This window comes from Ursus arctos, unplaced genomic scaffold (assembly GCF_023065955.2).
Source record: "Ursus arctos isolate Adak ecotype North America unplaced genomic scaffold, UrsArc2.0 scaffold_4, whole genome shotgun sequence".
Taxonomy (NCBI): domain Eukaryota; kingdom Metazoa; phylum Chordata; class Mammalia; order Carnivora; family Ursidae; genus Ursus; species Ursus arctos.
In genome coordinates, this window is record NW_026623056.1 from 42,903,529 (window position 1) to 43,191,886 (window position 288,358).

A 288,358-nucleotide genomic window follows, 5' to 3' on the forward strand; every position below is an offset into this window, starting at 1 on the left:
CTCTCTCCTCTCCTTTCAACTTCAGGATCCTTTTGCATAATCTCTCCTGAGTTCAAACTCCCAAGAACAAACGTAGAAAAAAAAGTACTTCCTGAAAAGTGGCAGCGGGTTTCCACCTGGAAGAGCCCTGAGGCAATATTAAATAAATGGCTACAACTGGGGGGGGGGGGGGGTACTGATAAACTAATTTAAAAAAAGGTATTACTTGCCTTGAATAGAACTGCATATCTTGCATTGTAAGAATCCAGAAATCCCCAACTGTAACCTAAACAAATGAAAGAACAATTAGTAGGGCAGAAAGTTGGGGGAGATGTTAAATTGTCAATAAAATCATGTCTGCGTCAACATACTGTCAGCAAAAGGAGACAGGTGGAAGCCTTGAGAGTAAAATATTTACAGGTTTCCAGTTATCTAGCGCTTAGTCTTTCAGACATATTTTCTAGTGACTAACTCTCCTCCTACAGGAAAATAGAATATGAAATGAGGTATTCTCCAACCCAATTTATATACCCTAAAAAGGTCAGATTGTTGAATCTTCATATTAAAATTCACTTCCCAATTAGAGAAATCACATCTATGTAACAAGTATACATTCTTGTAGGAATTAGCTGGTGAATATAAATAGCAATACAGAAATCAAATCTCAGATCCTCACTAACCTTATTTCCTAAACCTGTAACACATTTCAACTTTCTCCTGAAAGGAAAATGTCAACCCAGTACCCTCAGCTCAGTTATGTGGATTAAATTAGTTTTACTTTTTTATAATGCACAACTAACACCCAGATCACTCAGGTGCTCAGTGAATTAATTCCTGATTAAACCATCTTGGAAGCACAAGAGAAATGAAGGGTTAAGGGAGAAGGCAGAGAAAGTGGGAAATAAGATACGCTATTTGGTACCAAGAAGAGAGGGGTAGGCAAAGGTGACCTTACGCCTGCTTGAGTTGAGGGAGACAGAGATAGAATCCTTATAAGGAGAAATTACAAGAAATTTGTCAAACAGATAAAAATGCCTGTGGGTCATCCTCAAAATGTCAAAACGAAAAGAGGAACAATCAAGTCTCTCAAATTACCCTAAGGAAGAAAATAAGAGCACAAGAGATAAGGACACCTGAAGTAATTGGGGGCAGGGGAAGGAGATACAGTAGACTTCAGCTTGTGGTGAGTAAAGAATATGGGGAAAGAATTTTTGAGGGAATAGGAGGTAACTTAAAAAAAAAAAAGACTACAAGAAGGTAACTGTAAGAGAGAGCAAATGCCTCAGAAAACAACGGAAGCATTTGGAATCTTCAGAAAAGGAAATGAATAAAAGTAGAAACTAGAGCAACCATATACTTGGAGTTCAACCATCTATTTCTGCTGTCACATCTCTGAAATTCACAGGCAAGACAAAAGGAGGGCAAAAGCCCTGCAAAGACAACTTGCAAAAACCATGTCAGAGCATGCAACACTAAGTGCACAAGAATGCATAAGATTTAGAAATGTAATCTGTGAAGCACACTTAGGGTATAAAGCTGTTTTGAATATAAAATAAAAAGCTAAATTCAATGGGGAAAGTTGGTTTGGAGGGCCTAGGTCTCTTCACTCTCAAATTTTAAAAAGACCGACTCCAAGACCAGAAGACAAAAATTAGAAGAGATATTTGTGGAAGATGAATCTCCTCTTTCCTTTATAATGGGAAAAGAAATTTTCTTTTGTTTAATTGTAATGCTATGAATTATTTCCTCTGAAGATAAACCCAAATATGTGATGTCATTATTCATTTTCAATTACTCTCAATCCCAAGATTAAAGCCCATTTAGATAAATATGATAGGAGTCTTAAAATACGGTATTTGAGATTTACAGCTCTGTTTCAAGCAATAACAACCACAAGGACAACAAAATTCCAGAACAAACTGGCTTAGACAACAAAGGACATTTTCTGAAAAACGTAACTGAAGATTCTAGGATCCTCAGCCAGTGTGATCCAGGAACCACCTTACCAGGTCCCAAGTCTCTGCTTTACCTTCTCTGGCTTTGCTCACTGTAATAAAGTGGCTGCAGAAGTCTCAGGCCTGACATCTATATAACACCCAATCCTGATGGAAAGAATAGGCGCTTCAGCCAGCACCTTTTAACGAGAAGTTTGTTTCCCAGAAGGCCAAGCAAACAATTTTTTGCACATCATTAGCTCACCTGGGCTGTGTTATCCCACCCATCTGTGGAGCCGGCATTTCCTACTCCCTAACTAGTTTCTCCTGGGAGCACTATTTTAATAAGTCATTTGCACCTAAATCTTAAGCTAAGCAGCTGCTTGTAGTAGAATCTTCCTTAAGACACAAACAATGCACTGAAACCCCCTGACAGGTTATCCTTGAAAGCCCTGAGCTGTTCCTTCCCACCTCCACATCTCTGCAAATGCTGGCATTTCACACTGTGAAGAGACACTCTCATCTTCTCACGCATGCCCTTCCCCAGGTTCTGTGCTGCTTCTCCCCTGACCCAGCCACCTACTTCTCCTGCAATTCTGAGATCTCTTTTCTGTGCCCTCTGAAAACATCATTCCATGATAAACTGCCCTTTGACCATACCTGCATAGATTCCTGCTGCCTTCTAGCTTCAGTTGAAACATGATTCGTTCCCAAAGGCACCATTTTCCTTTCTTCTTTTTCTTAATAAGGGGATGACTCATTTCCTATCTCCTTTCACATTGTAATCTGGAAATAAAGCTGTCAATCTCTGTGCACAATAATGCTCTCTACAAACTGTCACATCTGTATCATCAGGGTTTTAAGATTTCATTGTGAGAATCGTGGTTTCTTCTGAAGTAACCCTTACTCCTACATAGGAAGGTACCCAGGGAATGTCAACTGTATTTAAGCTAGATGGGACATATGTGATTGTGTTATAGTATTCTTTATATACTTTCTAGGTAAGAGATTTTTTAAAGATTTTTTTATTAAAGTATAATTAACATACAATTTTATGTTAGTTTAAGGTGTGCAACATAGTGATTCAACAATTCTATACATTACTCACTCCTCACCACAATAAGTGTAGTCACCATCTATCCCATACAACATTATTACAATATTATTGACTATATTCCCTATGCTGTACTTTTCATCAGGTATGAGGTATCGTTAAAAAATGACATCTGTAGCTTGGATCATTTGTCTTGGGTTTCTTATGCCTTCATGTTATCAAATTCTAATCAGGCCCATCGATTTTGAGAATTACACTAAAACTCAGTCTCCCTCTCCGTCCCCAGTGTTATCAACATTCTGGGTGAATTTGATGCCCATGTGACGACAAATACAAACTCTTGAGATAAAGGTTAAGAACTCCAAAACAAAGTCACTCATTTCTCCACTCAACCTACCACTTCCCTAGGTGGATTCAGCCAGCGAGAGAGAGAACACAAGCAGAGGGAGTGGGAGAGGAAGAAGCAGGCTCCCAGCAGAACAGGAAGCCCGATGCAGGGCTTGATCCCAGAACCCTGGGATCAGGCCCTGAGCCGAACGCAGACGCCTAACAACTGAGCCACCCAGGCGCCCCTTCCTTGAATAGATTCTTGCCCTTATCTCCCAAAATTGTTCTATCCCTGAAATATCAAACTTAGAATATCCTACCCTTTAAAAGTTCTCATAGTAAGAAAAATAAATTGCAACTATGTGTGGTGATGGATGTTAGCCAGATCTATTGTGGTGATCATTTCATAATATATACAAATATCATAACATTATATTGAACACCTGAAACTAAAATGATGTTGTATGTCAATTTATACAACAATTTTAAAAAATTAATTGAAAAAACACAGCATATGAATATCCTACCCTGACACAGTTTCTAACATTCTAATACCACCTTTCTCCCCTCCCACTAAATTAACAATCTTAAGACTTCTAAACTGTTACTCCATCAATTGCTCCCATTCTCACTTAGGCTATTGTATACTTCCTGGGTTAAATAGTTAGAAACTATTTAACATTTTGAACACTTTTTTTTTTTTAAGACTAAACAGAGTTCTTTACTTTGTTGCCAAGTTGATTTTGATAACTACAGAGCTGCTAGCTTAGCTTACATATAATTAGATTAGTAATATAATTGGCCAATTTGTAAATCTCTAAAAGCAAAATTTAGCTATTGATGTGGTTATTTTAGAAGAAATTCAGATTCTCACAGACCAGTCATGTGGACAAAAAAGGAAGACTAGGGACATAACTCCGAGATTTTAATAAGGCTTTTTTTCTTTTTCCCCCCAAAATAAAAATGTGGTAAAAAAAAAAAAGTCCACTGTTCCCAATTAGCACCTAATACAACCAATGATGAAATGAATGATAAACCAACATCTCTAAGGAATTTATCTTACAATTAACATTAGTGTTTATTATTTTAAATTCTACGAGCAGATTAAAAAGTCCTTTCAATTAAAAACATTAAGTGTTGTCCGTTTAAAAGGGTGGAAGAAGGGAAGTACCCCACATTCCCCCACACCCACTTATTCTCTACCATGTACATTTGGAATTGGAGATCAATGCAGTTGTCACTGGCATTTAAGTAACCCCTGAGTCACTGAAGCAAATGGCTCTTGTTGATATCATGTGGACAGCTCTTTCTCTAAGACATGCTAGGATGTTTTTGTTTTAATAAGTTACACAATCCTGACGTCAAAGAGAGAAGCCTGGTCTCATTTTCATAATCATTATTCCCAGACCACACAATATATCCATGGCTGAAAACCGGTTCTGGAAACAATTATCCATTACTTGCTAAACGGAAAGTACCCTTTCCAAGGCTGAAAAACTAGTCAAAGTTTGCAATGACTTTCCAGGACCCTGAAGATTTGCACACTAAATGTGAACCCATTATTCCTAGGGAAACTGAGGAAGACTGGAGGGAAGTATTGAGTGAGACATGGGTTCCTTCTGGGTAATCTTAAAGCAATCCACAGGAAGGCATTACTGTGTTCAAAAGGAAAGAAATAAGGATTCTCAGAACTACTTGGGTAGAGCTGGATGCTCTCAACAACTCCTTTGACATGATTGTGAGGAAGCAAGCCATTGATCTGTCCCCTCCCTTCAACAGTACCACAGGTCCTTCTTAAAAGATACACAGGGAAGAGATTATTCCCATGAACACTATACCATCTGTCCACGTACATCTTCAGAGACAGATTTCAGAGGCATAATTCTTATCTAGTCCTTCAGCAAAAGTTGCATATTTTTTCCACCAGGTCCCCAATCTAGTAAAGTGGATGATATTTTACATGATTTCATATACCATACGCCAGATTCACAGCTGCCCTCCATAGGTGCTGATGTTAAATTGGCTAAGTATAGAAGTATGTTTCTGATAGCCATCCTTCTAATCTGAAGAGGTTAGGTATAAAAAGTTAGATAAGAACAAGTTCAGAGGAACATGTATTTTTGGATTTTAAAAAATATTACCAACTCAGTTTGGGGAGGAAGGTGGAGGTTGAAGTATTTTATTATACTGACCAAAGGATAAAACAGTAAAAAGAGAAATAAGATTCTAAATTGGCAGAATTCAAAAATATGATTATAAAAACTCATTGATTACTGGTAATTTTCTCTCTTTTGGAAAATCTATGGAAAAGTAAGAGATGTTTCCCTCCCCAGAAATCTTTTTTTTTTCTAGTTGGCAGGGTTAATGCAGTATAAACTACAGAAAAGAAAAAAAAAATTTTCGATTAGAACACCTATAGAGAGAGCCTTGAAAAGATGAGGATTAAGAGAGTCTCCTCTATGGAGATATATCTTTGAAAAGATGTTAAAATCCTGGATAATTAGTTATGAGCTATAATAGCCTCTATTTAAGTCCCTATTTGATCTCTATTTAAATGAGAAAATGGAGGTACAGAAAGTAAGTAAATTGCTCAAAGTCACAAAGATACTTAAACAGCAGACCTGAGTGCCATTCCAAAGCTCATCCTCCTTCTATTCCACACTGTCTACATCATCAAGAGGCAGAGAAGCCAATTATCTTTTGGCCATGTCCAGGTGTGACAAGTCAGCCACACATCTTAGGTGACATGTGGTTTCTGGATGCTCTTGCCTTTTAAGTGGACACTCAGACCCAGATATATAAAGTAAATAAAGTCAACAAGAAAAAATTGATCTTAGAAAGCTCTCTCATTTTTTGATGCCTCTAAAGATGGCTTAAGCAATAAGAAAGATTCCCTTCACCCCTATACCCAAGAGGCCCTCTCCTGTGGTTCACTGTATAATAATAAAAGTCACTCAATAAGTGTTGGCGATGCATCAGGAAATTTGCTAAATATGTTATAAACATTCCTTATTTGATCCTAGCAATAACTCTGTAAAATACATACTAATGTGTCCATCTTATAGATGAGTAGATTGAGGGGTAAGGAACTGAATAATTTATTTCAAGTTCATAGCAAATGGCAAGGCCTAAGTATAAAGCACCTGCTATTTATCTCATATCACATGTCATAGAGGACAGAAAATATGGCCAAGGTACATGCTTTGACCAGTTTATTCTCCTCTTTAAATATTCAATAGACTTATGTTGCCCACAAAACAACAAACTCATCAAAATAAAATTTAGGACACCAAAATCTGGTCCCAGGCTAACTTCCTAAAATTTCTACCCTTCATCTCTAGTCATACACCCCACAATTCTGGTCATAGTCATTTATTTGTCTCTTGACTGTGCCCTGTGCTCAACCCACGCTGTTTCCTCCATGTGGGATGTCCTTTATGACAACATCCACCTGTCAAAGCCCTTCCCATTTTTCAAAGTCACACATAAACTCTATGTCTTCCACAAAGATTCCCGAGATCCTCCTCCAAATTACTTTCTTTTATACTCCCAGAGTAATGTCATCACTTTTATTGTGGCACTTATCATGCTTGATCTCCTCTTATGATTTATCAGATTAAGCCTATGGCTGACTGAGACTCCTATTTTACACACATATGTATATATGTATGTTCTACCTGGTAGGTGTGATAGGCAACCTCTAAGATGACCCCATTGATCTGCCTCCTAGAATTCACACCCTTATGTAATTCATCCCACTTGAATCGAAGCTATATCTGGTGATTCACATCTAATAAATAGAAAACAGCAGAAGTAATGAGATATCACTTCTACGATTCAGCTATAAAAAGATTGATTTCCATCTTGGGCCCTCACTTGCTCCCTTGTTCTGAGGAAGCCAGCTTCCATACTGCAAGCTGCCCTGTAGAGAGATCTACATGGCAGAGAACTGAGGGAGGCCTCTTGCCTACAACCAGCAAGGAACTAAGGCTCTCAAGTCCAACACCCCATAAGGAACTGAATCCTTCTAATGACTATGTGTGATCTTGGAAGTAAATCTTCTTTCTATCAAGCCTTCAGATGAGACCACAGCCCTGGCTGATACACTGACTGCAGCCCCTTGAGAAGCCTTAAGTCAGGGGCACTCAACTAAGTTGCACACACATTCCTAACCAAGAGAAAACATGTACTAATTCCTTGTTGTTTTAAGGTACTGGATTTTGGGTTAAGTTTCTACACAAGAGATAACTAATATAATAACTAATATAAGCATATGATGTGTCTGAATTATATTTTAGGATAGACAGATGTAATGAAAGGTATATATCCATCCCCAAAGAAGTACAAAAACTTTACTCATGCCGAAGCTATAAAGAAAAAGATACAAACACATTGGTTTATAATTCAAAAAAGGTGAGCTATCTTTTTATCAGGAATTTATAACCAGAGGGAAGTCTAGAAAAAACTCACTTTTGAATGTCCACTATTAAGAAGAGGCTATCCACTCCAGGCACCTAAAACAGTTCATTAAAAAGCAGTGTAAAGCATGTAGATACAAATTGTAAAAGCCTTACTCTACAAAAGCTCTACAAGCTCAGATATCAGGATCCTTGCTTGATAAGGTGCAAGACGAGTGTTCAAACTAGTACCTCACACAGTATACATGCTGCCTATTTTTAAATTAAGCACAATAGAATGTTACTCTCTTGAAAAGAAGAAGTACAAAATGGGCTGTTTATTGGAGAGACATAAGAAGGTAATCCTGGTATTTGCAAAAACCCAAACCAACAAAACAAAATAAAAACACTGAGCACAGATAGACGTTGCTGTAGACGTTAGAAAAACTAACTTCTAAACATTTCCAAGGATCTGGCTATATTCCATGGTGAAACTCCCTAAAACAAACAATGGCACAGTAGACGGAGTCTCTCAAATTTAATACACAGTATCACAAACAACCCTCCTTCCCCTGAAAAAGGGGTAGGAAAGACAAAGAAAACTTAGTGAGTCAAAAGGTTTCTCTAAATGCAGATTTTAAAAAGACAAAAACCAAAGTTAGAAAGGTATTATCAAGGATGAATTCAAAATTAGGATAGTCAGAGACTAGAATTAAAATATCAGAAAAGACAAATGCCAATTTGAGAAAGGGCAAATAAGAAGAGTTAAGAATGAGAGACTATTTTTTGAAGCCACATTTGGAACATGCACTGGAGGAAGAATGGTCTTTGCTGCTTAGCAGGTGTTTTAACAGTTAACAGAATTTTTATTTATTTGCACCTTCCTATTTAGAAAAAAAAAGTGGTTCTTTAAGCTAAAAGTGATAGAACAAAAAATGTCTAAGAGCGAATTGAAGGCCCAAGTAGAGTAAGGATCTCCAATTCCTGGGCTCACACTAAACAAAGCAAGACGTAGAAAGAACCTGTTTTGCAATTGTAATTTTGGAGTCCTTATCAAACTGCTCAAGGTTATTCACATAGGCTATCTTTTTTTTTTTAAGCTTTTATTTCGATCACCCAGTGCTCATAATGACAAGTGCATTCCTTAATCCCCATCACTTATTTAACCCATCCTCCCACCCACCTCCTCTCTCATATCCCATCAGTTTGTTCCCTGTAATTAAGAGTCTGTTTCTTGGTTTGTCTCTCTTTCTCTCTTTTTCCCCTTTGTTCATTTGTTTTGCTTCTTAAATTCCACATATGAATGAGATCATATGGTATTTGTCTTTCTCTAAGTTATTTCACTTAGTATTACACTCTCTAGCTCCATCCATGTTGTTGAAAATGGCAAGATTTCATTTTTTTTATGGCTAAACAATATTCCACGATGTATATATACCACTACCTCATTATCCATTCATCAATTGATGGAAACTTGGGTTGCTTCCATTGTTTGGCTATTGTAAATAATGCTACCATAAACATAAGGTGGGTGTATCTCTTTGAATTAATGTTTTTGTATTCTTTGGGTAAATACCCAGTAGTGTGATTGATGGATCATAGATTTGTTCTATTTTTAACTCTTTGAGGAACCTCCATACTGTTTCCCATAGTGGCTGCACCAGTTTGCATTCCTACCAACAATGCAAGAGGGTTCCTTTCTCTCCCCATCCTCACCAACACCTGTTGTTTCTTGTGTTTTTGTTTTTATCCATTCTAAGTGGTGTGAGGTGTTATTCCATTGTGGTTTTGATTTGTGTTTCCCTGATGATGAGTGATGATGAGCATCATTTCATTTGTCTGTTGGCCATATGAGTGTCTTCTTTGGAGAAAGGTCTGTTCATGTCATTTGCCCATTTCTTAATTGGATTATTTGTTTTGTAGATGTTGAGTTTTATAAATTCTTTATATATTTTGGATACTAACTCTATTGAATATGTCATTTGCAAATATCTTCTCTCATTCTGTAAGTTGCCTTTAGTTTTATTGATTGTTTCCTTCACTGTGCAGAAGCTTTTTCTCTTGATGAAGTCCCAATAGTTTATTTTTTATTTTGTTTACCTTGTCTCAGAGGACCTACCTAGAAAAAAGTTGCTATGGCCAATGTGAGATAAACTACTTCCTGTGCTCTCTTCAAGGATTTTTATGGTCTCAGGTCTCCCATTTAGGTCTTTAATCCACATTGAATTTATTCTTGTGTATGGTATAAGAAAGTGGTCCAGTTTCATTTTTTTTGCCTGTTGCTTTCCAGTTTTCCCAACACCATTTGTTGAAGAGACAGTCTTTTTCCCATTGGATATTCTTTCCTGCTTTGTCGAAGATTAATTGACCATATAATTGTGTGTTTATTTCCGGATTTTCTATTCTTTTCTATTAATCTATGTGTCTTATTTTGTGAAAGTACATTATTACAGCTTTGGAGTATGTCTTGAAGTCCAGAATTGTGATGCCTCCAGCTATGCTTTTCTTTTTCAAGATTTCTTTGGCTATTTGGGGTGTTTTGTGGTTTCACACAAATTTTAGAATTATTTGTCCCAGTTCTGTGAAAAATGCTGTTGGTATTTTGTTGGGGATTACAATAAGTGTGTAGATTGCTTTGCTTAGTATAGACATTTTAACAATATTTGTTATTCTAATCCATGAGCAATGGAATGTCTTTCCATTTTTTTTTGTGTCATCTTTAATTTCTTTCATCAGTGTTTTATAGTTAGTATCAGGGTAATGCTGTCCTCATAAAAGGAATTCAGAAGTTTTCCTTCCTTTTCTATTTTTGGAATAGTTTGAGAAGAATGCATTAGATATTAACTCTTCTTTATTTTTTTTTAAAGATTTTATTCATTTATTTATTTGAGAGAGACAGAGAGAGTGATTGGGGGGAAGGGGGAGAGGGACAAGCAGACTCCACGCTGAGCATGGAGCCTGATGCAGGCATCGATCTCACCACACTGAGATCATAACCTGAACTGAAATCAAGAGTCGGACACTTAACTGACTGAGCCACCCTGGCGCCCCTAACTCTTCTTTAAATGTTTGGTAGAGGGGCGCCTGGGTGGCTCAGTCGTTAAGCGTTTGCCTTCAGCTCAGGGCATGATCCCAGAGTCCTGGGATCGAGCCCCACATCAGGCTCCTTTGCTGGAAGCCTGCTTCTTCCTCTCCCACTTCCCCTGCTTGTGTTCCCTCTCTCACTGGCTATCTCTCTCTGTGTCAAATAAATAAATAAAATCTTTATAAATAAATAAATAAATAAATAAATAAATAAATAAATAAATAAATGTTTGGTAGAATTCACCTGTGAAGCCATCTGGTCCTGGACTTTTGGTTGTTGGGAGTTTTTTTTTTTTTTATTAGTAATTCAGTTTCTTTGCTGGTAATTGGTCTGTTTCAGTTTTGGTAGTTTAGTTTCTAGAAATTTATATATTTCCTCTAGGTTGTCTAATATGTTGGCATATATTTTTTCATAATATTCTCATAATTGCTTGTATTTCTGTGGTATTTGTTGTTGTTTCTTCTCTCTTGTTTGTGATTTTAATTATTTGGGTCCTTTGTCTTTTTCCTCTTCATAAGCCTAGCTAGAGGTTCATCAATTTTATTGATTTTTTTCAAAAAACCATCTCCCGTTTTCATCGATCTGTTACATTGGTTGTGGTGGGTTTTTTTGTGTTTTGTTTTTGTTTTTGTTTTGTTTTGTTTTAGTTTCCATATCACTTATTTCTGCTCTAATCTTTGTTATTTCCCTCCTGCTGGTTTTAGGTTTTATTTTTTGTTCTTTTTCTAGCTCCTTTAGGTGTAAGATTGGATTGTTTATTTAAAATTGTTCTTGCTTCTTAAGGTAGGCCTGTATTACTATGAACTTCCCTCTTTGAACAAGTTTTGCTGTTTGGAACCATTGTGTTTTGGAGCCATTGTGTTTTCATTTTCATTTGTTTCTATGTACTTTTTCATTTCTTCTTTTATTTCCTGGTTGACCCATTCATTGTTCAGCAGCATATTATTTAATCTCCTTCCAGATTTTTTCTTGTGGTTGACTTCTATTTTCATAACAGTGTGGTCAGGAAAGATGCATGGTATGACTCTGATCTTCTTTAATTTGTTGAGGCTTGTTTTGTGGCCTAATATGTGATAATCTGGAGACTGTTGCATGTGCACTTAAAAAGAATGCATACTCTGCTGTTTTAGAATGGAATGTTCTGAATGCATCTGTTAAATCCATCCAGTCCAGTGTGTCATTCAAAGATATTGTTTTCTTGTTGACTTTCTGTTTAATCTGTCCATCAATGTAAGAGGGGTGTTAAAGTGCCCTACTATTATTGTATTATTATCAATTAATTCCCTTATGTTTGTTATTAGCTGCTATATGTATTTGAGTGCTCCCATGTTGGGCACGTAAATATTTACAATTGTTATATCTTCTTGTTGGAGTGTCCCCTTTATTATTATGTAGTGTCCTTGTCTCTTGTTACAGTCTTTATTTTAAAGTCTATTTTGTCCAATATAAGTATTGCTGCTCCAGCTTTCTTTGGCTATCTATTGCATGACAAATGTTTCTCCATCCCCATTTCCTTACTTTTTTTTTTTTTTTTTTGAGAGAGAGAGAGAGAGCATGTGAGTGAGTGGGGAGGGACAGAAGGAGAGAAAAAGTCTTAAGCAGGCTCCGCACCCAGGGTGGAACCCAAAGTGGGGTTCAATCTCATGACCCTGAGTTCATGACCTGAGCCAAAATCAAGAGTTGGACACTTAACCAACTGAGCAACCCAGGCACCCTTCCATCCCCTCACTTTCTATCTGCAGGTGTCATAGGTGTAAGATGAGTCTCCTGTAGGCTGGATATAGATGGATCTTGTTTTGTTTTGTTTTATTTTTAATCATTCTGTCACTCTATGTCTTTTGATTGGAGCATTTAGTCCACTTACATTCAAAGTAATTATTGATAGAAATGTATTTATTTCCATTTTATTACTTGTTTTGTGGTTGTTTCTGAAGATATTCTGATTCTTGTCTTTCTCTTTCATGGTTTGCTTTCTTTAGTGATATATTTGGATTTTTTTCTCTTTACTCTTTGCATCTTTATTAGTAATTATGATCTGTGGTTACCATTATGTTTGTATATAAGATCGTCTGCATAAAGTCATTTAAGTTTGAACCCATTCTTTACTGCTCTCCTCCCCACGTTTTAGGTGTATGGTGTCATATTTTACATCCCTTTATTTTGTGAGTTCCTTCACTGATTTTTACAGAGATATTCATTTTTACTCCTTTTGTGTTTCCTACCTTCATATGGTCATTTTTGGTCTCTCCACTCAAAGAGTCCCCTTTAGTATTTCTTGCAGGGCTGGTTTAGTGGTCATGAACTCCTTCAATTTTTGTTTGTCTGGGAAACAGTTGATCTCTCCTTATATTCTGAATGATAGCCTTGCTGGATAGAGTATTCTTGCCTACAGGATATTACCATTCAGCACTTTGAATATATCATGCCACTCCTTTCTGGCTTGGGAAGTTTTCACTGAAAAATCCACTGAGAGGCTTATGGGATTTCCTTTGTATGTAACTAGCTTTTTTTGTCTTGCTGCTTTTAATATTTTTTCTTTGTCACTATCTTTAGTCATTTTAATTACAATATGACTTGGTGTGGATCTGCTTTTGTTGATTTTTTCAGGGGTCCTCAGATGTCTCCTGGAACTGGATATCTGTTTCCTTCTCCCAGATTAGGGAAGTTTTCAGTTATTATTTCTTCAAATGAATTCTCTGCCCCCTTTTTTCTGTTCTTCTTCTGGGACTCCTATAATATGAATGTTATTATGTTTGATGGAGTCACTGAGCTCCCTAAGTCTATTTTCATTTTGCATAATTCTTTTTTCTTTTTTCAGCTTGATTACTTTCCATAATGCTGTCTTCCAGGTCATTAATTCATTCCATCAAGTGTGTTTCTCATTTCATTCATTAAGCCCTTTTTCTCTGCTATGTTATTCCTTATCTCTGTGTTAATGGCCTCACTGATGTCCTCCACTCTTTTCTCAAGCCTAGAGAGTATCTTTATAATCATTGCTTTAAATTCTCCATCAGGAATGTTACTTATATCTGTTTCTCTTAGATTTCCAGCCATGGCCTTGTCCTATTCTTTCATTTGGGACAAATTCCTCTGTCTTCTCATTTTGTCTAAATTTCTTTGCCTGTTTCCATGTGTTAGGGAAGTCAGCTATGTCTCCTGTGTTTGAGGGTAATGGCCTTATGAAGAAGAGGTCCTACAGTGCCCTGCCATGTAGTGTCCCCTGTTCCCCAGGGACTGGCACTCCTGGGAGTGTCTGCATATTCTCTGTTATTTTGTCCTAGCTGTTTTTTTTTTTTTTTTTTAAAGATTTTATTTATTTATTTGACAGAGATAGAGACAGCCAGCGAGAGAGGGAACACAAGCAGAGGGAGTGGGAGAGGAAGAAGCAGGCTCATAGCGGAGGAGCCTGATGTGGGGCTCGATCCCACAACGCTGGGATCACGCCCTGAGCCGAAGGCAGACGCTTAACCGCTGTGCCACCCAGGCGCCCCTTGTCCTAGCTGTTTTATCCTTCAGGCCAGTTGTCTGCAGAGGTTCTCTTTGCCTATTGTGGGTGGTGTTTGGTCCCTGGCCTGAATCTGGCACATTTTAACTAACTGTGCTCTCGTCTGCTTGTGAAGTAAGACCTGTCACCACTGCCACTGGAACCAAGGCCTTGCAAAACTCCTGGGTTGGGAAACACAGTGTTGGCTGGGGCGTGGGCTGGTCTTCTGGGGTAGGGGGACTAAGATAAGCATAACTGGGTAGTATGGTTCCACCAGAGCTTGGGGGTGCTGGGCTTGATGTAAGCAAGTTAGGTAGCAAGTGTCAGCTCTGTGCTGGTTCCACAGGTGGCCCTATAATTATACTGAGGGGAAGGGGAGGGCAAAGGCATCTATCAGTTCCTTTGTTCCTGGAAGGCTCTCTCCATGAACACTGCCTCTTCAGGACACACTCCAAGATGAGCAAATAACCTTCCCACTGTGTGCCCCAGGCACACTTCAGATCACTGTTTCCACACACTATGTCCATGGGATATTTGCCTTGTCTTTCCTCCAAGAGTAGCTCCAATGTCCTCTGAGGTGTCTCAGAGCCAAGCATGCTGACCTTTAAAACTCTAGGCTTTAAGCCCCACTGGTTGTAAGAACTCATGAAATTTAGGTCCTCTTACTTTCCAAGCCAATTTCTATGTGGATTCCATTTTTCCGTGTACTCCTCTGTGTGCTAGTCTCTCTCACCCTTCTCCATGACTGTGGCTCCCTCCCTACCATAGTGGCCACAATAGATTTCTCTCCCAAGCCACATTTCTGCACTTCCTACCTTCATAAATGTGACCTCTTCTCCACCTTTAGTTGTGGAGTTTATTCTGCCAGTCTTTAGGTCTATTTCTGGGCTATTTAGGATGATTTGATAGTTATCTAGTTGTATTCACGGGACAAGCCAAGCCTAGAGTCCTACTCTACCACCATCTTCCAATCCCCATAGACTATCTTAAACAATGTACATCGTTAATGATAAGCTTAGCTGCTAATTTTCTTGAGACATACAGACATTCCTGGATGAGTTAGTCATGGAGGGGATTTATACTCAGTCACTTCACATCCATATGATCTTACTGGTTGTTTATGGTGCATTCTAATTAGGTGGTGTCTCCACGGACCGGTTAGTGCCACTGCCTTAAAGGTTGATAAATATTTTGACTATATGCTTACACATGGATAAATATTAAAAGCTAATCCTGGAATTTAACTCTCCAGATATTATGGCAACTGATAATATAACATAGACCAGAGCTATCTACATCCAACAACATCTGGGTGGAAGGGATATAAGCATATGATAAGTGATCTTGTTGAGAAAGACCACTAAGGAATAAGATTGTTGGGATATAGACTTGGCTCTTATTCTCACATCTGTGGCATTGAACAAAAATGAGAATAAACCCTTGGGTGGTTTGGAGGATTAAACAAATTAATGTGTATAAAAGTTTTTAAAACAATGTCTGGGCATGCCTGGGTGGCTCAGTTGGTTAAGCATCTGCCTTCAGCTCAGGTAATGCTCTCAGGGTTCTGGGATTGAGCCCCAATTTGGACTCTGCTTAGTGGGGAGTCTGCTTCTCTCTCTTCCTCTATGCTCTCACACTCTCTCAAGTAAATAAATAAAATCTTAAAAAACAAAACAAAGTCTGGCATATAGTACATACACAGTAAGTTTTAGGATAAAGCCTTGGAACTCAGAAATAAGGCCCCTTTACCAATAATTACCTGATGGAATTTCAGAAGTTGCCAAAGGTTTTTGCCTTACAGTCAAAAGAGATATAAATCTTGGGAATAAAAAATATTTATTTTTTTATTGTCTACAGGTCCCACAGGCAAATAATGTATAGAAGATGAAAAAGGTTTTAACAACCAATACAATCTTAGCCCTTAGAACTCTATTCCAATCTACCCACAGGGGATGATCTTTCCAATAATTCACGAGGACTGAAATCGGGTGCTTTGTATATTGGGTCTTAGCATTTTATGAATTTTGTATTACTATAGGTTTATATATGCTCTATATTTACTGAGATCCTGCTTTCAAAAAAGGGTTTGTAATATATACTGCCACTAGTCATGTTTGCAAGTGTTTATCATACATCAACATTATCAGCATTAGCGATTTTAAATATGTTGCTAATAAAAAGGGGCATCTTTGCCTTGTATCAATTCACATTATAATGTTTTTAACAAATGAGATAGCTTTGCTAAATATTTTAGCTTGTTGCCTGTGTTAGAAACATGGAGTGAGGGCATTTTTGAGGTTATATCAAAAGTTATTGTAAAAAGTGCTTACATAGTTATAGGTAAATGATCATTAAAAGTTTTAGGCTTTTAAAAATATATAGCATAGCTTTAAAAAAGGTATAACAAATTTTTTAGGGTTCAGATGATTAGATGAATTAGTTCAAAGAATATATAAATTAAAGAAGTTTATTTATGGGAAAATGTTTTAAAAAATATTTCAAATGCATAATGAATCATCGAGCCTTACATCGGAAACCGGGGATGTACTGTATGGTGACTAACATAATATAATAAAAAATCATTTAAAAAAAATATTTCAAATGCAAACTTTGGTGGGGATGGTGTGGCCTGGGATAGCATGCAGGGGAGGACCCAATTTAATCATAACAGGTTTAAAGAAAAAAATATGCCTAAGGTAGTCGTAAAACAATAAGTAAAATTTTAAATATATAACTGGGAATAGAATGTTCAATAAAGTACTGAACTTTGTATAAGACAGTGGTATTTTCCAAGAGAAGAAATGATGTTAAGCTATAATTTGAAATGACATTAAGCCTTAATATCCTATAGAGAGAAATATTACCAAAATCAGGCTTAGTAACATTGACTTGCTATAATTGTTAAGACATTCTAGAGCTTACAGTTAAGGCAAATAAAGGATGGGACAGAAAGGTAAGGCAAGAAGGTTTTTCTCTTCGGAAGGTGTTCTCTGCAATGCTTCTTAGAAATCTAAGTTAAATTAGATTAAAAGGACCCTATTTGTCAAAGATGATGTGTAGGACGGAACTTGGCTAGCCATGGAGAAGACATGCCAAGTGAAACTGAAAGTGTTAAAGCAATAAAGTTGTAAATGTACATTTGCTTACCTATCTCCAGTTTAAAACTTGATATCCTGTGGGTTGGGGAATAGGAGTTTGGACTCAAAATGATTGCTAAGGAGTGGTGTACAATTTAAGACTATGAGACTCCAAGAGTGAAGACAGAGCAAGCCCCATTACCCAGAATGTAAGGGTAAGTCTCTGCAGAGTCATTTAACAGGCTTTACAGAAAAAAAAATTCCAAAATTGAAGAGATGAGAAGCTTCCCCTGCTAGCCACACCTTATTCTTTAACAGAGAGGGATGGAATCAAGTGCCTTCTCACAGAGACTTGCTAGAAATGAACACCCAGAGAAAGGAAAGCCTCCAAGGGTGAGGTTTATCTCAAAATAAAGAAACACGCATATTTTTAAAGATCATGGAATAAAAGAGGCCCTAAAACATGTATTGGGAACTTTAGTTTGACCCAAATTAGAGGCATTTTTAATACATAAATACCCCAAAGGAATACCAGTGAAAGGTGCACATATTTTAAAAAAAGATAGTGTTGTGTTGGAAAGAAGAGCCCAAAGTTAAAGAAAACCAGGATAGCAGGATTTTTAGAGTGACATATGTTTTTAGATACAATTACATGGAACAAACTTGGATCTCAGGTTTCTTTTGTAGGGGAGTCAGGACAGACCTCTAGAGAGCGTGTACCCAAGGGCCAGTGTCACCTGGAGAAGTTGAGAAATGAGCTTTGCTGGAGTAGGCAGTTTGGTCTTCCCACAACTTAAAATAAGTCAGAAACCAATAGGGCTCTTTGGTGGCCCTGAGGGGGGTGTTGGGGGGCCTCCTAGAGAAGAGATACTCATTCCCACCAGGTGGGTTAGAACATTTGTATGTTTGAGGTTGGAAGTAAGTTATGGAGATTCTTTCAAAGTCTCAAAGAAGAAGGTACTGTCATATAACAGTTTAGAACAAAGTTTCCATTCCTAGACAAGTCTCTGGGAATTTCCAGTTGGCTGGCAGTCCCAGGAAGAAAAACACTTTTAATGCCTTAGTGTACAATGTATGCCTGGTCGCTGACTACCGCAGTCAGGAGTCACCCAGGATCCCTGGTTATTGATCAAAATAGTAATACGTCTATGGTCTCCTCAAAGCATCTGGAGGGGAAACTAAATCCAGGAATCTGTCCCTTCTCCAGTTCAGGCCAACTGGTAGAACATGCTGTTGGGCTGCACACTGAAACCAGGTGGAGTCTTCAACTATGGACATTAATTTACTTTCAGACCCATTCAACTTTCAGGACACAAGTATTACAAGGTATCATAATATCATATTATGAAAAGACTAGGAAATTATTTGTCTTTCATATCTGTATTCTTAAGTAATAATAATAAATATTTATTGAACACTTTCTATGTACCAGGCACCTTGCCAAGCACTTTACTACATTGCATTTAATCTTCTCAATAAACCTTGGAGGTTCTATCTATCCTATTTATAGATTAGGAAATTAAGACTCAGAGTAAAATACACAACTGCTAATGGTAAAGCTGGTATTCACATCAAGGATTATTTGACTGTGGAGACTATGATTTTGGGCACTACAGCTTATCACATTCTTTAATTAAAATATGCTTATAAATGTGTGAGATGACACCAGTTTACTGTTCTTAACCGAAATGATTTTTTCCAAATTCTGGGAAATGAGGAAACTCAAGTTTGCTTCATCAGGTACTGGTGACACAGAAAATCCAAGGTATCTTTCAGTATTCTTTTTTCTATTGTCCAAAGTCCCAAATAATAGGAACGTATTGATAATTAAATCTTAACTTGTATCCTTTCTTAGGCATTAAAAATGAAATAACTTAGTGACTCTCTCTTGAGACACTGTAAATATCTAGCAGATTTCAGTTTCTTATTTTAGAATTCAAAGGTCACTTGATTCTGCTAGAAAACCATTACCATAGTCCTTTTTACCCCCACAGAGGGGGGAAAAGTGTATTCTCTGGGCAGCTAACAAGCCTCCTTAGTATAACTAGATAAACAGAGTGTAAATAAGAATATACCCTCAGACACAAATTCCCCCAAATATTTTCAAAACAGACATTTCTCATCCCTTCTTCACTATCTTATCAGAACATTAGGACCTTCAACTTTTGCATTTTATCATTTTTGGTAAACTCTTTTATTTGAAATATCTTAGTTTGATTCTTTAAGACAACCTTTTATTAAGCATTAATTTTGCACATATGTACTATAGATATTTGCATGAAATTAATCTGAATAACCAGTCAAAACTTTTTCCTAACAGAAAAATAAAGCATTAGGTAAAACCATATATTTTTTATTCACTTATGCCCAATTTTAAGATCTAAGTATAAACATCTTAGAAATAAATTTTTACCTTACTTAGAGATCTGTGCCTTTCAGTTGAATGCTGAGTAGTCCATAAGAATAAAGGTTGAATTCAGGTACGTAGGAGAGGGAAGGATTAGGAATGCAGTATGAGGCAGAGAGTAAAGTCTATGATATGTTTGGTTAATTATCTATAATAAGTTAAAGAAACCAATGATGTTATGCAAGACTCCACTCCTTCTTTCAAATTAAACCCCACCCAAATAAGGATCAGTGTATTTTAGAAGTCCAGAAATCACAATGCCCCATTACAGATAATATAATGGAGTGGCAGAACACTGACCTATGGAAATGGTACACTGCTCTGATCTCCATGCTATGCACACCAGTGGTCACATCGGCAAGAATCATGATCCATGGAGTCTTATGGGGCGAGGCTGCTCTATGACCTCCACATCCAGAGCAAACCTAATCCGGTTTGCTGCAGAGTAATAAGGAAAAGTGTACTTCGGCACCCCTGGATGGCTCTATGACCTCCACATCCAGAGCAAACCTAATCCGGTTTGCTGCAGAGTAATAAGGAAAAGTGTACTTCGGCACCCCTGGATGGCTCACTCCCGTATCCCCAGCAACTAGCACCGTATCTACTACATCATCTGCCTTCGGCTCAGGTCATGATCCCAGGATCCCAGGGTCCTGGGATCGAGCCCTGCATCGCATCAGTCTCCCTGCTAAGCAGGGGAGTCTGCTTCTCCCTCTGCCCCTGCTCGTGTGCTCTCTCTCTCTCTCTCTCTCAAATAAACAAATAAAACCTTTAAAAAAAAGTGTGCTTCTGGTTGCAGTGGGTGTTGACAGTTCTATGAAAAAGAACCATAACCCTACACAAAGTCATAACTTACCTGCATCTACAATTCACACTGGCAGTTCTGGTTGCTAGAACACCCAAGCTCAACAAAGTTGGCTTCAGAGAAAAGCCTTCTTTGTAAAGACTTACCTGAACTCTTGGGGGACAGCTTAACAGTGTTTCTCCTTTACATTATCATATCATATTATGAAAATTATTGGGTATTTCCTTCTCTCTCTGTTTCTCTCTCTCTCTCTCTCTCTCTCTCTCTCTCACACACACACACACACACACACACACACACACAACTTGCGGTAGATACCAGGATCCATGCTTTACTCACTCCCGTATTCCCAGCAACTAGCACCGTATCTACTACATACCTGCACATTGACCACTAACTGGTCAGTATTTGCTTGTTGAATGCATGGCACAAAAGTTACAAAGTAAACAAAAAGATACTTTACCAAGACAATAGCTTTTGCGCATTACTCCCCACATCTACTTTGTCCTCCTGCCACATGGAGACTGTCGGAGCAGAGGACAGGGTCCATTTGGAGAGCTCCTTTCCCCTTCTTTCCCAACTGTTTCTTGCTCTTCTTCTACTCAGGAGCTGTCTTGCGTGAGACTTGTACTACCCACTGCAAGTTGAGTCAGAGGTCCCTGCCCCACTCCCCGAATCTCGAGTCACCCAAGCCAATTTTTATCATTATTTAGTAAGATCAACTGTGACAGAAGATCAAACCAGGACTTCTTTAAAGATGCGGGCAGTCCCAGCTTTTACTTCTCAGCCCCCAGGGCTGTGTAGTTCCCTGTACATTACAGCCACGCTAATGTTAGGTTAAGAAATAGCTAAGATCCCAAAGCATACACATGGGGAGGACAGGCTTTCACAGAATCTCAAAATAGAAGAACTAGATATTCTTTGAACATTTTTGAAGTTTTAGGATGAAACACCATTTACACAAAAAGATATTTATTATGCAGAGATTGTTCAAGCTGAAGCAAAAACAGAATTAAGGTTTTTAAAAATATCAACGGCTGAGGGTTGCTCTGAGGTTTGTGTCACAGGGAAGGTTACTACAACATTTATACCACAATTGAAGACTAAATGGGTGGTTTTAGGTCACGTACCTCTCCCATGTGATGTATTTGTCACTACCTCTCCAGGGAGGGGTAACTGAAAGGAAGCAGGGTGAGCCATTAGGGTCCTAGGTAGGGAAGCCCAGAGGACCACTGCTCCGAGAGGTTTAGCTATTAGGCTCTGAGATCTGTTTCCATTCCAGGTACCTGTTTGGGCTCTCCCCTGCAAAGTTCTTCCATGATGTCTTCAAGTTTCTGGAAGGAGAGCTGGCGTATGGAACACTGTTAGCCTTGATTATATCTGCATGTGCACCTCCACTAAGGCTCAGAGAAAATTTAAAGTAATGTTGGCATTTAACACTCATTAAATTTGCAAAAGTTCTGAAGAAATAAAAGTATAACTGTCATGTAATTTGAGGATGGGAGAGTAGCTGCTGGCTGAATCCTCAGAGATCAAATAGGGCTGAAATTAATAACCCAACTGGAGACTTTCAATTGTCAAAACACTGCAGAAGAAAGTGAATTTGATCTCTAAAGCTGAAGGGTAGACAGACATGACTGCAATGTAAAAGATGTTAAATTGGTCTGAGAGGCAGACTAGGCATTACGGTCTTCATATATTAGGCGTTTGCTAAATCAGTTCAATCAATATTTATTCCTAACAAGAAACAATCTCCTAATATCCCAGCTGGTAGATCATTTGATCTGTTAAATTCACACATTTATCTTCCAAGATGCTGAATGTGCTATTTGTCATCATTTGTGCATGTCGTCCTTTCCTGGTCCACGGTTGCTACAGAGCTGCCACATCATACTCGGGGGCTTCTGATGGCCTGCTTGATGCTTTCTGTGACCTCCTCTTTGTTTTCTCTGTATTTCTACATGTCTCAGGTCTAGAACAGCCTCAACTACCTCAGTTTTGTCGTGTCTTATTCTTTAAATTGCTTCCAAGTGCTTTTACAAATCCTAAAGGATCACTCAGGGAAATAGGCAGGATAGGTTACCTCCTGCCTCTTTTAGGATGAGGAAACAGGTGCTGAGAGTGGACAAGTGATGCACCTAATGAATAAGTGTCAAAATGAGCCTCACACTAGATATCCGCCAGTCCCCTGACATATCAACCCACCTTTTGACTCGGGCCATGGCTGAGTCAACTGCTGGCTGAGCACAGGTGCTCTTGACGGCGCTGCATCTCAGCTATAGCGTGTGTATCTCTTGTTTGTTTCAGGGACTCTCTGCTTCCTGGTGAGAATCCTGAAGGAGAGAAAATTAACACTGTCCAGTGTTTATCGTAACCTGTAGAGGTTGGATTGTTCCTCTCTCCTGTGTCTACGATTGACAGTTCTGAAGGGTCTCCCCACCAGAACTAAGCCCCAGTTGCCCACAGGGATAGCCAACTCAAGCACACAGCCTTGGGTCAGCTCTCCTTCCTCCCTTGTTTCACTCTTCTCAGGGGCCCCTCCCCTATTCCCTGGGCTCACTTTCCAAAGTCAACCACTTGCATAAAAAACTTATCCCAGGTTCTGCTTCCCGGTAGAACCTAAGTTACAACAGGCTGCAAACACATTGTTTTGATTTTCTAGTTCATTCTTCTTATTATCCTATTAATCACCAGACCTAAAGTTCAATACTCATCTTTTTTTCTATTTACAAACAATGGCTATAGATCTATATACGTATAACCCCTTTAAGCTCTGTAGAGACTTGCACACATTAGGTGCTTAGTAATAGGATACTGTGGTTACCTTGATGGTAGTGATTGTTTAAGAAGAATGATGCATATGTAAATATGAAGAGATACATAAATTGCTCTTCTACAGATGACTTAAAAGAGCTGGAAGTAGCTATCTTTACTCAGTGACATTTCTAGGGTCAGTTTACAAGAGTTCCATGTCTGTAAATCTTCCTGGCTGGCTTCTTTTTATCTCACGTTTTCTAATAAGTAAAATTTTAAGGTTATGGCTTCTTCTTTTAGATATATTGATGGCTTATTTTAAATAGTCTCACTGAATGGAAAAAATAGAATGATGTCTTCATAAATTTGAGCTATAAAGCAATAATATCAATGTTTACCAGTTTTAATTATATATCCATACATGTGTTAATGGAGGTTTGCCTCATGAATTTTATAAAGATGGAACATTATTATACATATTTGTTTGTTTCTGGTACACAAAAAAGCATCACATACCAACATAGGATCACGAAAAACCAACTGCTGAATGTCAGACTATTCTCGATTTGGAAAGGACAAATTTAAGCATAAATAACAGTATAAGAGGAACAATTCTATTCAGCTTGTGCAGACTATCAGGTCACAGTGCTTTTTATAAAAGCCAACAAGGTCATTTTATAATATTTGGCAGATGCCAGAAATCAAGCAGCCTGAATGAGAACATTGCTCTGATCTCTGGTACTAAAGACGGAGATGCAGTGTGTTAAGGTATAAATATGAAGAAAAGAAGCCAAAACACAGCTTCTGGAACTTAGAGCTATTGATTGAAATATCTGTCACTGTGGAACGACCGATGGAGGTTTTGTTATGCGCTTCCTAAAGCACATATATACAGTCTACATACAGTGGCCAAGGAATCCATTTCTTTCAAGCCGTAAAATAGAATTACATGTAACAATTATCAGTCACTATTCTATGGGCTAAATACCAGAGTTATCCATATGATGAATAACTTCATGTAAGTATTAAAGAACTTTTAAATTGTAGTTTGTTTGAACACAAAAAGTAACAATAAGTCGTATCAGTTGAAAAATAATGACATGAAATCTGTTTCCATAATTGCTTTTAATGTTTCAGGGGAAAATATGTATATTCAATTTTTAATAATTCTTCTCAAAGCTCTGAGCAATTTACTTTTTAGTCAGAAAGTAAAATATCTTTGTTTCCATAAGCCCATCCTTTGACTTCCTATTTCACTAGAATATAAGTTCTCCTAAGTACATTATCATGGCTTTCCCCAATATTATTATCAAAATTAAATTCATATTTACATGACTATCTTGGTAAAAAAAAAATTTACTAAAGTACTTTAAGTAATTTTGCTTAAAATTCTAGATGTTGACTTGGCAATAACCACTAATAGCATATAGTCAGAAAAGAGCTAGGAAGTTATTAGAGAGCCACAATGAGTGAAAAATAGAAGACCTTACAAATGGCCACTACAGGTGGCCACATTTTAATGGTGCAGAGGGCCAATGAGACTCAATAGGATCCAATAGGATCCATGACAGAAAAAAATCTTTCAAGCCCGTGGTAAGACTAAGGCATCACTACCAGCAGACAGGATGGACTTTATTGGATATGCATCACGAAGTCTTCACTCTGCAGGAAATTATATACTTGCTTTGGAAATGGGGCAATTATGCGAAATGTTAATGAATGCTTTCAGACAAAAGAAGTGTCAAAATAGCAAAGTAGGATTGGATTTTTTGAGGAGGTTAATTTCTAAAGACAGCATATAAAGCAAAACACTCACAAAGTCAGAATTACCTCTGAAATTTCCTTATGAAAATCCCTTACCACATAAGAAACAGAGACAATCTCGAGTTCAAAATTTTTACCTTTTGGATTTTTATTGTTAAAATACAGAAATGGACTATTATTTCTTTAGTTTAGATGAGTATTTTTCAGTTGAGGATCCAACATAGCTGGCTTACATTTAGGGTCTATGTGGTATGAAAAATATCTATTTAAAAGCAAATTTTTCCTAATTGCTATGAAATAGTTGCACTCAAAATTATGCAGTATGACAATTTTGGAAAGTCACAGAACACTGGATGGAATCAATTACCTTTAAGGTTTGGCAAGGTATTTTTACTCACATATGAAAGCAGTAGTACTTGAGGTTACTCCCTACTCTAAGCTCTGGGTCTATGAGATATGGTCATTTCTATAAGGAAGAAAGTAGTCAGGAATATTGCTCCACAATAAAGAAAATCAGAAAAACCCATGGCAAAGTGCTACATATTGACTTATTGCTATTAAGACTCTAGGTCAGCACCTATGCCAATCACCTAACTTTGAATTCATAGTTTGAATTTTTAACTCGGCCTCAGAATTGATGGTCCTCTGACATAGGACTGAGTCAAAAGTTTGGGTCAGTTTTGAGTATAAATTTTAGCAATGGAGAGATCTACATTTGAACCTCAGAACCACATTTTTTAAAAAATTTTTACTTTGAGATAATCATAAATTAGCATGCAGTTGTAAGAAATAATACAGAAAGATCTCATGTACCCTTTACCCAGTTTCCCTGGAACATCTTGCAAAACTAAAGCACAATATCATAACCAGTATATTAGTTTGCTAGGGTAGCTAAAACACAGTACCACAGGTTTGGTGGTTTTAAACAACAGAAATTTATTTCCTCACAGTTTCAGAAGCTAGAAGTCTGAGAACAGGTTATCCACAGGGCTGGTTTCTTCTAAGCCTCTTAGCCTCAGAAGCTGATGTTCAGGTGAGCGGAACACCTCAAGGTGTTGTCAGAGATGGCTTCTCTTTGCTCGTAGATGGCTGTCCTCTCCCTGCATCTCCATAGTGTCTTCCTTCTGTATGTGTCTGTGTTCAAAATTCCTTTTTTTTTTTTTAAGAATTAAACTAGTCATATTGGATTAGGACCCACCCTAATGACCTCATATCAACTTTAGTACCTTCTTAAATGCTCGATCTCCAAATATGGTTACATTCTGAGATACTGGGGTAAGAACTTCAACATATGAATTTGGGGGGTTGGTGGCGGGGGAAGGAAGGGGCACACACCAGTTCAGTCCTAGTACAGCTAGGATACTGACATTCATACAGTCAGGAAACAGAACACGGCCGTCACCACAAGGATCTCTCATATTGACTTTTTGTAGCCACATGCACCTTCCCTCTCTCACCCTCCCTAACCCCTGGCATTCACTAATCTGTTCTCCATCTGTATAATTTATAAGACTCTGGATCTTATTTTTATATTGTATTTTAGTTGGCCTTTTCTGACATAGATCCAACAAGGGAAGGCAGGGGATGCCATTTCATTATTGCCGAGTAGAGGTGGAAGTCCAGGCTCCCACCTGGTCACCACTGTCCTGGGTGGGGGCAAGTTTCTCCGTATTGCCTAGAAAGGATGCAAGTCTGTTTCTGTTCAGCTTTCCCTGACACAACCCCAGTGGCAGGGTGTGGCATTTTCTTACAGCCTCTAGAAGGTGGAAGTCTAGCCTTTCCACCACAGTGTTTCTGTCATGTTTGGCATGAATAGAGAGATTATTGTCTAAATCTGTCTATCTTGCCAGGTTTCTTCTTTCCTGGTCTTTTTAGTAGAGAGAAAAGGCTTTTGTTTGGGCCTTTTTGGTCTATGCCTGTTGGCATTTCTGGGTTGCCAGCCTCTTCAGCTTCAAGTGTAGGATAGATGAGGCTAAAAGAAAACCCAGGGAATTCTCCACATTGTTGTTCCTTGAGTCCTAGGGTTCCTTGTCTGTTGTCTTTCTTCTTTCTATTTTTCAGAGCCTTGTATTTGTTTTATATGAAGTGTTCAGGGGTTTTCTTGTGCTTCGTGGAAGGAAAAGAGATAAGTACTTCCACTTGATCTTCCTGGAAGCAAAGTCCTTCACTGTAGCTCTAGCTATTTGATCTTTTTACCAGTTTCCTTATCTCTGAGACCTAGAAAACATCTACCTGGTAGGGTGGTGCAGGTGAGCAAACAAGACCATTTGTAAGGTGCCTGACTCATTACCAACACTGCCGTCTCTTTGAAATGAAACTGCGCTACCAGTCACCTGATCTTTCAAGTGCATATTACAAGACTTCCTCTGAATCTTCTAGTTCCAGGGAGACTCAGTATCTGCCAGACCCCTATATTCTCTTAATATCATTTCTGACTCTGCCCCTGGAGTTGGCAATTTTGCCCTGTAAAGACAATTGATCTTGTTAGCAAAGCTCCTAGCACATAAGCATCTCAAATGTCAACTCAAATTCAAGTTCCTCTTATATTTTTGTGATTTTACAGTGTGTCTTTGGGCCAATCCTCAGCAACAGGGCCATTTCCTCAGTCACAGAATAGGGATAACACTTGATATCTTCCTCATAGGAACAGAGTGGTTACACAAACAAACACTCTCTTCTAAATAATAACCTCACCGGTAGCAAAAAATTGGGGAGCACACTACTGCAATACAATAACAACACTGTCATTATCACCAGTGTTACCGTGTCTTTACTCGCATTTCCCCTATCGTGCCACAGCAGAGTGAACGAGAATTATAGTGAGGCCGGCAGAACAGATGTGGCGACAGCTACCAGCAGAGCCAAGGACTATAGCAAGGGGAAACTCAGGACCCCAGTGGTCACAGATCGCGTTTTCCTTGACTGTAAGATAACAATAGAGGTACATAGCTAGGGTAATGTATAGACACAGTCTTATTTCTCCTACATTAAATTCTTGGATGAGAGCTATCCATAAGCAAATCTATAACATTCCGAAAGCATATAATTTATTGGGTGAAGACCTCTAACTTTTCATTAATTTTAGAACTTTATAACAATGGAGTACACAATGATAGTTTCATTAAGTTATTAAACAATTTACAGTTTTAGAGCTGGAGACAATTGCAAGTTACACGGTCAAAACCCTGAGGTTGACTGGTTCAGCTTTGAGGTCCTAACAAGTCAAAGTCATCTGAAGGTAAAGATTTTTCTCATACATTTTGAGGAACTTCAGGTATAGTGATTTGATTGCCGCCCCAGTGATCTGTTTAAAATATTTACATTTCCTTAAACACAGTAAACGAGCCAATCTAACTTTCACATACCTATTTTTCTGGAAGATATAATTTTGTCAGAATCTCCTTCCCCTCTCTGGAAGGGACGTGAAGGATAAAATTCCTTAAGAGCAGTCTATTTTATATGAAGATCAGATGTCTTCCTCACTGGAAATGTGTTTTGTTTCTGCGTGTTGTAGAAGGAACTTTCATGGGCAGAAATAAAGGTTTACCATCTCCAGATGAATCAGATGCACCCTCATTTATTCTTGTCTCCTATCATTTGTAGAGCTCAAGTTTACTCAAACTAGGATTATATTATTTCGGCTGCTAGGGAATGTGAAGAATGTCTCAAAACACATAGGAACTATTTACTTCTCTATTAAACACAAAACAAAATAAAATAAAACAAAAATTTCCTTGAGGACAGAAGTCCTATTTATTACCTTGTCACCCTAGCACCAAGGATACTCATTGCCTAGTAACTAATAAACATTTACTGAACAAAAGGGATGTGAAAGGAGGAAAACAAACAAAAGGAATAACTCAAGCAATTACTTTAAAAGTTACAATGTAATCAGTGCTCAAGTTGAATGTTCTAGGGGAGCAAAACATGTAAAGATTGTATAGACTATATTAAGGAAGATCAGATTTCATTGTTCAACCCTTGAAAAATATGGGAAACTGAGGCTGTGTTAGTCACAGGACAAGATGCAGGGACAACAAGATTGGGGTTGTGGTTTAGCAGCCATTGGTGGGACTATCAGGAGAGGGGGAGAGTTGGGGCTAAAGTCTTGCAAGTGTCAGTAGAAAATTTTTTTGTCCTTCAGCATTTTTCACAAGAAAAATAACGTAAACGGGAACCTTAGAAATGCATGTTTCTATTTTCCAGTGGATTGAATGCTGCCCTACTACGAGAGCATTAAAGACAGAGCTTGGAATTTTGACTCTGGGGGGTGGAAAGGAGCAGATCAGAAAAGATCAATAGAAAGAAACACAGAGCTGTAGAAGAACAGGATATGGGTAAACCAGAAAGAGATAAGCATTTTGTTAACATCAAGATTGTTTGAGGTAACAAAGGCAAGGAGAAAGTTGGCTTAAAAACAAATACACAAAAAAACCCCTTTCATGACAAACAGATTCTTCTTCTTGGCATATGTTACTTTCTTTCCTTCTCCTCAACAGGAAGCTTTCTTCCCAAGAATATTTTTGGGTAAGTTAGAGTTTTATTAAAATTGGTTTTATTTTAAGTATCCAGTTACCAAAATATTTTATCTTACTTTTCGGTGAGAAACAGTTGGAAAAAAAATTGGGATTCCATGAAAAACATAATAGATAAAGAGTTATCAGTATTTATATTCCAGAAGTATGGTGGATTAAATATTCTAAACAATCCTTCCCTAAGGAGGGGATATTTAATTTAATAGAATAAATAAAAATATAAAAATATCTTTTATAAAATGTCAATAGATTGATACAAAATAAAGGAATATGAAAAATTCCCCAAATTATTTAAAACCAGGAACGCTGGATAAGCAGGCACCAAATGAATCTTTTGACTTGTCAGTTTCTCTGGAACACTGGAGATTCTTCAGCTGCTTCTGTGTGAGCTAAATATGAGGAAGAAATAAATGCATGGCCCATTCATTTAGGGAATCTAATAGTATATCCCCGCACAAAATTTTGACTTCTTTAGGTTATAAGAAACAAAACAAACAAAACAAAACTTTGCCAGGAAGGTTGACATCAAGGAAACATGCCTCCTCAAGCTTGTGCTAAATGAAGAGGAAAGAAGATAAATTCTTCCCTGAGAATACATAACCATAAACTAGTCTATCCTCAGTTTACTGTCTGCATTCAAGTCACTTGTGTGGTCCAAGGAAACCCCAAGCACGGCAGAATTTAATCTGCCATTGGGGTTAATCATACTTCCAGGATACGAGAGAAGAAAACATCAATCCTCTCAAAGGAACTTAACAACCCAGAATTCTAAGAACCACAGGAAATTGAGTATCTCCATACACACTTCAAAATATAAACCACAAAATCATGATGAACACAGAATTGGCAGAAGTAGACCCACAAACATTTCAGATATCAGAATTATCAATCAGATTAAAAAGCAAATATGTTTAAAGAAATGAGACCTTTGAAAATGTGCTAGAAATAATAGATTTTACAGAGCAACCGAGAGATTAAAACATAACCCAATAGGATGTGTAGAAAAGAATACAGTACATAAAATGTAAAATTCAGAATATGAGTTAAAAATCTGATTAATTTTATTTTTGCTCCTTCTGCCCTGGAAGTATAATTTGAAGAAAATTTCCAAAATGCATCCCAGAAGGATTGATACATAAATATAATAGAGAGGAGCCATGGAGAATAGAATGAAAAGTCTAAAATTTGTCTGATTGAAGTTCTAGAAGGACTTGAGAGCATGAGGAAGAAATAAAGAATAGCTGATAATTTTTTGTAATTATTAAAAAGCCAAGACTCCCAAGAAGTCCAAAGCAATAAAAATAAAAATAAAACTAAAACCATACCTGGACACGTCATAAATGTTGAAGAAAGACAGATTGTAAAAGTACTTAGAAATGAAAGACAGTCTACAAAGTAAAGGCAATTAGAATGATGGTTGGACTCTTAAGAGTGTCATAGCAGGTAGAAGACAGTGAAATAATATATTTAAAGTGAGGAGAAAAGATAACTTATCATTCAAAACCTAGAGACATGTTCAAGAAAAAGAGCATTAAAAACGTTTTACAATCAGAATAACGTCACTAAGTAAATTTTAATAAACGTTATTCAAACAGAAGGGAAATGATTCCAGATAAAGAATCTAAAATGTAAAAAGTAATACCTAGCCTTTAGTCCATACCTAAGGAAAGTATAAAAGCACATTGCTCAGATCTCCCTTTAAGAGATAACCTGTAATGAGAGGTACAGGTTACTGACAACCTGTACTTGAAGCATCTTCAGGATCTGTTGCTATTTGAGCCAAAGACAGCCCTTCCCAGACAACTCCCAGCCAATGACACAGAGAAACAGGGATAGGGGGGTGTCGTTATTTTGTCCAGTGCAAGCCTCCTGTGATGGTCCGTCTTTGCCCTGGAGCTCTCTGGCAGGCTCCTGGAGACTCTCAAAGCTGCACCTCAGTTGCACGCTATTCCTATCCAATCCCCACAGCCTTATTTCATTAAGGGTCAGACCTGAGTTACAGTCTGAAGGCTTTCCCTATTCCTGCTTACTTTCTCCTTTATGTCTCATAGCCATTACCAGCACAAAATTAATGTATTTTTGTCTGTCTTGGTGAGGTTACTGGACACAGAACTATTTCCAAACTTATATTTGGCTGCTTGCCACTCAAAAATCTATACTTGGGAGACAAGTGAGGTGGGAAAGGAAAGGTTGCTTTATTCGGAAAGGCAGCAACTGGGAAGATGGTAGACTAATATCTCAGAGACCATCTTCCCCATCCTGGCAAATCCAGAGGGTTTTAAAGGGGAAGGCATGGGAAAAGGGATGGGGCTGCGTGCAGGGCAGCAGGTACGCAGGCAGTTAGACCTATGTCCATGACCCTGAGCAGCGTTTCAAGCATCTGTGGCAGCTGTTTTCAAGTGTAATCAGCCCTTATCGTCTGGGAAAGTGGTCCTTTATTCCTTGAGACCAGTAGTCTGCAAGTCTCAAGGAAAGTAGGTCAGTTCTGCTACAGATGAAAGGACTTACTTTGGTCAAGTAAGCAAGAAGTTCATAAGCTTGGAGCAAGTTAACCCTTAAGACCGGCTGGAGTACTGTGAGTGACTGCTTCCTAGAAGACATAGCCTGACACAATTGGTATCCGGAGTGGCCCAAGAAAGCAGGTGGTGAAATGGGGTTCAGGAATTGGTTCACTGACCAGCTGGGTGGTAAGGAATTCATTCTAAGTGGTATGTGAGGCAAGGGAAAAGGAAGCCCAGCTGCTAAAATGTCACTAGTTAGGACAAGAAAAACATCTCAATGGATGGATTCTCTTGCCAGTGGGACTGTTCAGCATTTATTAGATAATTAGACTAACAGTACATACAAGGAAAGTAGAATTGGCTGTTATTGCTGTTTCATTGATGAACTACAGAGGGAAACTGATACACTGGAGGGCAGTTAAAAAGTTAAAAACTAAGTGTGAGAACCAGAGGGGCTGTTTAGTAGTTTACAAAGAGGCCCTTATATTCTTCAGAAGGAGAGCAGATACAATGGAGGAACAAACACCTAATCTGACAGTTAAGGTTAGGAGGGTTCAAAGGCCATTGAAATCTCATCCCACATAAAGTCTGCTACGTTAAGGATGAGGCCATATTTGGAAAACATGAGTGCTGGGGTGGGTGCATGTCCCTAAGGAAAGTGTCTCTGCAGATACCCTGAAGCAGAGCCTGGAAAGGTGCCCCCCACCCTCCCTTTTGAAGTCTAACATTGACTTCATACAGCAAGACACTGAGGTTTCTTCCTCACAATGCATCCAGTGCCCACCTCAAGAAATGCTTCCATTTTGTCTTGTTGGAAGGAAGAATTGTCTATACTCTTCGAGGTCCTTCTAGGTGGAGTAAGAATCAAATTGACATGAGACAGATTAACAGGAAAAAATTGAATTTAGTAGCATACATATGGGGAATCCACACAGATCTGGAAATTCCAAGGATAGTGAAGCAACAGGACAGCAGGAGCTAAGAGAGGGGTAGAGTCTGAGGATACAAAGGGGAGGAAGACCATTAGCAGGAAGGTGAAAGGAGATGTTTAGAAAACAAAGATCCTGTTATGCAGATAAGTTTCTTAGTAAAGAGGAATCGCTGTTAATAGTTCTCTTCCTGTTATAGGCAGGCAGTTGGGGGTGTAGGTAAAGAGCTTTTCCAGAATCTGCTGGGTTTTCATTGCTTTCAACTCAAAGTAATGTTCATGCCAAAATAGCCCATCTTCGGGCTACCTGCCTTTGGCCCCTACAGCTCTGCTTTTAAGGCTGATAACTAGGGTTAAATGCCAGCATACGCCTTCTGGGGTTATGTCAGGTTTGTTAAGACAGGGTAAAGATTATATCCCAAAGGAACTGCAAGAATTATCTAGCTTTGTATTAACAAGAACAAGGGGTGTATATCCATTGTAATAGATTTTGAGAGTTTGATCAAGGGTGCCAGACTGGATAAATGAGAGTTTATTTACTTTGGGGCTCTTAATGGGGTATGGCAAGGACCCTAAGGTTGCAGTGAACATGCTGCTGGATGGTTCTTAGAAACCTAGGGAAGTGCTGGTCCACATGGTGCCAAGTAAAAAGACCTAAATTGCTGAGACAGACAGTGGAAAAAGGGATTAAAAGGCTCAGGGAAGTAAGCTTACTGGCCAGAATATGAGGCCAGAATACTCACCACAGGATTATGTTCCACAGGAGGGCCCAGAATGCACCACCATTCAATAACGGCATTAGGAGTGTGCTAGAGAGAGGTACGCCAGCTTCTCTAAAAAGTGTTTGCTTTCCTCTCAAGTCAGGGCTATGAATAAGAAACCTGGTCTCAGGGTTTGGCTCATTAATAACAATGTAAGGGTTAATGGGGGATAATAGGAGAGAGGTGGAGGTGCTTAAATACTACAAACCAGGGGGCCAAAGTTACCTTAACAATCAGCAAGTTTGAAGGGACAGCTAAGGGGCTTAGCCTGTAAGGAATCACAGTGTTTCTACAGACAAAATAGACTAGTAATTAGTGAGGATGCTACTTACTACATGCACACAAAAGCAGTCAAGAATAAAAGCAGGAGGCTGAAGGTGGTCATCTCATTTTAAAGTCAAATTATTTTGCTTAGTTCCTGGTCCTGAATTGTTTTAATATCTGGAACTCATTGACTGAAGAGGTGACTGGGTCCTCAGGAAGAAGGACTTCGCAAAACCATGGCTGGTATCTACTAATGGTTCCACTAGTCCTTTCCCAAGAAGATTGATAGCCATTTACTTGAATATATGGGAAAGGGGAACACCCAGACATTTCAAGGACTTTTGACATGGGTTCTTCATTGGTATTGATACCCACAGAACAGAATAAAGGCTCCACTGCTAAGGTGGGGTATGCAAAGCCCAGGTAATAAATAGCTTCCTGAGACTTACAGTACATCCATGCAATTTGTTCTACATCTGTTCTGCATGCGGTCATCATTTCCCTAGGCCTCAAATATGTAGTTGAGATTGACATACTTGCCAGTTGGCATAACCTTTACATTGGGTCCTTGTTCTATTGATAAGAGCTATCTTAGAGGGGAAGGCCAAGTGGAAGTCTCTGAAATACCCCCACCCCAAGTATGATGGTAAATATAAAACAATATCACATTCCAAAAAGGAATATAAGACTGGTGGTCCCTTCCCTAGAGAAACTGTGTGGACCCTAGTGAATGACTATAGACCATAGACTATAAACCACTACTGCAAACTCAACCAATTAGTGTCACAGTCACTGTGCTGGATATGGTAGCATTGCTAGCAGATTAATAAGGCCTCAGGTACACGGTACGCAACCATAGATTTAACAATGCTTTCTTTTTTGTCCCAATCAGAAATGAGAATCAGAAAACTTGCATTCACATTTGCATTTTGTAAAGACAAAATTCCTTCACAATTTTTCCTCAGGGACAGTTAACAATCTGGTCCTCTGTCAACTAGTACCCATCATGTCAGTTATTCCCCCAAGACCAACTCCTATGGCAAAGCTGTATTTATTCCAACCGACCTCCCACCTGAGTTCCTACTCAGTAAGAGAGGTGTAAAGGAACCCTGCAGAAGCTGTTTCCATTGTGGTCGGTGGATCTGCAGAGAGCAAGTATGGACTATGACAGCAGTATAATGTTTCACTAGGACCTCCTCTAAAGAGAAAACCCACCACAAGGACTGCAGTTAGCTGACAGCCTCCAAGGACTGTGCTTTTGGGATTTACCACAGTATTCAAGTCAATAACACAATCTCCCCAGGCAGACTTCAGTCACCCTGGTATAAGGTCTTGGTCATTTGTCCCAACATGGGATTTCCTTAAAGGGCAATCTTTGCTCTGGAGCTTCCCCTTGGGCTGAGCAAATGACTTTCTCTGACATTTACCTCAGTTTGAGGTGCTTCATTCTCAATTCTCCTTCCTTCTCTTCTTTCACAAGTGTTGGCCCTGCTTCAGAGACTAAAGACTTTACCTGACTACTCTCCCCCATCCCTCTCACTTTTATATTTCACAGGATCATTGCCTCCAATAAAGCTCTTGCACTTCTAATTTCTTCTTGACATCTGTTTTCCCAGATATCCTGAACTAACAACATGACCATCTACAAATCTGAAGTACCACACGCAGTTAGCACAGTCCCTATTGCTAACTGAAAACATCCAGCATTTTTTGTTGAGGCTGAACTAATTATCAAATATGGTTATTTTCTCCTCTTCATATTCCTATCTACTGATTTAACATTCTTAATCCAGCAACATGATTAACCTGACCTAATGAAAGAGAAAGAATCTCATGGTTATTTTTCTGTACTTTAAGAAGTGTCGATCCTAGAAAAAATCTTTTGGACATGTCCATTCCAGATTCTGACTTTTTCGTTATTGATGGATTTTATCTTAAAAGTGAAAAAGAGTAATACTGGGATGGACATGCAATAACTACTCTAGATTCTGTTGTAGAACCCTATCCCTTAACAGAAGCCAAATCAGTTCAAGTGGTTGAACTTGTGGTCATACAAAAGGCATGGTAAGTTGCAAATAAATAAAATATGAACACACACTGATCACTGATATGCTTTTGAAATAGTTCATTAGTTTAGTAGTTCACGATTTTGAAATGCTATAGAAACACAAAGGTTTTCTTTTTTCTTTCTTTTCTTTTTTTTTAAAGATTTTATTTATTCGACAGAGATAGAGACAGCCAGCGAGAGAGGGAACACAAGCAGGGGGAGTGGGAGAGGAAGAAGCAGGCTCATAGCGGAAGAGCCTGATGTGGGGCTCGATCCCATAACACCGGGATCACTCCCTGAGCCGAAGGCAGACGCTTAACTGCTGTGCCACCCAGGTGCCCCAACACAAAGGTTTTCTACCCAAGAAAGTTGCTGTCATCAAGATAGAGGCCTACAGTAAAAGAGATTGCAATAGTAGATCACCTTACTAAACAGACTGTTCTAATAAAAACACCCCTTTACAAAACAGAAAGGAAGAATCCATGAAGAAGTTCAAAGAGTCCATAACAGGAGCATAAAATTGACAGAAAATTCTGGGGAAAAAATGGAAATCACCAAGTTTTAAAATTCATGAGGATAAGATCCATCAAATCCAGGAAGGAAGTATAGTGTTACCAGACGCCGAATGGGCCTTGCTAGAACCCTCCATGATACACTGCATTCCATTTGGGACAAATTGCCTTTGATATTAAATAGTAATAGGAAAACTTTTCTAGAATAAGAGAGGATATGTCCAGTTCAAACTTCACTATAATTAACATGATACTGAAAAGCCTATGAATGTGATACACACCAAAATATTAATGACAGGATTAGTTGAGTATCTCTAAACAAATTTTATAGAATTGGCTTCCTAGACAATGAATATATGGTAGTAATAGAATATTTATTTTCTGGAAGGGTTGAAGCCATAGCAATAACAATGGCATAATTTAAAAAGAGAGGCTCTAAGACTTCATGATTTCTACCTAGGCAATCCTAACATATCTATTCTACTCACTGATAAAGAAAGACATTTTGCAGGGACAATTATTCATGGTTTATGAAAGGCTTTATCCTTTACTCAGAAACTTCACTGTCCTTATTAATCCCCAAGCCTCTGGAAAAGTGAAAAAATTCTTAACAGAATTAGGAAGTTACAACCATTAGAGACCTTAAAATAACATGCAATTGTAGGTCAATCGCTGATTCAAGATCCTCAGAGAAAGCAGACAATGGAATGAAGCAGACATTTCAGCCCCAAATCATCTGAACAAGATATCCAGAGCTATTAATTGCCATACTCTCCATTGCCCAAGGATTGGGCAAACAAAGGGTAACTGGATAGACTGGGGATATACCAGGACAAAATTGTTCCCAGATGTACCTTCAATAGACGGAGATCCTGCTAAGACTAATTCACCTCTGAGAAATGGTTGACTCAAATCTTTTTGAAGACTCCCACGTCATTCCAGGAATACAGTCTTGCTGGACATTAAACTAAGAGATAAAATGCAAGTCCAATCTCCTTAAATCTCTTTATGTCCAGTTTTTAAGGTACTACAAAGGTAGGATAGAACAGGGCAAGGGGACCTGAGTTGTGTCAGAATTAAAGACAACAAAAGCATCGAGTCATCAAGAAGTTGCTGTAAACACACTCTCCTGATAGTCATACATCAGCCTTGGAGTTCCTGTCTGTCTTGGACCTGGGGATCCCATGAGACCTAACCTGGTTTATACCACCATACACCAGCTTGACTCAAACCCCGTACAACTCTATTCTGACATGTGCCTTCCAGTACAATGAAAGAACTTCAAAAGGAGAGATGTAAAGACCAAAGGCACATGGACTAGATTTTCTCAAAACTGTAAAAGGCCTTTTCCCAGGATTACAGTGCAAATGACGAAGAGTTTAACTGCCCCAAAGGTGAGCATGATTGCTGCTGCTTCTTTGATTAAAATATCCAAGGCATTAAGAGAGCCAAATAACCCTTTCTAGATATCAGCTCAAGATCTGAGGACTTCCTTGTTTGTCCTGTAGATCTTCCAATTAGGAATCACAAAGAACAACTGTGGGGCTCATTTTGAAATTTACTTTTATAATTGAACTTTTGATACATTTAAAAACCTAAATGTCTCCAATAATTAGAATAATATTCTCAATTTTTTCTTGTAGCCTAGACAATGTTAATTTTTTTTCCTAATCAAATGAACTTCAATCGTATATTCTGGTGGATTTGGTGTTGTCAGAGTTGGTTTGAAAAGTACCCAATTTTCAAAGTCTAGAAAATTTCTCAAAGAAATAAGCTACTTAAAAATTACACCCTAGGGGCGCCTGGGTGGCTCAGTTGTTAAGCGTCTGCCTTCGGCTCAGGGCGTGATCCCAGAGTCCTGGGGTAGAGCCCCACATCAGGCTCCTCCACTGGGAGCCTGCTTCTTCCTCTCCCACTCCCCCTGCCTGTGTTCCCTCTCTCGCTAGCTGTCCCTCTCTCTGTCAAATAAATAAATAAAATCTTAAAAAAAAAAATTACACCCTACCTCCTTTGTATAAAGTGGTTAAAAACTATTGGGGATTCCAAGATAAATAACTTTATCTTTTATCAGAGGTTGGATGTACATAGAGAGAAAGGAGGACAAAAGCTGTATTCACAGACTAAAAGAGGTCTGGAATATGCAGTATACAAACTCGACCACTCAACATGAGAATGGCAGACAGACATACTCAATTGTCTCTAATTCACTGGTGATTGTTCAAACATCTTTGTAAACCAGGTATAGATTTGAAAGTCAAAACGGAAAGAACATAATTGAAACTCTATAACCATTTCACCTTAGCTCTGAAGCCCCACTTCTGCTCAGCAGTAGAAAAAGTGGTCCAATTCAATGATTATTTCCAGCCAAGTTCAAAATCATTTAATTACATTTCTATTTAAAGATTCTTTTTCAGGCTTCCTTCTTATCCTTGCTCAGAAATTGTGTCCACTCAGTTGTGGGGGGAAAAAAAGGGTATATCCACATCTTTCTATGCATAACTGCTGGTGCCTCGGGATTTGATATTTTAGCACAGACATTGACCAATAGGGACACCATCACATGGCATCAGTTGTTCCTGCAGATGCCCCCTCACCTCGCCTGTAGCTTCCCGGTATCCACGATCCTACAGAGATTTTGCCTAATTCCTCTACACCAGAGATTGGCAAATGGCAGCCCTTGGGCCAAATACAGTCTTTATCCTGATTTTGTGTGATTCAGGAACGAAGAATGATTCTTATATTTTTAAAGAGTTGTAAAAGAAAAGGGGGAAGAAAAGAAGTAGGAAAAGAAAAAGAAGGAGGAAAAGGGGAAGGAAGTGGAAGGGTAGGAAGAGGTAAAAAAAAGGGTAGGAAGAGGAAAAAGAACATGGGACAGAGATCACATATGGTTTGCAAAGCCTAAAATGTTTACCATCTGGCACTTTAGAGGAAAAATTTGCCTAGGCCTGCTCTATACATAGATCTCATGAGTTTCTCTGATGCTGTCACTTTCCTCTGATCACTCTGGTACCCAGCGATCAAGTATTGACCACCTGGTTCATGGAGTCTTGTTGATGCCAAGCCCAGTGCCGTGGTTAGTTCAGGGTCATCTTGGCTCTCTCTAGCCCATCCAGATGTCTGCCGTCCCCACCCACCTCTTAATGCCCTGGTCGTGCTGGATGAATCTGAGACCTATTAGTGAAACTCAAAGTATGAAGTTGGCATCAGTTCCCTCAGCCTTATGCAAGAGTCTGTTATCCCAGCCCCCATAGGAGAGGAGCATCATTCATTTCTCCATCTCCCAAAAATCTGTACTCCAATATTTCAGCATCTGAAATTACCAAACGGTCCTTGAAAGGACAAATCCATGAAGCTGGAGACTGAGTAGCCTCAATACTTTTCAGTTCCTTGAAAATTTCCAATTATGCAAGCTTTTTGACAAAAGACAGGTATTACCAAGTTACTCATTTATTCTTTATACCTGTGTGGGTCAGGCAAAGAGGCAAACCATATGAGGAATATCCTCAAGATTGCTATCATTGTATCAAGGGGGAAAGAAAGATTTGATATATTAGTTTTAGATACTAATGATTTAGATTTTTAATGATTTAGATTTAGTGTTACTTTAACATGTTGTCTTTGGTAACTGACTCGGAAATATTGGACCTTAATAGCAAATGGATCAATTGTCTTCTCCTTCTAACTCAGTAACACAGAGGAAGATATCCCAGTAAGCAGCAGGACCTCATGGTTACCTGCTACATTAATCACGCAACCTAGAGAGAAGAACACCTGGATCATTATGCAAACAAATATTTAGAAAAGGGGGTGTCACTACAACAAAAATCTCAAATTATATGGCATTGACCTAGGGGCTAGGTAGCAAGAAGATAAATTTCGGAGGCTAGAAAAGTAACAGTCCATGTTATACGGTGGTGAAACATTTGGTAAAATTGTCCTCTGGGACACTTTGGAAGGTATGTGGTATATATGCTTGATAAGCTTGCATCTCTGAAGAAAGAGGATGGAAAAAAGAACTTTAATTACCATTGGCTATATTTGTCAACAAACAAAAAATAGATTAACTCAGGAAAGAGTTGGCTGGCTTGCCAACTTCAAGAACGAAAGGAAACAGAGAGGATCCAGAAAGTCCAGGACTTGCAGGATTGGGAAAGGCACGGCTTCTCATACCCAACTGGTAAAAGATAAAAATAAGAATTTGAGTAAAAAAGGCTTGGTAGAATTCAGCCTAACAGAAAGAACCAAATCAAAGGCATGCCTGACGGTTTAAACTTCTAAATGGTTCCAGCTATCTTGGAACATAGATCTAGTGAAGGTTATAGCATCCACAACATCATCTTAAGAGGACAACATGACTTGATGAGAAGAGACAAAGGCTATGATTCTTCCACCAAATCCTTATAGGCTCAAGCTGTGCACTTGATTGAACTAAGCCCAGTCCTGAAAATAATTGTGGATGTGTCTGTTGGCGCGTGGTGCTGATTGGAATCAAACAGATGAGAATCCAAATTACATTTGTATTTGTAGTAGTTGTAGTTACATTTGTAGTTGTAGTTCAAAGACTCATAAGACTAAAGAAAAATTTGAAACTCAAGCTGACTATTTGAAATTTAATTTAGTCCCTAAAGCGCCAGCTAAGAAAGGTTTTCCAACCTGTAAGTACGATATATTCTCCAATTCCCTCCTCAAAGGTAACCAAGGAAGATAACAGGGAAGGGAGAAACTCCCTGAGGCTAAAGCTAAGGGCCTTGGAAAAGAATGGATTCCAGGAAACAGAATTGAGCCCTGATTAGAAATATCCCTCACCCACAGCATAAAGGACCCTCACAACACATTCCCAGGGTGATTTTAAAATTGCCAGTGACTCCCGAGTGTCTTTTCCCATTCTTTTCCCAGTCTGAAAAGGATTGTTTGTTTGAGTTATTCTTTTCTTATTACACCAATGTATATCAGTGTGTGAAAAACTAATAACTTGTCATCTTATTTCATAGGTTTCCAGATAATGGAGAACCACACCTGGACTTGATGTAACGAATTCTATTTATCACTCGGAGATGCGGGGCTTTGAATTTGACACACTGACTGGAAGTGACTTTTGGGTTCTATCTCTCAAGAAAGGTCAAATGTGTTTTGGCTGCACGAAAGAAAGTGGTGACCATATTTGGTGGCCATATTGTCAAAAACCGACCTGTGCTCCAGAGCCAAAATAGAACACCAACACAGAGTTTGGGGATAAAGAGGAATGATAGTTTTGATGAGGGAACAGAAGGCAAGCTGAGGACAAAGCAGAAACGGACACCCTGCAAACCCCCCCCCCCCCCCCAGCAATAGGCTGTATGTGACATTCCTCAGGCACTCCTGGCTGCCCTAAAGGAAAAAGAAATAGTTAACCTATAGAGACCACAATCCTGCAAAACTTGAGTCTCCCTCAGTTTATAAATGGCTTAGCAGTTTACAAGAACAAAGCTATCAGTAACCGAGCTTCCAGAAGGGAATGTTAAATACAATTAGGTGTCGTTATAAACTGCAGGCCTTAGACAGATACTTCCAGGAATCCAGGAATTTCCCAACTATCTTCATGTTAATGCCTTACTAGAGGGAAAAACCACCTTAACTTGATAATAGCAAGGCCTACGGTATCCTGGGAGTCTTCTTTAACATATGAAAATCCTTCTGAAACCTCCCCTTTTCCTTACCTCCCCCAACCCCATAGTATATAATCAGCCACCCCTCACAACCTGGGGCAGCAGCTCTTTCTTCCCAAGGGTCCTGTCCCCCGTGCTTCAGTAAACTACCATTTTGCACCAAAGACATCTCAAGAATTCTTTCTTGGTTGTCAGCTCCAGACTGCACCCCACGGAACCTCACCTATATCCCAAAACCACATCAGTTTTATTACTTTGCCAGGCAATGGAGGCTGCAGCAGGCTCATGGCTTCAAAACTGCACTCCCACCTGGGGTAAAAGGCTGAGGAGCCTTATAGGAAAATACAGGATCTGGGTGGTTTCAAGAGGAATCTGGTCCATGCTGCTGGCAACCATCGTCATGTCTTCAAGGTGCTCTCAGGATGGTCAAACACTGATGCGAAGTCTCATGACTAAGTATACACTGAGGTCAGCGGGATGTCAATATTAATACTGAGTTCCTGGAACAAAGGAATCTGCAGAAAAAGTGAAGGGGCAGGGGCTTCAAGAATGAGGAAGAGAAAAATCCGTTCACTTTAAAGTCACACCTCCCTTAAGCGCTACTGTGTCCATCTTAGTTTCCAACCATCTTTACGTTTCCGTAGTGGTTTCAGCCAGAAGGGCAGATATTAGTGATTTTTGCTGACGATTTGCATCTCTCTTTTTTCTAGTAAAATGGCAGGATTTTGGCCATTTGGCCCTCTTGGGGGGCCCTCTTCGAAATGGATAAGGGCATATGACCACTCTGGCCAATGAGTTGTGAACAATGGTGTCACTTCCAAACCAAGCATACAATTGCTGATGCTAGACCCTCCGAAATTCTTTTGTCTTAGCAACCAGCAATGCTTGAGGTGGTGGCTGATCTATCAGTCCCTGAGCGACTGTGACAAGCAGAACCACTCTGCTGATCCACAGATGACATGTTCATATCTCACTCAGGCATGCTGCCTCTTCTAAGCCACAAAGATATGGAGAATGTTTGGTACTGCAACATAAGATAATCTATTTTAACTGATAAAAGGACCAAGGGAGATGGAGGAGGGCAAGGTGATGGGCACAGTTTTCTCCTGGTGCACTATCACCAAACAAGATAAAATTATGGGCTTCTAGTTTTGGGGCCTAGACATTAGGGGTAATTAAATTTTTTCCTCCAAAGACACTTGCCTGAAACTGACAAGAAATTAATATCTAGAATGTACAATAAAGAGGCAGGAACTCCATGGGAAAAAAGTTGCAAAGTACATATCCATAGGCTATTTACATAAACGAAAACCCAAAAGGCTAGCAAGTATATATACAAGATGCTTAACTCAGTAGTAATCAAAGAAATGTAAATGAAGAGATGATATCACTTTATACCTATTAGCCTGGAAATAGAAAGCTACGTAGTTGTAAAGTGTTGGCAAGAATGTGGGAATCCTCAAGAATGGTTGACGGGAAAGTGCCTAGTGGAGCCTTTCCAGGGAACAACTGGTCACAACACAGTCCAATTAAGAATCCTTAATGCTAGTTCTGCATGTAAAAATATGAAACAGAATAAAATAGAATGAGAAAAATCATTCCTGTAAGTTAATATATGTATGCAGAACAGTACACATTTTATAAGAACATACACAAAAGTATAAACATTATATTGATTAGAATGTTTGCCAGTGACAGCAGAGAGTAACAGGAGTAAAGAATAAGGATGAATGGAAATAATAAAAGCCTTAATGATAATGAGCCACAAACTGATTAACAGGACCATCTGCACTAGAGAACTCCCCCAAAATAAATAACTTAGTTACTTTTCTCATCCCAACCGAAAGTGGGTTAACACAAAGGAACAAATAATTTTTTTCAGTATTTGTCTTATGACCAATGATTTTAAGCCATAGAAAGATACCCTGAGAAAACCAAGATCCTTTGAGCACAAGTCAATGCCAATGACCATAGCGGAAGCACTCTAACTTTGAAACGGTTGTATGCTGATAAATGTTTAACAGTTTCAGAGGGGGGAAGTAGGGGCTTGATTTGTAGGGTTTGCTGATTTCTGTGATGTAAATATTCCCATCAGAGCTAATTTCAAACTATCAATGATTTAACAAACAAGACGGCAAAACTCCTGAAAATGTACCAGTTGGCCCCCATGAGCTGGTCAGAGCATGTTCTGGCACACTGCCTTTAAGATTCCAGAACTGAAGCACGAAGCTGACTGATAGAAATGTAGATCTTGCCAAAGATGACAGAAAATAAACACGTAGACCTTTTCTGTCCATCATCTCTCAGAAAGCAACTCATTTCACCTGCAATGAATCTTTAATTTGAGCTAAGGAGAACTTCTTCCATCTTTCCATTTGTTACATTTAATTATTGCAGAAACACAGACCCCATTATTTAATGGGGGTCTAGCTGTAGCTAGACCTCAAAGAAAAACCTAAAGACTTGGGTGATGTATTTTGTTCCTACCTATAAGGGTATATGTTTATCACTTAGATAAAAGACCTTAGATCAGGTTAGGGGATACAGAGTTACCTACCATTATAAAAGGCTTTCTATTTCCCTCCAAGCATGTGTATCTCTCAACTAATGAGTCTGCTTGCCTACTCAAAAGCATTAATATTCCAATCTGTTCCATTTCCAGCATCCAATTTTCTTCTTGTTTCTCTTTTAGGAAGATTTTGTTTTTCAACAGGGATAGGAAAATTTATGCTGTTTCTCAAAATCCCAGTTTCCTCCACTGTTAAGGAAGGATTACGTGAGAACTGTGTAACCTCCTTAAACAGCTGTTATGAAGATTAGGTCTGGAAGTAGCAATAGAGCTCTTGGCATATGCTACATTAGTTTCCTTTTCTTCTTAGGTACCCCGTCCTAACCCAGTTTTGCAGATGGAGAAACAACAACAAAACAAGAGCAAAGGTCACTTCTGACCTAAGTTTCTAATTGCTAATAGCCAGTTTATTCCTCCAGAGCATTTTTGGCACCCACCTTTGCAAAATCTGATGTTTATCATCTGCTCTGAAACCCCCATGTCATCAAACACATGGTGGCCTCTCCACACCAGGAAATCATTTCAGAATCTGTTTATCCAGGCTTCACTCTACATGCTCAAATGATTGAAACTTATATATACCCTTCATGAAAGAGCAGGAGCCACAGATTGAGTTATGTTCTCAAACAGGCAAGTACTGTAGCTGAGGGTACAACTTGGAAACATGGGAACATTTTTGCTCATGTGAGGACTGGAGACAGAGACGTGGAGGTTCAGGCATTTAGTGGTTGGAGCCAGGGATGTAAGGTGTTCTAAAACACACGGGACAATCCCACACAGGAAGTTATCTTCCTGAACAATTTTTTACAATCCCAGGGTGTCAAACCCACTACAACTATAAACTAATGATACTTTATTAGTGAGATGCTGAAAAGATTTTACATAAATTCATGCAAAAAGTCAACATAATTTAAGGGAAGGATGTTATAGAGAGAAAAGCTTAAATTGGGTAAAGGCTATTTTAAAACTATTGAATAAGTAAGTTACTTTGTACTTTCTATCTACTCAACATTGTATAGAATTTTCAAACCCATATTAGTTTAAAAGGGTTTCATATTATAGAAGTGCAGTTACTGCAAAAATGACAAGGCAGATTGCAAATATATCATAGCTTTAGGATTCCTTTTAAGTCACTTGATGCCAAATATTATTAAATTAGCAGGACTCATTGTGATCTCACTACATTTCATAAAAATGTTCTTAAAATTTCACATTCTTAACGTCTTACATTACTTCTTGTGTACAAGGATAAAAAGTTATATTGTGAAAATAGCATTGAAATTGTTTTGGGGGTTGCCTGCTTTCAGCTCTTGCTACAGTTCTGTCCCTAATGGTTCATCACACAATTTCTCTATAGCCTCTTACTTTATGACTTCTTTCCAATTTATTCTATAGTCCCTACTGCTTATTAAAGAATATAGCCTCCCAGGCCTTTTTAGCTGAGACTGAACATATGCCCAACATATAATGGGATTTCAAAATAGGAGGAGATGTGGCACTTTGTCACTAGCGTACCTTATGTCATAATATAGGAAATTAACACCATGCTTGTAATGCTGAGCTCATTTGCAAGAATCATAAATCCCCATTGTTTCCATTTCAACAGTCTATAATTTATCTTGGCAGGTTATTCCTACTTCAACTGGGGTTGTTCCTTTCCATTATATACAAATGAGCTCTCTGTCTTTTATACACAAAAGTAATATCAGACTTTATTTTAGTGTCCACCCATATCACTGCTTCAATTTCCCTATATGTCTTGTACGGAATGACTTCTGATCTTCTCAATTTATTATTCAAGAAGGTACTAATACCTGGCTACTTCACTGTCTTTTAATATAGTTATAACTATATGATTACATTCTGAAATATATAACTTATATTTAAAAATTCTCCTTTATGTAACAGAACATATATATTGATTTTTTAATACGTATTTAGGTTCTATTACTGATTAATTTCACTTTGGCACAGAAAAGAAGAGATTACAAACATTTGGTGTAAGGTAGCATTGGGGTGATAGGACTGAGAATCGCTGATTTAACGGAACATTTACAAACATGAGTTCTCCTGGGTCTTGAAGCAGACTCCTTAGCAGTGAGGCCAATCCTCATTCTGTGAGGAGGAGGCAAAGTCAACGGTTGTCAGTGTTTTTGAACAGTATCATTGCTTCTTATTAATGGTCCTACATTGAAAAATAACCTGTCTTCCAGTTTTAAGAATAAATATAATTGATTACCACACCTCTATCATAATGACCAAAATGAAAACAAATAAACAAAAACATGATACTAATTGCTGGTGAAGATGCCAAGTCAAGCATCAAGAACTCTCATTCATTGCAGATGGGGATGGAAAAAGATACAGTCACTTTGGATGACAGTTTGGAAGTTTCTTATACAACTAAACACAGTTACCATACAATTGTGTTACCACATATACAATTGTATTACCACACAATCCATCAAGCATACTCCTGGCATACTTCTAGCTATTTACCCAACTGATTTGAAAATTTATGTCCACAAGAGAATCTGTACCTGAATGTTTATTGCAATTTTATTTATGGTTATAAGAAACTGAAAGCAACCAAGATGTTCTCTCAATAAATGAATAGATAACAAACTGTGGTACATCTATACAATGGAATATTAGGAATAAAAAAAAAAAAGGAATAAGCCAGCAAACCAGGAAAATACATGGACTAATCTTAAATACATATTATATACTCTATGATACTAATTATGTGACATTTTGGAAAAACTATAGAGACCATAAAAAGATCAGTGTTTGACAGAGAGGAGGGGGAAGAGGGAAGGTTGAATAGGTGAAGCAGAAGGGATATTTTTAAGGCATATATTCTGTAGGTAATTGTGAATTCATGAGATTATGCATTTGTCAAAATCCCATAGACCTTCATAGCACAGAGTAAGCTTTAATGTATGCAAATCTTAAAAAAATTATTTAGGAGGTCAGAGGATTCCAGGATGAAATGCAGACTATGGCCAAACAATCTAATTGTACTACAAGTGTAGGAAACAACCTTACTAAGGGGAGTCCAGGGAGAGGGGCTGAACTGAGTAATTCCAGAAATGAGTGGAGTTAACATGAAAGCAAAAGAAACTGTACATAAGCGCTATACTCTAGTTGATAGAGTTGTTTCCTACTCAGGTACAGGTTAATTATGGTACCATTATTAAAGTATACCGGAATTGAACAATTAAATAAATAGATGGCAGATGCTGGGACCCAAGTGTCTCACCATTGGGAATTTACAGACAAGCAAAGGGAGGAAGCTAGATAATCCACATGGTAATAGATTAGAGTCAGAGACATTGGTATAAACTCAAGTTTAACTTAATATAGATATAGATAGCTACATATAAAAATATGTTATATTGAGCCTGGGTGGCTCAGTTGGTTAAGCATCCGACTCTTGATTTTGGCTCAGGTTATGATTTCAGGACTGTGAGATAGAGCCCTGCATAGGTCTTTCTGCTGGGTGTGGAGCCTGCTTTAGATTCTCTATCTCCCTCTCCCTCTGCCTCTCCCCTGCCCCCTCTAAAAAAATTTTTTTAAATACTTATAGGTATGTATGCAAATTTTAGTGCATGAGATAGTGTAACACACATTTCCTTGCTTTGTAGGCTAAGAGGACTTAAAATCAAGAACATTCCAGGAACAAAAAATATACCTAGTGCCTAGATCTTGGTTTCTGATACCATTCTCCAATAAAAGGAACAAGGGCTCCTTGGAGAAATGGTTGGTTCTAGGACTGGGCAGGAAATATCCAAGATGAGCCTGGACTTAAAGAAAAAATGTAAAACTATGAAACTTTTGGAAGAAAAATAAGAGAAAATATTTGGAAACTAGGGCTAGGGAAAAAGTTCTGAGATTCAACACTAAAAGTATAATCCATAAAAGGAAAAACTTTATAAAATGGACCTCGTCAAAACTTAAAACTCTGTTTAATTAAAAAAAAACACTGGTAAGAGAATAAAAAGACAAACCACAGACTGAGAAAAAATATTTGTAAGCCACATATCTGGCAAAAGACTTGTATCTAGAATATTTGAAGCATTCTCAAAGCTCAAAGGTAAAAAAGCAAAGAATTCAATAAGAAGATGGGCAAAAGATATGAAAAAACATTGCATCCAAGAGGATATATAGATGGCAAAAAAGCCCATGAAAAGATGTTCAACATCATTAGAAATTGGGAAATTTAAATTAATACTGCAATGACACATGTATTGTAATAAAAAATTTAAAACAGAATTAATAAAATAATAAAATAAATAACGACAACTAAAAAAATAACGACAACATCAAACACTGATGGGGTTGTAGAGAAACTGAGTTACCCACACATTGCTGATGGGAATGTAAAAAGGGATAGCCAATCCGGAAAAACAGTTTGGCAGTTTCTTTTAAAATATACATGTGGGGCACCTGGGTGGCTCAGTTGGTTAAGTGTCTGCCTTCGGCTCAGGTCATGATCTCAGGGTTCTGGAATGGAGCCCCATGTCTGGCTCCCTGCTCAATGGAGAATTGGCTTCTCCCTCTCCCGCTGCTCCTCCTTGCCCCGCTTGTGTTCTCTCTCTCTCTAAAATAAACAAAATCTTTTTAAAAAATAATAAAAATACATAAAAATATACATGCAACTACCGTACAGCTCAGCAATTGTACCCCTGAACATTTATCCCAGAGAAATGAAAACTTACATTCACACAAAAACCTATACAGTAATGTTCACAGCAGCTTTATTTGTAATAGGCAAAAATTGGAAATGACCCAGATATCCTTTAATGGGTGAATGGAATGGTTAAACTGTGGTACATCCAGACCACAGACTACTACTCAGCAAACATTAAAAAATAAATAAATAAAAAATTAAAAAAGGAAAGAAAGAAAAAAAGAAAAAAGTAAAAAGTAAAGAAACTAACTAGTGATACATACAACAACCAGGCTAAATCTCCAGAGAATTATTCTGAGTTTAAAAAGCCAATTCTTAAAGGTTACATACTGTTTGATTCTATTTATATAACATTCTTGAAATGACAAATTATATAAACAGGGAACAGTATAGTAGTTGCCAGAGGTTAAATGGGGTGGGGAGAGACGCGGATGTGGCCATAAAAGGTCGACATGAGGGATTTTGGTGGTGATGTGTCTTGACTGTACCAATGTTAATATCGTGATGATGCTATTGTACCATAATTTTATAAGATGTTGCCAATGGAGTGTTCTAGGGACAGGGTACAAAGCATCTTTCTGCATTATTTCTTACAACTGCATGGGAATCCACAATTACCTCAAAATAAAGTTTAATTAATAAAAAGAAATCTAATCAAAAAGCAGGGCAAGGAGAACTTTCATTGTATATTCAAATAATTCTGTTAGGGGCTCCTATAGTACACCAGTACCATGGAGGAAGCAATGATAATGTTCACTTTGCAGTGAAAAGACTATGGGCTTTATCATTGAAGGCCTTGGATCAAATATAGCTTATTATATATTGGCTGTGTGACCTTGGACAGTCTGAGTTTGTGTGCTTTCACCTATAAAAGACCTTTTTTTTTTTTAAGGCTCCAGTGAGGTATTATCTAAATTAGATACATAAAACACCATGTACTTAACAGCCTTGGTACTGTGCCTTCCACAGAGTAAGTACTCGGATGCTAGTTACTGTGAAGTAGAAAGAATCAGAGCCATTATCTAGCAAGCAAGTGTTTCTTCTGTCCCCTGTATTAAACTTGATAAGGGATTATGAAACAGATCTAAAACAAGATGTAAAGGGGAGAACCCCAATAAGCAAATACCCCTGAACACAAAGTGTATATGTGATTTTAAAAAATGGTCTAGTAACTTTTCTTCATTTTTAAAGTAGGATACGATTACAGAGACTGCAAAATTTAAAAAGAAACACAGATAATACAATCATGATTACAGAATAACTTTGTTAACATGATGATTAATCTTATTTTTTACATGCATATATTTTTAGAATGCTGATATTATGCTGTTTATACACAGTTTTCAAACCTACTTTGTGATTGCATAACTATTTTTCTGTGCCATTAAATATCTTAAAACATCTTTTTCAGTGTTGCTTTAATTAGAGTCCATATATACAGTGGAATATTAACTATGTACCACTGGACATGTTAGTTAATTCCAATTTCTTTCTATTGTAGAAACTAATAGAAAAAGTTATTTACATAAAACTTTGTCTAAGTTGACTATTGATAGAGTCAATAGTATATAGAGGGGGGTATTGAGGAAAAGAATACACACTAAAATTCTTGATTTGTCTGTCAAATCCCTCAGAAAAGAATGAAGCAGGATTTTTAAGAAGTCGCTTTTCTGGAAGAAAGCATTTACTCTCCTTGAATTAATTTCACTCTGACCAACATAAATTAATGCTCTTCGAAGTAGAAGTAATGGAAACTTTGGGAGAAAGTAAAAACACCCCAGAATCTATTACAACCAAAGAAAAGCATGTCAAGCACATTGAAAAGTACGCCAGACATAGGAAGGTTTATTTCAAAGCAGTCAGAACATTCACACGCCACACCGTGTATTATTGTGAAAGATGGTTGGGGCTGATAGTAAGCTCGGACTGAACTCTGCCACCTGAATCATTTGGGAGGTAACAGAGGAAAGAAAAAGGGGAAACATGTACATAAATTCAACAACTCAGATTGTAGACTCAGGGAACAGGTGTATAACCAAAACCATTAAGGGATTACATCAGGAAGTCAGTCAAAATTAGGTTTGCAAAAGAAGAGAGCAAAAAGACTGGATAGACACCGCTGCTTGAAGAACATGATCTTTAAAAAAAAAAAATCATCCAGTGAAAGGAGGCAGAACTGCTTAATTCTGCTTTCATTTCTTCTTCATAAAGGAGAAAAATCTTTAAGGTAGAACACTATTCATAGGAAGTTGAATTCCAAGATGAATGCAGTGAAGTGATAACTAAGGGAGGGAAATTCACATTGCAAAATGTCACAGAATAGGGTAGTGAATCTGAGAAGCAGTATTTTGTGAAAAAGAAGGAAGGTAGCTCTGAATTTTTATGTATATCAAACATGATGCAAGATAGAAGCAGTAACTTTGCTGGGAAGATGATATAACTACTAGCTGCATTTTAGATTTATCTGTGGAGATTTTAAACACTTAGATGTACAGGCTCCATCCAAGCACAGTTAGAATGGCCTTATTAGTTGGGGGGTGGGCATCTGCATATCAGCAGCCCAAATGCTGTTCAGTGGACTCGTTTTTAATAGACCAGGATCATAAACCCCACACATTTAAGAAGACTCCCATCAAATGTTAGCTTTGGCATCTGGAAGGATAACTCTTCAGTTAATTACCTTGACTTTATTGCCAGAAACTGTCAATGACAAATGCGTTTCACAAAATACATGGATTACTGATGTATACTGCATGATTACGTTCTCTTAAGACTCAGATACGGTCAGTTACTTTCTCAAACTAGAAGAACCTTCTCATTAGCTTTGTGGTCTTCACTGATGTCAGACATTGGTGCTCTGCTCCTCCATGACTCTTACAGTTGATCTCTAATTAGAATATAGTTACTTAACCAGATCTTTCCAGATTCATGGTACTTCTTGCTATTATTTTAAGCTTTCAACCCCATAGAATTTATGCTAAAGCCAAGCTAAAGGGTTATCTCTCATTTTCACATACACATTCTTTCTCTGATCAGGCCTGCCAGAAGTGAGACACAGACACCATGGAGGAAGGAGTCCACTTTGTTCTATTCTAGCCTGACTGCGAAAACCAAGGGAGAATACGAGAAAGATAACAGTCTAGGGGCGCCTGGGTGGCTCAGTCATTAAGCATCTGCCTTTGGCTCAGGGCATGATCCCAGAGCCTGGGATCGAGCCCCACATCAGACTCCTCTGCTAGGAGCCTGCTTCTTCCTCTCCCACTCCCCCTGCCTGTGTTCCCTCTCTCGCTGGCTCTCTCTTTCTGTCAAATAAATAAATAAATAAATCTTAAAAAAAAAAAAAAAGATAACAGTCTAACCCTACTGATACTCAAGAAAGGAAGTCCCAAGACCAATAATTAGATTTTATACAATGATGAAAAGCATGGATTGGTAGGAAAGGTGTTTTTCTAATTTCAATGGATCTTTGCTCTTTTCTTTGAAACTCTATAAATTTCTTAAGTTACCAAGCTATGCAAATTGTTGCAGGCAAAATCAAAATTATAAGTAAATGATATCTATTGCTGCACAAGACTAAAGTAAGAATTCTGTATTTACTGATAGGTCAAAGGTAAGTTTCCAATAAGGATTTCATTTGTGATATAGCTTTGTACCAAGTTGTGCTGGTCCCCAAGCCAATTTATTTTAAGTGGTGGATTTTCTTATCTTCCCAACTCATTTTAGTTTGGAAAAACTGCCTTTACTCTGATACCTCTGAGTTCTCCAAACAATATCACAAATTAGCTAGCTCTTCATGTCTAAATCACAGAGATTAAACAAACTCCTGGGTAATTTGACAAACAGCCATAAAACGTATTTCGGTTTGGTCTCATTCATTTCCCTCTTATTTCTTCTGATACTCTGTATTTTAACTATTGTGTAGATACAGATTAACTATTTTAATCAATTTTATTATCTAATATTCTTCATTTACTTTTTGGTAATATTTTTAAAGGGAGATAGGAGTAAGGAAAGTTAGTGAATTGTTCTGAATGTCCTTCCGGACAAGTGCTGCCATTCTTCCCAATTCTCTTATATTTCTCTTACAGTGGTAAACACTGCACTTGAATACACCAAGGATGTCCTAAAGAAGTCATTAATTACTTATTAAGGCCATGTAATTGCTTTTGGATCGGAACTCATTCCCTAATTCCCAGTTTAGAAAGGCCATTTTCAGGAGGCAAGTTAGGATTTTACTATTTTGGAATTATATGTCAGGCCATAGTTGAAATGTTTATCAACTACCTCAGAAAAAAAAGAAGAATCCTGAAATAGCTCCCTACAGTTTATTTGAATAATTCCTGGTTTTCATCAACTTGGATTTCATTGAGACGAGCGAGCAAAGAAAACTTAACTCTTATAGTACAACTTGAACCATATGAACTTGTAATTTTATCGTCCTACATTGTACACTATTATATATGTTAGTTTTGGTCCCGAAGTAGATTTAAAGGAGGAACAGTTAATTGAGTGCCTATTAAGCACCTGTGTGCCAGGTGCAGGGGAACAAGGAAGACTGAAACGGAAGTAAACAGGCAGTTACAACACAAGCTGAGGAGCGTTATGATGAGCAGAAATCTAGGAAGCTAGAAATGGCAAGAAATTAAGCTGCAGGTTTTCTTTTCTTTCTTCCTTTTTTTTAAAGATTTTAGTTATTTATTTACTTATTTGACAGAAAGAGAGAGCACAAGCAGGGGGAGGGGAAGAGGGAGGAGGAGAAGCAGGCTCCCCGTTGAGCAGACACATCCCCTCACGTGGGGCTCAATCCCAGGACTCTGGGATCATGACCTGAGCCAAAGGCAAACACCAACTAACTGACCCACCCAGGCAGCCCTAAGCTGCAGGTTTTCTAAGTCTTCCTTATAGGAACCTGTTGACTGGCTGTGGTGCTTAAAAAAAAAAAAAAAAAAAAAAAAAAAAAAGCTACAAAATTATGTCATTGCTCCCATCAAAAGATGGCATGGTTTTGTCCCCTTCCCATGGCACTGGGTGGGCTTGTGACTACTTTGACCAATACAATACAGCTGAGGCTGGATCATACAGTGTTTTTTGTTCGCTAGTAACACTTACACTTGGAACCCTAAGCCACCTTATGAGAAGTCTGACTACCCTGAGGTCATCATGTCGTGAGGAAGCCAAGCCACATGGAGAACCCATGTGTAGACCCTCTAGGTGGCAGTCCTAATCTTCACACTCTCCCACCCCAGCTGCCCCTATGAGTGAACAAGCATTTAGAGGAATCCAGCTCCCAACTATGGAGTTACCCCAGCCTTGGAGTTATTACAGGATTTCTTTTCCTTTAGGGCCCACGGTTCTTGGTCATGCTGCTTAGAAGAATGAAGAGGCAGACCAGATGAAGAGTGATGGGCAGCAAAGCAAAGTTTATGGAGCTATAGTAAAGTTTATTGAGTGGTAGCACAAAGCTCCCAAAGAAGGAGGGGACCAAAGAGCGTTGCCACCAGAGTTTCTTGGTCTAGGGGTTTTATGTTGGCAGGCTGTTTTAATCTGATTAACCCTCTCTGTGTCTGTCATCCAATCAGGTTTTTGTCATCTATCTATCATGTGGGAAAAGGTGGAGGACTCCTTTCCTCTTAGGGCAGGGCCCTTGTCCCTCCCTTCCTTTTTTCCAACTATCTTCTGTCAGAGTCTTCCTAGCTGAGTCCCTAAACATTACAAAGACAAGCCGTGCTTGATACGTTGTATTAGAGTTCCTGGTTCATAGGATCTATTATCAAAAGAAAATTCAAAGAGTTTTTACTTGATTTCAATATTTTATTGAATGAGAAACAAACTGTTCGCAAACAGGGAGACTTTAAAACTGAAAGTGGTCTTGTTAGGTAGAAGCTACATTTGAGCAGTGGGAGGAACGCCCTAAGGAACTTCATTCTTTGACCTGAAAGATTAGAGAGCCCAAGTCCTTGAGGGAAGAATGATCAGAGTAGGCAGTTGGTTAAATGGGAGCTGGGGATAAGGATGGAGATAAACAGGTTACACATTAAAAGCCTGAGGGCACAACATCCTGACCTTACAGCTTCCCAGACCTTGGAGCTAACAGATCAAGAGCCGCAAGTGCAAAGCATGCACTCTCCACTTCCACCTCTGCCCCAGGGTAACCCCTAGACTCATTATGATACAGTCACTTTGTGGTTACAGCCCCTCTCCCACCCCATGGAAAATGGCTGCCATGACAGTTCTGGTACAAACCTTATAGGGTCAAAAACTACCCTCCCACCTGTGGGAAGAGTTCCCCAAATGATTGGAAGCAGCCTCCATTAGAGACCACTGTGTCCAGGATGCAAGACTGCACTCACATAAAAAAAAAAAGGATCCCTGTAGCCTCAAGACAGTTGCCACCTCTGAGCCTGCCGGCTCTCTCCTACCTTGAGAGGGTACTGCCGTTAATTAACTGCTTTGTGCTTGCTACTTTTCTTCTGGCTGTCTTTATTCAAATGTGGACCCTCATGTAAATCATTCTTGGCAAATCCAAGAACTGAGACCTCCATTCACACAAAGCAGACTCTCCCCACTAGTAACAGTATGAGAAAGTACATCGTTTTCTGTTGTGATTGGTTACTAGTAACTTACATTCCATTTAGGGTAGAAGCACTGTATAATCTTACTTATTTGTAGCTCATTGGAAGCTGAAGAAAGCTTAAGTTCTGTAAGAAAGCTTAAGGTCAGAGTCACTGTGGTGGGAAACAAAGGCAGAAGGAAATATAGTTAAATTAAATGTCCTTACAACCTGCAGCCCATTGACAAATACTTGAAATAGGCAGATTCTAACATTCCTCCAGGATCCTATGAGCCTTCTTTAGCATATGAAAGTCTTTTTGGAACTTCCCTTTAATAAAACCACCATTTTGTACCTCAGCAACACACTGACATTCAAAAACTACATCATTTGGTGCCATGTTGGGTGCCACTTTGGGCCACATTGAGCACCAAATGATGTAGTTTTTGAATGTCAGTGTGTTGGTGAGGTTAGTGGGGTCTGGAGCCAACGGCCAAGAAAAAGTTCTTGAGATGTCTTCCCTGCAAAATGGTGGTTTTATTAAAGCATGGGGGATAGGACCCGTGGGCAGAAAGAGCTGCTGCCTGCTGCTCCTTGTTGCCGTGGGATTGTGAGGCACAAGTGATTATACACCTTGGGGTTGGGAGAAGTAATGTTAAGGGCCACACCTGCTACCTTTCTTGTTTGTCAGAACAACAATTAGCATTAAATCTCAGCTTAATGCAGCTGGAGAGATGCTGAGTCTTACAAGGGAGGAAAGAGACTATACCCCTAATGAATTACATGAATGAACTGGTATATGATAGGAAAAATCAGGAAATTACTACTGAAGTAGATTTTGAAAGTTTTTTTTTAAAGATTTGAGAGAGAGTGAGAGAGCGGGAGTGCCAATGGGGGGAGGAGCAGAAAGGGGAAGGAGAGGAAGAGGGAAAGAATCCCAAGCAGACTCCACACTGAGTACAGAGCCCAACACATGGCTTGATCCCACAACCCATGAGATCAAGACCTGAGCAAATCAGGAGTTGGATGCTCAACTGATTGAACCACCCAGGTGCCCTGATTTTGAAAGTTCTTGATCAGTGGGGACAGAATGTACAACCGAAAAAGCCAGAATTCATTGACTTGGGGACACTTTATTAAGAATCAGGATTTAAAAGCCAAAAAAGGACCCAGAGGATAGGTAAATTCACAGCTGGGGTAGCTCCAAGAAGCTTGGGTAACTCTCAGTAAAGTGGAAATATCCAAATTTTCCTAGCAGAAAACAAATGAAGGAATTAAGTAGCTGAAAGAAGTGAACATGTGGTATGGATACATAAGGCCAGAAGACCCACCAAAAGATTATGCTCCACAGGAGGGCCCAGATAGCACATGGTTCACTAAGGCCATCAGGAAGGCACTGGTAAGAAGGGAACCAGCACCACTGAGAAATTCTGTGATGGCTTTCCTCTACAGGCCAGAAATGCTGGTACTAGAAACAGTTGCATAACTGGGCTGGTTAGTATCCCTGGAGATGATGAGGCCTTGAAGTAACAGAGGCCAGATGGCAGCACTTGTCCGTCAGGAGCTAGGAGGGTGTAATTACCATAATGACTGGCAAGACCGCGGGGCAGCCAAGGCTGCTTGACCCACAGGGAGTTGTAGAGATGGTTAATAGAGCATAGTGTCTCTCGGGGCAAAACAGATGGACAGCTAACAAGGGTGTTGCTTAACATTACAACCAAGTAAGAATAGAAGAGCAGGATGCTGAGTGCTTCTGCCCAAAAAAATCACAATCACTTGCTCAGTTCCCAGACTGGGACAAATTTTCACACTTATAACCTATTTGCTAAAGAAGGGACTAAGGTCCCAGGAGGAAGGACTCTGCCACACCACAGTGAGTAAGTACCATGATGATACAGTGCCTGTCTACATGATTTGAATTGATACATTTGGCAGTTGGAGTAATCCCCACATCATGACGCTGGCCTCTGGAATAAGAGTTATCATAGCAGGATAGTCAAATGGAAACCTCTGAAACCACCCCCCCACCATAGTAAATTTAAAATATAACAATATCCCATGAGTAGGTGTTGCAAACATAGGCACCAGGGTTATATATTTGAAGGATGCAGGAATGGTTGCTCTTATCATATCTCCATTTAATTTGGAGTTAGATGGATCCTGGAGAATAACTGTAGACCATCACAATGTCAACCAAGATCCTAACTTGTAGCTACTATGCCAAGCCTGGTACAGTTGATAGAAAAAATCAAGGTGGGGTCAGGGACACCACATATAGTCATTAATCTAGTGAATGTATGTATTTTATTCAATCCAAATCAGGAAAGAGGATCAGAAACATTTTGCATTCACATGGATGTCTGTCTCATGTTAGGAAGAACCATCCTGGCCACATGCAGCCAGCCTAGTTTTGAGTTCTAGTCAGAGATCTGTAGGCTGTAGGTGATCAGAATGACACACAAAAATATGCAACATTGGCATAAGGATTATTTTGAACTGAAGACAATTGAGAAATAGCAGATGCCAAAAAAAGCTCTCTGCCTTCCCCCACATTTGCCTAAAATCATACTGAGACTCTCACTCACTGAAGACTCTTATAAGCCAGAGAGAGCACTGAGAGAAGTCTATGACATTGCCTTACCAAAACAACCCTTATCTTCCATTATTTTCCCCCGTGTATTTACCTTGGAAGCTTAAAACCCTTTTCCTTTGTTTTGTCACTTCTCTACAAGTTTGTTGTCCTTTACTATGATGTTATGCAAGCCCAAGTTCTAATCACCTCTTTGAGTTACTCATTACTGAGTTTCTCTCACATGTATGCTCATGACACATGTTAATAAACTTTTTCTCTTGTTAATCTGCCTTATGTCAGTCTAATTTGTAGGGCCACAGCCAAAGAATCTAGAAGGGTAGAGGAAAAAGTTGTTTTCAACTTCAACTTGTTAGATGCTTTATTTTGGTCATTATTTATTGAGCCAGTAACCTCAATTTGAGATGATAAAACAATTCCCTTAATAGAGGCAGATATACCAGGAAATGAGTGAAATTTATGCTCAGGGAACCTCACTTGCATTGCCCCTTTTAAGGTCCCATAGCTGATTTTGAATTCAAAATTTCATATTTTTTAATTAAAAGGAACCCTCACTCCCCATGAATTGCATAAACTTCAGGTCCCACAAAGCCTGGATCTGTCCCAGGAGGCAAGTATAGCAGGCTGAGAAATTTGGATACTGTCACAAATGGGGATCCATATACGGATATTGGGTAAGACAGTGACATGTCCATATTTGCATTTTAGAAAGATTACTCTGAGAACAATATGACAAAAGTGTGAAAAAGGACCAGATCTTCAGGGAAAACTATAAGAAAGCCATCATTGTATTCCAAGCAAGAATAAAGACCTTTTTCTTTTTCTTTTATAAAAGGACTTGGTGTTTCCTTTGAAAGAACATGATCCTCTGGGGGCATTTCTAATTTTACTTATAAAAGCTTCTGCCTCCCATTTCAGAAGTATTATTCTTCCTCCAAGAAGCTGAGGAGATTCAAATCTTTTGCAGTGTAACAGTCTGTCCTTGCCTTCAGAAAGTAAAATATGGAATTTTCATACTCAACAGTGTTAAATTACTAGCATAAGGAAAATAGCAAGAATTTGTGTTTTAAAATTAGCTGTCAGTTTAAAAATTGAGAATAGAATGGTTTTCCAGAAACCTGTTTAATCTAATAAAAGATTCAAATAGAGCATATGCTATATCCCTGGATGGTAAACTCAATATTATAAAAAATATCCTAAGAGTACACATTTCAACATTAAACAAGTTTAGAGTTCATTCAGAAGAATAAATATATGATAATCAAGATTGAGAAAGGCAAGTTGTTCTATTAGAGAGTAAATCTTATTTTAAAGCCATGAAAACAAAAACAGTTTTAGAAACATGAGAATAAGCAAAGAGAAGTCTGTTCAAAGTTTGGAGTCTGGAAATGGACAAAATAAGTATAAACGTGTCACATTAATAAGGAAAAAAATGGGCTGGTGGGTGGTTAGTGTTTTTTCACAGCACTATGGAATGAAGGGGAAATCATCAACTCCACTTCATGGGGGAACTGTGGGAAAGATCTCCCCTTCTTCCTGGGTGCCAGACAACCACACAGTCTATGTACCATCAATTGTCTACTCTTCCTCAAAGACACAATGAAAAATCCTACTCTGCCTTGGAGTACTGGGGAGAAGGAAGAAAAGTTTTATGCTAATTTTGAGTATTCCTTTGAATTCTGCAGACACACACACACACTCACATATACACTGGGCATGTAGATCAAGCACAAAGACTTATTGAAAATTAAAAGCTGTTAAAAAGTCATAGAAATAGTTTTTAGTATATGCTCTTGATTCAGGACTATTTTGGGACGAGTTCTTTGGAATTTACTTAAACACATTCCAATTTGAATTCTTAGCAAATGGGCCACAGGTGCATATTCTTCTCCAGATTCTGAAAATATATGATTGTATATGACAGACCCCTTGCTAAAGTTCCTAGGCAAAGAGAGTTAGCTCATGCCCCTGCACGCATAAGCAAAAGGCTAAAAGGCATCAGCCCACACATTAGACACAAAGGAGAGGAACCATCACGTTTGCTCTGCAGTTTGGCTCCCCAGGCCAGAGATCTATCACAGTCATATTGTTTCTCCTACTAGTGTCCCCTTACTAATTCTTCCAACCCTTCAGATCCTAGGAGAAAAATGGTATTGGAAACAGAGAAAGTATCAGAGGCTATGGGGGTACAGAGGAGGCACACCCAATTCTGCAGGGACAGAATGAAAGAAGTCTGGAGAGCCTTTTTCAAAAGCACTCTTGTCTATATCGTAGGTTGCACTTGTCAATTGACATGTGTGTCCTGCAGTAGGGTATGAGATATTTCAGCACAGACACCAGGCTTGTAAGCCTGTGTATTGCAACACCCACACATAGTGCCTAACACATTATATGTACTCAAATATTTGCCGTGCAAAAAAATGGTAGAAAATATTCTCCATGGCTGTCAAAAGCAAAACACTGATCTTTGGATCTGTTTGGGCTTTCATGTTCACACCTTCAGAAAGAAAGAAAAAAAATGTCTCTCATTATCAAAATCTCACTAGATGCAAAGACAGAATGGATTACTTGTTATATTCATGAAGCAAAACATGTAGATACGGAGTAGAAATCATCTATACTAAATAGCTAGGAATAAAAATAAGGCAATTGGATTTAATGTTTATTATTACGTAATGGTTTAGGCACTGGGTTCCAAAAACCCACAACAAAGTGCCAATAACCATTTGAGAAACTGGTTGTCAGAAAGTCTGGTGTACTATGCATTGAAAGGCAGAGTTGTACCATGAAGGTGTAGCATCTAGCAGATTTTGCTTTTATTAGGCTTTAGAGAGCCCCATTAACAAGCTTGTTGTTAGGACATTTATTGTTTACTCTCTGCTTGAATTTAATTTTTCCTTGGGGGAAAATGCCATCTCAGCCTGTAAAATAAATTGAATTTTCTTAATCTAGCTCTTAAAGAATAAACATTTCTATTTAACCTTCAAAATTCTGAAAATCAGATCAATCCTTCTTGTTAGTACCCAGTATGTATCAAATCAAAGTGTTACTATCATATATGATGGAATAGAACTCTTATTAAAAAACTAGACTGTTTCAATATTTCCAGTTACTTATCTGCTATTTTCCTATCTGACAGTTTATACTAGAGCTGGTCAACAAAGTTATACCTTTAGCAGCCTTACTTTTTTGAAAACCTTAGCTTAAGATCATCTTCACTACTTCAGTTCATATTCCACACAAAGAAATTCTGAAGTGTTGCATTTTAATGTCAACTATTGTAGTAAAAGCTGCTGATGCCTGCCCAGATCCCTTTTTACCAGGCTGATGTTTTCATCCCCCAGTTGCTATAAATACTGGCCACTCAGTGTTCACAGCTGTATTCTTCTCCAGAAATTTACTCTTGGCCAATAGAAACTACCTCACCCAGAGATGTCTGGGAGAGCCCATAGCCAATGACCTAGTGAGACAGGGATATAAAGGCCAGTTTTCTTGCCTTAAAAAAGTGGGGCATCTTTGTGGTGCCATTCATGCCCTAGAGAACATCTCATGGTACCTGATACAAAGTTCTATTGAATTTCTTTTCTAATATCTAAGTATCATTTTTTCACTATTTCAATTGTCACTCATCTCAGTTCAGGACCATCTCTCACCTGACTATTCAAATTGCCTTCTGAATCAATATTCATCTTCCTATAGTCCCTTCTCTACAATATTGCTGAACATTCCAAGATACGAATCTAGGGGCGCCTGGGTGGCGCAGTCATTAAGCGTCTGCGTTCAGCTCAGGGCGTGATCCTGGCGTTATGGGATCGAGCCCCACATCAGACTCCTCTGCTATGAGCCTGCTTCTTCCTCTCCCACTCCCCCTGCTTGTGTTCTCTCTCTCGCTGGCTGTCTCTGTCAACTAACTAAATAAAATCTTTAAAAAAAAAAAAAAAGATACAAATCTAATCTTCTGCTCCCCCTCCCCAACACACACACCCCCTACTTATATCCTTCATTAACTATCCCCATCACCTACACAGAGGCAATAAACTGAACTCAGTTCACACATGCGCTATGTTTCTCTCCCAAAAAAATGAGGCCATGAAGCAAAGCAAAGCCTTGAAATATGTACAATATAATTATATGGCATTTATCTACCTTGAGAACCAAAGCAGTTAACTATAATCTTAATGCAGTTAGAAGACTTCCATTAGTAGAGAAGAACTAGAAAATGAAGTAAACCCAGGAGAATGGGTTACAAAACCACTTCCCTTTCTAAGTTAGGGAGTCTATTATAACAACTTAGGACTTAGTGTGTCCCACCGGTGTTTTGGACAAGAATCTCTTCTACCTCTAGCCCAGGAATCTCTTGGTACATTGCATGGAAAACTTCACAGGTTCCGGTTGGGATGATGATTGGTTCTCAGGTGGTATATTTTAATCATGGAAAATTGCAACACTAAATACACTAAGGATGAAAGTCAACCCCACAATAGTAATAATTATGCTAAAGAATAATTTGTACATATTTGATACTTAAGTATCTAATGTTTGAAAATTTGGCCCATCAGAGAAACAGACTGATTTGTGATCCCCATTTATAATATGCAATTATGTAACTAATTTAGACTTGGTTTTACACTGAATTCTGTTTACAAACAGTACTGGAATACTTAACAGAATATGTTTCCCTCCCGTCCCATCATTTTTTTTAAACTTTAAATTCAGGAGATTTTACAATATCTGGAATGGTTTGTCAGACAATGTTACAATAAATATCGTAAGTTTATGAACAGTTTAAAATCCTCTATAGAAATTTAAGTTGTAAATGCACTTGACTATAATAAATTTCCTACATTTACAAATTGAAGAAGATAGAAAATCAAAATAAAAGTTAAGAACTAGGCTTCTCAATTTTGAACTTTGATGCATTAATATCTTTAACAACTACTAAAGTAGCCCCTGAAATAATATTTTGTGTGTAGAGAGGTCATCCTCAAGAAGACCTCACACTGACATACAAATCAAGGTTTAAATCTTTGCAACATAATACGTGACAAAATTGGGTCAAATTCCTAAATGACAAAAATGTCCCCTCGAGATGGTACATGAGTTTTCTAGTTAACCACAGTCATCCCCACTGCTCCCCAACCCACCCCACCCCCCACATCACTTAGTCACTCATTTACCCTTACATTCCTGGTCCTTATAAAGGTATTTCCTATTTCAACCCATGCATCTAGAGAAGTGGTTCTCAACCAGGGGTAATATTGTCGTGCAAGGCCCAGCTGGAGACATTTTTAAAAAATATTCATGTATTTATTTATTGAGAGGGAGAGAGAGAAAGAGAGCATGCAAGCGAGGTGGGGGGGAAGGAGCAGAGGGAAAGAGAATGAGAGAATCCTCAAGGAGACTCCCCACTGAGCACAGAGTCCAACATGGGGCTCGATCCCAGGACCCTGACATCATGACCTGAGCCAAAACCAAGAGTTGGATTCTTAACCAACTGAGCCACCGAGGCACCCCTAGAGACATTTTTGCTACAACTATGGGTAGATGCTACTGGTATCTAATGGGTAGAGGCCAGGGATGCTGTGAAACATCCTACAATGTATAGAACAGTACCCAACGACAAAGAATTATCCAGCCTAAAATGTCAATAGTAGTAAAGGGCGAGAAATTCTGACCTAGAAGAAAATATCTATAATTCTTCAACATGGCCCAGAGGCTTTGTGATGACCTTTGTATGTTCTGGAGACTAATCCATTGACATTATATGGGTCACAAATATCTTTTTTTTTCATTGTTTATATAATTCTCTTTTTATCTAAGTTCTCAAATTTTAATGAGTTTCTCTTTCCTTTAAAATTTGCTTATTTCCTTCAAGGAATCGTTCCCTGTGTTGAAGTTAAAGATACTCTCTTGCTCCCTTTCTAAATATCCTGTATTTCACATTTATGTCTTCAATCCAACTGGAATTTATGTGTTGGAATTCAGAGATGTAATTTTGTTTCCATATGGATAACCCATAAATTCAAGAGCATTTACTGACTAGTTCATCTTTCTCCACTAATTGGTAACACCAATTTTTTCATATACTGAATTTCCAAATATACTCTCACCTGTTTCCAGACTTTCTATTTTCTATTTATTCCTGTGATGTCATTATCTTAAGCTACACTTTAAGAAACCACTATCTGATATCATGATTCCTTCCCCAGTCTTCTTTAAATTTACTTTTACGTATGATTTTCAGTATTAGCCCTCTCCTAATTTTATTCAAAATTGCATTGAGTTTAAAGATTGGGCAAAGATAACTAATTTTTCTCATTCATGAACATCATATCCTTACTTGGGGATTGTTCTATGACTTTCAGTAAAGTTTAACAATTTCTCCATAATGATAATGATAGACTTATTCCTGGATTTTATATATGGCTTATTTTTGAGGTTTTTGTTTTTCTAGTAACTTTTCTTTAGTTTGGATCTTGTTGTATAAGGCAAACTTGCTGAGCTGTCTTAATAGCTTGTCTGTAGATGCTCTTGGATTTTTTACTTTATCATATCACCTGCAACAGTTTCTTCTTCTGCAATACTTACTAATTTTTATCCAGCGTACTGGCTCTGATCTCTAGTACATTTTAGAAGAGTGAATGTCTTCATCTGGTCTTGACTTTAAAAGGCATTACCTCTGGAGCGCCTGGGTGGCTCAGTCCTTAAGCGTCTGCCTTTGGCTCAGGACGTGACCCCGGGGTCCTGGAATTGATCGAGCCCAGCATCGAGCTCCCTGCTCCGCTGGGAGCTTGCTTCTTCCTCTCCCATTGCCCCTGCTTGTGTTCCCTCTCTCGCTGGCTGTCTCTCTGTCAAATAAATAAATAAAATCTTTAAAAAAAAAAGCTAATGCTTCACATTTAAAGTTGACTTTTTTCTTCTTAGATTTTTGGCAGATACTTTCTATTAGGCTAAGAAAGTTTTATTTAACTAGTGGTTTTCTAAGTTTTTAACATCTTGAAGCCATTTATAAATAAAGCAGGTTTGTTCTTTAAGCATGCCCAGGCTTGAAGCGCTTGTTCTTATATTAGGAGATGCAGCTGGAAAGCCTTCCTCCATCTTTGAACCTGCCTCTTTTTCACTGCCAGCCTTGCTCAGCATCTTTCAGGGAAATCCATTTAGTTTAAATCCCCCTTTGATCAGAATACTGTTCAGTTTCCAGAGATTAGTCCATTCCCTCACAAAAAGATCGTAAGGGTCTTAAAAATTACCACCAATCATTTCACGGTTTGCAAGAAATAAAAATCCAAGTCAGAAGCCTGGCTATTAATTGTGGTCAACACAGAGCCAGGGATAAATCTCTCAAGATTCTTGAAAGGAAGAATGCACATGCCTCAACAATCTTTCCCTTCAAGGCCTTCTCTAACTCCCTGGTCAATATAGGAGTTAGTCTGGCAAAACTGCTAACAAAAATGTACTCCAAAGCTTCCAAGCGGCTGAAACAGCTGGAAGAGGATTTAAGTGGGCATTCCCACACATGTGAAGGAAGTACTTCCAGCAGGGAAAGAGAAGTGTCATCAACTGTGATGGGTAAACAAAGATTCAGCAAAACTCATCCAGGGCCTTATAAAAATGAAATGACATTTCTGTGTTGTTTCCCATCTTTTTCTTTATGGGAAAACACAAAATGTTGAGCAGTTGGTTTTTCCTTTGTTTCTTTCATTCTCTCCATGCCACAGTTACTGCGGCACACTTTATATTTTAGTCTTTTTTCTTCTTCACAACAATGAAGGGGAGAAATAATTCTTCATACTGCTTTCAAGCCAGGATGCATCAGCATTGTACCTAGGAAGAAAATGGCTAGGTTCTGGGACAGGTGGTTTCCCCCACCCCTAGTCAAAATACATGTGTTTTTGGAGGGTTTCTCAGCCAAAATACAATGCTTGGCTATTTCATCTTGAGTGCTATATATAACTTTCTGAAAATGTCAGAACATCTCATGCAGGCAGCATGGCTTGAGTGAACATCTATCTCCCTGGGTGGAACCAATTTACCTGTGAAGTCTGAAATCTTTTGGAGTGTCATTTAAACAGCCACAGGTTGCTTGCTGACTAACCAAGCATCTCAAAGCATGTATCTGAGCTTTCATTTTTCTTTTCCAATTGTAAAAAGCTATACATCTATCTTGTACTCTGAAAGTTAGACAGACATACCACAACATCCCTCACCCACAAATGTGGTCGCTGGGGTGGGGATGTGTGGGTGAGAAACACTCTTCTGAGGAAGCAAAGGACCCAATCTGCAGTAGGGTACAGTCAAATCCGATTTTCCAACCTATCTTTATTAAGAGCAGCTGGCTAATGATTTGCAGTGGGAAAGCAACATTTTTTATTTAAAAAGCAATCCTCTGTGGCCCTTCCCTTTGGGTTATTTTCTAAATTATTTTATGTATTTCCTTTCTCTGGTAAATGGAAAAAGATATTTGCCTCTCTGATTTTTCACTTTACTAACTTTATTAGTATCAGAAGTTAGGCCTAGATTGATAGTAAAATGAAAAGTGCTCCTCCACCCATTTTCTAACAAAAACAAAAATATATTAGATAAATTTCAAAACTTCAGTTATGTCAAAGAAAACGTGACTCTTCTGTTCTCTAGTAGTAGGTATAGTACATCAAAGGTCTCCCCCAAATCACATCATAAACACAAATACATTGTCAACCTCTTCCCACACATTCTCTTCTCCCACGAGACCTCCACACACCTACCACTTACCTCACATTTTATGCAGCTTTTTGGAAAACTGCTTGGTACACAAGCCAGTTTGGAGAACTGTAAAGCTGTGGTCAGTGATGTCACCTTTCTTGTTTTCCTCACAGCTGCTGAGTACAGTAGTACCTCGCTAGCCGCACTGCCAGCTGTGTCGTGCTGAGAAGTTCAAGATAATCCCCTTTATTTTGTTGATTTTAACAAGGAACCCCCAAATTTTATGCCACATGTAATGGGCTTGAAACAGATTAATCAGCGGGATGTGAATTTAGAATTCTTGTTTCGGAGGCAGAACAAATCCTTCCCAGTGAATTTTGGCTCATCCTCTGCCCTTCTCTTCCCCACCCCTTTCCTTTTCCAGCGCCGGAGTAACAGGGGGGAGTTAAAATACCTCAAGGTTTATAATATTGTTAAATCTAACACAGCAAATACAGAAACCTCTTGTTGGAAAGTTCATGATGTAAAGGGAACCTACGATAGCGACTATTTTTGCAACAGTGAAAACTTTCAGTTTTGAGAAGAAAAGTGAAAACATAGCAGTGGCCTAGCGCAGCCTTCAAGATTGCCCAACTTTCTTCCCCTTTAATTTTTTCAAGGCGACCCCGCTGACTCAGACGCCCGCGCGGCGGCCGCTTACTACCAGGCCCAAACCGCCCCCAGCCAGCTACCAGCCGCCGGGAGCGCTCGACGGAACCGCGCTCGGCCTCTCCTCCGCTAGGAGGCGTGCCCCGACGTGGAGGCAGAGCGCCACGCCCCCACGAGGGGGCGGGACTGCCTCCCAGCCACCTCCTCCCCAGAGGCGGGGAAGGAGTGCGGACCCGGCGTGACGTCGTCCGGAAAGCCCGACCTGGTTGGAGGGAATTTAGAAGAAACCAGGGCGGGAAGGAGGCGGAGTCTAGTTTCCCTGGTGACGGGTTTGCCCGGCGGTCGCCTGGTAACCGGTCGCGGCGGTCCTGGCTGCGGCAGCTCAGGCGGCAAAGGCCGCCGAGGTCTGTGGGCCGGAGCCCACGCCGGGCGCTTTCTTCCTGCTCTGTGATGGCGGCCGCGGCGGCAGTAGTCACGCCGTCAGGTTTAGAGGATGGAGTGTCTCGGTCCCGCGGCGAAGGGGCAGGGGAGGTGGTCGTGGAGCGGGGGCCCGGCGCGGCCTACCACATGTTCGTGGTGATGGAGGACCTGGTGGAGAAGCTGAAGCTGCTCCACTACGAGGAGGAACTCCTCCGGAAGAACAACCTGAAGCCCCCGTCCAGGTGGGTGCCCTCGTCCTCCAGCGCCTGGGTGCCGGCTGGACCCCGGGGAGATGCCTTCTCCGGCCTTCTGGGGAACCTTGAACGCGAGTTAGCGCTTGCCTCCATCTTCCTAGCCAGGAAAGGGCACTTCACCCCAAACTTGGCAACAGAGTCCGCGGAGCTCACAGAGTTTAGCTTTGGTATTTTTTAGAGAGAGTAAAGTTTCAGAATCGCTGAAAAGACCGGAAGTCGGCTTGTCTTGCTTAGTCTTTAAAGCACACACGCACTTCCACAAAACACAAACTGTTTTTTTTCTGATTATAAAAGTACCTGTTGTAGAAGACTCAGAAAAACACAAGAAAGTGTGTAGGAAATACTGGTATCATCCATAATCTCACCCCCAAAGATGAATACTGTTAACATTTTAGCTCTATTTCTAGTTTTTGTTTTCCTCTGCGAATAATTTGTCCCTACAACTGGTAACTAGGACCTTTCTTGACTTTATATGCAATTAGTAAACTTGTTGACTATTTCTCTGGTTTAAAAGATTTCTACCTTTGCAATAACAGTACTCCCAGAAACTAAGAAGTGGAAAAGACAAATGAAATGAAAACTATGGGAACTGTATCATTACAACCTAAAGTTCTGCCCTTGTGGTGAGGAAAGTCCATCGTATCCTGAAGTCAGTGCCATTAGTTGTTGAGGGTAATGCACAGCTAGCACTTTTTCTTGCAATCAGTGTAGCTTAATGACAGCTGGATAAATAAGTTAATACTGACATTTGTTTATTGTGTAAAACACAATTTAGATTAAAAATCTGTAATACTTTCTTTTAATGGCTATACCTTGGCTAAAATTATTTCCCTTGACAGTTTTGATTTCATTCCTTGCTCCCTTCCAATAACTTGAATTGTAAGATATGTAGGCTCTATGTAAATTGCCCATATAGCTAAGTCAGGCCATAATAGGAAAAAAGTTAGAGGAAAAAGTAGTGTTGCTTGATCTATGATAGAAATTTTGGGATTGGGAGTTATTACTTCAACGAGTCAATCAGCATAATATAAACAACCAACATCTTCTATGATAAAAATGCATTTTTGTCCCCAAGTATATCTTTCAAACTAAAAGAAAATGGCCTTAAGGTTCTAGTGGTATAACGTCTGTGCTGTTTCTTCAGGAGTTCAGCAGGATATTTTGAATCATGGATTTGCATGGCAATATCCTAATTTAATGGTTCCCAGCAGCAGCATCGCTTGGGAACTCAGGAGAAATGCAATGCCACAGGCCCTTTTCCAGGTATACTGCATCAGAAATTCTAGGGGTGGAGCCTAGATGTCTGTTTAACAGGCTTTTCCAGTGATTCTGATGCATGCTTAAGTTTTAGAACCATTGTCCTACATCTGGAGGATCTGTCAGTATCCAGTCCTCTGTTTTGGAGTTGGTATCAGCCTGTAAGGAAAAGATGAATTTTCAACAGTGGGTACTTTGAAAGCGTTGTGAATATATACCTGGAAGGACTCCTGACCCTTTTCTTCCCAGTTATCTGTTACCTTTCAGAACATTTGCACTACCCTGCAGGAAAAAGTTTGGGAAACATGAAAGATAGACTGCTGATTCTTACGAAAAATAGTTATAATAGCCATAAATAAAATTATAAACTGCACATAAAATTAATAACTGCACAGAAAACAAAGATCTTTGATCAAAATGACTTGAATATTGTTAGCAAGTTTTATTCTTAACCTATTTAAGTATAAATCATATTGATCTTCATAGGACTGTTTTTAGTAGGTTAGGAGATTTAGCAAAAGTCAGCAAGTGTTAGACTGTGGATGTGATACTCAGTGATTCTTAATCCTGACACCTTCAAACCACCTAGAAAGCTTTTGAAACGTACTTGTACTGGGGCTTTACTCTCAGAAGTTCTGATTTAATTCATAAGGGAAGAAGTAACGTTTGGTCCAGTAGTAATAGGTTGACGAGCTCCTCAGGTGCTTTAAATATGCAGCCAAGATGAGAACAACTGTTGAACATACCTGATAGGTTAGGAACAGTTGTAAAGATACCAGTGACATTGTAAAAATGCATAACAAATAATCATTAAAGTCTTTTTTTTAAACTCTGAAATTCTCTTAATTCCCAATTACCATTTTCAGGAGGTACTCTCTTATTCATGATTCCTGACATATGAATGATTTTGGCAAAAGTTGTACATGATCAGTTTTTTAACATGCCCTGCCTTTACTGGGTGTAAGATCTTTGATCTAATATCTTGTGTAAAATAGTAATTGCTCTAGTCCTGTTGGTTAAAAACTTTAATATGAGTGTTGTGGATTACCAGAAACTTCAGAGTGAATTATAAGTGCCTTTTGATTTTAAAGCCATTTTAAAAAGAAAAGTTCTTTAGCAACTTTGGACTTAGTCCCTTTAGTTACTATAGACTTGTTTGCAGTATTTCATATTCCATCCTCCCCACTTTGTTTTGAAACAGACACTACTTCGCACTGCCTACGAACCCTGGTGAACAGTTCTACATGTTTTGCACTCTTGCTGCTTGGTTGATTAACAAAGCAGGACGCCCCTTTGAGCAACCTCAAGAATATGATGACCCTAATGCAACTATATCTAACATATTATCTGAGCTTCGATCATTTGTAAGTGTAAACAACTCTCTCCTTGCAGAATGTTGTCAAGTTATGAATTTTAATATTGGTAATGCAATGTAGATGCTACCCATTTAGGTGAATTTTCTGTGAATAACTATGTCTATAACACATACATATATAAAATTCTATCTGGATTTTTTCAGATAAAACCTCAGAATGGTTCATATTATAGTATTAATGCTACTTCTAAAAATGTTTAATGTACCCTTTATAGCCCAAAGCAATAATATTTTTATTAATCTTGTTATGTCTTAGAGGTAAATTTATGGATACTTAACTTAGTTCTCCTTCTAAAAAATGCTGGTCGGAAGCTGGAACAGTGTATTTTGAAAGAGAGCTTTGATTTAATAGACCATGATAGCAGTTGTACTTTTCATTTCTGACTTTTCCTGGGGATAGGGAGTAAGAATTTTTGGCACACATGTTATTAACTTTTGACAAGTGGTTCTCTCTGTCCTTCCTATGGTTGTTTAACGGTAGGATACCAAGCTAATAGTTTTGCTGTTTTTCTTCGCCCTAACAGGATCAGTTACTTGTTCTGTCATGAGGTTATTGCCTTTCAATTTGATACCTTTGACAATAAAACATCTTCATTTTCCTTTGGTTTTTTTATGTATCAATGGATTGAAAAGATGGATTTCTAAGAAGCAATATAATTACAGTTATTTTATATCCTGTTTGAAATGTAGAGAAGTGATACATTTATTCAGCAGTACTTTGCTTAAAATATTTTGACATTTGGAATATAAATAACAAGTAATACCCTGTTTATCTTTTGTATTTCAGGGCAGAACCGCAGATTTTCCTCCTTCAAAATTAAAGTCAGGTTATGGAGAACATGTATGCTATGTTCTTGACTGTTTAGCAGAAGAAGCATTAAAATATATTGGTTTCACCTGGAAAAGGTAAAAATTACCCAACCTGGCAATAGTAATTTTATGTAAATAGCTTTTTCTCCATGGGTTCGGAGCTATGTAACTGAACTGACAAGAAGTATTTCCTCTTGACTATTCTAAACTGAAAATGCCACAGGTGATTGGAAATGTCTGCATAGACAAAATTGGAATAATCTGGTATATTCACAACCAGTTCTGATTTTATCATGCCCCGTCCCAGTGCAAATATATAATTATGAAAGGTTTAACTGTAACTGAATATCTTCAGTGTATGAAATTTTTTCAAGGTCTCTTTATTTATATACACAAAGGTACTATATACATAGGGGTAACTGATAGCTGTAGATTAAAGAAAAAAAATGGAAATTAATATAGTACTTTCAATGGGATTTTCTCTTTTGCTTATAGATACTGGGCCAGAATAATAGCCACCTGAAGAAGCCAGCTGACACTCTCTTAGGCATTGTTCATTGCTTCTTTCTCTGACCTGAGAGTGATTTGTTTATATTTCTATTATTGTATTTATCCATTGGTATTAAAAACATTTGTTTACAGGTCTGGCTTTCTTGCAAGAAACTATGAACTCTTAATATGTACTCTATGGCGGTTAGCATAGTACTCTGTATATCACAGATGCTCAGTAAATGTTGATCACATGGATAAGAGAATAAAATATTCAGAAGCTGTCAATTTATATAGGATATAGTTAGGAAATACATAAATTTGGTTCTTTGAAGATTAGAATTATTGACAGGTTAGGGATTATGGAAAGCATTATTTAGGTAAAACATGAGCAAGCAGTGGTTTGGGATGAGAAAAAATTTCTTTGGAAAGGTGTATATATTGTTCCCTGTTAATATCTTAACGTGTATTCAATTACATGCTCATGTAAATAATCAATTCCCTTATTAATAAGTATTGTAAAAAAATGTACTTGACTTAGGTCATCATCAGCATCAGCCTGAACCATATGAAATTACTGATACTCACCTATCATTGAACTAAAAAATGGCAATTTCATATGCTTCAACCTAAATATTACCAGGTAGTGCTATATATATGGAATAACTATTATGATTCACATTACTTCTTTGTTAGACTCCAAGAAAAGTTATGAGATGTGCTAAACCATCTGGCATTTTTAAGTATTACTAAATTTATTGCCTGATGTGTTTTGTATTCACCTGAAGCGATTAGTATCTCAACCAATATTCAGTTTTGTACTTCCTTTGTTTCTAGGAATATCTAATTCTTGACCATGTATTGTGATTTGGATAATTTATAAGGACCGTTAAAATATATGGGAAGAATAAGGGGGAAAATATTGGAAGTAGGTATCAGATAACATGTCAGCTATGTAATATGTAAATTACACAGAAATTACATATTTATAGATGATTATTTTACATATTAAATATGTCAAAGCAAATCCTAGAAGAACATTGCTTTTGAGATATTATCTAATTCTAATTAATTAAAATAGGAAATATATTCCTTAAGAATATTGATTTGGTTCTTAGTACTTTCTTTCCTTAATATTAAATGTTGATTTTTATATTTTGTTAATCTGTCTGAGGTATGGATTTTTAAATAAGTTTCTAGAAATAAACCTAAATACTTTCGGGTATTTTTAATATGGGAAATACATGTCATTAATCTTGTTGGAAAAATAGTTGTTCAATACTTAGTGTTAGGACCACTGATTAGACTTTGGAAGTAAGAAAGCTGGAACCCTTCTTATTCTATCAAAATAAATTTCAGACTGGTCAAAGATGTAAACGTGAAAAATGAAACTATAGGAGTACTAAAAGGTCAAAGGGGTGGGTCGTGTCATGTGAGGGAAAAGCCTTGTATATATGATGTTAAAGCTGCTAGGATCCATGCAAGGAAAGGTTGGCAAGTCTATGTAATAAGAATTGTAACAGTCCTGAATAGTCAAGATTATAAGTGATAAACTAGGAAAAATATTTTTAACACAAGTTAGGCAAAGCATTAATTTTCTTAATATACAAAAGGGCAAAGCCATAAATAGGCATTTCACTGAAAAAGAAACACCAATAACCAATTAAAACATGAAAAGTTTGGTTCACTTACTCTCTTGAAGAAATGCAATTAAAACAAGAGATTTTTCACTTATATGATTGGCAAAGATTAAAGTTTGTTTGCAGTTATTCGTGAACATACGGAAATGGAGTCACTGTTGATGGTGTAAATTAGGGTAGTCTTCTGGAAATTGGTTTTTGGTAACATACAGCAAAATAATAAAATGTACAAAGTTGTTGACCCAGCTATTGTATAAATTTTTTCTAAATGATGGACATAATGAATGTATAAGGATGATCTCTGTGTTACTGTTGAGTGAAAAAAGCTAGAAACCACCTCAATGTTTAGCCAGTTCTGGCACTGTTGTTCAATGGAGCACAGTGCAGGTGTCGGGGGGGGGGGGGGAGAAAGAGAAAAATGCATATGTACTTAAATGTGGTAAATTAGTAAGTGAAAAAGTATGTTATATAACAATATGAATTGTATCATCCCAATTGTGTGTATGTATTTTTTAAATTTGAAAATAAACATTTTTGCTTCTTTACATAGAAATTTTCAAAAAGAATACATCAAACATGTAATAGTGATTATGGAAGGGGGTTAAAAAAGGACAAGATCTGGTGTAGAGGGGATTCTTAAAATTCACATTATACCTTTTTGTCTTGCTAAGACTTTTTTTTAAATTCTCATCACGTACTAAGCCTTATTATTTTAGACCAACATACCCAGTGGAAGAATTAGAAGAAGAAACTGTCCCAGAAGATGATGCAGAATTAACATTAAATAAAGTGGATGAAGAATTTGTGGTATGTGTGCTGCTGAACTTTTTGTTTCTTTTTACCTTTGAATTCCTTTCCCTTCTCTTAATTTCCCCAGACTTCCATTTTCAGGAATATGTTTCATTTCATTGTGTCTAGAGAAGAAAGCTTTTAAGTAGAGTACCAAATAGTTGTTTAGACCTTTGGTTAAGTTAATGCTCGCGTTTTCTAATGATTGAAGTTTGAGTTATAGCAGAGGTTCTTAAACTGTAGACAGGAAATAGTGGACTGCTAGTTGTGTGAGTAAATACTTCATTAGCAACCATTCATGATTTGAAATAGGCCATAAATAATAAAGAACTTGGAAAAGAATAATAGGGCTTAGGATTAATATATTCTACTTCTTAAGAACACTGTTCATTTCTCAGGAACTCCTGTATGCTTCTAAAATTAGGGTAAGTACTACCCTTTAGGAATTTTAAAAAATACTTAAAAATACCAACGTTATTTAAATTGTTCGGCAGCATCTGGGCCTTTACCATATTTAACATTCTATTCATATTCTGAAACTAAATGATCAAGTCTCTATAACAGACTAAACTAGTAACATGGTAAAGAAAAAGAGCACTTTCTCAGAGCCAATGATCGATTGACCCTGTTGTTTTAGGAAGTATATCTATGATCTGAAATTGAAATAGCAGGGAAAAAACCCTTTTTTAAAGTGTATTTTATTGTCATAAACCAATTACATTTTCCAAGTGAATTTTTAAATCATTAGATAAGGGGCACCTGGGTGGCTCAGTCTGTTAAGCATCTGCCTTCGGCTCAGGTCATGACCTTGGGGTCCTGGGATCGAGTTCTGCATCGGGCTTTTTGCTCAACCGGGAGCCTGCTTCTCTCTCTCCCTCTGCTGCTCCCCCTGCTTATACTCTCTATCTCTCTCAAATAAATAAATAAAATCTTTAAAAAGTAAATAAATAAATCATTAGATAATAAGTATATTCTGTATTTCAGCTTAATTTATTAAGCTATTATATGCTACAAAGAATCACTTCTTGTTTTCCAGAAAATGCTGAAACTAACCATTAAATAAATTAGACTATCCAAATAGTAGAATATTATGTAGCTATTAAAATTGTTTACAAAGTAATGTTAGTGATATGGGGATGATAATTTCTGCTGTATGCATAAACCCAAGTATATAAAATATACAAAAAAGAAAAGATAATAATATGTTAACATTAGTTGTATATGGGTAGAAAGATTATGGGTGATTATTCCTTTTTTTTTTTTTTTTTTTAAGATTTTATTTATTTATTGGAGAGTGAGTGAGAGAGAGCACAAGCGGAAGAGGGAGCAACAGACTCCCCACTGAACAGGAAGCCTGACTCGGGGCTCGATCCCAGTACTCTGGGATTATGACCTGAGCCGAAGGCAGACACTCAACTGACTGAGCCACCCAGGTGCCCCGATTATTTCCTTTTCTATGCTTCTTTGTATTGTCAAAGTTTTTAACATGTATTTTGTCAGCAGTATGAATATTTTAAACCATAAATAGAAAAAAGCTGATTCTGTTATTTACAGAAGGAAAAAGACCATTGTAAAACTAACGACTTTAAAAGATATCTTTTAAAAAAATATGATACATTTTAAAAGTTAAAGTAAATATATATATTCATTCATTCTGCATGTGTTTTACTGAGTACCTGTTGGGCAGGACCCTGGTGGAACTGCATGACAAAAGCTCTGAGGCAGGAAGGAGCTTAATTTGATCAAGGAACAGAGAGAAGACCACTGGGGCCAGATTTCCTAAGTAAGGCGGGTGTATGCATGTGTGTAGTTTATGATTCACAGGAAAGATAGACCAGGTCCAGATCATTGTGGCCATTTTAAGGAGTATCGACTTTATTCTTTGTGTAATAGATCTTTCCATTCAGGCTCAAGAAATGTTAAGTTCTCACATATTTCCATTTGTTGACCTCATTTATTTTACTCAGGTATTTTCCTCATCTTCTCTTTTAAGTAACTATTTATTAGTTAATGGTTTATCGACAGAAACCTGGTCCTAGCGCATCAACGTTTAGCTTCAGAGACATAACTCAAAACTGCCAGTCAGCGGAAAAAAAGTACAAAAACCTACTAGTCAGAAAGAAGACTGTATAGGGATGGAAACCAATTTTGCACTTTTTTTGTATCTCCATGTTACTAGTGCAAAGTGGGTGTTCATTAAATATCAAAATCAGCTGTCAGCAAATTGCTGTGTAACTTTTAGAAATTATAGCTAATTTTTTTCTAAGAACCCTCTAAAGTTCAAAGCAGCAGCATTAGGTTTGTAAATTAGAGAAACAAACTAGAAAGCAGCCTCTTTGCACATTTCTTCCCAACTGTAAGGTAAAGACCTTCTATTATCATTAGACCAAACTGAAGGTCTTCCTCAGGGGGTTGTCACTAAGGCTGCTGGTTCCCTTATGTCGAGTCTCTTGAATTTTTTCCTTTTCTTTCTTTCTTGTTATCATCATGTTGTTCCAAGTAGCCCTCTGTTACCTCTCCCATCCCTCTTGCTAAGGAGATGGGTGCCAAAAAGCGTTTGAATGGTGACATGTTACATTATTTTGTTGCCAGAGTTTGTGTGGTGGCTCAAGGGTGGAAAAAATTATTTCTGACAGAGTAAAGTTCTGCTATAATCACCTAGAAATTAGAATCCTTCCGATTTAGACTTATCATAGGACACATTGATAACTGTTTAAAAGAAAAGATAAAAGAAGTATTGGTCACAAAACAATATTTTCACAGGCTGCATATAATCATATACTTAGTAATTGGCAGTTAGAGAATTAAGAGAGTGCCTAGTACCTGTTAGATGAAGAAATGGTAGGAAATTGTTGAGTGTCTTCTATATTACTGAAATCAGAATCCTCTTAGTTTATTTTAAAACTTTTTTCTAAGTCTGTTTATATTTGAATTCCTTTTGAATGCTGTGTTAGTAATATTTAGTAACTTAAATCCTTTTTTCCACTGCCTGCTATTAAAGCCTTTTACCTATTAGCATTTAACCCTGTACTAATTCAACAAGTATTTATTGATTCCCTATGTAAACAGACTGATTAGGTTATTGTAAAAGCATAATAAACCTGTCTCTTCTCCCATGGGCATTGAGTCATTGGCATTTCAATCATTTATTCTGGTTGTTAAGTAGGTCATCATCAGTGCAAACACAGAATAAACTGAGCTGAATCTCAAAGGTGTGCATCTGCATTTATGGTTAGGATTTAAGATGTAAACAGTCACATCAATTTTGTCTACACCTCTGTGCTCCACTGCCCCTCCTCCTTGAAAAAGTAATGTAAAAAAAATGTAAACATAAAAAAAGTAAATGTCACTTGAGTGTATTTATACTCTGCATTTATATTTCTTCATATTTTAATAAATCTTTCCAATTCCCCAAAGATTAACATAGTTCTCATAGCTTACCTTAGTGTCCCCACCCGCAGAGTTCCAGAGTAGTTGTGGGATGGGACCTTAGAGTCTGCATCCTGACAAGCTCCCAGCTGATGCTGATGCTACAGGTCTCAGAACCCCGTGTGGAGAACCACTGTTTGACATCCTTCTTAGTGCTTGAAGATAAGCACTAGCTTTGAAATCTCCCACTGCAGCTTTGTAGAACTGTACATGTGGAAGTGTCCACCAAATAACACACGCTTACTGGTTGTTGTTTTTTCTTTGAGGACCAAGTTCCATTCACGGTCTTACCATGTCCTTAAGTCTTTTGTTAAATTTGTTTCACCCACTATGTCGCTTGTCACCACGAACACCTTTGAAGAGAAAGGGGAACTATTTTTTTTTGTTCCACGTGCTTTAGAACCTGCTAAGACTCCATTTTTGCTGTATATTGCGAAAGGTATTGCCTCTCAAAGGGTCACTTCTGACACTACCCCCCCCGCATACCAGTTGGCCCAGGGATCAGGACCAGCTTGGAATCTACCCAAAATATCCCTTAAGATAGTTAATATCTAAGATACAAGGTTAGTATCTTAAATATATATTTCATATCTTTAAATAGATTTAATATTTTAATATCTTTAAATAGTTTTAGGGGCCATGGGCCAAGCAGTACTAATGACTCATCTTATTAATTTATTAAACTTGAGCATATAAGAGATGAGATGTCAAAAATATGCATTAATGGAATTGGTCCCTGGAGCAGGTGAAAATATTCTGTGTCTGTCAACCTCATTTTTGTCCATTTTAGTCATGTTCTCAAAATTGCAATTAACTCCTTCCATTATCTGTCTCTTTCAGATATGCCACTTTACAGTGTTTCTTATTTTATTCTTATGTTTATTTATCCCTAATTTTACAGCAGTGGCCCTTCCTTCTCCTGTTTTTTTGTTTTGTTTTGTTTTTTCAGTGACTATAAAAAGGCCGTATTTTAAAAGGTACCATCAAAACCTCAAAAAACAGATGAGCTGCTAATAACATTATGCCCTACTTTATGCACACCACTAGGCTTTTAAATCCCCTTTCCTGCATTAGTCTTTGTGTTGAGCTTAGTACATATTACATGTAAAAACTGGAAATACATTCTTTAAATTATAACTTTTTATAATTATTAACTTTTAAAACTCTTTCTTTCTAAGGAAGAGGAGACAGACAATGAAGAAAACTTTATTGATCTCAACGTCTTAAAGTCCCAGACATATCGCTTGGTAAGTTACATGGGATACACACAGGACCAACAAGCGATCAGTGCACTTGTTCTGCTGGAAATTGAAACAAGTAGAAACCATTGTTTGCCATTGTTTTGTGTGTCATGTGAAAAGTAGCTCTCAAAAAAGTGTTTCCTGTATATAAAATGTTGTAATTATAGCAAATAATAAAGATCCAGAGGGCCAAATGGGGCAGCCTCCGATCTGCACCGTGGAAAATCAACACAGTGTTTCTCATGTAAGCTGAAAATAATTTGTCGTTTTTTATTGTAGAAAGATATTATTTGGTTTCAAGTTATTTTCCGTTATAATTGGCTAGTATTGAATAGTCTTGATTACAGGAAAATATTTAATTGGTAATTCTTTGAAATAAATGGATTATTTTAAGACTGGTGTATGGATAGGTAGTCAGACATTGCTTTAAGTCAATGTTTTCTCTTTTTTTTTATATTTTAGTACCTTTATTTTTTTTAATTTTTTTAAAATAATTTTTATTTTGTTATATTAGTCACCATACAGTACATCCCCAGTTTTTGATGCAATGTTCCATGATTCATTATTTGCATATAACACCCAGTGCACCATGCAATATGTGCCCTCCTTAATACCCATCACCGGCCTATCCCAATCCCCCATCCCCCTCCCCTCTGAAGCCCTCAGTTTGTTTCCCAGAGTCCACAGTCTCTCATGGTTCATTCCCCCTTCTGTTTACCCCCCCTTCATTCTTCCCTTCCTTCTCCTACCAATCTTCCTATTTCTTATGTTCCATAAATGAGTGAAACCATATGATAATTGTCTTTCTCTGCTTGACTTATTTCACTTAGCATAATCTCCTCCAGTCCCGTCCATGTTGCTGCAAATGTTGTGTAATCGTTCTTTCTGATGGCTGAGTAATATTCCATTGTGTATATGGACCACATCTTCTTTATCCAGTCATCTGTTGAAGGGCATCTCGGCTCCTTCCACAATTTAGCTATTGTGGACAATGCTGCTATGAACATTGGGGTGCATATGGCCCTTCTCTTCACTAAGTCTGTATTTTTGGGGTAAATACTCAGTAGTGCAATTGCTGAATCATAGGGTAGCTTAATTTTTAACTTTTTAAGGGACCTCCACACTGTTTTCCAAAGTGACTGTACCAACTTGCATTCCCACCAACAGTGTAAGAGGGATCCCCTTTCTCCACATCCTCTCCAACATTTGTTGTTTCCTGCCTTGTCAATTTTTGCCATTCTAACTGGTGTAAGGTGGTATCTCAAGGTGGTTTTGATTTGAATTTCCTTGATGGCTAATGATTTTGAACATTTTTTCATGTGTCAGCCATTTGTATGTCTTCATTGAAAAACTGTCTGTTCATATTTTCTGTCCATTTTATATTTTGTTTATTTGTTTCTTGTGTATTGAGTTTGAGAAGTTCTTTGTAGATCTTGGATACTAGTCTTTTATCTGTAGTGTCATTTGCAAATATCTTCTCCCATTCCGTGGGCTGCCTCTTAGTTTTTTTGACTGTTTCCTTGGCTGTGCAGAAGCTTTTTATCTTGATGAAGTCCCACAAGTTCATTTTATCTTTTGTTTCTCTTGCCTTTGGAGATGTGTCATGAAAAAAGTTGCTGTGGCCGATGTCAAAGAGGTTGCAGCCTATGTTCTCCTCTAGGATTTTGATGGATTCCTGTCTCACATCGAGGTCTTTCAACCATTTGGAGTTTATCTTTGTGTGAGAGAGTGGTCAAGTTTCATTCTTTTGCATATAGCTGTCCAATTTTCCCAGCACCATTTATTGAAGAGACTGTCTTTTTTCCACTGGATGTTTTTTCCTGCTTTGTCAAAGATTAGTTGCCCAAAGAGCCTAGGGTCCATTTCTGGGTTCTCTATTCTGTTCCATTGGTCTATGTGTCTGTTTTTGTGCCAGTACCATGCTGTCTTGGTGATCACAGCTTTGTAGTATAGCTTGAAATCCGGCAATGTGATGCCCCCAGCTTTGTTTTTCCTTTTCAACAATTCCTTGGCAATTCGGGGCCTTTTCTGGTTCCACACAAATTTAAGGGCTGTTTGTTCCAGTTCTTTGAAAAATGTCATTGGTATTTTAATCGGGAGTTGTTTTCTCTGTTTTAATTAGGAAATAAATCTAGTCTATAAACGAGAACCCACTCAATGAGATACTTCAAAAATACATATGGGATTTTTGTATTTTCCTGTATGTATATTCCAATAAAGTGATACCTATTGCTTGCTCAAAACGGTATATATAGAATATAATATTCTCATTTGCCCTTTATTTTTCTTGTCTAAATTCTACAAACACGTTTGGATATAGCTTTGGGCACATATCATGAAGACTTCCGTGGCCATCCCATCCCAGGATAATCTCTTCATTTATCATTTACTACCTTAGTGATGTTAGTCAGCATTATTTGTTGTTGTTAATGGTACGTTTGTTGTTTTCTGCCCAATTTGAGGTGCAATAAAACATAACGAGTAACATTGTAGCTAACTTGCCTGAATGTGTGAGTTGACTTTAAAACATTTAATACTTACTAGATGTCTGATCTTGGGCAGGTTTCCAAAAATGCCTGTGCCTTATCTTCCTCATCTGTAAAATGAGGATAAAAATGTTACCTTTTTACAGGGTTTTTAAAGATTATAAGAGTTACTACATATAAAGCATTTATAATGATATCTGGCACATAGAAAGTGCTCAGTAAGTGTTGGCAAAAACCAAAATCACATCTTCCCACATTACCCTTCTCAAATCTGACTTGTATAAGCTCCTTGATTATAGGAGATAACTGTCATGTTTTACTTTCTCCATAGCGTAACACGGAAGATGCCCAATGAATGAATGTATTGTTATTGCTCAATTGAAAATTGAGAATATACTATAATCTGATACAGTATATCAGAATAATGTGTTAACATTTTAATCCAAACAAATAAACTCCAGTTGTAACAGTACATTTGCAAATCACTCTGTAGTTTTCAAAGTACAATTGACCCTTGAACAACATGGGTTTGAACTGCACAGGTGCACTTACACGTGGATTTTTTTCCCCCAATAAATACAGTACAATACTTGGAATGTATTTTCCTTTTGATTTTTTTCAGTAACATTTTCCTTTTGTCTTTATTGTAAGAATATAGTATATAATACATATAGCATGCAAAATATGTGTTAATTAGTAAGGCTTCCAGTTAACGGTAGGCTATTAGAAGTTAAGTTTTTGGACGGCACCTGGGTGTATCGGTTGAGCATCTGACTCGAGTTTGGCTCAGGTCATGATCTCGGGGTCATGAGATCAAGCTCTGCGTTGGGCTCTGTGCTTAGTGGGGAGTCTTCTTAAGATTCACTCTCTCCTTTCTCCTCTGTCCCCCCATGCGTGCGCGCGCGCACACACACACACTCTCAAAAAAATTTTTTTTTAGTTTAAAAAAATAAGTTAAATTTTGGGGGAGTCAAAATTTAATGATGGATTTCACCATTTGACTGATCCAGGTTTTTGGTTATTGGGGGTCTGCACCCCAAACTCCCGCATTGCTCAAGCGTCAATTGTACTTTAAAACACATCCTTTACTGACCTTGTGAAGTATTTGGGTAGATGTTGTTATTTCCCTTTTACAGATACAAAAACTGAAATTTATAACCTTGGGACAGTATACTCTTTTTAAAAATTTAGTAAAACTACAATAGCTGAATTCGAATTGTTTACTCTGAACTCCCAAGTCTATTGCTTTTTTAACCCTTTCCCTCATATAAGAGTTCAGCAGGGTAGGTATGGTTTGATTCCGACATTAAGCAAGGACACTCTGGTGTTCAGTGTTCCTGTATGTGTTGAAGATGACAGCAAAGTTCTCCTAAAGTGTAAGGGAAGAAAATAAAAGAGATGAATATACAGTTATTCTCAGAACAAAACTGTGATTTGTGTTATGTATTCTTCCATTGACGGTGTAAATAGATACCTCTGAAGGCCAGCTGGGATTCCCTCCAGACAATGTAGTTTGAGAATTGGGAAGGACTTAAAGTGATTTAATTTGCCTCTACCACTACTCTTAGGTTCCTGTAGGTCTGATTTCAATTTTTCACCTTAACTGAACTATGTAAGTTTTTCCCTACCTGTGCCTTTATAAATTATCTAGGTATTAGATCCTTTGGACAAAGATTATATAACATAAACCCCTTTGAGCTAAGACTATATATGGTTGCATTTTCACAAGAGGAAGAAGTCTGAACACCAGGTGTTTGTGGATGGTCAGCCATGAAGTACTAATGAGGCAGAAAACCCTTTCATATTTTAAAAAATCTGGCAGGCTTATGATGTTGCCCACTAAAGCCATCTGCCTGAGACAGCTGTATCTGACTCTAGCTTATGATGGCTTAGGCTGCTCTTTCCCCAAGACAGAACTGCTATATAGGTTAGTAACATAGATTTAAGATTTTATGTTTCATACAGCAGGTGGACTCACAATGCAGAGGAAATATTATTTTAGCAAAGTTGCATGCAATTTTTGCACTAGAACAAAAATGATACATACTATCTAGGAGATTGATATATGACATGTAGATGTGACTGTGCCACCCCAGCCATTTATGGATTACAGCCACCCGTCTCTACCTGTGGTTTTGAAACAACAGATGCTGCTCCAGTCATTCTCTATTCTCTCACCTGGCTTTATTTTTCTTCACAGACACTGGCAATGTATTAATTTCTATCTGTTGTCTATCTCAATCACTAGAATGCACTCTCCTCTAGAGAGGGAGCTTTCTTCAGTACTTTTTCACCTGTTTCTGGTGTGTAGAAAGTGCTCAGTATTGAATAATACTGAATGAATACATGCTTGAATGAATGCTATTTTATATCTGTAATTTTATAGGCAAGATATAGTTTAATCTTCATAGAGAAAAGAATTTCTCAACAATAATTATGACCTCTTCTATGTACCAAGTAGGATGATGCAGGGAGGAATCTACTTATATTCCTTTCTTTCATTAAATAAAGTGATGTCTAGATCCTAAAAAGTGTGCTTGCTCTTAAGTATCGTGATGATGCAAGAAGATGAGCACGCACAGCATTTTCTTGAGATTTGTGGTAAACAGAGCGAGAGAGAATGTGCATGGAAAAGGCACGCTGCAGATTACGTTCTCTGAAAGTGGACAGTGAGACCAGAGTTTGGGGTGCAAGATGTTCATTGTGAAAGGAAGGGGGAAGAAATTGGGCTGAGGGAGAAGTCCAGCTGTGATTCAGGCCTGACAAAGCTTTGAGCAACCTGCTGAAGAGCTCTGAAGAAGTGTTGACTGCTTGGCTCAGTCACTGGAGGCAGGCTGCCCTGGGGAGGACATACTGCCAGGTGGAGGTGGCCTCCGCAGGTAAGACGGCCTGAGGTAGCCAACAGCAGGAAGCTGTCTGCTGGCCACATTGCCTGCAGCGAGGCAGCAGGTCTTTCCCTGGAAGGACACCTGGTGGTCCATCTTCCTGACTACCACAATGTATTTGAATCCTATAACTGCTAATTTGAAGAATTTGTAAAGAGCTACCAGGTGGCCACTGACTAAACTTTGAAGTGTCTGCCTACTCGGATCATGACAGAGCAGTAGTGTTTCATGAACACTGAAAATGGCGTTCTAAGAAAATGGTTCTTCCAGTCAATGTTGAAAGCTTGCAGGGATGAAATCGGTTTGTTTTGGAAGTAGTTGTTTTTCAGAACATTTACTTACTCTGAGGTTTAAAAAGTATATTTTAATATCCTTTTATTGTGTGACTTCACCCTCTAATTCTCGTACTGCAATTATGGTTTTGCCAAATATTATATTTTCAAGAAAATAACTTTTGCAGTTAGTGAGGGATTGCTTTATCTTCTGAAATTTTATTTGTAGGTTAGTTATTTGAATTTTGATAGAGCTTTTCTTAGAAGGAAAAAAAATGGATATATATTAGTCTTCAAGGCTAGCCCACAAAATTCCACATTTTCTCTGTCCCTCTGATTCCTGAATATTCTCGAAATCCGAAATTTAGCCAAAGACTCCTTCAGAATGGTCATGGGGGAAGACACTGGTGCTGCATTAAAGCTCTCACAGTTGGGCAGAGCTCCTGATGGGTAGGGGCACAATAGAATTTCAGAGATGTTGAGGGGTGGGAGCAGGAAAGGAAGGCGCTGGTGGTGAGGTGTTATGCAGGTGTTCAGGCCATTTCTGGTTCTGTCTTGAGTCTGTTAATTGGAAACTGCCTGCATGGTTGTGGCAGCTACACTGTAATTACAAGTGGTCTTTGTAGCTCCCTCCATTCTGAAGCTCAGTAGAATCATAGTGGCAGTGTTGTGGCAGCATAACGCAGATGTGTCATTCTCCTCCCCCCGTGGAAAAAAGATGGGAGGGAAGCTATGCGCTGAGTTCTATTTTTAAATGTCCATCACTTCATTTCAAAACATTTTTTCAAACATGCCATAGATACCATTCTTCCTTGAGATGCTAAATTTGAGGTTTTAGAAACCAAATTCTGAGTTAGACAGCATAAAACCAACTATCTCAAAAGGTTTAAACACAATTGGTTTTTAATTACTTAGCAAAAAATTCATTGTACCAAGAATGAGAGAATTTTTAGCTTAAAAAGCAAAAGCTGTAAGGAAGCAAAAATCTGGGCTTAGAAAAAAAATGTCATCTCAGTTTTAGAGTGTCATTGTGGCAAGTCTGCAAGATTATAATCAAAGAAGGGAAGAAGACAGATTTATTTGGTTAATACCTTAAATACTTTAAATTTTCTTCATTTTACATTTGATTTACCTTTCACTTCTTGACAAAACGTCATTTCTGAGTAATACAAGGGGGGAAAAAAAGTACTGTTCTGCAATATAGCTTGCCCCCTAGGTTATCACTGGTTTGGATTCCTGCTTGAGGAAAATGGTTTTTCCTCTCCTTTCCTAAAACATTTGTTTGTCCTCCTGTGTTGTGACTGAGAAGTCTGCGGTTGGTATTTCACAGGAGAAACAATTAAAGCACCACATGTCTGAGCGTGATGGAACACATTATGACTGAGTAAATGCTTTTATTTCTGTGGTAACTAACCTGTACCACCCCATCAGTTTTACATCTGGAGGTGACTAGAAAATGTAGGTTAGAGAAAAAAGCTGTACTCTGTATTGCTCAGAAGCAGCTCAAATGGCAGTTCTCGCTGGGTGTAAAAGAGGGTTTTGCTTGATCTTTAGTGTAGCTTTTGAATCCGCACTTGGAATAGGAAAGATCCTTATTTCCATCCTGGTTTTATTGTTAGCCTAAAAAGAAGTAGGAAGCAAGGACTTCTCAAGGTCCTTTCCAGATCTGAGTCTGATACCTTCAACGTAGACACCATGGTGGAAAATAATCCTTGGATCACATTGGGACTGCATATCACTAGCACTTAGCCTTAGTAAATTAACCTGTGACTCTGCTTATTCTGTACAGTGGTGACACAATTCTTCACAGGGTTGTTTTGACATTAATATAGCCTAACTTGTGGACAGCACATAGCTTGATGCATTTTTTATTTCATATAATTTTTTACCTTTCCTAGAATTTGGAACTAAGAGATTGGAATGTTACCAACATTCTTATGTGCTGGAGGAGAGTAGAAAAAGCCCTAATATCCCTCTCTCTCTCTCTCTCTCTCTCTCTCTATATATATATATATACACACATATATATATAGAGTAAGAAGCTTGCATTTTTATATAAATTAGGAAGTCTTGGTGATGTCATGTCTTTATTTTCATAATATCTCACATGAATTCTTATTGAAGGCCCACTGGACTAAATCTGCTATCACAGAAGGTCTCCCCTAAAGAAATGACTAAGGGAATTTGATGAAAAGTAATATGATCTTTTTCAGGATTCATTTGAGAGCTGTCATTTTATAAATGGATAGATTATATTTCCTGAATCAATGCCAAGAGCAGATACTTATTACATAATTCTGTATATTAGATGGATTCCTGGCATGTGTGATTTCCTCAGTCCTATAGAAACCCATATTCTTTAAATCCACCCAACCCCACCCATCCACCTCTAGTACTGTTAGTGCTTTCAGTATTTGTCTGATTCATTTTAATCCAGGACATCTAGTTGTCACAAGACCTGCAGATGCTGCTTTTGAAATATCTCTCATATGTATCCCTTCAGCTATCTTTCAAGGTCATGTCTGCTTCATCTCCTGTCTGGATTATGTAACAATAATGGCCTGAATGGTCTCCGATCCTCCTCTTTCAATCCCACCCTCACCCTTTTGCAAAATATTTTTCACTACTCTTCCCTCTTGCTTACCAAACCACTTTTAAAAGGTCATTCTGAGTTCAGTAACTTTTGATGCTTTTCACTGCTTATGGGTCAGTTTATGTAGATTATAAAACAATAATATTTTGGTCTGAATTTCCAGACTCTTAGCAATTTGACAACTTGTCCATATAGCCAACCTTATTTTCTTCTGCCAGAATAACTTTATTCTAGATAAATGGATCCTCTCATAGGTTTTCAAACACCTTATGAGCATATCTCTTCTCATCTTTCCTCCTGTCTAAAATGTCTTCTCATCATCTCTCTGCTTGACTCTTAAGCCTTCAAAGTTCAGCTCAAATTCTGCCTTTTTAGTGACACCTTCCCAAATACCCCAGCCCCATTCAGTTCTATGACCCACAAATCTATAACCCATAAGTCTTCATAAAACATAATTAGAATGTTCTTTCATGAGGATTTTTATCATTTTATTAACTCTCCCTGGTATTGAATAGTACCTGGCAAATAGTAGGTGCTAAATAAAGATTTCTTGGATAAATAAAGTTATTTTACCTTGCTTGTAACTCTTCTTGACTTGCCTTCTGACTTAGAGGACAAAATTCATATTCGTTAGCTTAGCTTCTGAGGTCTTTCACAAAGTATTTAATTCTTTTTTTGCTCCTCGTTATTTGCCTTTCTAAGCCCCTAGTCACTCTTGATATGATCTTCACAAGCCATGTGCATTCCTATTTCAGTATCTTGGCTTACGGTGCTTTCCTGACTATAAACACTTGGCTTGTCTCTTTTCTGCCTGTTTGCATTCCATACATCCTTATAAGGTTAAACCTAGATCTCATCATCGCCATTAAAACACACTTGTCTCTCTCATTCAAATTCCTAAAGCATTTACACCCATACCAGCTAGTTTCTGGAAGTTAATCAAATTGATTATTTTTACCTGCTTTTATTGAACATACTTTATTCTTTTTTAAAGTGAAATATATTCCTTGTTTTTTATTAAACAAAGGCACAAAGAAGTACAAAGAAAAATTTGAAAACATCCCCAAATCTCAGCACTAAACTATAAACACTATATCTCTTTATGCATAATTGCCCTGAGGTTATGTAAGATGCTGACGTTTGGTGAATCTGGATGAGGGCATATGGGAATTCTTTGTACTATTTGTGTAATTTTTTTGTAAGTCTGAAAAAAAATTATACTGACACAGAAATAGATTGATGAAGTAGTGCAGAGTTCATAAAATAATACAAATATATAATGGTATTAATAATGTAGGAAGCGATGCAAGTAAGTGGGGAAAACTGGACTGTTCAATTAAAGGGTGATGGAATAACAGGCTGTCCATCTGGCAAAAAAAAGATAGGCTCTTGCCTCATACTGTACACCCAAATAAACCCCACATGGATCAACAAATTAGAAAATGATGAGGTACAAAAACAAAAACATGAGTGACAAGCGTTCTGCGCACGGGTTGAAATTGGCATGATAAAGCCTGGCAAGAAAACTAAAAACCACAAAAGAAAAGCACTGATAAATCTGAATGCATAAAAATTAAAGCCTATGTATGAAAGGATGGGATGGGGAACACCATAAAGTTAAAAAGACAAGTGATAAACTGGGGCAACATAGTTGTAACCTATATGATAAAGAATTGATAGGCATTTGGTAAGGTATATAAGAGCTGGTGCTCTTGAGTAACATTCCTTGGGCCCTGAACTCCACTAATGATCGACATAGGGAAAATGAGCTAACTGCTCTTTACCTCACTTTTCTCATTTGCAAAATGGGAATAAGGCTCCCTTGATTCATGGTGCTATTATGGTCATTTAACATAGGTGAAAGCATCTAGTACCATGCATGGCATATAATAATAGTAATAGTAACTGCTAAAATATATTGGGGCTTCCTACATGCCAGGTGCTGTGCAAGCCTTTTAAAATACATCACATAATTTAATCCTCACCACAGCCCTTCCAATGAGGAGGGTACCATTATCCCCATCTTACAGATGGGAACCTTGAGATTTAGAGAGGTTATGTAACTTGACCAGCAGCTGCTAGTAAGTGACACAGGTAAGATTTGAACAGAGATGGGATTCTGGACCCATCCTCTTGACATTTTGCACCATAACGTGGCAGTTCTCAAGACAATTTAGTTTCCTTTTCCTTGAGTCTTGGGACTATGTAATCTTGACAGTTAATTGGATTTTCATGTCCTCAGTAGATATATGAATTGAGCTCTTCAAATGTATTTGGGCATGGTATATCCATAAGGTTGCCATCTCAGAGAAAAGAAGCCTTCTAGAAATTCATTCCATAAAGAATTAAACTTACTTTGGCATACTCTGTAATAGCAACTATAGTGTCTATGGTAGTGTTGCTTTCTTTTGGTTTTTATCTTGAGAAAATTAAAAATCAGGGATGATTTTACCTTAGCACTTAATATACATTAAAATAGCTGAAATAGTAGCAAAGACAGGTGTTTGAGATATTAAACAGAAATAATTACTGGAAGTTGAATCCTCATTCAAAAATAATTTCAGATTTCTTATTAGAAAATTAAATTGATTTTGTGTTTAGGGAGCTTTTTAACTTTTTTGATTTGTGAGCATAATTTATTCAAGTCTTAGTCTACATTATAACAGAATAAAATTTCTTTTGATAGTCTTAAAATTGAATTGAAAACTTTTATGAACTTCATATATTTAAAGACAGAGGCTACCATCTATCTATTTCTTTTGATGGATTATAGCCAGGGTTTAATTTAGTTATTCAGACCAAATCTGAAAATACTTTTTGTATGGTATTAAACATTTTTCTTCGTAGTAATGTAGTGTTAAATCATTTAAAACCTAATTTGAAAAGAAAATAGTGAATCAGACTCATGATTTATGCTTCTTTAATCATGAAGAAGAATTGACTTGTAGGGACATGAAAGGTTTTAACTCTGTGCCTTCAATGTGATTTGTTAAAATCACTGGATTTCAAGGGAACACTTTTCTTGATTGAAATACCTTATTTATCCCTGTAGCTTTTTATAGATCAATGATAAAGAAAGAGGGACACTAGGTACCCTTAGGAGAAACCCTGTTTAATATATAGTAGTGCCAGGGGTACCTCGGTGGCTCAGTCAATTGAGCATCTGCTTCTTGATTTTGGCTCAGGTCATGATCTCAGGGCCCTGAGATTGAACCCTAAGTTGGGCTCCTTGCTCAGCACAGGGTCTGCTTGAAATTCTCTCCCTCTCTCTCCCTCTGCCTCTTCCCCCCTCCAATGCTTGTTCTCTCTCTCAAATAAATAAATAAATAAATAAATCTTTAAAAAATAATAGTAATGCCATATATATTTAGTACTTAGCTTGTTGGCCACCTATCCTATTTCCTGTGTGGAGCAAAGCATCAGATTAGGACGATTCCAAAAAGGCCCCTGAACAACCAAAATAAGTATAACCACTTCCATTAAAAAAATATCTATGAAGGGGCACCTGGGTGGCTCAGTCCATTGAGCATCAGGCTCTTGGTTTAGGGTCAGGTCTTGATCTCAGGGTGGTGAGCTGGAGCCCCAGTGTAGGGCTCCGCACTCCCTGTAGAGTCTGTTTGTCCCTCTCCCTCCTCCTCTGCCCCTCCCCCCACTCACATGTGCATATGCTCCCTCATGCTCTCTCTCAAATAAACAAATAAAATCTTAAAAAAAAGAAAAAAAATCTATGGAGAGTCCCAACCTCATCACCACCACCACCACTCTTACCAGCTCTGACATATTTCCCTTGTATTCTCACTTTGCCTAAATTCTAAGAAGCTTGGATATTAGGTTTCTAAGCCCACAGAAATTTAGGAGGAGGAAGAGGTGCTACAGCCAATCAAGCAGAAAACCAGGGTGATCACTGGCATTTGATACCAAGAGAGGCTACAGGAAAACTTTAAAAGCAGACATAAGAATGCAAAAATTATAGCTATCTGGGAACATTTAATGCAGGATTAGTCATACCCAGTTTTCTCAGTCCTGAGAGCATCATTGTATTACAGAATTAGTAGAATAAGAGATAACATAAAAAGATTAAATTATGGTTAGTAAATGTCAGTATATATCAGCTTCCAGTAACCAGTCTGACAGTGGTATCTCATTCTTACAAGAGGTAGGGATTTGAGCCTGGTAAAAAGAGCCTCTACTTGCTCTTGCTTCATTAGTTCAGTGTTAGGATCTTTTGGTCCTCCCTTCATCTCCCATTTTCACCAGAAAGTCTGTGAATCCAGTTTCTGCCCAGGCCCTCACTGTCTAGGTTTTCTTGGCCAGGCTCCCATCTGAACTTAAGATCTCTCTGTAACTTCTGATACAGGTCCCTGTTCCCAAGGAAACATCTTCTCATGGATGCCTGAGCCTTGAGCTTCACTCTTAGGTCTGCCCATGCAGCCATATATGTTCCCTTTACCACACAAGGTGTTTCTCCATCAATAAGGGGAAGTATTATAGGGTATCCATGATTAGTCAAATTTTAGAAACTCTACCTCTCCCTACTTCTAGCTTTCTTCCTCCTTCATCCCAATGGAATGTCTTAACCAGAGCTAAATGCCCAACCTGATTTGGACCCTTGGGATCAAAAGATCCTATAGCACTAGATTTTTGTTATTATAGCAGAACTGAAATGAATGGGTAACTGTTGCTGGTAGTAGGAAGTCATAGTCAACATTGCTTTGTCCGGTAATGTTTAGTCCCCTTTCCCTTGTGGAGTTTTCCAATAATGAGTATGTACTACATACTAGAAATAGTTTTGCTCCAAAGAGATTTTTTTTTAATTCTTTGCTTATGATGGTATAATTAATCAGATATACCAAAAATGTGATCAGTTCTTCTACTGTATCACTTATAACAGTTTTCTGTATTAATACTTGTTAATGGTAATTGTCCTTTTTTTGGACTGACTTATTTCACTTAACATAATACCCTCTAGTTCCTTCCACATCATTGCAAGCGGTAAGATTTCATATTTTTGATGGCTGAGTAATACTCTATTTTTAATATATACCACATCTTTATCCATTCAATTATCATATGATTTCACTTATATGTGGAATTTAAGAAACAAAACAGGATCATAGGGGAAGGGAGGGAAAAAAAAACAAGATGAAATCAGAGAGGGATACAAACCATAAGAGAAACTCTTAGTCATAGGAAACAGACTGTGGGTTGCTGGAGGGGAGGGAGGGGGTAACTGGGTGACGGACATTAAGGAGGGCACATGATGTAATGAGCATTGGGTGTTCTATAAGACTGATGAATCACCACTTCTGCCTCTGAAACTGATAATATTCTATATGTTAATTAATTGAATTTAAATTAAAAACAATATACTTATTAATGGGCCAGTCTCCCTCTGTTAATATCAGATCCATTACTTTCCCTGCTGGTAGTCATGGTCTACCTGGAGTCCCCAGTGTTAATTAAAAGGTGAAGATATTTTGAAGGTATATCAAATTTTGTACTGCATTTAACGTAGTGTGACAGAACAGCTTCTCAGCACTACATAAGCTACGCAACAGCTCAGAGGCTGCAGAGGGCTTTATTTACCCTCCCTTGTTGATACATGAGGCCTTCCCTTATTCTACCCCTGTAACCATAAGCCACATCAATTTTATATATATGCACACACATCCAGTTTTGTGTGTTTACGTATATAGATACACAGAATATAGTATTTCTTCAGATGCTTAACCATCCCATTAGTATTACCTGGAAAAGAGGAGATTACTTCCTGGAACAGGATTCTCAGCAGGCTTTTAAGATTGTATGTTTGATCCTTGAACTGACTTTGGTGGTATGCCCCACTATTTGAGCCCAGGTTTATGTTACAGGATGGTTTAGACTATCTTCAGTTCTTCCTTTGGCAGTCTTAGAGTCAGTTTTCATAATTTTTTTTCCTTGGGCCCATTTATTACCTCCATAAACTAGCCTGAGACTCTCCCTAATAGGCTATAAACTCTTTGCAGGCAGGGATTAAATACTTTTCTCTTCCCACACCAAACACAGTGCCTGGATTCTTACCTTGCATGTTGTAGAAGCTTTACAAGTGGCTTACTGGTAAATTGATTAATTATAAATGAGACTTCTGGATAGCCTGTGACTTATTGAGCTTCTAATTGTTTCTTCAGCAGCATTAGCTAGAAAACGCAATTTCCCAGGAGCTGTGCTTTATCTTAGTTAATGTTGCTTCAGAGAGGGACTGGGACTTCGTCATGCTGATATAAAATTTTGATTAAATGGAAACCAGTTTATTTCTCTTTTACTAATATCTCTACATAAAATACCATTTGTTAAATGGAGATACAATTGGAAAGGAAAGGCTTTCTCAGGTTATTGTAACCGAGACATGATATAGTTTTAAAGTGATTTCTACTTCATATGTAGGGCTCACTTAGTTAATGTATCCACTTATTAGGCTTTAGGAAATTTTTTTTTTTAAAGATTTTATTTATTTATTTGACAGAGAGAGAGAGAGAGCCAGTGAGAGAGGGAACACAAGCAGGGGGAGTGGGAGAGGAAGAAGCAGGCTCCTAGCAGAGGAGCCTGATGTGGGGCTCGATCCCATAACGCCGGGATCACGCCCTGAGCCGAAGGCAGACGCCCAACAACTGAGCCACCCAGGCGCCCCAGGAAATTTTGACTGAGGAACGAGGTTAGGAAGTAGATGTGCAAACATGGGAATAGAAAGAGACTGTATAGTTTGAATAAGTTAATGCCGCTCTACCAAGCCTAATGTTCTCTCTTTGTCCTTCCTCATTTAGTAACTAGGCCATCTTCCCCCAATATGTTAACTGTGGCCTAGGAGTGAGTGAAGACATTTGAGCTGCTATATTAAGTCACTTTAGGACATTGGGAGTAGGAATTTGCAAATCATTGCTTAAGGGAACCAAATAAGAACTTAAGAAGAGTTCTTACTTACTAAAGGGCCAATATAAACCAAATAGCAGCTTATGCACTGCAATGTCTTCATGCAGTGTTTGATCTTCGTGTGCCTTAGTAACTCTTAGATTCTGAGTCTGATTCAGATAGGGCCACTGCTGACCCATTTGCCTTTGGGAAAATTAGACAAATGTGCCCTTCCTTGAGGAAAATCTTTGAATGTGTTATGTACAACTTGAGCAATCCTACGAGTTGAGGCCTGAAGAAAGTGGGACTGTGGTTGAGTACCCTCTCCAGCCTTGTCTGGTGACTCTGGGCTCCACCCTCCTGCAGGGAAAAAGAAGGAGTACCCAACTTCAATTCACCCAAATGGTGGTTCCATAAACAAAACTTATTTGTAAATCAGAACATTTACATTCTATTAAGAATTATATCAAACTGCTGCTGAGAGGACATGCCCCTTTGTCTCAGTGGCATGACAGAAAACTTTCCCCATGGCTTTAGGTTTCAACTGGGAGACTCAGTCTTGCTTCTCCTGCTGTCATGTATGTCTCATAAAACTTCACACTTGTCTACTTTGTGAATACTGCCCCCCACCCCCGCTATCGTGCTCTTGTGCTACCCTGATTCAGTCTATATAGATGTATGTAGCCTTCTGTTAGTACTCAAAATAATGCAGTGTTTTTATATTAAAGTGAGCACCTTAATATTTAAAGCAGAATCTTGAACATTTTTCACTTAGAGTTTCCACATTTTACTTATATTAATGCTTATATTTTTTATACTTCTGGTTTTTTAGGTAGAACGTACCTGAATAAATTCAGACCATATATTGTAAAATAGGAAAGCATGTATTAGTTATCCAGCCTCAAATTGTGTGGTTAGAGCTATATTGCCCCCTGAATTTCTGAACAAAAAGCAACATATGCTCCTTTTAGTGCTCTGAGTCTGTTCAGGACTTGCTAATATGAGCTAGGAGGTAGGAGAGAGAGGCTTTCTTATGCCAGCAGTGCTCTCGAGACTCAGCCAGGAGTTTAAAGTCCCTAAAGACCTCAATCTCCCACCAAAATACAAATCCCGATATAAGGTTATTCTTATGCTTAGCATTAGACTGGATTGGAAAGACTAGTCTAATGAGCTTTCATTTAAGAAATGTCTTTTAGTGACATAAATTCACACTGAGAATGAAATTTCACCATGAGCTTATTTATATAATCTTTTATTTTTAAGTTTTGTATTATGGGAAATTTCAAACATAAACAGAAGTGGAGAGAACAAGGTAATGAACTCTTATGTAATATCACCCAGCTTCAGCAGTTAATAGTTTGTCAGCCATGTTTCCTGCAGAGGCCCCCTCTTTTCTTTTGCCTTGTGGCATCTTAAATTTCAGACATCATGTCCATTTACCTGCAAATATTTCAGCATTTGTCTCTAATTTGTAAGGCTTTGTTTTTAAACATAACCATTATGCCGTCATAATACCTATAACATTACCAATAATTCCTTATATCATCTAATTCTCTTCCACATTCAGATTTCCCTGATTGTCTCAAAAACGTCTTCTTACGGATTGTTTGTTCAAACTAGAATCCATGTACATTTGTATTTGTCTGTTTATTCTCTCAGGTCTCTTTTTTTCTATACTAATAAATTTGTATATGTTTTCTCTACATTTTCTTTTAATTTATCAAGGAAGCTTAAAGGAAAAATTGCTACCAAAATTAATGTGTTAGCCCTTATCTTTAAATCATTAATTTATGTATTCTTTACAGTTTCAGATCCATATATACTTAATGCCGAAATGTGAAAGGCTGGGAAAATGAAAACACAAAAACAAAACAAAACAAAAAGTTTTCCTTTTGTAATTGAAAAACAGGCATGAATTGATTTTATTACTCAACAGTAGAAACCAAGTGCAGAAATGTGGCCCCCACCCTACTTGAGTTCAAATAGGTCTGTATTTTTTAAAAGCTATGTTATAGTTTGACCTAACCAAAATATCACTTTAATTATGAATAAAAAATTTGTAAGTAGTGACCCCTTCGCTTCTGGGATCTTATCTCTTTTGTCTTTCAGATTTGGGGTTTGTATTTCAGTATAGAAAATTCAAACTGAGACAATATTTTCTTACCAAATGTGTGAATGTTTGTACTCCTTTACTGTTATCAATTAACGTAACTAAATGGCTTGTTCATTTGATAGTATTCCCATTGATTTTGCTCTGATACCTCAAAAGCATCGTTTTTTGTCAAAATGGTGAATCATATATTTGCTTGTTTTTAAAAATGCAAATTTTGCTATTCTACCAGGTTTGTGCTTTGTTTTCTTTCAACGTGGATAGAGGACAGATAAGAAATTCTGCCACTGTAATTTTGACACTACCAGGCTTGATATAAATTGTGCAGTCCTGCTAAAATGCCTCAAAATTTTACTGTTTCTTTTTATAAACTCTCAATCTTGTGATATCTTTCCTTTCTTAGGATATGAACGAGTCTGCCAAACAAGAAGATATTTTGGAATCCACAACAGATGCTGCAGAATGGAGTCTCGAAGTGGAACGTGTACTACCACAACTGAAAGTCACGATTAGGACTGACAATAAGGTACAGAGGACAGAATACATTTTGTTCAAATAGAGCTTCATAAGGCAATTTCAGGGTCAGGGGTACTCCCAATTATACGAATGACATAAGGTGGTAGGATTCAGTTTCCAGTATTCTGTCTTAGCAGAGATTTAGTAAATTGTTGTTGAATGATTCAATAGTGTAATATTAAAGAAGGGAAAAGAAAGCAATAGATCTTTAAAGTGGTTTGGAACACTTGCCATGTTTCCTTGGGATTGAGGGGCATTTTCTCAATACATTTTGATGTATTTTCTTAGAAATCATATTTTGTTTAGGTGAATAGTGAACAAAATTGGAATTTCATGACTGTATACCAAATGATTATAGTTAGAAAATGGTTTTGGAACCCTGCTGGAAGGCAGAACAGAAGACATCCTTGAAGTTGCCTTACATAATCTATTCAGTACGTATGATTAAAAGTCAAGTAGTAAGCAAATAATCAAAGCCTTTCCATTAAGATTGGGGGTTGGGCCAGATGAACTGACCCATTTAATCAAGTTTCTGCTTCCTTTTTACCTATAATTTACGAGAACTTTAGAACAAACTAATAGGTGACTAGATAATACCATTCTCATTAATACTATAATAATGTCTGCAGAAGGGACTAGAGAGACATCTAGGTAAAGAAACTAAACGGTTTTTATCCTTGGAGGCTGGAGAAAAGCACCAGCATTATGGAACAAGGTTCTAAGGAAGCTTGTTATTCTGAAAATATGGTCCTGGATCTACCCCCAAAGACTTCTGTTTTCTGAGTGACTTGGAGATGAATTCATTCCCAGAGTGTCTGGATGTGAGCTTGGAAAACTGTGTCCTAGAGAGGGTAAGAAGCAGCCTAGACTCCTAGGGCAGTCCTAGAATAGGATAAGGGCAGCAAAGGTCTTACTAGACTGAACAGCTGTGGAACAGACTTAAAGGTAAGTGGGCAAATCCTGCAGCCTGTTTACATGTATTTACGCAAACATTTTGGATAGCCATTGTTTGACTACATTAGGGGTAAATTCTTTGTTTGCGTATCTCTTATACGTGAATACATATGAATACAGATTTCTTCACTGATTTGATCTCTGCTGGAAGTCATAATTTGCAAGAATGTGATTTTTTTTGGTAAAAATATAATTTCTAATTCTTTAATTTTATAAGAAGAAATATAATAAAATTTAAAAATTTAAAAAAATTAAATTAAAATTAAAAATCACTATTATTATTATGATTATAGTTAGAATGACATGTTAAAATAACCATGTAGTGCGGAACTCTCAGATACTTCTTAATCCCACAAGGAAGCAAGTTTAATTTATTTACTTTCAAGCTAAGTAAACTCTTGAAATCCAACATCTCATTTAGAGCCTAATAGGATCACACAAGAGTGTTTTTTTAAAGCATGGTCATTGGGGCGCCCGGGTGGCGCAGTTGTTAAGCATCTGCCTTTGGCTCAAGGAGTGATCCCAGCGTTCTGGGATCCAGCCCCGCATTAGGCTCTTCTGCTGGGAGCCTGCTTCTTTCTCTCCCACTCCCCCTGCTTGTGTTCTCTCTCTCGCTGGCTGTCTCTCTCTCTGTCAAATAAATAAATAAAATCTTTAAAAAAATAAAAATAAAAATAAATACAGCATGGTCATTGATTTCTACATAATAGGAGTAACTGAATAAAGAAAGAATATAAATGTAACTTGTAACACATACAGTTTTACAAACTAAGTACAGGTCAAATTCTACTACAAACCAATATTACAGTAATCAGAATCCTGGGTACTTAGGGAGTCAATGATCTCCCAATTTGGGGAAGAATTAACTAGGTGAAAGTTGGCCTCTTGGTCTCGTGCCATGTATTACCAGCCTTGATTTTATGAGGATATACTGTGCCAAATTAATTATACAGTCAAATTTTACAAGTAACATTCTGAAATGTGAGGTAAAGTTTTGAGGGTTTTTTCTAGTATGAATAGCATTTTGAATTTAGATTTTTGTGGTAAAATATACTGACCTAAAGTAATATGTGAGTGCTTTTTCAGAATTCTTCTCTAGATCATTTGGCCTTTGTGTCTAGTATTTTACAAACTCTAAGTATTTCGGAGGTATCAACTGAGAAATGCAGGTTTTGGGTCAATTCTTTATTCAGCTTTACTTAAGAAAAATAAAATTATCCATTGATTTGAGAAAATAAAGGGGCTAATGAATAAAGAGATATTTTTCATGCCTCAGAAATAAAAATAATCTGGTCATAGATGAGGTTTCTCACAGGCTCACTATCCTCCAGCAGAGGAGGTTGAGTCCTGCATCGTGGTAGAGCCCATTCTTCCTCAACTCCTAACTCTACCAAAACCAAACTCTCTCCTTTATTTTTGGCCAAAACAATTATCTTTTCGCTCAACACAGGCGATTTAGGACATTTTGAGAATTCAACTTTGTGTTTGAGGGAAAATGAGTTTTTTTCAGATCAATGTGCTTTACTGATCACTGTTAAATTAATTTTTAAGTAGCACAGAGATGTGGGAAATAAGTAATAAAGGACCTCCATTATTTAAATCCATTATAAAGTTCTTGAAAATGACCTTGTGTTAGTAGCAAGTAAGTCCCATATTTATTTAGCACTGCATCAAATGTTTGTTTTATTTTCTTATAAATTCATTTATTCCTTGTATGCTTGTGGCAGGTAATTGCCAAAAAAAAAAAAAGAAAGTAAATCTCCTTTTCTGTTCTTTTTGCATATTATATAGTATGTATGCTTTGATGAAATCCTCTCATGTACTAATATTTTACTTCATATTCTCCATAATGTTGTAATTAGGTTTTTATGTCTGGGCTAGCTTATCCTTTTTTCTGGCACCACTTGTGGCTGTTGACAATTTTCAAAGAATGCAAACAAATTTTAATATTAGCTTAAACAAATTACAATTGGGAAAATATATATGTTGCCAAAAATACAAATAATATGTTCCACAGCTGAAGGTGAAAGATTTTTGTCATATGTTAGCTTCAATGGACCATATTAGTAGTTCCCTTTTTAGGGCTGGTTATAGAGAATGTTCCTATAAGTAATGGTAATTACTTCCAGAATGTTATATACCCAGCAACCAACTCAGATCTGCCCTAACTTGGAATAATGTATCTAAATACACAGTCAGAACTTAGAATAATGTGTCTAAATACACAGTCAGTCTGCTAAGTAAGTCAGTAAATTCAGCCAAATCCTGGGTCATTCCATTCTAGTTAATGCCTCAGTTATGACCAAGTGAGTAAGGCTCTGGAGTCAATTCCTTAGAAGGGCAATCTGAGGACAGCTAAATCAGAGTAGACATCCGTGCCACCTAATAAAATCATCTATGAGTATTATTAGTACACTGTGACTATATATCTTACACTTCTTGTTCTTTCCCTCATTTTTTTCTCTTTATATCTCTTTCCCTTTCTTCTTGTGTGTTTTCATGTCTTTTTTATTGTTTTTTGTTAGACCAGCAGTTGGTGCCCACAAGTGTTACATAAGTACTCTGGTGAAATTTAGAACTAAGATCAAACATCTGTGATTATAATCAGATTAGACTTAAATCTATAACTGGTCAAGAATTACCCTAATCTCTGAGTCTTTTTTTTTTTTTTTTTAAGATTTTATTTATTTATTTGACAGAGAGAGAGCACATGCTCGTAAGCAGGGGGAGCAGCAGGCAGAGGGAGAGGGAGAAGCAGGCTCCCCACAAAGCAGGGAGCCTGACCCGGGGCTTGATCCCAGGACCCTGGGATCTTGACCTGAGCCAAAGGCAGACGCTTAACTGACTGAGCCACCCAGTTGCCCCTCTCTAAGTCTTTTTAAAATACACTTCTGTTTTTAATTATAAAAATAATACGGAAGCAATTCAAGGGGAAGAGGGATGGGCAGTGTGCTATGAATTAGAAGCTAGTAATCCCACATTTAGTTTCACTATCAATTCCTGATTTATTGGGCCAGAGTTTCAAAAACTTAGTGGGACTGTGGTGGCCACAAAGATCAACAGAAGGTAGAACCTGTCTCACACATCTTACCTTGGCACCCTGAATTCGTATTTCTACCACTTATTAGATGTGTGACCCAGGGCAGGCTACCAAACCTCTCTGTCCCTCCTTCTCCTAATCTGTAAAGTGGGACTAATTATATACTTACCTTACGCAGTTGTTGTAAAGCACCAACAACAGTGTCTGAGACATAATTAATGCCTACTAAATAAATGTTAATTATTGTTAAATTATAGTATCGTTACAATATTCATGTGTTCTGTCATGGCCTTCTAGCATTCAGTGCCCGTATCCCTATTCAGGAAGAATTTACAAAATTTCTGTACTAATGCTTCCCTCATTTAAGGGAATATTTTAAAACATCAGCCTTATATTCTTACATGGGGATGTAATCAGGCTCATATAAGTAATCAGGCTCAAAGTATTCACTTTGGTAAATCTTTCCAGGTTTTTCCCCCTAGTAAAAGAATATATAATATGGTAATAATAACTGACATTTACTAAGTGTTTACTATGTGCCAAGTGCAGTTCTTAACACTTCACATATATTTAATTCACTTCATCTTTTCCACTGCCCTGTTAGATATAGGTACCTTTTACTGCAGGGGTGGAGACTGAAACACAGTGAAGTGAAGTAACTTGCTTTTGCCTAGTAAGTGACAGATATTCAAGCCTATAACCCAGGCTCTTACCTACTCCATTAGTGGCAATATCACATACTGGTTAAAAGCACAAATTCTGAATCCAGGTTGCTTGAGTACAAATGCTGGCTCTAATACTTACTAGCTGTGGGACCCTGTGGGCAAGTTTCAACCACTCTGTCTCAGATTCCTCATCTGTATAATGGCGTTCATTATAAAACCTACCTCAAGGAGTTATTAAAGGAATTAAATGAATTAACGTATCTTAAGCACTTAGAATGGTGCCAGAAGAATCACTTAATAAATGTTGACCACTATTTCTGTGTGCTTTTATGTGTATACAGTTGAGGTTACACCTCTATTTTTGAAAATATAGTCGTACATCATGAGCAGTTCACACGTCCTTAAAACCTGTAAGCCATAACTTTAGCTGAGTGGTAGGTAGCAGAGAGGGCTTGGCCAAGCTCGGCAGGTTAGGGGCAAACCAGGAGGTTGAAGATCTTGGTGGAGGAATGGCCGGCAGGACAGAGTCATGCAGCTGCTCGCTGATGGTTAGAATATGGGCAAGCATGAGGACCATACGATCTGAGAATGCAGACCAAAGCAAGGGGTGAAACCCCCAGTGAGGCATTTTAGAGAAACAAGTGGTTATTGAGGGTGGAAGTACTTGGTGACATTGAAAAATAATATTTTCCTTCATGATTGAAATATCTTTAATTCCATAATAGTAATTTTTTAAAAAACTTTTTAAGTGAATCAGTTGACAGTTGCTGACTGGAATAATGTATTTGAGACTGAGCTGCCAGAGAATTCTACACGTTCCATAATTTCTGAGGAAATAAAAGAGGCGGTTGCATATTCATATAGATTTCACTTTCTGTATTTTTTTATTAATTTTGAATCACTAAAGAATGCTGTTTCTTGAAGAAAACTATTCTATTTTTTTTTTTTAGTTTCCTTTTTATTATTACAAAACAAGCCTATATTTGACTTTGTGGAAATAAAGAAGATCACCTAAATGAGAACAAAGAGTATGTATTCAGAGTTCGCCGTAGCAAGGGAGTTCTCCACCATCACCTGCATTTGGCAGAGACTTAAAGGCAGGCAGGAGTATTTAAAAGATTTATAGTGGGAAAAAGGGAGGCCTTCAGCAATGTTCAGCTATGACTGGAGATTTGGAGGCAGGCTAACTAGAAGCAGGGCCTCCCACGTGACTGGTTCAGAGAGGATATGTGGCTTTGTCTGGTTGGTCCTGCACTGGAAGCAGTGGGGTGAGGAGAAAAACTGGGGAAGTCAGCAGTTACTACGTCCTGAACGCTTTTGGCCAATTTCACCCAGACGTTGTAGTTTGACTTCCTGGACTAGTTGTTGCAGATTGTGGGCCAGAATTCCTTTTTTTTTTTTTTTTTTTTTAAGATTTTATTTATTTATTTGTCAGAGAGAGAGAGAGCACACAAGCAGGGGGAGCAGCAGGCAGAGGGAGAAGCAGGCTCCCCGCTGAGCAGGGAGTCTGATGTAGGACTCGATCCCAGGACCCTGGGATCATGACCTGAGCCAAAGGCAGACACTTAACAGATTGAGCCACCCAGGTGTCTCAATAGGTCAGAATTCTATTTTATATAGTGGCCTGGACATTGTCTGTTCTCCATTCGTATATTCAGTCTCTCAGCTTCATCCACTGAACCGAGGGAAAGTGGCTTCTTACAATGATCAGTCTTATCTGCCTTTATCAGGAGAATGACTTTTTTTTCCGTAATAGAAACCAAGTAAACATTAATATTTATTCCTGTTTCCTAGAAATAAGGAAGAGCAGAAAGTGTGAAATCAGTTTTTAACTAAACCTTACATAGACCCTTTTCTTCAATTATACAGTATTTATTCCTAAACAATTGTATATTATAATGATTTAATATGAGGTGTTTAATGCAATGAACAAATGTTCTATCATGCTTTAATGCCCTGTGGATATTGTAATTAAAATTTTGATTAATGACTAAAATTGATTTTTTTCTAAATTATAATTAAATGTTTCCTGCTTTGTTGTTTTAAAAGATAGTTGGCTAAGTACCCCCTTCATTTCTCTAAAATGTCTCCTACTCATTATGTAAATCTTCAGGTTCATTACAGGAATTTAGATAAAGAGATTATATATTTTTTAAAGGCTTTGGAAGTGCTACAGCATGTGTTTCTAATTATTTCAAGCCTTTGATTCACTGAACTGCTTTTTTACATCCTTACCAATTTTTCAGTGTCTGACTTTCTCAGGATGCAGTTGTAAAAAGAACCTTAAACTTTAAATTTCAACTCCAAACAACTGGATTTTGTTTTAATGTAAATAAACCATATACAGGTGTTGCCTTGGGTTAATTCACAGCAAGAAACCTTTCTGGAAGAGTCATTGTGCTAAGGATGGAATCATTGCAATAGTCTTGAGCCCTTGGGCTCTCTAGTCACTGTGAGAGCTAAAACCTAAGAGGGAGGAGAGAGGCCTTTATTAATCAGCAGGTGGGATTCCATTTAAATGAACCTGGAGGGACCACAGAATTACTATATTAGATTTAAGTCTCTTCAAATTGGAAGCCAAATCCTGCAGAAAATGTACAACAGTAGGCTTTCTCTTTTTACTGTTATAGACAAATCTGTATCTGGAAGCAAGAGAAGGAGGGCATTTTTCTCATTCCAAAGCAGTGCAGAGAGTAACTTCCTTGACCTTCTGCCATCGCTGTGTTTGGATGCGGTGTAAGAAGAATGTTAATAAAATTTAGCTTTCTAAATATTTCTGACCTGCAAGGATTTATGAATTATTATACTTTGGAAATAAAGAGCATTTCTTAAGACTCGTACTCTGGTTGTTGGATAGGCTATATTGATAGGATTCTTGCATCCATGAGCAAAAAGGTATAATATATTCTGTGGGTTAGGATACAAGAATACAGTTTATGTATATGTTAGTCATTAAAATGTGATTCTGCCTGTTATTTGAATAATGGAGAAACCATATTTATAATTTTTAAAGATTTTCTGGTAGACCTTTTGTTGAGAAATATTCACATAAATAAAAAAAAAAATAAGGCACCAAATAAAAAAAAATCAGCTTTTACAATTACCAGTAACAAATGTAAATACAGGTGGCAATAAGTTGGTCTCCATGAGGCTCCGTGCAGGAGTAATAGCTCCAATTACTGTCACAAATGTTTGTAATTGTATCTATTGCTGCCAGACAATAAATGCTTTTTAATATAGTAAGGCCATAAATGTACATGCTGCTGTTGTTTAAACAAAATACAAATTTCAGCAAATTTATCCTTGAAACACCTGCTATAATCAAAAAGAGGTGAATGCTATCAAAATAAACTGCCTAAATTAACTAGACACACATACATTTTTAGAGCAGCCTGCATGATTACTCAACTGCCACGTTGTCTCAAAGAATGAGGGGAAATATTCACTGATGGACGTTCACAGGCAAGCTTTCTTTAAAGGAGACTACAAAAAACTGAGTATTGCTTTGGATTTTTGTGTTATTTTAAAAACATGGTGTTATTTTGTGGACCTAAAATTTTATTCGCTGTTTCTTTTATTTTTTTTTTTCTTAAGCTGGTCAACAATTTTTTTTGTTTGTTTTTCTTTTTAGCATATGGGTCATGGACAGATATCAGGATTGTGGAAAAGAGTACTGTGCTTAAAATTATATATGTAAAACTACTGCAGAGGGGTGGAGAAAAACCCAGCCATCCTTAGGCAACTGAAAACGATTTTTAGCTGCTTCTGTCACAGTCTTGTTGAACATTCAGGATATTCTGTTTAAAGATAGTTGATGATGCCTTCCTCCCTATTTACCCTGAGTGTGATAAATGTTTCAACGGGATCGGGGAAAGGTTTCATTTATTACAAGTCGAAATAGGAGAACAAGTGTTTTTGCTTTAGAGATTACCATCAGCTCTAACTAAAGAGAATCAACAGTGGTAGCAGATTTTAAGGAAATAGCCAATAAAGACTGCGTGTTATATAAACACTGAGGGGAAGTTACTAATGCCTCACAGCAGATATACTTCAAATAGACATTTGTGATTGAGAGCAGTGAATTAATATATATTGATTATAATTAAAATTTCTAGACTGTGTAAATATTTCATTATTGCAAAGTATGATTTAATGTTTCCTTTAAATTACTTAATGTAAAAATATGAATTGAAACAGAAACCATTTGTCATATGGACCTCCCTATGAAATGTACTTTTTAATTGGTTTGATTCATTTTTCCAATCAATGATATTAGAGTTCTCACTATCACTGTGTTTTATTATTAAATTTCTTCATATGGACAGATTTTACTCCCATAGCCTTTATCCCATTGTATTTGATTCTGTTTCCTTATGCCAAGTTAATGACTTATGTTTCTTGGTTCTTCAAATATGCAGATGGCTCTATTTATTTTTTCAGTTTTTTATTTTTTGAGTGTTGTATGAGATCAAGGTTTTGATTAGTAGGTTCTTGAAGTTGAGAGGAACCTACTAAAGGTTATCTCTTCCAGCTCTGCATTATGGTTATGCAGCAACCTGTGAAATAATTACGTTCTCATTTGGCCTGAGAGTGCCCCTGCATGCACAGAAGGGTGCCCCCCCACTTGCCGTCTGCCTTGCCAGATCTCTTCTCTGGGCTTGTACCACCTTCTAAAGTTTAGAAACCGTCACTCAGGAGATTTTTGTGGCCGTAGAAAAGGGGTGTGGATGGAGTAAGCATGAATAATAAGTCAGAGTCAACATATGAAAACACTCTAGGGGGCGCCTGGGTGGCACAGCGGTTAAGCGTCTGCCTTTGGCTCAGGGCGTGATCCCGGCGATGGGGGATCGAGCCCCACATCAGGCTCCTCTGCTGTGAGCCTGCTTCTTCCTCTCCCACTCCCCCTGCTTGTGTTCCCTCTCTCGCTGGCTGTCTCTCTGTCGAATAAATAAATAAAATCTTAAAAAAAAAAAAAGAAAACACTTTAGTAACAGATGGTAGTCAGTAAAGATCATCTCTGAGCACACATTAGAAATGTAATTGTTTAACTAACAAGGTATTTTATTTAGAGATTATGGATCTCCAGTTTCAGTTCAACTACAGGCAGGTGAGAGAATACTAGTGATTGTTAGGATAGCCTTGGCTTACCCTCTGTGCGCACTGTCTTCTTCTTCGCATTTCCAGCAGTAGTGGATTCCCGTTCTCCCTTCCACAAATATACACATACAACATATACCACACATGCATACTCAACTCTTCTTAAGTTGTATGCTTAGATCTTTGAACACTTACAAAGAAAAATCAAGTTTTTACACCACAAGTGTGTACCACAGAAGACTTTAAGCTGCTAGCAATAAAAGAAAAATGTCATATTAAAACATTCAGAAAGCCACATTCTGTAATTACCTCACAACCTGATGGGCATTTTTCATTAAGAACATAATTCAATCTCATGAAAAAAATATTTGATGGACAATCTCCCTCACTCTTCTCTTTCTCTCACACACACATACCCAAATACGTGCACAAATGTGAGCCATGGTGAAGCTGCAAATTAACAATTAGAACAAGAAGAAGAGATTGCAAAACCACTTGTGCGAAGTGGCAAAAAGAGAATATAGATAATGTTCTCTTATTGGGGAAAGGAGGGTTGTTGGTGGAGGAGGGAAAGCCGCTGCTCTTTTCCTTGCATTGAAAGCATGATGAATTATCGACCTGTCCCAGGAACATTTGCTGCAGTGAACTTAGACCTCTGCAGCCACTTCTATCAAGCTGTCTTCTCTGCTTTTTTCACTTAACCTGATTCCCTGCCATCAGATTTCCAAAGAATTTCATCATTGACCACGGATGGGGTATTAAACATGTCACAGGAACATCAGTATTCCACACTGAAATCTTGAGACTGATCACTTTTGGACTGCCACTCACACTTGGTCCTACCTCTCTACCACTGCAGCTACAGTTATAATTTTAATAACTAAGTCTCTCTCCCTGTGGCTGAAACAGAGATGAAATGCCCAGATCCCCTTACAAGCAAGGACATGCTGCCCAGCCACAGAGTGTGGTCAACAGACAGCCTCTAGCTGTCTGCTCCTTTGATGGCAGAGAGCTTCCCAGCCCAGATCTTGCCCTTCCAGAGTAGCCCACATCTGGGCTTATGTAAATTGTTTAAAGTATTGTAAATAATACTGCTCTGAAAATTCTTGTACATGCCTTTTGGTAAACATCTGAACACATTTCTACTGGAATTTCTACCAGGTGTGGAATTGCTAGGTCCTAGGCTATGTGTATGTTCAGCTTTAGCAGACCCTGCCAAATCGTGTTTGAAGGTGGTTATACAAATTTATACTCCTCCCAGCAGGGTATGAGAGTTCCAGTTGCTCCGCACCTTTATCAACATTAAGTATTGAGTCTTTTTAATTTTTGTCTTCATAATAGATATGCTATGGTCTCATTGCCATTTTAATTTGCATCTCCCTGATGACTGCTGAAGTTGAACCCCTTTCCATATGTTTATTTGACATTTGGATATCCTCTTGTCTTTTGCTATCAGGTTATTTGCTTTGTCTTTTGATTTATAGAAATTATTTTTATACTCTGAATGTGAGTCCTTTGTCAGATATAGGTATTGCAAATATGTACTCTTTACCTTTTCTTTTCACTCTTATTGGTATGATAAACAGTGGCCTAATTCTAATATATTCAAAATGATCTTTTTGGGGAGAAGGGAATATGGCTAATGTTTATGTTTTATTTAAGAAACTTTGCTTACCCTAATGCTATGAAGTTATTCTCCTATGTTTTCTTTTTGAAGCTTTATTGCTTTACTTTTTGCATTGAGTTCTGTGATTCATCTAGTATTGATTGTTATGTATGGTGTGAGGTAGAACTCAAGATTTATTTGATATATATATATATACCAAATATATATATGTATATATATCATATATATGTATATGGTATATATATATATACACATATATATGGTATATATATATGTGTATATATATATATATATATATATGCAGCTGACCCAGTTTATTGAAAAGGCTATCTTTTCACCAGTTCACTGCTTTGTCATAATACGTAAGCATGTATGTGTGGGTCTGTATTTGGGCACTCTGTTTTATTGCACTAGTCTATTTGTTGTTCTTTCATACTACTGAAAATGGTATCTTTTTAGATTTTCTTTTCTGTTTATTGACGGTATATAAAAATAATTATGGGGGCACCTGGGTGGCTTAGTCGGTTGAGCGTCCTACTCAGTTTCAGCTCAGGTCATGACCTCAGGGTCATAGGATTGAACCCCGCATTGGGTTCTGTGCTCAGTGTGGAGTCTGCAGGAGATTCTCTCTCTCTCTCTCTCTCTCCTGCTCCCCCTGCTTTCTCTCTCAAATAAATAAATAAATAAAATCTTAAAAAATATACATTTCTGTGTATATGCAAGCACACATCTCCAGCAAACGTGCTAAATTCACTTACTCATTCTAACAATAGGCTTATAGTTTGTTTTGCATTCTTGGTGTATATAGTTACATCATCTGCAAATAGCATCAATCTTATTTCTTTCTTTATAAGCCTTATCCCTTTTATTTCTTTTATGTTGCCTTATATAGTGGTTAAGAACTCTAATCTATGTTGGATATAAGTGATATTAGCAGGGAGAAAGCTTTCAGTATTTCAGTTTTACCATTAAGTATGATGTTAACTTTACGACTTATAAATAATCTTTACTAGGTTAAGGAGTTTCCCTTTTGTTCCTATTTTGCTAAGAGTTATTATGAATGGATGTTACATTTTTTCAAATGATATTTTTCTTCATCTGTTGAGAAGATCATATGATTTATTTCCTCTTTTTTCCCTCTCTTGCTATGGTAGATTGTATTGATTGATTTTTGAGTATTAAACTAACCTTGCATTTTAGAATAAATGCAACTTAATCGTGATATATTATCCTTTTTATATATTACTGGATTCGATTGGCTGGTATTTTGTTGAGAATTTTTGTATCTATGCTTACAAAAGATACTGATTTGTAATTTTTCTTGTTTTTTAGGTGTCTTTGTCAGGTTTTAGTGTAATGCTGTGTAGGCCTCATGAAACAAGTTGACAATTGCTCTCCTTTTTTTTTTTTTTTCTGTTCTCTGGTATTTATATAAAGTTGTTATTCCTTAAATATTTGAGAAAATTCACCGATGAAGCCATCTGCGTCTGGATATTTCTTTGTGAGAAAGTTTTTAATTGCATGTGTTTATCCTAAAACTGTTTTAAATTCATTGTTTTATTATACGATTGATATATAAATACATTCTTGGAAATATTCAAGTATTACAGATGAAACTAAAGTCTCCTTTAACCATTACCCCCTTAAATTTTTTAGTTATACCTCACTACATTTCATCAGGGAAATGATAAGTAATGATATCGTGGTCTCTGCAGGTTTGCGCTCTACTGCTGACTTGCCTGTAAGATTGGGCAGTCTACTTTAAAGTAGCTACTCCTCAATTTCCTCGTCTTAGATAGTTTTTAAAATAATTGTATGTGATGATGTATGGATAGTGCTTAACATAGTGCCTGACACATACTAGACATTCCTTGAATGTTAACATTGAAGCTCTCATTAGATGTAAAACGATCTCGGAATGGATGTGACTATTGGGGAACTACTCTATACCAAGGAAGGAAATAGAAAAGGTTTCTAAGTTGCCAAAATAGAAATCACAAAAAACTACGTACACTAAAGCCCATGCATTTTATTTATAGGCGAGTCTGATAAATCCTTCTTTGGAACTTACATATAGTTGTTTCAGAGATTATTCTAACAAGGTTGGTTAAACAGACTGCTCATCCACAGCAGATTAGAAGCAGCAAACCTTCTGTAGCATCTAAGCTTTAGCAAAACAACCAAGCTAAGAAACATTTATTGAATGTGCAAACTTGAATGGGAAGTTGTCAGTTTCTTGTGCTCCTTATTGAAATTGGGTGACAAAGCAAGGAAATGAAAGAAGCAGGTCAGTGTAATGGAAAATCTGTAAGTGAGAGAAAGGACATTTGGCTTCCTATTCATTTTGTAATTGACATGGTAAAAATCATACCACCTCAATTTGTTACCCAGTCGGTGAAACGGAGGTACAAGATTTCCTCCCCAGAGTGATCTTGAAAATCCACGGAGAAAGTAAATTCAGGGGTGAAACAGGCCTGATGAGAGAAATGCAGTGAGGCCTCTTAAATGCAGGGAGCCCATAAAAACCCTCGTAAATACTGTCATATTCACTAAAACACAACTGCAAAAACAGAACATTAAATTAAGATTCCATTAGTAAGTATTTATAACACAGTTGGGGGAGAACCAGTAAGAATAGAGGGAAAAGGGAGGGTAGATGGCAGGAGTAACATGTTTGTGGTGGAGAGCAATTCAAAATACATCCGAGCCTTGGGGCCCTGCTCCCGCCCTTGTGGGCTAGAGCGAAGGTGCCACGAGATCCATGGACTGTGAGACTCAGCTGTGCTCTGGCCTGGACTCTTCCTGAGCCCAGAGCAAACATCCCAGTATACACCAAGGTGCCTTCCTCGGCTTTGCTCTGCCAAGAGTCCTTTGGCTCTCCGCCTCTCCACACATAAGGAAGCTCAAACTTGGGGAAAAATCTGAGTTCGACATTTTACAAGCAGTAAATTAGTGAAACGTATACACAGATAAAAGTTCTAACTGCCCTCCCTAGCTCGTGTTTCGGTCTCTCTCCGAAGCAGTTTCAGAGAGGAGCTGAAGCACTGAGTTGGAGATCCAGACAAAGAAACCAGGTGTCTGTGCGTCATATGTAAAGTTAATCACTCAGGGGTTGTGCCGTTGAAGTAAAACCCAGAGATCCATGTAGTCTTGCTGGTCACCTTAATGGCTGCAGCTAGATCTCCTGCATTTCGATTTTATGGTATGCTGTGACTCACCATCTGCAGACATGGCCTCCGAATTCTCTGGTTTTTGAAAAAGGGAGAGAGATCATTTGGCACTAAAGAGTTTGGAGTGGGGAGTGGGTACTGGTTACAACGATACCTTTGCTGTCTACTTCAGAAGTGACAGAATTATACGAGATTTTGTATGAAAGGATTTTTAAAAATAGAAAGTCTAAAGAAATGGTATACTGCATCATTATTAGTCTTCTCGTTTCCTCGGAGAGAGGAAATGTGCTGGATTAGTGGAAAACTCAACTTCAATAGAGAGGAGAAATGAGCTTAATGAACACACTTAGAGCACTTTGGAACAGGTGACAAGTAAACTCCAGAGGCCCATGTGGTCTCACTTGCTATGTAACAAACAAATTATTGGTTTACCTTAAATACTCTGCGGTAGTTCATTTTATCATAAAGAAAAGCAGTCTCTGGTATGTGGAAAATGCACTGGTTTGGGAGTGCTTTCCATTTTCCAGATGTGAAACTTCAGAAAGGTCATTTAACGTACCTGATTCTTGGTTTTCCTCCTTTACAATATATATATATATATATATATGCCTAGTCAGTTTTTCTGTACTGAAAACAAGCCCAAATCACAGTGGTTTATAATCATAATAACAACACATTTACTCTCACTCAAGATACATGTCTGCTGATGTGTGACTCAGCTGCAGCCCTACTCTTGCTGTGTTCCGTGTTCCTTATTCCCAGACCTAGGCTGAAAGTGTAACCCCAGTGTGGGGCATGCCTATTATCATGGCTGAAAGAAAGGGAAAGAGGGCTGATGGATGCCTCTTACAGCGTCTGCACAGTCCTGGCATAGGCCGTAGCCACCACTATTCCACTGGCCAAAGAGAATAATCACATGGCCAGGGCGGCATCAATGGAGCAGGGAAGTATACTCCTCCCACAAACTGGCCTGCAAATCACATAACCCTCTACAGGGGAGGGTAGAAGTGAAAAAGAAGGGATGAGAAATCGACTCAGTGCTCCAAACCTTTGTGAGTCTCAAATAAGCAAAGGTATATAGAAGTGCACTGTAACCTAGTGGATTCTCTACCAGTATAAGGATTGCTAGCATTGTTGGATAGTTTCTTTTACTGTTTTATTTTGGGGATCAAGTCCTTACATACCATTAAAACCCATTACTTCTTCATTCTTACCACAAACCTTTGTAAACTTTTTAACCATCTCAGTTGTAGTTCTTTTAAAGCTATGTATTTTGCCTTTTTATATTCGTATTTTTTAAATGTTACAAGTATAATCACTTATATTTTCTGCTGTAACTGTATTAAACCCCTTTCAAGAAATACTTGGGTGTATGGTGACTAACATAATAAAAAATTATTATTAAAAAAAAAAAAAGAACTACTTGGGCATCCAGAAAGTTTTTGACTTTTTTTTCCCTGATGATAAAAATGATGATTAAAAATTCTCTTTAAGGAAATTTAGAAAATTTTGGAAGGATAAAGAAGAAATTTTAAACATCGGTATTCAAATTCCTGGCTTAATATAGACATAGACATACAAATACACACAAATATTAATTTTTACTAAATTGGACACCTAATAGTATATTCTTTGGGGAATGTTTTTCTACTTTACTATATGTTGTTTGCATGCATTTTTGCTGAGTAAATTTTTTTTGAAAACATGAATTTAACATTCCTATATGTAATACATATATATTTATGTAACCAATAATAAGACAAACACTCGTGGACACACTACTCAACTTGAGAACTAGATTGTCACATGCCCTTGAAATTATCCGTGTGCTCCTGTGCTGCTGCCCTTTGCCTCCCGTGGGGAACCACTGCCCTCAAGTTTGTTTATTATGTATTGTCATTAGCTGCTGCTGCTTCCTCTGCCTCCTCCTCTTCCTCCTCTTCCTCTTCCTCTTCCTCTTCTTCCTCTTCCTTTTTTTTAGTGTTTTCACATGTGTGTATATCTCCAAGCAATGTATCATTGAGCTTTGGTATAATTTATGCCAATTATAAAAATGGTATCATACGCATTATTTTTAGTGGTGAAATAGATATTACAAAATTAGTTTAGAGAGTTAAATATTTAGAGAGATGTTTTACAAAGAACTTGTACATTCATCTTTGTGTGTATCCCCAAATATTTCCTTGGGAATAATTTCCAGAGGTGAAATTCCTGGGTTAAAAGGTTAGAACGTTTTTAAGGCCTTTTTTTTTTTTTTAAATAGATAACTGTACATCAGAAATGTGTCTATCTAGATTTTAGTAAAACATTCGGATTTATGTGGCAGATAATTATATATCATTATTAGCTTTCCACTTTAAAAGGCAATAAGAACACATAAATATGTCCCAGCGGGTTATCACATTAAAAAGTCCCAAATAAATTCCTCAGTATTTCTGGCTCCCTGAAATCTATTCTGTTCTTCTCACAGTGTGATATTACTAATATCTTAGTTCCTAAGGTTAGAAACCTTACAGACACCTTCTCTCTACTACCCCACTTCCACTTCAGCCACCCCACACTTGCCCTTAGCCCTCAAGTCCTGCTAGTTCTGTTTCTCTACGATGTCCCATGAATCCATGCCTTCCCTTTCATTCCCACAGGCACTGCTCTACCCCAGGCCCTGCTAACGAATCATGTGGTTGCCTACCTGCCTTCAGTCTCTTGCCTTTCTAATTCTTCCTTACTTTCTAGTCCTTCCCTCTGTTACTTTCTCAAAACACAAACTTGTCCTAAACTGAAACCAAAAATCTTTACTGGCTTTCCATTGTCCACATGAGAAAATCCACATTCCTCAGTTCCAGCCCTCAGTCTAACTTAACCTACCTCTCCAGCTTTGCTTCTTCATGATTCATCCTCTCCACCCCACCCCCACCCCAAGACCTTTGTGTTTTATATTCTAGCCAGCCAGGGCTCTTGTTCCCTATATATTTTCCTGTTTTTTTCTTGTTCTTGTTACTCCCTCAGCCTAAAATACCCTTCCTCTCCCACTCCTTTCCAGCCTGTTGAAATGCTACTCATGCTTCAAGCTCGCACTGAAATGCCAGCTCCTCCATGGAGTTTAACATCAATGTAAGTTATCATAGTTACACACAGATGAGTCAGGCATGTTTAATTCTCTTGAAATACTTTATCAGAATGTGAAAAAAATACAGTCTTTATATTTGCTGGGTAAAAAATAATGCTGAGTAGAAAAGCAGAACACATCGATTACTATAAATAAAATGATATATACAAAGTATATGTATGTATATATGTATGTGCTTATACCTGTGTATATCTGCAGACACAGAGATTGTAAAAATACTTAACACTCTGTGTTTATTAAGCTTATGAATTTTTTTTTTTTGAAATCAGGCCGGATGAGTACTGTTTTAGAAAAATTACTGATAAAATGATACTTACTAGGTTCATTTTCTTTCATAAGCATGCTTGCTTGGGCTTAAACCGGTTTCCATTTTGAGGCTTCACCATATCTGGTCTGGTTGCAGCAGGCCAGCCAGTCACCTCTCCTCCCCACCCCAGTGCTGCCTGGCTGACTTGGAGAGGCCTCTTTCCTTGCCAAATCTGTCTAGTCATAGTCACGGGTGATGAACGGTCCCCTCAGCTGTAAAATGAAAACGTTGCGCCAGACGACTGTTAAATGGATGAGTAGAGGATCTTTAATTTAAGGTCCTTCCCAGCTCTCATATTCTGGATATTTTTTGCTCATGAGACAGAAAAATGCTTAAGGACAAAGGAAAGTGCTGATTTTCTGCTCCAGCACCTTCACTGGTGTCAAGTAGCCAACTGCTCCTTTTATTAACTCAGACCTGCCAAAATATATTCTGTGGCAGTTAATACATTGGGCTTCTGATCCAGGTGCGCCACTACCCGTGTGGCTCTGGGTGTGCCCCTTTCTGTCACTGGGCCTCTCTTTGCCTATCTGTGAAATGATAAAGGTGAGACTAGATGCTCTTTGAGGTTCTTTAATATATTGTCATTTTATCATTGGTATGTGTGAAGTACCCCAGGATTGTTTTTTCCCCTATAGTCACTAGCCCATGTTTCAAAGTTAAGAAATCGGTAGACTAGGACAATTCACAGTATATTTTTGTCTTCACAGAATAGTGTAGATAGCAAAGTGGAGCATCAGGGTGTTCGAACAGACATGTATAATCGAGGAATATCCTGGTTCCATTACTTCAACTTAACCATATTTTTTCTCATCATGGGTATTTCTCCCGTCTTAAAATTGTTTAAGATATATAATTTAGTAATGTAAACCAAAAGATTTCGAAGATACCTTGTAAGAAATTAAAATGTTGGCATGGATTTCAAATATGCACACTGATATGGATCAGCCTAGTAGTAACACGATGTATCTAAAATATATGAACTCTAATAATCATTATAGATTCCCTTTTTTAAGAAAGAGAAGTCTCCCTGAAGAAGAGGGCCCCATCTTAGTTTTCAGAGGACAAACCAATACTTGATACATGATACCTGATTCCAGATGTGCTTCTGGCAGTTGTTACCATTTAAACAAGTATTTCTTTTCTAGTAATTAGATTTTTTTTTCATTTCGATGGGTAGTCATAAATATTAGCCACCAGCAGTGCAGGAATAATTTATATTCAAATTGTCAGACATCACTCTGTGAACACATAAAATAATTCACATTTGTTTAGAACCTTTAATCCTAAAGTGCTCTACACATATTTCTTTATAATCTGATTGCAAGCTATATATAGGACTTCCCTACCTGAAATAGGGCAGCAACCAAAGTAATTAAAATAAAGGATACAACTTCAAAAAAGTAGAGGAAAGAAGGAAATATATATTTTACTTGTTCCTATATGCTTTTATGCCTATAGGATTGGAGAATCCATGTTGACCAAATGCATCAACACAAAAGTGGAATAGAATCTGCTCTAAAGGAGACCAAGGTATGTGAATTACTTCAGGTGAATCAATGTATATTTACCCATCTGTTGAACACCTGTTAAAGGAGAACATGAAAAGAAGAAGAAAAAAAGACACAATCCTTGCCTTTGATGAGCTTACAGATTGAATGTTCATGTATTTCAACAGCCCTAACACTTAAACTAACTAAAGAAAGGTAACTTTATATCAAAGCAGTATAATATATACCTAATATATAGATATGTATCTCTAATATATATACTGTACAACTATACAATATATATATACAAACAATACAATATACATAATGTATATACTTTGTATATCGTGTAATTTATATACAATTGTATATATTTTGTATATATATACAATTGTATATATATAAATTGTATACAATTTATATACAGTTGTATATATACAATATGTATATAATATACATTATGTATATAATGTATATATATAATGTATATAATATACATTATATATATAATATATATATACATTACATATACATTACATATATAATATACATTACATATATAATATACATTATATTCATGTATATAAAAATATTCATGTATATATATTTTATATATATTTATATATATATTTTATATATATATAAAAATATTCATGTATATATATTCATGTATATAAAAATAAATATATAATGTATATATATAATAATATATACATTACATATATAATATACATTATATACATGTATATAATATACATTATGTATATACAATATGTATATACAATATATAATATTGTATAATATATATACAACATATATATACAATTATACAATATATTTGGAAAGGAATGATGAAATGTTTCTCTAATATATATATAATCTATATATATATAGAGAGAGAATCTAATATGTATCTCTGTGTATGTTTCTCTAATATATAATATATATATGAAATTAGAGAATATATTATATATATATATATGTATGAAACATTTCATCATTCTTTCCTTTCTGAATCCCAAGGGATAACAGAGCACCTGGCCAGCAATGCTTAGAACCTACAGCTTCCCCAGGCGTGCTGCTCTGACAGAAATAAGGACTTTTTGGAGGATGCCACAAGGAAGCAAAGTTGAAATGAGAAGTAATGGGTCCCAGGCTAGAGTTATAAATTTAATGACTTACCTCCAACGGGAACATTCTAGTCATTTTTGAACTGTGCTGCAAGAAAGTCACGTTATTCCGTTACCTACTTTGATTGCGAACTTCATATAAAGCAAATTCTACTCACGTACAATTTAGAAATGCATAAGGGCTAATGAGTTGACTAACACTACCAGGTGCTTTTTTATTTTAACATTCTGCTAAGTGTGACTAAAATGTTTCTCATTACAGACTTCTTTTGCTATTGAAAATTTCAAGCTATCTTCTTTTTCACAAGTGGTTGAGAATTTGTGGGATGAATTGAAGGAGATTTAGCCTGTTTTTACTATTTTTGAAAAATATATTTGTGCATTCTTTTATCTACTAAAGTCCTATGGAATTTCTAGGGATTTTTGGATAAACTTCATAATGAAATTAGTAGGACTCTGGAAAAGATCGGCAGCCGAGAAAAGTACATCAACAATCAGCTTGAGCACTTGGTTCAAGAATATCGTGCAGCTCAAGCCCAACTGAGTGAGGTAACCTAGGGATGATAAATAAATAAATAAATCCAGGGATTTATTTCAGTTAATGACCCTAATTCCCGAACGTGCCATAGCACTTTGCATTTGGGAATCATGAAATGCTTTTCAGAACAGCAACACGTGGATTCTCTGCCCACTTTAGGAAGCCATGTGAGGCGGTAGAACTTGCCATCTCCATGTTACATGTAATAGAAATTATCTCCTAGAAGTCTTTAAATGCATTTCTTCTTTTGATTTAAATAAATGAAGGCATGTATTGTTGGGGAACATTGCTTAGAACAGGAACAGAGTGTCAGGACACCTGGTTTTGTTTCTAAGTCTGCTGTTAATTTACCCTATGAGTAGGAGGAAAAAGAATAGTATGCATTTACATGTGTCAGAGGGAAAAGACATCATTGCCTTAATGGCTTACAGCCACATAATAAAGAATATGAAAGCAAGACACGTTCAAAGACAAGCAGTTTAATTAATTTAATGAGCAAATTTTTTAATCCTTTCAAGGTTTTAGAATTTCAACCAAAAAAATAAAACCTTCAGCCTTTGAAAGCAGCAGTTCTTTGTACCCCAGTAGGGATCTAAAGGCTGTCCTTGGGAGTTATGCCCCCTCTTTCCTGATGCTGAGGAAGACTAGTAAGAACACTTGCAAATTTCAGTTAAAGCCTTTTTTTTCTTTTAGCAAAGAGGTTGGAAGAACGGAAAAAATGGAAATAAACTTGACATACCTCTGTACTTTCAGAGGTTCTCAAAGACCAAATGGAAGAGAACTTTCACTTTTTTATTATGTTATTTGTTTAACAAATTATTCCCTCATATACACATCTACTCATAGATGTTTTTACTTTCAAAATGCTGTAAAGGTCTCTGATTAAAGCCACTGTGTATCTGTCAAACACTGATATTAAATAATTGTTAGATTAGTTCCCAAGAACGTATTCCATACTGTCATACCATTTGTTAATCCTTATTAATTGCTCATCCCGATGCTCTATTATGATTGATTTTTTAGAACTGGTTTTCTCTGCATAGCATGCAAATTAGATCGACCAAGAGCTACTCTCCTGAACTGTGTAGGAATAGCTGAGGACAGTTTTTATTGTGAACCATGCCCGTGTGAGTTACACAGTCAGTATATGAAGGTTAAGGTAGTTTATCATTTTGTAGCGCCTTCGTTTAAATACATGGTGCCTATTAGGGACATAAAACAGCTACAGTTAAATGTCACTTTCACAAATGTATTCACACATGAGGAAGAGGGGTTGTCATAAAATGATACGCAGAAATTGCAAACACAAAGAGGTCACATTTAAGTAATCTGCTTCTGTTTTGAATTTGTCATTAAACAAAATGTTTTCTGCCTTAGGCGAGGGAGCGGTACCAGCAGGGCAGCGGCGGGGTAACGGAAAGGACCAGGCTCCTGTCTGAGGTACACACTGTGCTCCTGCCGTCTTCTCCCCGTGGGCTGAGCCCCGGCCGTGCGGAGCCATCGGCGGTTCAATACGGCTACAGCTGAGCTTGTTTATTTCAGTAACTGCTTCCCGTGGCTTTAAGTCCTTTTCTTAGGAGAAAGTCCCTAGTTTTCTCATCAATGAATCAATTATGTATTTATATACTGTTTGTTTCCATAAAATGCCCGAAGTTGTTTTATTAAATTCAACATAGAACCTGCTGATAATATTAGCACATTTATAACCTTCCTTCATCTTTTTAAAAACCTAATAATTAGGATTAATATAGAGAAGAGTAGGTAAAGCACTGGCTTAACTGTCTTGCACAAATTTGAATGTTGGTCTCTAGGATGTAAGATTTGTTTTTCTTGATCGCTGCTGATATATGTGATCGTGAGTATCTCTCTGTTCACAAACCGGACGTGGCTGGTAACCCTTTCCCTCTGAGAACTTCTGAAATATCTGCATATAGTGTTGCATTGATTGTCATCATGCAAGAGAGTAAGATCTAATATATATTCCAGTTTTTTACTGAGGAGCTGAGAGGAAAACAATCTTACAGCAAGGCCGATAGCCAATGTGCACGATTCGCTTTGGTTACAATCCGGTGTAACTGTCCCAGACTTTTTCTGTATAGTAGAATTAAGCTTCTTTTATAGAGATTATTTGAGACATAGTTACTTTAGAATACTAAAAGTATAACTTCAGAAATATTTAGACTCTAATCCTGTGGTGCTTCTAGGCAAATAGAACGTTACGTAGAAGTAAAGTGCTCACTTACGTTAGGTAAATTAACACTTGAAGGGAGTCCAGGGACCCATTTGGTTCTTTTGGAGGAGGTAGTTATCCCCAGTTGTAACATTGCAAGTGCCTAAAAAAAATTAATTTGCTTTACTTGGATGAGCACTTTATTCCCAAGGAACTTTTTACTCACCAGTATGATAAAAATAAAGCCTACTAAGTTACGATAATTATGGCTTAGTTCTAGGTCATGTAAAATTTTTTTGATTTTTTAAAGATAATATGCTAGGTTGGAATTTTGCTAATAGAGGCTATAGTAGTATAATTTTGAGTATGACGTAGAGTACAGATAGGAGCCAATATGACAGCACAATATGCCTCTTGAGTTCATGGTTTGGATAGAACAGTTGGAATATTTTTATATACAGCCATATGGTATCAACTTTATTTTTAGCGTCCTATAGAGGAAAAGACAGCATCTTCTCTTATAAAACTATAATATTAAGAAAGATACCTAGTAAGCCCTAGAAATCCAAAATCTTCTCAGGATGTGTGTATGGTTTTAATGACTCATTCTTTAAAGACTGGCATTGAGTGTCCTACTCTTGATTTCGGCTCAGGTCACGATCTCAGGATTGTGAAATGGAGCCTCATGTCAGGCGTGGAGTCTACTTAAGATTTTCTCTCCTTCTCCCTCTGCCCGCCCCCCCTCCCCCGCTTGCTGTCTCTCTCTAAAAAAAAAAAAGAAGGATTCGCATGGTAGATGCTAGGAGATAACTGCCAGGTTTGCATGTCTGATGCCGAAAACAACAACTCAGATCATTTTTTTATTGTCATGTGACAACCTGAGAACATCATTTGAAGTTTAATGTTAGGTGCACTCTGAGAAGATAAAAAGCTTTGTGTGTCTGCCTACTTTATCTTATTCAGATTATGTCTAGAACATTCCTAATATTTTTATGTCCCTTTACAGATGTATTATCTCTAAAGTTTCTTAATACATCTTTCAATAATTTTGAAAGTTTATTAAAATCCAGAGCTCATGAAAACTTTTTTTTTCAATTAAAGGTGACAGAAGAACTAGAAAAGGTAAAGCAAGAAATGGAAGAAAAAGGCAGCAGCATGACTGACGGCGGTGAGTACACACTCATCCTATGGGGAAAATGAGCAAGAGGAGAGTATTTCTCAAGAAATCTATTTAACAAAATGCTGTTAATAAATAGGGAGTCTACTTTTTAAAATGAATTTGAGGAGAGGGAGGTACGTGGTGCAAAAATTATGTCTGATAATCCATGTACTGTTTTCCTTGTCAATCAGTTGAGGAGAGTCATACTTTTTTTTACCCTTATTTAGGATTTTTTGATTCAAACTATGTTGATTCAGAGATAGAGTGGGGAATACTTAAATACACACTTTGTTGTTCCAATTTTTAAAAAAATAATATTTTCTGTTTTCATTAAATGAGCTTCATTATTCCATTTTATGTGCAAAAGAGCACTAAGTGTGTGCCCAGATGGCACACAGGCAGCAATGGGATGACCTTTGTTTTTCTTCCTCTCCCCCCTGTGGACCTGACTGGGCAGAGGGGTCAAATAAAGAATTAATAATCCTCTAGTAATCATATTCTGTCGTGAGCTAGTTACTTTGACATGGCCCTGGTTCATTGCCTGAGGCCCTTCTGTGTTCTAGAAAGATTTTCCAGAGTTCTGATTGTATATACTGAGTGATGAGCGTTCAAAAGGGGATGTATAGAGGCTTTGCAGTATGTTTGAATGAGCCCATTATCTGTGACTCTTCAGGTATTTCTTTCTTCCTTTTTTCTCCCATCGTAACCCCTTTCCTTCAAACAAATATTCTAGCCCGTAAAATTTATTGAGAACCTCCTTAAATACGCTTTTAGCGACTCTTCCCCAAGAAAAGGAAGGAAATTCAACCTCAGGACATCGAATGCTGCATCATCTCCCATCCTAAAAATCTCAGGTGTTTAAAATACCACAGTCAAACTGTGTGAATGTCAGTATGTTGTTGGCTGTGTTTTTAACCCTATTTTTGGCTTAAGACAAAGTGAGGAAAATGTCATACAATTCTGTAATACACTGATACTCCAAACGAACATTTTTATTGCATGTTACTTTCATTCTACAGCTCCCTTGGTAAAGATTAAACAGAGCTTAACAAAGCTGAAGCAAGAAACCGTTCAGATGGACATCAGGATCGGTGTTGTGGAACACACATTACTCCAGTCAAAACTGAAAGAGAAGTCCAACATGACTAGGGACATGCATGCAACAATCATTCCAGAATCTGCAATAGGCTCTTATTAAAACATACTGTTTTTCGTGCTTCTGATTAGTTATTTTTTTTTATGTCAGAGTGTATTTCATGTTGCATAGATTTCAAAACACAGTTATACCTCTTAAAGCATGTTCAGTGGGTATTTTTTTACATATATACACATACATATTGTATCATGGTGATTATGGGTGGTTAAAGCCTTTAAACTGAATATAATATTTAATAAAGTAATTAAAAATTCTCACTTTCAAAGAAGATTTCACAAATCATTACAGATGTTAAAACCCCCACCTGGTGGCATATTTTTCTTATTGTTCCTGTGTAAGGCAGTGTGTATGACCCAGGCTTTCTGCAGGGGCTGCTGCTGCTGTCACCACATGGCCTTTGACACACGCCTGGCCCCTTCAGTTGGGTCCACATCTGCAGTGATCACAAGTGCCTCTGCGCCCAGCGCCAGCGAATGAAGGCTGGCGATTCTTTTTAAAAACTCAAACTACCCTTGCCTCAGCTTTATTTGAGACTAGGGAGAAAGTCTTTTTCATTTCCATATTTCTAGCCAAGTAGGTAGCACTCCAAGCATGAGTTTCTAAGAGGATGGGTGGATGACTGGTATCGCGCAGTTCCAGAATGTCTCATAGTTCCTATTGTACAGCATGGCAAATATAATGACTTCAAGTCTAGGAGTTTTGACGAAGTTTCGAGACAGTAATTGTAAATGATGTTTTGGGTTTTTTTCTCCTGTGGTATTGGATTGGAATTGGAAGCGTCAGGATGGACACATGGCTTCTTAATACATACAGTTTAACAGAAATAAGTAAGTATATAGAAGTCCACGTACACCAACATGCATGTATTTACTCTTTCTGTCCTCGAAGCAGGGACAGCGCAGTAACAGTGAGAATGCCTCACATTCAGATCCTGGTTAAATTTTCTACTGAAAACAAAAACAAAAACAGGCTTCTTAGAAGAATGACTGATTCCTGGGCTGGAGCAGGAAAAGCACAATACGAGCGGGAATATCCCGTTCTGCCAGAAAGCAAAGAAGCGCTCAAAGAATGAGGGGAAAATGGCTAAAGGACACAGACTGAGGGGCGTCCCACCAGCCAATCTGGGACAACTGAACATTAAAATAAATAATGATAGTAATGAATTATAATCCACAGAATAAAACAGTGAGTCCATACAGATAGAAACTGAAAATTAATGAAGGAAACCTCATGTAAAATAATGGAGTCCGACAGCCTGAGGGGGAGCGCTGGCGCACAGACCACTTGTTGTGGCCTGCGTAACCAGCAAAGAGAAGGAAGATAAGAATTATCTTGACAAGGAAAGACATTTTCACATAGGAATTTCATTTTCTGCTTTTCAGGAAAAAAAGGAAGATCCCGCCCTGTCACAGCAACAAAGCACTAACCGTTGCTTGCAGCCAATGAAAAACTGCCACAACCTTAAACTCTTGCTCTTCTCCCATGAACTTCTGTTCAAAACAACCCTCCCCAATTTCCTCCTCAAACCTAAGAAGAGCTGACTTTCCCTTTGTCTCTTCAGATTTGCCTAAGGTTCACCATAGCTTGCGTGTCCCATATTGCAATTCCTCTGCTATTTCTGAATAAACTAATTTTGCTAGTAAAATAACTGGGTATTTTATTTTTAATGTTGGCAAAATAAGTGAATCAATGGAAGAAGACAGAGGTCTTCCTTACAAGAGAATGACAGCTAATGTAAAAAGAATATTGCATTTAGAAATTGCCATCTGGCAATTACTTTGGTAGTAATTGTTTCGGGCAAGAATCGTCAAAGGATATGTGAAAGGATTTCAGTCTAAAATGGAACGAGAGGATATGAAATGGGGACTCTCATCCATGAGCCCTCAGAACAGAATTTAAGAACTGAGAGACTGATTTCTCATAAATGCCTGATTTATAGGAGACCCAGATTTATCTCCTGACCAATGAACATAGGTCAAGAATGTCTCCCTATCCTCAGCCAATGAACTTACTGCCTGGACTCAGCTGGTCTTCCTGTCTTTGCACTCCTTGTTCAAAATTACAGCCTGTCCTGAACTCTCAACAGATTCACCTAAAGCTTGCATGTGTTTCCTGAATTGTAGTTCCTCTGCTATTTCTGAATAAACTCAATTTCCAGTAATTCGAGTTTGCCTCAGTTTACTTCTTTATTTAGGTTGACAAATGCTAAAACTACTAGGTGAAAATTTAATGAAAATCTGAATATTTACATAGTCTCAAACTAGGTAAAATATTCCACGAGGAGAAAAAATGGTAACTTTACAGAAGAAAAACCTGGCAGATACCACTTTAAGTTATCTAGAGTTAACATCACTAGTGGTGGGACAAATGGACATTATGTGTCTCCTGAAAAGGACAAACATTTATGGGGTTCCTTCGGAAAATGCATAACTTAAATCTAGTCATGAGGAAACATCAAACAAATCCAATGGAGGAACATTGTACAAAATGGCCTATAGTCTTCAAAAATGATAAGGTCATGAAAAACAAGAAAGAGCGAGGAACTGCTCCAATTTAAAGACTAAAGAGACATAATTAAATGCAACACATAATTCCAGTTTGGATCCTGGACCAGGAAAGACATTTTTTTTGTTGTTAGAAAAGGACATTATTGAGACAGCTAAATTTGAATAAACTCTGTAGATTGCATAATAGTATTATATAGTTAATATAGTATTAAATAGTTAATATAGTTAATAATTAATAGTATTAAATAGTTAATATAGTATTAAATAGTTAATTTTGGGGGGCACCTGGGTGGCTCAGTTAAGCATCTGCCTTTGGTTCAGGTCACAGGGTCCTGGGAACGAGCCCCCTGTCAGGCTCCCTGCTCAGCTGGGAGCCTGCTTCTCCCTCTCCCACTCCCCCTACTTGTGTGTGCTCTCCGTCTCCCTCTCTCTCTCAAATCTTTTAAAAAATAAAATGTTATTAATTTTTTATATTTATACTATGGTTATGTAAGGGAATATCCTTGTTTTTACCAAAACACACAAATATTTGAAGGTAAAGGAGTATCATGTCAACACTTGCTCTCAAATGATTCTCAAAAAAAAACCGTGGTGGGTCGCCTGGGTGGCTCACTCCTTAAGCGTCTGCCTTTGACCCAGGGCATGATCCCAGGGTCCTGGGATCGAGCCCCTCATCAGGCTCCCTGCTCAGTGGGAAGCCTGCTTCTTCCTCTCCCACTCCCCCTGCTTGTGTTCCCTCTCTTGCTGATAAATAAGTAAAATCTTAAAAAAAAAAAAAAAGTGGATGTATGCATGTGTCTTTGTGTATCCATGTATATATAAAGAGAAGGAGGAGGGTGAAGAAAATGTGAATTGTTAACATTTTGAAAATCAGAGGCAAGGGTATATAGAAATCCATTGTATTTTTTAAGGAGGTACAACTTTTTTTATTGCAGTGTAGTTAACATACGGTGTTATATTAGTTGCAGGTGTACAACGTAATGATTCAACAGTTCTATACACTGCTCAGTGCTCATCAAGATAAATGTGCTCTTAATCCCATTTATGTATTTCACCCATCCCTTCCCCCCACCTCCCCCCTGGCAACCACCAGTTTGTTCTCTGTATTTGAGAGTATGTTTTTAAGTCTGTCCCTTCTTTGTTCTTTTTGTTGTTGTTTTTTAAATTCCACCTATGCGTGAAATCCTAGGTATTTGTTTTTCTCTGACTTATTTAGCATGATACCCTCCAGGTCCATCCATGCTGGGGCAAATGGCAACATCTCATTCATGTTTATGGCTGAGTGATATTCCATTGTATACGTGTATACACCACATCTTCGTTATCCACTCATTTATCTACGGATACTTGGATTGCTTCTATATCTTGCCTATTGTAAATACTGCTGCAATAAACATAAGGGTGCATGTATCTTTCCAAATTAGTGATTTCGTATTCTTTGGGTAAATACCCAGTAGTGGAATTACTAGATCATATGGTAATTGTATTTTTGATTTTTTGAGGAAACTCTGTGCTGTTTCCCACAGTGGCTGCACAAATTTGCATTCCCACCAACAGTGCACGCCGGTTCCTTTTTATCCATTTCCTCACTTGTTATTCCATCTATTTTTTTATTTTAGCCATTCTGACAGGTGGTGGTATCTCATGTTAAGTTTTTTGGTGATTAGTGATGTTGAGCATCTTTTCATATGTCCGTTGGCCATCTGTAGGTCTTCTCTGGAAAAATGTCTATTCGGGTCCTCTGCCCATTTAATCAGATTACTTGTGGGTTTTTGGCGTTAAGTTCTTTATATATTTTGGATATTAACCCCTTTCCATTGTATTTTTTACTAATTTTCTATAACCCTGAAATTATTTCAAAATATAAAGCTTAAGAAATGATGGTTCTTGGAAATTATATGCTCTATATAGAAGTTAGCCTCCCTCTGAATCAAATAGAAAATCAACTTGTTAAAATAATATGACCTCCCCAATAAAATTATATGGACTACTGAACACATCTTATATTTTTATAATCATTGATTCATTGACCAAATAGGAACAAGTTTTTGACAATTCTAAGGGAGTTTTTTTTTTTTTTCCTACTCCCCTCTAGCTTAGCTAGGTCAGCATTTCCCCTGAGTTTTACCCAAAAATAAACTTCTGTGACCACTAAATTTGAAAATATTAAACTTCATTTTCTTTAGGATTTTTCATCTGCATTGTGAGTCTGCAAATAGTGAATATAGTCCCTTTTTTTTTTTTTTTTTTTTTACAAATATGTAATCACGGATCCTTTTCATCCAAGAACACACTTCGAGAATGCAGATTTAGGTAAATGAGCATGTGAAAATCAGTGCATAAATTTGAGATTATTCTCAACCTTTTATCAGAACCAGGGATCTTCCAGGGATCTGTGTAGGAAGATGAGGAGACACATGTCACTGGTTCATAACTCTCCTATGTGGATGATTAACATGCAAGCAATGCTCTTTGAATGTCAGTAGACGCTGAAGATTTGGGAGACTTTGTGGAGAACCTAGGATGACATGGCCAAATGCTTTTCTTCTTAAAACTCTTCTATGCCTGCCAAAAAGGCGTTTTGTTTTTCCTTTAAAGCAGTCTTTAATATAAACGTAATTATAATAGTTAGAATGTACTGTCCTATTTTGTGGTCAAATAACAACCACTGTCATAGCTTTACCTTTTCAAAACTTAATGTGCCTAACAACCAAGTCATAAGTCCTAAAACTTTATATTTTAAAAGGAGAAATGGCATTTTGAAAAGCGAAAACAAGTTTAGATTCACTAGTCTATTTGGTTTTTTTGACAAGGTTTTTTAAAATACAGGAGAGGAGGACAGGGACCATGCTCATCTAAATGTGTCCTAAATAACATGTCCCAAGTGTTAGATTTACATAATTGTGTGCATTTGATACAGACATGCCAAGTTCAGACTTAGGATTTGCTGATTCACCATCAATGCCTTATTTCAGGACTGTGTCAGACCCCTTCACACTTCATCCTCATTCTGCCAAGTACTACAAGGACACGTTCCAGCTGACCATCAGACAATACCCTATAACCCATCACCTGCTCCTTCCTATCCCCCACTTGAGATGCTATCGCATAGGCTTAAAGCTTCTTCCCGTAGCCCCTTCTCTGTGGTTCAGTAGTTAGCAACGAGTTACCACTTTCTTACCCTGCAAAACATTTTCTAGGCTAGCAATGTCTGAACTTCTTAACTCTGCTTGGACATCAAAATCAAATAGGCAACTTCAACAACAACAACAAAATAATTTCCCAGCCCTCTAACCCCTCAATTCTTTCTTGATAGTTCTTGGGTGGGGCTGAGAGGCCAGAAATAAAAAGCTGCTCAGATGCCTCTGATACAGCTAATCGAAGAACTACTTCGGGGAGTTACCACTTTAGAAACTGTCCTTGCCTACCAGTAAACAGGTAAAGCACCTCGGATCTGAAGAGCTCTTTAAAAAGGATCTAAACTAGTGTTTCTTAAAGTTTGGCCTGTGGACTGTCTTAACACTAGCCCTACCTGGAGTGATTTTTACTAGGTACCCTAGATTATTTAATACATGTTAAGGTTTGAGGCATACTCATATTAAAAATTGTCACTTAAAAAAAATCATAAAGCCAATACCCAAAAAGGGCAAGCGGCCTGCCCATTTTCAAACCAGGATTACAAACCTCAGTTTTGTACTGAGAACCTAAATTGTTGTCTACGCAGCTTGGAGCAGCTCTATGGGAACTTCATGTTCACAGCTCCTGTCACCCATCCTTCCGAATCCCAAAGCAACATTATACAGTCACATTTCCATTCATGCCCAATGACTGTTTTTCTCTACTCCCCATATAAAGGCTTTTGCATAGATTACCGAATGGGGAATCCAGACACCCTGATTCCAACCGCAAGTCTGCTGGTAAGTTTAGTGTCAATATTTTTTTTCTGGAAAGTTAGGAGTAGGACTAGATTATTCTGAATGCTTCTCATCCTAAAATCACATGATTTTAAATCTTTAGCAGGCTCTCCTACACTATTTAAATAATTTGCAATGGTGTACCAGTTCCTAAGAGCCAATTGTCAGATATTTAGAAACTTTGAGAGCAGTTGTTAAACTGTTGGTAGCTTAAAGCCAGTGCATAATGGGAGTATTTACCCCATCGAAATAGGAAAACACTAAAAATGAGGGTTTTAAGAAAACAAAAGCAAAACAAAAAGCCAGTTTACCAGCATACCACTGATAAGAAGTAGTATAATGTTCCGTAGACCAGAACCAAATGCAGTAAATATATAACAGAATGTTCCACCATATTTTAAGGTAGATTATTATAGTACTAATTGAATTAGATCAGATTTGCAAATTGTTCTAAAAAATCATTAAGTCTCCATAAAGCCACTCAGTGTGTCAAATGTGCATCCCCTGTACCATTTTATTGATGTAACTTTACTGCCTTTCTAACTAAACCCAGTTCCTTTTACTGCCTCTCAAATCAATAGGCTAAAGCAGCCCAAGCGTCTTCCCTCATGACAAATTCAAAGATCATGCTTGTACAACTGAAAAATGTAGAATGCACAACTAGTCCAATTACTTGCTATAAAAAAACAACTAATTCAGTTCACTGCATCATTGATCCATTTAATTGTATAGCAGCTTCCTATTGATAACAGGAAATGTCCCTGACTCAACCATGCTGAAACTGAAACTGGCCAGTTTTCCACAACCATAAATTTCAATAATGATTCTACATAATACACAGGGACTAAAAACTGTAGCCAGAGTTTATTATGTTTTTCTTAGTTTTACTGACATATTTCCCTGGCATATGACCTGATTTCTCTTATGCTTCCTGGGCCTCATTAGTTATTAAATGTTAGCCTATACTAATGTTCATGACTGGATATTTTATTTCAGACAGAGACTGTGACAGATTTCAAACTCCCTGTTCATTTGACTCTTGGAAACTATTCAGCAATCCATGAGCTTTACAGAAGGTACTGCTGATCTAGAAGTGCTAACTTCAGTCATATTTCCGACCTCTTCCTTTAGGCAGATGCTGCTTAGTACACTTACGTAGTACAAATACAGCAGAAATGTGATGGATAACTACTGTATTTTGCGCACAGTAGTAGGTGCTGGAGGAAACAAATAATCAGACATAATCTCTCCCTTCAAGAGCTCACAGTCTAATGGGGATGATATGGGCATTAATTAAAACATTATAATGGTAACTTCCATAATAGAGAAATAAACTGAATGGTACTGAGTTGGGTGAAGAAGTAATTCTAACTTGCAGGAAATAGAGAAGAATTCCTAGAGTCGGTCCTTGACAGATGAGTAAGATTCTGGTAACAAAGAAAAACAGGAATGGCCATTGCAGGCAGAGGGAAAGACACAAAGTCATGGGGGTGCAGAAGGGCACTAAGGGATCGGATGGTGGAGAGGAAGGACTCGAGGCACACCGGCAGGAAGGAAAGGAAGATGAAATGGAAGACTCTGAATGCCAAGATAAGGAGTGCTGATCAAATAGACACGATACAATGAAATATGATAGCAGACCTGGATACAGTAGAACAGAGCTGAAGAGACATGAATCCACTGGGAGGAAAGGATCCAAGTCTTTCAGAATTTTGCAAAATGGAAAAGAGGAGAAGCAGCATTCCAGAAAGAGGAACTAATGTGAGCAAAGGCACAAAGACAGTGATAATGATCATTGTTATCACTATGTATGCCAAGCACTGTGCTAAGCATTTTATCTATAATATCACATTTTATTTTGCACCTCAGTGAGGGAGGTATTATTTCCATTTTACAGATATGAAACTGAGGTCCAGAGAAGCAAAGTAACAGGCCCAAAGCCATATAATAGTGGACTCAGGGTTTGAACTCATTATACCATAAACCTTCAATCTAAGAAATATAAAGATATATGATATGACATTGAAGGGCAACACTAAATCAAGTTGGTTATAGTATAATAATTTTTAAATCAAAAATACCATTTATTGAGCAGCTACTATGTTGCAAGACATTTAATATACATATTAAATCATCACAACACCTTGAAGAGAAAACTGACCCCAATCACCCAGTTGGTGGCAAACTTAGAAATTCTTGCCACACAAAAAGTGCAGAGGGAGCTGAGGAGAGGAGGGAGAGAGGATGCCAGTCATGACTTTCCAGAGAGCTATCAGTGAAGAAAAACAAGGAAGTTTGGCAGCTGTGGTTGACAACTACACTATTCTATGTCTGCTCCCTTTGGCCTTCTTACACAATACACATGAAGAAGGAACCAGATTCAGGGTCAGAAGAGAGACCCTTGTTGATCTGAACCTTGTTGTATTTGAAGCATGTTGAAACCATCATTGGTTACACTCAAATAGCTGCAAATACTGTCAGTCAAGAGTTGGTATGGGATATCTTGTAATGGAGGATGGTGGAGGAAACTGCCTAGAGACTAATACGGAATATGAGAAAAGGACCAAGCTTTCATTTCCTTGGAGGGGGCCGGGATGTCAAAGACCAAGTCTGCTTGGGGATGTCAATTTTTAATCCAGTTTGGAATTAGTAAGTGGCAGTTTGGGAGTTTCAGGGATCGGGCCAGAGATCAGAGAGTTGGTATGGTACCAAATGCTAACCTATGTAATGGCAGGTCAGGGAGAGTCAGATCTGGTCTTCCCAGGCCTGGAGCTGGTGGGGAAATTAGAAGGAGGTAGGGATATTGCGTGGGATCCCTCCTGCAGTGACCACACCTTGGAGGGGAATCCCCAAAGTCCAGGACACCGGAAAACTACATGGCCCTTAGAAACCTTTTGGCAGCCTCCAAGCATCATTTCCAGAAGATGCTGCTGATTCAAAACTGCTCCCTTCAGTCAAATTTCTGATCTCTTGATTTGGAGAGAGGCTATTTAGTCCTAATCTCACTGGGATTCTGAAAGAGGCTGGAATGACTGGCCCAGTATACACCAGTTGGCCATGAGCAGGTCAACCCCAACTCATATACGTGTACAGGTGGCTAGCTGAGAGTGAGCAAGCCTGGCATGGCTTTGGAACATAGGACAGAATCAGGACCAGAGATGGGATTCATCTACCAGGAGGCTGTACCTCAAGCCTGGACTGGGTAAGAGCTTGCAGAAACAGATTGGGGAAAGGACCAAGGATGGGAAATTCTTACCCATAAGGACTGGCCAGAGGAAGGAAACTAAGAAGGATTAATCAGATAAATTAAAGGCAAGTGAGAAGAATGTAGCTTCTAACGTTTGCCTTTTTCTCTTCCTCCTTCATTTCCTATGTCTGACATTTATTTTACACACTTATTTGTAATTGGAACAAACCTTCAAAAAGAAAACTTGCTTCATTGTAAAATGATGGTAACGAGGCCTCCCTCTGGGGAGGTTGCTAGTATTAAATAGGATAATGTATGTGATTGTACCTATTAGGTGCTCAATGTGTGCTCATACTCACCACCTCTGGCCTGCCTCCTTCTTTCCCTGGGCTTATATTCCATAGCTTATAAATCCTTTGATCTTATCATCAAAATAGAAGCAGGTGTGATTAAATTAGATGTGGTTGATTTCTACATACAGGCTTAACAGCGAGAGAAAAGAATTAAGCCTTTGGTTTCCAAATCGGCTTTTGCAGAGTATTGAAAAAGTATTCTTTGGCCATATGCTTTTATGGGTGAGAAAATTGAAATAATCAGCTGAACAGAAGTGCTCTCTCCAAATTCATAGTTGTAGCCTGTGCCCTGGCAGACACTTTCTTGCCAGTTGCTTAGCATTTGGGAAATTCCAGGGGGTCCAAAGAAGCAAGACAATGAATCATTTGGTATTATTTATCCTTATCCTTCCAAGTCTGGGGCAAACCAGTTCCTCAGAATCACCTTACAGGAAGTCTGCTGCTTAGCTATTAGACGTCAGCACTGCCATTTTACACGTGGGAAGACGGCAATCATCAGCCTGTTACCTTTTCCCCTTATTAGAAGTAGCTAGCTTTGTGGTTATAGGGGTCACCATTAGTTCCACTTCATGGACCCACCTTTCCTGTAGTATGGCTCCTGTAGTTTATCTGAGAAACTCACACGGCTTTCAGAGCTTAGTTCCATCATCCACATGTTAACTCCCTTATGGCCAGGGGGACCCATGAACTCTGACCCAACGAATGGGGAATCTAAAACAGTGCTAAAGTGGCCTTCCTTCACTGCCAGTCCCCAGGAAGGTGATAGATGTTTACATGGTGGCCCAGAAGCCTCTCTACCCCCACCTTGGTGGTCAGGCTGAACTCGGAAAGGAGAGAACATGATAATGTTGCCACGGGGCTAGTTTCTAAGCATGTCTGCTCCTCTGGGCTGGCACCGCCCTCTGCTCTCCAACACGAAAAGTCCAAGGACCCCCAGGGAGACCCCTCCAGTTTCTCTCACATAATGACCTGTGGGTGGACGTCTGAGTATGTCTGTACACACAGCAACATTCAGAAATGAGAATTGAGCATAAAGATCCAGATTGCAGACCTTAACCAAAGATTAGAAGACGCCCCAACTCGAAGCCCACATCAGTACCTAGACAATCACATCGAGTGGAGTGATGCTCTCCATAGGACCTCAGTCCTCACCAGTCCCAACTGTGTTCCTGAAATGAGGCAGTTCTGAATGTGAAATACAGCACTACCAGATTATCAGAATTCTTACCTTGCCTGCCCCCCTTGTCTGCATTGCCCTCCTAGCCCAGAAGTGGGAGCAATACCTTTTGCTGCCTCTAGACTCTAATCACCACCACATCTACCAGCGTCACCAGCCCCCGGGTAGCCATCCACTTTCAGGAAAGAGAAACAAAAAACATCAACAGATATTTTTCCTCTCACTGAGCCCTTAGAGCTCTTGGAATAGAATCTGTACCAGGCGCCTAAGGTCATCCCAAGGCCACAGGACTGTTGCCAGGGATGGAATGCATGCTGGCAGGGCTCTGAGTTTGGCATTGGGCCCCTCCGACATTTCCTGGTTCTTTCAGGAGACAGAAAACCAACTCCCCTCATAGACCAGTTCAATGCGAACTAACTGAAAGGAAGAATCTGTTTGTTGTTGTCATTATGGAAGAATTGCTGTCTCCACATTTTATAATCTGTGTATGCACACTTTACAAGTATCCTATATACATATTTTACATACACGTAGCCCTCTATGATTTTGATATATCACAGTAGAAAAGGTAGGTATGTTCTTGGATTATAGCTCAGCTGCTGAGGGGAAGCCTTGACTTAGAGCAGGCAGTCTTGGTTTCCTGACATCTCAGTGTTCTTCCCAACGTGAGGAAGTACCGCATTTAGACATTAGTATTCATCTTCAATGGACCCTATTCTACTGAACATGCTTGTACTTCTACTCTCACGGAATGTTCCCATTCATATACAGAGACGCACAGGGCAGAGCCCCTCACTCTGCTCTGCTCTAATGGGAAGGCAACAGGCTCAGGTGAGGTGGGCTGCTTCTCGCATCTGGGTGGGCGGGGTCCGCGCGAAGCAGCGCTCCTGGCCCGCAGCCCAGGGTTCTTCCTGAGACTGAGGCCTCCATCACAACCCAGGGAACATTTAAAACCTACCTGCTGACTGAGTAAACTACCCACAGTCCCTGGCAGTAAGGACATAAGAAGATCAGGCAAAATATTAAAAATACATGTGCACTGTACCGACAGCTCCTAGGTATTGTACTGGAGTTAGAGGCATAGAGCAGTTGTGAAGGTACCCTCTAATGAAAAATGGTCATGGTTGGACTGTGCTCCTTTATCTCCCTAATTCTATAACCCAATTTTTATCAAGGACCTCAGGCCTGAAGAGCTCAAACCGCATTTTGAAGCTTATCTCATTAATATTCACCACGACATCCTCGAAGGGGGCGGGGCATGTATCATTATCTCCGCGTCTCTGATGGAAATATGGCAGTGAAAACAGCACAGCCATGTGGGTTAAGGATTCAGAGACTGCTTTCTTACAGCACCCTCATCCATGTCCGATGGCCCTGTAAGAAGCAACACTGAGATAAAGCAAGTGGGAAGCTGTCATTTCAGCCCGATGTCCCCAGTGTCACTGTCTGACCAAAATAATAAAATCGAAGCCCCAAGGCTATGAGGAAAACGAAAGGCGATGATGAAGCAAGATTGGCAAAGAAGCCATTATGTATTGGCCTGGATTCTCAAACATCCCTAGAAAAATACTGAAAGCGCAGATGTGTATTACCAGACAATAGCAATTAAAGCCTATACCTCACAGTGAAGACAGCCAGCTTAGAGACCCAAGCAGTGGCCACACGAGATCTGTGTGGGATTTCTGGGACTTTAGATTTGATCCCCCTATGATCTTTCCGCACGATCTTGAGCCTCCGTGTGTCAATTTCACTGCTTCCAACACTGCTCACTGTTTCTCTTTCTGCAAATCTCTGTTTTTTAAAAAAGCAGGCTAAAGACACCTGGCATTAGCAGCCCCAACGACACTGGAAAGAACAAGAAATGGCATGCCAGGCAGACCAGTGTTCAGTTTGATTGAGAATTTTGTCACCAGTATCTGAGATATTTGGGGGAGGACATGACTTTTTTTTTTTTTTTAAGATTCCATTTATTTATTAGAGAGAGAGTGATTGAGAGAGAGTACGAGCAGGAGGGGGAGGGGCAGAGGGAGAGGAAGAGGCAGACTCCCCACTGAGCAGGGAACCCAACATCAGACTCAATCCCAGGACCCTGGGATCATGACCTGAGCTGAAGGCAGACGCTTAACCCACTGAGCAACCCAGGTGCGCCAAGGACATGACTTCTTAAAAACTGGTTTTGCACTTCTGGGGAACTTATCCTACAAATGCAAAAATCACACGAGATTATTCATTGCTATGATTTTTGTAATAACAAAAACTTGGGAACAAACTACGTGGCCGTTAATAAGAGACTGGTTGAATAAATTACGGTACATCCATACAATGAAAAAAATTGGGTCTGAAAAACAGGATGAAAGAGGTCCTCATGTACCAACAAGGAAACATTTTGAGGACATAGCGTCAAATAAATAAAGCAAGATGCATACAAGTGAGTGAGTATAGGATGCCACTATTTGTTTAGAAATTGTAAAGATGAATATACTTAATCATTTAATGTATATTTCTTGAACATCTTCGATATCCCAGGAACTTTTCTAGGTGTGGAATATATATACTCAGTGAAAAAAACAGACCAAACTCCCTGCCTTCAAAGAACTTATTCTTATTTGCTTTTATATGCACTTTACAAAATTTTTTTAAAGACATATAAGAAACCCATAATAGAGATTACATGTTGGGAGAGGCAGGGGCTGGGCAGACGTGGGACAAGCACAAGAGAGCAAGTCTTCACTGTATGGTCTTTTACATTTTCTAAATATTTAAATCAAATAAAATAAAAATGAAAAAACAAACAGGAAAATCTTCAACGCCCTTCCCTATTAATCGGAGATGGATTTGCACTCACTAAACTAAATCTGTCTCGAACTTCTTTACCAATTTAGGCTAACTATTATACCCTCTTGGAAGCCTCTTCCATATATTTATTTGTAGAATTTATTTTTTTTTAAGATTTTATTTATTTATTTGACAGAGAGAGAGACAGCCAGCTAGAGAGGGAACACAGGCAGGGGGAGTGGGAAAGGAAGAAGCAGGCTCCCAGCAGAGCAGGGAGCCTGACACGGGGCTCGATCCCAGGACCCTGGGATCACGCCCTGAGCGGAAGGCAGACGCTTAACGACTGAGCCACCCAGGTGCCCCTTACTTGTAGAATTTAAATAAAATATAATTCCTTTGTCTATCCTATAGGCATTTCTTTCTTGGTTCCAAAACATCCCTCTTATCTATGATATTCTGAGATTAAATGAACATACTTATGTTCTTTGTCCTAAAACCATTCATTCATCTATAAGCCGTAATGAAGTCTCCCCCATTATCTTTGCCTTCTCTCATTGAAGGCTTCTCATTCTTGCTAATAAATTCCTTATTTCAACTCTGTTACATCCACCAGCTTCTCTGCCTGTAACTGGGGTGACTAGGAGTCCACTTCCTCCCCCACCAGAGTCCCCAGTCTCGCCACTCGCATGATTACCCTTCACCTTTATTTTTATTCGTAAACTCCTTTGCTTCAGAAACATCCAAAAATGATCATTCTGGACAAAAATTCTTTTTGAAAAAAGTCCTGACTAACCGTAAATTCATCTCTGCCTGTCCCCACCCTTCCTCTCACTGCCAGTTTTCAGCCTCTCATCCCCTTTAGGTCTGGAGACGATGCTGTGCTGTGTGCTCTTTGCAGAGTTTCACCTTCCAGCCCAGCTCCCGGTCCTGCCAAAGCACCTTCTGGCCCCCTGGTCTCACGCATGCCTCTCACTGCCGAACTAGGAGAAGTTTCCCCACTCCGATCATCCTCAGCCCAGTGTTTGAAATAGTTTGGAACCATTTACAACTGTTACAGGTCACAGGCTCTTATCATTAAAAGGATCCTCAGCAGCTAGTTGACCACCAGTGTCCCCGGCCTCTTACAAAGATGCTTCTGGAGGGCCCTGCGGGCTCCACTCACCCCAGCTTAGGGCTATTCATGCAGCTCCTAGAGTAGAAGAATCAGGCTCTGCCCATGCATCCTGTAATCTCTTTCTAGAGTGACCAACTGTTTGTTTGCCTAGGATTGAGGGGGTTCTAAGATGCGGGACTTTCCTTTCAAGTACAGACAGTCCCTGGCAAACTAGGACAAACTGGTCACCCTACTTTTACCATTCCACACATACTGCTCCTGTGTGCACCTTCACTGCCAAAGGCCAGCACCAGTGTATCCTTGTTGGAGGGCTGCCCTCAGGCTGCTGACATCCCCTAACCTCGTCCCCCCACCCCCCAGAGCCAGAAGTGACTGAGAGTTTTCATATCCCCGCGGGAGCTCTTAACCAGTGCCCGAAGGATAAGGGAGTTTCGGTACGCCCTTCTGCGACCCTGGTGGGGATAATGGTGAGTTATGAATTACCCTGTCTCCAGAGCTCCTTGCAGGATCGGGTCATTCTTATCCTGCATGGGCCTTTGCTTGGTATCACATACTTGCTTGGTTGTCTTCCCTTTACTGCCCCACCTGCCCATGCCACTGCCATCTGTTTACTCAGAACACATCCTAATAAATTCTAGGGATTTCTAGGGAACCCAAATATTTGGTTATCTATTGCTGTATATAGGTATCTGTTCATAGATATTTGCATATCTATCACTGTATATAGTAAACCAGCCCAAAATGTCATGGTTAGAACAACCATTTTGTTATCTCACAATTTGGTGGTGTTGACTGGGCTCAGCTGGGTGGTTCTTCGATTCCATGCAACAGCTGGGGCTGCTGTTATGCGGGTGCTCTACTGGGCTGGAAAGTCCAAGATGTCCCATGGCATCAACACGCACGTGTCTGAGGCCCCTTGACAAGTACTCATCTCACCTGGGGTTTCTCATGTGGTTGTGGTCAGGCGGCAGCTGGGGCTAGAATCCTTGGAAGGATCACCTGGAATGCGGGATAGTGAGAATCATTCCCCCAGTGTGTAGTTTCCAGCCTCTTCCCTTGTAGGAGTGTCCTAGGGCTGCCACAGAGAAGTATCGCCAGCTGGCGGCTGACAATGGCACGTATTTATTCTCTCACAGTTCTGGAGGCTAGAAGCTCAAAATCAAGGTGTTGGTGGGGCCGTGGTCCTGCTGGAGGCTCTAGGGAAGAACCTTCCTCGCCTTCTCCTGGGTTCTGGCGGTTGCTGTCAGCCCCTGGCATTCCTTGGATTGTAGCCACTTCACCGCAGTCTCTGCCTCTGTTACCACACAGCCTTCTTCCCGTGTGTGTCTGTGTTTCCCCCCCAGCCCTCGTGTGAGGATACCGGCCATTGGATTTATGTTCCATCTGGTCCAGTATGACCTCATTTTAATGTGATGACATCTGCAAAGAAGTCTCTTTCATAGATTCCATATGATCTCTGCATATGGGCTCACCATTAGAGGAGCTGAATTTCTTAGAGGCATCTCAGGTTTCCCAAAAACACAAAAGTTGAAGCAGCTGGGCCTTACCAAGTACTCACAAAGTGCCTTGCATGGCTTTAAATGCTGAGGTTACGGTGGAGAAAAAGATAGGCAGAGTCCACTGTGGTGGAGGGAATATCTTTGGCTATTTCCCTTGTCTAGAACTCTGAGCTAACATGTTGCGGTAGTGTGGGAAGAATAACAAACCACATCTGACACCTGGACTCTAGCTGTGCTTTGGGTTCTAGACAGATGAAAGATAATATAACCTGTCACCTGGCTCAACCACATAATCTCCCTGGGCCTCCATTTCCTCGTCTACATAATGGGGAGTGTTAACCAGACCATCTGAGGGCCTCCCAGCTGAGGTCTCCCACAATTTACACAACTGCTTTCTTTTGTTCAAACAACTTCCTAATTTTCATCTCCTTCATAAAGTCTTAAAAGTAGCCAATGTTTTGGGGGATGAGTAAGGAGAGGATGAGGGCAAGGAAGAAAATGAGTTTCCTGGGCAGTTGAAAATTGCCTCTCCCATTCCCCAAGGTATTCCATATTCTATACTCTTTCTTTTAAATTATGACACTTCCCTAAATTATTAATACGCAGATGCTCAGATTGTGGTTTCCCTCTCAACTGACCCATTTGGCAGGAGTGACAGGCTGCAAATTGTGATCTGGGCCAACATCGAATGATGTTTGATCATTGCTATCTTGAGCATACACCTGTTACAGAGACCGCCAGGTGTTAGGCAACAGATGTTCCTGGAATTCACAAAGAAAAACAGGTAACTGTCCCTCTAAGCTTCTCAGAATAAAAACACAATGATATCCATTAATATACTTTAATGAAGAGGACCAGAGGGTCAGCCTACCTGATGGCATGTGTATATTTTGTTCCAAGAAAGTCAGTATAGCTGGGATATATAGGGTTGTTGTTGTTTTTTTTTTAATTAAGTGTTAACATTGCTCTTAGTAAATTATGTCTCTATGCCAGTGCTTTTTTCAAAGTGCTGTATAGGGACCACATGCATCAAAATTATTTGGGCTGCATATTAAGATGCAGATTTCTGGGCCAGTTTCAGAGATTCAGATTAAGTAGGCCTGGCATTTAATCACTGCCCCAAAACACACTGACAATAATACCCAATCCTTCCACACAGCTCCACCACTCCCTGTTCTTTCGTCCAGGCAGTTTGGATTCCAGATCAGAACTACCTAAATTCCCCTCTTGCCAGGAATTAGCCCAGCCATCAGCATCACCACCCCACTCTCCACTCTCCAATACTGCTGAAGCTGTAAGGATACAAAATCCAAGGGTGAAGTAAAAGCAACAACAACAAACAAACAAAAAAAAAAACGGGTCCGAAGCAAGGGCCAGTGGTAGGCTCTGACTTGAAGGCAAGGCAGCTGGGAGACCAGAAGGTCACAGATGCAGGAAATTATGGTGAGAGTGGTAGGAAGGGGGAAGGGGGGAAACCCAGGAAGCAGTTTCAAGACTAGAACATACCCTTTGTTATATGCTACTGAGAAAATTAAAAGGATTATACATTGAGATAGATATTCCGAGTGTGTTAAGAAGCTTAAAATGAAAGAGGGAAGTTTTGAGTCAAAAAACTTTACCTTAAAATTTAATATATGACCTATCACTCAACAAAGATTTAGTTCTTACTATTTAATCTGTTACATTTAACACTAATTCTTTTGTATTTTCAGAATCATCCATCTTACTCATTCAATGAATATTTATCAATGTTTGCAGAGGATACAATGTTCAGCAAAAACTGACTTGGTCCCTATCCTTATATTTATATTCCACTATAGAAGAGAGTAATTGAGCAAATAATTACATAAACAAAAGCATAATTACAAACTAAGCTGTGTTATGACAGTGAGGCTCATGGTGTTATAAGGATATATTACAAGAGAACCTGACCTAGTCTGGGAAGGAGGGCTAGGAAGGTGTCTCTGAAGAATTGACAGGTGACCTAAGAACAGAAGAATGCATAAAAGTTAACCAGACTTGGGGAAGGGGGTGGGGGTGATGGATGGAAAGCATTTCAGACAGACAGAATAACATGTGCAAAGGCCCTGCAGTGGACTGAAAATGCCCCAATGAAAGAAGGGAAGTGTGCCTGATACAAAAAGTAAAGAAAAGGGGATCCGCATGAGTCTGGACCTTCGGGCAGAGACCAGACTTTGAGCACCTTCCTGGTCTTGCTAAGTAGATAGTTCTTCAGCTATGAACAATGAGAACCATGAAAGAGTTTAAGTAGGTGATGATATTGTCAATTTGCATTTTGAAAAGGTCACTTAGACTGCAATATCAAGAGCAGATGAAGAGGACCAAAGCCGGGTGAGAGACCAGTCGGGGGGGATTGATGGCACTAGATTAGATAAGAGATAACCAAGGCTTGGGCAAGGGTGGTGACTGTGGAGATGGAAAGAAGGGGAGAGCTCTGAAACACATTTCAGAGACATTAGTCACAGGACTTAATAATGGATGGGACACGACTGAAGGAAAGGAGGGGATGAGTCCAAGATGATGCCCAGGTGTCTGGTTTATACAACCAAATGGAGGATTGTATCCTGCCCTGAGGGAGGGAGGGTGCGTTTAAGAGGACCAGTTTGGAGGGGAAAATACAGTTGACTCTGGAACAACATGAGTTTGAACTCCACAGGCCCACTTACATGTGTAAGTTTGTTTGAAAAATATGGTACTATAAATATTTTCTCTTTCTTAGGATTTTCTTAACAACATTTACTTTTCTTTAGCTTACTTTAAGAATACAGTACATAATACATGGAACATGAAAAATGTGTGTTAATTAACTGTTTGTTTATTACCGGTGAGGCTTCTGGTCAACAGTAGGCTATCAATAGTTAAATTTGGGGGGAGTTGGAAGTTATATGCAGATTTTCAACTGCACAGGGGGTCTGCACCCTTAACTCATGTAATTCGAGGGTCAACTATAATTGAGTTAAATTTAGGATGCGTTTAATTTGAAGTGCTTTCGAGACATCCAAATGGAGACTTTGAGCAGGCAACTGAAGTTTGGCAGTCCGTCCGTGCTTTGGTGGCAACTGAACTTACAAGTGCGGTGAGATCACAGAGCGATTCCATATAAACCAGCGGCAATATAGAGTAGTGGTTGAGAGCAGCGTTCCTGGAGAAAACCTGTCTTGATTTGCACTCCAGCTTTGTCACTTTCTAGCTGTGCAACCATGAAGAAATCACTCAAATACTCTACACCAAATTTTCCTATCTATGGAAGAGAGACAAGAATATTCCCTACCTTATAACACTGTTGGGAGTATTAAATGGCATGATGCATTTGAAACTCTTAATATAGTTCTCAGACTCTAGTAATTATTCTACTAACCAGTCATTAATTATGGACTTTAGTTCTTCCAGAGAGCACACGGAGTTAATAAGTAGGACCCAGAACTAAGCCTTGATGAAATCCAATGCTAATGGCTGGATGAAGAAGGATGAAGAAAGACCAAGTCATGGTCTGAAACTGTGCTGTCCACATCTACACATCAGAGAAACCAGGTCAGCAGCCCCAGATAGAAGCTGCTAGGATGGGTTAACCCTTTCAAAGCAACTAGAAAGGGAGCCAAGAGTCCTGGAAAGGAGCCCAAAGTCAAAGGCCTAAATAGATCTAGAGAATAAAGGGAGATAGTAATGCAGAGTCAGGAACAAGCTGGAAATAGGCTAGGTGCAGGTCAGAAACCAGGGAGTTAGGGGCTTGGAAACAGCTGCTAACCATGGGCTTCCCAGACATCCTAAAAAGGTAGATGGACAGGATGGGAGAAGCCACAGTATTTCATAACATCCTTAAGTAGATAGACGTCCGCTGCTCAGAATCACCTACCATAGAAATATTTTTAATTGTCTGAAATCTAAATAATAAAATAGCAGAATTTGGTAGCCCTTCTTCTTCAAGTGTTTAAGAGTATCCTATCTTATATAAGTTGAGTCATGACACAGTATGAAAGTTTGATGCTTCCACATTATGTTACCATATTATTCTTAAAAATATATATTCTTTGGCATTTTCAATTAGTGCTATTGTTTGGGGATATACTATATCATAGGGAGTATTTACTTTATCCAAAACCCACTTGCGGCCACATTCAAAATGTTCTAAAAATGTCCTCCAATATGATGACAATGATGATGGTAATAGTGATGTCATCAGTGTGATTATCAGTGTTATCCAGTGACAACAGGATTGGGTCAAATGGGATGCCTATGCTATGAGAAAAGCTATATATGTATATGTGGGGTGGGAGGGGGAGTGAGGGGTGTGGAAAGAGCGAGAGAGGAAGGAGCAGGAGCATACAATGGCAAGAAAACTTAATTAAAAGCAAATTTGGATTGAGACCAAATATATAGCAATAGAATTTGCATTATTAAATAAAGTATTGATATTGGCTCATGCTCCTAGAAGTCTATTCTCATTATTATGATAGCTTTTATTTTTCCCATTAGATTGATGAATTACTGGAGGAAGCAAAAAGTGAATTTGTCTCTGTAAGTGAAAATCATTCGATTGAGCATAAATTTCTTTTGGTCCAGCCCCAATACTAAAATAGTCACAGGTTGAATATCAAATGGTCTCTAGCCCAGGCTATTCTCAAAGACAAGCAAGCAAGCAAGCTTATTCAAAGGGAGAAACAGGGGCACCTGGGTGGCTCAGTTGGTTTAGTGGCTGCCTTGGGCTCAGGTCATGATCTTGGGGTCCCGGGATCGAGTCCTGCATCGGGCTCCCTGCTCAGGGGGAAGTCTGCTTCTCCATCTCCCACTGCTGCTTCCCCCACCTGTGCTCATTCTCTCTCTCTCTCTCTCTCTCTCTCTCTCTCTCTGTGTGTCAAATAAAAAACAAAAAGCAAAGGGAGAAACATTATTACCTAAAATTTAACAAATATCATGGGAAATATTTAAATAGGCTAAATCTACCTTAATATATTTTTTTTCCTGGGTAGGAATGCTGTTCTGAAAGGTCTTTGGGCTGAAGCTGTTTACTTATTGATTGCGTTTCCCACTGTGTCTTCAACATTATAATCACAGGGATCATTTTTGAATGCAGCTTTTTAATTTTTTTAATGAGGGCATGATAATGTATTAAAGGTAGGCAGAAAGTGAAAAGTAGCTATCTCTCCACACACATCCATAGGCATGCATACACCTCAACAATAACCTCTCTTCCCCACCCTCACCCCTCTCATCTCCCTCTTGCTGCCCTGACTGTCTTTGGGAATCTTTGGGGGGGTTTTTTGTTTGAATTCAATTACTTAACATATAGTGTATTATTAGTTCCAGAGGTAGAGGTCAGTGATTCATCAGTCTTATAGAACACGCCATGCTCATTACATCACATGCCCTCCTTAATGCCCATCACCCATTACCCCCTCCTTCACCTGCCCTCCAGCAACCTATAGTCTGTTTCCTATGATTAAGAGTCTCTTTCGATTTGTATCCCTCTCTGATTTCATCTTGTTTTAACTTCCCTTCCCTTAATGCCCATCACCCTGTTAACCCATCCCACTACTCCCCTCCCCTCCAGTAACCCTCAATTTGTTTTCTAAGGTTTAGAGTCTCTTATAGTTTGTCTCCCTCTCTGATTTTGTCTTGTTTTATTTTTCCCTCCTTTCCTCTATGTTCCTCTGTTTTGTTTCTTAAATTCCACATATGAGTGATATCGTACAATTGTCTTTCTCTGATTGATTTATTTTGCTTAGCATAATACCCTCTAGTTCCTTCGGGAATCTTTGTTTCTATTGGAGTTTGGGGGCAGAGTAAGAAAGAATCATTCGTCCAATCCTCACCTTCTATTTCCGCTCAGTTGAGGACTTGGCAAAAGGAGCAAGCGGAGGATCATAGCACAGTTATCAGCTTTCCCAGCAGTAAAGCCAGATTGAATAACACTGCACAATCCAAGTGTGGTATCAGCTATGTTATGGGCCAAAGATCACAGGGCACTTTGTTAAACTGTGCAGAAAGTGCAGCCCCAACCTACTAGCTCTCCGCTCCACCTCTACACCTGGACACCCACTGGACCATAACTTCTTATCCAGCCACAGGGGGGGAAGCAAGAACAAGACACTTAGCTGGACCCACCAGTGATAAGCTAACCATGTGGAGACTAGAGACAGGCACACACAGCTCCTGAAGCACTTGAGTCAGAGAAGCCAAGAGAAAAAGAACAATGACCTTCAACACTTAACTTGGCCCAGTAAAGAAATGTGGCCAAGGAGATGGTGTGTGCTGTCCCTAGACTCACCAGTCAGGAAAACCATCTTCTCAAGAGAAGAACTAAGTAAGCAGGAGAGGGCAGGCTATCGCACCTTTCCTGAGAGGGCCATTGACCATTCTAGATGTATGTGGAGAAACTATTATATGTCATTACTTCTTCAATGGAAATGATACACATTTCCCCCCTTTCATATCAAGTGCTGGTTAGAGATGACCCAGAAATCCAAGGATGGAAAGGAATTTAATGAGGTAAAGCTTAATTATTCATGATCACCATTTTGGGGATTATTAACCCTCTTTTTCAACTGGCAGTCAAGAATTTCTGGAGATCAGCTAATTCAGTCACTCTGAAGAAGCTGATACAGTTTGTTGTAAATATGTTTTGCTTCACAGACAACAGTGCTGTGATGGAATGGTTAGTCCATGAATCTGTGAATAAATGAATAAATCACACACCTGTTAAATTGTGTGCTGCACATAATGAAGGGGTTGTGATGTGTTTTTTTTTTTTTTAAGAAAAATGTTGCTTCTTTCCATTTGCTGCTCCTAAACAATTTCTAAATGTAATGTCTTATATGTCTCCCCTTTTGGTGAAGCTCAAAGTACTTCATGGAATATGCATCCTAACTCTATTTATTCTCTTCATTAATTCTCCGAGTTGCAAATACAAACACTGCAATTTGGCATATGAGTGAATTAAAATATGTCAACATTCTGATCCTGTACCAAGTCATATTGTAAGTAAAGTATGGAGAAGTAGGAGCAACAGAGTCTGGCTGGTGTCAGCATGCTGTTCACCTGGACAGGTACCTGGTGGAAGAGTGTAGGGTGGACAGCACCCTGGAGAAACCCACCTAAGCCCTGGAGCCTCAGGCACTGATCCAGGAATACCCACCATGGACGAGATCTTCATGCAGGAATGTGGTCATTGTATCCACTGGCCCAGCCAAAGGAAAAAGAAAACCATGAAGCGACTGGGTTTTCAAACTTGTGCATGGATACCTTCGGCATCCTTACTGGTATCTTACAGCTTTAAAACAATATCCTCTTCCAGAGTAGGGCTGGGTACTCCATTATGAATGAGGACATTACATCTTTATCTAAGCTAAACAACTATTACAACATTGATTTTGTCCTACGTTGTACCTATTATCTTCCAAGATATGCAGGGAACAGACTATAGGCTTTGGAGCCAGACAATGCAGCTTTAAATTCATGCTCTACATTTAGTTTTCATTGGCCAAGCTACCTAACTTACCTGAATTTCTTTACTCATCCAAAAAATAGCAATAAAATTATTATAGAGTAGGGATGTTGGGGGAATTAGATGAGAACGTGTGTGTGTGTAAATAAAATATGTTAACACATTTAGATTGAAATAAATCCATAGAAGTTGGACACTTTTACTTTTGGCCACTTTATATATTAACTTATGTACTGGTCCACCTGGTCCATATATCTTTACCTATAACACTGTCAAAATAGGTTCTTTAACTTGAAATATCAAACAGACAAAAGAAATGAGGGGGAGGGAGAAGAAGAGGAAGGGAGAGAGGAAAAGGAAAAAGAGAAAGAAGTAAAAGTGACTGAATGCCGTATTACTAAGAACTACAGTCACACTGACAAACAACATATACGTACATATGCATATGTACAGTGCAGTTCTGATACAGTTTACGTAGGGGAGCAGAATCTGCCATCCCAAAATGTGTCCTGGGCATGCAGATTATTTTAGGCTGATTATTTTTAAGAAACAGGCTCAAGTTTTCCCTTTTTTGCCACTCCCCTAACTACCTAAAAGAATATAGATAGAGGAGCTGTTCCAGGGAGGGAGCTATCACCACAGACACCTACCGTGTAAGATGGGCTGGGTGTGGTACACAGGGAGGAAACTAGCATCGTCTGTTACTAAAATTCCTTCCTGGGTTCCACTGTCTGTATGGTCCAGCAAACATTTTTTACCAAACATTTACCGTTCCCGTGGACTGTCCTTCTCCCTTTCAGCTTTCCTGTGAACTGTCTCAGCCCCCCACGCCCCTCCTTCTCCTTAGCTCTGCATGGCCTAGTAAGCCTCACTTACCTGACTGTTGTTGTGGAGCCCCAGACACATGTAATTAAATTTGATTTTCTCTTGTTAATCTGTCTCATGTCAATTTAATTTTTAGACCAGCCAAAAGAATCTTGGGGTACAGGAAAATTTTTCCTCCCCAAGAGCTGGTGTAGCCAGCAGGATAAATTTTAACTGGCTGAATGCTGCTCACCCAGGACTGCTGCAGCTGAGTGATGCTGGGACTTCCGACGAAAAGCTGGCAGAAGGTAAGAATTCTTACCATACCAGTCTCCCGATCTCTGCCTGCAGGGTCTAATGGAAGCAACAGTAGTGAGAGTACTTTTCTTTATCTAAATTTAGATTAGCATGAGGAAATATTTATGGAACTATTTCCTTGGGTAAAGTGACTTTGGTAAAAATTTATTATGAGTACTGTTGTTTTCTATTCATCCTTTTTCTCCCAGAGATAGTCATTGCTTTCTTTTGTCTCTGTCTTTTGTGTCATTTGTCATAAGAAATGGTGAACCATAGTTTTGATTAAGTTTTCCTCTCATCTTGTTCTATGTCTTGAGAGCTTAGCTTTATGACCAGTAAGAATATTCTCTTTGGTCTCTAGCAACCAGAGGATGCCTATACTGGCATGCATCTGGCAGGTAGCCCAATAGGTTGTGGATCCAATAGTCGCACTCTCTTTGTCCAACTGTGCCAGCTCGCAAGAGAATATGTCATAAGGGGTTTCAGCTCATAAAGGTCCTTTATCATCTCAACCTTCCTTGTCACTAATTTGGCCAGACAGAAATGTGGGTTGCACTTTATTTGCGGCTAGATATGCCTGGATAGAAATATGGATGTCACCCCTCTTGTGGCTAGATCTTTCTTAAGCTAATTTTGGGAGTAAACTTTCTGGATCTTATGAGGACTACTTTTTTTTTTTTTTTTTCACTCTCCTTTAAGGATACCTCTTGCATCTATGGTTAAGCCATAAAAAGGCTTATTGGCTTAAGTCACTTTTGAGTTTAATATGAGATTCTACTCATCAGTGGCCACACAATGGATCCTTTAAGTTGGCTATATTTGAAAGAAAAAAAATTTTGGAGAGCTCTCATCCTGAACAATTGTCCTCTTGGTAAATTGTCCTATTACCCCTTAATAAGATGAAAGAACAGGATGCCTGGGTGGCTCAGTTGGTTAAGCATCTGCTTTCAGCTCAGGTCATGATTACAGGATCCTGGGATCGAGCCCCACATCGGGCTCCCTGCTCAGTGGGGAGTCTGCTTCTCCCTCTCCCGTTCCTGCTTGTGTTCTCTAGTCTCTCTCTCTCTGTGTCAAATAAATAAATAAAATCTTTAAATAAAAAAAAAGAACAGAAATTAGATATAGCGGGCTGCCTTGGTGGCTCAGTTGGTTAAGCATCTGACTCTTGATTTTGGCTTGAGTCATGGGTCATGGGTCATGGGATCAAGACCTGTGTCGGTTCCATGCTCAGCTTGAGATTCTCTCCCTCTACCCTCCTCCCACTCAGACACACTCTCTCTAAAATGAATAAATAAATCCTTAGAAGAAAAAAAATAAATTAAACATAGTACAAAAATCAAAGTCCACTCAGACCCCTTCAGACATTTGCAGGTATTATAAAAAAAAAAATCAAGACATTAGAAGGATAATTGTCCTGCACTTAAGAAGAAAAAAAAAGGTGAGAGCAACTGTCCTTATCTTACAAATCTTTACAAAACTAAGGAAAAAAATGCAACTCTACAGGCAATCCAAAAACTATCTATTCCTTTCCACCAATTCTAAAACCTCACCTATTCATTTAAAAAATCTTGTCAATTATTGGCCTTAGGAAACCAAAGTCCTCCTTGGAAGAACTTGTATTCTTTTTCAGTCTCTTGAAAAAAATACATCTTACCATGTCTTTGAAATGTAACATCCCAGGAGGTATCTGAAACAATGTCCACACTCACCTAAGACTAAAGGAAAAGAAAAGAAAAGAGAAAAGAAAAGAAAAGAAAAGAAAAGAAAAGAAAAGAAAAGAAAAAGAGTCTTCTTAAAAATATGAACTATGGGAGGCACACGTATGGCTCATTTGGTTAAGTGCGCGACTCTGGATTTTGGCTCAGGTCATGATCTCAGGGTCCTGGGATCTAGCCCCACATCAGGCTCCACACTCAGAGGGGAGTCTGTTTCAGGACTCTCTCTCTCCCTCTGCCCCTCCCCTCACCTGTTCACTTGCTCTCTCTCTCTCTTTCTGTGAAATAAATTAAAAAATCTTAAAAAAAAAAAAAAAAAGTACAAACTATGGAAAGGGCTCTCTTGCCCAAACTCTAGACGATAGCCTCCTTAAGATTACTTCCAGGGACAAATACAAATCTTAAAAGTCTTCTCCACAAATAGTAAAAAACTTTTAAGCATTCTAGTGAGTAAACTTAAATTGTTCCAACTGTTAATTATAAATGAGTGATTTTATATTGTTTTAAAATAGAAGCTATAAAATCTCTGTGCTTGTATGTATGCTTATGTTTGTCTGTTAGAAATACAGTATTTTTCTACCTCAGGATGGTATTACCAAAATTAATTTGTAAAATAATTCTATTTAATTAGCTTAAAGAAAATTAAGCATTCACTGGCACCTGGGTGGCTCAGCTGGTTAAGTATCTGCCTTCTGCTCAGCTCATGATCCCAGGGTCCTGGAATCCAGCCCCACATTGGGCTCCGTGCTCAGCGGTGAGTCTGCTTCTCTCTCTCCCTCTGCCCCTCTCCCTGCCCCTGCTCGTGCGCTCTCTCTCTCAAATAAATAAAATCTTTACAAAAAAAGAAAATTAAGCACTCATATAAATTTAGCATTCATAACAATTCTCAAAAATAAAATAGAAACTTAATCTAAATGAATTTCAGGTTTATATGGCCTGGGAAAATATTCAGTATGAAACCTAATGTAAGGATGCTGGTTTGATCAAAATAGGCACGTCTTAGAGTTATCAGCATTGACTATAATGCAGACATACAACTTTTTATTCTACTTGGGTTTATTAGTCAAATAAGTTTCTTATCTCTGTTGCAAAATTTGTCAGCAAAACATAATTTAGAATGACGGCTGACTTTGTCTAATGTCTCATCAAGGTTTCATGGATAATCTAAACATACTATTGGGGGCAAATTCTTTGGAGAGATGTAAGTGAGATAAGAGTTTTTAGATGAACTTCTTAGCAAAACTTACGTTTTATGGTATGTGTACTTAAAGATAATTTCCAAAATCTTTTTGGCAATCTGAAACTTAAGAGTTTTGCTTAGTTAAGTTAAAAGATGGAAACTCATTAAATACCTAGATCATCTCCAAATAAGATAAAATAATGAAACATTAACTACTGAAAATAAGTTTATCTACTTCCTTATTACAGAGAAACTAAAGATAAATTTGGGTCTGTTTGCAAACATGTTTTGTTGCTTTATTAAAAGATTGTACTTTGAAGATGTATGTTTCTAGAAATTATGAAATGTATTCATAAATTTGCCAATCTAAAGAATGCTGATATAACAGACAGTTCACAATTGATTACTACTTAGATTTCACTAAAAATAAAAGTTTCTAAGAATTAGGAATTCTAATTAACACATGTAGTTAAAGCTACTAGAAATAATAAGGCAACTAGAATGTATATACAAGGAAAGAAGGATATACTTTGGGTAAGAAAAGGTATCAGGTATGAAGATGTTTTTGTTAAAGGAAGTAAATTTGTCCTAAAATCAAACTGGTTATGGAAAACAGGAAAGGACAGAATCTAAATGTAAAAAAGAAAGTCATACAAGGTTTGTGGAAATGGAATCTTTGAGAAGGAATTTTAATGTGTAATCAAGCTAGCTAAGATTAAAATAAACTTGTAGAAGTATGAGTTTTGGGGCACCTGGGTGGCTCAGTCGTTGGGCGTCTGCCTTAGGCTAGCGTCTCAATCCCAGCGTCCTGGGGTTGAGGCCCGCATCGGGCTCCCTGCTGGGCGGGGAGCCCGCTTCTCCCTCTCCAACTACCCCCTGCTTGTGTTCCCTCTCTCACTGTCAAAATAAAAATAAATAAAATCTTAAAAAAAATGAGTTTTAATATCAAAAGTACACTAACTAGTACACAATTAGAATTTGGTTTTCTTGTCTGTTAAAAGTTTTCTTGGATTATTGATCTGCTCTTTATAATAACAGATTATAAAGGGTTTCTCTTTTCTCTTAAAGTAATCTGCCTAGAAAACCAAACTTCTGTGTTTTATCAAAATAATGTCCTGTGCTTCATGTTGTCTTAATCAGGTCCTTGATTACCTAAGAAAATGAATCTTCTCAATATTAAAAGAGCTAAGTTTTTCCTTTTTAGGACCATTTAACTTTCTGTATTTGTCTGCAATGTCTTTGTTATCATGATTAAATGGATAATTAAGTATTATTTCACAGAGACTCTATTTGATAAAGTATTTTATAACCCCTTTGATATTTTTGACAAACTTCCCAAAAATCAAATCCTAAAAAAATTCTTTTTTTTTTTTTTTAAAGATTTTATTTATTTATTTAACAGAGATAGAGACAGCCAGCGAGAGAGGGAACACAAGCAGGGGGAGTGGGAGAGGAAGAAGCAGGCTCATAGTGGAGGAGCCTGATGTGGGGCTCGATCCCATAACGCCGGGATCACTCTCTGAGCCGAAGGCAGACGCTTAACCGCTGTGCCACCCAGGCGCCCCTAAAAAAATTCTTTTTAACCTCAAAATATCTATGGGATTTTTCAGAAGGTTCCTGAGAAATCACAAAAGATTTGTTCTTTCTCCTTATAAAAGAGAGATATTAAAGTAATTGGGCTTATTTGATATGTTAAATTACATGGGAAGCAGTGTCAAGTAGTTGTATTGTAATAGGTAAATATTATTAATATAAGTATTCTAGAAATTGTATAAAATTCCTAAAATTCTGATATATCCTGGTATAATGTTATCAGTCATAATTCTAGTTATTATCTTACAATGTTGTATGTCACAGAAATAACCAAATTTCCTTGTCAGGCGCATTGTAATGAACTCTAATCAGACCCTTAGCCATGCTATTTTTAAGCCTTTTTAATTTCGTTATTCATTTACTCAGATGCTTTTACAAAAAGAATTCCTGCAAAAATGCTCATCTTAAAGGAGATTCATGGGAAAGCCTCTAGAATACAACTTTCTAATAAATTTAGACCATAACTAGTAGAAAAACTGGATTCAAGCGAACAAAAATTAATAATGTGGGGCTGAAGGAACTGATGAGGATGATTACATTTATCTTTTTCTCCTTACCTGATCCCTCCAGAATTCAGAAACTCGTAGTGAGTATTCTTATTTTTATGGCAATATATTTACTTGTGTAAGTTCAGTAAGAATCTGCTCCCTTGTAAGAGGACACAATTGGAAACATTGGTTATTATTACCAAGGTTTTGACTGGAATGTCATAGTTGAGAGAGATGGGCATAGACCCAGATATGACCAGACAGCTTTAATGAACTAAGTTTGACATTATGGACCCAGTAGAGCCCCTTGGAAATATGAGCCTGATACCTTGCTTATGGAGTTTCCAGCAACATTCCCAGGTGAGTAAAAAAGATTACTTCTGGACACCTGGGTGGCTCAGTCGGTTAAGCATCTGCCTTCAGTTCAGGTCATGATCCCAGGGCCCTGGGATCCAGCCTCACATTAGACTCCCTGCTCAGTGGAGAGCCTGCTTCTCCCCCTACCTCTGCTGCTACCCCTGCTTGTGCTCCTTCTCTGTCTCTCTGTCATGTAAGTAAATAAAATCTTTAAAAAAAAAAAAATTACTTCCTGGCAGGCACAGGAGCCTCAGAATATTTGGGAACCTCAAGAAGAAAGGAATTAACATAAATCTATAGGTATTGCAGGCAAGGCCTAATGGTAAGTATTTGGCTTGGCTTCTTAGGCTGGAGAAGCTGTTAAAAGTTCAGTCTCAAGGGGCGCCTGGGTGGCGCAGTCCTTAAGCGTCTGCCTTCGGCTCAGGGCGTGATCCTGGCATTCTGGGATCGAGCCCCGCATCAGGCTCCTCTGCTAGGAGCCTGCTTCTTCCTCTCTCACTCCCCCTGCTTGTGTTCCCTCTCTCGCTGGCTGTCTCTCTCTCAAATAAATAAATAAAATCTTTAAAAAAAAAAGTTCAGTCTCAAGATTCTTTATGGGAAGTTCCAGCAAAGCAGATTTATATGAAAAAAAAAAGAATAAATAAATATTAAAAACTTGTATGATCAATCACTATTCTTACCGCACTTAAGCAGATAAGCAGGCCAGGTTTAATAAAACTAGACTTATTTTGCTAACAAACAGATCAGTCTAACTTTGGCTACCTTTGGTAGAAATGAGGCTGAGGAGAAAATGAGGAGAAAAAGATGCCTCAATAGCACTTCTAATACTGTTCATTATAACTTGGACCCGATGATGAATTCTTCTAGTTTCCTCTAATGCCTGGCTACTCCCTTCTTCTCCCACCCTTCTCACTTGGAATCATTGAGAACTAAAACTGCCTTTTCTTGAAGCCCTACAGGCTGAATATGAATGACTTGATATGAACTTTAGAGAAATTACCATAACAGCTCATGTACTTACCATGGTCATAGCAGTTGGTGTGTGGCCATTCAGAAAGACATCAGAGACACTCAAACTACAAACCAGGAAAATCTGTAAGATTGCCACTGCCTGTCCCCATTCCATCTAAAAGGCTTCCTGACCGGCTGTCTTCAGAACTCAGAAACTGGGTTTATAGTTTGTTCCAATCATTAACCGTTGTTTTCTTTCTTTTAAAAAAATTTCCATAGAAATACCTCTTATTGAATACCTGATTACTTTGAACCACAGTCCTAACTTTGGGGGCACACCTGCATCCCTGCCTCCTGAGATGAATTTCACTGAACTGACCTACCATCAGGACTAAGAGACTGGTTCAATGAGAGGAAACGATCTACCAACTCAACTTCTGGACTTCGAAACGTCCAGTTTTAAAGGCAGGACTGTAGGGGAGTAAAATTTGCTACCCCAAAATGTGTCTCTTTGGTATGTGCATTATTTTAGGCTGATTATTTTTAAGAAACAGGCTCAAGAAGTTTTTCTTTTTTGCCATTCCCCTAACTGCCGATAAGAATATAGACAGAGGAGCTGCTCCAGGAAGGGAGATACCGCCACAGATACTCCTACCTTATGATATGAACTAGGTGTGGTAGACAGGGAGAAACTTAGCAAAGTCTGTTATAATTCCTCTCCGTGTCCCATTGTTTCTGTGGGGCCCAGCAAACATTTGTTTAACACGTATTTGCTCTTTTCCATTTTCCTGTGAATTCTTTCTTCCCTTTGAAGTCCCAGACCCTTACCCTTCTTAGCTCTGAATAGCATATAAACCTCAACTGCTGAACTGTAGTGGGGAATCACATTCTTATGGAGCCCCTGTACCTACGTAATTAAATATGGTTTTCTCTTGTTAATGTGTTTCATGCCACTTAAATTCTTAGATCAGCCAAAAGAACTTTGAATTCTTCCCCAACAGTTACACTTCCTCCTAAGAACTGAAGACACCCACGGGATTTATAGAGTAGTCTCTGGTCGGGGATACATTTTCCTTTCCTGAGCCTCCCCACATGTTCTGAGAGGTTGCATTCCTCTAGCTGCCCCCCATTCTCAGGGTTTTCCCATTTAGTTGTTCCAAGTTCACTTTACTTGGAGAAGAGCTCTTAGCACTGTGTTGCTAAGGGGGGGGGCGAGTCTTCATACCCTCTAGTAATCGAGTCAAAATGCTAGCCACTATTTACATACTTGGAATATCACTGAAGTAATTCTCTTTTTATTTGTGTTTCCCTGAAGCCTTCTTTCTCTTTTTATGTGGCTATTCTATGTCATACTGTGGAGGTGGGAAGATTTTACTTTTGTTTTCTTCTCATTCTCTGCTTTTGTTGGTGGAAGGAGTACTCTCCATATAGGTTTCGACTCAATGGATTCCCTCATTGAGTAGAACAAGGATGCCATGACACTTTCTGTATAATTTCTGTATATTAAACGTACCTGTGGCTCTGGAAGATCAAGGCTATACATTCAGTGCTGAGTGGGTCTCTAAAAGCACTTAAATGATACTGAAATCTGTATCTGTTTCTTCAGGTGGCATTTTCAGAGCCTTGTCAGCAGGGCCCTCTAGCCTTATAAAATCACTAAGTAGGAGGCATTAATGAAAGCCTCCTGACCTCCAAAATATTGCATTCCTCTTCCCTCGCCCTATCACTTTCCTAGAGCTTCTGAAATTCTTAGCATTATTCATTCATTCTTCAATCCACAAGTATTTACTGAGGTCCCTCAAGTATTCTTTGAAAAGTTTATTTATTTAAGTAATCTCTATACCCAGTGTGGGGCTTGAACTCATGACCCCAAGATCAAGAGTTGCATGCCCTTCCAACTGAGTCGACCAGGCACCCTGAGGTCCTCCAAGTATTTAATCACAGAGCCAGGTGGTGGGAATTTATATGATGGCATACAAATACCATATACATACACATATATGAATATATATCAGTCTGTATACTCACAGAGCTCACCGTGGAACTAGAAGAGGGACAATTAAACAAATGATCACAATAATGGGTTCTAAGTGCCATGACAAGAAAAGTACATTTGCTTAGGAATCTTACTGGGACCATCTAGCCTGTGGAGATGGAGGGAGCCTGGAGAGACTTCCTGGAGGAAGTAGTATTTTAAAAATCCTATGGTGCCATTTCTTTGAACTAAGGCATTTATTTACCCTTGTTAAAATGCAAACCACTTACTCAGAAGAAAAACACCTTTAGATTAAACAAACAAACAAACAAACAAACAACTGTGGGTATTAGCAGAGATTAATATCCACAAACTGAAGCCCTGGGCTTAATTTCCCTTTTGCAGCCATCTAAAATTGAACAATTTTAATATTTATTTCCTCAGGGGGATGCTTCTGTGAGGAATTTTGTGTCAGCCGTAGATTTGGGTGCCTGAGGGTGAGGATAGGGCTTAGACTCAAGACACTGAAACAAGATGCAGGCTAAAGCAATAATTTCCCCTACATGAAAGTTTTGCTAAAAGCCTACTCCAATTTTGAGCTAGTCCTTACAAGTCCCACTCATCAAGGAAAATGCCTCAACTTGGCTTCTAGATAGTGAAAGTGAAGTGTGAGAGGAAAAATATCTTCATAAAATCTGAAAATATGTCTAAGGTAGCTGTGCGCCAAGATAAGTTTGGCTGGAAAAATCCATCTTGTTTTCCCAAAAGGCTATCTCTATGACCCCTCCTTCTATGTAAATGGTTTATAACTGTGTGATTCTAAAACTCAACATAAAAACTGGTCGTTCATTATTTGATTACATGAACATGTGCTGGCATCTACATTTTCTCATTCCTATAGCATTTTAGAAGTGCCAGTAAATGAGTCTCCTATTTATTATCTAGAAAAGCTTTCAATTAAACATCACTGCAATGTAATTTATACAGGCACTCCGGGATATAATAAAATCTCTAACCCTCATCTCAACCTGTGTCTTTTTTTAAATTCAATTCAAAACATCTTTCAAATGATTTGTTTCCTTTTATTAAGCAAACAACGGGAAGTTTTGTCTTGTGAAAATGAAGAGAAGTGATCAGCAACTAAGAATTTTGACTCTACTCCTTTTCCTACTGGGAGAGATGTGAGCTCTATGAGCCCAGATCCCTCTCTCTCCTCCTGAGAGTGGTGTACGTGTGTGTGCGTGTGTGTGTGCACGTGTGCGTGTGTGTGTAGGTGGGTGTATGCATGCATGCATACATGCTCGTATGTTTGGAATGAAGAGAGATTAAGCTTAAAGTTCCCACTTTTGCTGTGGGACGAAGATTTGTCCCTGGTGTTCCAACATGGAAGTATGGAAATGAGGCAAGCTTCGTGGAAATGATAACGAAGATCTGAATAAAATTTACACTTCCACTTTTTGTTTATCCCGACAACAAACCCGTGAGGAAAGTAGGTTAGTTACAGATGCTTTTCTGCTTACAGACTTTCACCCTATGGATGGTCACAGATAAAAACAAAGCTCTCCTGTGAGAACACGCTACATGGTACCAGCAGATTGTTGGAATGTGTGCTGCTGCCTTTTGGATTATAAAACCGCACTTTTTGCCATCCATGAATTTTGCTGTGTTTGTGTTTATTTTGAGAAATTTTTCCAAACATCATTAACCACATCAGGTCTGATAAGTCCAAGAACAGTGATAGTGTTAAAAGCCCTTGTCAAGATATACAATTACCATGGAAACAGAAGAGATTTTTAAAAATTAAAAGTGGTCAGAAAAGGAAGGTTTCGTGTGACTGTAGAATGAATTATTCAAGAGCAGAAATGATTCTGAAGGACAAAGAACAAATCACACAACATACAAAAGTGCTGTCCATGTACCAAGGGACAATACCAACAAGATAATGAAAGAGGGACACTGTTGGAGTCTCACGTAAATTCCAGAAAGGGCTAAGCTTCGAAGTTTGAGGATTGGGAGATAGGGGCCTGCTCCTAAACTCTTGTCTCTAGCCTCTTCCAATGTGGTTTCCACCCACAGGAGGAGTGAGGTGGTGAGAACAAAAACCATGGCTGCTACAGAACAGCCCAGGCCATTAGGAGATCCCCAAGAAGAACAGTTATCTTCCTCCACAGACTTCCAGGAGATACAAACAAGGATGATTTGGGGAAAAGATATCATTCTCTCACTCAATGCCTTCTACGTGTCAAGTGTTATTCTCTTAGCTAGGCCCACATGGCATAGGAGATGTATGAACAAGAACACTAGCCTTAATTAAAAGCTTTGAGAAACTGATTCATGCTCCTATTCTTGGAAATGCATTCGGGACTGCAAGCTTAGTCACTTCGGACGTTTCAACAAATAGACTCACTTACAACTTGATTGTAAGTAGAGGAGTTTCTATATTAGTATTTCTGGGCTACTGATAAGGAAAGTGATCTTTGAAGAGGTTAACGGACTTGCCCTACACAGTCAGAGATAGAATGAAAACTAAATTCAGCTATTGACTTCAAACTAGAGCTCTCTTCCAAACCATCATGATTCTTTAAAATATGGTTGAACATTCTATCCCATAGATGGACCAAAAACTGATCCCCCAAATTTCCCTCCTTTAGTTCTTTGAAGCAAATGGCATGTAATGCCTTAGATTGTCTTTCTTACATATGATGAGACAAACTTTCTAGTAACCCACAAAGTATGTTACTAAGGATTACTAAAATATGGTACCATGATCTAAAATTAACACATTTTTAGAGTTTACCAAGGACTTAATTCTATATTCTACTAAGAAGCTTGGATAGCACCAAAGGGTTGTCAACTTTGGCATGTGACCCGCTTAAAGACACAGAGATAGTTTGGAACTTCTGGAATGTTTAGTAAATATGCTGTACATTTTAAGTGTTGTTATCATGAGTAGCCTGGAGATTTCAACTTCTGACATTCTCACCTTTAAGTATAATTCATTGTTCATTTAATTTTAGAATCCTCATTTTAGTTTGCAGTGAGTTGTTGGGTTAATCCTATTGTGAATAGTAATGAATTAACAGTATCTTGGTTCAAAATTATCCAATGACTAGATTTTAAGACATAGGTTCACTGAAGCTCAAAATAAGAATTTATTTTGCTAAAGCTCATATATGTAGAACCCACCCTCACCCAACAAAAGTACTTGTAAAGAGACATTTTATTCCTTTCATCAAGTTACTTTTTATTGGAAAGTAGGAATAAGTAGAATGAATACAGATAATTTTCCACCTTTGCTCAAAAACATCTGAGAGTTGCTCCACAGTCTAAAATATGATTACCATTGACTACTGGTTACCTATTCAGAGCTGCTCCCAATCCCCTTTCCCTTGCTGCCTCCCACCGTAGAGGCTGGAAAATGAAGTATGTGCTTTCTTCATTTTTCTTAAAACCAGAGATAGTCACATGATCCTGTCTGCCCATGAGATGTAAATGGAAGTCTTCTGGGGGAGGTTACTTAGACAGCTTTTCTTTCCTGATGAATGGGGGTACCCCACCTCCACATTCTCCTGCCACCAATGACAATGCTTGTAACAACAAGAGCCATTTTGCAACCATGAGGAAAATAGCAACAGGATTATGGGGATGCATTGTTAAAACCCTGATCCTATGCAGGCAGTTGTCTACCTGCAAATTTCTTACTATGGGAGAAAAAAATAACTGCTATTTATTAAGGCCAATGGGTGTTGATTTGTGTTAGGATAAAAGCATCTTCACTGATGCTTATGTACAAGTAAGTAGGAATTTAGGCACCGACTTTTGTGTAAAATTCTTATTTATGGCATTGCTTTTGGGTGAGAGGAGTGTTCTGAGTTGGAACAGACTTATAAATAAAAAATTTGAAACCTAATTCCCTAACAGATAAAACAAGTCCAAGTGTTCGTTATGTCTCCCTTAACTCCACGATCTCACTAGCACTCACACACACATTCGTGCACACACCTGCTCAAAGACCTATATTTGCCCCTGTTACCTAGTGCTGGGATGATAAATTGGTTTCATCTCAGGCGCCAGCGTTGATAGATTGGTAGTGGCTGTCTGGATCACTATGCTGAGAATAATTTTGAGGCAGACAACACAACTCATGAGGAAGACGGTTGTGATCAATCGGCCAAGTCTGCCATGAATGTGAAAAATGGACTAGCAGCACCTGTATTTTCTAATAGTTGACCTGCTCCAGTGTATCAAATTTTAATTGCTCAACTTACTATAAACCTCTGTCTTCTCTTAATCCTGTAGATAGGAATTTAGTATTTTAAACTGGCATGTTTAGTCCTTACGTGGGCCCTCATTTACTAACTAGAAAGTGAGGTTATCTAAAGAAAACAATATCCAGCTAGAGTACTTCAGTTGGAATTGTAAAGAAATTCCAACTTAAGAAAACTATATTATAAGCTGTGCTGGCCATGGGGGTGCACCATTTTCCTCTGTCTTCCAAAAAGAGCCTGTCTTTCAGCTGCAAGAAGTGCAGGTAGCCGACAACATCCAGCTACAGTTGCTGCAAAACTCACCTCAACTTTTAAGCCAAGGCCAAGTGCTTCCTAGGCAGACCCAGACATGGAGCAGAGTGGAAACAGGGAGGTCCCAGCCTGGCCATTTATAGCCAGAACAGGCAGTCTTTGCTCTGGAACTCCTGTTGTACTGGCTAAGACTTGTAAAATTTGCACCATAGTCTGAGGCACTCCCACCTTGATTCTGCTTCCTTCTGCCTCTCCTTTCACAAGTGCCATTCCAGCATTCCTGCCCTTCTCTGCTCCTTCCTCCTTTATCTTTCATAAGTGGTACTCCCTCTTCCTCATACACTTCCATCAGAGTGTCTGTTTCCTGAAGGACCCAATTTAATACACGTTCCTACTATGGATATGCCTACTTAGATTTACAAGGCATCTACGTTAAATATACAATATTCCAGAAGAGGCAATGTGCTCTATTGGCTTTGACATTAGAGAGTGTGGATTAAAATTCCATACACTTATCACTGAGTGGCATTAAGTTAGTGCCCTCATTAGGGTGCCTGTGGTTGAACATTGAACTCTTGGTTTTGGCTCTGGTCATGACCTCAAGGTGTGAGATGGAGCCCTCTGACGGGCTCCACACTCAGTGGGGAGTCTGCTTGAGATCCTCTCTCTCCCTCTCCCCCTTTCCCTCACCCTGCTCACTCTCTAAAATAAATAAACAAACAAACAAAATCTTTAAAAATAAATAAATAAATAAATTAGTGTCCTCATCTTTAAAATAAGGATGTCAATGGTGATACTTGATGGGACTGTGTGAGGACTAAGTGAGATGATGGCCATGAAATTGATTTCTAAACCATTATGCAGTGCACACATTTTAGGTATCACTATTATTATTCCCAGGAATCTCAAATATCAGTTACCAGCTGATCAATTACCATTTCTTTACAAATCTTTATTGTGCCCTTACCACCACACTGGTGTGGACCTAGGAAACCAGCTGGGCAAAGTCCCTGCTCTAGCAAAGCTTACATTTTCTAAATGAACCAAGTACATACAAGCTTCATTTTAAAAATATTACTAAGTGAGCAACAGTTCACTAACAGGGGAGGCCATATCTCTGTGTCGGTTCAAGTCTAATTGCAGTTTGGTCTTGTCCCAGGATTTGTCTTTGTTGATGTTTCCTGCTGAACTGCCTTTCTTTCTTTTAGTTTCACCATCCTTGATGCTGTGAATCCTGCGGAAGGCTAACGGGCCAGCAATAGCTTCTTACCACACCCACGGCTCAGCTGGCCCAGCTACTTGCCTTACACACTTGCTATTTTCTCTTTGCCATTCTCTTTTTTATGGCCCTCTCCCCCTTTGCCTGAGTATTTGCTATATCTCACCTCTCTGCTCCTATTTCTTTTCTTCACTTGCGCATTTCCCCTTTGCTGTCACCCTCAGAGGGACAGGCTCTTTCTGCTTCTGCCGATGGCCTTGTCCTATGCTTAGAGAGCAAACCTCCTGGCAGAAAAACAGGAAGATACACCTCTCCGGAAATAAGACCTCTGCTTCTAACATTTCCTGGAGCCTTGTAGCCACAGGAATCAACATGTGTCTCTGAGAGGTCTGTTCACTTCAAATTAACTCAGGGCTCAACGAGGCAGAGAGGGATGTGGCCATCCATTACAGGTTGTGGTCAGAGCCAGCTGGTCACCATCCATGGAGAGGCTGGCCGGAATGTAGCTGTGCTGAGCGTACAATGTCAAGTGTCTGCATAAAAGCAGAACCCTCTGGCCCCAAATACAAATATGTCACCACATTCTACACCCATCATTTTTAAAGTGGACTTTTTAGTTTACCTTCGTGTCTAGAAGCCTATGGATCAGTGGCTGTCAAACTTTGACCATCCAGTACTGTTGGAAATAAACATTTATATGTATAAATACACACACACACACACACACACACACACACACATATATTTGTACACACATGTATTTAAATACTTGCAACAAAATTTTCACAAAACAATACTTCTCCTTATTACATGTGGAGCTCAAATTGTTCTGTTTCTCTTTAGTCTACCACAATAGCTTTTTAAAAATGCTGGTCTTAACCCTGGGATTTTTTATTTTTTGGTGCCATTTCTACTTAGTGCGGTTCAGGATGCCTTCTTAGACTAATGTTTTTAAATGCATAAAACAAAACTCATAGGATTACAGAGGAAATCAATTATTTTGAAGTATAGTCCCATCCTTGAGCCTCTGGGGGGAGGGAGAGCCATGTCCATGGACCCCAGGTTAAGAAACCCTGCATAACGAAATTGATTTCACAACCAACCACTAAACCATGACCTGCAGTTTGGAAAATGCAGCTGTAGACAAAGGCTCAGAACACTTTATGGTAATTAAATTTTTCAGATGTTTATTATCCTGTCATGACTCAAAAGGTTTTCTTTTCCTTCCTTTTCCCAATGCTTCCCCTTCCAGTCACACCCCTGACCCCTACCCTACACACATTCAGATCTTCAGGTCCTGTACCTGGAATGAGACAAGGCACTAGACTACTGTGTCTAGCCCCTTCTATCACCCCAGTCCCACTCTCTGACTGCCCCCTCTGTCTCTGCCCCTCTGGCTCCCATCTCAGAACTATTTCAATGGCTCATTATCTCTGGGGCCAGCTTTCACCATTGTGGCTTTCGTGGTTTCCTTACGGGATTGTGATCCCACAGGTGCATTCTGCCCTAGAATAACTGTGGAGACTGGGGGTGAGACAGCCCAGAGCCCTTCACCTTTATTTTCTCCAGCTTCAACGAATATTTTGTGGCAGGTGTTTCCGTTTGAGAGGCGCTCTGCCGCCCACCACAAGGCAGTGAGTGTGGGTGTCACTCCCAGCCTGCTGCTGCAGCCAAACACACTGTACCCAACCCGGAGCAGCTCCAGGGACGGGGCACTGGGAGGACACACAGTGACTGCCGCAATACATGATGCCAGCGCTTTCTCAAATGGTTTACTACCATGGTTTCCCACAAACATTTGTATACGCCCATGAACAAAGAAGGAAGCAGAGGAGGAAGAAGTGTCTGCATCCACCTCTTTTTTGGCATGAGAACAACTCTAGAATCATTCTATCAACAGAGCTTCCTGGAATATGAACATTTCACAATACCATACTCATAATTTTAAAAATAGATTTTCTGGGTTTTCTCCTAATGTCTAGTAGCCCATAGACCAGTGACTATAAAACGTTGAGTTGTTTGGTTTGGGGTTTTTTTTTGGTGTTTTGTTTTGTTTTTACCGTGCTTTACAATAAGAAATGCAAACATATAGAATAGGGCCTCAGAGGCATTCAAGCCTACAGCTTCATGCAGATAGGAGGACAGTGAGGCCCTGAGAGGAAATGGGACTTGCCCATGGTCACACAGCAGGAAGGAGCAGATTGGGGCCTCAAATCCTGCCTGCATCTCCAGAGGTCTCTCTCCCTTCCTACTTGCTAAGGGGGTTTCTACTATAAAATCCATACCACAGAAATTAATTGTTTTGAACCTGAAATTAATCAAACACTGGAGGTTCACAATCCTGGCATTAAAATTAAATTAAATTAAATTAAATTAAATTAAAAGAAAAAAATTAATTTTTAAAATTCATGCCTTACCACCTTTCCCTCAACCATGCCTTTAGAAGTTGGAAGGTCACAAGGGCCTCATAAAATTACCCAAAAGAACTGAAAAGACAATTGATGACAGACGTCCTTATTTCAAAACTTGCTTTTCATGAAGATAACTTTTTCCTTCTCAGATGAAATTATAATTTTCTCTTTTGTTCCTGGTTTTCTTCTAATTGTGCCTAGGCTTTCGTCCTTAAAATAGTTTGAAGTAATTATTTTTTCCTGTGTATTAAATCACCTTACAATGCTCCCTTTTTTAGCAATAAAGTTCCAAACCTTTTTTTTTAAATCATCATTTTTAACCCTTAGTCCTTCTCCCATCTCCTAAAGCACTTTTCCTATCCTATTCAGTGAATTATACAATTATTTTTTCAGCTTCCAAATGGTTTGCTATTGTATGTGTCATAGTTTTCTTTTGAATGAGAAAACTCTTATTTCACACAATAGTGCCATTGCTTTTATTCCTATCACTGAGGGGGAAAAGATCAAGAACCAAACAATCAGACTTTTATTTACAGCCACTGCAGAGCTGTCTTGAAGGTCACAGCAAGCCTCTGCCATTGTGTGCTTCACCTTGGACGTGCCATCTGAGGCACGGAACGGTAGCCATCCTCGGGAGCATGGAGCCGAATCCCTTCATTTCACGGAAGAAACCAAGGCACTCGGGTCATCCCAGGACCGTACAGCTAGCTAGTGGCCTAGTGGTAGATCTAGAACTAAACCTCGGGCCTCCCTCCCAACTCACTGTCTTTGACGCGGCCCAGTAAGTCCCAGTAATTCCTGCTGAGCTCCCCAGGTTCATCTCAGAGTAGAATTGCAATCCATCTGTGTTTATCTCAGCAGTATGGAGAAAAGAGGATGTCACGACTCCTGGCTCAGCAACATGAATTTACATGAGAATTTGCATAGTCTGCTTGACTAGTTTCAAGTTGCTCCAACTCCAACCTTCAGTCTGTCTCCAGAAGTTCTTTCATGTGTCAGAATCCAGAAGTCATCAGCAGGATCGTGCATGTGACCTTGTGGTCGCTAGAGGGTGGGCTCTGGCATCAAACCTGGGCAAGCTCTTCACCTCCTTCTGCCTCAGTTTCCCCACATATAAAAACAAGGATACTGGTAGCACCTGCTCATGCTGCTGTCTTTGAGGATTAAAGGAGATAACGCATGGAAAGTGCTTGATATTTCTAACAACTCAATAAATACTGATGATTATTATCCTAGCTACCAATAAGGAAATACTGCTTGATAGTGTTTTCACAAAAATTTACAAGAAAATGTAAAAGAGGAATTAGTGCAACTGCAATGGTTGCAACATGACGCAACAGAAATCATCCGGGTCCGGGAACTGGGAAATCAAAGCACTAGACCCAGCTCTGCCACTAACGAGCTGTGGCCAACAAGAAGCAGGGTCATCTCTTTGGGTCTCAATTTTTTTTTTTTTTAAGATTTTATTTATTTATTTGACAGAGAGAGAGACAGCCAGCGAGAGGGGGAACACAAGCAGGGGGAGTAGGACAGGAAGAAGCAGGCTTCCAGCGGAGAAGCCCGATATGGGGCTTGATCCCAGGACCCCGGGATCATGCCCTGAGCCAAAGGCAGACGCTTAACGACTGAGCCACTCAGGCGCCCCTGGGTCTCAATTTTTTAACCAGCAAATCTAATTCTAACCTCTAAATGGGAGAGAGGGACTTCTTGAGCAATGCAACTTCACAGACTCCAAACCAATCAAAGAGACCCCATCTTAAGCCAGAAGAAGGTAAACCTTTGCCAAGAGTTACTGTTCCCTTTGCAGTGGGAAAGCTGGTCCCTTGGTCCACTTCCATGGGAAAAGCAACTGCTGGGGGGCATCACTGTCCCCGGAGCAACCCAGGAATAATTCCATCCTCGCCTTCATACAAGCCACCTGCCTGAGCCCAAGCCAGAGAAGAGAGCAGATGAACAATGAATGTCACAGCAATTAGTTTTGGCAATTAGGCAGGCAATTAGTTCTGCAGCGTGTAGAATGGGAGGAGAAAGTCAATCAGCACTGAGAGGTGACAGGGAAATATGATTAGGACATCGGGTTTCAGCGACGCCCAGGTGGAAAGGTGTGCAGCAGGGTCCCAGCGTCCCCTTTCCCGCTGCCGCTGTGACAGAGGAGGCTGCTTTGCAGAGGCCTTGGGCAACAGCTGCTTGCACGGGAGGGGCCTGCAGCCCACTGTTCTAGTCTCTTTCTCAGGGTCACCTCAGTGCTCACTCTCGGCTAAAGTTCTGGCTAGTTTCTCATCAGGAATTCTGCTTACAATGTCATATAAATGGACAAGCAGTAGTTCCTGGGGATTTCCTCTCTTAGCTGGGAGTATGTTTGGTTTTGTGTTTGTTTTCGTTCTTTGAGAAGCCCTGGGAGTTGTTCTCTAGGGACGAATTAATTCCACATTTTGCTTGGGTCAGAGGGAGATATTATATAATTGTATCATGCAGTGAAGGGAGAAACTGGGCCTTCAAATCAAACACTGGGGCTTGGATGCCAGAGCTGCTCCTTGCCAGGCTCTGAACTTTGGTTTCCTTAGCTCAAAAATGGGCCTAATAACGGGGCTGTCATGTAAAATGCGTGACACTTGGGTAGCTCTTCTCCAAACACAAATTAATTTCACATTTTGGCCCAGATGCCTTGAAGAGGAGAACCAAGTGTCCGAGGAATGGCTGGACATGACCGTCAGGTAAGTCCCTTCCTACCCTGCAATTCTGAACTGGTATTTCAAGCTGCTTTTCTCATGTTTAAGAACAGAGACCAGCTTAGGAGCCAGAAGTGAAATCAGGAGTGCGCTGATGTCTGAAGCACTGAGCACAGCAGCAGTTTGTCTAACAGATGCACAGTGGTTCTTAGGAAAAGTCGGGGCTGCGACCCCGGGGTAGATTTCATACTTCCCAGTACTCAGTTGGGGTTCTGATGACCCACCTAATCAAAGGCACCTTCAGGCTTTGTGAGGCATGAAGTTTAGACAATTATGGAAGCCCTCTTTTTTTTTTAAAAAAAGAATGCAGATATACAAATACAAAATTAGGCATGAAAGTGAATATTTACTTAGAATGAGAAAAGAGATCATGACAGATTACAGGAGTGCTGGAGAATTAGGTCCCTTTCTTCTGAGATCTCTTCAAGCAATTTACCAGAAATGCTGACATAGAAATGTTTCTGATTGTAACACAATCCTCTCTCCCCACCTGGAACCCTTCACAAACTCTCAGCAATTCAGGCACTCATGGGCCCCTGCAAGAGAGGGGACTTGCAGCTTACGATTTATTGGTTTCATGGTGTACCTTCTCCTGCACCTAACTAAATGCTTTTACAACTATTCTTCTCACACAAGTAGTACTGTCATAGTGTTAATGGAAAACTAAAAAAAGGGGATGGCTCCCATAATCCCACCACCTTACCCAACCATCTGTTTCCTTTTTCCATATTCCTTTTTCAGTCTGTGCTCATATACGCGTAATTTATGTACTTGAAATCATGGTACAGACAACGACTTCATATTCTTTTTCATTTAACATGCTACCATTCTTCTGTGATGCTCCATTGTCTTAATCAACGTGATATTTCAAGGCTGCATATAATCCACTATCCTGCCGTTGTTAGAAATTTGTATTATGTAAATGAGAATTAGGAAGATAGGAACAGAATTTTAGCTTGACTATGGACAATTCTTACCACCAACTAAAAAAAAATTTAAAGAAAGAAACAGAGACTCTAGCCGCATTGCAATTCACAGAAGCGTAAATAATCTGTCGATCTAAAGAAAAAAAAATCAGTCAAACCAATTATTAGGTGTGGGCAGATAAAGAAACTATCAGCAGGTTAGATTTCCACTTTTCGACTAATTTCTTCAGTTAAGCAATTGAAAATCCAGTGCGAATGACCCTTCTCATGGGGTTGCTGAATAGAATAAGTAGAGATTGCCCTGTGCCTGGGTACTATAGTGGATATTTTTTTTCCTAAGGAGTATTTCCTAATGGAAAGTATTCCTACTAGAGTCACACCATGCTAATTCTATGGCAATAATTTAATTATGCCAATTAGAATGCAAATTGTTCCACAAAACACTATGAGGACCCTCGCTCTGAGAAACTTCTGAACAAAACATTTCAATAGTGCTCAGTAGTTTTGCGTGCCGGGGTGGAAATTAGGAGTCAAGTACAATATGATTCATAACTTCAGGGAACGGCTGCTGTGGGTGGACTTGTATCACCCACGCCCCCCTTTACGCCCAGGCTACACCTCCTTACCTTTCACTTTCTTGGCTTCTCGGTGGGATGCAGCAAACAAACCAGCCTGTGGGGGACTGACTTTGTAAACCCCCGTACAAAACACTTGGGTGGTAAAGGCGTGGCAAAAGAATCAAAAGTTCCTGTTCTAGATTCTTTGAGTGTCATGTCAGGTGGCAAGACCAGGGTTTGAAATGCCTTTTCTGTGGCTTGGAACTTTCTCCGCAGCCCTTTTAATTCATAAGGAAAACTGATTACAGCTCATCACAACTCATTTACAGCTTCATACCTAGATGGGTATGAGCTACCAAAAGGATGGCTAAGTCATTTTTAGAATGAACCTCCACATTAAAGGGGCATGACTCACCTTATTGTGAGGTTTCTAATATATCAAAGGTTGTTGCAACGTCCCTTCTCAGATTTAGAGCTGCATTTCCCATGTTTTCCTATTAAAAGCAGGATGGAGGATCCGACAGCATGTGACTGGAGATCCAGTCTCCACTGCAGCTGGGAGTGTCTTAGATCCTATGTTGTAACAATATTGAGGCTTAGACTCTCCCCGAGCCTCAATCTGTAACACCCCCTCAGACTTCATGGCTTCGGTGCCTTGTACGGAGAGGTAAGATTTCGGGGGCAACTACAAAGAACTGATTTCACAGGGTCTCCTAAGGTATTAACCTTCTCTCTGCATCAGTGACTCACCTAATGTCACAGGGATAGTGATGATCAAAGGGTTTCTGCCTGGCAAAGACAAAAATGTACACATTTTTTTTTAATTTTATAAAAGCCAACATCTATGCGAACCAAAAACAGGGAATGACACTCTGACCAGCCAATTTTCTCATTGAAGCTTTTGTAAAATGAAATTTTCTTTGCTTCCTATTTTTATGCTGTCTTATAGTGTTGCTGGCACGGGTAACAATCACACTTGGCACTTCTGTTGTGCTTTTCATCCAAAGATTTCAAAGTGCTCCACAACAGGATTTCATCCTCGCTGCAGGCCAGGGAGGAAGGTCAGAGCTATCATGCCTCGTGAGCAGATGGGATGCCAAGAGGTGACGTGACTTATTCGCGCGCCCTGCAAAGCTGCAGGGACAGAACCAGGTTAGAGCCCAAGCTTCCTAATTCCTAACTCAGTCTACTATTCCCCTGTTCTAGCTGATGTGGCCTCTTCTTCGAAGGGCTGAACATTCGGCCCAGCACGACACATTATGAACAGCTTGTTAAGTGTTTCACTGGAAAGCTACCATGCCAAGGTGACTGACCTCAAGGAGAAACCAGAAGCCCAAATAAAAAGGTTTGACTTGTTTTTGAGCACTACTTTTCAGTCTTTAAGATCTTGGCCAAATAAACCTAAAGAATGAGTGTAAATCTCCCAAATGAAAAATGGCTACCAGATTTCAATACTCGAAAATATCAAAGTACTGGCAAGCAAGTCAAGCAACAGGAGTCTATACTCTGCAACTGGGAATGTAATTAGTACAACCACTCAGGAAAACAATTTAGCAAAGCTTGTAAATTTGAATGGGCACATACACTTCAACCTAGCAATTTCATTACCACGTATATACGTGTATATATGTACATATGTATACATAATATATATATACATATTCATGAAAGGAATTATTATCATGGGTGGCAATGAATGAATTATATCTTCACATTAAATATGGATAAATCTTATATATAGTACTTAATAAAAAAAAGCAAGTTAAGAAGATGAGATAAAAGATTAATCTATTTTTATAAAGCTCAAAAATATGAAAACTAAACATATGCTCAGAGGTACAAACATATACAGGATAAAAATGGTTTTTAAGAAACAAGGGAATGATAAAGGCAAAAGCAGGATGGTAGCTACATCTTGGGAAAGGCAGAGATCTGAGACTGTGGAGTTTATTAGTCAGGATTCTGCAGAGAAACAGAACCAGCAAGATATGTATGGGAAGAGATTGATTATAAGGAATTCGCTCATGTGATTAGGGAGGCTGGGAAGTCCCACGATCTGCCATCGGCAAGGTGGGGACCCAGGAAAGCCAATGCTGTAATTTCACTCCAAAGGTCTGAGAACCAGAGGAGACGATGGTGCAAATCCCAGCCAAGGGCAGGAGACCAATGTGCCAGCTCAGTAGGGAGGCAGGAAGCAAAATGGGCCAAATTTTCCTTTCCCCTCCTTTTTGTTCTATTCAGGCCTTCAACAGATTGGATGATGCCCACCCACACTGAGGAGGGCAATCTACTTTATTGAGTGCACCAATTCAAATGCTACTTTCATCCAGAAACACCTTCACAGACCCACTCATGAATGTTTAATCTGGGAACCCCATAGTACAATCAAGTTGACATAAAATTAGCCATTACAGGGAGGAACACAAGGTGGTATGTTTTAGTTCTAAGGTTGGGTGGTGGATTCAAACAAATTTTTTTTTACCATTTTTCTTCAAAATTACATACATGCAACACATATTCTTTTTAAATATTACAAAATAATGTTAAGTCTGACGAACTAAGAGTGAAAAGAAAAAAAAGACTTTTAAAGGAAAGCATAGGCCTCCCCAGAGGGTTGCTTGCCTATGCATGTGTGCAGTTTAATACGCTGCTTAAAGATCAGAAACATCCAAAACTTTTAAGGGTCACTATTTGAAAAACATCTATCCAATGATAAACCAAGAGAAGTATTTGAAACAAGTTTGACATTAAAAGAGTCATTCTAGTTAGTCTGTAAAGAATTTGTGTAAATTGAGAAGCAAGACACTGAAACAACATAAAATCTGGGGAAATATATGAACAAACAATTTATAAGAAAGTTTAAAAGAGAAAGGCATAAAAGAGGTTTGAACTTCATCAGTAAACAAGGAAATACAGATTAGGGTAACTTTTTTTTTTAACCTATAACAATGATGAAGATAAAAAAAGGACTTAGTGCTGACAGTTCAGTGGAACCAGCATGAACAATGCTGACGTACAACCTTCTGCAGAAGCATTTTGGAGATAGGATTCAGTAGCTCTAACAAAGCCCATAACTTTTCACCCAATAAGGTCCTGGAAACTTTTCCAAAAGAAGTAATTAGAAACCTAAAGACGTCCATAACAACATTATCTTTAACAGCAAACGTTAGCCTAAACGCTGAACGACAGGAGAATGGTTAAATAAAGTAGAGTGCATCCTCAATGGAAATTCGGCAACTAGGGTCTTTTCAAAAAGTATTTACTGATCATAAGAGAATGCTCACACTAAATGAAAATCAGGATACGGAATTGTTTATATGGCACAGTTTTAGATTTGTAAAATATATGTATACACACGCAAACATCAAGAAAAACTCATGAAAGACGTCGAAAGGTTAAAACAGTGATCTGCTCAATATGAGCTCACGTGTGGCTTTTAGTTTCTCCTTTGTTTTCTTCCAAAATTTCTAAATTTTCTAATTTAATAATAAAATACAAGTATTTTTTGAGATAATAAAAAGTATCTGCAATAGAGGGGCAGGCATTTCCTGTAACCCAGCGGTGCTGGGTCACAAAGGGTGCACTGTGGGTTGCCCAGCTCACCCAGCTTGCATGGGACGCTCCAGGTTTCAGCAATGAAAGGGCCACATCCTGGGAACCCTCTTCGCCACAGGGAAAGTGGGAACAGTTGGTTGTTCTACCACTGGGCCTAAAAGAATCACTGAAGTGGAAAGATTTCCCAACTGTAAATTGCCAACAGTGGTCTCGATAATTCCTTCAGTCTCCCTATAGGACTGGCTAGTTTGACCTTGCAGATTTATGAAGCTTTTTAAACAAGTCACATCTTAAAGAGCTTGTTGAAAGCAAAGCAGATTGCATAAATGCTAAATAGGCTGGTTAAGCGACATTATACAAGCTCTGAATGTGTACTCAAATAGGTCAGGAAACACGAACTACCACTTGTCTTAGGGAAGAGAGGCCTATTTATCTCTCATTTCGCTTTCTGTGCTTTACATATTCTTTCCCTTTGCAAGAGTGGGAGTGGCAGGTGTATCAATGTCACCAGCGGAAAAGTGAGCTCTGGGGAATCAGCTTAGAGGGTGAAGCGAACTCCCCGGTTAGGACTAAAGCTCTGTGGAAGAACAAAGAATCAGGTTGGAACTGCTTTTTTACCTGCCTTTCTTACACAATCAGGACAAATCCTCTCCCATGCTAAATCTACAGGAAGTTCTTCTGTATCATTGATTAGGAAAATATCTTGAAAATATAATAGAACTACGATACTGAGCGTGCTAATAGCAATCTGTGGGTCGGAGGAGAGCTGCAGGGGCTAATCAGGGGGTGGCAGAGATGTCACAGGACTGTGTCAAGCTTTGCCATGGTGAGTATCGTTGGCCAGTCATGTAGCCACCCGTTGTGCCTCAGTTTCCTCACATATAAAATGGGGATGCCAATAGCACCCACCTCATAGCGTTGTGAGAATTACATACGTTCATGGATAATAAGAGCTTGGAGCAGAGCTGGGAGATGGGCACACCAGTGGTTTACTGGGGTAGCAGAAGGAAGGAAGCAGCACTGAGCAGAGGAAGAGGATGACTGTGACAAAGTCGTGACAGAGCCTCAGTGGGGATGGCCCCAGATTTGCCCTGACCTGGGGAGGGAGGGTGCTTGGCCTTGATACCCTGCAATCGATCAGATGATGACCCCTCGGAGATGGGGTCATGACTGTGGTGTGGCAGCTGTGAGTCTCCTCTCAGGTCTCCTTCCACAGACCCAGGTGCTGGGATCTGAAATCCAGCACTGTGTTTATGTCTCCAAGGATACCATGTCCCCTCCTCAGAGGTTGGGGACTGATCTGATAGCTGATCTTATCTGCAGAAATCCCCCCCAGCTTTACTGAACCTTCGATTTTATAGCCATCTAGGATGCTTCCACCCAGCCTTCTGTTTCTTTCACTTTTACTTAGGATCAGATGCCTTGACATTTGTGGTGAATACTGTAATGTGCTCTAATCTCCCTCTAGGAACAAATTTTAAAGTTTGCTTTTCCAATCCTCTTTATTTTTTTTATTTTATTTTATTTTTTGAATATGTAAAACTTCATGTGATTCAGAAGCCAGAACTCAAAATAGTAAACAAATACACAAAAACAATAAATATAGTCAGAGAATTCAGATGCCCACCCTGAAAGGCAGAAACAGGGTAGAGGAATTGTTCTAGGCTAAGAGACTAAAGAAACATGGTGACCAACTGGTTCAGGGGGAAAAAAAATCTATCTAGCTATTGCTTGTTACAAAAAACCAATATGGCAAAATGCTAACAATTGTTGATCTAGGTAAAAAACACATTATTCTTCAAGTCTTTCCATGGATTTTGAAAGTTTTCAAAAATATAAATTCAGGGGAAAGGAAGAAATCTCTCCTTGTTGAAATGTCTATTGCTTGGGTGCTTATTTATTTGCAAGCACGTTAAAACAGAAAAGACCATCTACGTGGTCTGAAGGGGAGCAAATAAGTCACACACTAAAACTATGCCCTAATTTCTTCTACGTCAAGCTGGAGTTAGTAGAGGGAGATCTCTGGGTTTTAACATAAAACACTCTAATTCTCAATGAGATTCTGGAGAGAAACCCACAGTCTGTGAGCACTCAGAAAGGAAAGCAATGATCACTAGGAGACAACATATGTTCATGAAGAATAGGTCATGCTTAATACACATTTCCCAGTGGGGAACATCAAAAGATATAATTTAATTACAACAAAGCATTCGAAAAAGCCCATCAGATTGGCTATGTGATTAAAATGGAGACATATAAACTGGATTGTTAGCCGAGCTTTCCTTCCCATCCTTCATTCCTTCACCCCTTCACTCATTCATTATCAATCATGTATTCAGCCCTGTGCTAGACAACCACCTTATTGGAATTAACAAACACGTTACTGTCAACTCAGATGCAAAGGACATTTCTAAAAATGCTTCTAAAGTTGACCTGGGACCAAATGAATCAGGATTACATGGGGTTGTTAGAAATGTACATTCCTGGAGCCCCACACTTACTGAATCAAAATTTCTGGAAATGACACTTGGAAATCCTCATGTTTAACAAATGTCCCAGATAATTCTTTTGCACACTAAAGTTTAAGAACCACACTAAAGTTCTCTACCCTCTGTTCTGAAATCTTAAAAATATTAATCAGTGAATTGGGTGAACTCCAATATAAATTTTGCCTATCAAATTTGTAGATGACACAATGTTGGAGGAAAAGCTGATAAACTGTATTAAAGAATCAAACTTGAAAAAGACCTTGACAAAGGAGAAGGATGGAATGAAATTAACAATATACAACTTAATAGGGTTAAATGTTAAGTTCTGCATCTAAGTTCAAAGAATCAACTACTTAAATACAAGGTAGGAAAGCTCCAGACTGACAGCAGTTCACTTGAAAAAGATTTAAAGTTCAATGAGAGTCAAAAATGTGATATTATTTTTTAAAAAACTTATACAAATTTTAGGGTGCATTAATAGAAACTGAAATTAAGGAATAGAGAGGCAAGGTTGCACCCATCACATTTTGCATTGGCAGAGCACGTCTATTTTAAAATATTTAAATTTTTAAAAAGACATTGTCAAACTACAGTGTGTCCAAGGGAAGGTGACTAGGTAGTAAAGTATCTTTGACCCACATCCTATGAAGAATTAAGGAACAGACTATGTTTGACATAGTAAAATAAACATTCACATACCATGAGAGCTGACTTTATGAGACTGAAATCTATTGAGTTGTTGAGGAACGAACTGATTATTCTGTGTGGTTCCCCAGGACAGACGTGAGAACACTGGGGGAAAGTTATAGGAAAGTTTTTTTTAGTTTAATGTAAGAAAAAATTAATCTAAGAATCAGGGGACTTTACATATGTTATGGGATGTTCCCTTTAGAGATGAATTCCAGTGGTAGGTTTAAAACAGAGGATTCCAATTAATAAATCAATCAAGGGAGGTCCAGCATGGACCAGTGGTGGTGGTGGGCTAGGAAGTAAGGAGTATGTGTAACTCAACCCTCTGAAATTGAAATACAAAAAAAAAAAAAATTAAGTTAAAGGAAAGCAAATAAGAAAGGATACTTGCATTACACAGGTGGTCCCTTCAAAGATTCCATTCTTTAAATTTCTATATAAGTTTACTGAGAATTTTCATTGCTATGAAAAGCCTTCAGACTCTTATCTGGTTATGTCAGTTGTTCATCCTTCCAAAGGAATCCGTTTCTGACATCTTTTAGAGGGACTATTTTGGAAAAGGCAAGAGTCAGAAAGCCCATGACACACTTCCACAGTCCCACAGAGAAAACTGAACTATGGTGAATACTTAAACTGACATAATTTTAATCCTTATAATACTGTGTCACTCCACCGACACAACAGGCACCCTCACCAGAAGTAGAAACTGAACTCAAGGGAAAACAACATGGAGGTTGGCTGGTGTTCTAGGAGGCAGCTTGTCACAAAATCTATGTCAAAATAAAGACCATGGTGATTAATTGAAGGGATTATATTCCCTCTTTTGGAGAGTTTTATATTTAATACACAAACCAGTTTGGGCATTTGGAAGATGGAGCCGAGTCAAAAGATACACAGAAAGTAAGCTGTATAGGCTATGAAGGACCACTGGATATACTGAAATTATTAGTAGGCAGAGCCAGAAGGAAGTAGAAACCAAAAGATATGGCAAGGAACAAGGATCATGGTTGGCTGCTAGGAGAAGGAACTGCTGAAGCAGACATATTGACCCGTGCCAGAGTCAACATAAGAGCAGAGGTGGAAGCATTCAGTTGTTGAGGTGATGTCAAGATAATTCATTTGCCAGAGCTGTCTTGGATGTTTTTAGCTAACTCTGTTCTTTAAAAAACATTCCAATCTCTAACAACAACCATTGTGGAGCTCTTACTATTGTCCTTATTTCTATGTAAATCCTGCGCAATACCTCTCTGACTTCCATTTAACCAAAGAAACAGAAAAGAAAAGAATGTATACTACTAGCTGTCTGGGACCCAGCCCAAGCAGTTTATCACCAGTTCAACATTTCTTTGCCGTCCCATGGTATTTTTATCTTTAAAATTTCATGAGAAATTTGCATTCTCCTCCTTAAGAGATCTGTACTAGTTCCTATATCAAAATAATGTTTAACCCATTGATTTAAATTAACAACTTGAGAAGATATACCACTTCCTATTTTTTTCAGTTCCTTCCCATAACTCCCAGCCAATAACTCACGTCATCTTCTGCGGTATGGCCACCTCAGTTTGAGAAACATGGTCTTATAATAAACTTACATTAGTTGAGGTTATCTGAATGTTCCCTGAAGATTCTAACTAATGTAGCAGTTCAAGATATAAATGTGTGTGTGTGTGTGTCCCATTCCAGAACCTCTTTTTTTTTTTTTAAAGATTTTATTTATTTATTTGACAGAGATAGAGACAGCCAGCGATAGAGGGAACACAAGCAGGGGGAGTGGGAGAGGAAGAAGCAGGCTCATAGCAGAGGAGCCTGATGTGGGGCTCGATCCCATAACGCCAGGATCACACCCTGAGCCGAAGGCAGACGCTTAACCGCTGTGCCACCCAGGCGCCCCAGAACCTCTTTTTTTTTTAACTTTTAATTTATTTTTTATTTAAGTTCAATTAGCCAACATATAATACATCATTAGTTCTTTGATGTAATGTCCAATGAATCATCAGTTGCATGTAACACCAGGTGCTCTTCACATGCCCTCCTTAATGCTCATCACCCAGTTACCCATCTCCCCACCCACCTCCCCTTCTGCAACCCTCAGTTTGTTTCCTGTAGTCAAGAATCTCTCATGGTTTGTCTCCCTCTCTGATTTCTTCCCATTCAGTTTTCCCGCCATGTCCCCAATGATCCTCTGTGCTATTCCTTATATTCTATATATGAGTGAAACCATATGATAATTGCCTTTCTCTGATTGACTTATTTCACTTAGCAAAATACTCTCCAGAACCTCTTCTTCTTTTTTTTTTTTTTAAAGATTTTATTTATTTATTCGACAGAGATAGAGACAGCCAGCGAGAGAGGGAACAAAGCAGGGGGAGTGGGAGAGGAAGAAGCAGGCTCATAGCGGAGGAGCCTGATGTGGGGCTCGATCCCATAACACCAGGATCACGCCCTGAGCCGAAGGCAGACGCTTAACCGCTGTGCCACCCAGGCGCCCCCAGAACCTCTTCTTAATCACAAAAGCCAGAACAGACAGCATTCTAGATGTTTTAAATGCTTGTTAATTTATAATAAACACATGTTACAGAAAAATGGAATTTAATGTTCAAACCCAAATATGTTTATTTGGAGATATTTTTATATCTTTCTGTGTATTAAAACTATATTTTGCCTATTTTTCTGAAGTCAGTGATGATTTCCCCTAATTTACATAGGCCTGAAGAAAGCCCACCTTCTTTCATATAAACCTCACTGAAGAAATAATAGGACATTTCAACAAGGATAAGGATTAGACCTAAAATTTGATCAAGGTGTAGAGTTGTCAGTAGAGTAATTTTTCCACCACAGTTTATTTAAAAATTAATTATGTTAAAAAGTCCTTTTATATGAAGTGTCATTTGTAGCTACTAAATGCTATTATTTATTAAAACTCTAATAAAAATTAGATTTTAAATTAAATATTGGATCCCAATAAACTAAATTTAAATTAAGCCTAATATTTTTGAAGTTTATTTATTTATTTTTATAGTAACCTCTACACCCAACGTGGGGCTCAAACTCATGACCCGCAGATCAAAGTTGCATACTCTTCTGACCGAGTTAGCCAGGTGCCCCTAAATAATTAATCCTAATATTAACAGTGAGAGATTACAGGAGAGGAGGAAGTCCATTGTGAAACCCACTTTTCATAATAACTTTTATACATAAATAATCTGTTAAGAGATTATGATTTTCCAAGTCACCTTTTTTGCCCATTGCTAGTGTCTACTTTCTTTAGAAACTGGTTCATACTTCCCAGGCACTATAAACATCCCATGCAATTAATGAGACCCCACTAATAACTGTACACACTACTTTAGTTCAAAAGCCCTTCTTGGACAGGAGTGGGCCCACGCACAGTGAGGGAAGAGCACTAAGATACGGTCCTGTTCTTCAGGAGCCCCCAGCCTGCAGAGAGGGAGGGACGTATAAACACATAATTGCAGTGCAGCATGACACACGCAAGAGGGGAAGTGTGTACAGGGCACCCAGTCAGGAGGCTCAGAAGAGTCTTCACAGATCCAGTGGTCTGCGATGGGTAGGATTTTGACAGAATACCAGGTAGGGCTTTGACAGCTGAATATCTGAAAAGAAGGTCTCTCTGTGTGACCTTAGGCAAATTACTGGACCTATACGTGCTTCAGTTTCCTCATTTATAAAATTTCTTCCCAGGATTATTGTGAAAACAGAATGAGATAAATTGAAGACTGTACACAAGGAAAGGCCCCCAGCACTCAGTGAAGACTAGCCGCTCATGGTGTTTATGGAGTTTGACACAAATACAAGAATGGGGATGCCAGGCCCACGACCTCACAGGACCACCTCAGACTCACTGCCATGCTAGTATCTATGGTGTGTGTGTGTGTGTGTGTGTGTGTGTGTGTGTGTGTGTGTGTGTGTCAGGGAGAGGGAGGGGGAAAGAGAGAGATTAACCATGCAAAGCAGGAAATTCATTCCACCTGCGTCTACTACTGACACCCAGATTATAAAATTTAAGCCACTTTCCATAATAAAATAAATATGTTCAAACTGCCCGCTTTCTTCTCACCCTAACACCTGGTTTGGACAACCATGGAGCTTAGAGAGATTGCCCGTGTTTCTCCTCTACCCCCCTTGGAAATCCATTGGAATATGGCAAATGAGCATACCTGTCCAACCGATGACAGGGTGAAATATAATACACTGTTTTCTAAACCACTTTATTGTGGTGTGAATGACACACAAAGAGGTGTCCATAATTAATGTATACCACATGATGACTTTGGAGATAGGTATATATCCATGAAACCATCTATGCCATAAACATATCCATTACCTCCCGAAGTTTCCTTCTGCCTTCTTATAATCTTTCTTTGTCATAAGAACAGTTAATAGCTACCCCCTTAGCAAATTTTTAAATGTACAATATGGTATCATTAACTATAAGCACTTGGCTGTACAATAGATCTCTAGGACTTACTCATCTTGATAACCAAAACTTTATGCCCTTTGGCTAATACCTACCTCACTGTTTCAGCCTCCGCCCAGCCCTGGCAACTACCGTTCTAATCTGTTTTTTGAGTTTGACTATTTTAGATTCCTCATATAAATGGTATCACGTATTATTTGTCTTCTGTATCTGGTTTACTTGGCTTAGCATAATGTCCTCTAGGTTCATCCATGTTGTCACAATGGCAGCATTCCTTCTTTTTTTAAGGCTGAAAAATATTCCATTCTATGTTTATACCACATTTTTTACAATCTAGTCATCTATCAGTGGACATTTAGTTCGTATCATGCCTTGGCTCTGAACAATGCTGAAATGACCATGACAGTGCTGACATTTCTCTGAGCTCCTTATCTTTTTTTTTTTTTTTAATAATGATTTTTTATTATATTATGTTAGTCACCATACAGTACATCCCCGGTTTTCGATGTAAGGCTCGATGATTCATTAGTTGTGTATAACACCCAGTGCACCATGCAGTATGTGCCCTCCTTACTACCCATCACCGGTCTATCCCATTCCCCCACCCCCCTCCCCTCTGTAGCCCTCAGTTTGTTTCTCATAGTCCATAGTTCTGAGCTCCTTATCTTAACTTCTTTGAGAATATACCCAGAAGTGGGATGCTGGATCATATGGTAGTTCTATTTTTAATTTTTTGAGGAAACTCCAAACTGTTTTCCATAGTGGCTGCACAAATTTACATCCCCAACAACAGTGTACAAGGGTTCTCTTTTATCCACAACAAAATACACTCTTAAAAAAAAGTCTCCACATCAAAGTCCAATTGGATGTCTTTCTGCTTTTCAATAGGATAGGCACCTTCATTTCATTTATCTGAAAGCCAATTTCCCTGAACCTTGGCCCTAGACTTGCACCTCCTCCTTTGCTCCCTGTGCTGGTCAATAGCATCATTATATATCCAGCACTCATGCCAGGAACTTGCAAGCCTTCCTTGATCCCCCTGCTCCTTCACTACCCACACGCAATCCAGCTAAGTCCCAGTAGACCTAACTCCAAAAAGCAAGCCTGTCTTCCTCCTTCCACTTCTCCTGTGGCTTCTTTGGTTCAGGTCCTTATTACTTCTACGTTCGGGCAAAATAATTGTTAAAGTCTCCTCACTGGACTCCTGCATCCAGAAGAGCCATCCCACGTGGTGGCAGAGAGATCTAATATTACATACCTCTACTTAAAATCCTTTTGAGGTGTACTTTCATCTACAAAATGAAGAACAAACAGGGTGGATAAGGTCTTGACCACTCCGACTCTGCCTTCTTCTCTAACCTCATCTCCCACCAAGAACACTTTGCATTCTGTGCTCTGATTATATCAAGTTAGTGGTTTTTCCCAGAAGAGCTCTTCCAAGGCTCCGTACTTTCATGTCTATAAATCCCTTTGTCTAGACCTTTGCTACTCAAGCACGGTCCATGGACCAACAACATCAGCATCACCCGGGAGCTTGTTAGAAATGCAGGTTCTCAGGCTTCACCCAGACCTAGTGACACAGAATCTGAATTTTAATAAGATACCAGGTGATTCTTGTACACATTTAAGTTTTAGAGTCCTGCATAGAATGTTCTTTCTACCTATTTGTTCATTTCACTGGCTCTCGGGCTTAGAGACCCAATGACCCCTTTCTATATGTTAAAAAAAAAAGTAACCTGCCCTTTATAAATGTTGTGCTAATGTATCTATGCTCATAATTTTAAAAATCCAATATGATACTTTAACAATAATGTGAAAAAAGGCAAGTAATATGGAATAAAACATGTATTTCTGTATGTTAATGGTGGGGCACAATTATACTAAAAGACATAACAAAGTAATGAAATGTTTGCCTAGAATCACTGGGATTGACAGATACAAATGAAGACCAATTCAGGTGTATTGTATTGGTGACACAAATACCATGAGCAATGAGACAGGCAGTGATGTGACTTTTCAGGATGGCGAACAACTCTTGGCAAAGTTCCAAAGAGCACAATCTTCCTTTGATGCACAAGGGAGTCGTATTCTTGGAAAATTCAGTTTTTGTTAAAACCGTGCAAAACATACTTTGTGTTTGTACACGACAAGAGTTAGGTTTTAGGCTCAGATAATTATAACTAGATTTTCATCTACATGAATGTCTGGTGGGACATACAAATGTCATGTAGGATGCAGGGCAATTCTTTGTTATACAGGACTAACCCACACACAGCAAGACATCTAGCATCTCTGGCCTCCATCCACTAAATGTTAGAGCCATCCTCCCATAAGTGACCATCAGTAATGCCCCCGGAGAGTTCCAAAGTTCCCGAGGGGACAATACCTCTCCTGCTGAGAACTGCTGGTCTGCCAGATCCACTCTAAGACTTCCTCCAAACCTCAGTTTACCCAGTCTCCCTCTCCATCACTGGCGTTACCCTGGCTCTATTCTTCAATGTGCTCTCTCAGCTCCCCTGAACATAGTTCTGGTCCAGCCCTTTGAAGCGCAGGAGGGCGGGTGTGTAGGGCAGAAATGTCTCTTAAACACCTTTATGCCCTCCAGGGAATCACACAATCCGAAACTGAGTAAATGCTCAGCAAAAGTTGTTAAATAAATAACTTTAAAACAAAATAAAAAAAAAAACAACTCTGAGAGCATATAGATTCGGGACAATCCCATCCATAACAACTGAATGTTTTCTAATACACCTATTTTACCATGAAGATAATAGAATAAAAATGGACATTTGGTAATCTTTCTTTTTTCTTCTTTATAACTGCAAGTATTTCTATAGTTTTTATTCTTTCATTCGATGTATTCAGTACCAATTGTATGTCAGGCACTGAGCTGTGCATTCCTCTGAGGAATCTACAATGCATCATGAGAAAGAGCTAAGTACACAACTTGGTATATTTAAATGCAACACTATGCCTCCCTGGTGGCACCAAGGGAAGGAGTGATTAATTCTGACCAGGTGATCTGGGATCCACATCTTCTATATATCATAGTGCAATGGTTCACATTTTGAGACTCTCATATAAAGGCAATATGAAGAAATATGTGATTTATTCAAGGATGACGCTCCTCAAAATCTCTCAAAAAAAAAAAAAAACAAAAAACAAACCAGCCAACCAAACAAAAAAAACCCAAACCAAAACCTGAAGACAGGCATTTCCTCAAAGGTTCATTGTTAAGGGTACACCTATCTGCCCCCGTTGGGTGACTTGAAGCCCTTCTATAGTCTACCTGACATCCACCGTTAAAATTGGCCTCTCCAAATGGGATGGCTTCATCACGGTACTCTGCTCAAACAGGCGATTTGGAATTAATATTATTTTTTTCCCCACTAATATGTTGAATTTGGTACTTGTGCCCTGAGGAAATTTACCACTCAAAAATATACTTCTCCAGTTCAAGTAGTTAATAGGACAGGTCTTGAATATATTTGTATCTTTAAGGGTTGGTTGTGGGAATGGTGGTAAAAAATTAAAACTAAAATATTTTTGACACTTTTAATAGCTAAGAATTACAACATATATATCTTCCTGGGTCTTCTCTGTCCCAGAATATTCCACAGCTCCTGGCATGTCTGAGGCATGTAACTAATGTTTCTTAAATGAATTAATCCATGCATACATCAATGAATGGTCTATATTTCCATTTATTCTGAGCTTCAGAATTTTTAATTAAAATTACTCAGCTTTAGGGAAGGAACAAATGTTAGGGAAAGCAACTGCAAAGGGTTTTCCTTCCTATCCCAGATGGAATGCAGTCTTTGAGGCCCTGAATATTCCTGGTCAGGGATCGCTGTCACCTCTCAGACCTAGCACAAAGGTGGCCTTTCTTTGTTTTCCTCCTTCTCTTCACAGGTTTCAGGGGCGGGCACCAGCTGAGTCTAGATGGCACACGCTTTACACTTGAATGAAACACTCCCTGCCCTCGGTTCTGGGAGCTCCACTCTGCTGCCTCCATCTGCTGCTTCTGATAAATGCTCACATTCTAAATATATTACTATCAGCTCACTCCCAAAGTGGTTTGCCGGCTCTCCACGCAGCAAACAACCCCACTGGCACACAGCCACTCCTTGGGCAGAAAAAATTTGGGCAGACAGAAGACATATCTCCCAGTGAGGACAGATGAGAGAGATGAGGGAGGAAATGGCCTGGAGAAGCCAATAATAAAGACCTTGTCTGTGTCCTGCAGGTCTCCGAGGGGCCACCAGAATCAGCCTGCACAGCCGGCCAGGGCTATCCATGCAGGGGGTGAGCAGGTCTGAAGGGTAGTCATTCTGGGAGAGCGGCGGAGGTGAAGCTGAAGATGATGCTTTGCTTTTTTTTCTGAAAATGAGTTGAACATTCTCAGCCTGGTCGGCTGACAACCCTCCATTATGAATAACCTCCAGGAAACTAAGATTCACAGGAATTTGCCTCCAGCCCTTTAAAGCCTCCTCGGGCACATACACCATTTAAGCTGCTCTTCCAAGTCCCCCTGCTAGTTTCAGCTGCCAGTTGCCTCCCTTTCAGTGCTTCTTCCTTCCAGCAACTGATCTCTAGCCAGCATAATCACCAAGTGCATTTGGGAAAGATGGAGTAATGCAGCGTGGAAGGTCTCCCTGAAGAACACGTTCACAGCAGACGCCACTAGGGTAGATGTTTATTCTCTCGCAGTTGTGGAATCATAGAACGTTAGAGCTAGAAGGAGCGTCTGGGAACATCCAGTCCAATTCCTTTATCCTAAAGGCATCTTCGATTTTCATGTTTCAAGGACTCCTGATACCCCTCCCCCACATTCCCCTTCCTCCACCAAACCTCCCTGTCAATTTGCCCGCTTCAGTAGTGGCACCTTCATTTCTCATTGCTCAGGCCCCAAACCCTGGAGTCATCTGGCCACACCCAACATCTGACCCCATGGCAAATCCCGTGGGCTCTACCTTCCAAAGAGAGCTGCTATCTTCCTCGCCACCCCCATTGCTGTGACCCTCGTCTGAGCACCTTCATCTCTCCAATGGACTCCTGCACTAGCCGCAGGATTGGCTTGTGTCAAATCTGGCCTGCCATCTGCCTTTGTAAGTAAGGTTTTATAGGGACACAGCCGTATTCGTTGGTTTACCTTGTGCTCCAACAGTAGTATCAGGGAGCTGCAACAGAGATCTCGTGGCCTGCGAAAGACATTTACGGTCTCTGGCCAACCCCTGAAAGAGCCTATTTAACAGAAAGTTGGATAATATCACTGCCCTGCTCGAAACCCTCTCACTCAGACTCCAAGTCTTATAGAGCCCCGTGTGAACAGCCCCTGCCATGAGCTTCTGACCTCATCCCCTACTGCTTTGCCCTGTGCTCAGGCTCACTTGACCACACTGTCTGCTCCCTGCCTCTATGCCTCTCTTCTTACCCCCGCCCCCCACTCTTCCTCAAATAAGCCTGGCGGGCTCCTACTGCAGGACCTGGTACACACTGTCCCCTCTGCCGGAAATGATATCCATGTTGACATTTGCCTGGCTTGCTCACTCTTTACTCACTCTTTATTCAAATGTCACCTTTTAGTGAGCCTTCTCTGACCACCTTCTTTAAAATGGCACTTCCTCCCCACTCTCGTCACTTCATTTTTCTGCACAGCTTCTGCCCCTTGTAATGTACCACATGTGGTACATGTCCCTTCTTTATTTTGCACGTTGTCTCTCCCTGCCTTCCCCCTAAGATACAAACTCTGTGAGGGCAGGGTTTTGTCTGGTTTGCTTTCCTGATACACCTGCAGTGCCCAAGCATGTATTAGGTGTTCCATCGCTGTTTCTGAATCAATAAATAAATCCTTAGAAGGAGTAATGCTACGACAAATGTGAAATGTATCTGTGTCTCAGCCAGGATTTCTACAAACACTCCTGCTTAGGAAAGACTCACTAGGGAGGTCAGGCAGAAATGACCTCTGCACTTGTGGAGGGCACTTTTTTTCCCACTTGCCCACTTTCCTTTTTCCATCTTATTTCTTACCACGTAACTGGGGGACTTCCGCTATTCCCTGAGTCTCTGGCTATAGTTTCTGTAGTATTTCACATCGCACTCTTTTCTTTTCCGCCTATCATCATTAAAACATATCTCTCTGGCTTCTATTACCAAAAGATTCTGGCCTGTTCTCTTCTAAGCTTATAAACTCATTAAAGCCCAAATATTAATGAATAATAATGTCTCTACCTCCTAGAAAATAATTTGCATTTAAACAACTTTCAGTGCCTCAATCCAAAGAGGCCAGTGATGTGGGAATTCCCAGCAGGCGAAAGGCCTGGGCCAGCTGGGGTAGTCATGGAAAGGTCCCTCCAGCAAAATCAAATCACAGCCCATCAGCAGCTGTCCACTTTGCCTCTATAGGATGAATCCAGCCATGTATATCCCCTTTAGACTATGTGTGCACACAGATACACAGGGTGTCGATTAGAGGCAGTGAGAACATCTTAACTTGCATGGAAATGAGCCTGTCACTAATGATATATGTACACACTTACATATATTACTATTGATTCCTTCCCTTAGTGCTTTGATAGCTTTTCATCTAACTTGCAGTCCCACTGGCACAAAGCCATTGCTTAGGGAGGAAAAGGAAACTGGATAGGCATAGTACTCAGCCCCCAAAGAGGCGAGACAGGGAAAGGAGATGACTACTGGAGCACAAATTACAAGCATGCTCCATTGGTCTTCTGGGGCCATATTTATAATGTTCCAAAACACAGTGAAGGTTCAGAGAGCAGAAAGAAGGAAAAGGTTGAGAAGTGCAATCTTGACACCAAAAAATAATACCAATGACGACAAATTTCTGGTTCATAAGAATTTGTGCTATGCAAAGGAAGCAGTAGACTTTCTTAGGCCATCTAGTACTGCCAGAGACAATTAAGAGAGTCTTCTAAACAACTAAAGAGGAGGAATATATCCATTAGCAAATCTGACTGATTTGCCCATCAGGAGCCCTTCTTCCGTCTCCAGTGTAAGGAGCATTCATGCATACCCCATGGGCAAGAATGCTGCTTGCTTAACCTTTCCAGGATAGAGCAGATTAAGATGATCCCTTTACCTCAGTTTATCAGAACTAGCTCCAGGTGGTCTGGCCCATACAGCTATCAAAAATGAACAAATAATTTTCTTTTGAATGATGACAGAGTATGACTCATTTCTCCCCGACTCCACATACTGCTATGTAGGTGTCTCTGAGTCCGTCATCTGGTGAAATGGGTATTGATCTATCATTCCTCCAGGGAATCCCCAGTTTTGTTTACTTCCTTCTCTAGATAAAGAGACATGCTTATGTGACCACATGAAAGATTGCCACGTTTTATCAAAATGGCATCTTTTAAATGGAAATTCACAAAAAATTAGCCCAGATTTCCACTAAGTACCCTGATGGACACACAAAAAGGCAGTTTGTAACCTACTACGAAACCAGTTTCTTAAACTACTTGTAAACCACTAACTATAGAGCTAAGGTGATCCATAAGCCACTGGGAAGTACACGTTGCTTTTGATCAGAATGGAGGTGGAATACGTGCTTTTTCACTCTGAGATGTTAGTGAAACCTGCTTCCATGTGAGATGCTTCTCTTGCAACTGCTGGGTTGTCTTCTGGGCACGGCCTCGGCCAGACCAGTGCGTGTGACCTGCAGCTAATACATAATGCCCCGTGGGCCAGGAGATGACCGGGGTTCCCAGGGATTCTCCACTGTACTATAGGTGAGTCTTTCCCACCAAATCCAAGGAGACAGAGGAGCTGATGGTAATGTTACCAAGATGGCTTACCTCCTAGGAGGACCACTTGACTTCCAAGGTCAGGCCCCAAGCCAGTGGCTCTCATTCTTTAGTATAAACCAGAATGGGCTGGAAGACTCCCTTAAACAATAATTGCTAGGTCCCACTCCAGAGTTTCTGGTTTAGTAGGTTTGGGATAGAGCCCAAGAACTTGCATTTCAAGTAAAGTTCCCAGTGGCTACAACTGCTGCTGATCCAAACACCACACTTTGAGAACTATCGCTATAAGCATAGTGTTTCTATAACTTTCTCCTTTCCTCCTCCTGTTGTGGTTCATGGGACCTGTGATTAGGGAATAGACGGTAGAAGTCACAGCTGCAATAGCAGTACTTGGCACATGGGAGCCTTCGAGTCCAGGCTGCCATTCAAGACAGACAAAAACTACGTGAGGTTACGGGCACATGGAATCAGGCAACCTTTCTCAGGATTCCAAATATGTACATCTGTCTTGTCTGGCAGTTTGATCCTAGTTTATCCACTCCACTTTTGAAGCCCATCTGATGATAGTTTGAGTCCGCTGGCCCACACCCATAGCAATTAGACCAGTATTAGGGAAGAGCAGATTGGCAGATGTACCCAGAGAACTCATGCAGCATCAATAAGCAAACTTCACAAGGCACGGCGTCTTGAGTGATATGCACAAGTGGCCACAGACAGGCAAGGGAGGGCACATATAGACAGCCCTGGTTTAGGCAGAGAACAAAGCTTTCTCAGCAGACATTCCTGGCTGCTGTAGGTGGGGAACTCTTCTGAAACTGGAGATGAGACTATCAGCCTGAAATGCAGACAGCTACTCTGCAGCTAATTTCAAAGGACATCCATATGCCCCAGCCTTCACTCTTTTTTTTTCCCCCTAGAAAACTTGCCCCTCTAAGGATACAAAAGGCAGTCTTTGAAATCCATTTATTTCTACACCTTGCCCATAGAGGAACAATAGTGCAGCAAAATGTTGCCAATGGAGTTGAGACTAAGAGGAACAGTGAGGCCACAGAATGGTTTTGGTTAATGCCCGTATTCAACGGTGTTTTTGTATGTAAAAAAGGAAGTGGGGAGCTGCCTTAGCTGCTGGGAATATTTCTGAAGGGCTGGACTGTGTCATTAAATACTGTAGATGGTATCTGTCAGGAGACATGACACATGTATTTCTATTCTTGTTGTGTGTATTCTTTGTAGGTCAGCTAGGGCTCTGTTTTGCCTCATCCTTACTCTAGGACCCAGGCTGCGGAAGCAGCCACTGTCTGGATCATTGCCAAGTGCCATAGTGGAGGGAAAGAAAGAATGGCAAATTACATGCTAGGTTTTATGCTTTTGTCTGGAAGTGACACACTTTACTGGCTACAATGGGTTGAACAGTATCCCCCCAAAATTCACATCCACTCCTGGATCCTCAGACTGTGACCTTATTTTAAAAGAGGATCTTTGCAGACGTATTTAGTTAACTATTTGGAAATGATATCACACTGGATTTAGGGTGGGCCCTGAATCAAATGACTGGTATCCTCATAAGAAGAAGAAGGCCATAGAGACAGAGAAGGCCATGGGAAGACGAGGCAGAGATTAGAACAGTGCAGGTCAATCCAAGGAACTCCAAGGATTGATTACCAATGATGAGGGAGCAGAAGGGAAGCTGAGGGCGACACACAAGCTGACACCCCACATACCCTCTGCCCCCCAGGTGGGATCTGTGTGACATTCCTCAGGCACTCCTGGCTGCCCTAAAACTAAGGGAAAGGAAAAAAAGAAACCAAATGATTAACTGAAGGAGATTACAGTCCAGCAGGACATTAATTTCCATCAGTTAACAAATGTCTTAATGATTTACAAGGAAAAAGCATTTTTATCAATAGCCTAACTTTCAGAAACCCATAGACTCAATTTCCTGGGGCGCTAACATCACCCTCCCCTCCACAGTGATGTGGGAAACAAAGGCAGAAAGGAAGGAAAATAAAATTTCTTTATAACCTGCAGCCCATTGACAAATAGTTGAAATAGGCAGAGAACAACATCCCTCCAGGAAACTTCCAACTCTCTTAATGTTAATGCCTTACTAGTGGAGGGGTGGGGGTGGGGTGGGGAACACTTTTGCTTGACAAAAGCCAGAACTCCAGTATCCTGAGAGTCTTCTTTAGCATATGAAAGTCCTTTCAGACACCTCTTTTTGTTCTTACCTCTCCCAACTCCCAGGTATGTAATCAACCACTCATCACAACCCCCGTGCCTCTGCGTTTCTGGCCACTGGGGCCTGTCCCCGTGCTTTAATAAAACCACCCTTTTCTGCACCAAAGATGTCTCAAGAATTTATTCTTGGCCGTTGGCTCCGGACCCCACCAACACTCCATAACCACATCACTAGGATCCACCAAAATCTAGGAAGAGGCAAGGAAGGATTCTTATCGAGGCCTTCAGAGGAAGCATAGCTCTGTTGACATCTTATTTTCAGACTTCTAGCCTCCAGAACTATGAGAGAATAAATTTCTCCTGTTTTAAGTCCCCTCGTTTGTGGTTGTTAGGGTAGCCCTAGGATACTAATACGCTGGGCAAAGTAAGTCCCATCATCATACCCAATTGCAAGAGGATGGGGAGGGCCAGTGCAGCTGTGCTGGGTACTCTCCCTCTGATCAGTTCTGCTCTGCTCTGCACCTGGAAAGCTAAGCTTTGAGAACTGTACCAACAGCTTCCTTTCCCTCCGGTTTCTGGTTGAACTCCCACAGGAGTTCAGAGGGTGGGAGGAGAGTGAAGTTGGAGCACTTACTTTGCCCCCATTCCTCTCCTCAAGGCCGGCCATAGCTGTATCCTCCACCAAAGCTGTCCGGGCAGGCAGCCCTCCTTCGGGTTCTCCTTCCTCTCACAGTTCTGGTAACCATTTCTTCCCCTTTCACCTCCAGATTAGGCACCTAGGGGGAGACAGCTGTTGTTAGCTAACAGCATTTGGCCATTTCTTGTTGGTTTCCTTCACCCCGGCCCACTCCCTTGTCTATCAGTCTACGCTAAATCACTCTATTTGAACATGCCATCAGTTTTCTTGGGGACCCAATGGCTAGTCTCTGGTACCTGGTAGGAGAGCTGGAAATCTGGTGGACACCTTGGTGACACCCTCACGAAGCTGAGAAGCAGCACTAGTGGAGCAGTAGTGGGAAATGTAGGGACAGCGACAGATCACACACCTGCTTTACTCCCTATACTCCTTCTCTCCAGAGGAAGGACCGTGAGCTCCGAAGCAAGATTCAAACCGCAGTCCACCATTTTCGCCTGTGGTATCAACCTCTCCAAACCTCAGTATCTTCATGTACACAGTGGGTATGAACAACGCTTCTCTTACTGGGCTGTTACGAAGATTAAGGGAATAAATAGGAAAAGAACCTAACTGCGGTACAGAGTAATGCCTCCCAAAGATTGCCAAGCCCTAATTCCTGCGAGTCTGTGAATATGTTGCTTTACATGGCAAAAGCGAGTTTGTGGATGTGATTAAGGTTACAGGCCTTAAAATAGGGAGATTATCCTGGATTACCCGAGGGGCCCAATCTAATCACTTGAGCACTTAAAAGTAGAAGAGGAAGGCAGAAGAGTCAGTCATAGAAATGTGGCAGAAGAAGGGGAGGCAGAAGAGACATGACAAATAAGAAGGATTTAATGTACCACTGCTAGCTCTGACATGTTCAGAGACCACATGCAACTATACACAATGACCCAAAAGAGGCCTCTAGATGCTAAGCAGCACCCCCAACCCCCAGACAGCAGCCGGCAAGAAAATGGGGACCTCAGACACTGAATTCCGCCAACCACGTGAATAAACCTGGAAATGGATTCTCCCCTAGAGCCTCCAGAAGGGAAAGCAGTCCAGGCAACGCCTTGATTTTAGCCTTGTGAGAACAGAAGCAAAGAAACCAGCTGAGTCCAGTGGACTTCCGACCTACGGAACTGTAAGATAATAAATGGGTGTCGTTTTAAGCCCCTAAATTTGTGGTAATTTGTTCTGGCAGCAATAGAAAATAAATACACTAGTACAGTGAGGTCTTGTGCATAGTAGGTACCCACTACATATATGTTATCTGCCCTCAAAGAGGAGAGTTAGGCAAGATACGGAGGGGCCTTCCCAGGACCCCAAACATTATGTGCTCTCAAAGAAGTAAGCCTGCTGTGATTTTACAACCTAACCTAGAAGCCAGCATTCTCTAGGGCTTTCCAGCTGTCATGAGTGTGGACCCCCTGCATGAGTAGCCTCCAGCAGCAGCAGCAGGAGGAGGAAGAGCAGGAAATGCTGTGTTTCCCCTGACTTAGGCAAAACAAGCCTGTGCACATCTGACATCCAGAAGGAAATTTACACTAGAGCTGACTGTCACCTCTCTGGTAGGATATTTCTTACCTGGAACCCTCGGTCCTGCCATCCTCCTACCTGGAGGCAGTTTCTGTTTCTAATATTTGCTTCTAATTGAAGCACAGTCTAGGAAGATCATTTCCCACTGCTAAAGCCTTCATTCTGTTTCCCTAAACCAAATCCATCTCTCCAACCACATGTCAGTATCTTCTAGCTGCCTAACCATCCAAACCTAGTCCTTAACCAGAGAGCACAGACCCTGCTTGCTACACTACTTTTATTTGATGACTGGAGCTCCTATGCTTTAATAACTAGGTCAAGTTGAAATAATGCCCTAGGACACTGGGCCCTGAGCCAGGTGTCAGAAATGTGGACCACTCAGCACACAGTCACCAACAAAGTGTGCAGAAAAGCAAGAGGATTAAGGGCTACCCACTGGGCACAGACATGTGCCTCTAGCTTGAATCAAACTGTAGACATTTTGCCAAGTCCCAGTACTTCTTGAAGGCTCCAGACCAGCAACTGGTGATCCTTTTGACAATAGTTTTCACTGCCCTTCCAGGAGAACCACCTCACCATAAGGTGATTGTAATAATAAGAGCTAATATTGAGTGCTTACTGTATAGCAGACACTGCTCCATGTAACTGTAAAAGTGTTAACGTATGATACTCTCAAGGCAATCTGAAGAGTTAATTTCTATTATTCTTGTCATCTAGCTTTAAAAAGGAGGAAAGTAGGGCTCAGAAAGGTTAAGTAACTTGTCCAAGGTCACCTGGTAGTACATAGCTAGAGCTGCAACTCAAACCTAGGCTAAAATTTTTTGTATACTATACACCACACTGATTGTTCTTGATTGAGCCAACGTACACAGAGCCTTTAGGTCTCGACCAGGCACTGTGCCAGACCCTGGAGATGCAAATATACCCAGGAAAAAATTCATTTTCTTTGAGCTGAAATTATAGGAGACAGTTTTGTAGAAAGAAATATGTACTGACACATTTTATTAGCGACATGAGAAAGTATAATGGAAGAAGTAATTGGACCTTCTAAGTGGTGGAGAATTAAAGGAAAGAGAAAAAGTAGGATTGAGAAAGGCTTCTCAAAGGAGGTAAAAAAGAGGACAAAGGAGACAGACATTTATAAATGAGAGTCAGAGAAGTATCACATATAAGTGTGGGCAAAAAACTCATTATCCCTCTTTCCCTTTGTTTCCTCATTGCTAAAATGGAGATCATAATACCCATTCCAAGGCTGTTATAAAGATTCATTTAGGTGATAAATCGAATGTGTATTACCTCTGTTCAAAACATGCTAATATATATTTTTCCCTTGCCTTGCACCCGCCCCCACCCCGCCAAAAAATAAAAAAACAAAAAACCCTTATGTAAAGATCAGATGAACTAAAAATCCAAATTAAAAGGCTTGAGAGTACTAAAAGGGAAACATAAATGGAAGGTGGTTAGGTACTGGAGAAAGGAGCCCAAGGTTGTCTAAGAGAGACTTGGATTCTCTCTCCTGGACTAGGCCTCCTCTGGTTCCACCATCAAAACACATTCCCAAGAGTAGAGATGGTCACCTAGGTGGCCTCTCATCCCTTGACTTAAGCCTCCTGCCTTTTCTGCACTGAGCTACATTAAGCACACAGCCTCAGCAGCTCCCAGTATGAAACAGAGCATCCCTCAGTCTCTACCTCTGAAGATTGGGGACAGTCCTTCCCAGTCACTCTTCAGCTTTAGGGGGGTCGGTTGGTCTCAGGGACAGCTGACAGCCTTATTTAGGCAACCAGCTGCTCTGCGATACACAATGTCCTGAATGCTCAAAGTCTGGTGGATGATTCTTTTGTATCCATTTAAGCAGCAGTTGGAGGAGAATCCATCAGTCCCTTTGGTAGCCTCAGGGTGTCAAGGCTGCCATTCAAATCATTACCACCATAATTATTAACCATTGTTTTAGTGAGTTATCTGCTAGGCGATTGTTTTTCTTTCTTTTTCTAATCATTAAAAAACAATCAAATTTTACTGGAACAATGCTTGCCTCAAGTCACATCAACACATTTATTAAGCCCCTTCTGTTTTCACAGTTCAACAGGAAGTCTTAGAGGAGGGAATACTTAAAATATTCTCTGATTTGAAAGAATTGATAATGGTATGAGGAAGAAGTCTACACAATAAAATAACTATAGAAAAACTCATACAAGTATATATTATACTGCTACAGTGTTAGAGAGGGGCAATTTTATATCCTGTAATAACAAAGGGGATGGGGTGCAATGGAGGAGTCACCACGGGTAGAGGATTTGGAGACGTGCGATATTGTGGTGGGAATCTGCTTTCTTTCCCATCAGGTAAGAGAAAAACAAACAAGGGAGCAGACAGGCACTCCATTAGAGTAGCCACCAGAGCCTGACTTTTTGACAAGAGAGTTCATCATTTAGGGTTAAGTGTTAAAGGTAGAGCTTTTGCTTCAGGATGAAGGATGTGTCCTGTATGATTCAGTGAGATCGTCAAAGTCCCTGTCCACATTTTGAACCCAATTTTCAAGCATGATAACCCCAAACTGTAGAGGGCTGTGCGAGTTGCTGTCACTCACCAGTCTCAACGAGGGTCCTGGAAGGGATGTCTTGAGTGTGTCGTGTGTCGGCCAACGTGTGCAATCAGGCCTGATCGCCCCCGGGGGCTTGGGGAGGCTTGGCATTAACCACACCTTAAAATGTTTACCTCCACGACCGAACTGTTTGAGGAACCCTGTTCGAAGAAGGAAAATAGTAACGAACAAGGTGAGGGAAAGCGCGCCGGGAGCCCAACAACCGCAGCGGAAACAAGAGCCCAGGAGGCAGTGCGAGCTCGCTGAACCGCGACCGCGCGGGAGCCCCCGGGGCCGAGCGGGAGCCCGCTGCGGAGAGGCGCGGCCGCAGCCCGACCCTCAGCGAAGCTCGCGGGGCTTCCCGAACGCGGGGAAGCGTAACGACGCCCCCACGCGACGCGCACTTTGGGTGTGGGGGGGCGGGCGCGGCCAGAGGTGGGGGCAAGGGCGCGGCAGGGTCGACGCGCGGGCGGACGTCGGACCCGGGACGGGAGAGAGATCGGGGGCTCGGGCGGGCCGAGACGCCCAGGTCTAAGGGAGCAGCACCTGGTGGCGCTCCTGAAGCGTGAGGGTGGGAGCGAAAGCGGAAGAGGACCGGCGCAGGGAGGACACGGGGCCCAGGACGGTGTGAGAGGCGGGAGAGAACCGCCGAGAGGGCGGGTGCAAGGAGGTCCCCGGTGAGCGTAGGAATACACGCTCAGCCCTCAGCCTCCTGTGGCGGGCTGGCAAACAGACCCGCGGGGGTGGAAAGTGGGGGATGACGGGACGTGACCGGCAAGTCCGGCGCGTGCCACTGCGTGGGAGCAGGATCCAGGCCTCGTCGGAGCGGACTGGAGCGGGGACTCGAGCCCGCAAGGCAGGAGGGCGTCGCGTCAACAGTCCCGGCGGCGGGGCGGGGGCGAGTGCGCGTGCGCGGCTCGCGCGGCGGGAGAAGGGGGGGAGCGGGCGTGGGGTGGCAGGAGCGCGCGTGCGCGCGGCCAGGCAGCCTGGGCGGCGGGTCCTGCTTGTGACGGACGGCGGCGTCCGGTCCTGCCCGTGACGGCGGTGGCGGCCGATCCTGCTTGAAACAGCTGCGGCGGCTGCTCCAGACACCTGCGGCGGCGCCGGCGGCGACCCCGCGGCGGCCGCGAAGATGTGGCCCCTGGTGGTGCTGCTGCTGGGCTCGGCGTGCTGCGGTGAGTAGCCCCTCTCTACTGGCTCGGAGGCTCGTGTTTCGCTGCCCCCGAGGCGCCCCCGCCGGTATGTGGGCTGCGCCCCGGCTGGCCCGGCGGCGCTCCGGAGAGTGTGGTCAGAGCGCGGGACGCGCGGGCCCAGCTCGCCCCGGGTGCGAACGTAGGAGGGCCCGCGGGTAATCCTGCGCCCCCTTCCTTCCTTTCCCTCCTCTTCCTCTTCCCCCAGGGTGAGAGCGGGGTTTATCTCCTTCCCCCGTGCTCCACCTCCAGATGCACACCGAGGACGATTCGGAGCCGTGCGTCTCGCGCAAAAATTAACTGTAGAGAGAAAGGGCGCGATCAGAGGCGAGGGGTGGCAACTGTTAGGGCCCCCCCTCTTTTGCACCCCTCTTCCTCCTCGATGCTCAAACGCATTTGGGGATGAAGGAGGGAGAGTGGGAGGGCCCGGGCCTCTTGAGATAGAAGTGCGCATTTTGGAGAAGTCTGCAAGACGGGATTTCTCCTGTTTGCTCTCCCACATGAACATAGAGTTAAGGAAACATAAAGGAACAATTAAGTTGCATTTCCAGCCTAGCATTTAGTCAGAAGAATCTTCTGGCCGCTTTTTTTTTTTAAACCCTAGAAATAAGCTACCTGGAAACTCTCCTACCCCCACGCTCTATCAACCACTTTAATGTAGTCCAAATTGTACGTTCAAGTTTTTCCACTTTATTTCGGTGAACCGTTTTAATAGTAATCCAGATTTCGCTTGAATTATGAAGACCTCCAGTCAAAACGTATTTGCAGTAGAGTGGAATTTGGTGTCTTTCAACGCCAAAGGCGGTTGCCCCCCCCAGGCTTTTGGAATCCATTATGCTTTTGCCTTTTTTTTTTTTTTTTTTTAAACGTGTGCTTCGTCTGTAAAAAGTGAGGAATAGGAATTTTCGTGGTTCTACATTGCCTGTCACACTTTACATCTATATAGTCTTCTGTGAACTTTTTATAAGATTCAGTATTGAATTTGAGTAGCAGACGCAATTGTTACATTTAATTCTAGAATGCTAAATTAATTAGATTTTAAACTGATTATTAGCCTCACTCTGCCATTTATAAACGCTTGTGATTTCAAACCATTTCCATTATGCCTTTAAATTCTTGCTTACCACTTTCTCCGATCTCTGAAACATCCTGGGTTGTTGGAGCTGTTGATGATGTCTTTATTATCTAAAGAGTTGATAATTAGATAAGGTAGTATTTCTTGTCATCATCATTAATGGCTTGTTGCCATTACTATTACTATAGCGAAAATAATACTGCTTTCAGAAATCTGTTGTACGCTCAGAAAGCCTTCATATTGGACCAAATTACACATTTGTAATAAAATATCACTAATTCAGACTGTTGGCGTCAAAGCTAGTCAGAAGAATAAAAAATGTAAATCATATACTTTATTAAAAACAGTGGTCCTGTTTTCAAGCAGATGGGAAAGAACTGGTATAATGCCACTTTTGGGAATAGGATTTCTGCTAGGCCTTATTTAATAATAGTTAAGTCACATATAATTAGCACTCATTTACATGCAATATTAATGTGCTCAATTCCCTACAGAGTGACAGAATTCACAATTTATAGTACTTTATTGTCCTTAATAATAACCTGAAAAAAAGCAAAATAGAGGCATTATACATTTGAGCTCTATTAAGTGTTGACTATAAAACAGAAAGTGATCGTGTTTGCCATAGGATATAGTGGATTTTATGTGTGTTTAATATGTAGTTTAAAAAAAAAAACAGGTATGAGGATATGGTAACAGTCTCAGAACACAAGTCATTATCAACCAGAATATTTAAGAGACTGAATTTAGAATTCAGAATGAGTAAAACAGTCACAGATGTGTACGTTTATTTTTATTGAAGTTGGATTTTGCTTTCAGTTTCATTTATAGATGACTGGTAATCAGAGGCATTTTTTGGAAGCCACTCAGTTTCAGTTGACCTTTATAGTAAAAGGAGTTACCTGAAATGGTCCTTCTGTCTACTTACAGGCAAACTGCAAGCCCCCTATTAGTTTATAAGACACAGAATGAATTACTACCCTCCTTTCCTCCCCCATGCCCTATAAGTCCAATTATAGTTTATTTAAAAGCACATCAGTAGTTTCAGTAGTTTTTAGTAACTGGCAGATAAAACGACTTAGATAACGACAGTGACATGGACTGTTTTTTCAGTGGTTGAATGATTTTTCTTTGTTCGAAGTGAGTTTTTCAAATCAAGGGTACACATGATTAGAAAACAGTTTTATTGCCTAAGCCTGGTAGTAATTCGTTTTGCTTAAATGAAAATGTTTTCTTTTCTCTTAAAGAATGTATTACTTTTAAACACAAGTTGCCATTTTAAGGAAGTAAATGCCTATTTAAAAGTACTTATTTATGGGGCCACCGCAGCAGTCTAGAGGCAGTGTGTTAAAGCATTACACTAAATGCCTACCATTAGGACACTTGCTCATGCTGTCATCTGTATTTTGGCAGATGTTTTATCTTTGCCACTGAGTTGTTAATGGAGATTTGAAAGGCCACGTTCTACAGAAGAAAAATAGGTGTTTTTCCTAAGTTTGATAAATATTCTAAGTCCACAATAATCACTCATATTATTAAAACCAAGTTTGCATTTCTTAATGTTCATTCACCTATAGCCAAATAAGCATTGTTTTTAATACTTTAGTGTTCTTTTTGTAATACAGTTTTCATATAGCCATTTTAGCCATCTTTTAGGTTTTTGCTGTCAGCTTTTTATAAAGATTTTTTTTAAAAATCTCTGTATTTTGATATCTTGTGTCTCAGCCTAATATAATGCACTCTTGGGTTCTCATAAAGCAACTTTTATGTTGTGTCCTAGTTCTTCCATGATTTAAAAAAAAAAAATACTAGTATAGGATCAATTTTGTTAAACTCAATGCAGTACTAAAGTAAAAAAAATATAGAGCACCCAAGAAATTTGATCCTGATATACCTAGACTGAGGCAATAGAACCTGGATTTTTCTCCTTCGTAGTTACACAGAGTTGAAACCGAAATTATAGTTATACCCTCCTCTGAATATTGCATTCATTATCTATGGGACAGTTAGATAAGACTCAGAATCTGGTCAACCCTAGAGTTTGAGATTCAGATTAAGAGAATAAATGTGCATATTTGAATACATGTCGCACTTACCAAGGCAAGGCATTTGGCAAGTGCAGGGTCTGTCAAAACCGCTTTTTCCGTTGCAAGCAAGTATGAGCCCATGCTATGTTCTAAGCACTTTGCAAGGCTCTCTTGCGTATAACAGATAAATTTCAGACTCTATGCCTCTCAGTAACTTAAAATGTAGCTTATAAAGAGTAGGGATTTTTGTTCATTTGTTTTTATTTCTTGGTGACATCTAATATATTTTAAATGCTTGATAAGCCCATAATTCTGGATGTTACTGACTTGACACTGCTCTCTCCCCTGTAATTCTAGGTTTATCACTTCTGTTCTTATAAGGCCACTTTAAATCTAGTAGGGAATTACTTTGAGTCAGAGCTGAACACCTTGTGGACATGCCTACTTTACCCTAGACCTTATTTGGTCTCTATTGAGGAGAGATCTGTCTGAATCCCTCTTTTTGGCCCTAATTCTAACCCAGTTCGGTTTTAGACTCTAGTTCTTCGTAATAGGGTCTTGATCTGATGGCAAAAACTGGTAGGATTACTTTCAGCAGGTATCTTTACTCATGATCTTTGCTTCATTTGCCTTAGTGACTGTTGGTCTTCTTCCCCATTCCTGAACATCCATTTCAAGCAGATAATTAACTTCCTACTCTACTGCAAAAATAGTGATGTGTGGTGTGGACTCTCTCAGCTTCCCTCCCACCATTACTAAACTTATCTACAATATCTTAAGCAACCATCTCATTCTCTTCCCTCCCCCAGTTTCAGAAGTATACCTACCTATTCAGTACCTTTCCAAGGAAAGGTTCACCTGTCTGCCGCTCTTCCACTTTCACCATTTGGAGACCTGCCCAACTCCACTTAACTCTTCAGTCTTTCATCGTAGATCTTTCCCTCTCCATTGACTCCTTCACTCTAGCTTGCACACATGCTCAGGTTTTACCCCATATTACAAATAAACAAGAAGAACCAAAAAACCTTGCCCTGGTCCCTGTCTCCACACTTTTCCTGTTGCCTTCTATCTCTCTGCTTTCTTACACTCCAGAATTTATTGAAAGAGAATGCCTCTTCATTCTTCCCTCCCATTCACTTCCCAAATGCAATCTGACTTTTGATCCCACTAGTCTTTTGACATTGTTGTAGATAAAGAAGCTAATGATGTAGTTTTCAATCTAGAGGCTGTTTTTACCCATACTATTTAACATCTATTTTGTCCACATGAAGACCCGTCTTTGATGTTCACAGTGGTATTTTTTGCTGCTCTCACTTCTTTTTCTCACTTCCTTGGTTTATTCCTCTTTAATGATTTTTCTATAAATACTGTTGTTCCCCAGCATTTTATCCTCTGGTTCCTTCTCTGTTTGCTTTGCAGGGACTCTCTGGGCAATCTTGTTTATGCTCACAATTTGACTTACCAGCTTTGATCTTGGTGATTCCCAAGTCTTCATAGCTCTGACCTTTTTTCTTAAATCTGGATCCGTGTGTCCTGGGGTCTACTGGACATCCTCGTTTCATTGTACCATAGGTCCTTTAATACTTAGCCTATTAAATATTGAAAGAATATTCCCCTGTAAATTTCCAAAATCTCTTTTCTCTATAAAATCCACGATCTAACCAGTTACACATACTTTTAGTAAACAACTTTAATTCTTTCCTCTTCTTCTCCCTTATTTCCCACATCCAACTTACGTTGATATTCTTTGTTTTTTACTGTAGTGTTTTGGCCTTCTCTCCAGGTGTCAATTACTTAGACTGTTGCAATGATCTCTTAATGGGTCTCCTTTTCCCATCTCCCTTCCTGCCCTCAGTTCGCCCTTCATGCTGCTGTATAATTTTTTTAAATAAAAGTAAGTCTGTGTGTTTTGCTCTTGCTTATATTATCAAGCCCCTGTTCCTTAGAATGACATTCAGAGAAGCCTTTACACCATTTCTTAACCATTCCTTTTTTCCTAGAGCTCACCTGAAGAATCGTCTGCCTCCAATTACTCACTTTTCCTCATTCCTCTGCACATGTTATATACTCTGCCTAGAAAGCTTTTCCTTTTCTATATCATTCCTACTCATCCTTTAAGACCTAGTTTAAACATCATCCTCTAGGAAGATCATTCTTAAACACATTTGTATAATTTTTAAGAAACTCTTCCATGCAATCTGCAACTGACTTGATCAAGATTTTCCATTAAAATATGTAGCTTCTTGATTCGATAATCAGGTCTATTGAAGTGAGTAGCAGTGGAGGATTCTCTTGACATATGTAAGAAGAGTGAATCCTCTCTGATACAGTTTTCCTTTCTTGGGATTCATACTTTAAATTTTTTACATTTTTAAGGAATGTATTCGTTGGTACTTGCTGGGCCCTGGATCCATAGGATACCAAATGAAGACATTGTCTTTGTTTCTCTACCGTTTGAGCCTAATGGAGAGATCGTTGAGTAAAACAGTAATTTCAAGATTCAATAGTAAGTGCAATGACAACACTTGAACTGGGAGCAATGGGAGCAATAAGGAGGGAATGAATACGATTGAGCAGTGGTAGGGAAGAGGAATAGGATTGAACATCTCCCTTGTGTTCTAGCAGGAAGAACCAAAGTTAGTAAACTATAGCTGACATTTATTGAACATTTCCTATGTATGCAAAAGCACTGCAGTAAGAACTTAATATTATTGTCTTCTAAAGTCTTAACAAAGTCTCTGTGAGGTATATACGACCTCAGTTCACATTTTGTGGATGAGGAAACTGAACTACAGGGGTTAAGTAACTTGCCAAAGGTTATACAACTAGAAAGTGCAAGTTTTGAGCCAAGGTCTCACTCCACAGTGTGTGCTCTTACCTGGACACTGGATGAAGTGTTTGCCAGCTCGCCCAAAGCATGGATGGGGGTGAGGGGGCGTGTACATATTCATGGAATTGCAGTAGGTCATTATGATTAGAGCTTAGTTTGGAAATGAGGGAGTACAGGAGGTGGGGCTGCACAGGATCTTGAAGGACCTAGTTTGTATTACATGCTAATGCACTTAGAATTTAGCTTGAAACGGAGGGGGGGTGTTGTTAAAGTATATTAGACAGAAGAGTGCACATTTGCATTTAGAACAGTTATTTTGAGAACTGTGGAAAATACATTGGGGCTGAGATGGGAAAACATTGAGGCTGGACGTAGGGAGCTAGTTAAGAGGTTATGGCAGTATTTCAAAAGAGAGATGATAGATGTTTAATTCTTACAACAGACATTGGATTGAGGAACCATTAAGTTGAGCCTACTAAGAATTCTTCATAGCTAAGCAGAGGGAGGAATCTAGTATGATTCTTATAGGTCAAGGTCTGGTTGACTGATAGATAATAGAAAATACTTTGAATGGTGAGGATTTGGGTGGAGGCTAGGAAGAGGGTAAATAGGTTTTTGGACATGTTGACTTTGAATTGTAATACATTCAAGTGGAAGTACACAGCGGACAGTTGGCTTTCCACGTCTGCAGTTAAGGAGAAAGTGGGGCCTGGTTAAACAAAAAGTATGTAGGTAGTTATAACTGTGGAGTAAGAGAGAATGCTGGGCCCCAGGGGGTTGGGAGGAGGGCAGTGCTGCATATAAAGTTTTGAGGAACACTAATATTTATTTTGTGAGTCAAGGAATAGATTTCAATAAAGAAAGAAAGCTGTAATGGGATGGACAAAGCAATAAGAGGAAATTCAGAATCAAGAGCTATCACAGAAGCCAAGAGGAAAGAGCAAGAAAGGAGCTGCCTACTGGCTCAGGAACTATAGAGTAGTCAAGATAGAGAGTGAACTGTCCACATTCAGTTTTTCACAAGGGATTATCGGGGGCTTTGGCGGGAACTGTTGTAGTGAAGAAGAGGTAGAGACCAGGTGGCAGAGATTTAAGAAGTGAATAGGAGGTGAAGAAATGCATTTAGATTATTATTTTAGGATGCTAGGGGAGACAAGTATGAGTGATTTTTTAAAAAGTTGGTTAATATTTAAGAATTTTTTATATGTTAAAAGAACACCAACGAATAGCATGGGGGGGTGTAGGAAGCTGATAATCAACTAGAGAAAATCCTTGGGGTGACTAGTGGGTATGGAGGCAGAAATGAAAACTAATGGGTGAAGGGATACAACTGTGAAGGGGAAGAAGGTGAAGGGGGTGTGGATAGTTGGGGTTGCAGGTAAATTTATAGGTGGGAAGTATTGGAAGCTTCTGGCTTCTCATCTAAAGGACTCAAGGCTTCTTTGAGAGATAAGATAAGCTTTTGCAAAAGGGGAGTGATTTAAGTGTTAAAAAGGAGAGAGAGAGGGGCGCCTGGGTGGCGCAGTCATTGAGCGTCTGCCTTCAGCTCAGGGCGTGATCCCAGGTTATGGGATCGAGCCCCACATCAGGCTCCTCCGCTATGAGCCTGCTTCTTCCTCTCCCACTCCCCCTGCTTGTGTTCCCTCTCTCGCTGCCTGTCTCTATCTCTGTCAAATAAATAAATAAAATCTTTTAAAAAAAAAAAAAAAGGAGAGAGAGAGGTTTTGCATGGAACAGATAAAAGATAAATGATTGAAGGCCCAGATGGGCGGGAGCTGTGACAATCTTCTGTTGTTTCCCTAGTAGCAATGCAAATTTTCTTAGAAATCTGTAAGACTGATAACTCTCCTGCCCATCTGTAGCACTTTGTTCATACCAAAGGATAGCACTTATGACCTCCTATTATAAAAAGTATGTATCATTGTTCCAAATGAGAATTGAAAGCTTCTAAAAGATAATTCTCGCTTTTTTCCATCATTGTATCCCCTCATCCTATCGCAATGTTTCAGATCAGGTAATTCTCAGTAAATGTTAGTTGCATTTGTACATTTCAGAGCTAGACTTGTGTACTGTGACTAGGATGTATTGAGCCTTCTTTGCAACATATAATAGCTGTTTTCAGGACTGTGGTCTGAGATGCTTTCAGTTGGTGGTCTGTATTTACAGAGGTTGTGAAGTCCAGTATTTTTGGCATTTTATATAAAATAATATCCCATTTCATTTGTTAATTTATCTGTAGCTTTTACATCACTGATGGTTATATTTATCTATTCCTATCTGATTTATACTGCTATAGGCATATCTTGATTATTCAGAGTTTCCTTATTCATGTTAATTATCTATGTGCTTTTATTTGCTCTCTATATTTTAAATCTTTTTTTCTCACTTTGATGTTTCATCAGAAAGCAGTAGGCAAAAGAGATAAAACCCAAATCAGATAATTTTACTACTTAGTAGTTTTGTGTTGTTGTTGTTGTTGTTTTATAAATGTTTATAGAGGATGAAGCTGTAGTTAACAGCTGGTGGAGTGACATTTTTGGACTACCCTTAATTATTAATTAGCAGAAGGGTTATTCAAGTTATGGCTTATCTAGGTCAATTTTACTTTGAATTTTATTGGTAGCATTTATTCTACTTAAATTGCTTCAGCTGTAAGATTGTTTTATTGCAACAAAAAATGCAGTGCTATTAGTGCTTTCTGTATTCTTTAGAAAATTCATTCTTGAAACATAAGATGAAATTGTGGAGTTTTCACCAACCACTTATTACTTAGAGCCTTCTAAAAAAGTTTGCTAGGATAACTGAGCTCTTCACTTGTATCTCTTTTATTAAAGGGTAATTTTTAGAAATAATTTTTAAAATCTTGACTCACATACAAAATGACCACATATCAAAGATTTTATTTCACATGTTAATTAACAAGTAAACCAGCAAGATAGTAAAACCATCTCAGTTTTAAAAGAAAATTGAGAGAACAGACACATTTATAGGCAATCAGGAATGGTGAAATGAATTTTCAAATAGATGCAATATTATCCTCAGGGCAATAAAACGTGATTTTTTTAAATCTCTTCTTCCACCAGGGAGAAGTGAATTGCAGAACAAAGTTTATTTGTATCTCTATGGACATGAATCGTTTGCATTGCCATCAGTTTTACCAAAATTGTAAAATAGCTCAGATAAACACAGTAAAGGGCGTAGGCCCCTACAGAATGAGATATTCCCAAGGAATTTGTCCCACAATTCCCAGCACTCCATTGAAAGGACACTCAGTAATCTTTTTGTCCATTTCAAAACCTTTCAGTATATCTTCTGACACTTTCCTTTCTTTCGCATCCAGCATCGTACTTTTTTCTCTCCTTTTTTTTTTTTTTAAAGATTTATTCATGGGGCGCCTGGGTGGCTCAGTCAGTTAAGTGTCTGTCTTCTGCTAAGGTCATGATCTGAGGGTCCTGGGATGGAGCCCGGTGTCGGGCTCCCTGCTCAGCAGGGGAGCCTGCTTCTCCCTCTCCCTCTCCCTCTGCTGGTGCTTGTGTGCGCTCTCTCTCTCTCTCTTTCACTCTCTCAAATAAATAAAAGCTTTAAAAGAAAGATTTGTTCATTTATTTAAGAGAGAGACAGGGGGGCGGGCAGAGGGAGGGAGAGAACCTCAAGCAGACTCCCTGCTTAGTGCGGAGCCTGCATGGGGCTTGATCCCACAACCCTGAGATCATGACCTGAGCTGAAACCAAGAGTTAGGCACTCAACCAACTGAGCCACCCACACACCCTGACTTCTTCTTGTACACTACAGGTCCTCCCTCCCCACCTCCAGTACTTCTTTCTCAGGGAAGATAACTCACAAGCCCAAGGCTTGGAAGAATGCAGCTGGGAGTCCAGGTTTTTCCTGAGGCTTCCTAATATTTGGATGGCAAGAAATGTAAAGAAGTGGGAAGAGGTGAACCATGGACATGCCCGAGGCTAATTCAAACTGCAGATTCCCAGAAATAAAACAGTTTGGACCTGCCAGTCAGAGAAGGTCCAGATCATTACATTAAAATGCCTTATCACCTAACTTTTACAGTATTGCCCCTGATGTTTATAGCACAGTATTGTAAGAGAGCACTTGCCCAGGTGTTTTCTCCTTGGATGCTCACCACAATTCTGTGAAGTAGCCTAGCGTTCGGTTTTGATCCTCTTACTCAGAGAGAGTAAACCAAGGCACAGAAAAGTTAAATGAACTGCTTAATTTGTACTCAGACTTTCTGAACATTGTCCACTTCATATTCCACTATGCATCCTAGCATTCAACTCAGTGGGCAGTTACTGAATAATAATTATGTTCTTAGCATAATAACATCCGATGCTCCTGATTTTTGTTCACATTTTGTAAGTGTAGAAAGAGGAAATCTTAAGGATGAACTATTGAAGTTAATGTTTTATTTGTATTTGTCAGTGCTTTGTTTTTTGAGGGAAGAGCCAGCTAACTGTTTAGGTAAAAAGGTTGATAAATGGCTGAACAGTGTGGAAGACAGCTATAATTTCTCCATGTTCTCGTACATGTTAGATGAAAGGTAAGTGATTGCATTTCCTTTTCCAATCCCTCTTTTGTAAGGCAATGACAGTTTATTTTCCGGAGAAGAAATGATAGAATACAGTAGTCCACCTTATCTGTAGGGGAGACGTTCCAAGACCACCAGTGGATGCCTGAAGCCGCAGATAGTACCAATCCTACATATACTATTTTTTTCTATATGTGTCTATGATTAAATTTATGAATTAGGCATAGTAAGAGATTAACAGCAATAGCTAATAATAAAATAGAACAGTTATAACAGTATGCTATAATAAAATTTTATGTGAATGTGGTCCCTCTCTCCAAACACCTTATTGTACTAATCCTCCTCCTACTCCTCCTCCTTTTTTTTTTTTTTTTTTGTTTAAAGATTTTATTTATTTATTTGACAGAGCGAGAGAGCTCTGAGAGAGGCAAACGGGGAACAAAGGGAATAGTAGAGAGAGAGGGAGAAGCAGGCTCCCCGCTGAGCAGGGAACCTGATGCGGGCTCGATCCCAGGACCCTTAGATCATGACCTGAGCCGAAGGCAGACGCTTAACCATCTGAGCCACCCAGGCGTCCCAACTTATCCATCTGCTTATGATGATGTGAGATGATAAAATGCCTACATGATGAGATTGAAGGATATAGGCAATGTGATGTGACCTAGAGTTAGGCTACTATAGATTGTCTGACCATGTGTCAGAAGGAAGATAATCTGCTTCCAGACTGTAGTTGACCATAGGTAACAGAAACCAGAGAAAGCATAGCCATGGATAAAAGAGGACTAGTATATACCCTATTTATTAGCAGTATCTGCTCTTGGTATTAACTTGTTTGTTAGCTTTTTTTTTTTTTTTTTGAGTCGTTTATGGTTTCTAGGAGGAAAGAATACCTGTAATATATATTTGAAAATTGTTGTTCCGTAGTTTCAGTGAAATATAGGGGTGGGAAATTGTCATTCTGTTGTATGTAATCCTTTCTGATACTTACATACAAAATGACTATTGCTGTCTGTGTTTTGCAGTGGGAAAATAGCCACAGAGAATGTTTTTTCTCCTTAACATTCTAAGACTTTCCATCCTCATGGAGAGATGTGATGTGATTCATCTGGTTTACTTTTTTGTATTAAAGTGTAGTAGACCCTGTCATCTTTTTTGGAAATGCAACATAAGGCTAGAGATAAACTTCCTATCAGTTTAGCAAGTTCTGTTTGGAGGAAATATGTACTGAATATAATATTTGGTTTGATTTTTTGTTCAAAATTTTCCCATGGTTAGGACAGTAGTTTTCTACATGTATCAGTAGGCAGTAATGATTACTTCAAAGCTTCCAAAGCCAGATACTACACCTGTATGTTCCAGCAGGGTTGCTGAATTTATTCTCAAGATGTATGGTAATGTATACTTTGTATTACTGAGATTGAGTAAGGAAAAGTTACAGTGTTGTCTACGAGCTGTTACACATTAATATTAAAATAATTTGGATTTTTTTTCACCTTGCCTGTCTTCTCTGTAGTTGCACTGTTTGCTTAAATGAACAAGTGAAACATTGCTCTTTATCTTAAGGATTTGTAACAACTTGAAGCATAGAATTCTATAATGAAGTGAAACAATTTTCTTTTTCTTTTTCAGGTTCAGCTCAGCTAATATTTAACATAACCAAATCTGTAGAATACACTGCTTGCAACGAAAGTGTTATCATCCCATGCTTTGTTAATAATGTGGAGGCAACAAACATTAATGAAATGTATGTAAAGTGGAAATTAAAAGGAAAAGACATTTTCACCTTTAATGGAGCTCTACAAAAGACCACTCACGGTGATAACTTTAAGAGTACAAAAATTGTACCGCAAAAATTACTAACTGGCATTGCCTCTTTGGAGATGGACAAGGCAGAGGCTGTTGTAGGAAACTACACTTGTGAAGTCACCGAACTAACCAGAGAAGGCGAAACCATCATAGAACTAAAATATCGAATTGGTAAGATTTCTATAAAACCTTCCCGTTTATTTGTCCTGTAGTGTCCTGATCCTGTTAGAAAGGAAGCAGAATGGGCCTAGGTACTCCTTTGAATCAAAAAACAGGCTATTAATAATAAATGTTGATGGAATGTTTAACAGCTTTAAGATCATGAGTTTTATCTTATTGTTCTACTTTTCAGAATAAAACTCCTTTGATGTTGGTTAATTTGTATATTGTGTGGTTCTCAGACTTTTGGTTTGAGGACTATTCTCTTGGGGCGAGCAATCCTGAGGTCATCTACTCTGCATTTCTGTTTGTTGCCATCAAAAGTACTTTCTTTCATGTGATTAATTTTCCAGTCTCTTCCCAATTATTTGGCCTTTTTTTTTTTTAACCTTACACTTTGATCAAGGGTTGACAAGTCCCAGCCATGTCCCCTTTGCAGAGAATAGATTAGAAGGAGAATCAGGAGATTAAAAAATCAGGTTATCATGGATGAGTCCTTGAGGTTTCCTATGCTTATCTTTGCTTTGGTGTTTTTTTCACTTGCCGAGATTTAGAAGAACTAGAGATCCAATTCAGTGTATTTGAATTCAGCCTTGATTATAGCACCATGATTTTGTTCTTTTTCACAAACTTGGCTTGGTGAGGTGTATAAAGCAGTAGTTAGCTGAAGTAAACAGCCTGCTTTCTTTTCTTTTCTTTCTCGTGCCAGCTGATTTCTTCAACTACATAGAAGTGCATTATGACTTTCTGTTTTGAAATACCTGTTTACAATCACTAGACATATAACTGATTTTAGGATTACACCATACTTTGAGAACCTCTGCTTTAGAGGGAGCAGAACAATTCAATTGGATCGTCTCTTTGCCTTCTATTCTTCTAGCGTTCATGGTTATAAAATGTCTGTTACCAGATTGAGAGTGGGCTGTTTAGTTTGATGGAATATTTTGACATGGTTTAGGATTAGAAATCAGGAGATCTGAATTCTGTCCCCTATTCTGCAACTTAATTATTTGCCTATATGATCTTGAGAAGTTTCTTCTCAGAATCCAAGTTACCTTGTCTCTGGGATGGGGATGAAAATTGGTCCCTGCTTTTATGTGTCCTGCAGTGTAATGAGCAGCAGCTAAGATCTCTTGTGTGTAAGTTCTGTGTCAGCCAAAGTGCTTTGCAAATGTTGGTTGTGTTCCTGGGATGTTTATTTTATGAAGTAAGATAAGTTGTTGAAGCTGGCCTGGGGTATTGTGAGAGGGATTTCTGTACAGTGAGGAATGGGCAGGAGGCAGCTTAGAGTAGGTTGGCAGAATTTGGAAGGCGTTTCTGCTAGAAGATCTCTTACATTGTAACTTTTATTAATTTGATATTTATTTGGACTAGGGAGCTTTTTTTAAAAAACTTTTATTTGCCCTTCAGCACGGTATAATCATTCAAACACAGTGACTGGAATTAGATAATCTAATACCTAGCTGAAATTTTTCTGAAGGAATGTATACTTTTGTGGGAATAGAAAAATAAGACCAGGGAGAAGCAGTAATTTTGGAGTGTAGTATCAGTCACTGAGAGGCAAACTGTTAAAGTCTAGATGTGAAATTTGAAAGGCTTGACAATGGAATGAAGATGGATGGGGAGGAAGCACCAGTATCTGAGATGAAAACAAAGTTTATAATTTTAAAGATGTGTGATTATCTTTTTTTGTTTTCAAAGTATCCTGTAAAAAAAAAATGAGTTGTACGTACCTTTCGGGCCATTAAAATGAGAAGGTGATGTTTTGTTGCAGAGAATTTAGAAAACTCTACCAGAGGTTTCAGACGTTTGACTTTGCACCCAATTTTATTTTTTGAAATAATTAAAGGTTCATAGAAAATTGCAAAGATAGAACAGAAAGGTGCTATCTACTCTTTGCCCAGTTTCCCCCAGTGATTACTTCTTATGTAATTGTAGTAAAATATCAAAACCAGCAGGTTCACAATGGTACAATGTGTGTATATTTCTTTGTCATTTTATCATACGTGTGTTTTTAAGTAACCACCACCACAGTCAAGATACAGAACTACTACTCCATTGACACAAAGATCTTCCTCATGCAGCCTCTTTATAGTCACCTCCCCCTCCAACTACCCCCAGCCTGGCAATCATTAATGTGGTCTCTGTGGCTGTGATTTTGTCATTTCAACAGTGTTGTTTAAGTGGAATCCTACAGTATTTTGAGATTGGCTTGTTTCAGTCAGCACAGTGCCCCTGAGAACTACACAAGTTGTTGTGCGTATCGAGAGTTCATTCTCTCTCTCTCCTTCTCTCTCTCTATGTCTCTGTCTCTCTCTGTCTTTTGGCTGAGTAGTAGTAGTCCATGGTATGGGTATATCACAGCTTGTTTAACCGTTCACCTATTGTAGGACATTTTGGTTGTTTCCAGCTTTGGCTATTACAAATGAAGCCGCTATGAACAATCGTGTACAGGTTTCTATGTGGACATAGTCGTCTTCATTTCTCTGGATAAATGCCCAGAAGTACGATTACTGGGTTATACGTAAGTATACACTTAGTTTTTAAAGAAACTGCCAGACTGTTTTCCAAAGTGGTTTTTTCATTTTACATTCTTTTCAGCAGCATATGAGTGATCTAGTTTCCCCACTTCCTTGCCAGCATCTGGTGTTGTCTCTGTTTTACACCCATTTTTGACTGGAGAAAGAAATAAACCCCCTCTGCTCAAAAATGTTAATTTGGGGCAGGACTCTTACTGTGGAATACAAAGTTACTGTAGTAGGGGTACTTACCCATCTTGTGGACTTTAGGGAGTTAGGCAGTAGAAACCATTTGTACTATGTTGTGCTTTTTTTTTTTTTGCAAATGTAGGCATAAAGGAGGAATAGAAATTACTTAATAGAGAATTCTACTTAGTGGAATGTGGAGTAATGGTGACCATTTGTGTTCTTTTTTTTGAGCACTAGGACTGAATATGTGGAAGCAGTATATGCGAATTAGAGTTTTATATACCTCTGATGTCTGTGTATAGTATCGTACCATGGAGGGAGCACAGGACTTGAATTTAGAAAGCTTTTTCTATACTTCACCATTTTCTAGTTTAAGAAAACTTGTTTGAGGAACTCAGCCTATGTGGTCCTCAGTTTTGTCTCTAAAATGGTTATACCATCTCCATGACGCAACTGAAATGTATATAAGTTAATATCTCTCTTTCTTAAAAAGATTTATTGAGTACCTACTATGTGCCAGGCACTGTGCTAGACACTATGGAGTCAGTGATGACTAAGACATGATCCCTGCTTTCAAGGAAATGATAGCAGTATAAATAAGAACAGTAAAATAACCTGACATTTATTTGAGCACATACAAGATACTTCATGTATATTGTGTCCTGTGATCTTCTCAAGAGCTCTAGGAGATAGACATAGGTTTTACCATTTAACAAATGAGGAAACAGGTGAGATTTAAACTGCTTGTTCAAGAATTGAGTCACAGCCAGGATTTTAACCTAGATCTGTCTGTCTTCAAAACCCAAGATTTTTACAACCATGCTTATATGGTTTCTTTGAAAACACCTTGTAAATAACCAAATACTAAATGTAAATAAGTTATAACAGTTATTAATATCTATATTGATATTATTAATAATACAAAAACTTAGAGACTTAAAATTTTACATTTCTCCAAGTAAGTTATTAAGGTTTTGTTTTAAAAAGGTAAGTTCAAATTCAGTAGAGTTGCCATTTCCGTCATTCTCGGCATGATCTATATTATGCTCATGAGGTTGGCATGAGGGCATTGCAAGATCCTTGAAGTAGTTCTCTAGTGTGGTGTAACAAATAACAAATGTAGTGGCTTAAAACAGCACCCGTTTATTAGCTCACATTTTGTAGGCCACAGTTCTGGTCATGGTGTAACTAGGTTCTCCACACAAAGTCTTAACGAGGCTAAAATCAAGGTGTTGGCCAGGCTGTGTTCTCACGTGGAGTTCTGGATCCTGTTCCAAGCTTACATGATTGTGGTAGAATTCAGTTCCTTGTGATTGTAGGATGGAAGTCCCTGTTTCTTTGCTGTATGTCCACTAGGGGCTTCTCTTCCCTGAGGTTGCCTCATTCTTTGCCACATGGCCTCTTCCACGTGTAAAGCCAGCAAAGAAGATCCTTCCTCCTGTAGAATCCCTCTCACATACTGAATCTTCTACAGGAAGAGCACAGGCCCTTTTAAGGGCTCATTTGATTAGACCAGCCCCCTCTCTCCCAAAGGCAATTGCTCTTTAGTGAAGCCAACAGGTTGGGCACCTTACTCACATCACCAAAATCCCTTTTCACATATGACACAACATAATCATGGGAATGAAATCCATCATATTCACTGTCCCATCCCTTCTTCAGGGGAGAGGGAATTACAAAAGGCTGATTGTAGGGAGTAGGATTTGGCCACCTTAGAATTCTGGGTTACGTAAGAAACGGGGGGCTGTAGCCTAGCCAAGTCGACACATCAAAAAAGTCATCACAATCCTGAAACATCAAATAAAAACTTGGCTTGAGTTTTAATGTTGTAAATTTTATCCTGATCTTCTTTTGCGGAAACTGTTGTTTGTGAAGGTTTACCGTGTATATATTTGAAAGAAAGGCATACTTACATTGATTAAAGTGATCTTTCCACTTTTTCCAGTTATCCCATTTTGTACACAGTGATAAGGGAAATGAAGTACTGGGTTTTTATAACACTTAGGCTGGGAAGAAAAATTTAAACACTCATTCATAGACCATACTCTCTTAATATCATTTCTTTGCTTTTCTACTAATGAGTTCATCTTCCTGAGAGCCACACTGTCTGAACAGGAATTGGGGAAGAGTAATGGGCAGAGTTGTCAGCCATAGCTTGAATGGAATAACATTGCTTTTGGATTAGCTTTCTTAATCCTAAAGTGGAAAAATATCTGATATTGTTCTTAGTCCATTTTAAGCTTATTTTCTTAGTGCCATAGACATTCAAAATTGAGAAGGACCTTTGAGAAGTATCTTATCTCTTTTCTCCCATTGAGGAACAAGAGTTAAAGTCATCTGACAGTAGTATCAAAACAAATCAATAGCTTAATGGGCATATAAGTGGTTTTATATGAAACATTGGCTTTTCCCCCCCAGCACCTCATTTGGTTCTTGAACGTCCAATTCAGTGATCCTCACACTCTCCACCTTAACCAATTAGAGAGGTAACACATTCATGTCAGTGAGAAGAGATAAGTTATGGCAGAGGTGTGCAGCAGTGAGTTTGAACTGAGAGAATGATGGAGCACCCCCTCCATGCGTGTGCGTGTGCTCACACACATACACACACACACTTACTATGGAGAACATATTAAAATCTTGGGGTGGGGGCTGAGAGGTGAGCCTGTGTGAAGTTTGAATAAACCTTCTGATAAGTTTCAGTTAAGAATCACTTAGACAATGGTGTTTTTTGTTGTATAATCCCGCCTTCTGTATGTCACTGCAGTGTCTCTTACACTGCTTATTTCCGCAGAGAGGCTTGGAGTCCTCCAGTAGTCATTTAGTCTCTCACTGTCTAATTCACGAATTACTTCTATCACGCCCCAGGAAGTTATCATTCAGACTTCTTACCTGAACACTTGACGTGAGGAAACTCTCTTACTTCCCAAAGGATCTCAGTCTACTAGTAGGCAGTTCCAGTTCTAACTTAAGTCAGGCTAGAATTTGCAGTCCTGTAATTTCTCTTTATGAGGAGGGCTATGGTATTTCCCTCCCAAGCTTATTCTTCTGTAAGTTTGAAATCCCCAGTTCTTCCAGCCATTGCTAATGGTTTCAGGATCCCCATTCTAGTCACCTTCTTTTGGAACAATTTCCTGTTATGTCTTTAAATGCGATGAGTGAAAATGTACTCAAGACCGTGTTTGCGGGTCACACCTTACCTTCCTGCCACTACCCAATTGCTGCAGCAACTTTCTGATTGATCCCGCTCTGTAATCCATTCTCCACATGGCTGGCAAAGATTTTAAATGAATCATAGTCGTTTTTCTCCCCTGTTTGAAGTTTTCCAGTCACTTAGCATTGCTCTTACAATAAAATCCAAACTCTCATAACAAGCTGTTGAGACCCAACATTATCTTGCCCCATCTCCTCTTATATCACTAAATTCTAGCCACCATTTACTTGCTTGAACTTGCTGTTCCTTCGGTGTCTCTTCTTCCCTGTCTTCATGTGGCTCGGATCCAGTTCCTCACCCCAGAGACCTCTCCTTACTACCCACAAAACTCTGATCTTCAATTCCTCCCCTTCCTCGAGCATGGCCCCACCTGCCATGTTCACTGTCAGACCTTAAATGTCTAGAATACCCTATCCATGGTGTGATTTCAGTAAATATTCATGACTTGAAAAATGGTGGTCAGACTGTGGTCAGACACACCTCGTATTAATAGGTTTCTATCAATATATCCTGAGATTGTTTTGTTGCATAGGGAGGGAGGTCAGTGAAAGGACATTTCATTGTCAGCTCGTCTTAAACACATACTGATTATGTTGATCAGATACTGGCTGTATTTTGAATGTAGAGCCCGTAAGATTTGCTGTGGGACTGGGTGTGGGGTGTGAGAAAAACCAAGGAGTTGAGGATGACTGTAAGGTTTTTGGTCTGAGTAATTGGAAGAGTCAGCCCTACCAAAATGGGGAAACCCGAGAGGGGAGGTTTAGTGAAGTAGGTGGAGGGGTATCAGAAGTCCATTGGGACATGAAAACTTCAGATACTTAAGATCCTTGGTTCATTATAGATCTTGGATACCAGCCGTTTATCCATAGGGAGGGGGGAGGGGGTAACCGGGTGATGGGTATTAAGGAGGGCACATGTTGTAATGAGCACTGGGTGTTACATGCAACTAATGAATCGTTGCACACTACATCAAAAGCTAATGATGTGTACTGTATGCTGGCTAATTGAACACAATAGAAAAATAAAGATCCTTGGTTCCCTGTGCCTCAGTTTCCTCAGCATTAAGAAGGGGTTAATAATTCCTCATACAATAATTGTGAGAATTTGAGGAGTTAATATAGACAACTCAAAATAATAGAGAAAATGGATAGGGAAAATAAATTGATTAGGAGTAGTCATTAGATCATAGAGCTTTTATCAGATCCTTTGGGCATTAGATGTGAAAACCTAAGCATAATTTACAAAATTTTTTCCTGGTAGATTTTAGGCCAAATTAAAATAGGTTTTCTTTGGTGTATGAAAATAGTAAAACAGTTGGAAATTGGAAATTAAGGTATTGATTCAGAGTATCTGAAAAATGTGTCTCTTGGTAGAGATCTGCAAAAAATGAAACATAGTCTTCCATTCACTCACCGAACTATCTCTTGACTATTAGAACCTTCAACAGCAAATCTATTGAGTCTCTGCTATGTACGGGGTGAAATGCTAGATTCTGAAATCTAATATCTCTAAGACAGAATTTATAATGTTGTTATATTCTGTTGTTATGTTATTGCGAACATTTACTAGGTTTTAACAGAAGGTTCATACAAGAAATGTATTCTTATGGTATGAAAGCCTGCAAGGTTCTTCACATGCCGATATGGAATGGCAGGGCCGGGGAGGATTTGAATGAATAGCGTAGATTTCAGAGGAACACCAGTGCTTGCTTTGGGCAGTGTTTAGGAATGTTCTTCAAAGAGCAGATCCCCCATGTACAGGCAAACTTTGAAATGTCTTTGGTGCATTTATTTGGCTTTATTATTAAAGAAGAAATTTCATAGATAAAATCAGTGTCTTAAGTGTTAAGATGAAATGAAACTTAATGTTTTAAAAGTTGTCAAATTATTAGAAGTCTTTTTGTTTCAGTTTCCTTCACATAGACTGTGTGGCTCTGTTTTCACTGTTTAGGTAACATGTGACCTACTTAACAGAAATTTCCTTAATACCTAATTTTATAATCATCGTAAGGAGGGTTGACTGAGTATTTGGTACATAGCCAAGCTTTGTTTTAAGTCCTTTTCTTTTTTTTTTTTTTTTTTTAAGATTTTGTTTATTTATTTAAGAGAGAGAGGGAAAGCACAAATGGGGGGGAGGGGCAGAGGGAGAGGGAAAAGCAGACTCCCCGCTAAGCAGGGAGGCCGATGTGGGGCTCAATTCCAGGACCCTGAGATCACCCTGAGCAGAAGGCAGATGCTTAACAGCCTGAGCCACCCAGGCACCCCCGTTTTAAGCCCTTTTCACATAGTAGCTTTGTTAATAGTTGCAACAGCCCTTCAAGGCATAGGTACTATGTTGTACTGGTTTGACAGTTGAGATAACTAAAGAACAGAGAGGTGTTAAGACTTTGTCCATACTCATAAAGCTTATAATATAGAGTTAGGTTTCAAGACAGGCATCATGGCTGCAGAGCCCTATTCTCGGCTCTTGGGCCATATTGTCTCCTTTCTTAAATCATAGGTTAGGGAAAATAGGGAAAAAACACTTAAGCTCACTTCTTGTTTCATAAATAAAATTCCCTATATAAGTAAACTGTTTGTGTAATTTGTAATTATTTTAAGGCCACAGCTTTAATAAGTTATTTTTATTTTCTATCTTCACAGTAAAAATATATTGTTGACTATTTAGTGGCAGGAATTAACATGATTATAGTAAATATTAATTGTGATTTCTGCTTTCTTCCCAGTTTCATGGTTTTCTCCAAATGAAAATATCCTCATTGTCATTTTCCCAATTTTGGCTGTACTTCTGTCTTGGGGACAATTTGGTATTGTGAGTAAGTATTTATTTCTATTTTTCATTTATGTTTTAATGATGAAAATATTATTTCTGAGAGGTAATATTAGTGAGATAGTCTATCTTAGTTGTATTAGGAAATGTGATAATGTGATAAATAATAATATACAGTCTCAATATTCTTCTTGAAGTGTATATTTTCCCGAACACTTTGCTGCAGTTCACTTTTAGTTCTTAAGGTTTTTTAAAAATTCCTAAGAATGAATAGTGGGAATCCTAATAATAACAATACCTTAAACTCTCATATAGAGTATAGTGTTTTCAGAGCCTTTACACACGTTGTTTTGGCAAAGAGATGGTCACAGCCCTACATTAGTGTTAGGGTAGGATATTGTACTTTTGAGCATTAAGACTGCCTCTCTTTATTTTCCTACTTTGCACTTGTCTGTGTACATGTGTTCATCCTAGGAAAAGCCCCATTTGAACCATGTTTTGGCATCCTTACTATGATTCTGCAGCCTCTAAGGAAATAGCCATGGGTGAATTGTGGCTTTTGATCATGTTTTGCTGTAATAATCATGTGACCAAACTTCTCAGGGTAAATCTTGATGCTGTTTCAGACTTAGTGTCAACAATGGGGAATTGTCACTACTAGGTAAAAAGGTAGTATGGATTCTGGTTGATACTTAGACTCAACCATATTTCTCTACCGGTTTGGTAAAAGAAATTTACTAAATTGTTGAAGTCTAAACATTTAAACTTCTAACATGTAAGATTTATTCCTCATCTCCCTATCATGCAATGAAACGGTCATTGAAGGCCAGTTAGCAGTTATACAAGGCAAGGTATGAGTAATGCTGATCTCATTTATTTCATTCTGCAACCTTTAAAAAAGTGAAAGCTAGTAAAATGTTGTAGTGGATTGGCCTATTGTATATTTCATGAATTTTACTTTTACTCAGAAATCTAAAGTGATGAAAATGGAAGAGAGATGACTGATTATATATTCTGTGGGCTCTTCTCAATGTATGGCACTCTGTAAAATGTTTTGTGATTTCCGAGCTGTTCTCAACTTTTGTCTAAAAGCAAAGAAAGGGAAGAAAGGGCTAACAGTGACAACTGTCAAGATATTTCACAACTTTTATTTTTAAAAAAGTGTCTAGACTTCTTGTGGAAATTTTCTTAGAATTTTGGTAAGTCTTTTATATCATGAAAAAGACTGATAGAGCATCAAGACCTATTCAGTCTTTCCTGATGTTAGGGAAAGCATTTATCTTTATTGGCAGACCCAGGCCATAAGCCCATGTAGAGGTAGAGAATAGCCTTTTTTTAAGATTATGAAATTATTTCACAGTAATGTGATTTGTTGCATTTTGATTGAAGTTTGCTGATCGTGGCATTATCATAGTGACAGTATTTTTACTGACTGAACCAGGAGTCAGTCTGTTCACTATCAGCCATATTTTTACAAAATAAGCTTTACAATTTTTCTGACTTAAAAAATAATAAATATCACTTTAGAAACCCTTATGCAGTATAGGAAATTATAGAGCAAAAACAAAAATCTGAAGTCCCCCAACCTAGAAATAAATTATTGGTGTAGTCTAGTGAGTTTTCTCCTTCCCTTTCATTTTTTTTTCTATGCATTTTTGTTATGTTCTTTAAAAAAGAAAACCGTAAATGGACTCATATAACTTATATACTTATATCCTGATTTCCCCCCTTGTTTTCAGAAATCTTTTTATAGCTGTCTGTGCTCTACTTTTATGGTTGTACTCTAATTTATTTAACTCTCATCTTGATGGATATTAAGGATGTTTCCAATTTTTTTTGATACTATGGAAATAATTCTGCTAAAGATATGTAAGACTGGAAATGGCAGAGATATTTTCAGGCTCTTGATACATACTGCCAAAGTGTTTTCTTGAAATTTTGTATCAGTTACTGCAGATGAGAATATCTGTTTTTCACCTCATAATCCTGGCATAGTTCTAAAATCTTTGCTAATAATTTGATGGGTGAAAAATCTTATTTTAATTTTCAGTTTGTGTTAGGTTGAATGCTCTTTTTAAATATTTATTCCACTGATCATATTTTAAAGAACATGCTTATGAAGCTAAAAAAATATTTTGATGGCAATTTTTTATTTAGGCTCTCCTTAGAACAAGTAAATGTGGGGGGTGGTGTGGAGGAGGGCCTATGTACTTGATTCACGCAGCCTGGACTCCCATTGAAAGGTGTTTATGATAAGAGTACCTACATATTTGTGGAACCCTTGCTCTGTATGATAGATGCTGGAAAGCACTGACCTCTGCAGTCAGCTCGCAGGAACTCAGTGGGGGTAGGTGCCATCGTTATCCCTATTTTATAGATTAAAAACCTGAGGTGTAGGTAGGTTAGGCCATTTGCCACAGCACCCCAGCTCTTCTCTGGTACTACTGGGATTTGAACCAGTGCTCTTTACCACTACACTGTGCTACCTCCCTGTCTTGAACTTATTTTGAGACCTTTTTTTTCCACGAAGAGGGAACCTATATCTGGGTATACATACTCAGTAGATGAAACTTACTGACAGAGCAGAATGTAGACCTACTTTGTTTAATTTATTCAACAAGTATCTGTTGACAGGGTGCCTAGTGATTGTTAGGCATGGGCTCATTGGTTCGAGATATGAAAGTGAAGTGCATATTGCCCCTGGCTTTGTAACACTCACGTTTCAGTTGAGGAAACATGTGAGTGTGTATGTTCTGTGCCTTCTGTCCCATTTTGGGGATAGTCATGGATCTAAGTCTACCTTATTTGGGGTATCCTTTCTAAGAGGCCTCCTGTTTATGGCCTGGGGATTCCACCAAACAGGAGAGCCCCTCTGTTTTCCACTTGCCATTAGGTTATGTGGTAAGGCGTAGTATCGTATAGCCAGAGTTATTAATAGTAACTCAGACCTATGATTTTCACTTCCTGGATTTCTAGTTGTCCTTCACTGTTTCAAGTTACCATTTATGGTCTGTATTTGACCATAGGAGGTTTCCCTCGGTGGTTTTTCTACTCCGGTATGTCAGTCTTCTAGTGGTCCAAGATTCAACTTGGACTTTCCATAGGCTAAACGTATAGTAAAGAACAGGTTATGCCTTCATTTTTAGGTGAAAGAGTTACTTTCTACCAGAAATTTATCTTGCACTCTATCTTAGGATGCCATTGCTCCTACTGAGGAAGAAGCCTCAGAAGACTTTTCAACTCCTGAAGCCAAGCCAGGACTTGGTGAGCCCTAGACCATGTTTTGAAGAGAAAGGTTTCTTACAGGGAAATGTTCCTAAACATCTTTGCCTTTATCTTTAACTTACAGACTTTTAAGCAGAATCCTAATGCTTAGCAAACAGCTCAGAGATCACTAGAATCAAAAACTGAGTGTTAACCAAAGTCATAAATCTCTAGTAGTATTACATTTTGGGCACATTCTTTCTGTTCTGAAAACTGTACCAACTCACAGTTTCCAGTGTTGATGACAATCAAGTTATTGGCTGATTTCCAGGGTTCTTCTTCCTCAGTCTTTGGTAGTACACCTGGTAATTTCTGTCATTAAGATATTTGATAAGTGATTTCAAGTATTGCCCTCCAGGATCTGTAGTTTCTATAGGGTTAAGGTTCAGTTCCATACCAGGGACTTCAACATTCTAAAATTCTTTGAGTCACGCATATCTATTTTACTTTTCCTTTCTTTGAACTTGTCTTTACACAAAACTGTGAGACCATAAACAGGACCAAATAAGCTGAAACTCTGCAAAGCAATCTAAAATAAATGCAAAAAAATTACTATTGCTCCATGACCTTTAAAATTTTGGTCAAAACATTAAAAACCCTCTTACTGTCAGTAATAACACTATTAGGAAATGGGGGAAAAAAGTAAAACTATTTAGTACATGCTAAATTGAAACATCAGAAACACTGAGAATTAAAGTGTTCCAGTAAGAGTAGTTGAACGGTGCTTGCCGCCTCCTTGTTACATAACTTTGAATACAGAGCAGGCATCTTTTTTTATGCCTCAGTGAATTGTCATACTCCTTTTTAGGTTTGGATCAGCTTCCAACATTTCATCCTTTGCATTTATAGTGTTATACAATATCTCCAAGAATTTCTTTTATGTGAAGTTTTTTGCCAGAGTCACCACTTCTGGGACATCTGCATTCCTTTTGTCACAACCTACTCACTGTCCTCATTTATGCCAGTAAGTTCACTTTTACTGAGTTTCTCTGACTGTATATCTAGTCTCTTGAATGGCAGCAGTGTTGACATTCCCACAGTCAGCTGTTTTGTGATGTCATTTACATTGTATTTGAATCTCTCTTCCAACACTATTACTTTATATTTCCTTATTTTTTCATCTTTGCTGCCCTGTTTCCTCCTTTGATAATCCATCATAAAATATCACATTGATTTGTTACTGGGAGACAAGGAAGTTACACAACACATTCTCTGCTCTCTGTGCGTGAACTGAGTAACACATGTTCAGTGAGTAGTCACCGGCAGTCTTTGAAAGAAGTGACATGATTGGTCACTGACCATGATACACATCTGATATTAACAGGGTGATTTGTGGACTGAGGAGATAGCAGTGAAGTTTGCATTTCATGCAAGTACCCAGTTAATATATTGTGGTAGCTGAAATTTGTACTGTGATTTGGGGGCATTTGTGTTATTTAAACCATGGTAACTGAAATTCATGAATACTGGAAGTGGACCAAGCGAGGACTGCTGTAATTTATTTCAAATCCATGCTTTCTAGGCATCCTTCATGTCATTTTCTAACTTTTCTAATCCTTGCTCATGGTTATTCCATAAAGATTTTGGTTACTGTTCAGAGGCATTTGGTTATATGTTCATGTGGAAATCATTGTTGGGAAATTCAAGGGAAAAAATCCTCACAACAGCTTTGAGATCCTACTAAGTCCTTGAATCCAGTTTTTAGGACTAGCTTATAAATACTGAAAGTAATTAGACCATGCACACACATAAAAAGAATGTAATGGGACAGGGAATTTCTTTATAGATTAGAAAAATCATTCCGAAGAAGTGAAGACATAAACTAACTTGCACTAGGAAAGTTCTATCCAGGAAGGTAAAATATCATCACAATAAATAATACTACAAAGAATCATTCTGTGACCTGGTTGATGGATTCTATTAATAGGACTTTGTTATTAAGTTTACTCTGAATTCTGTTCAATAATCTTGAACTTCTCATGCTTTCCCTTGGTCCTCGCCATGTAATTATCAACAGTTCTGTTATTAAATGTTTTTATGCCCTGGTGTTATTGTAGGAGGAACTGAACAAAACTAGAGCTCGGCAGTATGTTCTTGTAGAAATGCAGTTGTTATTCCTTCGACCCCTTCCAAATGCAAACATCCAATTTCCTGCATACATTCTGAAGTTATGGCACCATCCACAAGACCAGGGAACATTTGGAACCAGGAAAAGGAAGTTAGCATGTTGCACATCATCTTCTTTCATCTTCTGAATTCAGAGTACTTACTGCACAGTGCCTGCCTGGGCTTTTTCATTTCTGGGTCCTATAGACCATGCATGTGTCAGTATTCATGTTTACAAAATTGTTTCATCAAAGCCAGTTAGGTAATGTATGGAGTTTATTATAAGATTCTTTTACTTGCCAAAAGGCAAGTAATCAGTTTATAATTGGCATTAATGTTCCTTTTTCTCCAGCACCAGATTCACAAAGCCTTCACTGTTTTTTTTTAATGAGTGTGTTAAATATTTATAAAATAGTAATTTAAATTTAATTTCATTTAAAATTTAAAATTGTTTAAAATTAAATTAAAAATTTTGAAATTGTAATTTCACTTTAAAAGTGATCAGATATGCTTTTTCCTGATTCAAAGACAATATTGATTTGCAACTTAACAGATACCAAAGAGATCCTACAATTACTCTCCTAGAATGTCAGAAAATAGCACTGTAATAATGAAATCAAACATGTCTCCCTTTATGATTTATTCTTAATCTGGTGTGCATTACCCTTCACCGGTTAGCCTTTTTATCTGACCACTAACTCACTAATCACTCAGTAAGGGACCATCTAAGTGTCATGTTTTTAAGCAGATACTGAATTCATAGATTTTTGGGTTTTGTTGGTTAGATAGACTGAGGTCTGTGTGGACCTGTATGGGCATATTGAGTCCCAATTTTGGAGTATCATGAAAACTAAGGTGGTAGATTTTATTTGATCTCCAGGTTGATCTGGTAATTTCACTAGATTTTATCATCCACAACCTACATTTTGTCTTATATGTCCTTTATATCAGTTACAAGGAGACAAGAAAACTTAACTGGAGTATCTGTTTATAACATTAGCTGTTGCTTCAGGTGACTAGAGGGATATGTCATTTTTTACTCCCATGAATTCAAAAAGATTAAATAGGCTAGATTTAGGCTAGATTAGACCCATACCTTTTATTTATTAAATTGTGAAAGAAGATAAGGGAGTAACATTCCATCCTCACTCCTGCTCCTTCCCAACACACACACACACACACACACACACACACACACACACACACACACATATATGAATGTAAGAGCCTTGAGGCAGAAGTATTTGGATTTGGCTATTTTATTCAATGCCAGTATTTAGAATAGCAATTATCACATAGTAGGGCATAATCAACTATTGTTGCATAATCTTCTACTTGTACCTTGATTTAGTTGGTATGATTTGGGCTAATAAAAGGGCCTGCTACATTGTGGGTGCATAGCAGATATTTCTGAAACAAATGAATTAATCAGTCTAGCTCATTTCTGAGAAGTAGCTTGCTATATTTAATTATTTTATAGAAGGTGTAAAAAGGGAAAATTTTAGAATTCCTAATTTGTTGTCAGAAATGTGATAGTTTTCCCATATATTTGGTACTCCTTTGTGGCAGCATTAGAGTTGTGAGTTTGTGTTAAAAATACACATACTGACACCACCAAATGCCGGTGAGGCTGCGGAGCAGCAGGAACTCTCGTTCATCGCTGGTGGGAATGCAGAATGGCACAGCTGCTTTTTGGAAGACAGTTTGGCAGTTTCTTACAAAACTAAACTTGTCCTTTCCGTATGACGTGGCTTTGTGCTCCTTGGTATTTATCCAGATGGAGTTGAAAACTCATGTCTGTACAGAAACCTGCACACAGACACTTACAGCAGCTTTACTGTTCTGCAGTAGGTGAATGGATAAATAAACTGGGGGACATCCATGCAATGGACTGTTATTGAGCAATAAGAAGAAATGAGCTGTCAAGCCATGAAAAGGCAGGGAGGAGACTTAAATACATATTACTAAGTGAAAGAAGTCAATCTGAAAAGGCTACGTACTGTATGATTCCAACTATAGGACATTCTGGAAAAGGCAAACCTGTGGGGACAATACCATATCAGTGGTCGCCACGGGCAACCACTGTGGGTGGAGTGGAGGAGAGATGCACAGGCAGAGCCCAGAGGAGTTTTAGGGCAGTGAAAATACTCTATGATATCACGATGATGGATGGCTGTCATGATACATTTATCCAAACCGAAGAGCATACAACACAAAGGGCAAACGCGAAGGTAAACTAGGGACTTTGGCTGATCATGATGTGTCAGTGTAGGCTCATCCTTGGTAGAAATGTACCGTTCTGGTGAGTGATGGTGATAATGGGGAAGCTATGTATGTGTGGGGATAGGGGATATATCAAATTCTCTGTACCTTACCTTCCTCTCAGTTTTGTCATAAACCTAAAACTACACTAAAAAAATAAAGTCTTAAAAAAGTGTAAATAGTGTTATTGCTCATATTTTATTTGCATATTGATTTCAGTACTTTTAGCTGAGGAGAATTTTTTTGGGGGGGGCTGAGGAGAATCTTTTAAGGCATGCTGAGTTTTAATTAATTAATTAATATTATTTATTTATTTAAAAATTCTTTTTAGAGTGAGTGTGTGCGAGCAGGCGGTGGGGGCAGAAGGAGAGGGAGAGAATCTTAAGCAGACTCTACACTGAGCATGGAGCTTGACGCCAGGCTTGATCTCACGACCCTGAGGTCATGACCTGAGCTGAAATTGAGAGTCGACGCTTCACGGATGGAGGCATCCAGGCACCCCAAAGCATACTGATTTTTAAAATTACATTGATTGTCTTGCCAAACAGTGAGGGAGTTTGATAAGACCCTGCAGTTAAGGGCATGTTATATAATCTTTATCTTAATACTAAGTGTTTAGGAAATTACTTGAATTTATTTATTACATTTAAAATTTCGATAGGTTTGATAAATAAGAGTAAGTCTATTTAATAAAGGACTAGAAAAAATTACCAATTTCGGACCCTTGAGATTATTGAGTTCTCTGGCATCTATATCAGATTCCTGACCCATTCCTGAAAAAATTGACAGCTGAGTTAGCAACAAGATATTTTCTCCACACCTACTGTGGGACCTGCATGGGCACCATCATAAGCAAGAAAATGAGTCAGAAGAGGTTCTTTTTAAAGGTTCACTAAAGAAACATGGAGATACTCTTTCATTGCCTGTGGTTGCATAAGTTAGACCCCACTAATATATTTGTTAGAAATGGCTGCTTAATTTAAGGAAGAGGAAGGCTAGTAGCCTTGAGAAGAAGTAGTTGAACCAATTAACAGGAACAACAGCTACCTCCGACATGGAGTGTATTTATATGCCAAGGTTTGAAAAGGCCATTCTGTGGTAAAACACTGTCAGTAGCATTTGCTGGTGGGTTCTGTGGCTATTGTTGACATTATTTTTCTCATAGAGCCTTCTGCGTCTGAAAAGGTAGAATTTTATATGAAGTTCACAATCTGATTTTTGTTCAGAATGATATGTCTGCCTTTTTGCATGAACTTCTGTACTCTAAGGTGAATTCTTGCTGCTTGATCTTTGTAGCTCTTCTGTGTGTTGAATTAAACCTGGAAGAGTCTCATAAATGTTTGATTGATTGTGAAGTACATTTGAAACACTGATTATAACCCTTTGTAGAACTTTCAAATTCTATTTAGATAACCGTATGCATAGGTCTAAATGGAAAACCCGACATATGTCTGGAGAAAGTTGTGGGGTTTTTTTAACCGTATTTGTGCCTTTTGTGACCTATACTTGGAATTTCATCCTAGACAGTGTTTGAACTTAGAAAATAGGGAAGATGTGAAAATCTGTGCCCTATAATAAGTCAGGAACATGACTGAGTCATAGTCATATTAGTTTCAAGGCTGGATGGATTAAATGAAAGCTTGGGGAACTTGCCAGATTGATTCTCACTCTTTTCTGATGAATGTGGATTCGGTTATTCAGCTTCGGGACGGATTATTGCTTAGCCTTCTCCCCCTAACGAGAATAAAGTTGAGGTTACAATCTAAAGGATGATTGCAACCTAAAATAGGTAGAAATGTAAAAAGTCTTCAGGTGCCTGTATCATACCTTAACATCCTAACCATAGGTTATCATGGAACCCTAGGTTTTAATAACTTATACGTAGATTTTGTTATGGCCAGTTAGGGGTTTATTTATTCTTTTTAGTATATTTGACCTGTTTGTCATTTTAATGAAAACAAGTTAAATGCTAAATACAACATTTAAAAAGTCTTCCCCTCAGGACACTCCTTGATTAATGGTGTGGAAAATACCATGTATATGAAAGAGCAGAATTTCATCATGCACTCTGCTACTCAGTCTGCTTTTAGGTTACTTTTATCAACTTTCTTGGTGAAAAATTAATTTTAATATTAACCAAAACAAAACCTAAAAGGTGAATATGTAGGAAAAGAAATAGAGTTAACCCTTGAACAACATGGGTGTAAATTCTGTGGGTACACTTATATGTGGATTTTTTTTTATGGTTCGATACTATAAATGTATTTTCCCTTCTTCATGATTTTCTTAATAACATTTTCCTTTCTTTAGCTTACTTTATTATAAGAATACAGAATATAATACATATATAACATATACAAAATATGTGTTACTTGACCTTATGTTATTGGTAAGGCTTCTGGTCAAGAGTGGCTATCAGTAGTGAAGGTTTTGGGGAGTCAAAAGTTATACTCAGATTTCTAGCTGCACAAGGTGGGGGGGAGGTCAGTGCCCCTAACCCCTGTATTGTTTAAGGGGCAACTGTAATATTTTTAAGCTTATATTCTTTCAGGGAAGATATCAGATACTTGACAGTAGAGCTAGCATCAAAAACAGTAACATGTATGATAAGTGCTATTGAGTATTTGTGGTTCATTTTCAAGAAATTATTTTAATTTAATAAATTATGCATTTTTTACCATCAGGATATCAAGAGGGTATGGTTTGTCCGGTGTTTATTCTGCTTTGTCAAAACAAAATAATCTAGAATTCCGAATGCTTTCCTAGTTTTATATAAGATGAAATAAAGTTCTCTTTTTCTCAATGTTACTAAATAGCCAGTTATTTCTCATCAGTGTTATGTATATCAGTTGTAAACCTGAGGCGGTTTTCCTGGTCAGGGAACATTTAACAATGTCTGGAGACATTTTTGATTGACACCACTGGGGGGCTGTTAATGACATATAGTGAGTAGAAGCCAGGATACTACTAAACATTGTATAATGCACAGAACAGTCCTCCTCCCCCGCACCCAAGGAGTTATCTGGCCCAAAATTTTAATAATGCCTTGAGAAAGCCTGATATATATATAACTTCATTCCGTAAAGTGTAGGAGAATAAATTCAGTATCCATATTTATTCTACCGTGACAATATTTAGACATTGACTTACTATGAAAAAGATTTGAGGTGGCTTACCATGATATGAAGGAGTTGTTCCTTAAAGATTATTCAGTTATAGTAAGTTATCAGCTTGTCCCTGCACTTTATAAGTTACAGAAGTGGCTTTACTTTTTGTGATTGGGTTCATGTCATTCTTTGTTTTCTTTTTAAGCAATTAAATATAAAGCCAATCTCGTGAAGGAGAAAACCATTCTTTTATTGGTTGGTGGACTATTGCTCACTATAGTTGTCATTGTCGGAGCCATTCTTTTCGTCCCAGGTAAGAAACACGGATTGATGGAGATGAGGGCTCAGTGGGGTGGGGGTGGGGAGGGGAGGATGTTAGTTTCCTAGGGCTGCTGTAACACAGAACCACAAATTGGGTGTCCTAAAACAGTAGAAATTTTCTCAGTTCTGGAGTTCATAAATCTGAAATAAAGATGTCATCAGGGCCGTAATCCCTCCCAAGGCTCTAGGGGAGAATCCATTCTTTGCCTCTTCTAGCTTCTGGTGTTTGCTGGCAGTCTGCAACTCCTTGGCTTGTGGCACCATAATTCCAGTGTCTGCCTCCATGGTGTCTTCGTCAGATCTCCCTCTGCCTCTTACAAAGACACTTGTCATTGCTTTTAGGGCCCACCTGGATAATCCAGGATCAACTCCTTTCAGGATCCTTAACTTAATCATCTTTTGCTATATGACGTAATCTCTTTTGCCACATAAGTTAATATTCACAGATTCCGGGGATTTGGAGGTGGACATATTTTTAGGGCCATCATTCAACCCACTGCAGAGGCAAACTTCATTTGCCAAGACACGGAAGTGGGAATGAACGTGGGAAGTCTGTCTGAAACTGCTTGTGTTCAGAGGATGGAAATGGGAGTGGAAAGAAAGGGTATGCGGCACATAGAAAGATGGCAAAGATAGCCTGGGACCCACAGTAGACTGGAGAGAGCCATTGTTGTTTTCGAGCTGAATACAGTATAGATGTAATGTTTAGAAACATAAATTTGTCCGCTCTGTTTGCCTCTGGAGTTAGAATACAGGGAGGAGGGAGATAAATTCAGAAGATTACTTGAGAGGACAACTGTTTTGACTTTGCATCAGATTGAACACAGCAAGTGAAGGGAATGGCAAGAGGTGACTCGAGAGTTTCTCCCCAGAATTCTGTAAGGTAGTTGAAAAGGCAAAGCCAATTCAAGGTTTTGACATATTGAGACTTAGATGTTGGCGTTTATATGTCATAAGTTTGGTCTTAATCTGAAAATAGTCATTTTGTGTGAAGTTTTGGGAGAAATATATTTTTAGACCTTTTTAAGTTTGTAAGAGGAGTATTGAGACCAATACATTTAGTAAGTTTAAGTACTTTAGCTTCCTGTAGAGTAGAATAATAAAAATTTTATTTTTATTAACAGGTGAATATTCCACAAAGAATTCTTGCGGACTTGGTTTAATTGTAATTCCTACAGTGATATTAATATTACTTCAGTACTGTGTGTTTATAATAGGTGAGTATTAGTTATAGCATGATTTTGTCTGACTTTTTCATTTTAAAACAATATTTTTGGTTAAAATATTTCTTGTATGACTTTTTTTTTTTAACAACTCAATAAAAGTTGGCTTATTAAAAGATTTTCCAAGCTATTCTTAGTGACATTTTTCCTGTATGGATTAAATTTAAGGTTAGCTTAGGTTTTCAAGGCATTCTGTTACTTTGTAAAAAGTAATTTTCATATATCTTTGATGCTAGGCAGTGGATTTTTCAAATTATGTTATATAATTTCTTAATGATTATCTTCATATTTTTATTTCAGTTTTTTCAAGTTATAAGTAGATATTAAACATTTTTTTTGTTAAGCCTCTCTATTAAAAACACTAGTTCTACAAAATAGAGTTATCAAAATTAAAAATAGTGCAAATATATACCTTTTTTAGTTATTGGCAAATCCTAACATTGTAGTTTTAAAAGATGTTACAGATATCCAACCTATAGTTGATATAATCTTCACTGCTTTTTTGGAGTCAGTCACTAACATATTTTTATCATTATTCCAGTCTGTTTTTTTCTATTTGTACATTTAACTCTTGGTCTTAGAGCTTATCCCCGGCTTGATTAAAAGTTATTAATTTGTTATAAAATCACAGATCTGGACACATAAGACAGAGGTTGTGATGTTTACAATGGCATGTTTGCATAACGGTTCTCTTCACCAGAGCAATTTTATGTGCATGTGGCAAAGTCATGCATAATAGCCATTCATATTGTAAAATTCAGAAGTGTGGTAGAAGCAGCACTGTTCTAAGATTTTGGGCAAAAAGCACCAGCCCAGCTGAGCTCACTGTGAAACGAAAAGACTGCTGAATGTATGAATCTGAAACTAACTACTTGTGTGAAAAGGCGAAGTTTAGATCATTGGGAAGGAAGCTACCATCTGACAAGGAAATCCAGAGTCAGTCTTTAGTCCCTGGATGTCATTTTTGGTTGTACAGAATACACGGAGGTATGATTGCTTCTTAAGTGCTCTCAACCCACTCTTTCTTCCTCCAGGTATTTGGATGTCTCCCTTCACCATTGCCATATTAATCCTTCAGGTACTGGGCTATGTGCTTTCTGTGGTTGGACTAAGCCTCTGTGTCTCAGGTAAGGGTCATGTTCTTCTCTAGCCCCAGTTTGTCTTACTAGGAATACCTCTTGGACAGAGCTCTTCCTTCTCTTCTTTATTCATTGACCTACTGAAGGACATCCTGGCTGCTTTCAGTTTTTGATGATTAAGAATAAAGCTACTATAAACATCATGTGCATGTATTTGTGTGGACATAAGTTTTCAACTTCATTTAAGTAAATACCAAGGAGTGTGATTGCTGGATTGTTAAGAATATATTTAGTTTAGTAACAAATCGCCAAACTGTCTTCCAGAGTGGCTGTGCCATTTTACGTTCATTCCCACCAGCAATGAATGAGAGTTCCTGTTGCTCCACAGCCTTGCCAGCATTTAGTGTTGTGAGCTTTGTGAGCTTTTCTTTTTTTTAACTCTTTTTTTCCCCCACTGAGAACAGTGTTTTCCCTATTGCCAAGAGAATATTGGCTATATATGGCTTGTGGGATGATTATCCTAGCAGCCAAACTGCTACGCCTATATTTGTGGGAAAATGTTTTTTAAATAACCAGGCTCCAATTGGTTGGAACTTTAGGCTTTACACACTATTTTCCATTAGTCTTGATGAGATAAGGTACATGTTATACGAACGAAAACTTTTTTCTTTAATAACTTGTAGTTATTTCACTGAATTAATAATGAGTTAATGATGAATATATATAGATAAATTTTGTTTCTTAGTAATTAGAAAAAGAATTATTCTCCTTAAAACTGGTATATTACTGTTATTGTTGGGTCTTAAAAAGTTCACTTATTTCATGTGGATTTCTAATGTAAAATTTCACTTGTTTTTACAGAGTGCACCCCAGTGCATGGCCCTCTTCTGATTTCAGGTTTGGGTATTATAGCTCTAGCAGAATTACTTGGATTAGTGTATATGAAACTTGTTGGTAAGTCAATCTTATTTTTGTTAACCTATGCCAAGAATTTCAAATATATAATTTGGAAAATTCTTTTGATTGGTTCTTATAATTTATGACTAAAGAAATTTATCAGTGTTTCCAAAAATGAGAAAATACTGTGAATGCAGCTGTATTTTTTAAATAATAAAATTGGAATGATTGTGGGGTGATGAAAGAGGGTAGAAGTAATATGAATTAATGAAAAGTTTAGATTATAAACTAGTTTAAGAGAAAATGTCTTTGTTTTAGAATGTGTAGACTTTTTTATACCACCTAAAAAGAGAGAATGTTGAGGATTCAATAGGAAAGGATTTTTAATTGGCCCATTGGTTCTATGAGAGCTAGCTCTTTCACAGAGACTATTTGTTACTTGCTGTTCTTGCAGATTGTTTACAGACCTCGACACCCCTAAGTAGGCTGGTTGAAATTCAAAATCTGTCACTTTTATTAAAGAACAGTGTCCTCTGACTTTACTTGACTTTAAAATATTTTTAGTTAAAACCAATACAATAAAAACATGGAGTTTTAAAATTTAGGGGCTTACTACATTTTAAAAAATTTATTTATGTGTATGTATTTAAAATCCAGTATAATTAACATACAGTGTTATGTTAGTTTCGGGTGTACAATATAGTGATTCAGCAGTTTATACATTATTCAGTGTCCATCATGATGAGTGTACTCTTTAACTTTCATCCCCATCACCTGTTTCACCCACTCCCCGCACCCACCACCCCTCTGGCAACGACCAGTTTGTTCTCTATATTTAAGAAGCTTATTTTTTGTCTCTTTTTTCCTTTGTTTGTCTTGTTTCTTAAATTCTGCATATGAGTGAAATTACATGGTATTTATCTTTCTCAGACTGACTGACTTCACTTAGCATTACACTCCCTAGATCCATCCATGTTGTTTTTACTACTTTTAAAATCAATTGTTAGTGAGTGGGGAATTAGCTAATTGTTTCTGAACTTCATATTTAATCTGCCAATTTTCAAATAACAGATTTCTATATAAATTCTTATTTTTTATATATAGAGGCAGGTGCTTTTAGTTAGTATGTTGTCTTATTTAAGCTAAAAATGTTCCCTATAATTGGTTTACATTAGTATTCCTTTAAAAAAATTGTTTTTTATTTAAGAAGCAAAGCAAACTCTTAAACATTTGTCACAATAATCAAAAGTTACCAAATAATGGAGTAAAAAAATCAGTGTTTTTGCTTTAGCTGGACTTCACTGTGTTTCCAAAAATTAATATAAACCTCAAATTGTTGTAGTCAAATGATTTTCCATATGACTCACATAATACTCTCAAAGAAATTTTACCTTTGTTTGTGAACCTCAGCTTTTGCTGACTGATCGATGAGTTCAATTTTGTTACATATTCTTTGTCTCTATTTAGTTAATGTTTATTAGATAAACAATTAAAATACTTAACTAAAATCTCCCTATCTTTGTTCATGTGTGTTCATGTGTCGTTTCCTCAAAGAAATTTTCTTAGCTCGTGACTCCTAAGTCCATAAAACGCAATGAAGACTTCTCAGCCGAATGGTGTTCATTTGGTGGCTGTCAGAAGCGTCACATTATGAGTGTTGATACATATTCTAATCACCGTTTGTGTGGTTCTCGAAGCTGACACTGCTGGTTATGTTGCTTCTTATGAGTGCTTGAGAACAGTATGCGACCTGCAACATGGTGTCGCGTTCCGTGTCTTTGACTGATAGTCAGCTTTTTGTTTTTTTTATTCCTCATTGTCTGGATCGTCCTGCCTTTGGTTCCCATGCCCCCCCCGAGCCTTCCATGTCTAAAGAATGATGCTCAGTAGAGTTGCCAACAGGTCCGGAATGCTGACTCAGGGGGAAATAGGCAGCGTCTAACTGCCACCTCCGTGGCTGTGCTCTCTCCCTTCTCCATCATTTACATCCCAGAGAAGCTTGTGAAACCACTGTAATTACACACATACTGTTCTCACCTTAAAAAGCAAACTGAAAGTGAAATCTTGAAAAGTTCCCAAAATTATTTTTTCTTTATCATAGTTTAGCATATAAATATATCACGTGTAAGTTAAGAATTTAGTCCAGTTGTATTGACATTTTAAGAATATTCTAAATTAACTTTCCAAATCAACTTGTCTGATGCCAGAATTCAGAGGCACACCTTCGGTCAGTTGAAGGGCAAGAAGAGAAAAGGTACAGGAAAGTTGCTCTTTAGATAATGTGGTAGAATGGGAAAATGGATGTGTTTTTCTTAAAATAATCTGAATGTGTAGATGCGAGTGTATGTAACATTAAGGTTGCACATTTTAGCATGTTTATCAGGAGGTAAAAATTGTAAATGTTTCCAAAATAAATTTTACTCATTGCTGATGCTCTGTTTTGGAAAAGCTTAATGAATGTGTCTTGACTTAAGTGCAGTAAAAGCCTCAGTTTTTTTTGTTGTCGTTGTCGTTGTTAAAACCCAACCTGACTCTTTAAGAGTAAGTTAATGGCCCTATGAGAATTTTAACTTTTTTGTTGTTTTTATTATTTCCAAGCTTAAATTTGTAGCCTTAATTGTTACTCTAGAAGTAATATTTTTAAATTTCATTTCCTGTGGTCTTTTTAAACCGTGTTGGATTTCATTTTGTAACTGGAAGCATTTAAGTTTTGCAAAATGAAATCGGAGCTAGAAACAATAACTATGTGAGATCAAACAGAAAATTAAATAGAACTAACTAAACTCACTAGAGTTAGGCTTGTTGTTTGTGGCATCAATAGCCATTATTTATGAGAGGCAGTACTTGTTCACTTTTTTAAAGCCATTTACCACTTAGTTCAATATAAGTGCATATAAACATGTTTTGTTACAAATCAACCTACTAAGTATACAGAAATCGTATTTATCACAACATGCTAGTTGTTTTAGAATGACATGGAACATATATATATATAATTCAGAGATATTTTATAGCCCATTGTTAAGGAGAGGTGAGTCTGATATCAGTAGCAAAAATATTCCTGAAAATTCAAAACCTAGAAATACATTTATGCCATGTGGTCAGATGTTTCAGGGAGAGAAGAATAAATCAAGAAGAAACCTTGCAAGGGAGCTCATGTGGAACCTTTAAGGCTTGTGGTTTATAAATACATAAATAAATAAAAATATATTTTATATATAATAAACAATAATTTTATGTATAATAAATATATTTATATTTAATTTATGTATTTATAAATATATAATATACTTTATAGTGTATAGTACTATAATAATACTTTAAAGTATATTATATGATATGTATTTATAAATATATATTAAATAAATATATAGTTAACATATGTATTTTTATATATATTGTATATATATATTTAACTACATACATATGTGTAGCTGTCAGTGCCTTAGGCCCATGATAGTAGCAGATAAACCATAGTAATTTTGTCACAATGATCATATGTCTATGGAAGGTGATTAACTCAAGTGAAATTAACTTCTGCACTTTTGGGTTTTATGCTATTAGAGTGAGCACAGCTGACTCTTATCCCTCTGAATCATTGTTCTTTATAGAGCTCTTTTTCAGAATGGTGTAGTAAAAATGTGATGTTCCTTGGCCCTGAACGTTGAAACTCAGAAACTATTCTTTACATGTTATTAGGACAGAAAAGGAATTACTTGGAAGTACTTAATAATAATTCTGATAAATAAATTTATGATCTCAAAAATGTAGATCTAGAATCTGGCCCTTCACACTACCAGCCAGAAATTTTCACAGCTGTTTTCTTTTCCTTGATAGAACATAAAGGGCATGGTTTAGTTGAAATAAGTTGTATGTACTTGTAACTACCATGATAATCCCTAACGAAGTTCCATAATTCTGCGTGGCCTCTTTGGGAGGCTGCTGAATGTGACTCACCCACATTCCCAACCCATTTCACTCCATACTACTATTTTTTTTTAAGATTTAATTTATTTTTTAAGTAATCTCTGTACCTGTCATGAGGTTCAGACTCACAACCCTGAGATCAAGAGTCACAGGCTCTACTGACTGAGCCAGCCAGGCACCTCACTCCATACTAGTTTAAAAAGTGGCTTCCTTGTTTGGCTGCCAGGACCATACCACTCCTCAGGTGCCTTTACTTTAAAGCCACACATGACAGTGACAGAGAAGGGAATCTCCTGAGAGCTGGGACACAACCAGGCCTCACAGGGACTGGAACAGTAAGCCGTTTAGGAAATTCCTAAGAATGGAGCTGTCGTGTTGCCCTCTAAGTAATAGGAGTTAGTCAATGCCCATCTGCCTGTTATACTATTGAGTTCCTCTCTGGTTCTTTCCCTATAAGCTTAGCCTCTTTATGGCTTTATCTTGTATTTTATTCCTGTCTTCTCACTGATAGTTTCTCTTACCTTTTTCTTTAAGCCTTGAGCTTCTCTCCCAGCTTGCTGCCTCCTTGTCACCTTTCTTACCATTACCAGCTTTCTGGTCTTCTCTCTGTTACTCCTCTTCGGGCTCTAGTGAGAGAGAGATTCAGGCTAGTCAGTTGCTGTGGTCTCTGTTTGAGGGAGCCTGTCAGCTTCTGGTTAGTTTGTACACTGGCTGCCCTTGGGTAGGGTCTCACTCCCATTGCCCATCAGCTTCGGAAGCTTGGTAGGGGTGAGCATGGAGCAGGAGAGGCAGGAGTAGAGAGCACAGAACCCTAGAGCAGTCCCGGGGGCTTGCCTGAGTCTGCTCACAATCAAATCCAGGCTTTCATCCGCCCCCCAGGACAGTGTAATTGACTGTCCCGCAGCATCACCTTCCTACCGACCGGCTCACAGGATGTTGCTGGTTGATGCTTTTGTATATGTAGGACTCATTCTGTATTTAGGACTGGCTTGAGCTGCTCTGGGACCTTCTGACTTGGCTTTTGTAAGGAAGTTCTCCCTTTTCCCCTACGCAACTCGAGTAATATTTTTTCCCTTTGTCACTTTCTTCAGGCCCTATATTCCTTCATCTCCATTAACCAGTTCATTCAGAAGCAGTTCCAAGGGTCACTTGGGAAGCTGAGAAGGAATACATAGAGAAGAAGTTGATTGTGGCTAAAAACTAGCTGCTTAGAATAAGTCATTAAACTCAGAGGGATCTGAATATTTTCTTTAGTTTGTTAGCTGTTTGGAGCCTTGAAAACTGGAAAGATGGAAGCAGAAGAAAAGACTGGGCTACAAGAAACAAGAACAGTGAGCTAAGGGCAGGCAGTGGAGTAGGGGGTGGAGATCAGTCATTGCCACATTCTGTCCACTTCCTGGCTGGGCTGTGTGGGGAGGGGTGTAGAGTCCACGCTGGGGGTGAATAGATGATAGCATTGTTCAACAAGAAGTATGACAAATGGCCGATTTGGGGGAAATAGAGCATATAAAACAATGTAGATGTTTATTATTTGATGTAGATGGACCGTTTGATCATTTTATTCTATCAATGCATATAATCATTTGAAATTAATCATTATATAGTCATTGAAATGAAACATTATATTGCCTTAATTTGTTTAATTTATTCAGTTCATTTTCTCAATTTTTAATCATATCAGCTTCCAATCAGAAGACTATACAACCTCCTAGGGTAAGTTAAACTTTCTTAAATGAATTGGGAATGATCACTTGATGGTTTTGACTGAGGAATAGTAATTGAGATATTGAAGCCTTTTGCTCTGTTTAGTGGTATAACATCACATTAAGAGAATTTGGACGTCATTTCGTGACTTTGCATGAGTAGAGCCAACTGTTTTAAAACCTGTTTGATCATTTTAGTTGCACTAAAATAGAATCAGTGATTCCTTAAGATTGTGCTCACTTCTCGAGTGACTTCTCACTTTCTCAGAACTGGAAATTTCATGTGTAAGAATGATGGTTATTATCTCTGCTGAAAGAAACTGACTGCAATATACTGCCTCACCTGTTGGCTCCATTCGATGCGCATATACAAACTATTTCCGGCTTTAAAATGAGGGAGGGGGATTTGTGTGAAATTGATTTCATTAAAAATGATAATCTATAAAATAAATGTAGATATTGCTGGAACCTATCTGTTCTGAATTATAATTTACTCCCCTTCTTCCCTCATTTTATAAGTATTTTTCTTCCTCCATACTGTACTGTAGTTTTCACTCTGTCTTGGATACCTTAATAAGTTATTCAGGAAAATTCCAAGAGAAGGAGCAGATTTAGGAGATACACTGAAATGGATAAATGAGCACATGAAAAAAACTCGTGTAGAGACTGGTCATGGGACAGGCCCAAGAACTATTTTCTTGAAAGGAGGTCTGGAGAAGTCACCTTCCTAGAAAGGAATAATGGTAGCTCTGTCTGGAACGCCAGAATCGAGACTCCTGTCTGTGGCAGGAAGTGAAGATTACATGTACTCCTTAGGCCTGACGAGCCTCAGAAGACATGCCCGAGAGGCAGGGGGGCCTAGGGGTGAATCTTACCGCAGGTGTTTATGTTATAAAGATGGGTGCTGTAGCTACATTGGCCAAGAGCTAGCTGTGTTGAGTGCCTCTGTTGGAGATAATCCAACCATCGGACCCTTAAATCTTAACACATTTTCTTTCCTTGGTACTGAATTCAGTTTGCATGATTTGAAAATGATTCTGTTCTGGTCTCATCTCGTTTAACTCTTTTATTTATTATTGTATTGCTATTTATGTTTGCACTTTTTGACAAGTTAAAATTTCTTGAACTAAAAGAGGCAGAGTGGGTGGGAAATTCTGTATAGAAAAAATATTAATACAACTATTTTTAAACTATTAGGTAAACTTGGCAAGCTTTGTTTTTCTAACCTTTATTGCCTTATTTTGTTTTTAGACTGTAAGATTCACTCTCTACTATATAGTTTAAATGTTAGCATATATAAATTTTAGTATAAAAGGACATGAAATAAGTTCCATTTTTATGTAAATATATTTTAAATATTTTCCAGAAAGCTGTAGAGGAGCCCCTTAATGGTATGTGGTTGTTACAAACTTGTATATTCTTCTTGATCCATTACCTGACCATAATTTGAGCAGCTTCCCAAAACAGTTAGAATGCTCCATCTATGCCTTGGGGAAAACTAGGGTTTTTTTGTTTTTGTTTTTTGGGTGGGTTTTTGTTTTTTTTTTTTGTCTTGACCCCTCTTTTCTTGATTATTCAGAGTATTGCTATTGTAATGTTCTTACCTCTAAGAAAAATCACTATTCAGTATCTCTTCAGTAGTTGCTTGCACTGGCCAAGCAATGTTTGGGCAAGGGGACCTTGCCTTGTATTAGCCAAGATGAAGTATACTGCCCCCAGTAGAGGAGAATCTCAATTAATTTCAGTTTCTGATTTATAAATTTCAGATTCAGGCTGTCACCACGGGATGAGACCCAAGCATCTCACTTTCTTTCTCCCTCAATCTAGATCTGTGTTCCCAGCTGACTTTGTTTCCTTTTGTGGAGTCTGTGGGTATGATCCACAGAAAGGCTTTTGTAATAAAGTAATAGACTTAAAATTAATTTGGCTTTATAGCTGTGGAATAGTTAGCATGATAATACTGCATATTTATTTATTTAGAAATGATTTCTAATTGTGGAATCTTACTAACTGCCTGCTTGGCTTGTTACTAATTCTTAGCATTTAAAGAATCAAAAGGAATGATGAATGATGGTAAGTATAAAATGCACCTACAATTATAGATTGGTTAAAATATGAACATTGAAAAGAAATAAAATGGCTTCTTGAAAGTATGCTCTTTTTTGTATGTAAAAGGGACACTGTCAAATCATAAAGGTCTGCATTTCTTGATTTATTAAACTTAAATCTCTTAAAAGTTGCAAAACAAGTGCTAGAAAAGCTGTAGGGTCTCACTCATCAGACCCTCCGGTCCTATTGCTCATAGCAAAGAGAAATTACTGCTTTTTAAAAAACATTTTTCAGCTGCAGTATCTGGTGACTGTAACTTTTAAATGCTTTTTGCAAGACACATAGATAATCTGGCACAAATCTTTATCATCTTGACAGAGTTTCTTTTGTGCTTGTGTTGGCGATTTGTTGCATTTAATTCATGGGGACTTAATATCTCTGCTTTTCTAAGCAGGACTCAGTTCTTTCCTTTTGGGAGAGGATTTAAGAGAGAAATGTTTAGTCATTCAAGCTTTTGCTTCTTGTTTTGGAAATCTAGGCTAATAATTTCTAATTTTTATTGAATATTTCAAGGACATATTTGTTAGTTTTTAAAAGTAAGTCTGAGATGCTGAGTGCTCTAAGTATTCGTTTTGATTTTACCTCAAGACGCTGTGATACTTCAGTTCTGTTAACATCTTAATAATTTTGTGTTTTTATCTTATCAAAAATTGCTTCATACCTTTGATACTTGCAGTCATTTCTTGATCATGTAAATAGTTTGCTATGTTCCTGCTTTAACATGCGTGACCTACCGCCTCGCCTCTGTGGCTGAGTGCAGCCTTTAGCGCAGCAGGCTGTGTTCCCCTGAGTGCAAGTAGTTTTTGCGTAGGATTAAAAACATGCCGATTATGTGTTGGTGGACAGAGTTTAAAACAAGACTTGGGCCGCGTTCAACAAGGAATCACAGAGTGATTCCACTTTTGTAAGTTTCTGTCGCAGCTCCAGCTTTTATTACAAAGATGCATGTTTTGTTTGCCAACCACCACCCTCCTAAAAAACAAAAAATTGTGGTTGGTAGGAATAAACTAAATGACATTTAAAAAAAGAACTGGTCCCTGGAATTGTGGCGTGGTTTGCCCATGTTTACATTCTCATGGTTTATTTTGTAATTGCTTCGCCCTTTTCCTGCTGTGGTGTCACTCTTCTGCAGCTGTATGGGGAAACGAACCTCCTTTTCTCTGTTTTCAGAAAACTCGTACAAGAGCCTCAAGTGCCTCTTCCTTTTTTTAGAACCACTATATCAGTAGGTAGAGTAGTTTTTGTGTGTTCATAACACACAAAATCTATGATGACCTTTGAAGCGCCCTTAATTTTGCTAATATTTAGCTGTTTAGAATTTGTTGGCTTAAAAAAAAAACAAACAAAAACCAGCCTGTGTTTTGGGTGGGCTTGATGCTCACAGTGCGTCTGCCTGGGCAGTGAGTGAGTTTCAGACTAAACTAGTGACCACGGTACCATTTTCTCTTCCTCTCACCCCAAATCAACATTTTATTTCACTTACATCACATGAATGATACAGGTCTGAAATGAATGGGATAGAATATTATTCTTTGATCAATATTTTTTGCTTTGAAAAATCAACATCTCTTGGCTTCTCAGCTAACCCAGCAAACTGAGATTACCAGACTTTGTTGATTCTTATTTTCATTTGGCATTGGCCTTTTCCTTACCACAACTAAAAAGGCTGATGATTTGCCGGGTTTATGTCTGTGACCTTTGCAAATCTAAAATTAAATACTTTTTCTTTATTTTTAGATATCGTATATGTGACAATTCCCATTTTTTTTAAATACATCAACTTGTTAATGCATAGAAAATAGACATGAATAGTAATTATGTGTTCATTTTTCAATTTTCCAGAGTAACTGAAGTGAAGTGACGGACTCTGATTTGGAAAGTAGTAAGACGTGAGAGGAATACAATTGTGTTGGAGCACCATGGCCTTGATTCACTGTTCAGGAGAAGAAAACAAGAAAAATAACTGGTTCTCGTCTGTGGAAAAAAGTAAATCATTGACCCTTAAATGATTATTGTTGCAGTTAAGTTTTTATTCAAAGCGTTTGTAATGTAGTTAATAAAAGAATTATTATCTGTGTTGTGTGCCCAATTGAGATCCAGTTTTTTGTTGTTATTTTTACTGAATTCGGGGCAAGAGTAGAGTGGCCAACTTCCAAGAATGATGCCTTTCAGGTCCTAGGGCCTTGACTTTAGGTCACCAGTTTAAATTGGTTCAAGGTGAGAATTACCTGGCGCTACCCTCCTGGTTTCCCAGAGAGATCTATGAAGAACAGTGGCTTCCATAGAACCTTGGCGAACTCGGGTTCACAGCCACGTTGGCAGTTACGGCTGGTGTTAGCCAAATACGGCTTGTACCGCTTCTGGGGCAAGGGAATAGCAAATTCGAGTACAGACAGGAGTTTGCTAGGGAACGTCTTGAGTGCCACCTGCGTGTGATCTGGTCCGGCAGGAGGTCATGGTCTTCATTCTTGGGGTTGCCATTCACACGTTCTTCCTTCGACACACAGTGTAATGAATCCTTTCCAGAATTAGGGTAATTTTATTGATGGATGTGTTTTTCTTTTATTCACACAACCCTTTAAATCCTGTCTTGTCCTCCTGTTATTTGCTTCTGCTGTACAAGATGTAGCACCTTTTCTCCTCTTTGAACATGGTCCAGTGACACGGTAGCATCACTGCAGAAAGGAGCCAGACTTATTCTCCGAGAACTAGGTTCACACTTTTCAGCAGAAATAACGATGGTTGTAACATATGTATTTCCTTCCTCGGATTTGAAGGCACAATCTACAGTGTTTCTTCACTTCTTTTCTGATCTGGGGCATGAAAAACCAAGATCGAGATTTGAACTATGAGTCTCCTGCATGGCAACATAATGTGTGTCACTGTCAGGCCAACAAGCCCACCCGCGGCAGGGTGGTTTTGTTACCATTGTGTCTGTGTTGCATGATAAACACTCATCATCTTCCTCGTGTAGTCCTGCCTCCGTGAGCCCCTTACTCTAAGATCGGGAAGTAAAACAAAACCCCCCACATTTCCTACCCCTGTTAGAAGAAAATTAACGTTCCAACAGTCGTGATCGCCTGGAGTACTTTTAGATTCTTAGCACTCGTTTTCCTCTTCCGTGGGGGTGTGTGTGTGTGTGTGTGTGTGCGCACATGTATAAGGTAGGCACGTGCGTCTTCTGTACGGACAACAGCAGGGTACCTACAGGAGAGCAAATGTTAATTTCATGCTTTTAGTAACATTAAAAAAAGATCTTTATTGGGTGGAATTATATTTGATGCAAATTTTTGAGCACTGAAAACTTCAAAAACTTCTAGGTAATTCGCCAAGCTTTTTGACTGCTCACAATACCTCTAAAAATACTAGTAATTCCTTCCTGTCTGTGTAATAATAAGACATTCGTATCTGTAGTTACATTACTAATAGTTCTTAGTCCACCGATTGTTCCCATGTGCCTCTTTTATGCCAAATTAATTGTCATATTTCATATTGGGACCAAGTGGTTTGCCTCTGGCACACCTCAACGTACGGCCTGCTGATGCTTCTGAGAAAACTGAGCAGACTGTCAAGACAGCTCTTCTTGGGAAAAAAAAACAAAACTTCTTTCCTAATTGTGTTGCTGTCCAAAATATTATATGGAGAGGGAGCTGTATTCCTTTATATAAATCTGATGGCTCTTGCTGCTCTTTTTGCCTCTGAAAATATATTTTACTAATATTGTTTGGTTACTTTAGAAATCAATTTTGATGAAAGGAGGAGAAATGCAGATGAACTTGAAAAAGATCCAGATACCTATTCTCTATTAAAAAAAAGTAAGGCATGAAAATCTTTATAGCAAACTTTTTTATAAACTAAAGTTGTATCTTTTAATATGCAATAAGCTCTCATTTATTTGGGGTTCAGTCTTGGGACCCATCCATCACCCTTTGTGTTCTCTTTAACACTGCCTGTCTTTTGAGGTACTCACTGCCCTAGACAACGCACAGAGGAAGCAGGAGAGATGCCAGGTGACATCAGCTCTTGCTCTTACTAGTTGTCAGCTTCTCTGGAAAAGGGACCACATCAGCAGGAGCCCTCATCATTGGGCCAGTTCATTCACTTTAAATCAGACTTGCAGTGGCTCCCAGTTTTTTATCACACGAAATTAGAATTGTTAACAATGTTTTGAGCATCATGTATCTGTCCCCCACCCCCCCGACAACCTGCTTTTTACTCAATGATCCCAATTTTTGCCATTGACTCTTCCGGTTGATTTTATTTAGGGCACATCCTCTGGTGCCACTTGTCATTTTTGCAATAACTTTTCCAACGTTTTTGGCCAACTCCGATTTTCCATCTCCTTCCAAACACTGTCCTCCAGCCGTCCGTCCCCTCCTAGCTCTCGTCTGTAGCTCACCCCCATCTGTGTTGCTGCCTCTTTCATCTCTGATAACACCTCTCTTAGTACTTCATGTGTGTCTGCTGAGTTCTGTCAGGTTTTTTGTATTGCTTCCCTCAATTTTGAAATTCTGTTATGGAAAGAGCTTCCCCCCCACCTTTCTTTTCCTGCAGTGTTTTGCCTACATTAGGTGTTCAGTTCCTAAGTTGGAAGATTGAAAGTATGCAGATTCCCCATGATTTTCAGTAGGGTGATCTAGATAGTTTTCTCTCTTGACAAATTTCACGTGCCCTGAAAACCTTAAAAGGTGATGACTCTTCACCTAGAAACTCCAGGTCCATTTTGTTTAAATTTCTGAGAATGTCGATGTGAAAAAATGGGGCTATCCCATAATTTGAGAGTATTGCTCATGCCAGGATGCTTCAATTCAGTAAATGACCAACCACATTGTGATTTGAGTTAAAGCTCAAAAAGTGATCAGGTTACTCCTCCATCTCATTAAGAATCAAGCTCTATATCACCTTCTAGATATTTTTTGTCCTAAAAGGGGTATTCAAAAACAGATCTGTGGGATGTGTATGGAAATACGTACTCCTTTATTTACCTGCCATTGGAAACTGGAGAAATGATTGTTGGGCAACGCTTTATCTTTTTATTATGTTTTATTTAATGGAGAGTTTGTTTAGAAATCTTAGTTTCTCATGTGTCATATTTTCAAAATCACTAACTGCCATCACCCACTGGGGTCCTTTGTTAAGTCATTTTCCGTGGCTAATAGGGATAATCCAGGTAACTTCTAAGAGATAAGCAGTGAACAGGAAGTTTTCCTACCTTTGGCTTTTGACAGCTCTTACTTATCATTTAAGACCAGCTTTCCCAGAAATTTAGCCTTTTGAAAAAAAGAGAGCATTTGTAATAAGCTTCTCTGTAAGACGACATCAGTGGAATCTTAAAAGTGTTGTTATCAGGGCTGGTAAGAGAAGGAAACATTTCTGTTTTTATTAAATGGAGCATTATTTACAAAAAGCCATTGTTGAGATTTAGATCCTGCATCATATAAATATCCATTAACCATTCTAAATAAAGAAAACTCCAGTGTTGCTATGTGCAAGATCCTCTCTTGGGGCTTTTTTCCATAGCAATTAAAGGTGTGCTATTTGTCAGTAGCCATTTTTTGCAGTGATTTAAAGACCAAAGTTGTTTTACAGCTGTGTTACCATTAAAGGTTTTTTTTATATGTATTAAATCAATTTATCACTGTTTGAAGCTTTGAATATCTGCAATCTTTGCCAAGATACTTTTTTTATTTAAAAACATAACTTTGTAAATATTACCCTGTAATATTATATATACTTAATAAAACATTTTAAGCTATTTTGTTGGGCTATTTCTGTTGCTCTTAAAGCAGACCACAAACACATTTCTAAGAAATTTAGTTCATTGTATCTTCAAGTTGTCCATATTCTAGGTAACAATGCAAAGGATCGCTTAAAATATTAATTTATAAATTCTTTTTAAAGTATGTTAAACGAGTAAGCAAACTTTTAATTGGAACAAAGTTTTAACTAAAAGTTTTAAACAAGTCGGTCGTGTTGCTTTTTCCCGCGGTCTGGTGTGATCGGCACCTGAGAAAGCAAGAACCCTGGGTTCTGGTCCTGGCTGTACTGCTGACCAGCGGAGAACCTCGGCCTGCCGCCTCCCCGCGTTGCCATGCCGCTCCTCACCGGTAGAGAGAGACCTCTTCCGAGACTGAGGTGTAAATTGAAATAGTTCTCCATTTTAACTGGTTGTCACTTAGGACTATTTTGATTACCAGGGAAAGAAATCCTGTATCTAAGAAAAATGGGGTTTTTTGGCTAATGTAACAACATTCAGGTGCATAGCTGGATCCTGGGCCTCAAAACGGTGTCCTGAGGATCCACTGTATCCCCAGCTCTCGAGCTAGCTCTTGCCTGCCTTCAGAGGCTGCGTGTAATGGCAAAACAGACAGCTGCTGTCCCAGCACCTGCTGCCAAGGTCCGGGAACATGGGGGGAAAAGGAGCGCATGTCTCTCTGAGTAGTCATCAACCCCATACTGCACTCCCGCGCTGTGACTGGGTCATGGGTCATGTCTCCCCCCTCCCCCCCACCCACCGATGCCAGGCATCTCTGACGCTCCCACTGGGCTGGCTGACTCCCTCGGCTAGACTGGAATGGAGATTGTGGGTGCCATCTGGGGTGGGGGTGGGCATGGAGGGGAAGCAAACTTGAAGCCCAAGTCAGGGGATGGTTACCAGATGATGTCATTAGACTTTCGAGCCCAGCGTTCCTAGCCCACGCTGCGTGACTTGCGGGTATGTACTCTCTGTTGTATGTGTGATTGTAGACTGTTTGAATGGAAAATAATATTTGGCAGCTAGGTACCATTTCATTTCTTACCTCATAGGCAATTTAATTTTTTATGCATTTATGAGGATTTTGTCACTCTCAGCAGGAGTAACTAATGGAGTTCAGAAGGCATTTAAATGGCCTGCCTCCTGCACCGAAGGCGGCTCCGTGCAGCACGGAGCTGTACGCAACCTGATTAGACTCCCACCGAGGCGGAGGCTTGCAGATGCAACTGGATTTCATTTCGGTGTGGTGCCTTTCCAGCTCACGGCTTCAAGTTTGACAGCTTTAGAAAATGCCGGATTATGGTAACACCATCCATGTAGGACATGATTTCACCAGGAGCTCACAGTTGACAGTGTTGGCATGAACAGCGAGGCTGTGCGGGAACTCGACGCCTGGTGTTTATTTTGTGCATATAGGCTTCATGCTCAAGCACCCATCCACCGAACAGGAGGTGGGGGTGGATAAAGTATTTAACCCTGAGTTATGGCTAATTGGACTGATTATTTAACATTGAAGACAGCACTGCTGGCTGCATAGAAGTGAGAACGGACCTAATCATTAGACCCAACTCACTAAGCACCCACTCCTGCAGTCAGTCATTTGACTAGAACACGGCAGCGTTTCAGCTCTGATAATAGCCAGTTGTGGAGGACCGAGTAGCTTTTCCCAGCGTGGACGATGAGAAATGCTTGTTAAGGAGTCCAATTTGGAGAGAAATGATGTAGAAGTCTGAAAACTGCAGTGTGATGTCAGTCTTGATGCCAGGGAGCGTGCTAGATTCGCAGATCTGCAAAACTGCTGCTATTCTCTTCTAGATGTTGCGATACACGCAACATGACGCAAGGCTCCGGGATCTTTCTCCTAACAAAATCTTATTTGATCATGGAGCTGCCTTCCGGAAAAGACAGCTATCGTTTTACTTCCTGATTTTCTTTGAATTGCCTGCAAAATTCCTCAAGGTTAAACCGACAATATACATAAGCTGATCGACATCCTAAACAAATGGATTGTTGGCAAAATTTAAGTGTATTTCCCTTCCATGGAAGCTCTCTACTTATTTACTTTTAAAATATATAATAACTTAGCAATTTTAGCATATGTGCCAGATTGTATGGGGAGATATCTCTCATGCTGAGGACAACTGGAAAGTACTAGAATCTTTGCTCTTCTACTGCTAAACCTCCTTCCCTACTGGTTGTAGGACTAGATTCCCCACTGCCTTGGGTGAGGGTCCTGTGGTGGCAGGTCTGCCACCCTACCTCCTCCCCTGCCAGGAATGCTGCTCACTCTCCAGGGAATTTCCACCCCCAATTCAACCAGACATTTTTAGAATGTAATGTTCATAAGCCACATTTTTGTAAGCTAGAGGATGCATCTATTTGGTTACCTGGATAAACCTTTTTTTATTGCAATGTTATCAAGTGCTTAATTCTTGCAGTTGAATTGGTTGGGTATATATCTTGGATTTTTAAAAATGTGATTATCCTGGATTCAATAGAGCCCACATCTCCTCCTATCTTTAGCTGTATGCCTGGCTATCAATAGGGATTGTTCTGGTAACAACTGTTACTAAATGGAATAGAAAATGCTACTCGGGGATCCTCTGCGGGGATATATTTGAAAGCATCAACACGTATCAATTGTTCTTACTTTCACTCAGAGAAAGTTGTCAGAAAATCGTGGCATTTTTCGTCATGCTTTCGGCTGATTGTGGGGCATTTATTAATTGCCTAAAACAATTGCGAATGAAATTACACCAAAAAATTTTCATATTTTTCCAAAAGCATCACACTTAGTAAAATTAAATGCTTTTGTGTTTTTTTTATGTTTCATTCTTTGCTGAATGAACGAACTAGACTTCGAAGGGAGACCCACCAAGCCTCCCTCCTCAAAAGCAACTGGGAGCCTCCAAAGGAGCCATAATATAGCGATAGGAAGGTCTCAGAACAGCTTTCTCCTGAGTGACCGGATCCCCCGGGAGGCTACTCAGTTGCTTTAACACGTGTTAACGGGGCTGGCGATCCCCACCTGAGCCAGTTATTTATATGACTCCGTGCTGTTCCTCAAAGGACTCCAAGTGCCCGAGTGGGTCAGGTACCCGTGTCAGAGAAAAGCTGCGCTCGTGATCACAAGCACTTCTTGTGATGGCCGGGCTGCTGCCAGTCGCCGTGGGTGTCGGGTGGGGCCACAGCACTAGGCAAACTGTGCCTCCGAGTGCCTTGCTCAAAGCAGCTGGGCACAGAGGCCGAGAGACGCACTCACTCATATAAAGCACGGTGCTTTATTTTTCCCCTGAGAAGCAAAGCCACCGCGATGATTTGTTCTATACGTAGAAAACGAGTTTGCAAAAACACACAACAGAGAAAACCCCAGATTCCCGAGTCAACGGATTCCAAGTGCCTGGACGCCGTCCAAATGAGCCTGGCAGCGGCACGGGTGTGGATGAAAGCTACAGTGGAGGAGCCGGCCTTCTCTGGTCCTCCCGGGTATTTTTATTCTTCAAACTGGAGATAAAAATAAGGGTTAACATCTCAAGGTGAGGACAGAGAGAGCAGCATGTGTTCTTCAAAAGACTCAACAAGATAATAGATTTTTTTTTTAAAGCTATTGCTGAGTATAACTTACTTATCATTTCAAAGGACTTTTTTCAAATGAAATCTTTGCAAGCAATAGTAAAGAAATCTAGAACCTCCCAGGGTGACTAGAGTTAGAGTCCTGACAGGGATTTAAATCTAATTACTAGCCAAGAGTAAAGAGAGAGAACCGGCCAAGTGGCAGCCTGGAAAACAGTACTAGCCGTGGTGTTGTTCACCAGCCCGGGCACTAGTGCCTTCAAGCACAGGTCGGCACGTTTATTCTGACTCCAGAAAGAAGGCCACAGAGCTTTCTGTGTTCCTCATAGTTCCTTTTTCTCCGGAGTAGAGGCGCTTCCTCCGCTTCTACCCACCATCTCGACCGAAACCCCTGCTTGAACCTGGAGCCGGCTCTCGGGGCGGATACTCGGAGGAGAGGCAACAATGCAGTCAGAGCACCCCACGCCCCGCACGTACCCCACTGTGTGACCCTGGGCAAGTGAGCTGACTTCTCTGTGCCTCTGTGTCTTCATTCGTCAAATGAAGATTCGGCGTGAAGACTGAAAGAGATCAGGCACGGGAAGTACTCAGCACAGCGCCTGCCCCGACGTGAGCACTCGGGAACTGTGCACAGTCTCTCTTTTTCCTCTTCTTATTCAACATGGGCGAAGGAGGGAAAAAACCTGGCGTGACAGTCTAGAGATGAGCATAACATGGAGTGGAATTTGTATTTTCTGGTGCAGTGTTATTACCAAAGAAGCAAATAGAACATGACTGGGAGTCTAAAATGATATGACAGGTGCAGCTACACCGCAGACGTGTGCACTCCAAGCAAAATTTCTCGTCAGGACACCCTCTGGTTCCATTCACGAAACCAGAGCACAGGAGGGGACGTTCGAGAAAGGGAGCGGGTAATCCTATTCACCCTCACCTAGAATGTGAAGAAGATGGAAGAGAAGGAGCTTGTCCATGCAGCACAAGGAGGGTCTTTGGGGCCCCACTTCTGCCAGTGTTCTCGGCTCATCCATTTATGCTTTCCTGTCAGTGGCTGACTCTCAGGACTTCTCCAAATGTGAGAAGGCCCTCTAATCACGCTAGATAGAATACTTAGATGAAGAACTTAGAGCTGCCTTCAGGCTGATAACCAGGAGAAACTAAATCCAAGTATATAGGAGTGAAGATGGGTGTTGAAAATATCGAGGCCCGGTGAATAGTATTTCACCAATGGCGGTATTGCAGTCGGGGATTTTGATAAGGTTATACCGCAATCAGCCGTTCTCTAAAATGGTTCGAGTCTTTGCTCCATCCTGGGTGGCTGTAGAAAGCAAAAAAGGCAGCTGGAGACATGCTGTGAATTGGAAGTAGCTTCTATTTCCTTCTTCTCCGCCTACTCATATGGCCACGGACGATGCCCAGTTCAAGGGGGATCAAACGCCAAGCGAGGCACGCGGCCTGTCCTGTGCGCGGAGCGCGGAAACCTGCTTTAGAGAGCGCTTGATTAGCGGCCCCCGACGCCCTGGAACGCCTGGTTTTCTACAAAGCCTTTAATGCTTTCAATATTATACACGCTCCACAGAGAGGGAATGTGAGCTGTCCTATGTCGATGTTTTAGCTCCTGACTCCTAACTTGGCAAGAGATGTGTGGTGAATCAATATGTCACAGTCTGTTAAAAGATGCTTTGCTGTTTATGTTTGTTGGGTGTTTAGAAATGCAATAACGATACTGGAGTCTTTTCTTAGTCTGTCATCTGTTTCCGAGGGAACAGAGAGTGATGCAGAGAGCCAATCACAGCACCATACTCACACCCAAAAGTGGGTGCCGGTGGCCTCCGTTAGGGACAGCGCTGTTCCACGCTACCCGTTGAAGAGCATTTTATAGACACCCCCCCTCATTTCTTTCTCCAAACCAATCCCTCACTTCCTCCCACCCCAAATAAAAGTACAACGTGCATCGTGGTACGGTCAATGAATTTTCAGTGGGAAGGATGTTCTGAGCAGTGAAAAATATAAATAAATGGGTTCTATGCTGAAATTAACTGTGGAACCAGGAAGATAAACACAGCACAACCAATGCATCCCAGCAAGATTAACAAGAATGCTGTTCTATGGAAAGAAAAAACAATCCACAGCATTAACGGAAATTAAGCAATAGCTCAGTGAAACTAGTAAATAAATAAATATATATCGGTATGTTTAATTAAAAGCAAGAATCTCTTATGTCTTGTTTCTTACTGAGCTGCTTAAATTAAGAAAGTCTAATGTTAAATGAGAAAAATCAACTCAGGACACTTTGTCACCTGCATTTAATCAAGACTTCTGCGTCTCATCCAACCTTGTAAGACAGGTCGTGGCAAGGGTGAATGGAGGAGTCTCCTGTGAACTTCCCACTGCTGGCCTTTTACAGGTCTCTAGAACCCCAGCTTGGAGACAGAAGTCTCCTGGGAATCTTGTGACCGTGAACCACTTCCCCTACTTTCACCCTGTGATTTTGATGAAAAGATACGTATCGGGCTAATATAAGCAAAGCTTCTATCTATAGCTATAGCTCAAATGATTCTTTTGCTGTTTTTCTGATAACCAAAGTTCTACAGAAATGTGGAGCAAAGCACTTACTTGAGGTTTTGCTTCTTTTCAGCTCATTTCCTTCAATGTTCCAGGAATCACAGTATCCATCAAAGGTCAGATTTTGAGTGGAAGACAGATTTGGAGAATTGCTCCCTCGTGCTTTGTCTACATACCTTACCATGGTCAATTCTAAGTTGTTTTCTCTCCACCTACTGAGTGCCCAAGGTGACATTGGAGTGAACCCTCCTGGCCGAGTTCAGTCATGGCTGCTCAAGGCGGGGGGGGGGGGGGGAGGCGGAGGCCCTCTCCCTCAAAACGCCTGAAGACTCCAGCGGCGCAGGAGCAAATGGGGCAGGAGACCACCGCATCTGGTCCGTGAGTTGTGCTTCGGGCTTGTGTCTCCCCACTTGCCAGGAAAGTTGTCAGGATCGGTGGACAGATAGGCCAGGTAACTGTCAGACACCTCAAAGTCTTTGGAAGAAAGAAGTTGTGACATATAAATCAAAGTCCTTTCTGATTTCATGATGACTTATGCAAACCTCTTTCTTTCCTTCTTCATCCCATGAGGTCTTTGTTCATCTTTTGTAAAGGTCTCATCACCCGCTTGCTCTGCCACCCTGGGGAACAACGTACTAGCAACTACCGATTGAGCACCTGCCCCATGCGGGCGCCATGTGAGGGCCTGAGGGTGCAGCCGGAATCAGACAGACCCTCCAAGCTGGGGTGGGTAACTTAGTAAGTTCCTGACTGTTTCCAAGCCTTGATTCCCCCAATGGTGACATAGGAAAAGAATAAAAACAAAAATAAGAATCCCTCCTTCCAGATGTGTTTTGAGGACTCCATGAAATAAGGTTTACAAAGGTGTTTAGTGGAATATAATTGGGGCTTAGCTAACGTTACTCAGTCATGAGCAGCAAAAGAAAAAAATCTAAATCCGTACAACTCCCCGTTTCTTAAAAATGTATACCTTTTTAAAATAGATTATTGCTGGATAGAGTTGAAGCTCTTGGGTTTTTTCCCATTTTGTTTTAAGATTTATTTAGTTATTTGAGGGAGGTGAGGAGGGGCAGAAGGGGAGAGCCCCTGACCTGGGACTCAATCTCATGGCCCAGAGATCAGGACTTGAGCCGAAACCAAGAGTCAGATGCCTAACCGATTGTGACACCGAGGCGCTCCTAAGCTCTTGATTTTTTTTTTTATAATGATTTTTTATTATATTATGTTAGTCACCATACAGTACATCCCCGGTTTCCGATGTAAGGCTCGATGATTCATTAGTTGTGTAGAACACCCAGTGCACCATGCAATACGTGCCCTCCTTACTACCCATCACCGGTCTATCCCATTCCCCCACCCCCTCCCCTCTGAGGCCTTCAGTTTGTTTCTCACAGTCCATAGTCTCTCATGTTTCATTCCCCCTTCTGATTACCCCCCCTTTCTTTATCCGTTTCTTCCCCTACTGATCATCCTAGTTCTTATGTTCCATAGATGAGAGAAATCATATGATAGTTGTCTAAGCTCTTGATTTTTAAACGTGAGTGATTTAGGGGACGCCTGGGTGGCTCAGTCAGTTAAGTGTCTGCCTTCGTTTGGCTCAGGTTATGATCTCAGGGTCCTGGGATCGAGGTCCGCATCGGGCTCCCTGCTCAGCAGAGAGTCTGCTTTTCCCTCTGCCTGCAGCTCCTCCTGCTTGTGCTCTCCCTCTCTCTGACAGATAAATAAAGTCTTTAAAAAAATAAAAAATAAAGAAAAGTGAGTGATTTAGGATCAAATAGCATCACAGGTTAGGATCACAGGATAGGAATCCCAGGACGAGCCGTTCTTTAGGCCATGCACCCCCTCCAGGAAACCTTCCATCGGAGGAAGCAAACCCTTGGCTGGAGTTAGAAGTGTGCAGGCTTCAAGCCCTGTGAGGGGAGAATGGAGGGAGAGCCGAAGACTCTTGCCTCTCCGCCCCACCTGCAGGAGTGGCTCTGTGAAAACCTATGCAAACTCCAGGAAAAGACCCGGCCAGGCCTGTCCTCAGGCCAAATTTGCTTGGCACGGTCCAATAGGCTCCAGGGGCGTGGGTGACTCCAGACCCTGGTGACAAAGTAAGAACATGCCTTTTTTCTGGATGGATTTTGGGTGAATTCTGCACATGCAGAGAGCAACAAGAGAATGTTCCCCAAACCCCCACCTGCTTCCCCAATTTTCCCAGCCTCCACTCTGAGCTTGGCCATGTAGTCTGTTGCAAGGCCCACGTAGCCTGTAGAGAAGGCCTGGAGGGGCTAGGTGTGCCCAGTGGGGGCAGAGGTGGCAGGCTGTAGGAGGTAGTGTGGGACGGTGAGGCAGGAAGTCCGGGATCGCGCCCCTCAGCTGTCACCGAGGAGCTGGGGGCTCCTGCAAGGTGGCTGGGCTTTCTGCATCTCAGCTTCTCCACGAGTAAGATGAGGGGCGAGAGGCCTAGAGGCCACGAGGGCTTACCCCAGCACTGCTGGCCTGTCATCTCTGCCATGAGCTCGGTCAGGACAACAGGAAAGTGTCTCTTCTTTAATCTCCACCCAAGGAGAGGTCAGGAGGTGGCTTACAGAAGGAGCCGGTACCCCAGCGACTACCTCAGGGTGACATAAAGACCCCAGGAAAGAAATGCTGCTGAGACAGGAGATCGCCCCTCTGTCCAGCCTGCACCAGCTCCCTGGAATCCGCCAAGGACACAAGGCCCAAGTCAAGGTCAGAGACACGCCCCTCCCAGTTACTGAGATTCCTGAGGTTCCTAGCTGCATTAGGAGGGTTACCCGGAAAGCCAAATTTGTAGTAATCTGTCAAGAACTCTTCAACGTTCAGGGTACTCTGTGGAAGGTGGGATGCCAATTGGCCATGGGAAGGTGGGTTTTATTTGGTGTATACAAAGTTTTAAACAACATTTGCCCCATTAAAAGAAAAGAAGAAGAAAAAAACATTTTAAAAAATCTGAATTTCCAGCTGCTGTTAAAGGGGAAGATGTGGCCACACTGGGTGCACACGCTTACGCCCCACGGCTCAGCTTCTGCCCCTCTGGGTGGGGCACGCACTCCCCACATCTTCTCAGTTCCTTCCGCAGCTGCTGCTTGAGCCTATATTTTAGGATTTTCCTTGTAAAAGGGAAATAATTTCTCCGTGCTCATGACTCCACGAGAAGTGAGAAAATAAAACGTATGCAGAGGACCATTTGCTTTACCAGCAAGCAGAGAGCGCGTCTCTGTGGAAGGACAGGGCGCGGCTCGTGTTTTCCACGCAAATCCCCAGCACGCTCCGCTCACTGGCATTACCTGGCCTGGCTCTTAAAAAAATGTTATTCTCATCCTCTCCCTGGAAAACTGGGAGGATGGATCTGCAGATAGCCTGCAGCTTCTCCCCAGCCCTTCCTCTTCCAGAGCTATCCGAGGTCAGGGCAGGATTGCCTTGGCGCCTAACCTTGGCAGGAGTTGGGCTGTCCTTAGCCCTTGCTTGCTTCATCGCCCGTAGCCGACTTCAGTCTCATCCAGCAGTCTTAAGGCAGGTGGGAATTTGGTAAACGAATTGAGCCTGTTTGCTGGAAGTACTGACAACGTGAATTTCTATTATGATCTTCTCTGTCTTTCATACAGATGAGGAAACGCGGGCTCAGACAGGTCGTGAACTTGCTGAGAGCTGGGAATGCCAGCACCGTCTGGGCAACAGGGGTGCTGAGAAGGCACGTTTCCTTGCTCCTTTCCCCAGGGAGAACAAGGTGCCCTTCGCCACAACCCCCTTCCCTTCTCTCCACCGTGTGTGCGGTGTGCACCCACACTAGCCCTCAGGCTGTAAGCTGGCCAGCTCCTCCCCGCTTCTCCCCAGAGTCCCCCTCATCTAGCAGATGGGGCGGTGCAGGGACGGGAGCCAGCTGGTGTCTGCCCGCCGCGGGCCTGCTGCCTGTGGGGCGGCCACTGCCAAGCGAGCCCGACGAGGAGGAGCGGGCGCCTGGAGTCCTCAGCACAGCACCTGGCTCTGCTGGACAAGGACGGGCCAGAAGGTCTCCCGGTTTTCCGCCTAGGCCGACCCAGTGCTACCTGGTTCCCAGCAGGGAGAGCCTGGGGCAAGGGGTGAGCACTCCTCTGAGGTCCGAAATGGAAGTGAGACCACTCCACCAGGATGAGAGAAGCGAGGGCAGTAATATCACGAGGCACGGAAGGTGTATAAGCGTCCTAGGCAAAGAGCAGCCCACCGCGTGGGCGTCGATGGTGCGACAGTCCTGCCCTGGGGGTGGGCTCTGGGGGCCCATTCTCCAGGCGCACTTGGCCCGTCCCTATTTGATAAGCACCGACTACATGCTCGGTACCTAGACAGGCACACAGTTTCCCCAGCAGCCCTGGCTGAGGCCACACAATCCGCAGAGAAGCATATTTGCTGTGTAGGAGTCAGAGCGGCAGGAAGTCCTGAGAAAGTTCTGAGGCTTCTGTGTCTGAAGTTCCAAGTCAGTGTGGAAGCGGCCAATGCAGCGGCCACAGACTGAACGTAGACGCGCTGTAGTATTATTTGGAGGCACGGCCTTTGGGAGGGGGCTGGGGTTCGATTAGGCAGCGGGGGTGGGGTCCTCATGATGGGAGCAGTGCCCTTATACAAAGAGAAGAGCAAATTCTGGAAGAGGGCTTTCACCAGATACCTCATCAGCCAGAACGTTGACCCAGGATTTCCCAGCCTCCAGAACCGTGAGAAATCAGTGTTTGCTGGGTAAGCCACCCGGTCTGTGGTATTTTGTGAGAGGGACCGAGCTGACTGAGTCATCACCCAAACTCAGCTCTTTGGCAGCAGATCCACCAGATGATAGCTTTGCAGAAGGACCAGTCAACTGCAGGTTCCTGTCAAAAGACGGCAAAAACTTCCGCCTGTCGTGTATGCCAACGGAGCCCGAACTGGGTTCTAGAAAAATGGCAACTTAGGTTTCTACTGTGTCCTAACACTGCAGTAGGTGCTTTTATATATGTTGTTCTTTCATTTAAATCTTGGACCCCCAGAGGTAGGTTTCTCCTGCTTATTTTATTCATGAGGAGTGTGAGGCTCAGAGAGGGGTAAGAAACGCATCCAAGGATCCAAGGTCACCCAGTTGGTAACTGATAAGAGCCAGGGTTCAACCCAGTTCTTTCTGGCTCAGAGCCCAAGCTCTGTTCTCTGCAGCTGTGCCTGGGACGGCCGTGCTGGAGAAACCTCTTTGGTCTCACTGTTGAATTCACCTTGAATCACTGGAAGCCTTTTAAATCAGCTGCATAGTTGCTCAAGAGTGTGCCCATAGTTGACTTCTGCCAGTACCTTCTTCCAGATGACCGAGACACGGTTGCCGGTGATAAGACCAGATTTACCTATTTCAACCTGATGGCTGGATTCTGACAGACTTAAAAAAAAGAAAAAAAGGTCCATAAAAGACAAAAACCACAGTTGCACGGAACACAATAACATCCTCTCTTAGGAAGTTCAGGTTTTACAACCAAATACTTACTCGAGATCCAAAAGAAAATAAGAATCACCATTCTTCCTTTAGACTAAGACACGTAGTTTGGATACTCTGCAATCAAGGTGTGTCTTACAATCGATGCGTGATTTTAACATGGCTGTCTTTCCTCCTCTTCTCCCACACCCCACATCAGCTCTGACCTTCAAGTCAGGAGAATTCAAAAGCTGCAATTCAAACAATTGGGTGTCGTAAAATTAACGGCGTCTTAGAAAAGAGGAAATATGAAGTAGTGATAAGAAGTCTGGCCAGAAGAACCCTAATTTGTTCTGACTTCCCCGATATTCTGTGTGCGCAACGATGCTTTCAATGTACATTGTTAAAAAGAGCAAATACCTCAATAAAAGAAGCACTGGGCTTTTGTCATAGGAAAAATTTCAAACATAGACCAAAGCATAGCATATTATCATGAACTCCCCTCACCCAGCTGCAGTATTTTCAAATTCTAGTCTGCCTTTTTCCTGCTCTACTGCCTTCAGCCCCAGATCTTTCTGAAGCAAATCCCAGATGCCAGGGCATTTCATTGCTAAATGTTCCCACGTATGTCCGTAAAAGACAAAGACCGCCCTTTTTGAAAACAATGAAGACAGCATTATTACATCTCTCTAAAAATCATCAGACGCCCTTAAAATCAATACTAATATGTACCTAATATGATCAAATATCCATTGAGTATTCACATTTCCCGGATTATCCTAGAAATAGTCTCTCTTGTACTTGCTCTCTCTCGTTCTCTCTCTTTTTTATTTCTTCCTATTTCTTTAGCTGAGGATCCAAATCAAGTGCGTACTCTTCTTCCCTACCTGCCCTGGTGGTATTGTTGAAGGCACCGGGTCTCTTTGTCTGGGTATTTCCCACAGTTTGGGTTCTGCTGACGACAGCCTGGCAACATAGCTTAATTTGTTTCCCTTTCTTCTGTATTTCCTGTAAAGAGGTACAAAGAGCTGGAAGTTTGTGCAAACTTAGTTTGGGGTTTTTTCTTTTTGTTTTTTGGGTTTTTTTTTTTTTTTTGTCTTGTTTTGCTTTGTTTTGTTTCGTTTTGTACTTGCACTAGGAGGTACATATGCCTGGTTGGATAGTATCTTTGGATATAATTAACTACTGATGATGATTGCTTAGGTCAAAACCAGCACGTCTGAAATGACTGCCCTATTTACTGAAACTACTTGGAAAATATTACATAAAAAATAATGAATCTGAGATGTTGGATATGCTGCTGTTCAGTGTGAGGTCCTCCTGATTGCATGGAAGAGCAATTCCCTCGGGTTGGCCCAAATAACAGGTGCACAGTCGTCTGCGGTCATGTAAGAATCGTGGACCCAGGCAAACTTCCCTTCATAAAACAGCGTTATGGAAACTTGTGTTTCAGTTTAAAAAAAAATGAGGAGGGGGGAGATGGGAACTCCAAGAATCACTGTGGCAAAAATCCTCATTTATAGTGTTAAGTGTAGAGCTAGACTAGTTAATGGACACATACAAATGCAGCATGGGAGTCCATCGAGCTCTTGGTCAACAATCATGCCGTGGGCCATCACCAGTGCGTGTTTACGCTTTTTCATCACGGTAGCACCTGCGACCTACAGGTCCTTCCCTGTGCCCACATGATCTGCTTCTCTATTGGTCATGTGACTCTGCACATGTCCCCTAGCTAATCAAATCCTGTTACATCCCATATATCATAGGAAACTCATCTGTGCGCACACATAGCAATACGAAACACAGGGATCTTGCAGGCATTTGGGGAAAGAGCCAAGTGTATGAGCAGACCTTCCAGGGGCATCACCTGGGTCCGAGGCAGCTGCTGGGACAAGAGTAGCCACTCCTAGCGCACCTCTGTGTGTTCAGTTCTTTTTCGCTCTGTGCACTTCTCTTCCCAGATAGACTAGCTTCATTATGATTTATGCTGCATATCTCTGTGGGCGAGACAGGCATTAGAAAGGCCAATACATACAGCAGACACTTTTTTTGCTTTTGACTTTTTGACTGCCGTTTAATAAATTTTCATCATAACCAAGTACACACAAACATGCAGTTGTGTAGGTGAGCGTGTATGACGTGATACAGAAACAGAGATGCGCACACGTCCACAGGCATATATCATCATTCAGACTCAAGTTTCACACGCTATCATCCTGGCTTTGTGTGAGATACTCTGGTTTTTAAAACTCTGTTCCTTTGTTTAAAAACTGTTGGGGGGCGCCTGGGTGGCACAGCGGTTAAGCGCCTGCCTTCGGCTCAGGGCGTGATCCCGGCGTTATGGGATCGAGCCCCACATCAGGCTCCTCTGCTATGAGCCTGCTTCTTCCTCTCCTGCTCCCCCTGCTTGTGTTCCCTCTCTCGTTGGCTATCTCTATCTCTGTCAAATAAATAAATAAAATCTTTAAAAAAAATAATAAAAAAAAACTGTTGGGTGTGGCCCACTAAATTGATTTCAAAACCCACTGATGGGTCATAACTTTCATCTTGAAAAGCTATACCCTAGAGTGAAGGTAGAAATCAAAGGGCATCACGAATAAAGTTCTTGGGAACTAGACTGATTCCAAATGTAAGAATTAAGACTCTTAGGGGACTGGTGTCTCAAGAATTAAGACTCTTAGGGGACTGGTGTCTCCCCCTTCTGTCTGAATTCGATCAGAAGCCAGAGCGCGTTTGTGTCTGTCCCGTAACGGGATGCTTCTATTTCAGTCTGAGGTGATCAGACAGTTCTTTGGTTGTCACCTGTGATCAGGTTGCTCCCGGGAGTGAGTCTATCAAGGACAGCAGTCCACCAGCCCTGCAAGCGTCTGGAGCTCGGCCTCTGTGCTGGATCTGCTCTTCTCAACAATAACCATGCATCACGTGATCCCAGTTCTATTGTTCTAGCTCGACAGGGCACACTGTGCCCTCTGGAGCCACCAAGGGGAGAAAATATTCCTGCATAATAAATTCTTCCACCTTTACGTAAAACCCTGCTTATAGGGCTTGTCTTTTGGCTTTTTTAACGTCCCAGTGAGGATCGGAGAACCGACTTGAAGACCAATACACCGCTGTGCAGCCAGAGCACATTGCCCTACATTTTTCACCTCTTGTCTCATAAAGAACTCCCAGCTGGGGGTGGGGGGGCGGATAAGAGGAAAGGAAAACCCACGTGGTATCAGTAAGTTTACCCTGGAGATTTAGTCACTTTCTTAGCTAGTGTTTTCACAACATAAATTTTTTAGGCATTCTGCTTAGATTTTAAGATGTTTGGGCAGAAATCAAACTTCCCCCCGGCTTTTATTCAACACCACCTTCCAACACACACACACACACACACACACACACACACACATGCAGGAAGTGATTTCTATGACGGGGTTAATTTCCCATTTACTAGGAGCAGGGAGCTCTTTTTTCTCCAGAATATGATCAACTTAGAGGTGTTAGTGTATGAATTTAATAATATTTTTGGTAACTAGAAAGGAGGAAATAACCCATGAGTCATGAAAAACCTGAAAAGCTTATTCTGGTGTTTGTTTATCTTGAACTAAATTTGCAGGGAAATAAAATCACTCTGGCAGCTAAAACTGCACACTCACATTCTTTTGTATGAATTAATTATACTTAGCTGCTCTGTAATGTCCTGATTAATTATTTCCTGTTCCAGTCGGTTGATTGTGCATTTTTGATACAAAACCTGCATCATGATGAGAATCTTGGACCTATTTCTCATGTTGCTTGAGGCCCCCATAGAGCTGATTTGAAAAAGTAACTGCAAAGGAAGCCAGTGTCCTCATCAGCACCCGAGGAGGGCCGAGTCAGCACAGGCGGGGACAGCACAGCTGTATTTTGGGCCCAGGGCACAAGACCACCACTTACACACCGGCAGCAGGGCGATGGAGGATTTAATGCTGCGCTATTTGTAAGAAGTATAACCATCACCCTGAACAAACACTGGGTACTTGTATTTCACTGACAGGCTGTCTGATGTGTCCGGAGTGATGGAGCCGTAGGGGAGGAAAACTTTTCTATTCTTCCCTTCTAGGTTCTTTGGCTGGGCTAATAATTAAATCGGCAGATTAACAGGAGGAAAAAAAAAGTTAATTTCATACGTACGGGAACCGCAAAGATATGAGGCTCTCAGAGAGGCAACTGAGGCTCATATGCAATCTGAGCTAAGGAGAAAGGGTTAGGGTTCTGGGACTGCAAAGTGGAGGAAGACAATTCACAGAAAGCTGGGAAGGGCAAATGCTTAGTACACACATGTTTGCATGCCATGCAGGGGAGTCTTTCTGATATAAAAAGTTATCTCTGGGAATCGGAAATAGCTCTTTTCTTGGTCCAGGCCCTCTATCTAAATTATTTTAAGCAGTCAAGGGAGAAGGAAAGGAAGGAAGGAAAAGAGAAAGGGAGGGAGGGAGTAAGGAAAGGAAAGAGGGAGGGAGGGAGGGCGGGCGGGAAGGACAGAGAGAGAAAAAAACAACTCTTTCTGAGTCTATTAGGACTTGATTGCCTTCAGCTCAAAATGGTGTATTTTGACATCCCATGCTCTGCTCCATCTCAGGGCTCTGGAAAGCAGGGTGGATTGCCGGGTAGGTCCTGGAAACAGAAAAAGCTGAGTATATCAGTTTCTTATTGCTGCTACAACAAGTGACCCCAACCTTAGTGGTGTCACACAATACAACTTTGTTATCTTACAGTTCTGTATGTCAGAAATCCTAATATCAAAATGTCAGCGGCTGTGTTTCTTTTAAAAGCCCATGAGACAGTCTGTTTCCTTGCCTTTTCCAGCTTCTAGCAGCTGCTGGCCTCCTTGGCTGGTGTCTCCTTCCTCCATCTTCAAAATCAGCATCTTCCACCTCCCTCTTCCTCTGACTTCTTGCTTCTGTCCATACATCTCTCTCTCCCTTCCCTGGCCTTCCATTTTCCCCATAAGGACTCTCGTGATTACACTGGGTTCTGATAACCCACAGCAGCCCCACCCCACCCCCTGTCTCAAAATCATCAATCGCATCAGTCCCTTGGCTGTGTAAGGTACATGGTCACATGGACATCTATGTGGGGGGTGCTATTATTCTGCCTTTCACACTGAGTATTCAGGCTCCAAAGGAGCCTGTGTAGGTCAGGCTGGAGCTTGTCGTGGTAGGACGGTGCTTAGCCAGATGGCACAGGCACCAACCAGCAAGAGGGTGGAGCAGAAGTCAGCAGGTCTGAGTTCTTATCTTGGAGGGGTGACTTAAACCATATGGGAAAGTCATCCTGCTATTTACCTGATCAAAGATTGAACCCTAGAGCTGTTACTACAACAAGCCAAGATACTAAATTAGCTCGTAAATGTGAAGTGAGGACAAGAGAAATGTGACACCAAGAACCCGAACAATGAGAACGCCATAAAGGTAAATTACTGAAATCAGCCAAAAGGGTTGATTTTTTTTTGAAGCTGTGCAGTAAATGGGTTAATCCCAAGCTACAGTTAGCATTCACACATTTGAAGGAAGAGTATGAGGGTCAGGAAGGTTAATAAGCTTTGGAGCAGAGAGGCACAAAGAGGTCAGGGTAGGCCAAGCCCCCACCTTGCCCCTCTCCCCTGACAAACCCACTGAGCCTGTCCCCAACAAGAGATGGACACTTCAGACACAGGGCCCAAGGTCCCTTAAGTCCTCAAGTTGTGTAACTCACTGCTCTTTCCTCTGATCCCAGGCTCTCCATGAAACCCGGGGATAATTGGGCTTCCCAGGGAGCCCCCCACACAGGGGGAGTGTGAGCTGTCAATCTCTAGTCTGCTGCCAGATCAACTCTGTCTCTCACAGAAAATTAACAAACTGGCACGCTGGCTTGCATATATTAATGCCTTGGGAGTTTAGCTAGCATGAATCAGCACCTCAAAGCTGTCACTCTCCAGTCTGCATGACAGATAGACACTCTAATTTCTCATGGAAATGAGCAAACAGCTCTGCCTTTATATTTATTAATGCCTTGTGAGTTTAGTTAGCATGAGTCGGTATCCAAACTCTGATCAGCTCAGGGGTCCCTGCAAGAGTTGAGCTGCAATAAGTTCCCCGACATTTTCCTCTAGCCTAAAAAGTCCCACCCTACCACCTGCCCCCCACCCTCATCACATTTTCCAACCCTCATCCTGGGCCACTTCCTTGCCCATCTCCATGGGATCCACTTACACAGAGTACAATGTGAAAGGCGGTCCCTGGTGTTGTGCAGAATAATTCCCAAGGTCCTTTCCAGGTTTCGCTTCAATGCTGCTCCTTTAAAGCCTCTCAGAACCCCTCAGGGCTCTCCAGGCCTTCCTGGTTTACTTCAAAGAACCCTGCAGTTCCCTTCTTGTACTTCTCACCCTCACGTACCATCTGTCTTCCCCAGCGGGAAGCGGACCAGGTCCCCTTTCCTCCTCTTAGATGCTCCGGACTTAGCACAGCACCCAGCACAGAGTAGGTGCTCAATGAATCACTGTTGGCTGAAGAAATAGATGCTGCCCGACCTCCCTTCTTATGCCTCCTTTCAGCCACTGCAGAACGGACAATAGATGCTCACACGTGAAAGATTCAGGAGGAGATATTATAAATTAAGGGAAAGGTCACATTCAAGAGAAGACAGAGCACGGCTTTGCGGAGTTAACAGGAGGTTGTCTTCCCAGGAGCAATGGAGAGATAGCCCCTGAGGACAGGCTGTGACAGGACAACCCCGCGGCAGCGACAGGGCAGCAATGAGGCATCTCTAACAAACAGCCGGACGTTTCTATCTGAATGACCTGACATTACCACAGCTCAGCAGGTCCCAAAGCAAGCTCAGAGTCTTTCCCATCTGGACTCCCCAGTGGTCCTATTTCTGCGTGTTTCCCAGGATCTTCACTTTGGAATTATTTAAGATTCCTGTCTCGTTAAAGTTCACACCAGTTACTAAACCAACGACTCAGCTGGGTTTCTGATAGTACCATGGCCTTAATTTCAAGTCCACCGTGCCACGTACTGGCCAACTACAACAGGGTCTTGGGTTGGCTTCCCGTTTCTGGTCTCTCAGATTTTCTCCACCTGTCCTGTGTCTTGCATTCATAGAAGAAGAAAAAAAAAAAACCCACCCACTTTTCTAACCTCTGAAGCGCCTGCAATGTCTCTCAGACTCCACACAGGCAGCAAACTGACCTTTGAGGTCCCGCACAGGCCCCGCAGCCCGCCGTCTCACATCTGAAGCCCTGATGTGTCATTCTCAGGCTACCTCTGCTCCCCCTCAGGGGCGGGCACAGCCCACACCTCTCCCTGTAGATGTCCATGCTTCTCCTGCCCCATCCTTCCACTCGGCCTGGGCTGTCCTCCCCTTCTAAACCCCACCTATTGTTGACAGCCCAGCTGGAGTCCCAAGACCTGTATGAAACTCCTCTCGATTATGTCAACCCACACGTGGAGACTCACAGAGCAGAAGCATGTGTGGCAAGGACTTAGATCTGAGGGTGCAGCTCTTTGTACGGCTCAGGAAATTGAGGCTGGCGGAGCCCCACCTCGCTCCCTCTACCATTCCTCAGGGCACCTCCTTCTTGGCTGCCTGCGTTCTTATTGCTTCCCATCTCCCTGATGGGGAAACTGGCTTCAGGAGGGAAAGGGAATCTACTAGGCTTTTTATGTAGCAACCTCAGCATCTCATTCTGTGGTTGGTTTAGAAGGTTCTCAACAGATACTTGCATGGAAAGAAATTCAGAGAAAGTGGGTTGTGGTGAGTACGAGTGCAGCAGCCCCCGTTATCTGCAGGGGACACGTTCCAAGATCCCTAGTGGATGTCTGAAACCACAGGTAGTACAAATCCTATGTACATTATGTTTTTTCTTGTACATACACACCTATGATTTTATAGATTAGGCACAGCAAGAGATTAACAACAATAACTAGTAAAATAGAACAGTGATAACAATATACTGTAATAAAAGTTATGTGAACACGTGGTCTCTCTCTCAAAATACCTTATTGTACTTACTCATCCTTCTCGAGATGACGTGAGATGACAAGGTACTTACGTGATGAGATGAAGTGAGGTAAATGACATTGTGGCATTGTGACTTAGTGTTAAGCTACTAGTGACCTTCTGATGATATGTCAGAAGGAGATCATTTGCCTCGGGACCATGGTGACCAGGGTAACTGAAACCACAAAAAGTGAAACTGCGGAGGGCAGGGGGGGCTACTCTATAAGGAAATTCAAGTAAAGAAGAGAGAATTTCATTATGGGTATTTCCAATCAGTGCCAGGTGACATGGAGGCCTAATTCTCAGTGACCCATCCCACTTTTGAATGATCAGGTAGTCTGGTCTGACGTACCTCTCCTACGGAGCTAATCCCTCAGTCCCTGAAAAAGCTGACAACTGGAAGCTATTTGCTGAACAGTCTTCTGACAAGTTGGACAGTGTGGTAGGTTAAATAATGGCTTCCCCAAAAGGTATGTCCACCTCCTAAACCCCATAATCTGTGGTTATGACCTTCTTCAGAAAAAGAGTCTTTGCATACGAAATTAAGTTAAGGACCTTGAGATGAGATCATCCTGGATCACCCAGGGAGGCCCTACATCCAATGACAAGTGTCCACTTAAGGGATAAAGGAGCAGAAGAGACAGAGGAGAGGAGAAGACCATGTGAAAACAGAAGCAGAGACCAGAGTGATGCAGCCACTGGCCAAGGAACATGTGGAGTCACCTTGAAACTGGAAGAGGCGAGGAAGGATTCTCCCCTAGAGCCTTTGGAAGGAGTCTGGCCCTGCTGCCACCTTGATTTCAGACTTCTGGCTTCCAGTAGTCTGAGAGAATAAATAAATGTCTTTTGCTTTAAGCTAACTGGTCCTTGGGAATTTGTTTCAGCAGCCTTAGGACACAAATATAAGGGAACCCGGAAAGTGCATCCATCTTTCCACCCTGTCCACAAAAACATTAGTGGAGCAGTCAAGCATAAAGAGGTCATTGTAACTTGAAATAATGAGTGTTGGGATAGTTTTCCCAGAGTGTGCAGTGCACTCAAAGGAGAAGCACTTGTCCAATCAGCACTAGAATGGGAGTGGGGCAAAAGGAAGGGGCAAAGAGACAAGGCATAGGAAGATATTCACGGAAGGCTTCTGGAAGGAGGAGACCCTTAACCAAATCATGAAGAATGAGGAGTTAGCTGGGTGAGGAAGCTGGAGGAGATGTCCCACGGAGGACGCAGTGCAGCGATCACTGTCAGAGAACCCAGTTTACAGAAGTGCAGAGGCCAGATGTCTAGGTCTTTGAGGGATCAGGTCTCTGAGGGCTTTCTAGACCACATGAAGGACAGGCTTTTCTCTTACAGGTGATTGTCAACTGGGGCAGTACCAGGGCTTGTCTGAGTAGGCGTGTACATTTCTTTGTTGTCACAATGACTAGGGGGTTTCTCCTGGCATGTAGTAGCCTGCACCCAGGGACATTTAACGTCCTACAATGTCGGTGGACTCTCCAGCCCAATGAAGAATTTCTTGTTCCTCCAAAACTTTCAAAAGAGTAGCATCATCTTGAGAAAAACTGTTGGTAATAATACGAAACCACTGAAGGGGTTTGAACAGGAAGGTGTCCTGACCGGGCAGAGTGCAATGGGAGGGTCCGATTCAAAAGGAAGGGAGTGACACCCTAAGAAAAATTAGGAGGCCACAGAGGACAGTGAAAGTGTGATGAAAAGATGAAGACCCAAGGCAGCAGCAGCAGGAGGAGGGATGGCAGCAGGGGAAAGAGGGAGGGCACTGGGAGGCAAATTCAGGAGATATTTAGGTAAAAAAATTGAATTTGTATTTGAATAAGAGACTGAATCTCAGATTTCTACTTCAAAGGTGTCATTAGCAGATATTTAGAATAAAAAGAGAGTTAAAGGATCACGATTCAATTTGGGACTTGTTGATATTGAGTTGCCTATGAGAGAGTGAAGCAGAAATGCGTAATAGGCAATTGCAACCTAACAAAGGATGGTATGAACATTGTAATCTCTGAGTATTTTCAAACAGATCAGCAGAAGGTGGTCTCCATAAGTGGACAATTTGAAGCCTAGAAAATTACTAGTCTGCCCTGAATGGATTGGGTGCTTACAATTCCATGCCATTTCACAAGAATTTGATTCCCTTTTTATTTAAACGACAAAAGAAACTCTTGACCTTCAAATGAAGGGCTTTGTTTGCGCTCAGATTAGTTTACAAAGGAAGATAAGCGCTCAGGTGCTCAGGGTTCAAGGTCTTATATAACAAGGAACTAGATTGGTTTTATGAAAAAAGTAGTCGGAAGAAACAAAGCATTAGAGTGGAAACAAAGCATTAGAGTGGTTTAGACAGTTAACTAAGACGGGAGTAAATGTTGACTCCTGGCCTTTGAAAGAGGATTCTAGACTAAAGAAAGTGGTATTTCATTTTCAAAACATCATTTTTTGTTGCGCTACTTGGAGCACTTGAGATGTTTCTATTAGTTTATGTTTGATTGTAAAAATAATTTCACTATTTTGCTTCAGTTTAGTGGGGGTAAAGTTTCCAGTACTGTTCATTTTCTTTAGCTACTTGTAGTCGGTGAGAGCTCCCCAAAGTTCCAGGAGCTCCTTTCACCTCTCAGTCTGGTAGCTTTATATAAAACCCATGAAGGCAGGAACCAAATCTGTCTGGTTCATCACTGAATCTCCAACAGCCAGCATACTACTATGCCCATAGTAGGCACCCAGCAAATATTTGATTAAACAAACAAACACGCAAGCTTTCATTCCAGGAAGTGAGGGAGATGGGCATTAAACCACTAACTACAGCAGTAATTCCTGAATTGCTTTCTTTCTTTCTCTCTTTCTTTTAAAAATTTTACATATTTATTTATTTGAGAGAGAGTGGAGGAGGAGCAGAGGGAGAAGGACAAGCAGACTCCTCACTGAGTTCAGAGCCTGATGTAGGGCTTGATCTCATGACCCTGAGATCATGACCTGAGCTGAAATTAAGAGTCCAACGCTTAATGGACTGAGCCACCCAGGCACCCCCTGAATTGTTTTCTGATGAAGACCCCCAAGGGGAAGAACAGGCAATTCTGCAAAAGGACAGTCAGTGGAATTGATCTATTCTGAGGAGAAGAAGGTTGAGGAAGAGTCACTCAAACTGTACTCTAAAGGCTAAGCCAGGAAGCCCAAGGAGCAGAGGAGGTGGATGTTGTCATCCATCCTAGGACTATGGATGACAGAGATGAGGGAAGTAAATAGGAGATTAGGAAAGAGAGACATTGGGCTCTGCCAACCTCAATTTCCTGAGCTGTAGAGAGGCCGCACTCTGAGGTCTAAGTCCTTTCAACACTCAGTTCTGCTCTGTGAGTCTCTGTATGTGAGTTGAAATAGTCAAGAAAAGTTGCATAAAGGCCTTGGGACTTCAGCTGGTCTGTGAAGATAGATTTCTTGTTGGAAATACTCTGAACAAAATTACAGGATTAGAAAAGAGCATGAACCTTCTGGACAGAGATGCACACGATTTGCCTGTCCAAAAAGGGGAGGAGAAATTTAGAAATAAAATAAGAGAAAGATTTATGGTAGAAAATATTAGGCCAAATTATTTACTAGGAATAGATAACCTCATATAATTTCAGAACTCTCTGAGATTGGGACTGTGTTCTCTTATTGTCCTAATTTTTCCATTGAGAACATTGAGGCACAGAGAAGTAGAAGAACATGCCCAAAGACACATGACAATTAAGTGGTGGGACTGAGAATGTGATATGGGCAATCTGACCCTCCTGCTACCACTGGGAGGACAGGGGCATAGGGTCACAAGTAACCAGTGAGGTGCATTTCTTATCACAGTCCTGTAAGGTGTCTCACAGCATGATCTAGGTGTTTCGTTTTGTTTTTTAAGATTCATTTATTTATTTGAGAAAGAGAGAGAGAGAGAGAGAACACGAATGGGGGAGGGGCAGGCAGAGAGGGAGAGAATCTGAAGCAGACTCCCCACTGAGTGTGGAGCCTGACACAGGGCTTGATCCCATGACCCTAAGATCATGACCTGAGCCAAAATGAAGAGTCAGACACTTAGCCAACTGAGCCACCCAGGTGCCTTCATCTAGGTTTTTACTTTCTTTCCCTCCAATAAGTTTGTAAGCCCTGTGCAAGCAGGAAGAGAGGCTCTATCATGGTTCCTATAATTCTTTATAGTTCTAGATCCTGGACAAGGACTCAACACTACATTATTTTTTAAAGATTTTATTTCTTAATTTGACAGAGAGAGACAGCCAGCAAGAGAGGGAACACAAGCAGGGGGAGTGGGAGAGGAAGAAGCAGGCTCATAGCGGAGGAGCCTGATATGGGGCTCGATCCCAGAACTCTGGGATGACGCCCTGAGCCGAAGGCAGACGCTTAACGACTGTGCCACCCAGGCGCCCCTCAACACTACATTTTGATTGGAGAGGAATCTATTATACACTTGTGCCTGCCCTATGCAGTACTCCCTTCTGTCTATGTGTCACTGCCACCCTGGCCAGAAGTGGACACCTGAGTCGAGGTCAGTCTATGACCTTGAGATTAATTAGTGAGGATCTCTTTCCAACAAAAACAATCTCTATTAGATAGTATCTAGTAGATTTTCAGAGAAAATCATCAGTCAATAGCAGGACGGAGGCCAAATGACATACTGAAAGAAGACAGAAAGCAAGAACTATAGAGCAGAAAAAAACAGAGTAGGGTCAATAAAGAGTCAAAGAAGAAGTTGAAACAGGAAGTAGCTGAATTTCCATCATAGAAAAAACTAGGACAGAGAAGGTGTGAATCCTAAGATGACCAGCTTCACAGGTATGTGACCTGCACCGTCTCATAGCTCTGGGCTCAGAAAAGCCCCCAACTTGCTATTTTTGTCTTAAAATTATTAATAGCTTTTAAACAAGGGACCCTGCATTTTTATTTTGTACTAGGCCATGCAAGTTATGATAATGAAGGTGATCACAACGACGACAATAACTACTATTAAGAAAAGGAAAAGAAACGGAGAGGGGGACTTGGGCAGACTTGAGATTGAGAGGTGCTAATCTTGTCCTCTCCAGCCGTCTCCATCCTCAGTTCTCCAGGCCCACCAAGCACAGCCTGTGCAGGATTTTGTCCACTGCCTCTAGGGTAGTCTGCTTAGAACACAAGCCACTTCATTCTATTTAAAACCCTCCAATACTCCCAATGCCCTAAGGACAATGCCCCATGAGATCATGAACTTGACACTCCAATCCATCTATCCTCATCTCAGAAACAAGGACAGGCTTGGAGCAATTCCATTGGTGCACCCTCTATAAGAGATAACAAGATATAACCAGGCATCAAATTGTTACCAGAGAAATATCTTCTCTCAGAGATTACTGCATGTGTTTGGAAAGCTTGGGATACTTGAACAGATAGGAGCTGACCAGGGGGATTGTGACCCTCTGGGGTGGTGGGGAGAGGATCAGACTCCTGAGGGGTAAGCTGAAGAATAACAGATGATGGCTAGAATGAGATCTGAGGTCGGTTGAGAGGGACAATATGAAGTAGGAAGATCCTAGTTACCATAAAACCTCTGTTTAGCTGAGTTGGATTTGATGTTTGGGGTCAGAGCTAAATTGTGACAAGGAAGCAAATGAGCACAGCCTCTTCTCCTGCCCTTTTCCCAGGCAGAGCTCAGCTTCTCATATAAACAAATGTTGAGTAAATATTTAAAGAACGAAGTTTTAAAGGGTGCCAAGTATTGGACTGCAGGGCTAGACAACACATTTCAGTCCAGCCTTGCTCACCTCTTGCTCTTCCTCCTGTCTGTCTGCCTGGCTCTCTCTGTCTTTCTCTATTTACCACCCTTTTCTCAGCTCCTGGAAAATTCTATATCAGAGATTTCACAGAGGCTCTTTTCTCTGCCTAGAAAGCAGTTTCCTTCCTTTGCATTTGTGCTCTGATCAGCCATGGACACAACACCAGGATCAGGTGGACAGAGGCAGTTGTATGGATGGCAGGTACAACTTAAAATAGACTTCTCTATAACTCTAAAAGGAAGACTTTGGGACTACAAAGAAGTATTAAAAAAAACCAACGATGGAATCTGGGTTTTTGTCTTGATGGACTGCAAGCCTCTCAATGATTGAGATTGTGTCTCCTCATTATATCTCTGCCCTCTGGAGGGGAGCAAAATTCGCCACCCCAAAATGTATCTCCTTGGCATGCAGATTATTTTTAAGAAATAGAAGTCTCAGGAAGAATCTTTGACATTTTCCCTAACTGCCTAAAAGAATTTAGATAGAAGAGCTGCTCCAGGAAGGGAGCTATCACCATAGACACTGACATATGATAGGAGCTAGTAGTGGTAGATGGGGAGGAACCTGGCAAGTCCTCTCTATATTTCATTGTTTCTGAGTGGCCCAGCAAGCATTTGTCTCCCAAACATTTACTCTTTTTCATCTTCTTGTGAATGGTCTTCCTTCTCTTCGAGGTTCTAGATGCTTCCCCACTTCTCCTTAGCTCAGGATGGCATATAAGTTGCCTGAATGCCTGTGGTCTCCATATTCTTATGGAACCTGTACATATGCAATTAAATTTGATTTTCTCCTGTTAATTTGTCTCATGCCAACTGAATTCTTAGACCAGTCAAAAGAATCTTGAAGGGTAGAGGGAAAACTTCCCTCCCCAACACTTCTCATTCACACCCCACCCTGCTCCTTCCCATAGTGGTGAAGAACACAGACTGAGGAATTAATTGCCCCTGTTGGATTCCTGGACTCACCACTGAGTGTTTATATGTCCCTGGGCACATATATAGATATAGATATAGATATAGATGTAGATGTAGATATAGATATAGATATAGATTTTGCATCATTTGTTTTTGCTTTTAATCTCTATGCCTTTATTTTCATCTATAAAGTTGGGATAACAGTAGTACAATACCAACTATAGAGCCAATAGGATTAAATGAGATAATTCATTACCTGACACCATACCTGCATAAAACATTTTAATTATTAGTGCAGTGTCTGACACTTGGTATTATTTTGAACACTCAACCCAGTAAGTACTTAATAGATGTTCCTTGCATTGAATCGAATGCTAAATCCCCCTGCTAAGCTCTTATCGCTGCACCCATACCTCTCTCTAACATAACTCTCATCGTCAGAATCCTATCTGAAGTCAAGAGGAGAATGAAAGGAATAATCCAAATGTTGCATTCCTATACCCCATAAAATATTTTGAATTGCAAACAGAAGCAGAATGTTTTCTGATGGAATTCTCTTGTATTTTTTGAAAGACTCTTTTAAAATATTCATCTTCTATACCTAAAAAGGGGTTCAGTTTGCAAAGCAGGTGGAAGATATTATGAAGTTCTCTGCTGAGCAGTAGAGGAGTGTCAGTTCATGGGAATTTATCATGTGCAGTTCATGAGGCCCCAGGGTAGTGATGTTGGCATTTAAACATTAGCAAGAATAGCATTGAAAGCAAAGCTGACATATGTAAGAATGAGTGGACCCCAGTGCTGCCTTTTGTTCTCTCAGAAAGATCATAGCATATTAATGGGAGCTACTCCTAATTCTTCCTCGGTGGCTACCACATCAGTCTGAACACACCCTCCTTTAGTCCTCTAGATGACTTATTTGATTACAATGGAACGAATTTTAACAGGGCCCTTCCTTCCTGCCTTCCCTCCTTCCTTCATTCCTCCCCTCCTTTCTCCTCTCCTTCCTCCCCGTTTCCCCCTTCCTTCCTTCTTTCCTTCTTTCCTTTTCCCTTTCCTTTATTAATTCACTCAAAAATATTTAAAGCCATCTGCCATGGGCCAGGCAGTAAACCATACTGATCTGATACTTAGCCTCATGAATCTTCCAGTCAAGCAAGGAATGTGGACACTAAATGTTAGTAAATTAGAAGTTGCCATGAGAGTGAGAAGAGAATGAGTCTGGAAGATGAGAGAAAGCTTTCTGAAGAAATAACTTTCCTCTGGGATCTGAAAGATGACTAGTCCAGCTAAGAGACACTGGCTAGGAAAAGAAGGGTGTGGGAGTAAGCAAGGCAGTGGGAGAACACTATGGGAGCTCTTCTGAGGTCCCCGTGGCCTACACCTGCAGCTCTTCTGGAAAGCCCCTTAGCCCTTCACTTCTGCTGCACCGGTACTAGGGATGACTTTGCTGTTGTGATTTGTGGGGATGTTGTGCCCCACTCTGGACTTGATAATGGCCAGAGATCACTCCCAATTTGCACACATTGAAGTCCAGTCTCTGAGGAGCAGAGCAGTCTGCCCCAGACTCAACATTCAAAGAGGCATAGTTGGAATTGAAACACAGGACTTTCTGTCTCTAAAACATGGGCTCATACCACAATGCTAACGTAACTCCCAGAGGGGCTATCTTCCCACCTGAAAATACCATTCTCACACAGATGCCTGAAATTCCCCTACAGAGGAAAGATAATACCTTAGAACAGAATGTGATTCTTTCCCCCATGCTTCTCTTTTTAAAACAAACACTGAGCAAACTTTGAAATGTTGAAAATGCCCATGATAAAGAAAAGGGGACCTGAATCTTCTTATAGTTGTCCTTACTGATTAAATCATAAATAACTTCCCTATCTTGAGTTCTATACCTTCAACAAATACATCATAAAAAATTAAAATTAGTTTAAAGAGCAAATACTCCTTGGGAGGGGTATCCTATTAAGTTGGTAACTTTTAAGAGTGTATATGTTAATTGGGGAATTTTCATCCTAACAAGAGAAATGAGAGCAGTATACAGTTTATGGCTGCCTACCAAAGTTTGAGATGGAGAGACAGAGACTACAGTACTAAATATAAATATCATATTCTTTAGGACTTCACCTTGTACCAACTCTTCTAAGTTATTATAAAACATTCTGTATTCCTCAAGCCTAGCTCACATTTCCACCAGACATTCGTTCAAAGTGTTCTGGATGAGGTATCTTCTTAATTCTTATTTCACCTCCTTTAAGACGTCTTTGTAGATCTCCTTTGTCAGAAACCATTCGTGCCCGTCTCTCTGATCATACTCTGTGGTGATATTATTAGGCCCTTATTGCATTAATACCTGTCCTAAAGTTAGTTAGGCATTCATCTGTTTCCCCTTTGAAACTGTAAATTCTCAGGAATCCTGGCTCATCAGTTTGTGTATTTCCCACGGGGCCCAACTTAGTGCTGTGTACATAGTAGGGACTTAATAAATGTTTAAAGATTTGAAATGAAAATATGTTCTTCCTAGTTCGAGTAAATTTTTGGTAAGAATTTCTCCATAAATAGCATAATGAAGAGTTTTTCAGCTTGAGCCATTTGCAGGATTGCTTTGGCCTTCATGAATTTTCTTTGATAGAAAAAAAAAAGTAACCCAAATGCTCTTTCCTGTGATGAGAGTCATAATTTCAAGAGACAGAGCTGTTCATAGGCAAACATTTTAAATTCTGTGCTATGTTCGGAGCCAATTAGAAGCAATTGGATTTATGAATTTTTTATTTTCCTGATTGATTTTCTATTTAGTTTCTCCTGAATAACTACTTAAAAATCTTTCCATATCATTCACCCTTTTCGTTGATTTCTAGCCCTAGAGAACCAACCTTTCAGCAATTATACAAACCCTTCACACAGTTCTTTTTTGGCTTCCACTTCTTTTAAAGTAGTTTATTGAAATCCTCTCCAGATAAAAACCTTGAAATCATTAAGCAGATCACCGTTCAGAACCACGTTAATTCTTCTATTTTTCTCCTTAAAGGAGATGACTAGTGGACAGCTTGGAATAGCAATGAGGTATGGTATTTATCTATAATACCTCTTCCATGATGAATAACTAATTTATCCAAAATCCTATTACTCGGAACATTTCAATCATGGTAGAATAAGGTCTCTGATTTGGATCCTTGTTAATTTAGAAATGGCCTCCTTCCCTGGGGACCTTCAGAGCGTCTGAGGCCAGCTGGTGATGAGGTCTGCATTTGAACACTGCAAAGTTAGGAATGTGAGCAAGAGCTTTTTAATTCCTGGTTTAAAATAGCCTGTGAGGTCTGGGGCTTTGCCCACCTTCATTTTCTCCAGGGATTTCAGCACCTGTCCCAAGGATATTCCCCAGCCCTGAACACTACCGCAACTGTCCTGGATGGCTTTAGTATCCACAGGGAATTGGACTTTGTCAACACTTAGAGCTATTAAACTATGAAGGGCTCAGACTCTGGGAATCCCTTCTGACCACAACCTCCCCTGGCCTGGCCTTGGCTCCGAGAAGTCTCATCACAGCATCCAATATTCCTTTCTTACTCATCGAGGAAGAGCTGTAGGATCCTCGTGCTGGCCGGGCCCTTGGGGAGCATCGTGCTCAGGGATTTGAGCTTAGGAACTCTTTTCTCAAATGAAATCATACATGAATGCCTCATAGAAAAAGAACAGACAAGAACAGAGTTGCTCTGACCAAAGCATGCGTGTAGACCCCAACCACTCATTATGTCTTAGGTTCTGGTTTTATAGATCACACAGTGGAGGCTTAAACATGCTGGTTTTTGAATAAATTTGGTCAGTGGCCCTGGGCTTTTATTCCTATCAGTAAAGCAGAGCCTTGTCCCCCAGCCAAATCTCTATTCACCAGCACCTCTCCCTTAATATTCTTGGAAGGCTCCAGAGAGTTTTTCTCTCATACGATCAAGACTGAAATTGTCATCTCCCCCAGTGGGTCCATTGTGTCTCCACTCTGTTCCCTTCTCCTCCTGCCCTTGTGGCCCTCCTGGGCTCCAGGCAGTGTTCTCTAGCCCCCACAGGCATTGCTACCGCCTCTGCCGGGCACACCGGCCGCCCTCTGCAGGCACCCCTCGGCTTCGGGGAGTACCCCTGCTGGGGCCAAGGAGATAGGGACACCCTGTGGTTCACTTCCTTATGCATTCCATCCTGTGAAAAGGGTACCTAAGCAAATTAATCCCTTAGAGAATAATTCATGAAAACAGCTTTTTGTATTTGCTCACAGCCTTCTCTCTCCAATGACCCGAATACTGAGTCAGTAGAAGGCTGGGATGAGGACCCATCTGTATTACTGAGAGAACCAAGGTTTTGGTTCTGGGTCTGGCTTATCTGGGTTCTGCCCTCTAAGATGAGTTACCATCTTCAGGCTCTTCGGTTTCTCAAGCAAATCACTTCTCACAGCCGTTTGCTAGATGCACTGACTTGCAGTGGTGGGTAAGGCATAGACATAAGCTGGGCCATCTTCTCTGACCCCATCTCTGGACTCTTCCCTGCTCATCCTGCCCCTAAAACACACAGTAGAAAAGAAAATTGTAAGGAACTTCATTTAAATTTGATTGATTTTTACCAAAATGAGAGATCAGGGTATTTTAGGAGAAATTTCTAAAAGTGAAAATTTATCATGGGCATGAATCCATGAGAACCGAACTGAACAATTAATTTTAAATTAATTTTAAAATTTTGATCAAGAAAACCAATCATTGTGCAGGATCTAAAGAGAGCATAAAGATTTACCTAATGACCAGGAAATATGAGAGCCGTACACACACACACACACACACACACACACACACACACACACACACACACACATTTCCCTAAACCAGAAAGGAAAAGGAGAGACCTTTTCCATTCCCATTCTCTTCCCTTAGGGTTGATTTAAGACTTTGCTCCTTGGGCGCCTGGGTGGCTCAGTCAGTTAAGTATCTGCCTTCAGCCCAGGTAATGATCCCAGGGTCCTGGGATCAAGTCCCGCATTGGGCTCTTTGCTCAGCAGGGAGCCTGCTTCTCCCTCTGCCCACCTCTCTCCTTGCTTGTGTGCTCTCTCTCTCTCTAACAAATAAATAAAATCTTTAAAAAAAGAAAGACTTTGCTCCTTGTGAAATAATAAGATATATATAATATATACTGCCCCCAGTTCCTGACAAGGGCTCCTGAAACCCTTCTAAATCCCTAAGTAATAAGAGCATGAGGAACATCTCTTGTTCTAGTGAGGTGACTTTAGGTGGGCTTCTGGATGGGGGCTGGTCACCAGAAAGATCAAGGTATGATCAGAAGCTTGGAATTTTCAGCCCCACCCCTCATTCTTTAGAAGGGGGAGAGGGCTGGAAATTGAGTTAATAACTGATCATGTCTACTTAATGAAGCCTCCATAAAATCCCAATAGTGTGGGGTTCAGAGAGCTTCCAAGTGGGTGAACGCATCTATGATACACCCCCACTCCCCAGGGACAGAAGGTCCTGCATTCCAGAAGCTCCTAGACCTCACCCTATGTATCACTTCATCTGGCTGTTCACCCATATCCTTTAACACATCCTTTAATAAACTGGTAAACATAAGTAAGTGTTTCCCTGAGCTCTGTGAGGCGTTCTAGCAAAATGTTGCATCCAAAGGGGAGAAGGTCATGGGAACCTCCAGTTAATAGCCAAGTTGGACAGAAGCTGTGATTAACCTAGGAACCCACTACTGTGATTGGCACATCAAGTGGGGGCAGGGGCAGTCTTGTGGGACTGAGCTCTTAACCTCAGGGATCTGACACTATCTTCAGGTAGACAGTGTCGGAATTGAGTGAAACTGGAGGACACCCAGCTGGTGTCACAGAATCGCTTGGCGGTGTGGGGGAGACCCAAACAACTGGTGTCAGAGCGCTGCCAGTGTGGTAGTCATGTCCGAGTAAGGAAGAGACGCAGGAGGAGGATGGGAGGTTTTCTCCTACACGTGACTCCGGTGTGGTCCACAGACCAGGCACATCGGCATCATCAGGAGCTGCTTAGAATGCAGAGTCGCAGAGCCACACTCCAGGGCTGCTGAGCCCGAAGCTGCACGTTAACAATGTGGGGGATCCGTACACGCTTTCAAGTTGTGAAGCCCTTCTCTGGACAATATCATCCACTTGCACACGTAGAAACTGTGCCTCAGATCCTTTCAGAGTCCACGTGTGGATGAGGCGCTGGAGGGACAAAGTCCTGGGAACTTGGAAAGGAACAAGAGAAAAGGGGAGGAAGAGGGAGGCTGGGAGTGTTTGAGGGAGAAACAAACTTCGTACTTCTCTCTTTTGCCAAAGATTGGCTCTGGGCACCAGCCTTTAGAGTTGCAGCCAAGAAAAACATCATCCGACTATCCAATTTCAAATAGGAACTGCGGGTTTTCTCCAACTCCAGAGGGGGGCCGAGATCAGGGCCCCTGGCCCAGACGACCGGGACTCCAGCTTCCTGATTCCTGGCAGATCACAGCCCCGGAAGTACTGTTAAGAAACCGACACTGGCTTGTGAAAGAATAAGACATATTCACTGTTGTTTTCCCTTGAATGGAATCAGTGGATGCTCTGCCTCAAGATTTATTTCCAGCCTGACAACAACATCCAAGACATGTAGGTGGGGGAAGAAAATCCTAACTTTAGTAGGTAACGATGACACAGCCCAAGATTTTTTCTGTTTAAACCTCCTTATGCTAAAGCAGTTAGAAATCTACCGAAGAGAATCAGGTAAGTACCTGGCTTTGCAAAATAATGCTAGCTTATTTGCAGAAGATGGGTAAAGGTCAGTAAAAAAACGAGTCATATCTCTGGGCTCTTCCATTCCTAGCCATGCTGTCCTAATGATGACTTTCTGCCTGGGAAAGCAGAAGATAATAGCGTCGCAGGAATGGGGGCAAAACCTGCCCAGGCGTGGCTCTGCTTTGCCTTCCCTGGCTCACACTTTGTCCAGCAAGGAGAGCAGTCAGGTATGAAAGTCCGGCTGCACACACACCCTGCGTTCACACCCTTCTCTGGAAAAATATCACTACCCCGTATCTTTTTCTTTTCCACTCACGGAATCTGCCTTGGTGACCCAGGAAATCCAGGGCTTGCAGCCAGATGCTGTGCTGTGGACACAGGGCCTTACTTGGCCAAACAGACGCTTGTGACAATACAGAATTAGAAGTGGAGTCAGGGCAATGCGTCTCACTCGCCGCTCTCAGAGCTCTGGAGACAGGCTGCTATTAATCACTCCAGCCACATCTATCAGGCGTTTCTCATTTGGCCACGGCTCATCGTCGCAGATGCACAGCCAGGGTCTCCTGTTAAATCTAATCCAACAGCTCTATGATAAGGATGACACAGGTGAAGGGGGGACAAAAGTGTACAGTCTGGGTCATGTGTCCACACTATTGAAAAACTGGAGAAAGAAAATGTCTGCTGACTACCAACCAAGTGCCAGATTATTCATTCCTCTCTGTCTCGATATATATAGAGATATATATCTCTATATATATCACACAATACTAGAGAAGTTAGGATAGAAACTCAGGTCTAGAAGGATGGCAGAAATAATCAGAATAGAGAGGAAGAAGAATAGAAGGGAACTGAGTCAGAGGGCATAGAAAAGATGAAAAGAGAAAGAAGGAAAAAGAGAGGGAGACAAAAGAATAAGAGGGAAAGGCCAGGAGCAGAAAGCAAACTGCCTTCCTAACCAGAGTTCCTAGGCTGGGGTCCCACTTACAGGCCACTTTGCCATTTATAGGTTAGTGAGCTCATACCAGTCACATAACCGCAGTGTCTTAATCTGTAAATCGAGGGCAGCCATTTCCAGCTAACTGCTTCACTGGCTTGCTGTCAGGATCAAATAAGATTCTCTGTGCAAAGTTCTGTAAAATTAGAAGTGCTGTACGAACAGAAGCTCTTCCAATGCTGTTCAAAGGCTGGATGAGAATCAGAAGAACAGGCCCCCAGTATAAAGTGAAGGATAACGTCTACCAAATGGTGAACAGAGCAAGTAACCCCTACTTCAGCTTGGGAGCCCACCTGTGAGAACCTGCAAGTCTTGTTTCACATGCAAGCAACTCCACCAGGGAGAGGTAAGCCAACTGACTCCGGTCCTTTGCTCCAGGTAGCGACAGCAGAGAGCTGTGCCTGCCGGCCATCTTTCCAGTGAGGTTTCAGAGAGTGAAGACCTTCCCCCCTCCCAAATCCTGTGTGGGAATTAAGAAGAATCACCTCTTTTCTTCCCGGGCCAGGAGTGTATCACTGAGTTGTCTGACCCCTGTGTTTTATGTTTTTATTAATGACAGCCTGGGAAGCCAGTGCCAAGTGAAAATGTAGTGAACGTTGGGGGGCGGGGCCTTAAGGCGCAGAGATCTGGGAGGAAGGAAATAGAAAGTTTGCATGTTAATCCCATGCAAGGGATTTATGTGACACAATTCAGAAATTGAGGCGTACTGAAGAAGTCTTTAGTGAAATAAAGTCCAGGAAATAGAAACCAGTGAGGAATAAATTAGTTAGAAAAAACTCTCTTGTGTTTTTTGTAGGGCAGAGTACCAGAAAGAGGGAAGCCTAATTTGAGAAATTTCTTTGAAGTCAGAACTATGGAGGAATTTTTGACAATGGAACTGATGGGAGTGTTGTTTGGCCTGAACAGGAAATAAGGCCTGACTGACTCTATTACCTGCCCACCCAAAGAAGACCACAGAGCTGCAATTGTGAATATCCATCTATTCACGGTGTGCCTCAAGATTTCAGATTTTTTCGGTGCTGCTGGCTGAAAGGTACTGGGAAAGATGCTACAGAATGAAGGAGAAAAGCCCAGGTATAAAGATGTGCTCCTGAGAGGAGGAAGCAAAAAACATCTCTTTGCTTTTCCTTCCTCCCTTGGGAAGGGTATAGTGGGCTGTGGGCTGAATGGTGTCCTCAAACATATGGTCACATCCCAATCCCTGGAACACGGGCATAGTACCTCATTTGGGGAAAGGGTCTTTGTGGACATGACTAAGTCAAGGATCTTGAGATGAGGAGATCATCATCCTGGATTGTGTGGGGGCCATAAATGCCATCACGAGAGTGAGACCAAGGGAGATTAAAGAGACACCCAAAAGAGAAGTCGATGTGAAGGTCGTGGTAGAGACTGGAGTCACATGGCTTTAAGCAAAGGAAGGCCTGGAGCCACTAAACCTGGAAAAGGCAAGGAATGATTCTCCCCTAGAGCCTCTGGAGGGAGTATGACCCTGCCCCCACCTTGATTTCAGACTCTGGGCCTCCAGAACAGTGAGAGAATCCACTTCCATTGTTTTAAGTCACCAAGTTTGAGGTAATCTATGACAACAGTCATTGGAAACTAGTACAGGCGGAATAGGAAAAAGTTATCCAGCAGCAGAAACAACTTGAAGTCTTTTGACATCCCTCTTTGGTCCAGGACTAGGTCCACTTGCCAGAATCAGGAAGCAGCAGTATGGCGAGCACGTGCTCCGCGCAGATCCTGGTGGGTAGCTTCAGCGGGGTGGAGACCACACCACGCTAGCTCTCCACAGAAGCGCTCCCTGACACAGGACCAACAGAGAGCGGAGAAGGCCACATGGCCAAGGGTAAGGAATAGACACTGAAACAGGAGATGGACATCCAGCATCTCATCAAATCCCCAGCAAGCCTGGGAGATGGAGATGGCGTCTCCAAGAGTTCACCGTGAGAGGAGTCGCTGGGACCTGGGTTTGAATCCCAGCTCTCCCATTCGTTGGCTGTGTTACCTGCCCCCTCCCCCACTCCAGTGTCTTCATCTGTAAAACGGAAGTGAGGAAACCTGCCTCACGGGCTTATTGATGAAAAGCTTAAGGCAGTTCACAAAGCCCTTGGCTTCCCGAAAGGGCTTGGCAAACGGTTGTCCCTATCAGCGCCCAAGATCTAAGTAAGAGCGGTAAGACAGGTCTGCCTGACCTGGGGAGACTTGATCCTTCTGGAGCCTGAGGCTACCTCATCATGCAGGGCTCAGCCTGCTCATGTGAAGGCGCTCAGTTCACACAAGTCCACATCTGTGCCTGGTCTTGCCTGCTGTTCCCAGGACCTACCTTTCTCTGCTCCCCAAACCACAAGGGCTAGACACCTGTGAACTATTTCTCAGACTTCCCTGCCAGCACGGTTCCAGTTTAGATGCCACCCATGGGAGCCAAGGGCGTGAGAGCGGGGATTCTTTTTTTGACTCCAACTTTCGTGGCAGCAATCTAATAGCAACGGTAGAGGCGGCCCTGACAGCCAAGGGAGCCCGCAGGGCGGCGGAGGGATCCCGCAGGGCGGCGGAGGGATCCCGCAGGGCGGGGGCGCACGTGGGCTGTACGCTGCAAGGCCTGGGGGCGCTGTGGGGCTGGCGCGCTGACTGCAGCGCTGGGCCTTTGGGGTACATAACTCCTCCCACCCTCACTTTCGCTCCTTCCCTTCCAACAACTTGGCAGCTTTACTCCCTGTATGAAACCCCTTTTTGCTCAAAATACCTACAATGACTTCCATTTTCCTGACTGAATTTGTCACCAGAACATCAGTCTTCTGCAGGCGCACAGGTGCCAAAGCATGGAGCTGTTAGGGCCCCCAGAAGGCTTTCTCTACAGGAAATACCACCTAGCATGTTCAATTAGAGATAAGCCTTAAAATGAAAATACGCCAGGGAAAGCTATCCTATTGGCTCAAATACCTTCAGGGGATCATTGATTGTATTAGAATCTGTCATTAGAGAAAGTTTCGTAGCTGAGGATGACGGAAAAGAGTGCAAACAGCACGAAGGCAGAGAGAGGAAGCTGGATGAAAGATGGGCAAAAGAGAGAAAATCCCTCAGAATGAAGAAAAACTACCACTGGGGAAAGGTGTATGTTTGTCCATGTAGTCCTGACTATCACTTGACTTTTTTTCATTTTTTAAATTGTGGCAAAATATACATAACACACAACGTACCATTTTAGCCATTTTCAAGTGCACAGTTCAGTGGCCTTAAATGCATTCACATGGTTGTAACAGGCATCACTGCCATCCATCTCCAAAACCTGTGCCTTTTACCAAACGGAAACTCCATCCTGTATCATACAATGACTCTCCATTCCCCCCTCTCCCAGGCCCTGGCTGTCACTATTCTATTTCCTGTCTACTTGAATTTTATTACCCTAGGAACCACATACAAGTTGAATCGTATAATATTTGCTCTTTTGTGTCTGGCTTTTGCCACTGAGCACAATGTTCTCCAGGGTTCATCCATGTTGTAGCATGTGTCAGAATTGCATTCCTTGTTAAGGCTGAATAATATTCCATTATATGTGTGGACCACATGCTGTGTGTCTACACATTTGTCAATGGACACTTGATTTCTTCCATCTTTGGCTGTTTCAAAGAATGCTGCTGTGAACATTGATGTACCAATGTCTCTTCAATCTGCTTCCAATTCTTTCAGGTAGAAAAATTCTACCTAAAAGTAGACTTGTTGGATCATGTGGTTGTTCTAGGCTTAATTTTTTTTTTTTTTTTTTGAAGAACCACCATACTGTTTTATGCAGCACCTGCAACGTTTTACATTCCCACCAGCAACGCACAAAGTTTCCAACTTCTCTACATCCTTGCTAACTTGTTATTTTCTATATTTAAAAAAAATAATAGCTGTCCTATTGGATGTGAAATGGTATCTCATTGTGCTTTTGATTTGCATTTCCCTAATGATTAGTGATGTTGAACATCTGTTCATGTGCTTATTAGCCATTTGTATATCTTCTTTGAAGAATGTAACTCGACTTTTTACAGGAATTAAAAGGAGAATAAAGAGACTTATGTCTGCAAAAAGAAAAAAAAAACGTGGACCCCTCTCCCCATATGAGCTTCAGAGACTATGAAAAACAATTTTTTAAAGAATGTGTGAGATCACATTCCTTACATATACTGAGTGCAAATGAATGCAGATGGGACTTTTCTGCCTAGTCAAATAAACTTAATCAGAAAGCAGATTCCAATATAAATTCAAACAAGTTGGGAAACAAAATGCATAAAAGCACGTCAATTTCTATTGAAGGAAGCATAAAACCCTATAAAAATAAAATTCCCCTTGTCATTCAAATTGCGATTTATATGTGTCTGGTCTTCAGACAATAGGAAGTTGCATTTTAGGCTCATGGACTAGGGAGGAGGGGCAGATGCAAAGGGAACAGCAAATCAGTGAAAAGAATAAAAAGAACTGCTTACTGGTCTCTCTCTTTCACATCGCACTTGATGCCCACACAGGTGATACTCAGAACTGCGCAGGATAAAATGTTCTCTGGGCGCAGTGAGGAGGCGGATTACTCGCTCCTGTTCGCTAAGGGCATTTGTCTGAAATGGGCGCGTGGGAGAGCGTCTGTCTACAAACCTAGACACAAAAGAGATCTTATTTGCTTTCATAATTCTTCTTCCCCTCCCTCTTCATATTTTTACACTAAAGCGTGTGCAAATCATTCAAGCATCTGGGGCGTGATGCACCATTACTCTCTCCAGCTCTTGTTAAGCTTTGTGTCATTCACAAAAGAATAGCAATGAAATTAATTAATGACCAAGTTTATTGGAATCTATATTGATTGCATCAAGTTTCTATCTCAACGTTTTTGACAAAAAAAAAAAAGCATTAATGCTAACAGCTAATGGAGTGGCTGATACTTAACAGATGCTCGATATGTATGAATGAATGAACACTTGGAAATCTGAGCCCCCGTCACTTCTTCCCTGAATTATTATAAGTGCTTCCTAATTGCTCTCCTTGCATAGGACCTAGTTGCTGTCCACCAGATCATATAACTGGGAGTGATCTTCACCACTCCTAGCTCACGCCTCACTAGTCATCCACAGTCAGGGGCTGTTGTATTGCCTTCAACCTAAATCTACAATATTTCCGCCCCTCTCCAGACTCCCTGCCACAGCTGAGCTGTTGAGTTCCAGCTCTGATCAACTGTACCTGGATTTTTTAATGGCCCTCTTTCCAACAAACTCTCTTCATTTTAATACACCCACTAACATTCCAACACCGTGATCTTCCTTTCTAAATCTAACGACATCAGGAATAACATTTCTAGAAACATGGGTAACAGCAATTAGAAGCCTATGTAACAGAAACAATAGGCATGAATATATGGAAAGTATATGAACAATGATGTTGCACCATAATCTGTAATATTAAGAATTGCAAGCAGGGGCGCCTGGATGGTTCAGTCAGGTGAGCATCCGACTCTTGATTTCAGGTCAGGTCACGCACTGGGTGTGGAGCCTGCTTGGGATTCTCTCTCTCTCTCCCTCCCCCCTAAAAAAAAAAAAAAAAAAGGAATTTCAAACAAACCAAATATCAATCTATATAAGAATTAAAGAAATCGTCTCTAAAATGGAATATTATGATAAAGAAGTAGGCAGACCTACAGGAACTGGTATAGGAAGGTGTCCACAATAGTGTTATCTTCAAAAGAAAAGCTGCAGACAGAAAGACAGACAGTGGGATACAGATAGAGACAGAGCACTTTGTACGAAGTGTAAGTACGAGTTGTGTAGGAAAGAGCTGACAAAGCAGGCCTGACTGTCATCCTCTGCAAGTTCTGCTTATCAGGTTGGGCCTTGGCTGGCATCTGGGAACTTGGAATTCGGGAGAGTTCCTGCTCTTCCCAACTCATAAAAGCGGCTTCCTGTACCTAGGCTGCTTTGTACGACCAATGTGGTTTATACTGAACTCCCGCTCTCCTTCTGGGAGTCAGAAATTGTGCTACGTACCAGTTAGACGCTACCCGTGTGACCAGTCCCATAAAAACCCCGGACACTGAGTCTCTAAAGAACTTCCCCCGCAGACAACATTTCACATGTGCCATCATAACTCCTCGCTAGTGGAATTAAGCGCGTCCCGCGAGAACACGCTGAGTTTGCCCTGTGAGCCTTCTCCCTGTGTTGATCTCGCTCTAAATCTTTTCACTGTAAATAAACCTTGTGAATATAATTATATGCTAAGTCCCGTGAGTCCTCCTGGCAAATCGTAGAACTTGGGGGAGGTCCTGGGGACCCCCAACACACGAATACATAGCTTTACTTACACATGCATAGGAAAAAGTCTGGAATCATTAAGGATTTTTAATTTTTAGTAGAGGGTTGAAATCATCATTTTACCTCTTACTGTATAGTATTTTTAATGCTGTGGGAATACCCCTGAGTTTCAATCAGGTATATGTGTGTTTTCAGTGATGGGCCATGTTGTAATGATCGCTTACATGTATGTCCCCGCATCATGATGAGTCCTTCTGGGGCCGGGGTCTGGCCTCCATTTTTGGAACATCTCCCATGACTAGCAGCGGGCAAACCACACGAAAAAGAAGTTTAATCATGTGTGTGTGTGACAAACACATGACAAAAATGAGATGATGCTAGCTACATTGAGAAGAAAAGCAAACAGAAGGACATAGAGATGATTTAGAAACAAACTAAAAAGAGTATTTACGTGTAGAATCTCCTGTCAAGTTTCAGATTTTCAGTATCTTTGATTTCCCAGGTGACTTCAAGCCTTCCCGATTTTTACCCCTATTTGGAAGAGATAGGGAAAAGTCCAAAATAAAGGGACAAAAAAGAGGTGAGAGATAGTTAGATGAGAATAGAAAAATAACTACAATTTAAATTCCTTCGCTCCAGAGGCAAGCAGCTAGCCCTTTGATTTAGCATAGTTTATCCAAAAGAGAACAGTATGACTTCTTTCTCAAAGAAATCTCTGTTGGCAGCATGACTGCTGTGTCAGAGAAGGACATCAGATGTGCAGTAGTTAGGATATGAAACCAATGCGGAAACCTTTTACATTTTCCTCCTCTTTAATGTGCAGTTTCGTAAGAACGATTAAACACCCCAGTGACCGTGGGGTACCACTGTGTGAGGTGAAGCTAACTCAAGTGTTTGTTCATTGCCTCTGGCTATCCTAAGACACAACTGTTTTGTTTTGTTTTGTTTTGATTTCACCTGGTACAGAAAAGTAAACCATTATAGATTCAAATTTGGGCGCCAGTTTCTGAAGACTTGGCAGAGTGTCGATGTTGAGGGGATATAAATAATTAAAGAAACATACAGGAATATTTGACTACTGAGTAAAAAGTGGGTCGGGTCCAGGATACTTTGAGTTTTAAACTCTGTCTTTCTTGGAGTCTATAATTCAAGCTGGCACTGATTTAGTATTTTTCAATTTTTTTTTCTTGCTTAATCATAGATATACCATGTATTATATAGACAGTCACAAATTGACATGACACAGAAATGCATACTTCATCTAGGTCTATGAATACTTTATCTCCATGTTATAGCCAACCTGTGAAATTGTCCCATTAGAAAATGAGTATATTCAAGTGGTCAGGCTGGTCCTGTCTGGGATCTGAGAATAATTTAGAGGGACCCAAAACCATAATTTAAAAACCATTAAATTCCTCTCTGAACTACTGCTACTGTGGGCTTCCAGCCATAGCCTTGGATAGATTTTTATCCTGGTGAAAGATCAGAGCCTGTTTTACATTCTGAAGCTTTGTGAAAAGGTGAATCCATCTACTCTGGTTACAAAAAGTCAGAGTTCCCTTGACATTTTCATTACTAATAACCATTTTTCAAACTAAATTCCCACTTCAGTTGATTCTCAGTGGTCATAAATGGTTGTCAGAACTTGCCCAGGGTTCATCTAGATATTCCTTTGAGATATTCTTATTAGCAAGTAGACAGATTTCTTCTATATGCTATATATAGTCCACACGTGCTCAGATACAAAATTGTCCGTGTGTGTGTGTGTGTGTATGAAATCGTGTCAGATCTCAATGACAGGTGGCTTCTTTTCTTAAAAAGGGGGCAAAGGAAAGTGGCCTGTGCAGAGTTTGGCCAATTTCCTCCTATCTTTTACATATAGGTTTAACTGATTAATGAGAAACAAAGGCTTAAAGTCAAATACCCAGATTTAGAACTTAATGCAATGCAAAGTCATTGAATTAATGATTTGAGTAGAGCTCAACAGGCAGTGGGTAATATATAAATTTCGGGGAATAGCATTCCAGGCAAAGAAAGTAACAAGTGCAAAGGCCCTGTGGCCAGAGTGGAAGAAACTAGACAAATTATACAGAAAGGTGCCAAGGGGCCAGATTTCATAAGACCATGAAGCCATTGTGAAGACTTAGGCTTTACTCCACATGAGGTGGAAAGCCATTGGAGGCAGGGTTTGAAGCAAAGGAGTGACGTGATCTGATTTGACTTTGCTGCATTGATTAGACCATGGAGTAGCACAGGTGGAAGACGGAGATGTCAGGAGCCCTACAAGAGATGTTGGTGTTTTATTGTAGTGTGGAAGCAGGAGAGGTAACAGGAATTGCTGGCCATTAGAGAGAGAGGTGGGAGAGAAAGAGAAGTTGAGGTCAAGAACAACTGGAAGAATGAAACAGGCATTACTAAGTCTTTTTCATCTAATTTATTTTCAGTGAACTCTCTAGCTTTTCATTTTCCTAGAATCATAAAGACACAGACTCAGTGACCAATGGGCTGGCAGTCCTAAAAAGGGCAATTCCAAGGGTGTGTCTAGGGAATGGCCCAGAATCGCCAAGCACCAATCAATCTGAGCCTGGTCCTGCGGTGCACCCAAAGCACCAAGGATTGGAGAGGAAGACAGGAGCCCCATTACTAGTAAGGAACTGACGCATTTCCCAGAAGAGCGATTTCCCCAAGAGAAAAGAGAGCACGAGTCACCAGAACAATGACAACACTACAGTAGAAAGGGTGGGGAACTTTCAGAATCAGCATGTGCAGTGTCTGACCCCCAGGTTCTTCCCCAGCCTGGACCTCCACTGACTTCTGCTTGGGCCCCAGAGAGAAAGAAAGATGTGGATAAAGCTCAATGAGTTTCCACTAAATCTCCATAGGGCCCCTGGCTTGGGCTGTACCCAATTGGGGCCCTCCTGTCAAAGTGTGACACTGGCCTGTGCCTCCTCCTCCCCACTACCCTACAAGACTACCTGGGGTCCACCAAGAAGAAGAAAAACAAGCCAGCTGGACTATTTATGAGTGAATGCTGGGAACCCCCTGGGAACTCCCAGAAACCCATGATGTCAACCATACTAGGTCAGGGAGCCTACATTTGGTGCTAGAAATAACACCAATGAAGCACAGTTGTTAAGTCTTCAATTTTGTGGTGATTTCTTGGGCTTGGAAAGGCCTGCCCGCCCTCCTCCACTCAGAACTTGGGATAGGATTGGCAGCCCACCCCCAGCTGGAAGAGCCCCTGGCTTGGCCAGGGTATAGCTATTGCCAGACGCTAAATTTTAGAACCAAAGGGATAGTGGAGATCCACATCCAGCAGGGGAGTT

General features: G+C 39.8%; 2 protein-coding genes and 1 long non-coding RNA gene across 8 annotated transcripts; 2 read left to right on the plus strand and 1 right to left on the minus strand.

The window, feature by feature from the left end:
* Positions 1-205: 205 nt before the first annotated feature.
* Positions 206-68,887, minus strand: LOC125281457 (uncharacterized). The gene is made up of 4 exons (XR_008957379.1): positions 67,414-68,887; positions 65,340-65,510; positions 22,755-22,882; positions 206-265 (listed from the first exon to the last, which is right to left on the minus strand). It is a non-coding gene; the product is annotated as an uncharacterized LOC125281457 (long non-coding RNA).
* IFT57 (intraflagellar transport 57) lies at positions 68,199-125,234 on the plus strand. Of its 2 annotated transcripts, XR_007188655.2 has the most exons (12): positions 68,301-68,654; positions 71,125-71,287; positions 72,086-72,204; positions 74,954-75,044; positions 79,634-79,702; positions 97,331-97,453; positions 116,892-116,963; positions 118,468-118,599; positions 119,966-120,028; positions 121,860-121,926; positions 122,937-123,900; positions 124,456-125,234. XR_007188655.2 is itself a non-coding variant. In XM_026492814.4 (11 exons), the coding sequence occupies exons 1-11, from the start codon at positions 68,443-68,445 to the stop codon at positions 123,113-123,115; spliced, it is 1,290 nt and encodes a 429-aa protein (XP_026348599.1). In that variant the 5' UTR covers positions 68,199-68,442; the 3' UTR covers positions 123,116-125,234. The 2 variants fall into 2 exon arrangements, 1 of the variants encoding a protein (XP_026348599.1); XM_026492814.4 differs by having other exon boundaries at positions 68,199-68,654; positions 122,937-125,234.
* A 70,382-nt stretch (positions 125,235-195,616) lies between these two features.
* On the plus strand, positions 195,617-244,754 carry CD47 (CD47 molecule). Of its 5 annotated transcripts, XM_057306854.1 has the most exons (11): positions 195,646-195,858; positions 207,975-208,322; positions 216,958-217,047; positions 227,946-228,053; positions 229,186-229,278; positions 230,319-230,411; positions 231,225-231,317; positions 236,869-236,900; positions 238,257-238,281; positions 238,931-238,963; positions 240,842-244,754. In XM_057306854.1, the coding sequence occupies exons 1-11, from the start codon at positions 195,816-195,818 to the stop codon at positions 240,844-240,846; spliced, it is 963 nt and encodes a 320-aa protein (XP_057162837.1). In that variant the 5' UTR covers positions 195,646-195,815; the 3' UTR covers positions 240,847-244,754. The 5 variants fall into 5 exon arrangements, with proteins under 5 accessions (XP_026348625.2, XP_026348624.2, XP_057162837.1 ...); XM_026492839.4 differs by lacking the exon at positions 238,931-238,963 and having other exon boundaries at positions 195,637-195,858; XM_026492840.4 differs by lacking the exons at positions 238,257-238,281; positions 238,931-238,963 and having other exon boundaries at positions 195,617-195,858.
* Positions 244,755-288,358: the final 43,604 nt, after the last annotated feature.

What these genes read in the sequence shown, in the direction of transcription:
- IFT57 (XM_026492814.4), top strand. Translation starts at nt 68,443, where the DNA reads ATGGCGGCCGCGGCGGCAGTAGTCACGCCGTCAGGTTTAGAGGATGGA. An exon ending in ATTGGTTTCACCTGGAAAAG is followed by an intron (nt 72,205 to 74,953) that starts GTAAAAATTACC and finishes TTATTATTTTAG; the next exon opens with ACCAACATACCCAGTGGAAG. An exon ending in CTGCTCTAAAGGAGACCAAG is followed by an intron (nt 116,964 to 118,467) that starts GTATGTGAATTA and finishes TGGAATTTCTAG; the next exon opens with GGATTTTTGGATAAACTTCA.
- CD47 (XM_057306853.1), top strand. Translation starts at nt 195,816, where the DNA reads ATGTGGCCCCTGGTGGTGCTGCTGCTGGGCTCGGCGTGCTGCG. An exon ending in AGTGTATATGAAACTTGTTG is followed by an intron (nt 231,318 to 236,868) that starts GTAAGTCAATCT and finishes TAATCATATCAG; the next exon opens with CTTCCAATCAGAAGACTATA. An exon ending in AGACTATACAACCTCCTAGG is followed by an intron (nt 236,901 to 238,256) that starts GTAAGTTAAACT and finishes AATATTTTCCAG; the next exon opens with AAAGCTGTAGAGGAGCCCCT.